Here is a 277,807-nt window from a genome sequence, read left to right as displayed (position 1 = left end):
TCTCTCTCTGTCCCAAAAATAAATAAACGTTGAAAAAAAAAAAATTAAAAAAAAAAACAAAACTTTTTATTTTGGGGGGCCTGGGTGGCTCAGTCGGTTAAGTGTCCGACTTAGGCTCAGGTCATGATCTTGTAGTTCGTGGGTTCGAGCCCCGCGTCAGGCTCTGTGCTGACAGCTCAGAGCCCTGGAGCCCATGTCGGATTCTGTCTCCCTTTCTCTCTGCCCCTCCCCCACTCAAGTTCTGTCTCTCACTCTCTCTCTGTCAAAAATAAAATAAACATTAAAAAATTAAAAACATTTTATTTTGAAATAATTACAGATCCACAGGAAGTTGCAAAGGTAGTACAGAGAGATTCCATGTCCCCTTCACCTAATTTCCCTAAATATATCAACACGTAGTTTTGGAAACTGTCAATTAAAGTAATAGTAGCAAAGCACATTTAGCACTCTTCTAGTGTTTCATATATATGAGTTTATTTAATCCTGGAAATTTATCATCCCCCTATACAGAGGGGGAAACTGAGATACAAAGAGGCTAAAGGACTTGGCAAAATCACAGAGATCATCACTGACAAAGGCAGGATTTGAATTCAGGCAGCTTGGCTTAAGAGTTTGTGTTCCTAACACCCTACATCACCCCTTTTGAGCAGTGGCTGTTCATAGGCAAAATCAAACAAGTCTTTCTGCAAACTTGCGTACACGTCCTATGTTCATGCACGTATGAGAGTTTAAAACGTAACACTGTTCTAAAACTTTTTTTTAGATTTTATTTTTAAGTAATCTCTTCACCCCAATGTGGGGCTCAAACGTACGAGATCAGGAGTCATACACTCTACCAACTGAGCCAGGCAGGCGCCCCGAAAACTTTCTTTTATAGTCTTAATATTGAAGAATATGACTCTCCCATATCCTTTAAATATCTGCATCCTACTTTATTTATGACTATTTCATAATTTATTACAATGAATATTTAAGTGGTTTCCTCTATTTCTCTTATTACAATAATTGCTGCTGTAAACAGCCTCGCACATGAATCTCAGCTCACTTATATGAGTAAAATCTAAAGGATAAAGCCCTAAAACCGGAACTGCTGGCTCAGAGGTATGTGTTTTATGTTTTAACGAGCACTGCCAAATTAACCTTCAAAAGGGTGACTTCAATTCATGCTTCTGATCTCACTTTCTTTTCCTAATTACTCCTCTAACGTCCATTAGATCCCTCCATTAGGGATTCCCTTATAATAGAGGCCTAAAGCGAACCCATAAATCCAAAAAACATGAAATTTTGTATTTATCAAGAATTCAGAAGTCCTTCCTACCGGTTTCACTGTAGAAGGTAAAATTTGGTGTTCAAAACAGCAATTTTATTAAAGTAGCCATCTTAACTAACAGTTGCGATAGTTGGTGGTACCAAAGGTTGATACAGGCACAGGATGGGCCGTTAAGTTAGCCATTTACAAGCAATGTTGAAAGAAGAAATATTAATAGTTTTTAAACACCACACATTCACTGTTTAAGCTAAACTCCGGAATGCTCTTGTGAAAAAACAAGCTGAAAGGGGTTAAGACGCTTGTCTGAGGAAATTCCGGGTTCCAGGGAGCTATGACCCTCCTGTCCACTAGAGGTCACTCTTTGGGAAGGACTGTTCCTAGGCATTTGGCAGCCTGCCAAAAAAAAATGGCATCGTTCATTGTTCTTGGGACTTTTGGTCAAGTGTTTGGAAGGCCATGCATTTCTTTTTTTTTTTTTTTTTAATTTTTTTTTTAATGTTTATTTTTGAGACAGAGAGAGACACAGCATGAGCAGGGAAGGGGCAGACAGAGAGGGAGACACAAAATGTGAAGCAGGCTCCAGGCTCTGAGCCGTCAGCACAGAGCCTGACGCGGGACTCGAACTCACAAACTGTGAGATCTTGACCTAAGTCAGACGCTTAACCGACTGAGCCACCCAGGTGCCCCAAGGCCATGCATTTCTTATGAACTAAGCCGAGTCTGTGCTAGGCAGTTGTCCAGTGTCTATGTTTCATTCCGACTTTTAACTCAAAACCGACCACAAATTTTTATGCACAGCGGTTTTGTCTACACCCTGGCCTTGTATCCGCTTACACCTCTGATTAGATTTTTTTGCTTCTGGATCTCTTTCCCTTCCAGGATGTTGGATACCCATTTATGTCTGTCTTTTAAAATTCCCGTCTTCTTCTCCCTCACGTTCTGATACCCACATTCTGACAAAAGCAAAAATATCTGCTTCCCGCTTTTTGTTTTCAGGAAAGACCCCAAGAACATTCTTGGGGAAATATTTCTAAAAAATGCATCTTCCATGCTTTAAAGAAGTTTCAGCAAGGAGGGTGGTATATAAAGAAAAAAAAAACCTCTTTGCATCCTTATCTTACCTCTGGTTTGCCTGTCTGTTATCTTTGGAGATGGCATAGTTTTCATTTAGAGGCCGTTTTTTTCAGGAAGCTAGTGAAATTGAAGCACCAAGAACCCGTACTTGTACAGGTTCTTTCTATGGCCCTGTGCCTTTGTTTTCTTAAATTTGTATTCTTTTTTTCTTTCTTTTTTTTTTAAGTTTATTTACTTACGTTGAGAGAGAGAGAGAGAGAGAGAGAGAAGGAAAAAGAGAGAATCCCAACCCGTCAGCACAGAGCCTGATATGGGGCTCAAACTCAAGAATCGAGAGATCATGACCTGAGCCAAAATCAAGAGACGTTTAGCCGAGTCACGAGGCGCCCCTGTATGCTTCTTCCTAAAAAGAGATCACCTCTTGCCCCCCAAGTTGTGAAAGCTTCTGGCCCCATAAAACGAGTCCACCTCCCATATCAAGACTTTGGAGTCAGGTGGGGATTCAATTTCTGGACCTGTGTGACTTTGGACAAGTTGCTTCACCTCCCTAGGCTTCAATTTTCTTATCTATGAATAATGTCAGGTCTCTGGAGAAGTCAGAACACATGTACTTTGCTTTTCACAGTTCCCTGAGCACATTAAAGAACTTTAAGAGGAAAAGAATCTGGGGAGAAAAAGACAAATCCATATTTGGTTTGAATTGCTTAGGGCCTTCTGTGGAGAGATGCCTGGGGGCAAGAGAACATTCTGGACTATGGATCAAAAGGGAACGAGGAGCAGAGGTGCTGTTTGGGCGAGGCACTCATGAAGTCAGAGCGGATTAAGGAGGTATCTGTGAGATATGGAAGGAAGGGGAGGCCCAAGGCCCAGAAATAGCTAAATAACATAAGACTGGACAGAGGTTCACACTTTATTTCTTTGAGGAATTTACAAATCTCACACCCCATTACTCAGGGTTTACTCATTCAGGGGCCCGTTGTCATTTTCTTTCTAGCTTTATTGAGGTGTAATTGACAAACAACGGTTGCGTGTATTTAGGTGTGAATGGGATGATTCTCTGTATGAATACATTGTGAACTGATTACCACAATCAAGCTAGTTAACTTATTCAGGATTTCATATAGCTGTTACCTTTTTATTGTAGTAATGGTGATGAAAGACCCTAAGATCCACTCTCTTAGCAAATTTCACCTATATAATAGAGTATTAGCAACTGTAGTCACCTGCCGCTGATCCCCAGAACTTAATCGTCTTGTCACTGAAAGTCTGTACACTTTTTAAAAACGCTTCTTTATTTTTGAGAGAGAGAGAAAGAGAGAGAGAGACAGGGTGTGAGCGGGGGAAGGGCAGAGAGAGAGAGAGAGGGAGACACAGAATCCAAAGCAGGCTCCAGGCTCCGAGCAGAGCCTGATGCGGGGCTCGAACTCACAAACACTGAGATCGTGACCTGAGCCGAAGTCAGACGTTGAACTGAGTCACTCAGGCGCCCCGGAAGGTCTGTACACTTTGACCAACATCTCCCCACTTGCCCCTCCCCTCAGGCCCTGACAACCACCATTCCACAGTCTGCTTCCATGACCTCGCCTTTTTCAGATTCCGCGTATAAGTGAGATCATACAGTATTTGCCTTTCTGTTGGCTGAATCCACTTGGCATAATGTCTTCCCGGTTCATCCATGTTGTTGCCAATGGCAAGACTTCCTTCTTTTTATGGCTGAGTAATACTCCATTGTATATATACCGCATCTTCTTCATCCGTCCATCCATTCACTGGCAGACAATTAGGTTGTTTCCACGTCTCAGTATTGTGGATAATGCTACAATGAACATGGGGGTTGGGATACCGCTTCAAGATACTGATTACATTTCCTTTCAGATATATACCAAGAAGTGGGATTGCAGGATCATACGGTAGTTCTATTTTTATCTTTTTTTTGGGGGGGGGGGAACCTCCATGCTGTTTTTCATAGCAACTGTACATTCCCACCAACAGTGCACGAGGATTACCTTTTCTTCACAACCTCACCGACACATTCTCTCTCTTTTGTAATAGCCATACTAGTCTGCGAGAGGTGCTATCTCATTGTGATTTTGATTTGCATTTTCTTGATGATTAGGGATGCGGAGCACCTTCTAATGGACACGTTGTGTCCCATTCTCTTTGGGTTCTGCGGTCAAAAAAACTGTGAAAGCCATTGGGAGTCTGTTTAAAAATCAGTTGTGGCAAATGCCCGGAGTAATCACTTGAGGGCAGTCCTGCACAAGGGTTATTCAACCATCACTGAATCAAGGGGACACTAACTGAGGGCATATAATGTGCTAAGGGAGCTTGTAAGGACGGCACTGGCTGAGTCTGGGAAGTCAGGGAAGGCTTCCCTAAGGAGGTGACCCTTAAACTTGTATCAGGATGCTGTACAATTAAATAGGGGAGGGAGAAGTGTTCTAAGTAAAGAAACAGCATGTGCTAAGGCCCTGGGATGGCAGAGAGCCTAGTGAGTAAGAGACAAAAGGATAGTGTGGTAGCAGCTGAGACAGTGAGCGGGATATAGAGGGACATCAGGGTTGGAGCTGAACTTCTAGATTCTGTTAACATTTATTCAGAGGCTACTGTGTTCCAACCACTTTCCCATAACTTATGTCATTTCAGGGGACGTGGCATTAGATCAGTTTAAAGGCAGAGAGGCACGGCTACCACCAACCTCCTCTTTTCCAGCCTCCTCTCCTTCCCAGAGTGTCCCTTACTCCACTGGCCACCGAGTCTTACCTTTTCTTCAGTGCATAGGTCAATTCTCTCCTTAGGTTGAATGTTACTGATCTTTTTGCGCATGCTTTCTGTCTTCCGGACTAGACTCTATCTCCCTGAGCCAGAAGGTGCTGTGGATACCTCGGCGTGCAGCCCAGAGCTGATGTCTAGGGGGCGCTCTGTTCCCGTTGGTTTCTGCCTCACAATAATGTTGACCATGTCACATAAACACGCGGTGATGTGTAGATTTCCATCATGGCTCCAGTTCTGCAGCCCTCCCTGCATCCACGCCGTCAGCCGTGAGGCTTTACACGTGGATTCTATTTCCCGCTCCCCGAATCAGTGCTTGGGCTTGTGACCCGCTTCACCGGTACAATGTGGCAGAATGGTGGTGTGTCGGACCCAAGCAATATACGTATTTGTAAACCCGACTTTCTCCTGTACCTTTGCTCTATTTAGTCTCATTTCTATGGGATAATATGAGTCATATTTTAAATATTTTTGTTACACAGAAGAGCTCAAATTCATTTATTTTCAACTGCAGTCTAATTCTCCATATACAAAAACATAAACCCCAATAGAGTTATCCATTTCCCTACTGATGGTATGTGGGTCACTTGGAGTTTTTTACTAATACAGAAAAAATGGGACAATGTTCCTATGCGTGCCTCCTGTATACATGGGTGAGACTTTCTCAAATGTATATGCTAGTAAGTCACGGGGTATACACGCTTCAAATTTGCTGAAGCATCACTAAATCGTTTTCCAAATATTTTGAACCAATCTATTCTCCAACCAGCTATAATACTGGAGAATTCTCACTTCTCCGCATTTAGCATCAGTGTTGTCATACTGATTTTTGTAATTTCTTTGCCAATCTGATGGGGCTGAAATGGTATCTTATCGATATATGTTTTTAAAGATTTTATTTTTAAGTAATCTCTACATCCAACCTGGGACTCAGACTCACAACCCTGAGATCAAGAGTCACACACTCCACTGACTTAGCCAGTCAGGTGCCCCTATCTGGTTGAAATGTGAATGTGAGTTTCCCTGATTTCCAAAGAGGCTGGGCCTCTCTCCATGTGTATATTGGCCTCTCCTGTTTCCTCTTTTGTGAGTTATCTATGCATATCCTCTGTTTTCCTGTGGGGTTGTTTGCCTTTTTTTTTTTAATAGACTTGCTCCTACAAGTCTATTTGTAGATGGAGTAGTAGGAGTCTATTTGTATATGATTTTGTATGTTATACATATAAATATACATAAATATATCTATATAATATAAAGATGGCATATAAAGAATATAATGTGTATTGTATATGTAATACGTAAAGGATATGACATATCCTTGTATGTTTGGTTGATTTTATGAACTGCAAAGATCTTATTTCAGTAACTTTTTTTTTAAGTTTATCTATTTATTTTGAGAGAGTGTGTGTGTGAGCAGGGGAGGGGCAAAGAGGAGGGGAGAGAGAAAATCCCAAGCAGGCTCTGCGCTGTCAGCACAGAGCCCAGTGCAGGGCCAAACTCACAAACCAAGAGATCATGACTTGAGCTGAAGTCAAGAGTCGGACGCTTAACCAACTGAGCCACCCAGGCGCCCCTTATTTCAGTAATTATTTAACAACTTGAATAAGATATAGTTCACATATCATACAATTCACACATTTAAAGTGTATCATCCAATGGTTTTCCAGTAGTCAATTTGGGGACATTTTTGTGACCTCAGGAAGGACCCCATGCCCTTTAGCTATTAAGCCCCTTATTTCCACGTCTCTCCAGCCGTAAGCCGGAGAGTTACTTTCTGTCTCTGTAAAAATGCCAAATCTGGACATTTCATGTAAACGGAATATAGAATATGTGGCCTTTTATAACTAATTTCTTTCAGTTAGCATAATATTTTCGAGATCCATGTTGTAGAATATATCAGAACTTCGTTCCTTTTTATGACCGAATAATATTCCAAAACGTACGATCTTTTGTTTACTGATCTTTCAGCTGAAGTACCACTTACTGAAAAATGTAACCGAATATGCAAATTGTTCTTCTGATTTCGGCTTATCTGATCTGATTGCTTACCTCTGTCCTCCTCACACACATGACAAAGGAAAGTTTTTTTGACCAAAACGATGAAAGGTTTATTACTGACTTTGAACTGTGCTCTATTGGTGAAAATCCTTGGTCCAATCCCCCTAGTTAGAGAAGCAGTTTCTAGGGACCCTTGTTGTCCTAAGTGTGGCCCCTGGACGGACAGCACCGCCTCCCCGGAAACTCTGTAGGAATGCGTCCTCTCCAGACCTTCCCAGACATGCCTGAATGAAACTCTGAAGTTTAAGGGGATCCCCAGGTGATTCATTTGTCCATTCAAGTCTGAAAAGTGTTGCTCTACACCACCATTTCTTCCCCTGGGTCCGTGTGGAAACCACCTGGAAGGCGGCTGAAGCAATGCCAATGACCTACCCGCTTTGCAGAGGTTCAGATTTCACTGGTCTAGAGTGGGTCCCGACTCCCGGGGTCATTCCACTGAGAAGTCAGGCCTGAGAAGCCCTGACCACACATACCCCTTAGGAGCAACCCCAGCTTGTTTCTGTAAACCACTTTAATTTAGGAATATTTATTCTATAAGCTTCAAGCCATCCAGATCGCAATTCTGCGGGCGCCTGTGTGGCTCAGTCAGTTAAGCGTTTGACTCTTGATTTTGGCTCAGGTCATGATCTCACGTTTGTGGGATTGAGCCCCGCTTCAAGCTCTGCCCTGAGCATGGAGCCTGCTTGGGACTCTCTCTCTCTCTCTCTCTCTCTCTCTCTGTCCCCCTCCCTGCCCTTCCCCTGCTCATGCTCTTTCTCTCTCTCTCTAAAAAACGAAAAAGACTGCAAATCTGTTTACCAAAACTGAGTGGACGGCTCTCTGAGAAGGGTTCACATGACCCTTTGCTAAGGAATTGGAGCGTGACGGCCAGTTCCACCTTCTGCTCTCTGACCTCCCTCCCCGAGTGGATGTTCAAAGCTCTGTTGACAAAGATGGTCTCTGTTTCTAAGAAAACACAGCTGAAGCCCCTGCGAAGGGCATGCGGCCAACGATGCGCTACCTTTCTCGTGGCTCATTTTCAGCATTCGGTTTACGAACTTGCTCTGCAAGGAATGACTACTACTTTTAGCAGCGTTTACCCATTAAGGGCATCTCCCTTGCTCCTGCCGACAGATCAAATACAATAAGAATAAACATCTTGGGGAGACACCAGAATGTATCTCTTTTTGAACAAACCCAATCCTGATGTTATTATCTTTGCAAAGGAAGCCGTGGCAGCCAACAGCAATAAGCAGACCTAGCTGCCTCCGCTCTCCTGACCTCCCCAGGGATTTTCCTCCCGCCACTGGCTTCCTAACGTGTGTCTCTGGCCCCTGCCGACCCATCGGGATCTCCTGGCAGTAGCTACAGTACAACAGCCGTCTCACAGGCCACGGCGGGCACTGCGGCCCCACCTCGCGCGTCCACGGAGGGTTTTACCACTCGGCTGGGGCTTTGTCCGCGACTCCCGGCCGCTCACAATCCTGCCCCACCTCCGTGTCGCGTCGTGTCACGGCCATGCCCCAGCCCTGTGGCCGAGGCCACTTCTCCCAGTTAAAGGAAACAGGAGGGAGGGGAGGGAAGGTATGTTTGTCCTGTACATCCTGCCACTGTCCAAGTCACAGACACCCGTGGGAGGTCCTCTGAATCTCCTGTCTCTGCTCTTTTTCCAGCCACCTCCACGTTCGTGCCACCTTGACTTACTGAGAGGAGCGACTGCGAGAATCAAAGGCCCCCCGAGGCTCCTGCAATCCACGCCAAGCACGGACAGGCATCAAATAGCCTCCCGGGTTCTCTGCACGGGTTGCTGAACTGCTGAGCTCTTTGCCTCGTCGTCCATTCTCTCACACTGGGCCGGGGAGCCCCGCTCTGTCCTCCGGCTACCAAGTGCCAGATCTCCCGAGTCTGTCAGCGTTTCCTGATTCCAGCTCCGGGACAGTCCCTGTTACTGAGAGCAGACTCCTTGGGGGTGGGGGTGGGGGGGAGGCGTTGCATCCAGTAGAGAGGTCTCCAGCCTGGGCAATTCAAGGTACGAGGCTCGGTTTGAGAGAGGACAGACCTTATGGGACCCTGCAGGTGAAAGCTCTTTCCATGGGGCCAGTTCTGCATCCGCGGAAGCCAGCAAAACCGGCCCAGAGGTGTGGCACCTGCCTGCCATCGGCAATTACTCCTGTTTTGAAATCTGCTAAGGACTTTTGCTGCATTTGCTGGTACGCTGCCTCTCTGATTACCTTACAGGCCGGCCCCGTGCGTGTCCGCACACACACGTCCTTTGTACATAATAGCCTGTGCTCTAGATTTCGGCTCAGGTCATGATGTCACGGTTCGTAAGGTCGAGCCCCTCATGGGGCTCTGCGCTGAGTGTGGAGCCCGCTTGAGGTTCTGTCTCTGTCTCTCTCTGCCCCTCCCATGCTTGCTCTCTCTCTCTCTTAAAATAAACTTAAAAAAAGAAAATTTACTTAAAAAAAAAGTCGATGCTTAACCAACTGAGCCACCCAGGGGCCCCAAAACTGGTTTCATTCTTTAAAATTAGAACTCCAGTAAATAATTCAGTAGCCTGAGCCCGATGTTCCTACTTCCTGGAGGTGGGAGCACGTATATGATGTTTACTGGTGATTTCCACAGAGGGGTGTTGAGCAATTCGAACAAGGTTTGTTTTCCTTCCAGAACAACCCACCACGACTTCTGAGAAGTCTCTGATGTCCTTTGCAATCTCCAGCCTGCACGCGCTCTACTGACAAGGATTTGATGTGAACACCATTTTTCTTCCACTGTGGTGCTTGTATCTGTGGGAGAGTCTGTGTTCTTGTCAGTTCAGAGGGCTGACTTCTTTGTTGGTTCCTGTTACAGAACCTTCTCAAACAACAGCCTGAACAGTGTGTGTGTGTGTGTGTGTGTGTGTGTGTGTGTGTGTTTGTGTGTGTGAAAGAGAGACAGACACAGAGACAGACAGACACAGAGAGAACACACAATAGTGCTTCATTTGTTCATTCTGCCTAAATTTCCAGGTTTTTCTGTCTCTCCCCCTGCCTCCCCTACATTATGTGATCTCTCTTGCTCTTTTCTTCATTTCTAACCACCACATCTAGTCCCACTCGCCTTAACTGACCCTAATACAGAACATTACATATAATTCCAAATTAACTGAACCTTGTAAGTTTTAGTGTTCTGTTACTAAATGGCAGCAAAAAAGAGTAACTTCTCTTTTTTTCCATTAAAGAAGAAGTAACTAAAATGCTTTCTTTTTTCTCAAACTTTTTAATGCCATGTATATGGTTTTATTGTCAAAATCTGAATCACCCTATAGGATCCCACTTCTCTCATTTATATTAAATCAAGAGCATTTTCCCGCGGCATTAAAAGCATATTTACCTATTTGTAAGTTGATGGCATATTTTACTCTTTGTTTTTTTTCATTTTAGGATATACAACTTAATTGCATCCATTGGTTGATTGCTGGTGCTGGAATTATAGGGTTTAAAGGGTATATTTTAAAAGCTCTCAATAAATATAACCAATTGCCACGCAGGTGGGACCACCTAGTTGGCATTGAAGAATATCTTTGAAAACACAAATCCATCCATTTAATAAGTGAGAATGGCATCTTGGTATTTTAATTTGCATTTCACTGATTACCAGTAAATTCAAGACTCAGAGATAATAGCATTTAGAAAAGGAAAGAAGTTTACTTGCAAGAAATCTGAGACACTCAGAAGGACCTGCTCATCAAATAGAAAACACAACAGGTCATTAAAGCCAAACACTGCAAAATTACCAATGTAATGGAATTTATAGTTGGTATGTTCATGACTGAAAACCAGCACTTTTTCTTACGGGGCTATCATTTCTGCAAAAATTGTGGCCAGTCTTCAGACAGCAGCATTGCAAAAGTCAGGGATAAAGTTGTCTGCATTAAGCAGTCAGCAACTTACAGGAAATGCTCAGGCATGTTCATTTATTTGGAAGGCTGAAATTAGAGAAGGTTGAAGTATTTATTGACCCTTAACCATGGGACTTCATGGAGGCTCTATGTGTATAATGGATGTGCAGAAAAGATTAGGTGTATCTTCTTTTGTAACTGCGTATTTGTGTCTTTTGCCCTATTTAATTTTTTAAAAATATGTGTTTATTTAGAGAGAAAGCGGGGGAGGGGCAGAGAGGGAGAGAGAAAATCCCAAGTAGGCTCCCCACTATCAGTGCAGAGCCTGACGCAGGGCTTGATTCCAGAACCAGGATCATGACCTGAGCTGAAATTGAGATTCAGATGCTTAACTGAGTCACCCAGGCACCTCTGGTTTTACTGAGGTGCATTGTTTGCTTATTGAGTTTTATTTGGTATATGTTAAAAATCCATTGCCGATATTGCCCCTCAAAATTTCTTGTATCATTTGACTTTTGACTTGGCTTACGGTATTCTTTTTTTTTTTTAATTTTTTTTTCTTAATGTTTATTTTTGAGAGAGAGAGAGAGAGAGAGAGAGACGGAGCGTGAGTGGGGGAGGGGCAGAGAGAGAGGGAGACAGAATCTGAAGCAAGGTCCAGACTCTGAGCTGTCAGCACAGAGACTGACATGACTGACTCAAACTCATGAACTATGAGATCATGACCTGAACTGAAGTTGGACGCTTAACCTACTGAGCCACCCAGGCGCCTCTATGGTATTTCTATTACAGCCAGCACTTATATTTCTAAGTAGTCACATCCATCAACTCTTTTCTTGATAATTCTGTTTTGGTACCATGCTTCGAAAGCCTTCCCCAGCTCTTTTAATATTGCTTATAGACATCCCACAGAACGGGAGAAAATATTTACAAATCATGTACCTGATAAGGGGCTAATACTCAGAATTTATAAAGAACTCCTCCAACTCAACAACAGAAAAAACAAACAACCTGATTAAAAAGTGGCCAAAGAACTTGAATAGACCCTTCTCCAAAGAAAAGATACAAACGGTCAATAAGCACATTTATTGAAAAGATCCTCAACATCACTGATCATTAGAGAAATGCAATCCAAACCACAATACCACCTTCTATCCATTAGGATGGCTATGGAAGAAAGGAAGAAAGGAAGAAAGGAAGAAAGAAAGAAAGAAAGAAAGAAAGAAAGAAGAAAGAAGAAAAAGGAAGGAAGGAAGGAAGGAAGGAAGGAAGGAAGAAAACAACAAATGTTAGTGATGATGTACAGAAATTGGAGGCCTTGTGCATTGCTACTGAGAATGTAAAACAGTGCAACTGCCTTTGAAAACTGTATAATACAGTGATTCCTTGGCAAAAATAGAGTTACCACAGGATCCAACAATTCCACCCCCCAAAAAAAATTGAAATCAAGGACCCAAACAGATATTTGCACACCCACGTTCATAGCGGCATTATTCACAACAGTGAAAAGGTGGAAGCAACCTAAGCGTCCATCAATGGGCGGCTGGATACACAAAATGTGGTTTATGCATACAATGGAATATTCTTCAGCCTTAGAAAGTCGGGCGATTATGACACATCCGTAACATGGATGAACCTTAAAGACATTATGCTAAGTGAAATGAGCCCCACATAAACGGGCAAATACTGTATGTTTTCACTTACTGGAGGTGCCTAGAGCAATAAAAATCAGAGACAGAAGGGAGAATGGTGGTTGCCTGGGGCTGAGGCGGGGAAGATGGGGAGTTGCCTAATGGATACAGGGTTTCAGGGTAGCGAAATGAAAAAGTTCTGGAGATGGAGGGTGGCGATGGGGCTGTATAACAGGAATGCACATAATGGCAGTGAAACGTATGCTTAAAATGGTTAAGTTTTATGTTGTGTATATTTTACCACAATTAAAAAAACACATCGCTTACATTTTCTCATAATACTTTTAATAGTGCTGTGGGTTTATAATTGTGCTGTGGGTTACTAGGAACGATTCTGACTGAAAATCATCAGCAATTCCTATCCACAATTCAAGGTCACCTGCTGCCAGTGGGAGGTGGGTGACTGAGGCCTGGTGAAAACTAAGTTAAGTTGAGTGAGGAACGGGGACAGACCCGGAGAGATAGAGTTGCGTGGGTTCGTCATGCTCTTTTGATGACAAGGAATATAGATTTTCTTAGACTACCTGTTCCAGGTACTGTTGCTGGGTAATAAATTACACCAACCTTATTGATTAAGCCACAACTATTTTATTATCTCGTGGATTAAGTGAGTCTGCAATGCAGGCAGGGCTCAGGCTGAGCCGTTCTCATAGGGTTGACGGAGTTCACTCAGTGGTTCTCGGCTGGTAGATGGGTTGGTCTGGGTCCTATCTGGTGCTTTGGTAGGGATGATTGGATGACTAAGTCTCAGCTGGGACTGTCAACTGGACCGCTTACACATGACCTATGCAAATGGCTATCTCGGAGTTGTCAGATTGCTTACATGGTGGCTCAGGCCTCCCTGAGTGAAGATTCCAAGAAAACAGGTTGGAAGCTATATGGCTTTTCTGACCTAGCCCTGAAAGTCACATAGTGTTACTTGCAGTCCATTGGCTACAGCATATAGTCAAGGAGAGAGGAATTAAAAGCCATCTCCCAATGAGGGAATGGCGAGGCCACCCTGAGGAGAGCATGTGGGATGGAGATATTGTTGTAGCTGTCTATAGACAATACAATACACTCTACTGCTAAGAAAATGAGGATTTAAAAAAAATGTTTATTTATTTATTTTTGGGAGAGAGAGGGAGAGGAGTACGAGACAGAGAATCCCAAGTTCCCTGCTCTCAGCCCAGACCCTAAAGCGGGGCTTGATCTCATGAACCGTGAGATCATGACCTGAGCTGAAATCAAGAGTAGGACGTTTAACCAACTGAGCCATCCAGGTGCCCCAGGAAATGAGAATTGGTTATAAAAACACAATGGACTAAAATGAGGAAAACCCTGGAATGGAAGCAGGGCAGGACTAGCACAGCTGGTCTGTGACCTTCTGCTCGGGTCCCCCTGTCTTTTCCTTGGTCTTCCTCAATTTCCTTTGGCCCCCATGCTTCCCCCAACCCTCCCCAATTCTCCGCCTGTGACCTACCATGGCCCCTCCAACCTTTCTCAAGTTTCCCCCAAAAGGTCTTAGTTCAAATTCCTGAGAGAGACTCTGATTGGCTCAGCTCATATTCCTCAGCATCTGGTGATCCAATCATGAGAGGGGCTGGTGCCAGCTGGAAATAAGGGGAAAGGGGGCTGGGCAACTGTCAGATCACATCACCATTGGTTCTCACACCTGGCTGCACATTTGAATCACCAGGGCAGCTTTGAAAAGAAAAAAAAAAAATCATGGCTTAAGTCCCATCCCTAGATGTTCTGATTTAATTAGTCTGGGGTTAGAAACTGAGCAGGGGTATTTTTTAGGTGCATGCTACCCACGCTTCTCCCACAATCAGGGAACACTGGTACTGGTGGCTGTGATACCCTGGGAAGGTCTAAGGTGTGAACACAAGCTTGCCCAGGGAGTATCACGTACCATACGGGGAAAGAAAAACAGGCTTTTCTTGTTTCTCTCTTTGAGCACGTGTTGTCGTGTTTTTTTTTCCCCCCAGAAATACAATCTCAAAGAATTTGTGAGCTAAAAAGCAACCCAGAGACAACCAAATATGACATATTCATTTGCAGATATGGAATAGGGTGACCAGTTCATCCTGGTTTGCTTGAGACTATCCCGGCTTTAATACTGGAAAATCCTACCACGCCCCCAAGGAAATCTCTCAGTCCCAGGCAAACTGAGAAGGTTGGTCACTCTATATGGAAACTCTATATCCATTAGCAGTCACTCCCCATTGTCCCCTGCCCTCAGCTGCTGGCATCCACTTATATCTACTTTCTGTCTGTATGGATTTGCCTGCTCTGGACATTTTATACAAATGGAATCCTATAATATGTGGTCTGTTGTATCTGGCTTATTTCACTTACCATGGTGTTTTTAAGGTTCATGTTGTAGCATGAATTAGTACCTCATTTCTTTTTAGAGCTGAATAATATTCCATGGCATGGCTATACCACATTCATCAGTTCATGGGGGGGGGGGTCGTTTCCACTTTTTAGTTATTATGAAAAATGCTGCTATGAATATTCATGTACAGGTTTTTGTGTGGACTTTTTTTTTTTTTTAATTCTCTTGGGTTTGCTCTTAGGACTGGAATTGCTGGGTCATATGGTAACTCTATATTTAACATTTTGAGGAACTGTCACATTGTTTTCCACAGCAGCTATGCTATTTTGCATTCCCACCAACAGTGTACAAATGTTCCAAGTTTTCCATATACTTACCAACACCTGTTATTATCTGTCTTTTTAATTACAGCCATCCTAGTGTATATGAGTAGTATCTGATTATGGTTTTGATTTGCACTTCCTGATGACTAATCATGTTAAACATTTCTTCATATACTTATCAGCCATTTGTATATCTTCTTAGAGACATATGTAATCAGATCCTACGTTCATTTTTAAGTTGAATTATTTGTCTTTTTCATACTGAGTTGTAAGAATTCCTTATATAGTCTAGTTGCAAGTTCCCTGTCAGACGTGATTTGCAAATATTTTCTGCCATTCAGTGGATTTTCTTTTCATTTTCTTGATTGTGTCCTTGCAGCACAAAATTCTAAATTCTGATTAAGTCCTCTTTACCTACTTTTTCTCTTCTTGCTTGTGCTTTTGGTGTCATATCGAAGAAACCATTGCCTAATCCAGAGTCATGAAGATTTAAGCCTATGTGTTCTTACAAAAGTTTTGTAGTTTTGCATTTAGGTCTTTGATTCATTTTGAGCTAGGTTTTGTATATGGTGATAGCATGAGGCAAGGGTCAACTCCATTCTTTTGCATGTGGCTATCCAGTTGTCCCAGAACCATTAATTAAAGAGACTTCTTGCTCCATTGAATGGTCTTGATACCTTTGTCAAAAACAAACTGGCCATAGATAAATGGGTTTCTTCCTACACTTTCAATTATTTAATTTATTTATTTGTTTGTTTTTTACTTAAAATTAAAAAAAAAAAATAGGCTCCACACCCAACACGGGGCTTGAACTCATGACCCTGGGATGCTTGGGGCACCTAGCTGGCTCAGTCGGTTGGGCATCCAACTCGATTTCTGCTCAGGTCATGGTCTCGAGGCTTGTGAGTATGAGCCCTATGTTGGGCTCTGAGCTGACAGGGAGGGGCCTGCTTGGGATTCTCTCTCTCCCTGTCTCTCTACCCCTCTGCCGTGCTCTCTTTCTGTGTCTCTCACTATCTCTCTCTCTCTCTCTCTCTGTCTCAAAAAATAAATAAACTTAAAAAAAAAAAGTCATATGCTGTACCAACTGAACGAGCCAGGCACCTCTAGACTCTCAATTCTATTTCATGGATCCTTATATCCATACCACACTGTCTCGATTACTGTAGCTTTAGAGAAAGTTTTCAAATAGAGAAATCCTCTTGCTTAGTTCTTCCTTTTTGATTGTTTTAGTTATTTTGGGTCCTTTGAACATCTGTGATTTTTTTTAAGTTTGTTTATTATTTAGAGATAGAGAGGGAGAATTGCAAGCAGACTCCGTGCTGTGAGTGCAGAGCCCAACGTGAAGCTCAAACCCATGAACCATGAGATCATGACCTGAATTCCACTTGGTCATGATGTACGATCAAGAGTACCAGGCTTAACCATGTTTAATAATTTTTAGTGGAACTTCTATAATTATATATATATATATAATGATATGATCATGTCATCTGCAAATAGGTGACATATAGTTTTACATCTTCCTTTTCAATTTGGATGCCTTTTATTTCAGTTTCTTGACTAAATAGCTTATTGATTAGTTGAATGTTGAGTAGAAGTGGTGAGAGCAGATATTCTTTTTTTTTATTTTTTTTTTAAGGTTTATTTATTTTGGAGAGAGACAGAGACAGAGTTCTAGTGGGGGAGGCACAGACAGAGAGGGAGCTACAGAAGCCAAAGCAGACTCCAATCGCTTCTCACCCCTTTGACTAAAATCAAGTGCGAAGCAGACTCCAGGCTCTGAGCTGTCAGCACAGAGCCCGATGCAGGGCTCGAACTCATGAACCATGAGATCATGACCTGAGTGGAAGTCAGACGCTTAACCAATTGAGCCGCCCAGGTGCCCCGAGAGCAGACATTCTTATCTTGTTCTTGATTTTAGGAAGAAATCATTTTGTCTTCCACCATTACATATGATGTTAGCTGTAGGTTTGTTTTATTTTGTTTTTATTAGGTTTAGGAGATTCCTTTCTATTCTCAGTTTATTGAGTGTTTTTATCATGAACAGTACAGGGTTTTTTCAAATTTCTTTTCTGTGTCTGTTGAGATGATCATGTGGCTTTTTCCCTTTTATTCTACATTACATAGATCAATTTTCATATGTTGCCAACTTCGCATTCCTGGGGTGGAATCCACTTGGTCATGATGTACAATTCTTCTTACTGCTGGATTGTATGTACTAGTAATTTGCTGAGGATTTACAAATCTATATTCATAAGAGATACTGACCTGTAGTTTTCTTATGATGTCTTTGTCTAGTTTTGGTAAAACTTGCATCACAGAATGAGTTGGGAAGCGTTCCCTCCTACTGTTTCCTTTTTAGGAAAAGTTTGTGAAGATTTGGCAATCATTCTTCAAATGTTTGGTGGAATTTACCAGTGAAGCCATTTGGGTGTGGGGCCTATTTTCTGGGTAGTTTTTTTTTTTTTTTTTAATTACTAATTCATTCTCTTTACTTGTTATAGGTCTCTTCATGAACATTCTTTCCAAATGGTTACACAATACTGTATCATATAGAGTGTCAGTTCTTAAATTTCTTTTGGGAGGATTGAACACGAAGAAGACAGAAAGGGGCTAAATTCACTCACTCAAGCAGGTGTTCTTTTCGAACACTTATTGAGCGCATCTGGTTGTGCTCTGTGCTGGGTCCTGAGACTACTGAGACAAAGAAGACAGCCACAGGAATGACCCTCAGGAATAGGAGTGGACAAACAGATTTCAGATCTAAATTTGGGTTGCTCCCTACCAGGTTTTGAGAGGAGACCCAGCTGTGCCCATCGGTGTCTGGGCCTTTCTGAGCTACTCACAGCAATGCCTTGGACTTCTCCAGCACTTTCCCGGTTACCAAGTGCTTTTACTTATAAAATCTCATTACAGGGGTGCCTGGGTGGCTCAGTCAGTTTAGCGTCCAACTTTGGCTCAGGTCATGATCTCATGGTTTGTGAATTTGAGCCAAACATCAGGCTTACTGCTGTCAGCACAGAGCCAGCTTCAGATCTTCTGTCCCCCTCTCTCTCTGCCCCTCCCCAGATCATTCTCTCTCTCTCTCTGTCTCAAAATAAATAAATTAAAAAAAAAATCTCATTACAGTAGATTCTTAAGGACAACTCAGTAAGGTTCATTATCTTTGCATAAGGTGAGAAAGGCAAGGTTCAGAGAAAGCCAGTATGAATTCAGCTAGATAGTGTCTCTCTTGTATCAGCTCCAAGTAAGGTCCTAGGAAATAAAGATGAAATGATGAGTTCCTTGCTTTCAAGGAGCCCTCAGTCTGAGGGGCAGAGTCAGAGGTATGTTTAAGTGTTACCAGTCTCTGATGGACATCTCTGCAAGGTGGAATGGGGGCAGAGTGGGGGAGGCTCAGAAAACGCCTCACCATGAATGTAACCCATGAGGTGTAGCTGGGAGCAACATGGCCATTGGCCAGGAAGTCATAAAAGTCCTTCAGAACAAGGGTGACCATATGTCCTACTTTCCCTAGAATAACCCCAGTTTACTTGGGTTATCTCAGCTTGAATGTCAATAGCACCCCCTTTGACTCTCAGAACACCCCTACTATTTGATATTTACATAGTTTCCTTAAAAGGTTACTGTAATTACAAAGTGGGGAAAATGATCACTTTACATGGAGAAATCTGACAGGCACTTTAACGCAGTGACTAAATCATCACTAACGGGACAAATACACACCAGATGCCTCCAGACAGATGTACTGAACAAGACACCACAGCATTGCTTCTGTGACATTCTTGCCAAAAATACACAAACCGAACCTAATCACTAACACACTGGACAAACCCAAATGAAGGGACAGTCTACAAAACAAATGGCCCATCCATACTCTTGAAAAATGTCAAGGTCATAAAAGACAATAAAGACTAAGAGATTATCTTAGGTTAAAGGAAACTAAAGAAAAAGGAGAGCTAAATGCAACGCATAGTATGGGATCAGATCCTGGGTGGAAAAAGGACATTAATGGGTCATGTCGTGAAATCGGAATAAAGTCTGGGGATTAGATGATCGTACTATTATCAACGTGGAATGTCCTTCGGTTTGGAATGGATGGTAAATAATGTGGTCTTGCTCTCAGGACCCACTGGGAACCCAGCCTTCTCCACTCCCAGCCCGCAGACCCTCTACCATCAACTCCCAGGTCCCCTCGCTGGGGTAGTGCCAGCCTGCTCACCGCTATACCTCTGAGGTGCCTCTGACCCTTTGACACCTTCATTGTCTAATGCTTGCAGACTCAGCCAATGGAAACCACCCCTCTGCTTTGCTCAACAGTCAAAAGTCAGATTCTCAAACCAAAGAGAAAAAACAAAACAAAACAGGAGACAAGTTGGCCATTCTGTGGTCATTTCAGCTTCTCTGTCATTGGGCCATGACGGGTCATGTGATCCACTGGCTAAATGATTAGTGGAGAATGTGCATGGGCCTCTCACCTGCTTTACAGGTATCTTAAAATAAGGTAACCCTCTCAGGGCCGGAATAAAATATATGGACATTTTGGGCAGGCTAATAATTTGGCAACCCCTCAAACTCTTCTTTCTTTAATGTTTATTTATTTTTGAGAGTGGGGGAGGGGCAGAGAGAGAGGGAGACAGAGAATCCTAAGCAGGATCCACATTGTCAGCACAGAGACTGATTTGAGGCTTGAACTCATGAACCGGAAGATCACGACCTGAGCCAAAACCAAGAGTTAGACGCTTAACTGATTGAGCCACCCAGGTGTCCCTCAAACTGACAGTCTTTAAATATTTGCTGAGTGGGAACAGGAGGAACTGACAGGCACAAACAGCCCAAATCACTGACTTCATCTCTGCTGGTCACCGAAGTCAGTGGACTCAAAACACAGGGCAAAGGAGATTCCCTGTGTCTGATGTCCCTCTATTGTCCAGTTCTCTGTTGGGATTTTCAGAACCAGACAAGTATATTTAACCTCAATTACAAAACTAAGTTACTCATATTATTTGGCTTATCACTGTCATCTTCTCTCTGAGCCATGCTTCACTGCCGTATTTATTTTATTTTATTGGATTCTCCCCATGAGCACACATTGCAATGTGTCGTATTTCTTTGGATATGACCCTGCCTCAGAGAGGCACAGAGAATTGTGTGATGTATGTATGCATTTGAAATGCACGTGGATGGTAATCTGAATTTAGCTGCATCAGAATTACCCGGGGAAAAACACAGATCTCTGGGCTCCACCCCAGACACCGATTCTGAAGGTCTGCATGGGGCTAGAGAGCCTACATTCGTAACAGATTCCCTGGGGAGGTTGAGACAGCTGGTTGGCTCTTTCTACTTTCCAAGTTTAATCATTCAACCTTTTATTTTCAAAATCTGTCCATATTATTGTATGTATCTTCAGTTCATTCATTCTAGCTGATCCAAGAATTCCATGCTCTGCCTCTCTTTAACAGCCTGCTCTCCTGGTGACGGACACGATCACCCTCTCTCACACATAGGATGCTGCAATGAATGTTCTCCACACGTCCTCATGGGTACAGGAGTGAGTTTCTCTGAGGCATATACCCAGGAGTGGGGAATGCTGGACTATCAGTACATATTCACACATCTGATTTCTCAAAGTACTTCCAGACACCTTGCTTTTCCAAGATGATCAAACCAGACTCACTTTCATATGTGAAGAGTCCATAAACTTCTCGGAAGGTATAAAGTGTTTTTAGTTTAGATAATAAAAGGGGGCTCCTGGGTGGCTCGGTTGGTTACGCGTCCAACTTCAGCTCAGGTCATGATCTTTGGTTGGAGCCCCGCGTCAGGCTCTGTGCCGACAGATTGGAGCCTGGAGCCTGCGTGGGTTTCTGTGTCTCCCTCTCTCTCTGCCCCTCCCCTGCTTGCTCTCTCTCTCTCTCTCTCTCAAAAATAAATAAAAACATTTAAAAATTTTAGATAATAAAAGAAATCTGTCAGTCCCTGTAAACAGCAAGATGAGAAGCAATATTTGGTTTAGGAATTTCACCTGATCAACACTGCATGCTCCAAAAATACCGGGCAGAGACAGGTCCTTGCCGGCAAGGAGTCCACACGCACGAGTGCACACATACGCACACACCCACATGCGTGCCCCCAGCCCTGAAACAGGCTGTGCCAACACAAGCAGAAACCATGTTTATTTCCCTGTCTTCACTGAACGTGAGCTCCCCCCAGAAATCAGAGAATAACGGATCATCCAGGCCCCCTGGTCTGCCTCTGAACGTTGCTCTGTGAAGCACACGGAGCCAGAAGTTGCTCCAGGGTTGGGAAGAGACTTCTGAACTCTCTGCAGGCTCAACCAGAAACCTTGGTAGCAGTGGCTGGACAACCCATTGTCTAGATTAGCTGATCTCACTCAGTAGGATTTGCTTTCCTGTTGATACTTGATGTTCTCAACAATAGGCATAAAAATAGAACCTTCATGACTAGTCCGTGGCTTTAAAATTACCAACAAAATTGTTTAGCAGATGCCATTGTTGACCTGAGATGTTCTTTTAAGGGTTATTCTATTTGATACCTACAAATGAAGTTAAATTGGGCATTACATTCAAATGACCCAATTTTCCTTTCTAAAGGGGTAAGGCAGGGGTTAGTGGAGGTATGGTAATTTGGACAATTCTGCAAACAACAGGTGTTTGTATTGATGTACAGATATTATATTTCTTTGTAATTTAATTCTGCCATTGATTATGTCTGAGATGCTACAACCAGTCTACATTGAATTGCTAGGACTCTCTGGGGGGAAAAATAAACAATCAAGTGATTTGGAAAATAGCAAAGGAAATTTTTTAAAATGTCAGAGAAAAGTACATATTCATTCATCTAAGTATATATGAGGATCTTTGAACTGGTGTGGTATTCCGTAGGGTACTGCTTACTGCTTTGTCCACATTTTGTTTTGTTTTGCTTTGTCCACATTTGCAAAATCAACGATTAAACACAAAAATCTTAAAAGTCACACTTAGCAACTTTGCCGAGGACCCCGAACTGGGAGAGAGGGCAAATGAAAAAAATGGCATGATCCATATTTAAATGATTTCAACACATCAGAATGCTGAGCTGAACCCCACAAGATACAATGGGAACTGCTATTGGATAGAAGTATAAAACAAAGCCATAGAGGTACAGGATGCCAGTTGCCTGGCATTGTCCCCATCCATGTGAAAAAGGGCTGTTACAGAAACCAAGTAAGATGATACAGTTTTAGGCTGTACAGGTGGGAAAAAGGAGTCATCGTCTTGGGAAAAATATCAGCCCCCCGGTACTCTGACTGTCCCTATCTTCTTTTTTTTTTTTTAATTTTTTTTTTCAACGTTTATTTATTTTTGGGACAGAGAGAGACAGAGCATGAACGGGGGAGGGGCAGAGAGAGAGGGAGACACAGAACCGGAAACAGGCTCCAGGCTCTGAGCCATCAGCCCAGAGCCCGACACGGGGCTCGAACTCACGGACTGCGAGATCGTGACCTGGCTGAAGTCGGACGCTTAACCGACTGCGCCACCCAGGCGCCCCTGTCCCTATCTTCTTTGAGACACTTTAAGCTTGGTGAGGTAGGGATTGGGTCCTCCTTGCCCTTCATTAGCTCCCAGAGCCCAGCTGGCAATTAGGTGCCCAGTGCAGAGTTGGTGAAGGAATGAAGACATACTGAACTGAACACAGGTGCTCCTCTGTCAGCGGGAATATTTAAAATTAAGGTCCGTCTGGAGGGAAACCAGGATGGTGAATCCTGGATAGGATTAACTGGTGACAAAAAGTGCGTGGATGGATTGCGTGGGGTGAACTTTATGGGGATCTTAAAATATCCAGAGAGCAGTCGGGGGGAAACAGTAGAATTGTGCACCTCGGTTCAGGGCCCAGAAGTGCATCCCTGGGTAAGAGAGAGGCAAGTTCAGGTTTAATGGACTGACCTTCTCAGGGTGATAACTGTCTGGCGACAGAAGACGGACAGCCTTGCTGGACAATATGTTCTCTCCCACCAAAGAGTTCCAGCAGCACTTGACAGGATCCCTCTGTTGAGGGAAGAATTTTATTTCCCCCCAAATAGTGCTTATTAGGTTTCCTAAAATACAGGAAGATACGAAGAACACAAAGATGGCCCATAAGTCACCTCCTTTGGAAACTACCACCGGTGAAAAATAAAATTATTGAAAGGTATTTAGAATGTTATTTTAAATTCCACTTGTTAAAGCTTAAATTAGTAGTGGAGATGGTGGTAATTTTCAGCCAGAGCCAGACTGTGGAAGGTCCCCAAATTATCTAGATTTTATTCAGATGGTCTCAAGTGGCTTCTGGTTTTTTAGCATCGGAGTTGGCATTCAAAAGCTGAAGTGTTCAACCAAAGAAGTTGTTTTGAGAAACATATGTGGGTAGCTTGTAGCCGTCAAGGATTATATAGCTTGAAACTTCATCCCTTTCTCAGGGCAGAAACTTCCAGAAAGAAATGAATCCCATTTATTGCTAAGCCTGCTGGGTTTGTTTCTTTAGACATAAATCTCTTACAACTTCCACCCAAAGCTGTAGTTATATTCTCAGAATTGGGTCTATAAAGTAATACAAGTCTTCTCTGAGGGTTGCAAACAGGAAGCCCATTTATCAGGGCCCTGGCCGCATGCCTGGTCCCCCACTGAAGGACGGGAAGGGCAGCCTTTATAGCAAGTCCTCCAAGAGAGCATATCTTAAAGTTGGGACTTCTTGCCTGTGGTGGTTGTCAGCTCATGATAGCACTCCTCCCCTCCTGTGGCTCTGTGCCTCGCCCCTGTCTTATCCCTAATCCCATGCTCGCCCCTTAGGCCACAGTGATTGGTAGAGCGGTAGGTCCCTGACTCAAAATAAGCCAAACCACATTATTCAATCTCTTACCACTGTAATTGGTGCAAAGGTCCACCTCAAATGGGGCCAAAGGCAAGAGGGGCTAAAGCTTGGAGCCTGAAGATCATGAATGGCCATGTTGTCCATACCTGGCAGAAACCTACCCAAGGGAATGAAGACAATACATGTTGTGGCAGATTGTGTTTACAAAAAAAATGGCCACAGAAGTATTTCTCATCCCACCCGCTTTTCTAGAGCCTGGCTACTCCCTATCAAGGGATGGAGTTGATGACTATCCCCATCCTTTGAAATGAGGGGGCCTCTGTGACTGCCACCACTGTTAGAAAAGGCAGAGTGATACGATCTGACTTTGAGGCCAGCTCGCAGAGGCAATACAGCTTCCTCTGGTTCTCTCCCTGAGGCTTGTCCTTGACATCTGGCTCTCACGCTATGAGGAGCTACGTGGATAGACCCACACAGAGAGACACCCAGAAAAAGACTTTCCAGGTGACAGCACCAACTTGTCAGCCTGACTGAACTCTCTTAGAAGCAGATCTCCCAACCCTTAGTTGAGGTCTCCCGCTGATACCACACGCAGCAGAGATGAGACCTCCCTTCTCGGCCGAGCCCTGTCCCAAATTGCAGATTCACGATCATCATAAATGACTGTCATTGTTTTCAGCTGCTAAATTGTGGAGTAGTTTGCTATATAGCAAAACATAAGTGTTGTGCCCGGAAAGCTGGAGAGTCACACGGTGGTTTTGGAGCACTTAGTTCCATTGTCCGTGAGGCCGACCAGGACCTTCTTGAAGTGATGAGAACCTTGCAAAATCACTTTTTGTCTAAGATCACTGGGTTTCTGTCACTGGCCACCAAAGCAATCCTGATTAACACTGGTGATCACAATTAAGGAAGAGTTCTGCTCAAATAAGAAGGCTGTCTGACACCTGCAGATCCTAGCCCTATCATCCATCCCCTCCCAGGACACGAAATTATAGATAACTGAATTTTAAGATGAATAAAATTGCCCTGCAACTCCCACCCCTGCCTTTAAAAAATCTGTAATGACGAGGTTAACAAATTTAATGTTGTCACATTAGGCCATTTTTTTATTTTAAAAAATTTTAATGTTTATTTATTTTTGAGAGAGAAAGAGAGAATGCAAACAGGGGAGGGGCAGGGGCAGAGAGGGACAGAGGAACCAAAGTGGGCTCGGCACTGAGCACAGAGAGCCTGATATGAGGCTCGAACTCATGAACCGTGAAACCATGACATGAGCCAAAGTCAGGCGCTCAACCAACTGAGCCACCCAGGCACCCCTAGACCATTAAAAAAAAAAAATCAACTGTGTGGCACCTCGGTGGCTCAGTCAGTTAATTGTCTGACTCTGAATCTCGGCTCGGGTCATGATCTCACGGTTTGTGAGCTCAAGCCCAGTGTTGGGTTCTGTGCTGACAGCACAGAACCTGTTTGGGATTCTCTCTCTCTGTCTCTCTCTCTGTCTCTCTCTCTCTCTCTCTCTCTCAAAATAAATAAACATTTTAAAAAATCAACTGCTATCTACTTTTACTATTACTATCTTATGTAAAAAAAGATATTTAAACATTAAAAGTGTACAAAGGACGTAATCTCAGAGTAAAGAAGAATCCTTTCAACTGAATACATTTGGTATCATGCAAAATTTACCGTATTGACATTTTTTTCCCCTTTCCATCATGGCGTACTGAAAAGTTTATCATAGCCAGGTATCAGTTCCTGATGCTTGGAGATTGCTGGGTCCCACAGGGAGGGGGAAGTGAAGCTCAGTACAGTATAGTCTTCCCTCAGAGAATTAACTTTAGAGCACCCTGGCATCGGGGATACACAGGTGGCTGAGTCGGTGTGGCTGGCCCTTCCTTTTCCCAGAGCTGTCCTCCTCTGGAGACACTTCTACGTTAATGGATGACCTTGTTTCATGAAGCGGTATTGAATATTACGGTCAGGCATGCAGATTTGAGAATCAGAAGAAAGCCAGGTTTCTGTCTCAGTGTTGGGGAACCGGGGCAGCTCAGTTGGTCAAGTGTCTGACTCTTTAATTCGGCTTAGGTCATGATCTCCCGGTTTGTGAAATCGAGCCCCGTGTCAGGCTCTGGGCAGGCAATGCAAAGCCTGCTTGAGATTCTCTCTCTCCTAATCTCTCTCTCCCCCTCTCTCTCCCCCCTTCCTGCCCCTGCACGCGCACCCGCACTCTCTCTCTCTCAAAATAAAGAAAATAAAACTTAAAATCTCAGTGTCACTTTATTTATATTTTATCTGCCTTCCAACTACCTACCTACCCACCTATCATCTATTTAGCTATTTATTTAGAGCTTGGGTAATTTACCTCTCAATTTCTCCTGACTGTTAAATAGGAACGTCTGAATTTCCCAGAAACAGACCCTGGGGACTAGGATGCTTGTGAAAGTGACATACCAGGAAGCGCTCCCAGGACAAACCCGGAGGGACCAGACGGTGGGACAGGCAGGGGACGAGGCCCATGCTGCAGCGTAAGAGCAAGCCAAATCCCACTGAGGGCCGTTCTGGCTCACTTCCACCGGAGTTAAGGACTCGTGTTGGGGAAGGACGCTTGTGAACTGCCAGGTGTTTGCAATGAGGCTTCTGGAAGCGCGAGGGCCATTCTAGGACGAAGACACCAAAGACGGGCTGGGAGCCTGTGTGCAGGGGGTGGTGAAGAAACCGAGGATGCTGTGGGGCACCGAGGGCACCAGCTAGGGGTCCTGGCCGTACTTACCACTTCATTTAGTTGCACTTGGCTCTTGGTCGCTACTTACTTTAAATCTTTTTATTTTTTTTTATTTTTTTTTTTAATTTTTTTTTCAACGTTTATTTATTTTTGGGACAGAGAGAGACAGAGCATGAACGGGGGAGGGGCAGAGAGAGAGGGAGACACAGAATCGGAAACAGGCTCCAGGCTCTGAGCCATCAGCCCAGAGCCTGACGCGGGGCTCGAACTCACGGACCGCGAGATCGTGACCTGGCTGAAGTCGGACGCTTAACCGACTGCGCCACCCAGGCGCCCCGGTCGCTACTTACTTTAAAAAGAAAGGGGAGAGGGGCTCCTGGGTGGCGCAGTCGGTTAAGCGTCCGACTTCGGCTCAGGTCACGATCTCACGGTCCGTGACTTCGAGCCCCACGTCGGGCTCTGTGCTGACAGCTCAGAGCCTGGAGCCTGTTTCCGATTCTGTGTCTCCCTCTCTCTCTGCCCCTCCCCTGTTCATGCTCTGTCTCTCTCTGTCTCAAAAATAAATAAATGTTAAAAAAAAAAATTTAAAAAAAAAAAAAAAAGAAAGGGGAGAGGGCCGCCTGGGTGGCTCAGCCGGTTAAGCGTCCGGCTCTTGATTTCGGCTCAGGTCATGATCTCACACTTTTGTGAGTTCGAGCCCCGCATCAGGCTCTGTGCTGACCAGGTGGAGCCTGCTTGGAATTCTTCCTCTCTCTCTCTCTCTCTGTCCCTACCCCTCTCACACACCCTCTCTCTCTCTCAAAATAAAGAAATAAACACTTAAAAAAGAAGATGAAGAAAGAGAAGAGGAAGAGAAGAAGGAAGGAGATTCTTGTGGGCCTTTTGAGAAAAACTGACCTGCTCTAGGCGTCCTTATAGGTTAGTCAGGCCTGAAGGGAAAAGGATTAAAATTCAAGTAGTCTGGGGGGAAATTCATTACACATGAGCACACTGAAGGCTGTGAAGCGTCTGACAGCAAATAAATTGTGCCCCTTTGCTTAGCACAGCACATCCCACTTTTTTTTTTTTTTTTTTTTTGATTCATTCTAGTGCACAGAACACATTCTAGTAGGGACCTCCCTAGGCTGAGCTCCACCCTTTCAGGAAACCCTTAGCCCCTCTCAGAGTCGGGGTGACTGAGATCCGTCTGCTTCTGACTTCTTCCCCGCACCACTCCTCCAAATAGTACCTGAAGGGTTGGACAGAGGTGTGCCCTTTGAAAAACACCGTGTTGGTCATCAATTTAGAATTCTTCGAAGCATCTCTCCCGGTGATAATCAAGCTTTCTCCGCAGAGGAAACTGGGAGGACACTGCAGGAGGACGAGTCGCTTCCTGCTTTTTCTGGAGTCCACCCCGCTAGGCCGTATGGGTTTGAGGACATCTGACAGGGCCCGCCCCAGCCACAGGCCGGGAACACAGTCTCTCCTTGACAGTGTAGCTTTGGCCTGGCAATAACCTTCCCATAACCCGTTTGACTTGGAAACCAAAGCTCCCGTGTAGCTGGTGTGTCCTGAAGGGCTCCTGCCCCTGGCCAGACTCCCACTGCCCGCCCATGCCACCTTTCACTAGGCTGCATTCCAGAGGGTGACCTATGGTTTCCCGGCAGCTGCAGACCAGCGTTGGCCTCGCCGAACCACAAACTCTCTGCTGTCCTCTGGGCTGAATGAACCATACCTTCTCCAATGAGATGTAAACACCTTCCAAGTCTGGCCTTCCTCGGGTATGCTCCCTTGGCCTTAGGGTACCGTATAATTTCCGTTTGCCTTACGGTTACTCTTGCATCATAGCGAATACTTCCTTATGTACAACTTCCCCTAGTCAACCTATTATAGTCTTCTGTCTCCTAGTTGGACCCATCTGCTACACCCATAAGTCGAAGCTCATTTTTACCAAAGGAAAATATCAAGAAAGAGCGGTCAGGGCACTCAGTTCTGATTAGGGGCCAAGAAAAGTATAGCTGTAATTTTCAAATAATGCGAGGCGCTCTCTCCCCAGCAATTTGTGTTAAGTGCTTTTTAGGAGCAAATAGTTGTTTTTTTTTTTTTAATTTTTTTTTTCAACGTTTATTTATTTTTGGGACAGAGAGAGACAGAGCATGAACGGGGGAGGGGCAGAGAGACAGGGAGACACAGAATCGGAAACAGGCTCCAGGCTCTGAGCCATCAGCCCAGAGCCTGACGCGGGGCTCGAACTCACGGACCGCGAGATCGTGACCTGGCTAAAGTCGGACGCTTAACCGACTGCGCCACCCAGGCGCCCCGCAAATAGTTGTTTTAAAAAAATGATTTACTGGAGCCTAGATTCATCCTTTCAGACAGTGGTCTGAAAATGGATAAATCCAAATCCCATTAAAAAGAGAACACATTAGGTAAGATCATGTGTTTCATATGACAAAAATCAAAGCCAAACAAAACCAATCTCCCCCTTAAAACCTCCAAAATCCCAAACTGCCTTAATAATAAATGGACTATGTTGGCTCATAGAATCAAAATACCCAAGGCAAGGCTGGCTTCAGGAGCAGCGTGAGTCAGGGCCCAAATGATGTCACCATGGAAAATTCTTTCCCTCTATGTTTTCAGATTTATTCTCATTATACCAACTACCTTTCCTCTGGCAGCTTTAGGCTTTCTTCTTCTGTGGTGGCAAAATGGCCCCAACAAATATCTCTCACTGGTGTCAGTTGGGTTATATACCTTTTCTTAAGCCAGGCAAGTGCCCACACAGTGATTTGAGTCAATCAGGGTCCAGCCCTAGAACTGAGGGTAGGATCAATCCCATGTAAACCATGTGGTTGAGAATAAAAAAAAAGAAATGGTTTTCTACAGAAAAACCTGGATAATGTTTTACTCTTTTTAATGTTTATTTATTTTGAGAGCGAGAGAGTGGGGGAAGAGCAGAGAAGGAGGGAGACAAGAGAATCCTAAGCAGGCTCTGAAGATGTCCGCGCAAAGCCCGACGTGGGGCTGGATCTCATGAACCATGAGATCACGACCTGAGCCAAAATCAAGAATTGGAGGCCCAACGAGCTGAGCCACCCAGGCGCCCCGAGGATAATGTTTTAAAGAGGAAATATGGGGATGCAAACTGGTGCAGCCGCTCTGGAAAACAGTGTGGAGGTTCCTCCAAAAATTAAAAATAGATCTACCCTATGACCCAGCAATAGCACTGCTAGGAATTTACCCAAAGGATACAGGAGTGCTGGTGCATAGGGGCACTTGTACCCCAGTGTTTATAGCAGCACTCTCAACAATAGCCAAATGATGGAAAGAGCCTAAATGTCCACCAACTGATGAATGGATAAAGAAACCGTAGTTTATATACACAATGGAATACTACGTGGCAATGAGAAAGAATGAAATATGGCCCTTTGTAGCAACGTGGATGGAACTGGAGAGTGTGATGCTAAGTGAAATAAGTCATACAGAGAAAGACAGATACCGTATGTTTTCACTCTTATGTGGATCCTGAGAAACTTAACAGAAACCCATGGGGGAGGGGAAGGAAAAAAAAAAAAAAAGAGGTTAGAGTGGGAGGAGGGAGGGAGCCAAACCATAAGAGACTCTTAAAAACTGAGAATAAACTGAGGGTTGATGGGGGTGGGGGGGAGGGGAAAGTGGGTGATGGGTATTGAGGAGGGCACCTGTTGGGATGAGCACTGGGTGTTGTATGGAAACCAATTTGACAATAGATTTCATATTAAAAAAATAAAATAAATAAAGAGGAAATAGATGCTGAGCAGTTATTTTTCTTTATTTATTTACAAGATCTTAATTTTTTATTTAAAAAAATTTTTAAGTTTATTTATTTTGAGAAAGAGACAGAGAGAGTGGGGGGAGGGAGGGACAGAGAGAGAGAGAGAGAGAGAGAGAGAGAGAGAATCCCAATGCAGGGCTTGATCTCACGAACCTCAAGATCATGACCTGAGCCAAAACCAAGAGTCAGACGCTTAACTGACTGAGCCACCTAAGTGCCCCAGATTTTATTTTATTTTTTAAAGTAATCTGTATACCCAACGTGGGGAGGGAACTCACAAACCCGAGATCAATAGTCGCTTTACTGACTGAGTCAGCCAGGTGCCCTGATGCATCTATAGACATGATGAAAATAAAACAATAAGGCAAAGAACCTGTGGCTTTAGCCCAACTTCCAGAACTTTGAAGAAATAGATACACCTTAAGGAAGAAAAAGTGGTACAGTAATGTGTAATATGAGAAAAACACTTCAGAATGCCAGCCCTGAAAATTCTAGGAATCCAATATATTAGCACGTTTTAAATACACTGCGAGGGGCGCCTGGGTGGCGCAGTCGGTTAAGCGTCCGACTTCAGCCAGGTCACGATCTCTCGGTCCGTGAGTTCGAGCCCCGCATCAGGCTCTGGGCTGATGGCTCAGAGCCTGGAGCCTGTTTCCGATTCTGTGTCTCCCTCTCTCTCTGCCCCTCCCCCTTTCATGCTCTGTCTCTCTCTGTCTCAAAAATAAATAAAACGTTGAAAAAAAAAATTAAAAAAAAAAATAAATAAATACACTGCGAAAAAAATAGGGGTACTTGGGTGGCTCTTGGTTTCAGCTCAGGTCATGGTCTTACGGTTCGTGAGTTCAAACCCCACGTTGGGCTCTGTGCTGACAGCTCAGAGCCTGAAGCCTGCTTCGGATTCTGTGTCTCCCTCTCTCTCTGCTCACGCTTTGTCTCTCTCTCACTCAAAAATAAACATTCTTTTTAATTAAAAAAGAAAAGAAAAGAAAAAAATCATTTCTAAGGCCACACTAGTCCCATTTGGTGCCTCTGTGCAAAAAGGGCACTCCTGATCCAAGGCACTTAATGCCAACTGCCAGAAAATTTATCCAGATCTAAAATGCCTGCTATGCGGGCACCTGGGTGCCTCTCCAGATAATGGCTCCTTTGTGCAGTGCACAACTGGTACAGCAGGATGCAAAACACCTGTACATTCAAATGGTTCAAAATGTCAAGGGCAGGAAGAGCGTGTTTCCCTCCAGGTCTAGTTTCTCCCACTAGAGGCAGTGTTCTCAGGCAATGTGAGCTTCCCAACATGTTTTCTTCTATCACTTCACCTCCTGGATTTGGAGAATATGGGGAGAGGAAAGAAGGGTCAGAGGCAGCTTCAAATCAGATAAGCTGGCTTTCTTTCCAGCTGCAGGCAAGCTACAACTCATTCTCACTGCGGATCCGAGGGCACGTGGCTAATGTGCTTCCAATAGGAACCCTAGGGCACGACTTCTTTTATCTACTTAAAATATTTATGATCACTCATTACCATAATGTTGTTAGCATATATTAATATACAGGATATCCTTCTAAACTATAGTGTGAATACCATTCCTCTTTGATTCTATACATGATAGAATTTCCATACAGAAATTACTGCCTGCCCCCAGGATATTCGGAAATTCTCATCATTACTTTCACCAAATGTCCACCGGCTTTCGAACTTAAGTTTCACATAAGCGACTTGTTCCTTGCCACACTGCTGCAAAAATGAACTTTCTAAAGCACTGGTATAATTACATCATTCTCCCGCATAAAATGCTTCAATGTTTTCCTACTGGTTTCAGGTTAAAATCGATACCTCTTAGCATAATTTTTAAAACTTAAAAATAAGACTTTCATCCAAATATAGAAAATGTTAAAAATTATTGACTTCATTAGCGAGGAAACCAGTGAGAACATAAATCTGGATCAGGAAACATTCAAGGAACTGAGGTTTTTATTATTATTATTATTATTATTGTTATTATTATTATTATGAGAGAGAGAGAAAGAGTGCACGTGCATGCACCAGAAGGGGAGGGGGACAGAAGGAGAGAGAGAGAATCTTAAGCAGGCTCCACACTCAGCGTGGAGCTGGGCCCAGGGCTCGATCCCACGACCCTGGGATCATGACCTTAGCCAAAATCAAGAATCCGATGCTCAACTGACTACGCCACCCAGGTGCCCCAAGGAACTGAGGTTTTAAAAAGACTTTTTTAAAAGAGAAAGAATGTTTGCTAAATTACATACAAAGCTGGTTAACCTTTGAGATTATCTTTTCTACCAGACAGAATTTATTTGCATCTCTGCTAGATACAAATCTACTAATTTCATGGACCTTCCCAAAAGTCTGAGTCCTTAATTAATAGTAAGTAGCCTGGACAACTGTGAGATCCTTGGGTGGCCTCTTACTCAGTGCTGCAGTATGACCTTGAAAGCACATGCAGTAACGTACTTGGCCTTATTTTTTTTGTTGTTTATTTATTTATTTTGAGAGAGAAAGCAGGAGAGAGCAGGAGAAGGGGAGGGGCAGAGAGAGAGGGAGAGAGAGAATCCCAAGCAGGCTCCATGCTGTCAGTGTGGAGCCCGATGTGGGGCTTGATCTCATGAACCGTGAGATCAAGACCTGAGCTGAAACCAAGAGTCAGACACTTAACCAACTGAGCCACCCGGGTGCCCCTACTTGGCCTTAACTCTAGGTTTCCTATCTCTTTTCCTAACATTCTGCATGATACGATTCTCGTGTACCTTGCCAGGCTCATTTCCTGCCATGTCTGAGGTTGTCCAGGCAAACATGCTGGAGTGCGGTGCCCAGGACATGCTCATGCCCTTTGTCTTTTGCACAGGCTATTTTTTCTTCCCAAACATCCTTCCTCTCTCCACCCTATTTCAGTCCTTTCTCCTCTTGGTTGACCTGGGTAACATCTGGTTAACTCTTGAAGGATGGCTTCAATACTGCAAGACGATCACCTACAGTGAGGGTTTCCTTCCCCATCCATCCTGGGTTATGGCCCCTCCTCAGTTCCCCTCCTATGTCTTCCACTCCTTTAAAATAACAATAATGTTGATATTTACTGAGCTGTCACTATGTGGTAGGCACCGTGCCAAGCTCTTCATTTACTTGATTTCATTTAATTCTCCCAACAGTCCCACGAGGCAGGTACTATTATGACCTCAGTTATAACACTATAACTACGATATATACTATATTTTTTAAATGCTTTGAGAGAGAGCATGCACACGCAGGTGAGGGCAGGGCAGAGAGGGAGACAGAGGATCCGAAGTGAGTCCCGTCCTGTCAGCACAGAGCCTGATGCGGGGCTTAAACCCGTGAACCTGGAAACCGTGACCTGAGCTGAAGTCGGACGCTTAACTGACTGAGCCACCCAGGTATCCCTACGACATACAATATTATAACCTCTCTCAGTCATGAGAAAACGGAGGCACAGAGAGGTTAAGGAGCTGAGCCAACGTCACACAACTGACTGGTGGTGACATGATTTCAAACCTGGGTAGTCTGACTCAAGAGTTGTGAATTCAGATCACCTTGAACTGTAAACAGTTAACCACTTGTTTCTATCCAGGCCAGACTGAGTATGAGATCTGGAGGGAAAGCTTCTCTTTCACCTTCCTGACAGGGCTGGGCATTGACTAGGGGGTTGTTAACCATTTGTTGGCCAAATATAAAAGCTATTGCTGTAAGTAAACCTGATTTCTCTGGGGTGTTCCAGAATCTTCTCTGACAGTGAACACCTCTGCTCCTGGAGCCAGTACTCACAGGCAGAATACCAGGATGGAATTCCTCTTGGACCCAAATGACTCTTCTCATGCACAATGTCTATTTGACCAAGTTCTTCCCAGGAGTATACAGAAAAACTCAATGCAATTAAATTGTGTCCCGCTGGAAATGCAATTATTCTATGATGAGGACAGAATGCTCTCTGAAGTGCCTGGTAGGAGAGTAAAATGTATTCTTGTATTGCAAACTGGAGTCAGACATTTCCTATTGAAAACATCTCCAAAATGATACCAAATAGGCAATTCCATTGTTATCAACTCTAAAAACAGAAAAAATGACTCTATGTTGACAGAGGTGAGGATAGCAGGGGCCCTGGGGCAGGGGAGAGTGGAGGGAGTCCAAGGGGGCGTTTGGGGCACTGGAAATGTTTTGGTTCCTGATTTGGGTGCTGTGACACAGATGTATTTCATTCGTGAACACACACTGAGCTGAACGTTGTGAGGTGTGCACTTTTCTGTATATATATTATCCTTCATAAAAATGTTTAATTACACTAGACACGGATGGGAAACTGAGACAACCGTGCCCACTTTTCACTTCATTTTCCAAAAAACACCTCCAAGGTATCGCACGGAGTTCACACCTGAGGCCGTTAACTAAAGTACTCTCAGGACCCAGTGACAGACGTAACGCCAGTGAGAGGTGGACCCAGGAGGTGGGGACACCTGTCTGCCAGGGGCAGCCAGTACTCAGCTTGCTCCACATTGAGACACTAGTTAGAGCACTGGCATGCTGGCCCAGCCTCCTTTCCAAATGTTCGATGGAAGCCAGGAATCCACATCTTTATAGGGACTCTCCACCATTTTAAGTGTCAGCTGCTAGGCTTTTAAAAAATGTTGAAACACTGTACGGGCCAAATGAAACACATCTGTGAGCCAAAATCCTGCCCGGTGACCACTGGTTTATGACCTCTGTCGTAAACAGATAAAGCAGTACACAGAGTCTCTCTTTAACTCTATTTTGCGGTCAACATTGTCTAACTCTCAGAACAGTCCTAGTGGCTAAATGCTACCGGCTCACAATCGGGACGCTCATTAGCCAGGGAATTCGGTATCTCAAAAGGCTTCACCTAACAAAGTATGTTAGGCCATGTCTCTGATAATACCAAGAACAGCAACGGTGTTGTGGATACTATTTGCTGCCCCACCCTCTACCTGGCTGGTATACCCATTCCCTAAGCTACCATTGAGTTTTGGCGGCTAATAGGTTACAGCTCCCCACCTTCCCCAGAGGACCACCTTCAGAGCCACTTTGCTCAGCGATGCCTACGCCCTACAGGAGAAGGTGGGGTACCTACAGCCGCTAACAGACTGATGTAGGAGTATACAAGCCCAGCCCCCTTACCTCAAGATGAGAAATTCCTTCTGCAGGGCTCCCTTGGGATCAGGTTGAGGCTGGACTTTGGCTGAACTCACATCTTTGCTTTGCTTCGATCCTTGGTTCTATCCTGCCTCCTTTCCTCCTTACAGGATTTTTCCGAGATAACAACCCAACAGATCACTTGCATAGGGGCATCATTGGCTCAGGCTCTGCTTCCAGGGATCCCAACCTCCCCCCAAAAAAATGGTTTAGAAGGAACAGTTGTTGGAAGAATCAAGTCTTAGACTGAGCCCTTACTAGTTGCATCATCGTAATAATAATATGGATTATCCATAAGATCATTAATCTTTTTGGGCCGCGGTTTCTTTATGGGCTCATTCATTCAACCGAGGTAGACTAGGCTAATCGTGCGGTAGACTAGGCTAATCGTGCGGCTACCCCACAAGATGGTTAAGAAGATACAATGTACTATACAAATGTGGAGGCTCAATGCAAGCTGTAAGCTCTAAAATGTAAGGGTTACTTTAGAGATGTTCTCCCACCACCCCGTTACAGCACTTAACACAATGTGCTCTAAGGTACATGTCCCCTCCTCTTCTGCTGTAAGCTCCCACACTGTGAGAGAGCACTGTATTTTCCTCCCCCTTGGACCCACTGTATTTCTTCAAATCTAAGATTCCATTGGCTTTAAAATACATCATGGGGTACTTGGGGTGTTCAGTCAGTTAAGCATCCGACATCAGCTCAGGTCATGATCTCACAGGGGTTCAAGGTCCGTGTCAGGCCCTGTGCTGACAGCTTGGAGCATGGAGCCTCCTTCAGATTCTGTGTCTCCCTTTCTCTGTCCCTTCCCTGCTTGTGCTCTGTCTCTCTGTCTCTCTCAAAAATAAATAAACATGAAAAAAATCTTAAAGATAAAAAATAAAAATAAATAAAAATCTTAAAAAGGAAAAAAAAAAACCAACTCTGTCGACTAAACTAGGAGACTATGACTCCTATCATTTAGACTTTTTATTTTATATTTATTGATAGACTCTTTTAGATTTATTTAATTTTTATTTTTAATCTTATTTTGAAAATGCTCAATCATACAAAAAAATTAAAACAATTTTATACCCATATATCCACATCTTTTTTTTTTTTTTTACATTTATTTATTTTTGAGAAACAGAGTGAGACAAAGTGTGAGCAGGGGAGGGGCAGAGAGAGAAGGAGACACCGAATCTGAAGCAGGCTCCAGGCTCTGAGCAAGCGATCGGCACAGATCTTAACCAACTGAGCCACCCAGGCACCCCCGTGCTTCCTAGATCTTACTAGAAGGGTCAACAGAAGATTTTCAGACAACACCTAGGACTTCTCTTCCTTCTTCAAATGCTTCCTAAATGAATTTTTGATCAAACCACTGGTGGTTGGCAGTTAACCAGGTTTACAACCAGGAATTACAGTTAAATTCACAAATGCATAGGCAGTGACAACTACATTACAACTGCCATATGGCCAACAGTGATTTTAAGCAACCTCTCTATTTGAGATGTCAAAAAATTTTTAAAAATGTCTAACCCATTAGCCACACTTAGCCATTAGCCACTTTTCTATTCTTGAGATGTCAAAATGTGGAAAAAAAAAAAGTGTAATCCAGCATTACCTACCCCGTGCTCAGGCCTGTGTCTGCCTACCAAGTGATCTTTAGTATTTCTTGAATAAATAAATAGATTTTTTTATTTTAAAGATTCCTTTGACTTGCTGTTTTCCTGTGTTCAGTAGTTCTTCCCTGTAAAAATAGGAAAGCCCCAACCCACCCGCTCGATAACCACAAAACTGCATCATGGCAATACCCACATTAGCGTATGATTTGTTTTCTCAGATTTTGATAAATGCAATCTTGAGTGAAGAAAACGACCCACTAAATGTAGGTGTTTACAAACTCAGTGAGAACCCAGAGCTTTTGAGAAGTGAATGTAAGTGCAGCCTTACAGGCACGGGTGTTGTTGTTATTTTTTAATGTTTGTTTGTTTATTTATTTATTTTGAATGAGTTGGGGGGGAGAGAGAGAGAGAGAGAGAGAATGGGCAGGGGAGGGACAAAGAGCAAGAGAGAATCCCAAGCAGGCTCCAAGCTGTCAGCACAGAGCCCATCTCAGGGCTTGAGCCCATGAACTTCTAGCTCATGATCTGAGCCGAAATCAAGAGCCAGATCCTTAATCGACTGAGTCACCCAGGCACCCCGAGGCTGGGTTTTATGTTACAGCTAAAATATTGGTATACTTTAAAGAAAAACTTATTTCCAAAATCCTCACCATTAAGTATAAATGTGTTTGACCCACTAATGTCATTTGTTACCTTATTATTTAAAAAAAAATGTTTAGGGGCGCCTGGGTAGCTCAATCGGTTGGGCATCTGACTTTGGCTCAGGTCATGATCTCACCGTCCGTGGGTTCAGGCCCCGCATCAGGCTCTGTGCCGACTGCTCGGAGCCTGGAGCCTGCTTCAGATTCTGTGTCTCCCTCTCTCTCTCTGCCCACCCCCCCAAGCTCTGTCTCTGTCTCTCTCAAAAATAAACATTTTTTAAAAATAAAAAAAATGTTTATTTATTTTGAGAGACAGAGAACATGAGCAAGGGAGGGGTGGGGGCGGGGTGGGGGCAGAGAAAGAGAGGGACAGATTCCCAAGCACGCTATATACAGTGGTCAGCCCAGTGCCCCACAGGAGATCAATAACCTGAGCTGTAATCGGGTCAGACACTTAACCGACTGAGTCACTCGAGTGCTCCTGTTTGTTACTTTATTTTTTTATTAAAAAAAAATTTTTTTTTCAACGTTTATTTATTTTTGGGACAGAGAGAGACAGAGCATGAACGGGGGAGGGGCAGAGAGAGAGGGAGACACAGAATCGGAAACAGGCTCCAGGCTCTGAGCCATCAGCCCAGAGCCTGACGCGGGGCTCGAACTCACGGACCGCGAGATCGTGACCTGGCTGAAGTCGGACGCTCAACCGACTGCGCCACCCAGGCGCCCCTCCTGTTTGTTACTTTAAATTCAGCTTCTTGAAACTAGGATGGCACAGAATTTAAACCAACACATAGTCCACCAAGGTCCATGAAATATTCTGTGTTGACATCTATCCAGCCTGTGACTTGATGTCAGATTACATATAATAATAGTATTTGTTAATAGGTCCTTCTATGATGTAGATATCTTGTAGAATAATTACATCTGGGTATAAAGAATCCTAGGAGCCTCCTGTCATATTTATAGCAGGACTTTCCCAAAATAATTAGATGTTTCAAAAAGAAATGATCTTGGCAGTTTCCTGGTTTAGACAGCATACTATAGTTATCAGATGTAACCACTAGGGGAAGCTGGGTGAAGGGTACCTAGAATCTCTCTACTAATTTTGCAACTTCTTTTGAGACTTTTCTTAGCCAGTTTGTGCTGCTATAACAATGTACCAAAGACTGGGTGGCTTATAACCAGGAGAAAGTTCTTTCTCACCGTTCCGGAGGCTAGAAGTCCAAGATCAGGGTGTTAGCATGGTCAGGTTCTGGTGAAAGCCCTCCTCTGGGTTGTATCCTTACATGCTGGAAAGACAGCAAGCTAGCTCGCTGACCTCTTCTTACCAGGGCACTGATCCTGGGGTGCCTAGCTGCCTCAGTTGGTGGAGCATGCGACCCTTAACCTCAGGGTCATGAGTTCGAGACCCACATTGGGTGTACTTAAAAAATAAAATATTAAAAACAGCAACAACAACAACAAAACCAGGGCACTAATCCTTGGGTCATCCAAGATGACACCACTCATCTCCAAACACTATCACCTTGGGGATTTGGGCTACAACTTACGAATTTTGGGGGGGATACAAATATTCAGCCCATAAGGAGACTGTAATCATTTTAAAATAAAAAGTTTTTTAAAAAAGGAAATGATCCTTTGGATCATTAGATCTTAGCATTATGACTGGAAAGTGATTTATACGCCAATAAAAAGTAAAGAGATATTGCCCTCTGGGAAAAAAGTACCCTCGCATTGATGTTAGCATATTTATTTATAATTTCAAAGATTTTTTTTTTTAAATGCTGCTTAAATTGAAAATGAAAATGATGGTTACTTCTGGAGAGTGGCCTGGGGAAGAAGTAATTTTCATTTCTTGCATTTCTTTACTGACGGAATGTTATGCAATAAAGTTTTATTGCTTTTGTGATTTGGGGGCACAAAGTGCTCACGGTAGGCATTTCCTTAAACAGCTAGCTACAAGATTCGAATCACCCAATGAAAACGTTCCTGAATATTCTTCATTATCAGAGGGAAATCTTACTCTAGTCGTGGTGGTTTCGAGATTTATGTTTTGGGAAAGATATCGGCAAGGGAATAAATTTAAACGTCAAAAACTACTATTTCTACTACTCTGCTAAATAAAAGTAAACTTCTAAATTAAAACCGAATCTTAGTATGCCTTTCTCCAAGTATTCTAGATCTCTTCGTGAAGGATTATATAGTCATTATAATTTCATAAAGTATCATTTTTATGTTTTCGAGATCAAAATACATCATTCTACGGCCACGGGCAAGCCATACACTATAAATAATTTTATCTTTCCAGCACATAATAGTACTGTCAATATTGAAAGATCTTAATAATTTTTGCCTGCGGGGGTAGACTGCATTTTCCAAACCGGTCCTGCAGTGGCTGATTCTGTTAAATCAAAAGATTCTGGGATCATTGCTGGTTTTTGGAACACTCCCTGACTTCTAATCATGTTTACTTCCTCCTTCGCTTCCCTCTGCCTAGTAGATTATTGTAACTCCGTCGTTTACTTTTCTTTCCCCACCCTACTAATGGCCAATTGCTGATTAGCTAATAGGCTCAAGTTCAATTCAGTAGATAGAAGGAAATCATTAAGACTGGGCTTAATCAGGGGCGCCTGGGTGGCGCAGTCGGTTAAGCGTCCGACTTCGGCTCAGGTCACGATCTCGCGGTCCGTGGGTTCGAGCCCCGCGTCGGGCTCTGGGCGGATGGCTCAGAGCCTGGAGCCTGTTTCCGATTCTGTGTCTCCCTCTCTCTCTGCCCCTCCCCCGTTCACGCTCTGTCTCTCTCTGTCCCAAAAATAAATAAACGTTGAAAAAAAAAAAAAGACTGGGCTTAATCAATGTATCTCTATAAGAAATATCAGTCCTTTAGTGACTGGCCCTCGATCCTCCAGTAAACATTTCCTGAGTACCTGCCACGTGTCAGATCCTGTTGAAGGCGCTGAGGACACAAGGATAAAAAGAAAAGGGACAGAGATCTCCATTGGGAGACCTCAGAACCCAGTGTGACTTGCATGATAATTGGGGCAACCAGGTAGCATATCCTCAAGGTAAGACAGGTTTGAGAGTCAGAGGGGATACAAATAATATGACACCTAGGCAAAACAGATCGTCCCTGGTTTCTTTCTTTCTTTCTTTCTTTCTTTCTTTCTTTCTTTCTTTCTTTCTTTCTTTCTTTCTTTCTTCCTTGTTTTTAAACGTTTATTCACTTTTTGAGAGACAGAGACAGAGTGCAAGCAGGGCAGGGGCAGAGAGAAAGGGAGACACTGAATCCGAAGCAGGCTCCAGGCTCTGAGCTGTCAGCCCAAAGCGGGGCTTAAACTCATGAATCGTGAGATCATGACCTGAGCCAAACTCAGACACTTAACAGACTGAGCCACCCAGGCGCCCCTCCTCCCTGGTTCTAATGGAAGTTTATACAACATGTTATAAAAAGGAAGGAATCGGCTGGAAAAACAGAACAATTGAAATAAAAATTACCACCCATTTCCGATTCCCCAGTACTTTAAAGCTACACTCTGAAAAATCATGTGCAACTGAGTTATTTAACTTGTAAAGAATCTTTATGCAAATGACTATTTTATGAAAGACATTTTTAAAGGCAAGGTTGCCCAGTATAATTTTTGAAAGTTGTGTGGGCATTTGGATATATCGAGAAGGTTAAAGATAATTTGTTCTTGGAACAAGTATGCCATAGATATATTCATTTCATATCAAAAGTTAATAAACCAGCTCTAATGGAGTAATTATTTGAAAGCTGTCATCCAAATCTTCTCTTTTTCACCTGCCGCTATTCCCAGCTCTCTTTAAAACTGCAACCCTAGCCACAGCAGACAATTATATATGCTTGTCTGGTTTAAGGAGTAAATTAAGTTTGCACATAATTTCCCCCAAAGAGCTATACGACAGGCAATTCTATTTTATGCTTTTTTTTTCCAGAATGGCAATAAATAGTACAAGACATGGATATGAAACCACACCTCGCTATGGTTAAAATGTCAAACTCTTTAAAACCTACTAGCTTAGATACTTCCAGTCCAACAAAGCAAAAGGAGAGGAACTTGGCTACAACCCTGTAAAATAACTTTTCTGTGTATGACTTTAATGGCTGTGCCTATCAACAAATATGTTTGTTTCCCCAAGTCAGCTGCACGGGGCGAGGTAGTTGGGCACGCTCTGTGTACAGAGGCACTCAGAGGGAACAAAGTCTTATTTGCCATCCAAACAGGCCACTTCATCAGGCGGGTTGGAAATTATAGTTACATGTGTGTTGCAGATACCTGAGCAGCAGATGCACTGTGGAAAAAAACACCTGCACACACATTCCATGATATTTTGACAAGTGTGCGTTGTTCCTGATCTGGAGGGGTGGGATCCAGGCTGCCGTAGGGAAGAGTATCGAGTTCACGTCCTGGCTCTGGGCACCCACCCACCCAGCTTGCTCTTGCCTCTGTGAATTGAGGGTTTGGGGCTCCATGGTCTCTAAGCCTCCTTCCCACCTTCCTAGCCCAGCCCACAGCCTTGAGACTTGTCATGAGAAGCAGCTGATACAAGCAATTTTCTTTTCAGATGGGCTTTCGGGCTTCACTAGATGGCACAGTGTGCCAAAGGCAATAGGGGGAGGTGACGAAGGAGGAGATGCCATAACCCCTATCTGGATACACAAGGCTCTATTCCCTGCCTGTGAGTCCACCAGGTGGGACACATCTTTGGGACACTTAAAAGCATAAAGATTCAGGGTAATGATATAAAACATCAGAAGTCACCTACAGCATTGCCTCATCTCCCAGCAAATAATCATGATTACTATCTTAACCAACTAGAATTTATTTATTTATTTTTAAAAATGTTTAAAAGCAGGGGGAGGGGTAGAGAGAGAGAATCCCAAGCAGGCTTTGTGCTGCCAGTACGGAGCTGGATGCGGGGCTGGATCCCAGGAACTGTGGGATCACGACCTGAGTCGAAATCAAGAGTCGGACGCTTAACCGACCGAGCCATCCAGGCACCCCTTCAATTGACTAGAATTCAAATAAAAACTTGAACTAAAGAAAAAATCATGATTATCGCCCAAATAATAATTATTACTACTGATAATAAACGTTAAGGCAAACTCCGGGCTTGTGGGGTCAGAAGCTTTTTCAATTTTGAGAGCCATCTTTAAGAAAAACAATGCACAGTTATAAATATAAAGTTAGGCAAGAAATGTAAAGACATTGGTAGGGGCCCTCATACAGCTTTTGGAAGGGTCTGTACAACTGAGGAGTTTATCTGAGGAGTTTATAGCGTAAGCCTCGTTATGGTAAGTCTACCTCTGCTCTGTGCTACTAATTAATATTAGACTGTAAGCTCCAGAAGGGCAGGGATATTAGTCTATTCTTCACCTCTGCACCTGCACCCCCACCCACCCCATGCCCAGACCAGGGCTTGCCCACGGCGGCTGCTCACTAAATACTTGTTGCACAAATGAATGAAGGCTGAAAATCATATCTAACATTCCTATGTTCAGGAACAACGCTGAGTACCTTACCATGTATGAACTCATTTGATACTTGCCATGACACTATGAGATCATAATTGCCAATGATTATTGCTATTTGGTGGCAGGTGGTAGCTGTCTCAGTGCTTTACAGTATTGATTGATGTAATTCTGACAACAGCACAAAAAAGGCAAATGTTCCTATTAAGATTCTTAGTTTCCAGAAGAGGAATCCAAGGCATAGAGAAGTTAAGTCAGTTGTCAATGGTCACACAGCGATATAAATTGCAGAGCTGAGATTCAAAGGCAGGCATCCTGGCTGCAGAAACTGTGCTTCTGGCTATCTTACTGCCTCCCAGATAAGGCTCAGAGAGCTCCAAGGACCAGCAATATTTGGCCACCTTTTGTTCATGCCTGAGGTCAGTCCAAGCCTCTTGCATTTGCCTATGGTATCCAGTCCTAGGATACCACAACTATTGACTGCTTACTAGCAGAGAGACTAATGTGTCTCAGCTTAGTCTTTGTTAGAAGCCAGTCTTAGTTGAACCATGAGAGAAAAGGAAGAACTGAGTTGAAGTCATACTGTAAACCTACTGGAAAAAGGGAAAAAATGTTGGGTGTCTTCCCATTGAAAGGACAGTGCTTTCCAGGGTTCTGGGGCGGGGGGATACTTCACCACTGTTGCCTCTTACCACCCCCACTCTTAGCCCAGCCCAGGCCCAGCCTGGTGAGAGAAACCCTTTCCCAATGAGGCTACTTGACATAAATAGATTTTAAAATAAGATTGGAATATATTTAGCTTATGTCCCACTCCCTCCACCATCACCACCAAATAAAAATCTTGCTCTGATAATATCAAGGAACTTGGATTCAAAGACATATTTACAAAGAGAATGACTGGGCCATCCCTCCAGGGAGTGTCATCCATTTACCTGTATTTCATCTTTTTTGAGCCTTTACTGTTTCCCCACTGTAAATCAAACCAGGATAACAACGCGGAGGGGGTTGACTCTGGATGTCCCCTCGACCCTTTCCCATCCTGTTCCTGGACCAGTCTGCCTCCAGTAGGCGGCACAAGGCTGCCCTCTTTAACCAATGGAGAGCCTCAGCAGGTGGCTGGAGGGAGGAGGGAGATGAGAGGAGGGAGGAGAGGCCCGGGTGTTTATTCTTCCAACTTCTTCCCGGCAAGGTTGGCACTGGCTGGCTGCTTTAGCTTTTGTAGGACAGCACTACCCCCACCATCCAGCCTCTCCCGTCCTCCCTCCCCCAGGCCCAGGAGCAGTAACAGCGCCACCTAGTCCTGACCCTGGGGAACTGCACTCTCCCTGGAGGTTGCCCATCCTTGTCCCAACTTCCTATGTTGTCCCTTTGCTAAACTCTTCAAAGTACCCAATCTAAGCGCGCCATTAGTTTCCAGTAAGGGCCCTGAAGTAGGGAGAAAGGAGATTTGGAAGACTGTTCCTCCTGCTGGCAGCTAAAGTGAGCCAGCTGGGCCCAGGGTGGGGAGGGGGGGTTGGTGAAGAGCTACCACAAACTTCCTGCAGCCTCAATAAGACCCACCTGTGGCAGGTGAGGAACTGGGTCTTTGGGAGAAGGATGATTCTTAGAAGCGAAATTGCTTAAGGGACCCCAGCTGAAAGACAACCGTATTGATTATTAAACAACTCTGCAAATAACAACTGCATACATTATTCATTATTAATGGAATAATTCATCTGTTTTATAAGTTTGCATCATATTACCTAAGATTCAAAATGTTAACATTTTGAAGTAGGAGTTAGAAACAAGGCAGTGTTTCGAAAGGAGTTAGGGTGGCTGGGTGGCTCAGTCTTGATTTCGACTCAGGTCATGATCCCAGGGTTGTGGGATCGAGCCTGGCATCGGGCTCTGCACTGAGTGTGGAGCCTGCTTAAGATTCTCTCTTCCTCTTCCCTTAGCCCCTGCTCTCTCTCTCTCTCAAATAAATTAAAAAAATTTTTTTTAAAGGGCTTTGTAGATCCTTCCCCAACTGACCTGTCTCAAAGAGCCTGTCCATAAATGTTTGCAAACCATCTATCTGATAAGGGTTTTAAAAAATTATTTTAGAGAGAGAGAGAGAGAGAGAGCAAGCAGAGCAGAGGGAGAGAGAATTTCCATGCTGAGCATGGAGCCTGATGGGGGGCTCAGTTACCAGGCGCCCCTGGTAAGGGGTTAATACTTAAAAAACATAAAAACTCCTATAACTCAATATCAAAACAAAGAAACAAATAATCCAGTTTAAAAATGGGCAAAGGACCTGAACAGACATCTTCCCAAAGACGACATACAGATGGCCAACAGGTACATGAAAAGGTACATCACTGTTCATCAGGGAAGTGCACGTGAAAACCACAATGAGATATCACCTCGCACCTGTTAGCACGGTTTTTGTCAAAAAGACAAGAGATAATAAGTAGTGGTGAAGATGTAGAGAAAGGAAACCCTTATATACTGTTGGTGGGAATACATACATTGGTACAGCCATTATGAAACACAGTATAGAGATTCCTCCCCCCAGAATAAATAAATAAAACAAAACTCTGCAAGGCCACAGCTCTGAATGTCTGACCATGCCAAGAAGAACTGCAGTGAAAATATTTCCTGGGTACTTACTACATGCCAGATGGGAAGACTTGCCAGTGGGGGCTGGAATAATCTGAGAGTTTTCACTCACATGTCTGGCATCTGGGCTGAGATATCTCCAAGACGGGCTTACCTAGGACAGTAGCCCAGAGTGCCTAAAAACGGCCTCTTCATGTGGCTTGGGATTCCTCACAGCTGGGGGCCTCAAGATAGTCCAACTTCCTACATGGTCACTCAGGGCTTCCAAAGTGAGTATTCCAAGGAATAAGGTGGAAGCTGCAAAGCCTTTTGTGACCTAGCTCTACAAGTCACATGGTATCACACAGATTCTTCTAGAACACAGACGGGGTGACGTAGACCCCTCTTGATAGAAGCATCCGTGAATTTGGAGCTGTGTTTTAAAACCATCACCGTAGTGGAGCGCATAGTCAACCCCAACCGAGACATGAGATGTGAGTGACACCATCTAGGATGCTCCAGACCAGTCCATCCACCAGCTGAGTGACCTCAACGGGCACCACAACGATCGAGTGAATCACTCTGCTGAGTCCTGCTCAAATTCCTGACCCACGGAATCTGTGAGGTGTAATAAAATGGTGGTTGCTTTAAGTCACTGCACGTTGGGGTAGTTTGTTACCCAGCAATAGTAACTGAGCACATGCCTTTATTTCATGCAACCCATATGGCAGCCACTTTTGCCTCCAGGTTGGGAAACCAGGGGAGGAGAAATTAAATAACTCATCTAGGGCTGCCCAGCTAATAACTGGGGCTATAATCCGGACCTTGCTGAGCAGGCAAACCCTACTCCTTCTACCGTCACACATTGCTTCTAGAGGGTGAGAACAAATTTGGAGTTAGAAAACTGCAGAGTGATGGGGCGCCTGGGTGGCTCAGTCTGTTAAGCGTATGACTGCAGCTCAGGTTGTGATCTCTCAGTTTGTGAGTTCAAGCCCCGCATCGGGCTCTGTGCTGACAGCTCAGAGCCTGGAGCCTGCTTTGGATTCTGTGTCTCCCTCTCTCTCTGCCCCTCCCCCCACTGTGTCTCTCTCTGTCTCTCAAAAATAAACCACTTAAAAAAAATTTTTTTTAACTGCAGAATGCTAACGGTGCTGTGGGATGCCTCCCTCGTGTTTTTGTCTGGACCAGACTTGTTCGAAGATTATTAATTATAAAAATAAATATCTCTCCCCACAGTTCTAGGGCTAGACTCCAGGAGTCGCTTCTACGGCTTCCGCTTCAGAAAGATCTTAGAGAAGAAGAGTGCTCTGTTATTTATACTTTCCTGGGTTTCATGCAGCACAGGAAACAGCCAGAGAAGGCAAGAGGTTTGCTGTCACCAGATGTGACGCCACCCTGGGGCAGGGATGGAACTCTCCTTCGCTGCCCTCCCACAGACTGACTTCCCATCTCGGTGAATGGCAGTCCTATCCTTCCTGATGCTCAGGCCGAAACCTTGGAGTCACTGTCAATTCTTTCTGTCACACCCCAGCCAACCCACAGCAAATCCGTTGGCTCTATTTTGAAAATCCATCCAGAATCCAACCACTCCCCACCTCCTCCACTATGACTGCCAGGATCAAGCCCCCATTATTACTCTGCTGGATCACTGGGGTCACTTCCCCACTCGTCTCCCTGCTTTCTGTTCCCTACAGTCTATTCACACGAAGGGCCCTTGTAAAACCCACATCTGAATATGCTCCTCCTCTGCTTGAAACCCTCCCGAGGCTTCCTCACCCCACTTAGAACAAATTCCAAGGTCCTCACTTTGATCTGGAAGACCGAGATTGATCCCCAACACCAATCTGACCTCATTCCTTCTGTGCCCCTCTTCCAGCCACATGGGCATCCTTTCTGCCCTGGGATGCCTCTCCTTGGGGCCTTTGCTCTTGCTGTCCCCTCTGCCTAGGGGGCTTTCTCCCATACCCTCCCGTGGGCGCAAGCCCCACGGTTCCTCTCAGATCTTTGGGATAGATGTCACCATTCCCGAGAGGCTTTCCCTGGCCACCCTAGCTCAACAGCATACACTTCCTTTCCTCGTTCCTCCTTTATTTTTCTGCATGGCACTGATCCTCATTCACGATTTGTTTTCTGACTGGTATGTGAGTTCTATGAGGGGAAAGATTTTGTTTTTTTCACTGCTTTATCCACAGCATCTAGCCCAGCTCTTGGGGTGTAACTGGCACTCAATTATTACCAATGTTGTTGAAGGCATAGAGTCAAAGACTCTCTCGAAAATCTGATGACAGCAAAGATCTTCTCCTCAGATAAAAGCCCAGACATGCATAGTTTTGCAGACAATTTCTGGGGGTTCCCACATCCCCAGAATCTACATAGGTTAAGAACCTCTGCTTTAGGGGCACCTGGGTGGCTCTGTCGGTTTAAGCGTCAGACTTTGGTGCAGGTCACGGTCTTGCAGTTTGGGAGTTCGAGCCCTGCATCGGGCTCTCTGCTGTCAGTGTGGAGCCCACTTTGGATCACTCTGCCCCTTTTCTGCTGGTGCACACAAGAGTGCTCTCTTTTTCTCAAAAATAAATAAACATTTAAAAAATTAAAATACAAAAAACCCCTCTGCTTTAGAATGACCATTTAAGTAACAAGGAACTCTAACCTCTAACTTCTAGAGCTGAATGCCTACCTCTAGTTAGATTCTAATTAGACATGAGTCACTAGTTAGATCACTCACATATTGATTCAACCAATATTTACTGAATGGCAGCTAAGTGCCAAGTTCTGTTCTAATCCCTAGGGGAATAGAGGTAACTGTCCTTAAGTCACTCAGGACAGAAAAAAGACTGCCTAGTGAACGCCTAATCCTAACAAGATCATTCCAACAATACAGTATTGTACATGGTCTAATGATGGCAGAAGGGAGGCCATGACTAACTTTAGGTGGGGCAGGCCCTGGGGCAGGGTCTTGAAGCATGAATAGGAGTTTGTCTAGAAGAGACTAGGAAGAAAGGGCAATCCAGGCAGAGGCCACTAAGCACCACAGCATCCGCAAAGAGCAACCTATGCATTTGGTGTAAAAATTCAACTTTAATACAACTGTCTTAGTTTAGATTTCCCCCAGAAGCAGACCGGAGATAAGGACTTGAGCATGAGTAGCCAACTTTGGCATCTGAAGGGAACATGAGAAGAGAATTGGGAAGTGATAAGGGAAGGCGGCCAATAAAGAGGACTTTGTTAAATTAGTTGCAGACTCTGAACACCTGAGGCTTAGTCCTTGGAAGAAACTCCAAGAAATGGTGTGGAACACGTGACTCAGAATTCTCTAGTCCCAGGGGCAAGGGAGCTGGGGTATGTATACTCTGATCCCTGAGCGCCATTCCTGAGGGTGGCATCTCTGTTTTTCGGCTCAGTCTTCCTCCCACGGTCCAACTGCCCTTCAGACCAACTGGGATGGCAAAGGGAGTTAGGGTTATTCCAATAACCCAATTCAGGGTCCAGCCATGGGGCTATGGGTGGGGTCAAACTCATTCTCCCACAGTGGCCATCCCATAATGATGGCGGATATGATAAATGTTGGAGAAGTAACCTCGATGTCTGCCAAACCCATCCTGTTATATATGCACTCATCCTTCAAGACCCGGTGCAAGAAGGTCTAAGGAACCTGGGGCATATTTTCATAATTTCAACTGGCTGCTCATTTGAACCAGATCTGGGGAGATGACCAAGCTCCAGGTTCATTCAATCTTCTATCTCTGGCTGTGCCACGTTTCATCAGCCACTGACTGCTGGAGTCACTGATTGCTGCCTACCTCCCACAGATTTAAGTTCTCTGGTTTTGAGTTTCAGTATCTGCCTCAACCCATTTTAGGAAACAGGATTCTTTCCCAAGGGGGAGAAAAAAGAAGAGAGTTGGGGAGATTGAAAGGTGACAATGAAAAGCCCAGGACTGAGGTGATGATGGGCGTTCAGGGGAGAGCACAGACCCTTTCCCGTGAGGCTAATTTTGGGGATACTAAAGCAAAGGGGTCCCCTCTCCCAGGAAAGGTCATCTTGTATAAAAGGACAATTGTTCCACAGTGGCTTTCAATGATTTTCCTCTGATGCTATCTGGCCAAAGGAAAACATGAGCCTGCTAGATGGGCTCTGGAGTGCTTTTCGGTTTAGCTGCTCAGAGCAGGGCAAAGCATAAACTGAGCATCCAAGAAGGCTGAGCTCTTAGGCAAAACGAAAAATCTCTCCACACTGAGACATCAAAACGAGGCAAAATGGCATCCGGGGCTGTGGGCACAGAAGCGAGCCTCGGTATGTATCTCCTTTCCCTGCTTCTGAAAGTGGCTTGGAGAGAACTCCAGGCTGACACCAGGGGTGCAGCTGTAGTGAGGAAAGGCGCAGGGGAATTAGGCATGCGGTTTCCAAATCAATTCTCCTCAAGATTTAAGTTGAACCTTTAGGGCTGTATTTTGCCTGGAGCTATTTACCATCCTTAAGCCTAAATCAAATAGCACAAATAGGATAACTACTTTCTGGCAATTAATTCACCAACCTAACAGAGATGGGATTTTCAGTGCTGGCTTCCCTAAATTATTTATTTTCTTGGTTGACGGGAGGGGCTGTGTGGGAAAGAAAGACTGTTAACAGCCATGGTTCTCAAATTCTGCTGCCTACTACAGTCATCTGGGGAGCTCTTAAAAACCCCAATATCCAATGTATACACCAATTAAATCAGAACCCCTGAGGGTGGGACCTAGCCTCGGTCGTTTTAAAAACTCCCCAGACGATTCCGACGGGCAACTAAGTTTGAAAAACAGGGTCTTAGGGCAGTGCTTCTCAAATTCCAATGTGTACACAAAGCACCCTTGGATCTTGTTAAAATGCAGGTTCTAGTTCAGCAGGTTTGGGAGGAGGGTGTGGGGCTGAGATTCTGCAGTTCTAAGACATTCCCAAGTGATGCTAATGCTGTCAGTATGGGAACCACTCTTCAAGTAATGAGATCTTCAGATGTTTCTTTAATAGAAGAAGTGACAAACCATAGAGCAAAGTGAACAGCTCTTCAGAACACACAAATTCCTGCTTAAAACCTTTCTGGGGGCAGCTGGGTGGCTCAGTCTGTAAAGCACCTGACTCTTGATTTTGACTCAGGTCACAGTCTCTCGGTTCATGGGATCAAACCCTGGGTTGGGCTTTGAACTGACAGCATAGAGCCTGCTTGTGATTCTCTCTCTCTCTCTCTCTCTCTCTCTCTCTCTCTGCCCCTCCGCCACTCGAGTGTGCATACCCATGCTTGCACACTCTCTCTCTCTCAAAATAAATAGACTTTTTTTGAAAAGTAGTCTTAAAAAAACCCACACCCTTCTGAAAGAGTTCTTCTTTGCCATTAAATACAGTGCAAACACCTTACTATGGCCTACAGAGAATCATCTGAGGGACTTCCCCAAAATATTGATGCCAGGATTCCATCCCATCTAGACCGATTAAATCATAGTTTCTAGGTGTAGGGTTTAGACCTTGGTGGCTTTAGTTCCCCAGGTGATGCTGATGTGCAGTTAGAGTTAGGACAACTGTACTAGTCATCTGGCCCCTACTGTTTCTATGGGAATGGTTCTCTCCCCAAATCCATGTGATGGCAGTGTACCTGTCATCGTTGGTTGGATGAGGGGGTAGGCAAGGGGCTTAAGCAACACTATTGGGGCCCCTTCCCTGGGAATTTGGGTGGCAGATGCAGATTCCAGCTTGGTCTGGCTGCCCTTGTTAACCTAGGAGACATGTAGTGGAGAAGTTGGGGCCAACGTTTTCTACCAAATAGACCAGGAACTGAGAAAGTTGGTCTCCTGCAGAAAACAAAGAGAAGCAGTTGAATAGTACTTAGGACTTGGAGTCTCCAGGTCTCCCGTCTTGAGGCTACACCTGGACAGAGTAAGTGAGAACCTCAGTAACCACTGCCTTCGTCTCTAGAAGAGGTCCCGTTTCCAGGTTGATTTATGCAACTATTCCCTGCAACCCAGAAGGTCTAATGTGACCAATAAACCTTGAATATAGTCAACGTTTCAGGAAAAAAACCTCTAAAACTCAGGTTAAACACAGCACATCTGTGTCATTGGTGATTGGCTTTCCTCCCTCCACCATTAAGATTCATGAAAATAAGAAGACGCTTTGCAAGTTTGACGAATAAGAACTCTGGGTTCTCAAACTGGCCGTATTTGGAGAGGAATTATCAGCCTTGAATTTCTACAACTGTGGCTCCTATGCCCTCTGTTGACTTTGGGTGCATAATTGCTTGTCTTGTCTGTTTTCTCATCTACAATATGGAACTAAGCGTACCAATCTGATCAGATTGCTTTGAGGAGTAACTAATCAAAGGGTTATGAATCATGGTACGGATGTTGTAGACATGCCTCTTATGAATGAGTCACCTTTCCCCAGTGCATTGCTGTAGAAGAGTGAAAAAGAGGCCTTTGGAGAAGGTTTGCTGAAATCTTAGCCTATCTACCTACCAGCTCTGTGATCTTGGGGAAGTTACTTAACCACTCTGAGCCTCAGATTCCTCATTGCAGATACTGGCTAGCAATGCCTATTTGCAGAACTTTTATGGGGAGTGAACGAGATAGTGTGTGGAGACACTGGATATACAGTAGGTGCTTAAAGACATGGTCCCCTTCCCTCCATGACCCCACTCTTTACATAAGGTAGATTAGTTAGGATATATTAACTACCTGTCCCTCCCCAAATAACAGAAATAAAATCTTTCTCTCTCTCTTGTAACAACCTTAGCATGAGCAATCTAGGCTGATAGGATCGTCCTATGATATTGGGCACACAGTGTCCCATCTTGTCCTGACGTCCTCAACATGTGGCTTCACCTTGTAGTTGAACATGGTGATTTCCAGGTAGCAGGAAGGAGAGAAGGGGCAACGAGAGAGCAAGCCTCTCCCCTTTGAGGCCATGACCTACAAGTTCTTCTCACATTTCATTGGGGTGAATGTGAGCTAGGATGCAGACTCTGGGGCCTACTTCTGGGGGTGCAATCCCAGACCTACCACTTGCTTTCTGTGTGTTATTGGCGAAGTCGCATAATGTCTTTGTGCCTCTGGTTCCCAACAGTACGTGTGATTATGAAAATCAAGTGGGTTATAGATCTAAAGCACTTAGAATAGTTCCCTGTCACATATAAGAGTGTGAGCTATTATTATTCTTATTTGTTTAGTCACATGGCCACGTCTAACCTTGAGGCTGGGAAATGTCCTTAAGCAGGTGGCTGTGTGTCCGGCTAATGCTTTGAAGCTCTGTTAGGAAAGAGGGGACAGTGGACCTTGGAAGACAATTTGAATCTCTGTTGTGCCAGAGTCGCTAAAATAACTGAAAAGACTGCAGACGAAAAGTGATTGGATTTCTAACTTGGGTCTAGAAAAAACTACGTAAACTTGTGTGACGGGGTAGAGGCGATCCATTACCAGAGATGGAGATGACATCAAAAATAACAACGTGTGAGTCTCTGTGCCACGCTCTCGGTTATCCACGGCGGCCTGTTGACGGGGCCCACGTCACTCAGAGTGTAAGAAAAGTACCACTTCTTTTTCCTCCATTCTCTCCTCAGATTCTCTTGAACGCTTCCTTCTTCCAGCCCTCGGCTGGGTGTCCATGAACTCCGTCCTTGCTGGTGCTGCCATAACTCTCTTGTGTTATGGCATGCTTTGAGGACCCTACAGGCGAGGCACCAGAATCCCCCAGTCTGGAAAGCATAGATGCACGGAAGGCAGTCTGCCGGCTCCTTCTCCAGCAGCCCCCACTGCTGAGTGTGACAGGAGATCTAACTGGCTTTTCTGGTCACAGGTTCATCAGGCCGAGGGAGGGGAGGAACCGAAGTGCAGTCTGTCATCCAGCAATAAACCTGACGCTAACACGACTTCAGCCTGTAACAAACGAGGCCGAGCTACCCAGAGCCTCTCCCCTAGCACCCGAAACAAGCACATGGCGCGACCAGAGAGCAGCTGCTAGCCTCCGAGCAAAGCAGATCTGATCATGGGCATTAAAAAACAAACAAGGGGATTCTTGGCATCATAAACAGAGAGGTGATACAGTTGCTAGAGCAAACCCACGATACATTTTACCTTTTATGTGCCCGCAACTCTTCAAGAACGCATGCTTAAATGTATCTCTTGGTACAAATCTGGTGTTTTCTTGGTGCTTCTTGGACCCTTTGGATAAAGACTCTAGCCACCTTTACATTTCTCAGCTCCATCATCTCTCCTCAAATAGTTAATTATCAATAAGCAAACCCTCCAATTAATTCTTTCTGAAGCAAAACCACTTAGTAGGCAAATATCCACTCCCGAAATTCCTTGCTTAATGTGTTCCTCTCGGAGTCTTTCTGGAGAGACACATTATGGGTATAATTACTCTGCTGTTCATCCCTGCTGCCTAATTTTTTGGGTGCAATTCTGATTTCTCTTTGGAAGATTCCTAGCACTTCTTTGGGTGTAGTCAACTTCGTTTTTTGTTTTTTTTTTTTAACATTTTATTTATTTTTGAGAGGGAGAGACCTAGCGTGAGTGGGGGACGGGCAGAGAGAGAGGAGACGCAGAATCTGAAAACGGGAGCCAGGCTCTGAGCTGGCAGCACAGAGCCTGACGTGGGGCTCGAACCCATGACCCGTGAGATCATGACCTGAGCTGAAAGTGGACGCTTAACCGACTTAGCCACCCAGGCACAGTCTACTTTGAAAGTGAAGGTCTTATAGGTTTTGGCCCATGGAACCTTGACAGGGTGCTATTAACCAGCACAAGGTAGTTTTAGCAGCTGCTGCCTTCCCATATGGAACTTCAAGGGTGGCTTCTCTGAACCCAAGGCATCTCCTCTCTGAAACCAATGTCCGTGTCACTTGGGCCTCATCCTCAGACACCGTCCACTGGTGGGTTTCCGTGTGCTGGTGATTTATACTGTCTGTTTCCTTGTTTGAATGTGATAAACAGGCCCCTGAAAAATGCCTTGCAGGAAAACAGGCCCTTCCTTCAACAAACCTTAGTTATTTTCCACTCCGCAATCTGGCATGGGGGTCAGCTAGCCTGCCCTACAGGAGAAACTTAACAGACACCCACCCCTCCACTCCCCGGTCGTCTTACTGACCTTTGGTTTGCGCAAATAGTATATGTACTATTAATTTAATTTTCTTCCTGGTTATAAAAGCAATTGCTGAAAAATTAAAAAATCTGCAGCCCAAAAGATTCTCAAGTGTCTGACCTTGACTTTGTTCACCTCTCTAAGATTGCATATACATGCATAAACACCACACACACGTATATACCCCTGAACCTCTCCGAGTCTCAGATAGAGGTGGGTATGATGTGACCTCAAGCTACATAAATGCTCATTGATAGAATTTCTCCATCCCCTTCTCCACACGCGGTTTAATAGATGTTTATTGACCAAATGGAGAAGGAGCAGAAGGGTCCACTGTTTTCTGCCCTGGAAGACCAGGAGGGCTCAAACCCCTTCTAGCCACCTCTCTCAGCAAACACACTCCAGTGCTTCCTGATGGGGCTTAGGGGGAGGGGGTGCATCCATGCTCCTGGAACTGCCTTCTCTGTCCCTTTATTCTTTGCTTCGGGAACTTGGAAGGGCCCTTAAAAAGAGTTAAAATGTCTGCTCCTTGAGGAAACTGTCCCCAGGCCCCAGACTGACCGTGCTGCCATCCCTCTGTGCTTGCTGCCCCTGGGCCCACCCCTGGGCCTGGCCAGGATCCCACCCTGCTCACTCCCCCACTCCTGTGACGTATTCACTGAGGGAAGGGACGGTGTCCTACTGAACTGCACAGTGCAGTTATGCATGGCATATCACGGGCAGTAGATAAATGTTTCCTGAGCCAAGAACACAGCTAAGAACTCTGTGCAGTCCATCCTTCTCGCTGGGATCAAGGCCCCTAAAAAGACTTCTTTTCAATCATTGACTTCACAGAATTACTTAAGGAGCTGAGCCAGTGACTGAAACAAAATAGGCCAATAATAGGTTAGTTACTATTTAGATATTATCATTATCTTCCAGGAACTGACTTTTCAATGAGCTGACTCTTAACATCCCTCTCTGTTTTCCCAATCTTAACCTTGCTTGCCTTCAGAAAACCCACTTCTGCCCTCTGCACCATTCCATTTATTTCACATTTCACTCACCGCTCTCCTTAGAGTTCCCTCCAGCCACTCTGCTCTTAGAGTCACCCTCTCTGCCTAAACTCTGCAGGCCCCAGCCCTTTACAGGACCTCCCAGAGGAAGCCGGGGGCCCGAGGGGGCCGCAGAAGGAGAAGGCCTTCTCCCCTTGCCTCAATCAGATCGCACCAACTGATGATTCTCAGGTATGTTTTGTTCAGCCCACAAAGGTGGCACGTGCGGTTTTGAAATAATGTACCTTAGCTGCCAATATTTAAAAATCAGGATTTCTGGGGTGCCTGGGTGGCTCAGTTGTTTAAGTGTCTGACTTCAGCTTAGGTCATGATCTCATAGTTGGTGGGTTTGAGCCCTGTACTGGGCTCTCTGCTGTCAGTGTGGAGGCGGCTTTGAATCCTCTGTCCTCCCCGCCCCCCTCTGTCCCTCCCCCATTTGCTCGCTCTCTCGCTCTCTCAAAAATAAATAAGCATTTAAAAAATGTATTGAAAAATCAAGACTTCTAACAATACGAGGCCCAAATTCTTACATGGCAACAATCAGGTGGAACCAAAACCCAGCTGGGCCCTTCAGAGCATTAGTGCTCATTTCTACCACAGACCCCACTACTCCCTATTGCATCCTCCACAACTGAGTTTGAATGCTGGGTGCTGGTTTTCTTGCATTTCCCAGATTCCCAAGTGTTGCGTTATGGGTGCAAGGAAAGTGAAATAGTTCCTGTGTGTTTTCAGTACTAAAAAAATGAAAGTATAACCCAAGAGGTCATACAGTTCCAGAGAAACGGGAGTGAATGTACTCCTTTGTATGATTGAAGAACTTTTTACAAAGTTAATATTTAAACCCTAATGTGTGTGGTTCAGAAGAATACAATTTAAGAAGCCATTCCGAGACAAATCGAGCCTGATTCACTTGTCTAACCTTACCTGCCTAATCCCAGAGGATTTAAGACCTCTGCTGGTATCGATAGAGCCCCTTGGAACCCAAACAAAGCCCAGACCCAGAGGTTCACTGGCAAATGGAGTTGGGCCCTATCTCCACCTGTTTTCAAACTGAAGACAGACCAGACTGACTGGTAGTTTTCGGGACCGGAATGGAACGTACATTTTGACTTCTCAGCCAAGTTCCTGGATTCCCTACAGGATGCATTAATAAGAGGAGGGGAGGGGCGCCTGGGTGGCTCAGCTGGTTGAATACATGACTCTTGATTTTGGCCCAGGTCATGATCCCAGGGTCGTGGGATGGAGCCCCATATCAGGTCCCTCTCTCTCTCTCGCTCCCTCTCTCTCTCCCTCTGCCCCTCTCCCCACCTTGCACACGTGCACTCTCTCTCTAATTTAAATAAATAAATAATAAATAAATAAATAAATAAAAAGAGGAGGGGAGGCAGGAAGTTGTAGGGTGGATAAACCACAAAATCAAACGTGTTTGGCAAATGTAGACTACAGCTGGAATTAGATAACTCTATTATTGTTTTCTTCAAATTTTAATTTAAATTAATATACAGTGAGATAACTGTATTCTTTGTTTTAAGTTTATTTATTTATTTTGAGAGAGTTAGAGAGTGGGGGAGGGGAAGAGAAAAAGAGAGGGAGAGAGAGGGAGAAAGAATCGCAAGCAAGCTCCCTGGTGACAGCACAGAGTCCGACTACTCAGGGCTCAAACCCACGATCCGTGAGCTCGTGACCTGAGCCAAAATCAAGAGCTGGACACTTGACTGACTGAGCCACGCAGGCGCCCCGAGGAAACTATTCTTAATCAGCCATAAATTAAAAACCATTTTTATCTTCTTAAGTTTTCTTTTTGAAATAATTTCAGACTAACAAAAAGTAAAGCAAATAAATGAAGATTTCCTGTAAACTTTCACTCAGAGTCCCCAAATATTAACATTTTACATAACAAGAGTACTAGAATTAAAACCAATGATACAATGATGTTATCTACTATACAAAGTTTATTCAGATTTTACCAAATGTCTCGCTGATGGTCTTCTTCTGACCCAGGATCTGACCTAGGACGGCACCTGGGTGGCTCAGCCGGTGAGTGTCAGACTCTTGATTTCGGCTCAGGTCATGATCTCGCGGTTTGTGGGTTCAAGCCCCACATCGGGCTCTGTGTTTGCAGGCAAAGCCTGTTTGGGATTCTCTCTCTTCCTCTCTCTCTGCCCCTCCTCTGCTCTTGTGTGCATTCTCTCTCCCAAAAATAAATAAACTTAGAAAAAGAAAGGAAAAGATCTGACCTAGGATTTCACATTGCATTTAGTTGTCAGGTCTCCTTAGTTTCTATCAGTATGGAAAAGCCCCTCAGTGTTTCTTTGTCTTTCATGACCTTGACACTTAATTGCAAAATGTCTTTTAATTTTGGTCTATTCTTTCCTTGTGGTTAAATTCGGGTCATTCATTTTGGTAAGAGTATCACGAAAGAAAACATAGGCAATAAACTCTTGGACATCAGCCTTAGCAATATATTTATGGATATGTCTCCTCAGACATGGTAAACAAAACCAAAAGTAAACTACTGAGACTATATCAGAATAAAAACCTTCTGCACAGCAAAGGAAACCATCAATAAAACAGAAAGGCAACCTACTGAATGAGAAAAGATATTTGCAAATAATATATCTGATAAGGGATTAATAGCCAAAATACATAAAGAACTTATACAATACACATGCAAACACACACACACACCCCAAGTAATTCGAATAAAAAATGGGCATAGACATGTCCGAATAGACATTTTTCCAAACAGCCAAAAGACACATGAAAAGATGCTCTACATCACTAATCGTCAGGGAAATGCAAATCAAAACCTCGTTGAAATATTACCTCACACCAGTCAGAATGGCTAGTATCGAAAAGGCAAGAAATAACAACTGTTGGCCAGGGTGTGGAGAAAAGAGAAGCTTCACGCACTGTTGGTGGGAATATAAGTTGGTGCAACCACTGTGGAAAACATTATGGAAGTTCCCCAAAAATTTAAAATTAGAATTACCATATGATCGCATAATTCCACTACTGGACATTTACGTAAAGAAAACAAAAACACCAACTGAGGATACATGCACCCCTGTGTTTATTGCAGCACTATCTGCAAGAGCCAAGACAAGGAAACAGCCCAACTATCCATCAACAGATGAATGGATATGGAATATTACTCAGCCATAACAAAGAACAAAAATTTTGCTATTTGCCACAACATGATGGACCTAAGGTATTGTGCTAAGTAAAATAAGTCAGACAGAGAAAGACAAATACCACATGATTTCACTCATTATGTGGAATTTAAAGAACAAAACAAAAGAACAAACAAAAAAGACCAGACTGTTAAATACAGAGAGCAACTTGGCAGGTGCCAGAGAGGAGAAGGGTGCGAGGATGGGTGAAATAAATGAAGGGAATGAAGAGGTACAGACTTCTAGTTACAAAATAAATAAGTCAGGAACATGAAAGGTACAGTAATAATACTGTAATAACATTGTATGATGACAGATGGTAACTACACTTACTGTGGTGAGCGTTGAGTCAACGTATAGGATTGTCATATCACTATGTGGTACACATCCAACTATTATAACACTGTATGTCAACTATCCTTTAACAATAATAAAAAAAATGTACTTTATAAATGAGAATGGCCTTTATTCCTCTCTCAGGGAGCAGGTAGAAACCACAAGCTAGCCACTTATTTCATTAAATTATTGATGGGCCCTGGGCCCGCATGGAATGGCCTGGGCTCCATGGGCCATTGAGAGTTGTATGTCTCGTAACTTGCTTGTTGGGTGATATGGCCTTATGGAAACCGTATCTTATATTCTATGTAAACCCTCTACCCTACTGCACCTCATGCAACTCCTCTATTCCATGCAGAGGTTGTCTTAAGATTCCTCTGTGTCTATCTGCACATGGTCTGCTCCTCCTGGCACTTGCGATATCACTTGGGCTATTCCTGTAGGCTGGGATGATGTACCACCTGTTTACCTCCTCCTCTAGTTTTAAAAATTATACACTCCCCACAAGTCCCCACTCGAAGCTTTGTTCCGCATGAAGTCTTTTATGGGAGGGTAGGGCCTACCTTTTCTTTCCTTGGTATTTTTCTGCACTTAAGAACAAACTTGGGTTTCAGTATTCACTCAATACCTCCTATGGTGGGGGGGGTGGAGGCCAAAAAGATTAATTCATACACCCTAAAGAAGTAGAAAAGAGAAGTGCATAAAATTAATGAATTCTAAAGCAAAGAAGACCAAGCTTTATGGATATCCAGAGGAAATCACAGAAAAGGTAGCATTTGACATGGGTCTTGGAAGATGCAGATTTTGAGCTATGGGTGAAGGTTTAAGAAGCTTTGTAGGCCAAGAGCAAAGCTGGTTATGGGCATAAAGTGGTCGCACCTACAGAGACATATGAAAAGGTATTTGGGGCTGGAATGGGAAGACTTCTGGGCTGGTTGGAAAGAGACAGGTTGAGCCACGGTACAGAGGCCCTTACGATGTGCACAGTGGGACACTAGCCCAGCTTTGAGCCTGGGATTTCAGGGTAATAATTTTTGCAGGAAGAAGAAGGGGAGATTGGATAAGGATGTTACTGGAGGCAGGAATACCAATCAGGAGAGTTCCAGGCAGAAGATGAGCACCTGAACTTAGGCAGCAGTTGGAAAGGCACAGCCCCTCTGTCAGCATCCAGTATACAATTGCTTCTTTGCAATTCCAGAATCTGAAAAGCTAAAAACCAATAGTTCGTTCTCAAGTTTGCAGAAAATGTATTTTATGGAAAACCTGACCTCCACCGATGTGATGCTATTTATGGTTGTTATTTATCCTACTTCATGGATTAAAAGATGGCCACAGTTCTTTCCCGCTTCTCCCATCCCCAGGAGGTATGTATATCCCCACTGTTTGAATCCAGGCTGCCCTTGTCACTGGCCTTGACCGAGAGAATGTTCTGGAAATGATTCTGTGTAGCTCTCAAGGCCGGGCCTTGAGACACCTACAGCTTCCGCTCTTGCCCCTTTTGGAGTATTCTCTTCTGGAAGACAGCTGCCATGCAGAAGTCCAACTACTCTGCACCTACCAGGCTGTGAGGACACTTAGGTTTCCTGAAGGGAGAGAGGCGACATAGAGGATCACTGAAACGCCAGAATGGGAGGCAACAGAATGTCAGTGAAGCCATCTTGGACTTTCGGAAGCTCATCTTGGACTATGAGCTGAAAGCAGCTGAGTGAATGAGTAAGCAACACCACACGAGGCAGAAGAAACTGCCAGCCAAACCCTGCCCAAATTCCTGACCCACAGATTCATGAGCAAATAAGACGGTTGTTATTTTAAACCACTAATGTTTGGGGAGTGTTTATTACATTGCAATAGATAACCCAAACACACACTTATGTCATTCATGTATTTTTATTGCAGAAAATTACTGCATTTGATTAAAGCGCCTCTCTAGACCTCACCGAGGGTGTTACGTAGTATATGGTTGTGTATATTTTACATTAAAAAAAAACAGTTTTTAAATGTTAATTTATTTTTAAAAAATTTTTTTAACGTTTATTTATTTTTGAGACAGAGAGAGACAGAGCATGAACGGGGGAGGGGCAGAGAGAGAGGGAGACACAGAATCGGAAGCAGGCTCCAGGCTCCAAGCCATCAGCCCAGAGCCCGACGTGGGGCTCGAACTCACAGACCGTGAGATCGTGACCTGAGCTGAAGTCGGACGCTTAACCGACTGAGCCACCCAGGTGCCCCAAATGTTAATTTATTTTTGAGAGAGAGACAGAGCATGAGCAGGGAAGAGGCAGAGAGAGGGGGAGGCACAGAATCCGAAGCAGGCTCCAGGCTCTGAGCTGTCAGCACAGAGCCCCACGCGGGGCTCGAACTCACAGACCGCGAGATCATGACCTGAGCCAAAGTCGGACGCCCAACCGACTGAGCCACCCAGGCGCCCCTATTTTACCTTTTTAAGTTTAAAAAAATCTGAAGTTTGAAATCCACCTGGCCCCAAGAGGTTTTTTTTTTCTTTGAGAAGGAATTGTCCTTTGTATTACAGAAATAGAGTTGTCTAGACTTCCTTCCTGTCTTCCTGCATTCACTAAATGTCATGCGTGATGTCGTAGATTGTTTCCCAGCCATTTCAGTCATGTACCTGATTTCCCTCAGCTGCATTGCCAGTTTCTCTGAACCAGTAGCTACCCAACTAAAGTACGCATCCGTCTCTTGGAGGACCCGTTCAAACCCAACTTCTTGGGTTTTGTCCTCAGAGTTTCTGACTCAATGGGTCTAGGGTGGGACTTGAGAACTTGCATTTCTCACAAGTTCTAGGGGAGAGTGCCTTATTCTTTGTTGCATTTGTTGCATTTACCCACCAGCGCAAGGTGCTTAGCAAATGCTCATGGCTGGAAGTTCTCCAAAGCTTCGTCTTTATAACTTAGCTTTTGAAGCCTTAGGTTTTGCTCCCTGAGGTCTTCCTGACTAGGCCCTAGACTTAAAAGAAAGAAATTCCTTGTTTTATTAGATTTAGTTTTTGCTTTCTTCTCACCTGATAGGACCTGGTGAATAAAATGTCCCTTCTGACCTCTTGTTTAACCTGTCTTGGAGCAGATCAGAAGGAATGCCTTTCCTGTGACCTGGAAGCAATCCTCTATTTGTGACCAAATTATTATTCCTTTCTTTTTGGTGGTTTCTGAATAAAATACGTTTCTTGCCAGCCTTTCACAAAACAGGAGGAGGGACCACTCAGAAGATGTGTTTGGCAAACATCTATCAAAGCCTGCATTTTACAGATGGCACCACTGAGGCCCAGAGAGGTGCAGCCACTGGCTCGTGGTCATAGAGCTGAGAAATGCTGGTGCCACGTCGCAGCTCAGGTCTAGCTTGACCCTGTAAACGGGGCGCTCGCATCCCCTCCCCCATCCCAGGAAAGCACGCCCGTTTATCCTACACTTGGCTTTGCACAACCCACACTTTCCAAGCTTTTTTTTTTTTTTTTTTTTTTTTTTTGGACATTTCCTTCCGAGGGTGACGGGACGGCCACGCTGATTGGTCTTCACCAGGGACCCCAAACAACTAGCCGTCACCTAAACTCCACGGATCCCCGTAGAGCCACTGCGAGCGCCTGGAAGCGTCTCGCCCTGCCCTCGAAGCCCAGCGATTAAGTCGGTTCCTCAAATTGTTCCCGACCGGAGGAGCAGGAAATAACACCGGCCTTTGGTGGCGGCCACAGCGGGAGGGGGAAAAGTTCAGGCCTCTCCCGGGCAGTCGCAGAGGCCTCCCATCAATCTCGGGTCTAAGGTCCGGCCGGGCCCGGGTTCCGGCCGCTCTTTCTGGCACTCGAGTCACCACCCGACCTCCGGCCTCGGTCGTCGCTAGGGGCCCGGCTTTCCCCGGGGCCGCTCAGCCCCCGCGCGGCCGCCAGGTGGAAGAAGACAGGTCAGCGGGGCTGCGCGCGCCAGTGGGCGGGGCGTGGCGGGGGCCGGGACCCCCGCGCCCTCTCCTCCGCGCCGCCCGCCCGGCTGCCCGCCTCGCGGCCCCGGCCGCGACCGGCGCCCATCCGGCCGCGCGGTCCCCAGCAACAGGTGAAGAGGCCGCCGACCCGCGGCGCCTCTGCGGGGCGGTCCTTCTCCCTCCCGCCTCGCGCCCGCCCCTCTCCACGCCCCCTCCCCTCCTCCCGGCCTCCGCCGCGGCGCTCGGCGGCCCGGCGGTCTCCCCTGGCGCCGTCTCCTTCTCCTCCCGGGCCCCAGCGCAGCCCGAGAGCCCCGCGCCGCGGAGCGAGGGGCGCCGAGCGCTCGCACGACACGCGCCGCGGCGCCACCGGCCCCGGGGGGCGCCCCCCGGCGCGCCTCCCTCCTCGCGCCCGCCGCGCTCCCCTCCCCCGCCGCCGGCGGCCCCCGGGCTCCCGGCCGCGCGTCCGGCCCCCGACGCGCTGGGGGTCTCCGGGGAAGGGCCGGCCCCGCCGAGAGGCGCGGCGATGGAGGAGCCGCAGCGCGCCCGCTCGCATACCGTCACCACCACTGCCAGCTCCTTCGCCGAGAACTTCTCCACGAGCAGCAGCAGCTTCGCCTACGACCGGGAGTTCCTCCGCACCCTGCCCGGGCTCCTCATCGTGGCGGAGATCGTGAGTGCCGCGCGCGCGGGGGGCGGGGGAGGCCCCGGGGGGCCCGCGCGCGGTGCCTCCGCCGACCGCCTGCCCGGGACGCCTTTCGCGCGGGCTCGCCTTCTCCCCGGCGTGCGAAACCCGGAGACCACCGCTCTGAGCGAGGTCGGACCACCTTGCGCGCCTGAGCCGCGGGATGTCTGCTTGCTGGGTCCCGTCGGGGGTCGTGCCGGGTCTTGGGAGCAGGGCGCTCGGTGGGCGTTCGTTCGGTTTGGGTTCACGAGTGTCACGGACACCTGATGCCTTCCTTACCTGATCTCCAGGTGGATGGCCTCCTCCCTGAAAGCAAAGCCTTCCAGAACTCAGGGAGAGGAGAGGACTTTTTTCTTCGCCTACTTCTCTCCCCGGTGTTAAAATTGAGGTGAATTAAGAAACTTGTACCGAGAAAAATATGAGGGCCTCGACCCCGTTGGGGACCGGAAGGTCTCCTGCAGGGTGCTGTGCACCTCCTGGGCTCAGCGCAGTCCTGGGGAGGAGGGCTGGCGTGCGCATTCTCCTCTTGACCGGACATGGAGGCTGAGAGGTCTAGTGATTTCTTCTAAGTCCCAGCCAGTCCTTCTTGGCTGGAGGGAGCCCTGTTACCAGCCGGTGGTGGCCACTGTTTCACCATGTGCCAGGGCCTCCTCAAGACCTTTAGTTGGCCTTGTGCCCTCATGCAGGCCACACAGCAGCCCTATCCTGTGTGCAATTATTATCCTATTTTGCATGAGAAGAAATCGAGGCACAGAGAGGGGAAGTCCAGGGCGGGTGTGTGTGTGTGGGGGGGGGGGTGTCTGGACTGTGATTCAACCCTGGGCCTGGCACTCTCCAGGGCCCTGCGCTTAACTGCCAAGGAGCATCCTTCCCAGCCGCCTACCCTTTCCACCCGATCTCACACACATTCATTGGAAATGTGTGGAGTTGAAATCTAGCTTGTGTGGGTTTGGAGAATGGGAGCCATGGTGGTATAGAAGTGGCTGAAGACCCAGATGGTTCTCTGAGAAGCCCCCGACAGAACCTGGGTACATCAGGTAGCTGACTTGCTCCTCCAGCGTCTCAGGCCCCGCCCCAGATGGACGGAATCGATGCCAATGCACGTAAAGTTTGCACAGTGTTGTCTGGGCTCATCCCCCAGCTAGTTCCCTTCGCTGGTATTGAGGACATCAGGAGACCCAATTAAAAAAACAACAACAAAAAAAAAACCCAACAACGAAGGTATTGGAATCACCTTGCAGGGCCTGGCTTATAGGAATTCGGCAAATATTTGCTGTGTGCGTTAAGTAGTTGGCAACTTCCTTGCTCCAGCAGAGCAAACAGAAACTGAAGTCGGAGATGGGGGCTTCTACCTGGGGGTGGATCTGGACCCGGCACGAAGTAAAATGCCTCTTGTTTTTGACTGGTGATCCATATGCTCTGTGTTCCACGCTTTTTCGGAAAATAGCAAAGCGAAGGACACAATGCAAATGGCCCATAGTCCTGCCAGTAGAAATAACCACTGTTGATATTTTGACATGTGTCTTTTAAAATTTCAATAAATTAAAAAAAATTTGACGTTTTATTTTCTTTTTAAATTAAAAAAATTGTTTTAATGTTTATTTTTGAGAGAGAGAGAGAGGGACAGAGCACGAGCGGGGGAGGGGCAGAGAGAGCCTGGGAGACACAGAATCCGAAGCAGGCTCCAGGTTCTGAGCTGTCAGCGCAGAGCCCGACAGGGGGCTCAAACCCACGAACGGTGGGATCGTAACTTGAGCCCAAGTTGGACGCTCAGCCGACTGAGCCACCCAGGCGCCCCTCAGTAAATGTTTTGAAAGATGGAAACACATGTAAGAAAAATTACCCTTACCACTCCAATAGTTCAATTTTGGTTTTTGACAACTGTGCACGTTTTAAGGAATAAAACAGTCTTAGAATTAGAAGTTTGCCCCACTGTCTTCATACCTAGAGGTGCTCACTTTCAAATCTTTTAGAGCCCTAAATAACATATTTATAATGCTGTTCCTTGATTCCCCCCCCCCCCCCCGTTGTAGGTGTTATCTTTCGACTTCCCCCTCTGAGACATGTGGCTCTAACACTCTCAGACCACCTCCTAGATATCCCATCCCACCCCCCTATTATACATATACTCTTTCTGTCTCCTACTATATTTTGGGTTAAATCAATACCCATTGTTGACCTTAGGACACCATAAACACTGTTCACAGCCCAGCCACCAAGTAGTCTGTGAGCACTTTTCTTTTCCTGCCCAATTTGTTTCCTTCTCTTTTTCCATTTCTTCTTTCTCTAACTGTTTAGTCACTAATTTTACCTTAATTGTCTAAATCTCTTATCAGGAAACTGAGAGACATCGGGATTCTCTCAAGGTCATCTCATGGCCAAATCCTCTCTGGGAACCTCTGACCTCCTCCCACCTGTCCTGCTCATTTGGGCACAGCTGACATCATGGGATTTCCTGCAGTATCACCATGGGGAGTCTTTGTCTCCACTTCTCTCCAACACTGGGTCCCCTGCTTCTCCTGACCGCTGTCCTTCTCCGTTTTGCCTCACTTCTAGTGGGGGGACCACACAGACTTTAGTAGTTTCCTTAGAAAGGATGCATGTATGAGTCGAGATTTACGTCTTTCAAAATGTCTTGATTTGAGGGGCACCTGGGTGGCTCAGTCTTTAAGCATCTGACTTCGGCTCAGGTCATGATCTCACGGTTTGTGAGTTCGAGCCCCACATCGGGCTTCCTGCTGTCAGCGCAGAGCCTGCTTTGGATCTATTCCCCTCTCTCTGTCCCTCCCCCGATTGTGCTCTCTCTCTTAAAAAAAAAAAAAAAAGTCTTGATTTGACTGTTACACATAATTAATAGTTTGACTGGTAAAGAATGTTAGATTGTAAATTGTTTTCCTTCAAAATTTTGAGTGTTCCTCCATTATCATTTAACTATTCTGATTCCTGTTTTCATAAATTTCTATTCCTCATCCTTTTTTCCTTTCCTTTCTGGAAGCCTATAGGACCTTTGTCCCAAGAGATCTATAAGATCCCAGCAATGTGCCTTCATCTGAGTCCATTTTCTTCCATTATACTGAGGACCTACCTGGTGTGTTTTCTCAATCAGGAAAACTCGTGTATGTGTAAGGGGATTTTTTAAAATTATTTTTTACCTTTCCGTTTTTTTTTTTTTTTCTGAAACTCCTTGTACACTTTTTTTTTTCTATGCATGCATTTTCTTATAATCTATCTCATGGGTTCATGATATGCTGTGTTCACTTGCCATACTGTAAACGTTTCTCAGGATCTTGGATCTCTCAGTTATCACAGCGTTCTGTTGCAAGAAAATGTCATCTTTGATTTCCTCTGTTTTCTATTTTAAAACTAACATGTTCCTGGGTTTCACCAGTATAGGTAGTGCCATAGCACTCTTCCTTCTTTGTCCCTCTTCCCACATTTATCCAGTGATTTTCTCAAGGGAAGTTTCCTTTAAGTAGAATTGTGTGTCAAAGAGGACTCACATTTAAGGGCTTTGTTACATATTCTGAAATTCTCTTTCTGCAAAGTTCTGCTGATTTAAGTTACTATCAGTAGTGTGAGCCTATTAAGCTAAAAATACTTTTTTAATACTCTCTGAAATAAAAAAGGTGAAGAATCACTTAAATGATATATGCTAATCTAAGGTACTTTTTTTTTGTTCATGTTGTAACGTCTAAATCGGGATGTGGCTTACTGTGGATGGTTTCTTGGAGGTAATGCCATATGGTACCACCGATTGTTTATGGAGGGAAGCAGCTCTCAAACTATTGGCCTTCCCAGCCCTGAGACTAAGATAGACGTGCCCCCAGAAAAATGTTACTTTCTGCCATGGAAAAAAACCAAATACTGAGACAAATAATTGCTAAGATTACTTAGTAATTACTTAAAATTACTAAGAATTACTTAGATTCTGACTTCCCGCTGGAACCTAGGAGAAATGAAATAATAGAGAACAAAGCACAGTGTTTCCTCAAATCTGTTGTCAAAATCACTAGCCCTCGTTTTCCCACAGGAGTGAGTGGTGGTAGCTAACCTACTCAAAACACTTTGGGCAGTGCCTATGTAACCTTCTGTTGAAACCAAATTGTGGCTGTTTCCTTCCGTTTAAAGTTTTACAACAAGCTAGAAGCAATCCAGTACTTGACCTGTGACTTGTCGGATGCTCTGATCTTATAACAATTACAAGTACTTGAAGAATTAACTCAGAAGCTGAGTTAATTGTACCCTTCCTGTTATTGGTGACTTCACAATGAATTACAGCATCCGTGGAATAATGTTAGGTCACCTGTCATATACTTACGGTCATGAGCAGACTTAGGTGGGGAAAGATGAATAGTTTACTGAGAGCTGGAATCAAATTATTCTATCCTGTTGAGTTCTTATTAAAAAAAAAGTGAGGGGCACCTGGGTGGCTCAGTCGGTTGAGCATCCGACTTCAGCTCAGGTCATGATCTCGCGTTCCGTGAGTTCAAGCCCCGCATCAGGCTCTGTGCTGACAGCTGGGAGCCTGGAGCCTGCTTCGGATTCTGTGTCTCCCTCTCTCTCTGGCCCTCCCCCCGTTCATGCTCTGTCTCTCTGTCTCAAAAATAAATAAATGTTTAAAAAAATGAAAAAAAAAGTGAACATAGTTTCCTTTTCAGAAAACAATGCCTAGTCTTTGTAGAAAAAATAGAAAAATGTAGGTAAGTAAAGAAAACCTGTAATTTTTGCCCCGATGGTGGTTCTTAACAGGCATGGTACTACCCCATGCCTAGGATTTTTTTTTTTTAATTTTGGTTATTGTAATATTTGAAGCTTCTACTATTGTTTAGTTTCCTGGGGGGTCAGGGTTGCTAAATGTCCTGACGTTCATGGGACAGTCCCCTACGATGAGAGTTGCTTTACCAATTGCCAACAGCACCACTGTTAAGGAACTTTGAGTGAACTACTATTTAATTTTTTTTTAATGTTTATTCATTTTCGAGAGACAGAGACGAGTGCGAGTGGGGGAGGAGCAGAGAGAGAGGGAGACACAGAATCTGAAGCAGGCTCCAGGCTCTGAGCTGTCAGCACAGAGCCTGATGCAAGGCTCGAACTCCTGAACCGTGAGATCATGACCTGAGCCGAAGTCAGACACTTAACTGACAGAGCCCCCCAGGCACCCCTGAGTGAACCACCATTTAGCACTGAATAAACCATTCCAGAATTTTTCGAGTCGTTCTGTATTATTATTTATCTGTAATTTCTTAAATGCAGTCACTTGTAAACTATTCTTTTTGTTTACTGCTGTGGCCACCTGTGCTGGCTATCTCCCATTTGTCCCTCAGAGCCACTCTCCACCCCTCTCTGTTCTCCACCCTAAAGGCTGATTTCCACGGACTGTCTCGAGGGGCTCCCCTGTGATGTTTCACTGCAGTCATCCAGGGGTGGTACCGGCAGGAGGCTGTGGGATGAGAGGAGAGCAGGTCCGGGTATTCAGTCCCTGGGATTCCTAAGTGCTGGCTCTTAGCAGGTTGACCGTGTCCCTCCATGGAAGGCGGGCTATCTGGCCACCCTTGCCACACAGCTATTTTCCCTGGCTCTGATTGCTGTTCACTCCCAGCTGCTTACCATTGCCAGGCACTGTGCTATCACTGTGGTTTTCCGGCACCCTGCTTTATAAATAATGCCTTTACTAAACTCCATTCAGATTACCCAATCTGAAAGTGCCCAGTGCCCTGCTGAGACCTGATAAATTACCTTTTCCTCATTAATAATTAATTTCTTATGACATTCTCTTTTTTTATGGGTCTATCTTATGGCATTCTTTTTTTTTTTAATTTTTTTTTTAACGTTTATTTATTTTTGAGACAGAGAGACAGAGCATGAACGGGGGAGGGTCATAGAGAGAGGGAGACACAGAATCCGAAACAGGCTGCAGGCTCTGAGCTGTCAGCACAAAGCCCGACGCGGGGCTCGAACTCACGGACCGTGATATCCTGACCTGAGCCAAAGTCAGACGCTTAACCGACTGAGCCACCCAGGCGCCCCTCTTATGACATTCTTAATGGCCACATAGTATTCCATAAATGTCCAACTCCTATTCAGTTTATGTTTCTTTCCTTTAAAACTGTGACAAACTTCCCTTATACTAACTCCTCCTGGTTGTTCTTTAATATTTTCTAAGGATGAGTACTTAGAACTGAATTAAAAGGTCTATGCATTTTCTTTAAAGTCGAGTTTATACGGTAAAATTCACCCTTTTTAGTGTAGAGTTCTATGAGTTTTAGCATACGCCTTTTTAAGAAGTGGCTTTATGGAGATATATCATAAAACTGACCCTTTTAAAGTATACAACGCAAGGATTTGTAGGATACTTACAGAGTTGTACAACTATTTTAGAATACTTTTATTACCTCAGAAGGAAACCTATTAGCAGTTACTTCCTATTCGTCCCTTCTCTCACCCCTCAGTAACCACTAGTCTGCTTTCTGTCTACACTTGTCAACATTCTGTCTACTAGGCTACATTTGTCGCTTCTGGACACTTCATAAAAATGGCCCTACAATATGTGGCCCTTTCTGTCTGGTTTCTTTTACTTAGCATAATGTTTCCAGTGGTCATCCATGCTTATAGTATGTATCAGGACTTCATTCCTTTTACTAACACATAATATTCCATTGGAGTATATATATATACTTTGTTTATGCATCAACTGATGAACATCTGGGCTGCTTCCACATTTTGACTATTGCACATAATGCCGTTATGAGCCTTCATGTACAGGTTTTTTTGGAGACATATGTTTTCACTTCTCTTGGGCACTTATGTAGGATTGGAATGGCTGGGTCATATGGTAACTCTTTGTTTAATATTTTGAGGCACTGCTAGACTATTTCCAAAGTGGCTGCACTACACTGCAATCCCACCGGCAATCTGAGTTCCAATTTCTCTACATCCTCATTAAGATTTTTTATTTTCTGTCTTTAACTCTGGCCATCCTACAGGGTGTGAAGTGGTATCTCATTGTGATTTTTGTTTGTATTTCTTTTTTTTTTTTTTTTAGTGTTTATTTATTGGGGGGGGGGGCAGTTGAGAGAGAGAGAAAGAGAATCACAAGAAGGCTCCATGCTTAGTGCCAAGCCCAGTGCGGGGCTCAGTCCCACAAACCATGAGATCATGACCTGAGCTGAAACTAAGAGTCAGAGGCTCAACTGACTGAGCCACCCAGGTGCCCCTGGTTTGTATTTCTGTAATGACTAATGATGTTGAGTAGCTCTTCATATGCTTATTGGTCATTTGTATGCCTTCTTTGGAGAGATGTTTATTCAAATCCTTTGCCATTTAAAAAAAATTATTTTATTATTGAGTTGTAAGAGCTCTTTACATATTCTGGATACAAGTCTCTTATCAGATATATTATTTGCAAATATTTTTCTTCCATTCTGTGGGTTGTCTTTTCACTTTATGTGATGGTGTCCTTTGAAGTACAAAGATTCTTAATTTGATAAAGTCACACACACACACACACACACACACACACACACACACACTATGGCTTATGCTTTGGATATTGTATCTAAGAATTTGCTTAATCCAAGGTCATGAAGATTTACTTTTGTTTTCTCCTAAAAGTTGAATAGTTTTTTCTTACCTTTGAGTCTGTGATGCATTTTGAGTTAATTTTTTTTTCTTTTAAGGTTTATTTTTATTTATTTTGAGAGAGAGAGAGAGAGAGAGAGAGCAAGCAAGCAAGCAAGCAAGGGAGGGGTAAAGAGAGAGGGAGACAGAGAATTCCCAATCAGATTCTGCATCGTCAGCATGGAGCCTCCTGTGGGGCTCAAACCCATGAACTATATGATCATGACCTGAGCTGAAATCAACAGTTGGATGCTCGGGGCACCTGGGTGCCTCAGTCAGTTGAGCATCTGACTTTGGCTCAGGTCATGATCTCGCAGTTTGTGAGTTCAAGCCCCGTGTTGGGCTCTGTGCTGACAGCTCAGAGCCTGGAGCCTGCTTCAGATTCTGTGTCTCCCTCTCTCTCTGCCCTTCCCATGCTCATGCTCTGTCTATCTCTCTCTCTCTCAAAAATAAATAAACATTGAAAAAAAAAGAGTTGGGTGCTCAACCAGTTGAGCCACCCAGGTGCCCGGAGTCAATTTTTGTATATAGTGTGAGGCAGGGGTCTAAGCTGATTCTTTTCCATATGGATATCTAATTGTCCCAACACCATTTGTTGAAAAGACTGTTTTTCTCCCATTGAATTGTCTTGGCACACTTGTCAAAAATCAAATGTAATATAAGGGTTTATTTCTGGATACTCAGTTCTATTTCATTGATCTCCATGTCCTTATGGCAGCACCACACTGTATTGATTACTCTATCTTTGTAGAACATTTTGAAATCAGAAGTTGTGAGGATACCAAGTTTTTTCTTTTCTCAAAATTGTTTTTTGGCTATGAGTTCCTTGCATTTCTGTATGGATTTTAGTATCAGTTTGTCAATGTTTGCAAAAAGGGGTAGCTGACATTTCAACATGCATTGTGTCAAATCTGTAGATCAATTTGGGGAGTATTGCCGTCTTAACAAAATTAAATTTTCCAATTCGTGAACATAGGATGTCTTTCCATTTAATTAGGTTTTCTCTCATTTCGTTCACAAATGTTTTGTAGTTTTCAGGACACGTGTCTTATATTTCTTTTAAATTTATTCATATATTCAAATATATATTCAAATATTTTCAATATATTTCCAATATATTCCAATATTATTCAAATATTTTATTCTTTTTGATGCTCTTGCAATGGAATTACTTTCTTAATTTCACTTTCAGACTGTTCATTGTTAGATCACAGAAATGCAATTGAGTTCTGTGTCCTTGACCTTGTATCCTACAATTTTGATGACCTCCTTTATTAGTTCTAATAGTTTTTTGTGGTTTGACATATGTGTATTTAAGACTTTTGATACAGCTGCCAAGTGGTACAGAAAAGTGTACACGAATTTACATTTCTTCTAGTGGTGTTTTAGTGTGCAACAGGGTCTGTTCCTGCAAATACCTTCTTTTAATGTTTGCCAATTTTGTTGGACTGGGAGATACTAAAAATGATAAAAACTAGTTTGGCAGGGACATCCCTAGTCAGAACATCAGCTGATATTTAGGGGAGCCTTGGACATGTGAAAAAGAACAAATTGTTTTTTTGTCTTTTGTTTTTTAAGTTTATTTATTTTGAGAGAGAGAGAGAGAGAGAGAGAGTGCCTGTGGGGGAGGGGCAGAGAGAGAGAGGAAGAGAGAGACTCCCAAGCTATCGCAGGTGCTGAGCTGGATGTGGGGCTCCATCTCATGAACTGTGAGATCATGACCTCAGCCAAAATCAAGAGTTGGATGCTGAAAGGACTGAGCCACCCGGGTACCCCAGAACGAATTGTTTTTATTTGCATTTCCGTGATTATCAAAGTTGAATATTTTCAATATGCTCATTAGCCATTTATTTCTTCCTTTGGCAACTGCTTGCTTTTTCTTCATTTAAAATATGGGGCTCTTTCTTTCTTTAAAAAATGTTGTGATTGGGCGCCTGGGTGGCTCAGTCGGTTAAGCGTCCGACTTCAGCCAGGTCACGATCTCACGGTCCGTGAGTTCGAGCCCCGCGTCGGGCTCTGGGCTGATGGCTCAGAGCCTGGAGCCTGTTTCCGATTCTGTGTCTCCCTCTCTCTGCCCCTCCCCCGTTCATGCTCTGTCTCTCTCTGTCCCAAAAATAAATAAACGTTGAAAAAAAATTTTTTTTTTAAAATGTTGTGACGATATAAAAGAGAGAGAAAACTGAAATGAAAATTACCTCCCAGGAGAGAAATAAGATTGGTTTGGGGAATGTGTTTGAATGGGATGTTTGCTTTGTAACTGTTTTGTCTTTTTATAAGTTTACATTTTTTTAGAATGAGAATATATTTATAAGTTAATGGAATTAAAGAAGCTTGCAGCAAAGGAATAAATGTTCATTGTAAAGATAAACTTCGGATCATTTATGTATAGAATGAAAACTTAAAGTCTCTGCTGCCCCACATCTTTGACTCCCTCCCTCATCTACCCACCTGCCTTGGTGTACTTACCATTCACATTTCTCCCGGACCTTTTTCTGTATATGTCAGATACATAGTATGACCCACATATGTGGATGAACATACTACATATATTCCGCAGCTATTTTTTATCTACTAATATCTTGGGGCACTTGGGTAGCTCGGTTGGTTGAGCGTCCAACCCTTGATTTCTACTCAGGCCATGATCCCAGGGTTGTGGGATTAAGCCCTACATCAGCTCAGATTCTCTCTCTCTCTTGCTCTGCCCCTCCCCCCATTTGTGCTCTCTCTCTAAAATAAAGAAAATAATATCTTGATATTTTTCTATGTTTCGTCTTTGTTGATTTATAATTTTCCTATATACTATGGGCATTAATTTTTTCTGTCACTTGTTACATATCAATCATGCCATTTGTATCAAAATAAGTTTCTAATTTGCATGAAATCTAAACTGTTATCTTTATTTCGCCTTCTGGGGTTCACCTTGCTTAAACATGGTTTCCCTACCCCCAGGATTATACAAATATTTGAAGAAATTATAGGATAATTTTTTTAAGTGTTAACTGTATTTACATCTTAAGCTCTAAGTTCTTTTTGTGTGTATAAGGTAAGAATGTGATTTCACTTTTTTTCCCCAAATGGATATGTAGTTGTCTTACCATTAATCATATCATATTCCCATGTATGTGTAACTGTTTCTTGACCCTGTTCTATTCAATTTCTCAGTCAATTCCAAACCTTTTTAATTACTGTAAGCTTCATCATGTATTTTAATATCCAGTAGAGTAAGTCCTACAAATTTTTATGTTTCTTTGCTATTTTTGTATACTTCAACTAACACAAGTGATTTTCAGAATCGGTGTTTCTTAAACCCCATTACAACTTTGATTGAGTTGCATTAAATTTATAAATTAATTTGATAATATAATTATGTATAAATTAATATAATTAATTATAATTAGTGCTATAAGTTAATATGATATTGAATCTTATCACCTAGGAATATTGTGTCTATTTATTTGGGTCAGTTTATGCTGTTGAAGTCCTAAGTTTTTTTCCAATGAATCTTATGTATTATTAGAATTAAGAATTCTCAATTTTTTAAATTTGTTTTTTATTTACATCCAAGTTAGTTAGCATATATGGAATTCTCAATTTTTTTACAGCTTATTTATATATTTTGAGAGAGAGAGAGAGTGCATGCGAGAACATGAGTGGGGGAGGGGCAGAGAGCGAGGGAGAGAATCCGAAGCAGGCTCCTCGCTGTTAGCACAGAGCCCAATGTGGGGCTCTATCTTATGAACTGCAAGATCATGACCTGAGCTGAAATCAAGAATCGGATGCTTAACTGACTGAGCCCCCCAGGCACCCTCGAATTCTCAATTTTTGATAAGGGAGATTTGTCAAAATGAATTGGATTTATCAATTTCTGATTATTTGTGGTTTAATAAGGAAGCTCTATTTTTCTTATTTTAATCTTGTGTGTAGCCATCTTATTTGAGGTACTAGTTCTAATAGTTTTATTTATTTTATAAGTAAATTGTAGTGGTATCTGTAAATAAGGCTTGTTTTTCTTTTCATATATATGTATGTGTGTGTGTATATATATATATATATATATATATATATATATATATTTCATTATTGCATAGGTTGGGACTACCAGTATATTGCTGAGTGATAGGGATGAAATGAGTATCCTTGGCTAGCTCAAAACTTTCAGTGGGATGTTTCCATTGTACTAATTGTAGTACAGATTTAACTGTAGGTCCTGATAGATATTCTTTGTTGAGTTAAGGAAGGGAAGTTTACTTGTACTTATTTTAATCAAGAATGATTGTTGAATTTAGAAGATAGGATTTGGGGTGAGGAGCATTTATTGATGTGATCATCCAGGGTTTTGTTTCCCTTAATTTGCTAATGGGGTGAAATATATTAGGAAAACTATTGTTGAATTGTTCCTGTGATCTTGGAATACATCTCTACTTAGTTATAATGTATTCCTTTAATAGTCTAGTGTATTTTAAGACTTTTTTTATTCTTGAATTTAATTTGTTAATATTATATCTGAGAAGCTGTTTCTATGCTCATATGTAAGACCAACCTTTTTGATTCTTTTGCTGTGATATTTTGTCTACTTTTTTGGCTGACATTTGTTATGTTCTTGTCTCTTTATTTTATTTTTTTAAATGTTTATTTATTTTTGAGAGAGAGAGAGAGCAGGGGAGGGGCAGGGAGGGAGGGAGACACAGAATCCAAAGCAGTCTTCAGGCTCCGAGCTGTCAGCACACACCCCAGTGCGGGGCTCGAACTCAAGAACCTTGAGATCGTGACCTGAGCCGAAGTCGGACACTCAACTGGCTGAGTCACCCAGGCACCCCAGCATCCAGTGCTTTTAATAAGAGACCTGATGGTCTGGTAGACCCTAGGCAGACCTGTTAGGTTCCTTGTCCATTTCCTGATGGTGCATTCCCACAGACTCAGCTGCAGTCCGGCCTTGCATGAAGTGACTTGCATGTCGTATTACCCAATGTAGAAAGATGTGGAATGTAGAAAGATGGCATTGGTGGTGTAGCAAGAAATTGTAGATGGAATGTTGTTTTATTGGGGTGAAATAGTTTGTGAAAGGTAGTTTTTCAACCATACGCAGTAATTAAAGTGGAGCTTCAGGTTGTTGTGGGTGGGAGTAAAAGAAGATGGTTAAACCCTTCCTTGGAGTTTCCTGACTACTGGTGAGGTCTCTCCCTGGGCAGACAGGATGCTGGTCCCCCACCTGGGATTGATTGAGAAGACCTGAAGTCCCTCTTTCAGGACAGCTCTAGCCTAATGTCCCCTGGTGTTCCCTGCTGAGAATATGTCCTTTGCAAATCTACTGCAGAATGTAACATTTATAATATTTAAGTCAGAGGGCTTGTTTGCTGCAGGCTATAAACCCACTGCTCTGTGGGAATAATGTTCTCATTTCCTCTGAGCAACCAAACGGTGTTTTAAATCTCCCTAGAAGCTTTTGGAATTTTCTATCTTTAGAGATCTGTAGAGGTCATGTACTTTAACACTATGTGTCTAGAAAGGCATTCTTTATTCGTCCTCAGCCTTCATTGGACCCTATGTAACTAATATCCAAATTGATCTTCAGCACAGAGAAATTTTTTTTTTTTTGTATTTCCTGCATCTGTTCTGTTTTCTCCTTCCAAAAAATCTTTATTCAGTCTAGAAGTTGCAGGAGAGATTAAACTGTCTTTGGTATCTTTTCAGTTTTTTTCCCCCCAAACTTTTCTTCTCTTTATTCTTTTGTAGAATTTTAGAGAAATAACATTTCCAGCCCAAATTCAGATTTTTTGTTGAGTATAGGGTTTTTTGGCATATATATACATGCATCTATCTATACACGCATATATCTATCTATCTATCTATCTATCTGTTAACGTTTATTCATTTTAGAGAGACAGAGCATGAGTGGGGGAGGGGCAGAGAGAAAGGAAAACACAAAATCTGAAGCAGGCTCCAGGCTCTGAGCCGTCAGCACAGAGCCCAGAGCCCCATGTGGGGCCCGAACTCACGAACCCCAAGACCATGACCTGAGCTGAAGTCGGATGCTTAACCAGCTGAGCCACCCAGGCGCCTCTTGGCTTTGATATGTTTAATTCCCAACAGTTCGTCATTCTTTTTACTTTGTAGCCTGATCGCTTCTTCTTTTTATTGAATCATTTTAAGAAACTTTAGTATATTTAAACTTTGCTTGCAGAGAGACCACTTCTGCTTGTTGAGTCTGTTGGCCCCTTACATAGCTGATTTCCTTCATCATTTGGTGATTCATGATTGTCTGTTTGTAATTGTAGATGAGATGGCTGAGAGTGTTTGCTCAGTGTGAGTGACAATGCCTGTACCCCTGGCAGTGAACACAGGTTTTCATCACATGACCTGTATCTAGTGGGTTTGGTTTTGTGTCGTTTCCAGAGGAAGAGAAACATTAATCGGGCAAAGAGAGGATATCAGGAAAGAGTGTAGCTGCGTGGACTTTTCTCTGAGGTGTGCACGTAGCCTGTTGAAGCATCTGGCAGTCTTGAAACTTTGTCTTGAGGGCTATTTCCAGAAGTAACTGCTGGAGGAAATAGGGGAGAGGATGATTAACTTGGCAGCTTCTTATTCTTTAAACTCATCCTTGGCAAATTACTCTAGACCTATTCCTTCTCCCACTTCTCTTGTTACCTCTAGTCTGGACTTTTCGGAGGGTCTGTTTGGAAGGTCACCTTTTCGATGGGTCCTCTGTTTTTTTTCCTTTTCAGAGCCAAAGGCTAGAAACTCCATTGTTTACCATCAGTTTTCCTACGTCCCTCCCAGGAATCCTGCACTGCTCTATCTAGACTGCCCCACCGCTGCTCTATTTACCTTTTCAGCACTACTCTGTATTTTTAAATTATTTGTGTTTTTGTGGGGTGGTTTTTTTGTTTTTTTTCTTTTGTCCATGAGATTTAGGGATAAAGAGGTAAACATACAGATCTGGTCAGCTACCTTGGAAGAGAAGTTCAGCTGTTTTGTTATTCACTTACAGGTATTTTTTTTAATTAAAAAAAAAAAGTTTATTTTGGAGAGATAGACAGAGCATGAGTGGGGGAGGGGCAGAGAGAGGGAGACACAGAATGTGAAGCAGGCTCCAGGCTCTACGATGTCAGCATAGAGCCTGATGTGGAGCTCGAACCCACGAACCGTGAGATCATGATCTGAGCCAAAGTCAAGAGTTGGGAGTTTAATTAACTGGGCCACCCAGGCATCCCCACTTATAGGGTTTTTTTTTTTTAATGTTTATTTATTTTTGAGAGAGAAAGATGGAGTGCAAGTGGCAGAGGAACAGAGAGAGAGGGAGACACAGAATCCAAAGCAGGCTCCAGGCTCTGAGCTGACAGCGTAGAGCCTGACACGGGGCTCCAACTCACAAACCGTGAGATCGTGACCTGAGCCAAAGTCAGGCGCTTAACCGACTGTGTTACCCAGGTGCCCCTATAGGTATTTTTAACATACAGACGGAATAGTGACCTTCTTTCTGTATTGCAAATATTTTTCCAGACTATCATGCTGTAGTTTTATTTATGATGATTTTACTTATAAAAACCAAAGTTTATCCTCAAATCTATTCATCTTATTTTTCCTCACATATAACATCGTGCTTAGAAGTTTGTACCTTACTAACAAACTAAATATAATTAAGACATTAGTATTTAACCTATCATTTTCTGTGCTCACTTTGATGGTACATACACTAGCCTGTTTTCTTCTTTTAGTAATTCTTAATATTTAACCTTCATACTGAAATTTATTGTAGCAGAAGGTATAAATTTGAGCTCTTTGTTTTCAAATATCAGTTGTCCCGACATGATATATTACCAACTATTTTTCATTCACTAATGTGGATTGCTTCATTTGTTTCATTTACTTAATTCTTGTATCTTTTTGGGTTCAACTCTGTACTTTCTAGTCTATTCCGGTCTTTGTTCTCATGTTTTAACATGTTTTAGTTCTAGGATATATCTTAACATCTGATCAAGTAAACCACCCCAGACATAACTTATAGAATTTTGTTAAGTCATACACTGCTGTGTCCCCTCTCTTCTGTCAAATGGTATTGGCTTTTGATTGGCTTTTGATTGCATGGATTAATTTTGAGGCAAGGGATTCACATTACTTGAGTTCCTAAGAAGAAAACTCCTCAACCATCAAATTTGTGTTGGATATTTATTGTGTGCCAGAATCTGTGTCTGCCATTTAGAATATCGTGGTAAATAGTACCTTCCTATTTTTATTCAAACAGCTGATCAATGACAGGATGTAAGATATACAAAGAAAAATATGCTTAGGGAGATGCCAAAAGGTAGTTTAAAATTTCAGATTTTCAAATTTGAGCTGGAATTCAAAAGGCATTTTATTCCTTGTAGGCCTTGGTCTGTTACTCATTTCACAAATCTAAAATTTAACAGATGCAAAGTATAGTTTCTTTTTTTGGCCAAGATTTATGACTAGAACTATTCCCAGAAAGGTAGCAGCACTTCTCCCTAGACAAATATTTTACCTGTAACTTTCATTTAAAACTAAGTGAATTTTCACTTTTATTATCTCAGTTGATATTAAGTCAGCCCAGGTTTGGGGGAATCCCTTCTTTTGTTGGCATTCCTAGTTGATTTGAGAAAACAGTTCCTAGGTTACACATGAGTGGGTCCACCACACTTGTTGAGTGCAAGATGAAACAAACCTCCCCTGATTGCTTCTCCCTCGTCTGTACCCACCCATCAGGTTCATGGTAACCTGTCCAGTAGAATCTCCCTTCTGTGGGAAAGCAGGATACCCATTGTCTTGGTCACAGTTCAGTTGCAGATGACAATATCCACGCTGGCTGGTTGAAGCAGCAAGATTTAACTGGCTTCCAAAAATTTTGGTAGGGCTGGAAGAGCAGGCTCTAAGCTAAGCTTCCAGCAAAACCTTTCCGAATCACACTGAGGAACTCCCCTATCGTGGGCAGAAAGGCCAAGAAGTAGGGTTTACTCTCAGAACCGCTGGATCCCGGGCCTCCACTGCTTCCAGTGCGACACATGGCCCAAATGTCTGCTCCAAATGTCCGTTGGTCTCTCAACACTGGGAAGCAAGGGATGGGACCCTGGGATTTCAGTATAGATGCCACAGACAGTCCACTCCTTGGTTGACTTTGCAGTGGGAATACAGAAGCAGCCAAGGCACGTGTAGCCCCATGATGTTGTCTTTTGCTTTCTAAGCCTCGGATGAGTGCGTCTGCCAAAGCTACATCATGTGTGGAACCTGGGCTATAGACTGGTTTCCAGCCTCTGGTGAGCGGGAAGGCGTGTGCTGCAAGGGGCACGAAGTGGAGCTGAGTGGATCCACGTGCCGTGCTTATCATAGCCACTTTCGTTGGACTCTACTAGGCTCATTGTGTTGGAAGTGAAAGACCTGTGATTTTTCATACTTCTAGGACACTCTAAGGGCTTACCCTTTTTCAATTTAGACATGCATTCCATTTCTAGCTGTGTGACCTTGCACAACTGGCCTGATATTTCCTGAACTTCCATCTCTAATAATGAGAAGGGTGATGATGACTTCATAATTAGCAGAAGAGAAAATGAGCTAAAATACATGTAAGCCCTGTCCCAGAGGTAAACACTAGTTTATTTCTTGGCTACATATCGATTTCTTTCTTTCCTCTTTTCTCAGTAGATGCAGAGTGTGTAGATTAATCCCACTTGGACAGGGCTGCATTGAGAATGAATGGCCTTGTCTTAGTTTCTAGGATTTTTTTGTGCACCCAGTGATGAGCATGAACGTAGAATTTAGCTTCTGTGGTACGTACTGAGGTTAGGGATACGATGATACTTCTAACTAAAGAAAGCTTAAGGCTACAGTAAGAACCACAAAGCCCTGCTTATTTTAACTTTTAACATGTTCAGTTCATTAGACTGTGAAAGATTAGGAGAATGGCCTAGGCACAATTATGAACGATGCCAGCTTCATAGGTGCAGTGGAAACATTTCATCAATTTATGTTCCTGTGTAAACGCTATTCAAAGAAGGTCTAAAAAGCTATGGGGTAGGTCAGCTTTCCGGAGGTCTGGGTTTAATGGCCTGTTTTGGAAAAACATGCAAAGTTCTAACCTTCTTATCTTGCCTTACGCTTTCCTTCATCTTTCCAAAACCTAATTATAAGTGGTGCCACTTTCTGGAGGGAAAATAATTCAGAGGAGAAAGACCTCTTTTTTGTTGATTTATAACCCACCTTGTTTCCAGAAGGGGCTTGATGTGGGACAGACATCTTTAAATTGAGGGTACAACAAGAATCTATACAATCTTTATCAGTCAAAGATTGGCAAACATCAAAGATCACTTTAGAAAGAGAAAAACTTTGTCTTAAGTACGTAACTGAGAGCAGACGTGAAGGGGCATTCTCGAACAAGATTCTTTAGACAGAGGAGTTGTGTTGCCTGACATCGTGTGACAGTCGAGAGGAGAAACTATCTAGGACTTGTCAGCAACTCTGCCTTCAAGTTTAGGGGAAAAAAAGGTCCGTGTGCTTTGAGGCTCTGGCCTCCTTCTGGGGTTTCACAGACCCAGAAATTTCCTTAGAGATGGAGATGTTTAAGGAGAACCATAATCGCTGTATTTAATATTCTACTAGCTCATACTTTGGAAATAATGTCTCAGGTTCCTTTAACTGTGACATGAATCCTGAGTGGTTTTCCTATTCATTCACATTTCAAATCACGAGCTTATGTTCGCACTGCCCTGGGAAGCTAATGTCGGATTTTTTTTTTTTTTTTTGTAACTTCCCTTTATGTGATTAAGTTGATTAGTGAAAGGTGGAAGACCAAAGCTCAGTTCACTAGGTCACTGGTTAGTACCAGCCTGGCTTAGCTGCTAGCCTGTGGCAAGGGAGCTCACATGGGAGGTAGTATTTGGGTTTCCTTTCTCTTGGGGTACTTGAAAAGGTTGAGCCACAGTCATTCTGTTGCTGACTTGCATGATTAAGACGTAGGGAAGTGTCTTCTGCAGACTCGTGCCATGCCCCTGGAACTAAGATTCCTTAAAACTTTTTGTACGTGGGGCGCCTGGGTGGCTCAGTTGGTTAAGCAATGGACTCTTGACTTTTGCTCAGGTCATGATCTCACACGGCTCATGGGTTTGAGCCCTGAGTCAGGCTCTGAGCTGACTGTGCTGAGCCTGCTTGGGATTCTCTCTCTTTTCCTCTCTCTCTGCCCCTGCCTCACTCACTTGCTCTCTCTCTCTCTCTCTCAAGGTAAATAAACATTTAAAAAACAAAACAAAACTGTTTTGTATGTGCATATTGTACTAAACTCATATACTATTTAAAGAAAAATAAAACAAGTAACCATATGCCCACCATTCAGTTTAAGAAATAGAACTCTGCCATATCTTAGAGGCATCTTGTGTGCCCTGTCCACTTTCCCAGAGGTAACCCCTGTCCTGGCTTTGTATTCTATAAAGTTCAAAGTGTTACAGCCATTGTTTAGCCTTGACTCATTTTGAACTTTGCAGAATATAGAATCACATGATGCTTTCTTCTGTGACTGCTTTCTTCTGTTGCTACTTTCATTCATCATTGAGTGTTTTCCATGTTGACACATGTAGCTGCTCATTAACTTAAAATTGTATTCCGGTATAGGAATGAACCATAATTTGCCCCATCGACATAGAAGGATGTTGATGGCCGCCAGGATTGCCACGTTTTGCAGTGATTCAGTTTTCCTTTTTGTATTTCTTACCCTTTTTTTTTTCCTTCTGCTTGTTTAGAAGTCATGGTCTGTCTGTTCTTTAGTGGATTCCTTAGCTATCTTAACATGAATATTTAGGGGCGCCTGGGTGGCTCAGTCGGTTGAGTGTCCAACTTTGGGTCAGGTCATGAACTCAGTTTGTGAGTTCGAGCCACACATCGGACTCGCTGCTGTCAGTGCAGAGCCCGCATTGGATCCTCTGTCCCCCTCTCTCTCTCTGCCCCTCCCCTGTTCACACACTCTCTCTCTCAAAAATAAAAACAAAACAAAAAACATGCGTACTTAGTCTGCTATCCAGGTTAAAATTAATGCCTATTTTTAACCTGCTTCTAAGCAAAAACAAAGACCTCAGAACTCTAATTCAGATGACATCTCTCACAATTTGTAATATTTTCTAGTCATTTAGCGCTGTACTCCTTTCTACCTACATGTTAGGCATTATAATTTTTGTATACAGTCAACAGTTTTGTTTTACCCACAACCCACATGGTTGCCTGGTATCCTTGCTCATTGTTTTTTCTTATATCTCAGGCCTACCATCTGTTTTTATTTTTATGAAAATCTTTTTTCTTCCTCATTCTTGAAAGATAATTACACAGATTATAGAATTCTAAGGTGTCCATTTTGTCTCCATTCATTAAAGGTGTTATTCTTTTGTTTTATTGGTTTCCATGGCTGCTACTGAAGTTGGCAAATTACGATTTGCCTTTCCTCTTTTATTTGGCTTCTTTTTCTTTTAAAATTGTCTTTGCCTTTGTATACAACAATCTCATTATATGTCTGAGGATTTCTTTTTATTTATCCTTGGGTTTAATAGAGCTTCTTGGACCCAATTATACATCTTTCAACAATATTGGAACATTTTCAGCCATTATCTCTTGAAATGTTGGAAATATTGTCTTTCTCATGTTACTTCATTTTCTTCTAAAACTCTAATTAAATATGTATTAGAGCCTTAGATTCTATCTTCTATGGCTTTCAAATTGATAACTTCCAACTCTGTGTTCCTGGCCTGCATTTTATTAATTATTATTATTATTATTTCCCCTACTTTAATAATTATCTTCTTAGCTGTTTAATCTATACATTCAAATTTTAATTTCAATTTTCTACATTTCTAGAAACTTTTTAACTTTTCCAGATCTACTGTGCTCTTTATATCCTAACTAGACTTAGACCCAACCCAAATGAGAGACTGAGTGTGTCTAAATTGAAAAGGATATTTTTTGCTCTCTACCCTTTGCCAAGTCTGAGATAGCTGTTATCTTGCTGTTCCCTCTGGACAGTGAGTTAATTCTTCTCTACCTTTAAGATTCCAGCTTTACGTAGGGTGGGGGTGGGAGGTTGTTTCCTGTTAAAATTTTCACCTTGTGTGGGCCCTTGGCTTTAATCATCTTCTGCCATCTTGCACCAAGATGGAAGCTCTGCAAAGGGTTTGAATGGCAGTTTCCTAAAGAAAATATACAGAGAAAATATACCAGTAGGCACGTGAAAAGATGCACTTTCTCCTCAGTCTTTGGGGAAATGCAGATCCAAAGCACAGTGAGATATCTCTTCACACTCCGTCAGATGGCTTTAATTAAAAAGACAATAATAAGGCCCGGTGAGGATGTGGAGGAATTAGAACCCACAGGTACTGCTGTTAGGATTGATAAACGGTCTCTGTGCTGACAGCTCAGAGCCTGGAGCCTGCTTCGGATTCTGTATCTCCCTCTCTCTTTACCACTTCCCCGCTCGAGCTCTGTCTCTTTCTGCCTCTCAAAAATAAAGAAACTTAATTTAAAAAATTAAAAAAAAAAAAAAGACTGATAAATGGTGTGGCTACTTTGGAAAAAAAAATTGGCAACTCTTCAAAAGGAAAAACAGAGTTATTATATGACCCAACAATTCCATTTCTAGGCATATACTCAAAATAATCTAATAAAACAAGCTTCCATAGAAAAAATTGAACATGAATGTTTACAACAACTTTAATCACAATAGCCGAAAGGTGGAAACAACCCTCATGTCCATCAACTGATGAACACTACCTGATAAATAAAACCTAATATATTCATAGAGTAGATTATAAGTTTAGCAATAAAAAGGAATGAAGTATTGATACATGCTACAGCATAGATGACCGTTGAAAACATTATGCTGAGTGACAGAAGCCTGACACGGAAGGCCACATGTTGTAGGATTCCATGTATGTGAAGTGTCTAGTGTAGATAACTCCATAGAAGTAGAAAGTAGGTGAATGCTAACAGGGCCTGGCTTTGGAGGGGCGGGGGAGGGAATGATTGAGAGAGTGACTGCTAATGGGTATGGAGTTTCTTTTGGGGATGGTGAAATGTGCTGATCTTAGATACTGGTGATGGTTGCCCGGCTTGGTGAGTATACTAAAACCCACTGAACTGTACATTTTGAACAGGTGAGTTTTATGGTATATAAATTAGATCTCAAAAAAGCTGTTAAAAAAAAAAAAGATGGAAGCTCAAGGTCCCCATGAGGTTCAACAAACTGTCAGCATGAAAACTCCCTTTGGCATTCAACTGTTCCCTGGGATTCCCATTTCATTTCATTTTTGACCTCTTACGGTTCTTTCTTTTCATGCCAGCTCAGCAACATGTTTAAAAATATTTAATGTTTTATCTATACTTGTTTCATTTGGGAGGATAACCAGCCTGTCATATCACTAGAAATTGAAGGCAGAATCCTTTAATTTAAAATTCTTTTTAGTAAAGACATTGAACACCATTTATTTTTTTATTTTTTTATATTTTGGCGGGGGGAGGGGCAGAGGGAGACGGAGGGAGAGAATCTTAAACAGGCTCCACACTGAGCACGGAACCCGTCTTGGGGCTCAATCCCAGAACCCTGAGATCATGACCTGAGCCAAAATCAAAAGTTGGCAGCTTAACTGACTGAGCCACCCAGGCATCCCATAATTTTTTAATTTTAAAAAAGTTAAAGTTGCTAAGGAAATTGTAAGAACAGTACAATGAATTTCCTCCTCCGTTCACTGTGATCTCTCAAATGTAAATATACTACTTCATCCTCCCTCACTGTCTATTTAATATTTTTGTGGAACCATTTCAGAGTAGGTTGCAGAATTCATGACCGCAGATACCCCAGATTTTTTGGCTTGTGTCTCCCAAGGACAAGAATATTTACCTATGGAACCATAGTATAACTGTCAAGTTCAACAAATGTACCCTTGATACTAAGACAGTTCACACTTCAGTTTTACCATTTGTCCCAATAATGCCCTTTATATTTATTCACTTTTTCCCTATCCAAGATATATTCCAGGATCATGCATTGCATTTAGTGTCATGTCTCTTTAGTGTCTTTTAACCTAGAACAGTTCCTCAGTCTTCCTATCTTTCATGACTTTGACACTTTTGAAGAATCCAGGGGAGTTGTTTTGTGGAATGCTCCTTGAAGTGGGCCTGTCTGATGTTCCCACATGAGTAGATTCAGGGTACATTGTCAGGAATACCACTGTAGTGATATGTGCCCTTCCTGGTGCAGTGTATCATGAGGCACGGGTCACTGCGGAGTCTCCTGATATTGTGGAGTCTCATCATTAGTAAATCTAATCTCTAACCTGAAGCCTTTTCTTAATGCTAAACATGGCGTATTTCTGAGCAGAAATGGCAGAATTTAGAGTCAAACAGATCAAGCTTTCAGTCTTGGCCTAGCAGCTATTAATTCTGTGATCATAAACAAAATACATGACATTTTGAAGCCATCTGTAAAACATGTCAAATAGTACCTACTTCTTGAGACTATTGAAAAATTAAATTCAAATTCATGTAAGTTGTTTAGCATAGTGACTGGCACAGGAAGAACTCATAACTGTTGTTTGGGGGGAACTGATGTTACCCAGGTGTGATAGGGGACTCCCTTTCCCTCAAGGGCATTGGTGAAACTACTCAGAATCTCAGTAAAGGAGCCTGAAGACCTCCCATAGGCTTCCCTAATTCACAAAGAGCCAGTGTGCTCTTCGTCTTCTCTGCCTTCTCACCCACATCCCCTGACCCTGGCTATTCCCATTTTCAGCGTCCATAGGAAGCCCATTTGCCTGAGTGTTGGGCTAGTTTCAGGCATTGACCAGCGATGGGCAAGAGGCTCTTGGCAAATGCAAGTGGACCTCCCACTCCGTTCTCCTCTCCCTCTTGTTTTGTCACCTTCCCTCCTGGATAACTCATCCTCCTTACCTCCAAATCCTTCTCCCTCTATTATGCAGGGAAACTCTCCAGTTTCTACCTCCAAATTTGTGTATCTCTCCCAGTGGGAACACCACAGAACAGAGGCTCTTCTCCCAACTGGACACCAGCCCCCTAGAGGGCAGATGGTGTCATGAGTAGGAACCTCTTTTCCTGGAACGTGATCTTTTTTTAGTCTGTTCATTGTGCTGCTTCTGCAACAGTAACTCCATGGTATTTGTCTTATCTTTAAATCAGCCTGCAAGGACAGTGCGCAGTTTGAACCTGTATGGTGAGTACCTTCAAGGAGACGCTGCCCTGCTGGAAATTAGAGCAATCAATTGCCTGTGGCTAGCCTTGGACGCCATGGACGTTTGCATAGGCATTTAAGCCTGAATTCTAGGGGAAGATGGGCTCAGCTGAAGTTGTATCACACAGGATTTTACTTTGTAGAAGTGAGTGTGAGCGAGGGCCCTGCAGAGTGATGATGCCACCTAGTTTATTTCCTTATAACCTGTCTCATCGATGGGTCCCACAAAATGAGCATTGGATGTTGCATCTTCCGTGTCTTATGCCACCACCCACTCCTTCTCCGGGGAGTGGTTTGTCTGGGTGAACTTGTTTGGTGAGGCTACCAGACCTTCCGTATGAAACTGAGGGATGTCTTTTTCACCTTTGATATTTTTTGCATCAGTGGGTGATATTTGCATGGTACTGTTGTCCATCCCTATCTCATGAGAAATGCCTCAATCTTGAAAAGGAGGGGGAAGCGAGAGAAAGAAAGGGGCAGTGTTCAGCCTGGTAAAGGCCACTGGTGTCCCGGGAGGCTGTGCAGTGGGCCACGGGCAGGTAAGACCTATGGTTGTTGCTGCTGCTGACTCACAGGCTTGGGGAGTCCGTGCTCTAAGGAATGGAGCCACCTTGGAGACTGTATTTGAGGGTAGTGAGGATTTGTGAGAACTCTCTTGTTTTGCCCAAGCTTGCAGGACTCTGAATATCTTGTCGTTGTTATCACCCTAAATTGTGTTGTTTTTTTTCTAATAAAAGTCTTCATTTCAGAGAAGCCTGTGAAACAGAAATGAGAATGGCCCCCAGACTGGTTTTGTTGGCCTGAATAGTGTTGAAAATCAGAATTAGTTGCCAATATGAAAAAGATATTTTAAGAAAACCTACATTTCCATGTTCTCTTGGAAAGTGGACAAATGTACAGCATTGGACTCACTGTCCCTCTTGGCAATAATTCTTTGGAGCCGAGAAATGGCTGCCACCTGCATGTAAGAGTGTTGGTCAAGATGCACGTTTGACTGTTGTGACAAAGACCAAAGTAAGTGGCTTAAACAAGATAGGAGCTTGTTTTTCTCTCCTTTGACAGTCAAAGTGCTAGTTGTCCAGGGCAGATAGAGTGGCTCCATAGCTCCAGAGTTCCAGCAGTTTCTGTCTTATTTTCTCTCTGTCTTCCACAGTGGGTTCTATCTCGTGGCCCCCGATGCCGCTTTGTTTCCCACCATCACGTCTGCTCAGTAGGAAGGGGAAGGGGAGGGTGCACCATTCAAGCCCCAACCTGGAAATTGTGTGTATCATTTCTTCTCCCATCCTGTTGACCAGAATGTACTGGTGTGACCGCATTTGGCTGCAGATAAGGCTGGAGAAGCGTGGTCTCATCTCTATGGCCACGCGAATGGCTAAAATCCAGTTCTCACTAAAGTAGTGAGTAGGCGAGAGTGGGTGTGTGGACAACCAGCATTGTGTGCCGCCACAGACCAAGAGTCATTGCCATTCACTGCTTTAATCCTGATGTGTTTCATTCAGGGATGTTACCTGTTTGGTCCCTGTAAACAGTTGAGGTTCCATTCTTAGCTCTGCCTTGATGTTCTCATGCAACACACTTCTGTGTTTTTATACTCTCTGGTGTTTAGAATTACCTTCCTTCTCTGGGGCGCCTGGGTGGCGCAGTCGGTTAAGCGTCCGACTTCAGCCAGGTCACGATCTTGCGGTGCGTGAGTTCGAGCCCCGCATCAGGCTCTGGGCTGATGGCTCAGAGCCTGGAGCCTGTTTCCGATTCTGTGTCTCCCTCTCTCTCTGCCCCTCCCCCATTCATGCTCTGTCTCTCTGTGTCCCAAAAATAAATAAACGTTGAAAAAAAAAAAAAATTTAGAATTACCTTCCTTCTCTTTCCGGCCTGGCTAACTCCTCCTCAGGGCAACTTGCCCCTTCCCAAATTGAGTTTTCTCTTTGTCTCATCCTAATACGTAAATGCTGATTTCTACATTATACCTTTTAGTTTACGTACCTGTATATATTCAGTATACCAAATGCCTGGCAAAACGCTCGGCACATCACAGACTAATGATCCCTACCATTTACTGGACTTTGGGGTTACTGTCCTAAATTTGGTCTCTTTTATCTGACCGGATGTGCTTTTTATCTCCCCAGCTGTATGCACAGGAATGCCAGGGCTCAGGCCTTCCAACATTTCTATGCTCTGTCTACCCTTATTCCCTCAGTGCTTTCCAGAATCATGGCTTTACACTCTCTATGTCCAGGACTCCCAGTTTCTACTTCCAGCCTGGACCTTTCCCCTGAATCCCAGATTTATAATTGCCGACACACCATCTCTCCTTGCGTGTCTCACAGGCAACTCAACCCCAAGTACCAATTTTGGGGAGATGCAGGGGACAGAGAAGACTGTAAAAGAACCTCTGAGAATGCAGTCAGTAAAATCCAGACTGTGTCATTAGGACAGTTTCTCCAAAAAACAAATTTTAAACTAAAAAAACAGAAAAGAGTAATGGAGGAGAAATGTATAGATTAAGAGAGACTTAAGAGACAAATGTCAATCAGTTGCAATATAGAGACCTTACCTATTTGGATGCTAATCCAAAGAAACAAATGATAAAAAAAATTAGGAGACAATCCAGGGCTATATGAATATTAATAAGTTTCGATATTCAATAATTATTAATTTTTTTTAGCCGTGACAGTGGTGATTTGGTTGTGTTAGAAAAAAAAGTTCTGAAAAAATCTACCCAGAGTGTTATCAGTAATCATCACTTCCAGAATTTCCACCCTCAGCCAAAGTAACATCCTCTCTTGTCTTATTTTGACAGTTGCTCTCTTTTTTTTTTTAAGCTTATTTATTTATTTTGAGAGAGGGGTGGGGAGGAGGGGCAGAGAGAGAAAATCCCAAGCAGCCTTTGCGCAGTCAGCACAGAGCCCAATGTGGGGTTGAACCCATGAACCGTGAGATCATGACCTGAGCCGGATGCTCAGGAGTCGGATACTTAACCAGCTGAGCCACCCAGGTGCCCTGACAGTTGCCTCTTCACTGGCCTTTGATCCCCCAGTGTTGTTCTCAGCAGAGCAGCCAGAGACCCTACTAAGATGTGTCACGTTATGCCACCTCCTGCCTCGTTTGGAGTCAGAACCCAAGGTTATTCAATCTGCAAACTCCCCTCCTGGGTCAGCCCCTCCAGCCACTGTGGCCTCCTGCAGTCTGCTTTACTTTTCGTGACATTTATATCACCATTGGATGATCCTATCTTTGTTTTCTGATACTCCCTTTAGAACGTGAGCCATGTGAGGGTAGGATCTGTATTGTCATGACTGTATCTCGAGGGCTTAAAAGAGCTCCTTGCTCATAATGGGCACTAAGTAGATGTTCGTTTAAGGAAAAAAAATTTTTTTTTGATGGGAAGAGGAGTGGAGGGCATTAGGAAAGAAGTATTTTTACAAAGGCTCCTTGGAGCGAAGAGGCAATAATGAAAAAACAAAGCTGTACGTAGCCCAAACTATGAGGAAGCACGTGGTCATCTAGAGCCTACTCTTGTCACTGTATTTTTCTTTGCTCTTTTCCCGCCGTGGGACAATCTGTGTTGTTTTATCTATGACATCTAGTTGTCAAACGGGAAAATTTTGCTAATCGGCTCTCACTGGCATTTGAATTTCTTTTTGGGCTGAACCACTGTCCCTTGAGCTCTTCGTGTGTGGCTAATACTCCACTAGTTGCAATGGGGGCCCACAGGAGGCGGCGTGCTCTGCCCTCTGGAGAAGTCGCAGACTTGCAGAGACAAGGCTCCCGCCCATACTGGGTGTATGCAAAATGAGCAGCGCACGGTAGGGCAGTTAGCTTCCTTTCCCATATGTGAGCCAGGGCATGAAGTAACTGGGCGGGGTGCCATCTTCCGTGGGACATTCAGCATTTCAGGCTGGGCAGTTGACTTTTGTGCGGGACTGTCCCTTCCAGGGCAGGATATTCACCATTTATGGCTCCAAGGATTTTATCTCGACAGCAAAAACATTTTCAATATGTTTCGCACATGGGCACACATCTCCCCAACTTTGAAAGCTGAGGTAGCAGAGGAGGAATAAGGAAGATACGAAGGCAATCCGTTTCAGAGACTCAAATACACCATTAGTTTGTGGCCAGAAAATGATGCTCTAGATATGTTGAGGTGCCTCTGGGATCTTTTCTGAAATTGTAATAATTTGTAATTACAGCCCACTTCTTTCTAAAAAGGGTGTGAAGGGGTGCCTGGGTGGCTCAGTCAGTTAAGCATCCGACTCTTGATTTCAGCTCAGGTCATGATCTCATGGTTGATGAGATCAAGCCCCACGTAGGGCTCTGTGCTGACAGCTCAGAGCCTGCTTGGGATTCTCTCTCTCCCACTTTCTCTCTCCGCACCTCCTCTACTCATGCTCGTTCTCTCTCTTAAAATAAGTAAATAAACCTAAAAAAAAATTAAAAAGGGTTTGAAGTGCTTTATGAGTACATGTAAACCCCCATTTAAATATACACTGAAATTTAACAAAACAGAAGTGGAAAAATAATCTAATTTGAGAGAACAGGAGGAAGGAGGTAAGTGAGCCCAAGGGCTAGGACAGGGCCTCTGGTGGGGGACCACATGCTGCCTGTCACACACTCTCTGGTGCACAAGCTGGGGGGGATCTGTCCTTCTGTGGCCGCCATACTTTTTCTTATCATGCCTATTATCTTTTCCCCTTTAGTCCTCACGTTGTATTATTTTTTTTTTTTCAACGTTTATTTATTTTTGGGACAGAGAGAGACAGAGCATGAACGGGGGAGGGGCAGAAAGAGAGGGAGACACAGAATCGGAAACAGGCTCCAGGCTCTGAGCCATCAGCCCAGAGCCCGACGCGGGGCTCGAACTCACGGACCGCGAGATCGTGACCTGGCTGAAGTCGGACGCTTAACCGACTGCGCCACCCAGGCGCCCCCTGTATTATTTTTTTTTAATTAAGTAAGTTCTACACCCAACTTGGGGCTTGAACTCACGACCCCAAGATCAAGAGTTGTATGCTCCACCAACTGAGCCAGCCAGGCACCCCCACATTGTATTTTTTATTGAAAAATCTAAGTAACTGATTCTACGACATTATTTTAAAAGTGGAAATAAACAGTAGACATTCTAGATGATTCGTGTCTGTCTTCAACACCAGCCTGTGATCTCAGCTCACAGAGGCCACGAACTGTGTCTATTCATCTTCGTACTCCAGTACCTGGAAGATAGGAGGAACTCGATAAATATTTTATTGAATAAATGAATGGTGTTACAGTTCTTTTTACTGGAAAGGAAGGAGCCAGTCAATTGAGGGAGAGTTTTTGTTTTGTTTTGTTTTGTTTTGTTTTGTTTTCTCTTGTTTTGTTTAACCCTGGGTCTGTTTTGAGAGTTCTCTCATGTGGGCAGTTTTTTTTTTGTTTTAAGATTTTAGTTTTAAAGTAATCTCTATACCCAACGTGGGGCTCGAACTTACAACCCTGAGACGAAGTGTTGCATGCTCTACTGACTGATGCAGCCAGGCGCCCCTCATGTGAGCAGTTATGTCAGGAATGTCGAATGGTGTCCTGGGTCTTGTTCTCAAGAAAACGTGGGGGAAACTTTTTAGGATTCATGTGGCCTTTACTCGTAGAGGGGAAGTTGAAGGCCTGACACTGAAGGGCAGTTTGGTTTAACAGAGGAGAGTCTCCAAGGCCCCAGCTAACGCAGTCTAGGTGCATACCTCCTGGTCATCTGACCTGATCCAGGAAGGGAGCTTAGAACCCTTAGGGAGGGTGGAGAACAGTCCCTAAGTAAACTGCTTCCAGGGCAACAGCGTGTATGCACTCTAGGTGGTTCTGTTTGAGGTTATGTAACATAGAGGAGAAGAGCAGGCACCTTGCATAGAATTCTATACAAACGTACACCCCCGTCCTCCTAAAAAAGACTGTAGATGCAAAAGTGGGTGAAACCCGTAGATTCCATAGACTCGTTAAGTATACTGTGCATATATCAGTGTCTTCGTTTTGGCAAAGTGCTGTTGTTACGTAAGCCCCCACTGTTGGGAGAAGCTGGGCCATGGGTCCAGAAGGCTTCTGTCCTATTTTTGCACCTTCTTATGAATCTGTGATTAATTCAAGATGAAACCTTTTTTTAAAAAAGCAGGGTCATTGGCAACAGAGCTGGATTCGGTGCCACAGTACCCCGTGCTGAGTGGTGACTCTTCTCTTAGCACGTACCGGGACTGGAAACTGCACATTTGCTCTTTGCCTCGGGAATACAAACTCCATGAAAGGGGAAAGGGATCCATTTTGTTCACTGCCAAATTCTCCAGTACCTAGCCTGGGGCCTGGTGCCCATTTTTTTTGTACTTGAATGTTTGAGTGATTTAAACTCTCAGAGTGTTCTGTCCTTGTTACAGTGAGAACAATGCCACTTCCTCAGGACCTTGGGAGAATTAGAGGTATGTAATGTTAGTAAAGCTCAGGGCCTGCTGGAGAGCAAATGCTTGACTCCAGAGGTCAGCAGACTTTCTGTAGTGGACCAGTCAGTGTATTAAGCTCTGCAGGCAATATAGCCTTGACTGTCCCTACTCACCTCTGCCACTGTAGCACAAAAGCAGTCATAGATAATGGGTCAGTAGTGAATGTGGCCATGGTCCAATGAAATCTTATTTATGAACACTGAGACTTGAATTTCATATACTTTTCGGGGCACCTGGGTAGCTCAGTTGGTTTAGCATCTGACTTCGACTCAGGTCATGATCTCCCTAGTTTGTGAGTTCTAGCCCCGTGTTGGGATCTCCACTGTCAGCACAGACCCTGCTTTGGATCCTCTGTTCCCCCCCCCCCCCCCCCGACCTCCCGCCCCCCGCTTACACTGTCTCTCTCTCTGTCTCTCTCAAAATAAATAATAAACTTTAAAAAAATAACTAAATGAATATCATACAGTTTTCAAATCATGAAGTATTCTTTTTTTTTTCCCCCAGCCATTTAAAAATATAAAAACCACCCTTAGCTTGTGAGCCATAAAAAACTAGGCAGTGGGCTAAATCTGGCCTCCAGGTCCCAGTTTTCTTGGTATGGTAGGCATTGCCATTTGGGGCAAGTTTGTTCTCCATATTGCTGGCCACAGGTGCACACAAGCTGTGGAAACTAGGTCCTTTGGTGGCAAAGTTAATTTTCCCTCGCAAAAGGGGATCTGTATAATGGATCATCTCTGGGCCGGGAGCAAGGCTGCCCCTGTGGCCTAAGTCAGCCCAGCCTGCATTGAACTCTGGAAGCTCCATTCTCCATGCGAATTCTTAAAAATCCTCTTGCTCTAGGCACCATGTTGTAGAGTATTCTCCACGTGAACTTGTCTTGTGGAAAGGTCAAAGAGATTCGGGTTCAAACCCTGCCGGAACAACCCGTTCAGCTCCATGAGCTTGGGAAGGTCCCTCAGACCCTCTGAAACTCATCGGTCTCCATTTAAAAATCCGAATGGGGACGTAGAGTAGAGCCATGTTTGTGGCTGCTTCGTGTCTTTTATTTTGGGCCAGCTAACATCCATTAGGTTCTTTTTGGGCCAGCTAGCATCCATTAGGTTCTTTTTGGGCCAGCTAGCATCCATTAGGTTCTTTTTGGGCCAGCTAGCATCCATTAGGTTCTTTTTGGGCTAGCTAATATCGATGAAGTTCTTTTTCTGCCTAAAGAACTTTTGCTCACCTAGTACATTAATAGGTTGCTCTGAGAACTGACACAAAACAATATATTAAGGACCTAACACTTAATCACCATTTTAATTGGGCACCTTCCGTAATGTTTAAACCTAGATGACATAAAGGAGTATCTGTCTAGAACAGAATGAGGTAAGATTGTCACACACACACACACACAGCTACTCAATTCACTCAATTTGAAGTTTTTCTTCAATTTTTTGTCTTTCTCAGAATTAGCCTGACACATACTCATATTTTTTTTCAGAGTTTTACTTAAACTTCTCAGATATTTTGTCCCTGAACAGGTTGGAGACCAATGAGATACTGCTTTTACTCTTAAAATCATGAAACACTTCAGCTGTTAACACTGTTAAATTATTACTAGCTGAATTATTTTCTTTGTGTTCAGATAAATTGTAGATAGATTGATTGGGTGATGCCCCCTAGTAAAATTTTTCTTTTAATTTTTTTTTTTTTTTTACATTTATTCATTTTTGAGAGACAGACACACAGCACAAGCAGGGGAGGGGCAGAGAGAGAGGGAGACACGGAATCGGAAGCAGGCTCCAGGCTCTGAGCTGTCAGGACAGAGCCCAACGCGGGGCTCAAACTCACAAACTGCGAGATCATGACCTGAGCCGAAGTCGGACGCATAACCGACTGAGCCACCCAGGCGCCGCGCCCCCCCACCCCCCCAGTAAAATTTTATATTTTGTCTTTGTGTATGCTAGGAATTACGATTTTCTGCCAATTCATAATAAAGTTAATTTAGAACATTAGGGAAATAAATTAGTGGCATATATAAATGCCTCTTGGAAGGCTTTTCAAAGTTGATTAGATCAATAGAGTCAATACATTTTTTAAAATAATTTTTTTTTTTTAAATTTTTTTTTTCAACGTTTATTTATTTTTGGGACAGAGAGAGACAGAGCATGAACGGGGGAGGGGCAGAGAGAGAGGGAGACACAGAATCGGAAACAGGCTCCAGGCTCTGAGCCATCAGCCCAGAGCCTGACGCGGGGCTCGAGCTCACGGACCGCGAGATCGTGACCTGGCTGAAGTCGGACGCTTAACCGACTGCGCCACCCAGGCGCCCCTAAAATAATTTTTTAAATGTTTATTTTTCAGAGAGAGAGAGAGGGAGGGAGAGAAGGAACTTGAGTCGGGGAGGGGCAGAGAGAGAGGTGAACAGAGGTTCCAAAGCAGGCTCCATGCTGACAGCAGCTAGCCCGATGCAGGGCTCAAACTACGAACCATGAGATCATGACATGAGCCGAAGTCAGATGTTCAACTGACTGAGCCACTCAGGTGCCCATAAAGTTTTTTTAAGCCCCAGTGCAGGGCTTGAACTCATGACCCTGAGGTAAAGACCTGAGTTGAGATCAAGAGTTGGACACTTAACCAAATGAGCCACCCAGGTGCCCCAAACCAGAGTAAATATTTTATTTTATTTTATTTTATTTTATTTTATTTTATTTATTTAACATTTATTTATTTTTGAGACAGAGAGAGACAGAGCATGAATGGGGGGAGGGTCAGAGAGAGAGGGAGACACAGAATCTGAAGTGGGCTCCAGGCTCCGAGCTGTCAGCACAGAGCCCGACGTGGGGCTCGAACTCACGGACCGTGAGATCATGACCTGAGCCGAAGTCGGCCGCTTAACCGACTGAGCCACCCAGGCGCCCCCAGAGTAAATATTTTAGAAAATTATTCGTTAAAAAAAAAATCCACATTATTTCACATGTTCCCTCAACCTTACAGAGATGGCCAAAATGAAGCCTGTTGAGTCATACTTTGGCTGTGAGTGAAAATGTGAAAATTATCTGGAGGCTCTTGGTAGGAAAACCGGAGAATCTGAAAGTACACTCATATGCCTACTGATTCTCACAAAGCAGTAGTGTTCTGTGCTTGAGGTTTGTCAATGAAAGGGACAATCTATCCAGGGCTTTTAAAAATTTTTTTAAGTTTATTTATTTTTGAGAGAGAGGCAGAGAGAGAATCCCAGGCAGGCTCCATATACCGTCAGCACAAAGCCTGATGGGGTGCTCGAACTCATGAGCCACGAGATCATGACCTGAGTCGAAATCAAGAGTGGGACATTCAACCAACTGAACTGCCCAGGTGCCCCCATGTAGGGCTTTTTAAAAGAAAGCATTTATGAAGGGGCACCCGGGTGGCTCAGTCAGTTAAGTGTTCGATTCTTGGTTTCAGCCCAGGTCATGATCTCACAGTTCATGAGATTGAGCCCCACGTCTGGCTCTGCACTCACAGCACAGAGCCTGCTTGGGATTTTCTCCCTTCCTCTCTCTCTGCTTCTCCCCTGCTCCCTCTCTCTCTCTCTCTCTCTCGCTCGCTCTCTCTCAAAATAAATAAACATTAAAAAAAGCATTTATGAAATCTTAAGTCACATGATATATACTATTCACTTGACATGATGCGTTTTATTGTGGGTCATAAAACTAAGGTTCCAGAAGATTGGGTCACTTGCCAGACACCGCATGGCTAGCCCTGGGATCTGAACCCATGCAACCAGACTGCAGAACCCATGATCTTTTTGCAACATCTATGTGTCCAGGAGTCTGCAAACATAGGATTATACGTAATAGATCCTTACCCTCAAGGGACTTAGAATTAGCTGACTAATTCTAAGTGAGCCCTTAGAAAGTCAGGAACTGACTTTCATGCTTGAGGGTAACTAGATGAAAATACAGCCGTCGTTTCTAAAGCCTTTTTTTCCAAACAGGCTATCTCATTTGAATTTCCTGCAACTATAAATCAACCGAGGGGTGCCTGGGTGGCTCAGTCGGTGGAGCGTCCGACTTCGGCTCAGGTCACGATCTCGCGGTCCGTGAGTTCGAGCCCCGCGTCGGGCTCTGTGCTGACCGCTCAGAGCCTGGAGCCTGTTTCGGATTCTGTGTCTCCCTCTCTCTCTGACCCTCCCCCGTTCATGCTCTGTCTTTCTCTTTCTGTCAAAAATAAATAAACATTAAAAAAAAATTTTTTTTAATAAAAATAAATAAATCAACCGAGGCACATGCCATTAGCTTGTTTTCCTGGTGAGGAAACCAAAACTCAAAGAATTAGTGGCTGACCTAAGGTTATACCAGCAAGTGGCAAAACCAGAGTCCTGATCCTTTGTCTCTAGCGATCTCCTTCATACCAGAAGTCGCAAAATCATCTGCAAACAGGGAGCAGGCAGACAGCGTAAATGAGCAAAGCGGGCCAGTCATTGGGCTGCACGGAGCAGTGGGTTTGTGGAGAAGCAGAGATTGTGCCTTCCGTCTTTGAGGCCCTGCCTCGTGGCTGCAGCTGATCGTTGCCAGGGGGGAGTGAAGGGCTCAACGGTAGCAGATCTTTTGATTTTCAGAGAAGCTGTAAGTCTGCATTTTTTTTAAGTTTACTTATCTTGAGAGAGAGCGTGCGGGAGCCGGGGAGAAGCAGAGAGAGGGAGAGAGAGATGTTTCAGCTGTTGTGATTAATGCTACTACGGGCATGAATGTACGACTATCTCTTTGAGATCATGCTTTCAATTCTTTTGGGATTAAACCCAGAAGTGACATTGCTGGATCCTATGGTAGTTCCAGTTTTAATTTTTTGAGGAACCGCCTGCCATACTGTTTTCTACAGGGGCAGTGCCATTTTACATTCTCACCCACAAATACAGTGGTTTGAGAATTTTTAAGAGAAGGTTCGTAAGAAATAGTGTATTAAAATTCAGACTTATGGGGGCTCCTGGTAGCTCAGTTGGTTAAGTGGCTGACTTTGGCTCAGGTCAAGGTCTCAGGTTTGTCAGATCGAGCCCCACATTGGGCTCTGCACTGGGATTCTCCCTCTCTCTCTCTGCCCCCTCCCCTGCTCACGCATGCTCTCTCTCAAAACAAATAAATCAACATTAAAAAAAAAAAGGGGTTCTGGAGATGGATGGCCATGATGGCTTCACAACAATGTGAATGTATTTAATACTACTGGACTATACACTTAAAAATGGTTAAGGTGGGGGCGCCTGGGTGGCGCAGTCGGTTAAGCGTCTGACCTCAGCTCAGGTCACGATCTCGCGGTCCGTGAGTTCGAACCCCGCGTCGGGCTCTGGGCTGATGGCTCAGAGCCTGGAGCCTGCTTCCGATTCTGTGTCTCCCTCTCTGTCTGCCCCTCCCCCGTTCATGCTCTGTCTCTCTCTATCTCAAAAAAATAAATAAACATTAAAAAAAAATTAAAAAAAAACAAAAATAAAAAAATGGTTAAGGTGGTAAATTTCATGTGGTGTGTCTTTTACCAGAATTTTTCAAAATTGGGAAAAAAACAACACTATTGAAAAACACTATGTGTGCTAAACAGAATTGGCCATTGGTCCTCAAGTTTGAGAATGTGAAATTTGGTGGATACTCTGTGGCCTCTAAGACAAATTCTGATTGCATTTCCCCAAATGAGTAGGAAGTGAGGTTCAGACAGCCACGGTGTCAAGGAAGGCTTCCGGAAAGAGGTGAGATCTGAAAGGAGGCTTTAAAGACAGTAAAAAAGAGGAGAGTGGTCTTTCCAGGCTAGGAGGGGTAGTGTGAAAGGAGAGAGAATGTACAGTAAGTGCTGAGCACAATAGCGTGCAAAATATTAGCTGAAGTAACAGTATCCCCAGTGATACCAATTATGCTCTCAATGGCATGTTAATAAGAAAACCAGTCTGATTGAAATGGGTGCGTAAAAAATGTGGGACCAACCACCAAAAACCGCCGGCAAATTGCATACCTAATGATGAAACTTAGAAGCATTCTGTTCTGAAATCAGGAACATAAGTATGTATGTCCATTATCACCATTTATATTCATCATAGTATTAGAGGCTCTCACCAGTGTGGCAGAACAAGAAAAAGAAATAACAAATATAAGGATTGAAAGGAAAGAAATTGAGCTGTCATGATTCACAGCCGATATCCATTGTCTACAGACAAAACCTACCAATGATTAGAATGACGGTGTTCAGCAAGGTTGCTCGATATAAGATCATAGTACAGAATTCAATCCCGTTTCTGTATACAAGCAATAAACGGTTTGCAAATATGATTTTTAAAACTTACATATGACCTTTTTGGAGCAAAACTATGAAACTTCATTGAAAGCTAAAGATGGAAAACTATACCATGTACATGAATGAAAAACATTAATCCTATAAAGATGGCAATTCTTTCCCAAATAAATACATTCAAAGTAATTATTATCCACGTCACAAAAATTTTGTGTGGGTAAGTATAAGGGTGTGTAACTTAAGCTGTTTCTAAAATGTGTTGTATGTGAAGCAGTCTGAAGCCAAATTTAGAGGACTTTGGTACAAGAATACGGAATTGAGATCTGATCTAAACACTAAATGGCAGTGTTTCTTACGTCAGTTTGTATTTTCAGGGATTAAAAAAAAATTGTGTTATGTTAACATGATAAGCAAATTCTGAACATTCTGAATTTTTCCAAGGGCCTCCAGGTGACTTCAGGGTAGACTCTTGTGTTTGTAGTCACCCTGGTGCTAAGTTATAGTAGAATGTCATAGGCTCAGGAGAAGAGAACAAGCAGACTTGTGTAGGCCATGTGGGGTGACAGTCCAGTAAGAGGCTTGCAGCCACTAGAGAAAAGTGATCAAAAAGTTCTTATCACATAGGATATGTCAGATGATACTGGCATAGTGAACACAAAAGAACGAGTGTGACTGCTGTTACCACCATATTTGAGTTGCAAATAGTGGTCCAGTTTCATGAAATCTTACTGCCTAATAATAACTAATGTTGATTCCAATTTCATTGGGTTTATGGTTTTGTGTTCTGTTTAACTTGCAAATTTGGCTTGGTTTCATCATTGTGGAGGACCCGGAAGTAAGATGTGTACATTTGGTTCTTGCTCATACTGGCACTACATGGCTTAGCCATGACTGGAGGTTGTTTTGAGAATTATTTTCGCTTTTGGGGTGCCTAGGTGGCTCGTTTGGTTAAATGTCTGATGCTTGGTTTCGGCTCGGGTCATGATCTGACGGTTCGTGGGTTCGGGCCCTTCATTGGGCTCTATGCTGACAGTGCAGAGCCTGCTTGGGATTTTCTCTCTCTCCCTCTCTCTCTTTCTGCCCCTCCTGCTCTCTCTCGCTCTCTCTCAAAATAAACTTAAAAAAATTATTTTCACTTTAAAGAGGCCCATACCACTATTCGAGATTGAGAAATACTAAAATAGGCTGAGCAGGACTGGGATAGGATGTAGATTTTGTTTTTGTTTCTCTGCTGGCAATCTGCAGGATAGGTGGGAGGTGAGAGGCAGAGGTGAGTTTTGGGTAGAGAATAACATTCGTTGAAGGTCAACTGTTGACGGGGCTTTAAGCAAAACAATCCTGTGAGTTGATTTCCTAATTTTACCAAGAAAAAAAAAAAGAAGAAGACAAATGAGGAAACCGAGGCTTGGAAAAATTAAGTGACCAGAGCTACAGAGCTAGAAGTGAAGCAAGTGGGATGTCCATTCAGACTGCATCCCTTTGCTACCAAATTATAATCCAGGGATGAATGATGGCCTTCCTGGGACAGTCACAGCTGCATCCAGAAAAAGGAATGAATCTGGAAACCTTGTATCTTGAATTTTCCTTTCCACCTAAAGGTCTGAGGTACCCAGCACCTGCCTAGAGTATGACGAGGTAAGCTAGTGACCCTGGCATTGGAAGGCCTGGTCCTCAAACTCTTCCCCTTAAGCCACATTCCTCTCATGCGAGTTTACTTTTTAGAGGAGCAGGTGACCTCTGTCCCCACTCTGGGTATGGCTAGTAGAAGTTAGATTCATGGCCTGTGTTACTGTGGGTTTTTATTTATTTTTTAATTTTTTTAAACATTTATTTATTTTTGAGAGACAGAGAGCAAGCAGGGAAGGGGCAGAGAGAGAAGGAGACACAGAATCCGAAGCAGGCTCCAGGCTCTGAGCTGTCAGCACAGAGCCTAATGCGGGGCTCGAACCCACGAACCGTGAGATCATGACCTGAGCTGAAGTTGGACGTTAAACCGACTGAGCCACCCAGGCACCCCTGTGTTACTGTCTTTTTTTTTTTTTTTAATACTTGGTGATTGAACACAGGATGTAAACTTTTTCATGGAGGTTGGAAAAATAAGTTAAGGGAGATGATACGTCCTTAAACCCTTCCGGTGATCTTTTGCTCTCGTTATCTTCTATCCAGATTTATCTTGTGGTTTGATTTTTAACAGTCTGGTCTGGAAACAGAGACTGTTTCATGGCTTTCAAGGCGATTATTGGGCAAAATATTCAGAAAAATCTAAGCATTCCTGTGCTTGAGTTTGTGTGTGGTAGAAATGCCTGCTTCCCTCATTCAACCCACGTCACCTTGGGTTGTACCTCCTCCCTCCCCCATGGTGCAGGCCAGCTTGAAAGTGGGGCACATTTTGAAGAGCCCATCAGCTCCTTGTATAGAGATGCCATATTGCACAGTTGAGAAGGCTGGGGGCTGCCTGTTTATGAAGGACTTGGATCCCCAGCCCAGGCTCCTGACTCCCAGTCCGAAACCCTCATGTTGCTTATACATCACAACGTTGTGTTTCTTTTTTCTTAAACTTAATTTCTAAATAGCATATACTAGGTACTATGTCTGCATGGCTCAAAAGGCAAAATTAGGAAAAGCTGCATAGATATCTTGTTGTTCCCCGCCACCCTCCCCCCCACTCCTGCCATTAACCCCAACTCTTACATAGGACAACTTGGAGTTTCCTGTTTATCCTTCTGTTGTTCCTTTAGGCCAGAGTTTCTCTACCTCAGCACTACTGACATTCAGGGATGGGTAATTCTTTGTTGTGGGGGGCTATCCTGTGCATGGGGGGGGGGTGCGGGTGCTTATCAGCGTCCCTGGCCTCTACACACCAGATGCTGGTAGGCCCCTGCCACCCCCACCCCAAGCGGTGACAGTCACAAATGTCTCTAGACGTTGCCAAATGCTCCCTGGGGAGCAAAATTGTTCTTGGTTCAAAACCACTGCTTTAGGCAAATAGATATGCTTGAATATATATGTTTATTTTCCATCTCTTGTCCATTTAAAGGTAGCAGTCTATATTCAATTGACCCTTGAACAACACGGGTTTAAACTGCGTGAGTCCACTTACACTCAGATTTTTTTCAATAAACACGGTACAGTACTGTCAATGTATTTTTTCTTCCTTATGATTTTCTTACCATTTTCTTTTTCTAGCTTACTTCACTGTAGGAATATAGTATGCAATACATATAACATAGAAAATACATGGTAACTGGCTATATCAGTAAGGCTTCCGGTCAACAGTAGGCTATCAGCAGTTAAGTTTCGGGGGAGTCACAAGTTAGACACAGATTTTTGACCGTGTCGGGGGTCAGTGCCCTTAACCCCCACATTGTTCAAGGGTCAACTGTACACAGTTCCTCTCCCTGAGATACCTATCTATATTTATTACCTTTCCATGTAGAGATATCCTAGAGATCCTTGGATCAGTAGCTGGAGGTCATCCTGACTTTGGCAGCTGCATAGCATCCCATGGTGTGGAGGCGCCATAATTGAATCAACCAGTCCCCTCTTGTTGGGCGCTTCCTTCCGGTCTGCCGTTACTCAACCGTGCTCGGTTCTTCCTTGTGCAGGTGTACCTGTGGGATAGATACCCAGAAGCGGGGCTTCTGGATCAAGGGTAAATGCATCTCACCTTGGTAGCTGTTGGCAGATTTCCCCTTCACAAGGGCCATGACCTTAGATATTCCCATCAGTGATGATTGGGAGGCCTGCTTCCCCTTGGCCTCACCAGGCGTCCTACGAAGCCTTTGGATTCTTGCCAGTTGTAGGTGAGAGATGCCTCATGTTTCCTGATAGAGCAGCGTTGCATTTATTTTAATAGTCTTATTCATTCTGGGCAGGAGCTCAGTGAAACTCCGCCTTGTCTGCTTCCCCCTGAGGGGCAAGTACCCTACGCTGCTCTGTTTGGGGGGCCTCTGTCCTTGCCATGCCCTCCACTAGGAATGTTCTCCTCCTTACTTTCAAATTTTTCACCGTTCTTTGACTTCCAAATGCCACCTCCTCTGAGAAACTTCCCGATTTTGCTTTATACCCCACTTAGCGGTCCTTTCCTCCTCCTCCATTTTCCCTCTGGCTTTACTACAGCTGCCTTGTGCTGTCGCCCATCACAGGGCTGTCACGTTGCCCAGAGTCAGGTGGGAGTCCAAAGTTGGACGGGTCTGGTTTCGAATTCCAGCTTTGCCACTTACCATCATAGGCCTTTGGTCCAAGTTCTTAACCTCTCTGAGCCTCACTTTCCTCACCTGTAAAACGGGAACGATGCTTCCTTATAAGGCTGTGGAAAAGAGTGACCAGAGAACCCACGTGAAGTATGCAGTAGCATATGGGCATGTAATAAATGTCAGCTCCCTGAGAGCAGAGCCATCATTTGTTTGCTACAATGTCTTCCGTGTATTCCTGCACACAGTAAATAAAGGTATCGCATCTGTTCCTTAAAAAAAACAAAACTATAAAGGGGATAGTAATTTATTCAACAAGTATTTGAGCACCTATTGCGTTTCAGGCACTGATCTCAGAACTGAGGATTTAGCAGTGAAAAGAGACAAAATCTCTACCTTTGTGGCTTACATTCAGTTGTGGTGACAAGCGATTAACAGAAGTGACTGATAACCTCATCAGTATAGACACATCCATTTGATGACATTTCTATAGCACCATCCTTTTTGTTAACCGCGTCAAGAAGTATTCATTTTTTCGCTATGGCATGGTATGTTCCTTGGGGACAGGAATGATGACTGCTTTTTGAGGAACCCCCTTGGTGCCTTGTATGATGGAGGGAGCCCCTCCAAGGCGATGCCGTCCAGACTCCTTCTGGGGCCTGCCTGCTTTTACAGTCTGTTACCTCCCGGTTTGCCTGCTCCTGAGCCCTACACCTGCTTTCACTCCACTGGACGGACCTCTAAGTTCTAGAATGCCCCTTGCTGTCTCGTGTCTGCGTCTTTGTACATGCTGTGCCATTTGCCCTGAGTAGTTTCCTTGTCTGCTTCTTCTGGCCTGTATTCTTCTGGTCCCTGTTAGGTGTCCCTTCCTTCAGGAAGCTGTCCTTGATCAAGGACCACCTCCCATCCCTGTCTGGGTCACATGCCAGGTTTCTGCTTTAGTAATGATCAGGACTTCCTTTTCATCAGACTTTGGCAGCCTTATTTTCAAATTGCCAGTTTGCTTGTCTCGATCTAATTGCTAAGCCCCCTGGGAGTAGGGACCCGCGTCTCTCTCATCTAGTCGTGTGTCCACAATGAGTACCTGATGGCAGAGGATGTACAGATGGATAGCTGAAACGTGCATGCATGTTCTAACTTGTCTTTATGCGAGTCAGCCCGGTTGGAACCTGTGTTCCTTTGCGGGAATCTCGTTTTCCTTTGCCACTGCCTGGAGATAGGCCACGCATATTCTGCTTCTGGCTCTATTACTGGTCTGATGACCCTTGAGAGATCACTTATTCTTCTGGAGTGTTTATTAAATGACCTACTGGGGCTGCAGAGTTGCTTAGGTCTGAGGGCTCTGTTGATATCGTATCCTATGGGAGTAGGGTTGCATGAGGCACCGTGTTGCTTCAGATGTTCCTGCTGGATTTGAGGTTCCACAGGTCAGGCCCCTGACTTTTCCACCCAGGTTTTTCTCTGGAAGAGCAGTGCCGAATTCAAACACAGGGGGACATGGGGCGCCTGGGTGGCTCAGTTGATTGAGCATCCGACTCTTGATTTTAGCTCAGGTCATGATCCCAGAGTTGTGGGGTCAAGCCCATGGCTGGCTCTGGTGCTAAGGGTAGAGCCTGCTTGAGATTCTCTCTCCTTCTCCATCTGCCCCTCTCCCCGGCTCCTGTGCTCGCTCGCCTGCTCTCTCTCTCTCCTTCTCTGGGATAAAACAAAACAAAACAATAACCCAACACGGGAGGACAGAAGGAGCACGTGTGTGCACGGGTGCGTTGATCCTGGGCCTGGCCAGTAGAGGGCAGGAGAGCAACCCACCATGATGTCCACATTTTAATTATTTTGATAAGCCATCGTGAGCTTACCTTTTCCACTCACCTCCTGTGTGTTTGCTCCCAAAGGATGGTTGTTTTCCTGGAAGATTTGTGGTCTAGCCACTGACCAGAGATAATAAACCCTCCTGTTATGTGTTCACGTAAGGAGATGATGCTGGGAGAATTGCTCCCTACTTTTGAAGAGGGATCACACCATTTCCTTGCTTTGAATTGACGCGGTCTACCTAAACCTGAACTAAGCCTTTCTCTTCTGTGAGCCAACATTTGTGACTGAAACTCACCTTGTGGAATAAATGGGGGCCTCCCGCAGAGAACGCCCCTGCTGGTGTCAGCCCCGTTCACTACTGGGGTGGATGTCCCAACCTGCTCTGTTGCAAACCCAGCGGTATCATGACAGCATCTTGTGGGAAACGGTGATGCTGAAGGAGATCAACTTTTTCTGTGGTTCACCAGCCTTATCTGGAAGAACATTTAATTACCAGCTTGGCGTAGTCAAGGAAAAATAAAATTCTTAAACTCAGGGGGATTTGGCAATTTAAAATAAAGGCCTGTGTGGAGGAAAATAAGATCTGTGTGTGGGAGGGATTTGAGGAAATCGTTTGGGTGCTAATTTAAGGACTCGGAGTGTTTGTTTATGAAGGAGCCCTGGATAAGAATAACATTTTAAAAGTCAAAGATGGTGAGAAACTCAAGGGCAAAGAGGTCTGATTTGTGTCCTCCATCAGGGCTCATGGTCATTAGCCATGTGCATTGTTCATAGAATTCCAACAAAATCGTTATAATCTCCAAACTAACTACAGACTTTCTGTGGATATTGGAATATGTTAAATATGAGAAATGCTATAGACATGTGACTTTACTTTTTGAAATCTTTCATTCTCCTAGAAATTTTCGGAATAAGAGCTCTTGGTGTGTTTCCAGGGAGACCCTAGGAAGGGATGTTCCTTACATTCAGCTTCTGCTTATTAAATTAAAACAAGTCCGATTTCGTATTTCATTTGTTCTCCTGTCATTCAGCCCCTCATCAGATGAGGTTCACATCGCAAAGAGTACTGTTTCCATAGAGAATATTCTGTGGGAAGTGAGAGAATGTCAAGGCACCATTTCTAAATGTAAACACTTCTTCTTTCTACCCCTCCTTTTTGAAGAAGAATTCAAAAGAGAGCATTGGTTTAAATCAATGAAAATATTGGCGTAGGTTCCCCTGTATTGTGTAAACATGTTGGAATGCCGACTTTTATCTGCTCGCCTCTCCCTACTCTGGAGATATGTTTCCCTTCTATAGGAGTCATCAACTCAAGGGGGAAAAAACATACATAAATCAGTAGAAAGGCATTTAAAAAAATTATCTGAATGTTGGAAATAAGGCAAAAAAAATTACTTGAGTACCCTTTCAGTATCCTACTTGGACATTGTTTAACAAGTTCACAAAAGATCATCTGAGGCTCTAGGGCAGAAGTTAGCAATTTTTCTGTAAAGTGCCAAATAGTAAATATTTTAGGCTTTGCGGGCCATGTGGTTTTTCTGGCAACTACTCAACTCCTCCATTGTATTGTGAAAGCAGCCATAGGTAATATAAGCAAATGCATGTGACTGTGTTCCAGTAAAACTTTATTCATGGACATTGACATTGGATTTCATATGATTTGCATGTGTCACGAAATATTTTTTTTTAATTTTCAACTATTTACAAGTACAAAAATCTGGGGTGCTTGGGTGGCTCCATCAGTCAAGTGTCTGACTTCAGCTCAGGTCATGATCTCATGATTGGTGAGTTTGAACCCCACATTGGGCTCTGTGCTGACAGCTCAGAGCCTGGAGCCTGCTTCAGATTCTGTGTCTTCCGCTCTCTCCTCTCCCCTCCCGCTCATGCTCTATCTCTGTCTCTCAAAAATGAGTGTTAAAAAAATGAATAAAAATTTAAAAAAATAAAAATATAAAAATCATTCTTCACTCACAGGGGCTGCTATGAAAACAGATGGCTGATATTAATACATTGCAAATGATTTTTGTCCAGTTGAGATGCAGATGATTTCTCCCAGGTAGAAGAGGACCGTCAAGGGTATTGCTTTATGTCCTGCAGCACATTAACTTAGTTTTGTATCAGTTTCCAATCTATTCCAACATTCATTTTTCCACAGGTTTTTTCCTTTGAGCCAGTTTTGACATCCTGTTGATGCCCTCATCAGTGAGTTAAATAAATCTGTTATGTGCTTCTGTATATTCATATAAGAGTCAAATGTTTACCTTTTTGGAAATTATAGTTTGACAGCCACATATACAAAAAAAATGGGTAACATTTTGAACAAGATATAAACTTCAGTTCATTGATTTTTAGAACTAAGAACAGGCCAGTTCAATCAGTCATTCAATATAAGGGTAAAAGGTTTATACCTCATCTTCCGTCCTGCCAATTAAATGCAGGAAGTAGCCAAGGGAGTTTGAAGGTAGATGAACGGGGGCAGACACATAGGGCGGGGTCCTCTTTTGTGCCCACTTGGACTTGGTGGGGTTGTAGTGTTGCTACTCTAGGCAGAGTGGGGGCAATGCACTGGGGATGCTTGACATCTCATACAATTTTCCAAGAATGATTTTGGTTTCCAGTCAGGGCTTCTTATTCATAATGTTTTTAAAAAGAAGAAGAAAAGAAATTTTTTCTTTCAGAAAGCATTAATGTGAAGAAGCCAGGTGAGATCCCAGAGCACATTGGATTGGGTGTCGAGGTTTGTAGTTTTGAGTCTGTGACCAACTATATGACATTGGGGATCACATGACTTTTGCATATGTAAAATGAACAGCTTGGATGCTGTAGTCATTACTATTTTTTCTGGTGCTGAAATTTTATCATGAAAAGTGGACTCAGATTCCATTCGGTGGAAATGAGTGGTCACTGATTCCTAATTTTTTTTTTCTTCTAAGTAAGAATAGTCCGTGTTCAGAATCTAGATTTACAGATTTGACTTCTTTTTTATAAAACTATAGAAGACTTCTGGTATAAAAAATAAAGTGGCCATATATAATAAAATAATACGTGAAAGGTAACCGCTTTCAAGGTAATTCTCTACTTGGAACAAATAGTGGTGGAAAAGTACAGAATGGAATCGGCTGCCTTTGTTTGCTATTCGGATTATGGTGCCAAGTGCCTCTAACAAGATCATTCTGTTCCTCAGACTTTAGGATCACTTCCCTGTTCAAACTTGGTTTTTAAGTCTGAGAGCAAAGATTTCCTTGGCGAAAGGGGGAAATGATGAAACAAAGCTCCAAAAGGCAAGTTGGCATCCTGACAAGTCAGCACGTTGGTGAAAGAGATGGAAATAGACGATAAGGAATCAGAGGCCCCTTTGAATTTAAAAGTACGCTGTGGGTGCTTGAAATTCCACGGGTATTTCAAGCCCAGGTAAGAGATTATAGCAAATCTCAAAAGGCATTGGCTCTAGCCTTTTGGGGAGGTCAAAGATGTGTTGAGAACTGAGGAAAGCAGAGGTCCTATTCCTCATGAACATGTGCGCATGTGCACACCCCCTACAGACTCCTCCCCCTCCAAGTCCCACCATCCCAAACCCACCCACCAAGTTTTTCCTTATCTTCAGGATCTTTTGAGACCCCGGAGACAAAGAGATTACCTGTTAAATTTGAACAAAGGGGCCAAAGCATTTGGTGTAGAAACTTATCTCTGAAGAAGGACCTGGTCTCAAAGTTTTCACACTCAAGTGGCCCTATTGAAATATTGAGCTATTTTTTTTCTAACTCCGAGCCCTTGCAAACAACGGCATGCCTGATTGTGCAGCTTTCTCCTTTGTGCAGCAAACTGTTCTAGATGACTATTGTGTGAACTCTAGACTGAATGTCCAAATTGCACAAGTCCAGAATCCAAAATAAATAAGTTTAGGTTGTAAATAGGGTTTACTAAAGAAAATCTTTGTTATCTTCTTCTAAGTTGCAGATAGTTACTGCTTGCTGGAAATGCAGCCTTTCCTGGCAAGGTTTCTCTATATCCTCTTGAGAGCATTTGCGTTAACAAATTACAAAGATTACTTTAATCTTTGTTTGGGATTCATTTAGTGTGTGCATAAATCTTCAAGCCCATTATCATACCGATGAGAAATTTCTAGGATTTTTAAGAGCTCTGATTCATCAAAACTTACGATTTCAGCTCCTTCTTAATGTGACAACAGAGTCAAAACATATTAGATTGGATTCGGGGATTTTTTTTTTTTTTAATCTTAGGCTTTCAAACACTTAAAGTAACTCAGGTTACTTATCTTCAGATTTAAGGCAGAACATAATATTTGGTTCTTAATACCCTTTTCCCCTGTGTGATGCATCTCTGAAGCATTCTGGCTTGATTACATACTCATAGCAACAGATCTGTACCTAAAGATCTTCTCCGCCCCTCCCCCCGCCCTCCGCCCACTTTAATTTTGTAAAATTTCAGATCTGTAGGAAAACTGAAGGAATGGTTCATTCTCACATAAATTTTGTGGACTCCTTCGTTTACATTTGCAGTTAGCATTTTGCCACGTTTGCTCTATTTCCCTGTATGCATGTGTCTGTTTATTTTTGTTGTTGTTCAACCACTATGAAGCAAGTTGCAGACAGGAGACTTATTCCCTAAATCCTTCAGTTTCCATCTCCCAAGAACAAAGATGCTGTTTTATATCATTGCAATACTTTCATCACACTGAAGAACTTTAGCATTGATGTAATGCTAGATAATGCAGCCCATATTCAGATTTCCCACAATGTCCCTTAACCACCGCCCCCCCCCACCCTACTTTTTGTTCAAGGATCCAATCAGGATCAGTAAATTGCATTTGGTTGCCACATCTTTTAGTCCCCTTTAATCAGGGAAAGTCCCCAGCTTTTTCTTGTGTTACAACGTTGACATTTAGAAGAGTCCAGGCGATTTTCTTCTAGAATGCTCCACAGCCTGGTTTGTCTGTTTCCTCATGAGGAGGTTCACATTGGACAGTTTGGGCAAAAAACAACCTAAGTGGTGCTGGACATTTCTGATCATGTCACATTAGGAGGCACATGACAACAGGTTGTTCCCATACTGCTGTCACTAAATTTGGTCACGTGGTTACAGGCGTATCTGCCAGATCTTGTAAAAGGGACCCATTCACTTGTAATAAGTCTGTGGGACCTCTTTTGAGGCCACATGAATGTAGTTGTTGCTAACAATCTTTCAGGGGATTTTGGCACCCAGTGACGATCTTAGCATTATTTTGATTTGTCGTGCCATAGGAGGAAAGTCAAAATATAAAGGAAGAGTGCCCAGTCAGGTCTTTGTAGAACCATGCTTATTACTTCTTTATTTGTATAATTGCAAGATGTGAATGATGTGAGTGCTCTGCATTTTCCAGATTGTTACACTCAATCTATATGAACAAAAGAAGCGTAGTTTAGCTCTGTCTGCCCATAGAGAGACCTCCAAGGCAAATACTTGTCTGGAGTCAGTAGCCTACAGTGATTACTGACAGTCTGAATGAGGTTATTAAAATGCCTGATGTTTGCCCTGGTGGCACACACAAGACAAATGAGGCAGAATTCTTTTAGCTTGGTTACACGTTGGTTTTCATGTTTTAGTTAATAGCATAGAGCAGAAATGTCTGCTTCAGTAGCCTCAGCCAGTTAACAGCCTATGCAGTGTTAGTAGAAAAAAATGAGTGGCATATCTCGGGGACTTAAAGAGACAGATTTAAACTTTGTAAGTAAAAGGTTTAACTAAAACTTGCAAGAAATATTTGTGTGGATGAGAAAATTCACGTGAATTTTGTATTTCATCACTCCCCACAGGGGTAGTGGACTCAAACAACTTTGGGCTAGTGAGTGAGAACCATCTAAGAAGGAAACATGTTGGCAATCTGAGTCCTCCTTGGGAAGTACTATATATAAAATTATGTCATTTTATTTATTATTTTTTTTTAATTTTTTTTTAATGTTTATTTATTTTTGAGACAGAGAGAGACAGAGCATGAACGGGGGAGGGTCACAGAGAGAGGGAGACACAGAATCTGAAACAGGCTCCAGGCTCTGAGCTGTCAGCACAGAGCCCGACGCTAAAATGATGTCATTTTAAAAAATGTTTTAATTTATTTTTGAGAGAGAGCAAGCGAGTGGGGGAGGGCCAGAGAAAGAGGGGGGCAGAGGATCCAAAGCGGGCTCTGTGCTGACAGCCTGACATGGGGCTCGAACTCACAAACTGTGGGATCATGACCTGAGCCGAAGTTGGACGTTTAACCAACTGAGCCACCCAGGCACCCCTACAATGTTGTAATTGTAATAATCTTCAACATTATTTGTCTCAGACATGTTAAATGTTTCTACAGCACTGTCTCAGAATTGTAGCGTCGTGTAGCCCAATCCTTAATGTCAGTGGTCCCCAACCAGGGAAGTGATTTTGACGGTCAGGGAACAGAGGGTGATGCCTGGAGACATTTTTGACTGTCACAACTGGGAGGGCACTGTTGCATCTAGTGAGTAGAGGCCAGGGATGCTGCTAAACATCCTGTAGGACCCAGAACAATGCCCCTTCCACACACACACACCACTATCAACAACAAAGAAATGTCAGGTGCAAAAGGTCAGTAGTGCGAGGCTTGAAAATGCTTTTCTTACAGGATGATAGAATTCTATTATTTACAAGTGTTTGCAGTGCCTGTGTAGGCACTGGATGTTCCAAGAAAATTAAGACTCTATACTCACAGCGAACATCTAGTTAGGAAGACAGACCTGTAGGCCATCACAGAATTGTGATAAATACACTTTCTTGTTCTTTTATAAGCTTTCTTAACTCTTTAAGAGAAAATGGTGCAGCAGGCTGTAAACAGAAGCCTCATTTGGACTGGGGCTTACCAGATGAGCAGGCATTACTACGTGTGAAGGGTTGAGAAGTTGTATTCCTCGGTTCGCACCATTATCATTGGCACACGTGAGGCCTCATGTCGTTTCCCCATTTATCCCCCCTTTCCCACCATACCTTTGGCATCTGTACTTATGGGTTAAATGCAAATCTTTAATTTTGCATGGTTTTTTAAATAAAATATGCACTGTTGACTTGTATGGCTATCTTAACACAAGTGCATTTCTATAAATGATCTCATTCCGTTTCTTTTCCAATTATCTCTATGCTGTTAAAATTAACTCGTGTTGCTGTGGACCCATCTATTCTGTTACTTCTAATCGCTGCATAGTAGTACTCCTTGGGGTATGTTTCAGGTAGTTGCACTTTAATAAGCCACCCCCAACTTAGTGACTTAAAACAATAGTCATTCATTTTTCATGAGTCTCTGTCGGTTGAGTGGTTTGGCTGATCTGTGTCTGGTTCTGCTCATCTCAGCTGGTGTCACTCATTAACCTGTGGCCTGCTGGGGGCTGGATAATTTAAGAGGGCCTTGTACATTGTACATCAGGCTAGCCCAAGCTTGGGCACATGGTGGAAGGGAAGGGGTCCAAGAGAGGGAAGATTCACAAGGTCTGGACTTGGAACTTGTACACAGTCATTTCTATCACATTCTGTTGGCTAAAACAAGTCACAAGCCTGACCTCGATTTGGAGTGTTGGGGGAAAGATTCTACCTCTTGATGGTACAGACTGAAATGTCACATTGCAAAGGGTGTGGTTATGGGGAGGGTCATTAGGCCCACTGATACACAGTCACCCAAAGCATGCATCTGCCACTTTTCACCTGTCCAGCCTTCTAGTGACACCTGTCCAAGTTGCCTCTAACCTGCATATTGGGATAAACATTCTTGTATATGTCACAGATGGACCTTATGGACTTCAATGAGAAGCTTGGGGATATATTCCCAAGAATAGGATTGCTGAGGCATTGTACACAACAAAGTTTGACCACACACTTTCTCCAAGATGCGTACTGTGGTCCTTCCTCCCACCAGCAGTGCTCAGGGCTCCTATATTCCCACACTGCAGCTGACTCCTAACACTGCCCAACTTTTAAATGTTGGCTGGCTTAATATGTGTAAAGTGGTATCTTGTTGCCATGATTTGTTATGCATTTCTCTGGTTCCTGAGTTGGGACATCTCTTCGTGTGCCTGTTAGCCTGCTGGGTTTTCCTGGGCAGAGACACTGAAGAGAGAAGCAGCGTGGGGTAAATGGTTACATCTGTCTGGTCTGGGCTGCAGGAACAGCAGGAGGGAAGGCTGGAGACTGAACGAGACTCCCTTGTCAACAGGTGGGGACTCTGCCCTGAGAGCGGCGGATGGCCTTCGGTTTTAGGTGAGGCCCTTGCATTTAGGTTCTTGTCATAGAGGAGTTCTCTTGACAACAGTATGAAGAATCAGAAGGGACAGATGCTGGATTATTAGGTGTTGGATGCACATGGGAAGCTGGTTTAGCCAACTGAGAAATGACAAGGTGCTGAGGTAAGGCCATGGAAAAGAAGAGAATGGGTACAATCCACCCGAGCTGGTAGCTGATCAGAAGAGGGAGGTAAGGGAAAAGCTAGGAGTCTAGGATGTCTCGGTGGTTTCTGACTTGGGTGGGAGGGGATGTGGTGTTGGCATGTGTTGTTGGGGAACGTGGGAGGACCCAGCATAGACCCTGGGGGAGAAGAGATGTCCTTTTGGGGTAGCATTAAGTTTAAAAGCCTATGGAGTGAGAAGCAAAGATGTCTAGAGAGCACATCCACACATGTGGATGTCCAGCTTGAGAGGAAGTTGAGGTTAAAGGTGAGGGAATGGAAATTACCAGACAGTGGGAGCAGGCACCTGCTTAGGCACGGGTTCATCAGAGGCAATGGTTCTCAATCTTCTGCATGCATCATAATCGCCTGCAAGATGGTTAAATGACAGGCCACTGGATCCCACCTCCAGAGGCTCTAACTCAGTAGGTCTGGAGTGGAGCCAGGGTAAAAAGCTTCCAAGTGATGCTGGTGCTGCTGGTCTGGGGACCACAGTTTGGGAACAACCAGTGCAGAGCAAGAGTACAAATGGAGAAAGGCCCTGGAGGCTCATGTTCAAACAACAGGCAACAGAAAACAAAGCAGTGAAGGAACCTGAGACAGTGTAAGCCCTTAGAAGGCAAGAGAATAGTGTTTTAACAAGGAATTGAGATGCAGTTTAAGGCCACTCGTTTTAGAAGCTCAATTCAAAAGGAGAAAAGAGAAGGCACGAAGCATATTTTCCTTGCCTTATTACTTTTAGTGTTAGTAACATGATTTTAGGATGGAAGAGACCTAAGCATCTTTTTAGGATAGATTAAAAACCAGGTGAAGGGTCACTCCTGCCTCAGCAGGGTCACTCCACCCACTGCTGTCTCTAAGTTGGCACGGGTGGGAAGGGGCCATCGGGCTAAATAAATGGTCCTGCCCCCTGCAGCATCAGAAAACGCAGAAGCAGCTTCCTGTCTGTAGATTGCCAGTCCCATTAGTGATATATTCTAAAGAAAAAAAACAAACCAAGCTGTGGAATAATATGTTGAGTTTTCTCCACAGGGAAGAACAAATGTATAAAACTCTCCCTTCCCATCTCTTTGTGTATTTGCTTAAAGGAAAACAGATATATTTTCAAGAGAACTCTTTTATTTTTTTTAAGTTTATTCATTCATTTTTGAGAGAGAGAGAGAGAGAGAGAGAGAGAGAGAGAGAGGGCATGATAGCTTTTTAATCAACAATGGCTAGAGGTGAGTGGCACTCATCCAGGGACAGCCAAGGCCTGGGGACTGATGGCATTAGAAGGCTGGGAGGATTTAGGACGTCTGACTTTTTCCTTGATAGGACCAGAGAGCCGTGTGTCCTGGGGAGAACCGTGTCTTGATCATATTTACTGAGCTGCTGATTTCTAGACAAACATCTTTAACCCACCGCCGGCTCACTGATATATCGAGTGGCTGCAAAGTGTTACCTGCGCCTGCCTTGGCTTCCCCTGGTGCTTCAGCAAGACCAGCTGATTTGAGTTTAATCTTGGAAAGGCTCACGCATGCCTGAGCTGAACCAGTTTCTTCTCTTGCCCCCGTGCTGGACTCATGTGCCTGCAAAGTGTCCCAAACTTAGGGCATCCGGGATCTCATTTTTCCTCAAAGGCCAGCCCAGTGAGAGCCCTGTCATGCTTTTAGTAGTTCAGCTGTTTCACCTGAGACTTTGGTCCGTCAGGAAGTCCAGAGTGGATGTTCGAATGCTGTGCTAGCCTTGTCTGTGTGCCCTGAGCTTTGGGACTTCCCAGCTCACAACAGGGACCTGGAGCTTTGCAGGTGACACCACGCCCACTGGGGGCTCTTTGTGTTCGAGGTGGGAGAATTTGTTTGCTCCCTTAGGCATTCAGTCTCCCTGGGCTGTGTTCGGTTGGCTCTGCTGTCGCCAGGATCACCGGAGATTCTCACAGCCGGTCGTTACATTCCTAACTCAGTCTTTAAAAAGGAAAAGAGGAAGCAAACAAATGACATTCAAAACAGGACTAAACCAAAACAGAGCAGGAAATTCATCCACTCTCATTTTTACCACATAAGCTACATGTGTAGAAAGGAGTGCTGGAGTTACGGATGATTTTTAAAATTGTGTGGGGTTTTTTCCTGGATAACTCAAATATCTCAAGGCGAATATGTAGCTTTGAAAAAACCACAGCCGTACTCTTCTGTGGGGACGGGTTCGGGAGAGGGTGTCATTGGGAGGAAGGGCCCGTCGGAATTCTGTCACAGCAGCGGTAAAGCAGAGGAATTTTGCGAGCGCTGTTAGGCCGCAACTAGAATTTACAGTCTAGCTGTGTTTTTGCTCCAAGAAAAATTATACCTGAGCTGTGGATACACTGTCCGGAGTTGCTTGAGAAATCTCCCATCCAGAGGCTCAGTCAGTTAAGCGTCTGACTCCTGATTTCTGCTCAGGTCATGATCTCACCGTTCATGAGATGGAGCCCCACATCGGACTCTGTGCTGGACAGAGTCCGCTTGGGATTCTCTGGCTCTTTCTCTCTCTCTCTGCCCCTCTCCTGCTCTCACATTCTCGCTCTCAAAATAAATAAACTTAAAAAGAAAAGAAAATAAATGACCCATCTGGTAAATAACTTATTAAAAACAATAGATTTGAGAGGCACCTGGGTGGCTCAGTCAGTTGAGCATCCGACTTCGGCTCAGGTCATGGTCTCGCAGTTCGTGGGTTCGAGCCCCGTGTCTGGCTCTGTGTTAACAATCAGCTTGGAGCCTGCTTCAGGTTCTGTATCTCTCTCTCTCTCTCTCCCCCTCTGCTGCTCATGCTCTGCCTCTCTCTGTCTCCCCAAAATAAGTAAATGTTAAAAAAAATTAAAAACAAAAGATTTTATTTTTAAGTAATCTCTACACCCAACATGGGGCTCGAACTCACAACCCCGAGACCAAGAGTCACACGCTCCACCAACTGAGCCAGCCAGATGCCCCCGGTAAATATCTTAGTAGGAGGCCTCGTCCTTGCCTACGAAGGGCACCAAAGGAAGAAATGAGTTTAACGAAAGTAGTTCAAACTTAGAAGTAGCCCTTTACCCCTTTTTTTCCAGGGTTATTTTCCTGCAACGTGAGGAAGAAATCATATTGCTGGGTGCAACACTGCAGTTGGGGGTTTCTCCTAGGAACCTGAGAATCTCACTGTCAGGATTATGTGTTAGTAATCCTTTATCATCAGCTCTGGGCACAGGCCTCGAGGGGTGCCAGGGACCGGCTCTGCTTCTGAATCTGCAAACAAACTATTGAGGAAATACTCTGACTTGTTTTATAGGATTGGTTTGCATTCTTATAAGTATAAAGAATTTTAGAAACTTGGAAAAAGTTACAGAAATTAAAAAAAATTTTTTAAATACCTATGCTAGTGTGCTTTTTATCCTGGACATTTTGTAGAGTATAGTCTTAATGTTTTAACAATTAATAAAGATTATGGTAAAGAAAATCTAAATACTCGGGCCTTTTTATCCACTGGTAAACAAATCAACAGTTGTCAGGGTGCCTGGGCGGCTCAATCGGTTAAGTATCTGACTTCAGCTCAGGTCATGATCTCACAGTTTGTGGGTTCAAGCCCCGTGTCAGGCTCTGTGCTGACAGCTCAGAGCCTGGAGCCTGCTTCGGATTCTGTATGTCCCTCTCTCTCTGCCCCTCCCCTGCTCATGCTCTGTCTCTCTCCGTCTCTCAACAGTAAATCAATGTTCAAAAATTTAAAAAAAAAAACAAAACAAAAAAACCAAATCCACGGTTGTAGCACAGCCATACAGCTGGATACGGCACAGTAATATGAATTACTGGCATATGCAACAATACAGATGAACTTCCGACTAATGTTGGATAAAAGAATCTAGACAGGGGTGCCTGGGTGGCGCAGTCGGTTAAGCATCCGACTTCAGCCAGGTCACGATCTCGCGGTCCGTGAGTTCGAGCCCCGCGTCGGGCTCTGGGCTGATGGCTCGGAGCCTGGAGCCTGTTTCCGATTCTGTGTCTCCCTCTCTCTCTGCCCCTCCCCCGTTCATGCTCTGTCTCTCTCTGTCCCCAAAAAAATAAATAAACGTTGAAAAAAAAAAATTAAAAAAAAAAAAAAAGAATCTAGACAAAGTAGAGTCCATACTGTATCTGGGGTTGGCAAACCACAGCCTACAGGCCAGATTGGGTCCGCCGCTGGTCTTGACAAAAACACCGAGAGGGACGGTGACATTTTTTTAGTGGTTGCGGAAAAAAATTAAAATAAAAATGCTATTTTGCGATACGTAAAAATTACATGAAATTCAAGCTTGCGTCTGTGAATTGAGTTTTACTGGAACACAGCCACGTCTCATTTGTGTGCTGTGTGTGGCTGCCTTTGTGCTCCTCGGGGACTGTGTGGCCTGCGGAGCCTAAAATAGTTACTGTCTGGCCCTTCGCAGAAAAAGTTGTGCTGGCCCCCGTACTGTACGATTTTATCCATATGGAATTCAAATACAAATAAATCGATAGGACAGAAAACAGATCATCATAGGCTGCCAGGTGGTGGCAGGAGAGTTTAATTGTAAATGAGCACAAGGGAGTTTTGGGGGCGACAGAAATGTTCTGAATTTTGATTGTGGTGGTGGCTACACGGATGTATATACCTTTGGCAAAACTTATAAAGCCATGTATTTAATTATTATTTTTTAAAATGTGTATTTATTTCTGGGAGGGTGCAAGCTGGAGAAGGGCAGAGAGAGGGGGACAGAGGGGATCGGAAGCGGGCTCAGTGCCGACAGCAGCGAGCCCGATGTGGGGCCTGAACTCACGGACCAGGAGATCATGACCTGAACCCAAGTCAGAGGCTCAGCCTACTGAGCCACCCAGTACTCTAAATGGGTGTCATTTATTGTATGTAAATTATACCTCAGTGAAGCCGTGAAAAAAATTTTTTTTTGACTCTGAATCCTCCCACCTGCAAGGTAATTCAGCTTTTCTAAATGTTTAGTTCCTTCCTCTTTATACAGATGTATAAACATTTTCTGCAGTTGGGATGATAAGCTGTGTCATTTTTTTAACGTTTACTTATTTTTGAGTGAGAGAGAGAGAGCAGGAGAGGGGCAGAGAGAGAGGGAGACACAGAATCTGAAGCAGGCTCCAGGCTCCGAGCTGCCAGCACAGAGCCCGACATGGGGCTTGAACTCACGAACTGCGAGATCATGACCCGAGCTGAAGTCGGACGTTTAACCAACTGAGCCACCCGGGAGCCCCAAGAATATCATTTAAAAAAAATTTTTTTTAACGTTTATTTATTTTTGAGACAGAGAGAGATAGAGCATGAACGGGGTGGGTCAGAGAGAGAGGGAGTCACAGAATCTGAAACAGAAAAATTAAAACTTTTTTTTAATCTGATTCAGACACAGAATCTGAATCTTGAACCCACGAACTGCGAGATCGTGACCTGAGCTGAAGTTGGACGTTTAACCGACTGAGCCACCCGGGAGCCCCAAGAGTATCATTTTTAAAGACATTTGTAGTATATTCATTCTTTTGTGTCCATTCCTGGTGGAATGGTGGAAGGAAGTTCTGGTGGAAGGAAGTTTGTCACCTTACTTGGGATGATGCTTTCCAAATGTGCTTCCTCAATTCAGATCCGCAGTTGTCCCCCATGGCACTTGGGCACCACACTCCAGTTTTGCTTTCTGATGGGAGAAGATTCAGGCAGAGAACAGGCACGTGGCCTTTGGGCCCTCGAAGCTGTTCCAGAACTTTCTGCTCAGCAGCCAGTCACCCGGGCTCCCAGCCTACCTGTGGCCCCCATGTCTGGTCTAACTCTTTCCCTCCACCCTCTAGGCCGTTTGGTTGAACTCACCCCTTGCTGTGTGCAGCTTAGCTACTCCAGACCTCCTCCTTCCCCACAGCACCTCCATTGCAGGCAGCTAGCTTTCCCTCCCTCAGTTCTGGCTGCCCCTCCCCACACTTTCCTAACCCAGTCCACCCACGGTGACAGTGACAATCTGTTGCAGCTTCCACCTCCCTCTTCCTCTCAGTGATGTGCTGTCCTGCCCTGCAGAGTGGTAACTGCCTGATGGAGTTGTGAAGACGAAACGGTCTTGCCCGTAGAAGAGCTTAGGACAGGGCGCCTGGCACACAGGGAGAACCCGGGGCACCGCCACCATCAGCGGCACCGCTGTCGTGCCCCGCAAGCTGTTCCCGCCTCTGTCTTCTTCCGTCTGTTCGCCCAGAAGCATTTCTATTCTTTTAGCTGGCTGGCATTTTTCACTTAAAATATCTGCCTCTTAGAAGGGAGATATGTTTGACATCTGGGCTACAAGCTTAGCACAGTCCTGGCTTTTCCAGGTTTCTCATTGTGTGTGTGTGTGTGTGTGTGTGTGTGTGTGTGTGTGTGTGTGTGTGTTCGTTCGTTTCCTATTGATTCTATAACAAATTATGACAGACTTAGTGGCGTAAAGCAACACGGATTTATTCTCTTACAGTTCTGGAGGTCAGAAGTCCAAAATCAGTCTCACTGGGCTAACACCGAAGTGTTGGTGGGGCTGGTTCCTTCTGGTTCCTCAAAGGGAGAATCCCTGTGCTTGGCCCATGGCTTCTTCCTCCATCTTTACAGCCATTTCCAGATCTCTCTCTGACTCGGACTCCCCTGCCTCTGTTTTTCACTTGTAGGGACCCTTATGGACCGTTGAGCCCATCTAATAATCCAGGATAACCTCCCTGTCCCAGAATTATTAACTTAATTATGCCCACTGCATAAGGTGACAGCCACAGGTCCTGGGGACTAGGATGTGGACATCTCTAGGAAGCCATTATTCTTTCTATCACAATGTCATTCCTTCTCCCGCTTTGCCCTCTTCACTCGGTCTTTTAAAGCAGCGGTTGTCAAAGTACCATGCATCCATGAGTCACACGTAAGTTGTTAAACGTAGCTTCTTGAGCACCCCCCACCATGCACCCAGAGATCCTGACCCAGAAGTTCTGGGATGGAGCCCAGGCACTTGCATTTTTTTTTTAATGTTTATTTTTGAGACAGAGAGAGACAGAGCATGAACAGGGGAGGGTCAGAGAGAGGGAGACACAGAATCCGAAACAGGCTCCAGGCTCTGAGCTGTCAGCACAGAGCCCGACGTGGGGCTCGAACTCACGGACCGCGAGATCATGACCTGAGCCGAAGTCGGCCGCTTAACCGACTGAGCCACCCAGGCGCCCCTAGGCACTTGCATTTTTAACAAACTCACCGAGAGATTTGGGTGCTGGTAGTCTAAGCATCACTTTTTAAAAGGAAGACCACTCAGCCTCAGAGATGCTCCCAAAGCTAGTTCCTGTAGAAGGTTCTACATGATTTATTTCTCATCTTGGAGGCTGGTGCAGCTACAGTAGCAGCCAACCCAGAAAAGTAAAGCATTAATGCTTTGTTCTGCATCAGCAGAACCAGGGATGCGGAAAAAGGGGAGCAGTGGACTCAAGAAAATGGCACCTTTGTTATTCTATGGTTGTGCCGGGGTGAGAGGAAACACTGTGTATGGGGATGCCTGGGGAAGAAGGGGATGAGGGGGAGCATGTTGGGAGCACCTGATCCACAGTCACTCTGTTAGGAGTTGAGGGATGGTTAGGACGTGTCTGAGAGGAGCCAACCCTTCACGGGCTGAGGGTGTGAAGTCAGATCTGGCTCAGGGGGAACATGGGTAAGAGGAGTAAGGCAGGATTTTTTTTTTTTTTTTTTTTTTTTTTAGTTTTTATCTACTTAGAGAACATGAGTGGGGAGGGACAGAGAGAGAGGGAGAGAGAGAATCCCAAGCAGGCTCTGTGCTGACAGCACGGAGCCTGACGTGGGCCTCGATCTCTGTGAACTGTAGAGATCATGACCTGAGCCGAAATCAAGAGTCGGGCGCCTAACTGACTGAGCCACCCAGGCGCCCAAGGACTTTTTTTCCTAATATGTCCATTTTCTTTCTTTCCGTTATCAGTAAGGAGGGAGAATTTTCTGGGGTGGGTCCAACTGAGGCATCGCCGATAGAGACATTGACAGCCTTTTACAGAGACCTTGAATTGTGTGTTCTCGTGAATGTAGCCTGACACTTTAGTAAGTGCTGGAAATCCCCATCGCAGCTCTCCTCTCCGGTTTCTCTGTTCGTGCTTCCTGACTTTTGAGTGCCGCTGTGAGTCTTTGGGGTCAGTCGTTCAGTGGTAAACTGAGTGCTGAGGGAAACACAGAGGTAGCTAAAGCACATTCCTTGTTTTCAAAACTTCACATTGCAGGGAAGAAGAGAAGTGGACAGTGACCACGAAACACACGGCAGGGTGAGGATAGTGATGGAACAGAGGTGTACCTGTCCAGGTGCTCCCAAGAGGACTCTCCACAGCGGGATCCCTGGCATGTTAGGTTTTAAATGAAAGGCATTCCATGGCCAACTAAGTTTGGAAAAGGCCAGGTTAGACAAGGTCAGTTTTATTACCGTGAGCCCCTTTGGAGCCTTCAGTGTGCTACATCTCCAAGGGTTGGCTAGAATCCACCTTTCCCAAACGAATCTAACCATAAACCCTGTTTTCATGGAGTACCTTTAAGAACATACTTCAAAACATGACTTCAGGAGCAGGTGGCATATTTTTTGGTGGCTTGTGGTATTATTCCTAAATTATCTGGAATTGATAACCTATACTCGATTCCTTTTAGGAAAGCCAAATGGCGCTCTCTCTCTCTCTCTCTTTTTAATCCTGACATTCCTTGAAATAACTAGACATCCTCTGGAAAGTTAACAAAAGGAAATCGCTGAAATCTAAAGCTTCTATGATTCTACCTCTTTATTTGCTCAGGTCCATCGACTAGTTAAGCAGTTTTGATAACGTTTTGGTCACTGTCTTTGAAAAAAAAATTCCTCCGAGATTAACTCAGACTTTTCCAGATGCCCAGTGTTTACATGTTGGGTCTCAAGACTTGACAGATGGGCAGCTTTTTCAGAGCAACTTAGAAGACGGTTAACAGAAGGCATGACAAGAATGTGACCTTTATTGTGAGAAGGTTTGTGGCTAAATGTGTAAGACCTTATGGAGATGTTGAATCATTTGTCGATCGCTACACTACCCGAATATGAAATGAGAGCTGAATATAAAAGTGCTTCCTTGCTGGCTCTAGGGTTCTTTTTTCCAAGACAGCAGTGTATCAAGACTCAAATGTAGAAAAGGGAATGATGTTTGGGGATGAGGTGGGAAGGCAAGTGGAATGATTTGAGTTGAAAGCTAAATTTTTCGGTAAAGTTTTTTAGAAACCAATGGGTTATATGGCAAGAGAACTCCTCAGAGCTAACTTTCTTTTCTTTCTTTCTTTTTTTTTCCCCCTAAGTCATAGAATATATGGACTGATGTGATTTTTTTTTAATGTGAATCATTTTCCATTTATAAATATTTCAGGGCACGGCACTCAGATCAAATCCCTGACTGACTGTGAGCCCAGATTTGGAGGTCTCTTTGCCAATATGGTAGATGTTTTCCTGTGATAAGAAAACGCTTTTGTGTTTAATTTATCCCTAACAGTGTAGGACAAGCCAGTGTTTGAAGATTGAATCCCAAACTTATATATTACTGTAAGAGACCTGAATATTGGGAAGTGGCTTGGGACCTAAATTTGCAAATTTTCTGAGTCTCTAGGGGGTTGTGCACAGAAAAGCCACAGAGGGAGGGGGGTGAAGTGCATCTGACATCAGCTTGTCACTCCCAAGCTGTGTGATCTGGGACAGTTACTCATGTGCAGACTTCTTTCCTCGTCTCAGTTGAGGTTGGTAATAGAATTGACCTCAAGGCCATGTAATGATTAAGCTTAGAGCATTGCCTGGCCTTCAGGGGCTGCTTAGTAAATGTTAATTTATTTTTTATGCAAGTACTTAAAACACGGATTAAGCAGTAAGTGTGGACAATTGTGATGACTTTTCCAAAGTAAATTCTTCATGTCCGACTTGGTCCGTCTTCCTTGAATACTGCCGTCGAGGAGGAGGCAAGCGATGGTCATAACTCTGTCCAGGGTTTATTTTTACATTCACCTATTATTGGTGGTAAAGCAAACAGAAGTAAATGAAAGTCTAACCTTTATGAACAGCCATTTAACAATAGCCATCACCAGGATTAAATGCAAATATTCTTTGACTCAGTAGTCCCACTTCTGTATACATTTGCCCACAGCACACCCGAACACCTACAAAATGGTATCTGTACGAGGTGATTCTTGGCAGCTGCAAAAGGTGCACCAACAGGGAAGTTATCAGAGACACTGTGTACTCTGGAAGAGTATGTAGCAGTTGATTGAGAAATAAGGATGCATTCTAAGATCTTGGAACACATCTCCAAAATGCATTAAGTCAGGACAGCAAGGGGTGGGGAGTAGGGGAGCTAAGTATAATTTTGGAAAGGTACCCAGGAAACTGATAACAGTGCTTGCCTCAAGGGGTTAGGGAGGGAAAGGTGTAGCAAGAGAGGGACCCCAAAGGGGATTGGTGATAGACTTCCCACTGTCTGATTTCTTACGCTTTTCAGTGTCTGAGCCATGTCAGTATAATTACCAGTTCGAAGAATTTAATCAGGAAGAATTTCAACCCCAGTCTTCCTCCTTTGATATCAAGGGGTCTGCAGCCAACAGTTGCCCTGTTGGTGGTGCCAAGACCCTGGGAACTTCTCTCTGCATCTAGGAATATGTGGTTTTATTTTTACTTCTTTACAGGAAGTTTCAAACTGAGCATAATAAACTCCCACGTGGCCACTGCCCAGTTTCAGTAATTGCTAATTTATAGTGAATGTTGTTTCATCTCTATTCCTACCTGCTCTTCCTCCAGGAGGATTTTGAAGGGAATCCTAGATGACATCTCATTTCATCTGTAAATATTTTAGTCTGGAGCTCTAAAAGATAGGAATTTTCTTTCACTATTTTTTAAATATTACGTTTTAAAGTAGAATTTTTTTTAATTAAAAAAATTTTTTTTAATTTTTATTTATTTTCTGAGAGAGAGAGAGAGAGAGAGAGAGAACGTGAGTGGGGGAGGGGTAGAGAGGGGGAGACACAGAATCGGAAGTAGGCTCCAGGCTCTGAGCTGTCAGCACAGAGCCCGACACGGGGCTTGAACCCACAAACTGTGAGGTCACGACCTGAGCCGAAGTCAGATGCTTAACCGACTGAGCCACCCAGGTGCCTCTTTATTTTTTTTATTTTAGAGAGAGAGTGCACATGTGTGAGTGGGGGAGAGGGACGGAGGGGGGGTGGGGGAGGAGAGGGGGGGAGGGAGAGAATCTTAAGCAGATTCCACAGCCCGAGTGAAGCCCGATGCAGGGCTGGATCCCACACCATGGGATCATGACATGAGCCAAGATCGAGAGTCAGACACCCAAATGACCGAGTCACCCAGGCGCCCCATGCTGGATTATTTTTTGAAATATTAGTCCTCAGCCCATGCTTTTAAAGGTTTTATCACTTCATCACCTTGCTTTGCAGATGCTCTTTGGAGAGTGACTTTCAGCATTTACTACATGTTAAGCTTGTCCTTCTCAGTTGACCAGTCCAATGGCTTTCATCCTGTGAACGTGTGGTTAACAATATTACCACTGGCACCAGCAATTCCAGTTTTCCACTTCCCACCCACTTTAAAAGCCTAATAAGGCTAAGAGGCCACAAAATATTCAGATATTTGTGCAAACTTGCTCTGCTGTGAAAGTAGGCATGACAGACAGAGCTGTCAAAACCACCCTAGAAAAAAAACAACCCTTGGTGGAAATATTGGTTTGTCAGCTGACGTCAGGATGCTTAACATTAAAGGCCTTTGGGGTTGCAATCAGTAATGTGCCAAAATTGAACTTGAAAGTTGAGGCCCATGTGTATTTCCTCATACAGTCCTGTTCTGCTCTGAGCAGCTGTGTAGGAGAGGGAGTATCTGGAAAAACTTCCGCTCCTTCTGACTAGAGATCCTGTATGTCTGTTATCTAAACATCTAAACTGCCCCCTGCCGGGCCACACCCTCAGATCCTCAGCAGGCTTCCCTTGTACATCCGAAATAGGACTAGATTTAAGAGAAACGAAGAGGGGCGCCTGGGTGGTTCGGTCGGTTAAGCGTCTGACTTCGTCTCAGGTCATGATCTTGCAGTCCGTGGGTTCGAGCCCCATGTCGGGCCCTGTGCTGACAGCTCAGAGCTTGGAGCCTGCTTCAGATTCTGTGTCTCCCTCTCTCTCTCTGCCCCTCTCCTGCTCAGGCTCTGTTTCTCTCTCTCTCTCTCTCTCTCTCTCTCTCTCTCTCTGTCTCTCTCAAAAATAAATAAAAGTTAAAAAAAAAGAGAGAGAGAGAGATGAAGATATATGGTAACATACAAATTTGTACGTGAGGGTTTATAGCAGCATTATTCACAAGAGCCAAAAAAGGGAAGCCACCCAAGTGTTCATCAGCTGACGAATAGACAAAATGTAGTGTATCATACAGTGGAATGTTATCCAGACGTTGAAATACATGCCACTGATTCCTGCCACAACATTGCTGAATGTTGGCAGCATTATGCTAAGTGAAGGAAGCCAGACACAAAGGGCTGTGTGACGTATGATGCCACTTCCATGATCAAGTGCCCAGCAGAGGCAGATCTGTAGCGATAGATGAGTGGTTGCTTAGGGCAGCGGATGGCAGTGGCCGCGGAATGAAGAGTGGCTGCGGATGGGGAAGGGGTTTCTTCAGTGTGCTGAAAATGTTCCCCAGTTGTGGTGATGGCTGTACAATTCTAAGGCACTAAAACCCATTCAGTCGTACCCTTTAAATGGGTGAATTTTATGATGTGTAAATTACATCTCAACAAAGCTGTTATTAAAAAAAAAAATAGGGGCGCCTGGGTGGCTCAGTCGGCTGAGCGTCCGACTTCGGCTCAGGTCACGATCTCACTGTCTGTGAGTTCGAGCCCCGCGTCGGGCTCTGTGCTGACAGCTCAGAGCCTGGAGCCTGTTTCAGATTCTGTGTCTCCCTCTCTCTCTGACCCTCCCCCATTCATGTTCTGTCTCTCTCTGTCTCAAAAATAAATAAACGTTAAAAAAAATTAAAACAAATAAAATAAAATAAAAAAATTAAAAAAAATAGAATTGGATTAACTTACATTTCTTCAAGACGTACCTGATTCCCTTCCTTGGCATTTGTCTTTGTTTTTTCCTGGAGTCAGGGTGTGGTGCAGGCCCGGGGTGGAGGTGAGGGGGTGTGTGTGGTAGTTAAGATGAGGGAGGAAGGAGATGTTGTTTCCTTTCACCTTTGAAACTCTGTGTAAACTTAGTTTCTGTCCCCCCAAAAAATCACCTGGAAAACAGTAGTGACTTTCTTTGACTCCATCATCTTATTTTACTTCCAGTTCTTCATTTGGGGTAACTTCCTTCCTTCTCTACCCACCCCCACCCCTGCCAAACTTACTATTTTTTTTTTAAGTTTATTTATTTTGAGAGAGAGAGAGCGCGCGCATGAGCAGGGTAGGAACAGGCGGGGGGAGAGAGAGGCTCTGTGCTGTTAGTGCAGAGACTGATGCGGGGCTCGAACTCATGAACCATGAGATCGTGATCTGAGCCGAAATCAAGACTTTGATACTTAACTGTCTGAGCCACCCAGGCGCCTCTCCCAACCCCCGCCAAAATTATTTTAAAGCATCTTTGTGCTTCTTGGGCAACAATGGCTTTCCTTTTCTGGAGGTTTCATGCATTGGAAATTGCTTTGGGCTTCAAAAACCAGCACTGGTATCTGCTAAGGACAGGCCCTTTTACTTATATGGCCCAGCCGGAAGACAGAGTATAAAAATGCACATGTCAGAGGTGTAGTTTCCTGTTAGAGAAAGAGCCACCCAACATTGTTTCCCAGGAAAACGTGGCACTATTTAAACAATATCGCAGACCTCAGTGAGACTCGGGTCAGACATCGGCCCGTCCACTTGAAAATCTGCTGAGAACAAAAGACCAGAGTGGGAAGAGGGAGAAAAACAGACAGCTAGCAAAAGCGTGCGTGTGCAATGTGAGTGTGCATGAGCGTGGACTGATGAAGGGGTGAAGGCCCCTCTCAGGAGCGTCGGGAGGAAGGAGAGGCAAGTCCTGACTTCTTCCCTGAAATGCTCCGGTGAGGAGGAATGTGCCTTCCTGGGTAGGGAGCCCCACCGCATTATCCCAAACCTGGTTTGCTATGAAGGGAAACTGTAATCTGCTAGATCAGGAGTCGGCAAACTACAGCCTGGGGGCCAAATCTGGCCTGCTGCCTGTTTTCAGAAGTTCTTGTTCAAACACAACCATGCCCATTTGTTTACACGTTGGCTGCTTTCAGGCCTCAACCACGGACATGAGTTATTGTAACCGTCTGTCCTGCAAAGCCTAAAATATTCACTATCTGGCCCCTTGCAGAATAAGTTTGCTGACCTCAGTGCTAAATGATGCACTTCTCTTCCTGTGGGGAGAAAGCTTTTATTCAAGGTACCTGGAACTTGAGCCTAATATGTATTTGAGAGAAAAAAACCTACAGGTGCCAGAGCTATTCAGCTAGCGGTTCAAGAACCCAAGTTAGCATGCAATCCGATTTAGACTATTCCAACATTACGTACTAACTCTGTATTAATCAGATGGCTTCTTGTGTTTTTCTGCTTGGAGTGGTCAGGAAGGCAATTATTTGGTCATCTTTCAAATATTCTTTAGTAGTGTGTGCATCACTTATTGGGAGCATTTGGAGTCAGTGAGGAGCTGGCATGAAAATAATTTAAATTTTGCTTGGCACCAAGTTTAGTATTTTCCCTGTAAGAGTTTTAACCTCCTCATAGATACGTAAGTCGCTTCTTGGCTGCCCCCTCCCTCTTTTTGAGAGAGAGAGAGAGACAGACAGGCAGAATTTCAACAGGCTCCACACTGTCAGCACAGAGCCTGATGCAGGGCTCACAAACCCTGAGGTCATGACCTGAGCCAAAGTCAGACATTTAACCAACTGAGCCACTCAACTGGCTGGGCCACTTTTAATGCTGTCCTGGTCATGAACACCTGTTGAGTTCTTTGCTCACAGAGTTTCTAAGAATTATCAGCCCTTCTCTTTACATATCATGGCAGCAGCAATAGCCACGTTCACTCATGGTGATATTTCACCCTCCACACCTGGCCCAGCCAGGCCACTGTTGTGTGCTTGAGGGGCAGGCACCTGACCCAAACTGGGTCACTCAGAGTGTTCTCTAAGAACTGAAACTGGAGACTGAGTTGCTGTAGTCTCTCCCTAAGAGGCTAGAGCCCTGACATTGACCACATGGGCGACATTTTCCTTCCACGTGGCTGGGATGCAAAGAAATCCAGAGACAGAAGCGGCAGAGGGGACGTCTTGTGTTCCCCACAGCATCTTGGTAGATCTTGGTTCCTGCTTCTCCAAAGTAGATGTTTGGGGGGCTGGGCAGGGTTAGACCTCACGGCGAGCTTCATGGGGCTCTTACCAAAGACATTGACCCAGGTGCCAGCCCTTTCCTACAGAAGCAAGGAGGCAGTGAGGCCCGGCATAATAGTTATCAAGTGGCCCAGGGATGTTCAAGCCAAGAGAAATTCAGATGGTCTGGCTGGAAGACTGTGGGGGGAACCCCCTGGGGTGCACATCTGGCAGCTGCAGAGCTCCTGAGGCCAGCATGGCGCTTGGGGAGGGGGGTGGGTAGCAAAAGGGACAGCCGGCGGCTGTCATGGGCCTCCTCTGGTAGCTTTCCACTGGTCACTTGTCTGTCAGGCCGCCTGTCCCCAGTTTGCTTCCTGGAGATGCGTTCATGGATTTCCTGGACTCAGCTGCAGTGATGAAACAACCATTTCCACGTTTTCCCCGGATTCTCCATCTCTGTCTCAGGTAGTTTGTTTTCTCGCTGCATAAAACGTATTTATAAGTTAATGTCAACGTGGCCAGACTTTGACTCTCAAACTTGGTAACGTTTGCCCACAATGTAGGTCTGTGACTTTTATTCCTAATAGTGCTTGCACATAAATAGTTCCCTGTTGTTCCTGAACCAGAGACCGAGTCATCCTGCCCTTGTCGCCTAGAGACTGAGAGCTTTGCGACAAGAGCCCCTTTTGCACTCGAGCTTGTCCGGAATGGTGTCTGTTACTCAAGGAGTCTGGACAGCTAGAGCCCTTTCTGGTTTTTTGAGCGTAACTCAGAAGTGGCCAAAGATCTTATAAGTGAGTATGGCCTTTTGATATCAGAAGATCAGGTGCAAATCCTCCGCCTGTTGTTGGCTTTGGGCAAATTGCCAACTTTGCCTCTATTTCTCCATTTTTAAAACGTGGACAAAATTGCCAACATTGTCAAGCTGTTGTAGCGATTGGCGGTGATCCTTAGGAATCCTTTTGTTCGTGACATGGACTCAGGGAGTGCTAGCTGTTTCTTTTTTTCTCCTCTACAACATGATGCAGGCCAAGGCCAAAGCTGACCAGCTCTGCTAGTTACTGACATCCCTGCAAAAACTTTGGTGGATGCAGCCACGAGTGGCCTTGAATCTGGAATGTGAATTTTGGGGATTTTTGGCAAACTTTGACTTGGATATGTCAGCCCCATGTTGCTCCCCTTCATTTCTATGTTGTTTACAATGATCAGGCTTTTAATTTTTCACCAGTGGTTTGCAGTATAACCTATTGCACCATTAAGAATGATCAAAATGTGTCGTGGAGCCTGGGTGGCACAGCCAGCATCCGACTCTTGATCTCAGCTCAGATCTTGATCTCAGGGCTGTGAGTTCAAGCCCCATGTTGGGCTCTGTGCTGGGCATGAGACCTACTGAAAACAGTAATAACAATAAAAAAAACCAATAAAGTAAGGTGTCGGGAGTCTGGTTGTGAAGCTGTTTGCTTATAACATAAAACTGTTTTATATATATATATATTTATATTTATATATATATAAACAATATATTATTATATATATAATATCCTATTTGTTAACATTTTCTGCCTCCAGTGGACAAGCCACAGTTTACGTAGCCCTCTCAGGCTTACTGGCTTGTTTTGGTGTGGCCTTCTCTACATGGAACTGTGCCTCCCGCTTCTCTAAGACAGGTGAAGAAGGTAGCAGTCTCATTTTCCTCAGTTAGGGAATTATTACTGTTAAACTCATCTAAGGCAAAGGGGACTGGGGTCTCCCGCATCATCTCGCCCAGGAGGGAGTTTAGTGAACTGTTTAAAACGTCAGCTCCGCTGGCACTGGCACCTTATTCTGGTTTTAATGGGAGCACTGACCTATGACCACCCCCGGGGATACTTACACACCTATTTAAATTGTGGAATAGACCAAGGGGTGTTTAGGTATAACTAGTTGCAGGAGGAAAAAGAGGTTCCAATAATAATGCAGTGTTACTGGCAACCTTTAAAAAGCCCCCATGATCAGCTGTCCTTCAGAGAAAAGTCCGTGCTAAGCCATGGATAATATGCTTGCTCCTACGGTAGTGGAAGGAGCTTGTCTATTTTTGAACACTCAGCAGAAGAGAAATGTCACAGTAGGTATCTAAATTCGCGAGTCTTGTTTGTATAAGCCTGTGTTTATTACATTTTTTCAACCAAAATATCCCAAACCTCTGAGAGTAAAGCTCATTCTCTCAGGGATCTGAGGATGAAGCTACCCGGGTAAAATTTGGGGGAGGGAGTTTTGTATTTGATATTTTTAATTCCTGTGAGCTTTTTCCTCCGCGATATTTCTGGCTTTGATTTTCAATTTCTGTCTTCGTCCATTTAGGCTGCTATAACAGAATACCATAGACCGATTGTTTATAAACAACAGAAATTTCCCTCTCACAGTTCTGAAGGCTGCGAAGTCCAATACGAAGGCTGATTGGATGTCTAATGGGGACCTACTTCCTGGTTCATATTTGGCCATCTTTGTCGGCTTCCTAGGCTCTCTTTTATAAGGACGCTAATCCTGTTCATGAGGGTGGAGCCTAATCACCTTCCACAGGCCCCACCTCCAAACACCATCACACTGGGGATTGGGTGTGAACATAGGAATTTCAGAGGCGCACAGACATCAGGTCTGTAGCAGGTGCTGAGTAGGGGTTTATCTGTGATAGTACCTCTTCCCCACCTCAGCCCCAAAGCTTCGCATAAAACCGATGCTAAGGTAACATGGCTTCCTGTACTCCCAATGCACTGCCAGGTCCTTCCCAAAGATTAGTTGTGTGCTGTATGCTATTCCTCCTCATCCCTCAGTAGTCTCAGGAAAAGTCCCAAAGGACCAGCGGCCAACTGTAAAATACTGCATTGAGCGTTTGAACCCACCAAGCGGAGGAGTATCACTCTCCCAGGAGGATGGCATCACCAGGGTGGAGGCTCTTAGGGGGACCCATGAAATAAGCCAGCTTGGGACATCAGGCTTAGAACCCTCTCCCAAGAACGCACGTCTGCTGCCAAGATGCAAAGGCAGCCGGGAGAAGTGTAGAGGCCAGCCTGGCTGAGCTCCCGATGTGCTGCTATCTGCCCATCCGCCGGCCTTCTAGGCAACATGGCATTGAAACAAATCCTTCTGTTGACTAGCCCACCCTCAGTCACGTGACCTTCTCCCATTGCCAAAGGAAATTTTGAAGATATGCCAACTCCGAAACGCTGATGCCAGAAATACCTGTTTCCAAAAAACGCCGTTGGTTCCATCATGCCTGCCTGGTGAGTAAATTCTGAACTCCTTAGCCCGCCATTCCAAGGGTGGCCCAGCCGCCCTCTCCCTCCACAACTCCTACTGCCATCCCAAGCATTGCCAACCCTCTGGCCTTTTGCCCACATCCTTAAAGCATGTAGATGCCAAGTCCCAGCCTCACCCCTGCCTGGAGAGCAGCTACACCCGTTGAGGTCCTGGCCTTCCTGATGCCCTTAATCCTCTCTGAGCACCCGAGTTATTTATTGCTGCCCCTGAAGGAATCATTCAGCATCTCATGACATGATTGCACTTCTCTGGTCCTTACCATTGGCCTTGCTGCAGCAGGGTTTTCTGTTTGCTTTATCTCCCTGGCCACACTGAATGATCTCTCTTGTACGCACTGGCCGTGTGCAGTGCCTGTCTCTTTGGTTGTCCTGGTGTCCAGTAACCTTTGTGACCTCCATTCAGTTGCTGGAAGAATGAGAAATGGAGTTTTACACACAGGTGCTATAAATAGATGCAATCCAGGAAAGTTTGAGTTTACGTGGAAACTAAATTAGAAAGTGATTATTCTCCCAAACAGGATGTTGTGCATCCTCTTGTGAATAAGCTTTTTAAATAAATTTTGATTTACAGTAACCTGATAACATCTTCCAGAAAAAAAAGCTCTTAAAATATTGGGGCTCACCTGTATTTAAAACATAGCTGTTGGTGGGGCACCGGGGTGGCTCCGTTGGTTGAGCCTGTGACATCGGCTCAGGTCATGATCTCATGGTTCGTGGATTTGAGCCCCACGACAGGCTCTGTGCTGACAGCTCAGAGCCTGCAGCCTGCTTCAGATTCTAGGTCTCCCTCTCTCTGCCCTGCCCCACCCGTGCTCTGTCTCTGTCTCTTAAAAATGAATAAATGTTAAAAAAAAAAAATTAAAACATAGCCATTGGTGCATAGGAGGGGATGCCAGGGTGGCTCAGTCAGTTAAGCATCCAACTCTTGACTGCAGCCCAGATCTCGATCTCAGGGTTGTGAATTCAAGCCCCTCATTGGACTATGCTCTGGGCATGGAGCCTACTTAAAAATAAATACAAACAAACAAACAAACAAACAAATAGATAAGTATTAGGAGGAAAACGTTGACGACCCTGCTATTTAAAAAGAAACTCTTGGGGTGCCTGGGTGGTGCAGTCGGTTAAGCATCCGACTTCGGCTCAGGTCATGATCTCACGGCTTATGGGTTCAAGCCCTGCATCATGCTCTGTGCTGACAGCTCAGAACCTGGAGCCTGCTTCAGATTCTGTGTCTCCCTCTCTCTGCCCCTCACCTGCTTGTGTGCACTCTCTCCCTCTCTCTCTCAAATATAACTAAACACTAAAAAAACAAAATGCAAAGAAACTCTTACAACTCAATAATAAAAAGACAACCCAGCTACAGAATGAGAAAAGGGCCTGAATAGATGTCTGTCCAAAGATAAACAAATGGCCAATAAGCACATGAAAGGATGTTCGGAGTCGTTAGCCATCAGGAAATATAGATCAAAACCATGGTGAGATACCATTTCCTTCCCACTAAGATGCCTAGAATCAAAAACACAATGAGTGTTGGCAAGGATGTCCCTGCAGAGAAATTAGAAGCTTCACCTTACTGCCGGTAGGAACGTAAAGTGGTGCAGGCACTTTGGGAAACAGTCTTTCGTTACCTCAAAAGGTTAACTATGGAGTCATATGACCCAGCAGTTCCACCCCTAGGAAAGTGCCTAAGGGAATCGAAAACCTATATCCACATAAAACATGTACACACAAATATTTACAGCAGCATTATTCGTAATAGCCAAATGGGGAAACAACCGAAATGTCCATCAGCTGTCTGACAGCTAGATAAACGAAATGCGGCATGTCCATACGGTGGGACGTTTTTCATGAATAAAAAGGAGTGAAGTACTGATACTTGCTGCAACATGGAAGAAGGTCCAGAACAGGCAAATTGATGGAGGCGGACAGCAGATGGTTGCCTAGGACTGGGGGGCTGGGATGGAGTGTGGTTGAGGGGAAATGGGGAGCGACCGCCAGTGGGTACAGGATTTCTTTTTAGGAGGATGAAAATGATCTAAAATTGATTGTGGTGATATTTACACAACTCTGTGAATATACTATAGTCCATTGAATTGTACATTTTTGTGTTTTATGTTATATGAATTATAGCTCAAAGCTGTTATTTTAAAAAAACTGAAAAAAAGAGAGTATATTCTCTACCAGACCAGATTGTCAGTTCAGTACAAACACAAAATAGGCATTTTTAGATAAGGGACTTTATTAGGAAGCTGCCAAGAGTAGCTTCCAGTAGCAGCCTGAATGCTGAACGTTTCGACTTACCTGATTATAAGGATGAGGTGAGGAAATGCTTAAAATGCAGATGCCCAGGCCTTCTTCAGAAATGCCCCTTTAGGGGCACCTGGGTGGCTCAGTCATTTAAGCGTCTGACTTCAGTTCAGGTCATGATCTTACAGCTCGTGAGTTTGAGCTGACAGCTCAGAGCCTGGAGCCTGCTTCATATTCTCTCTCTCTCTCTCTCTCTCTCTCTCTCTCTCTCTGCCCCTCCCCCACTATGCTTTGTCTCTCTCTCTCAAAAATAAACAAACATTAAAAAAAAAAGAAAGAAAGAAATGCCTCTTAAGCAATCTGGGGTATACCCAGGGATCTGCATTTCTAACAAGTGCCCATAGTATCTCCCAACAAGTTACTGTACCAGGCATAGTTCCCGAGAGCTTTACAAATGCCAGCCCTTACTTTTCATGACCCTAAATATTATGCTTATAATGTTCTGTATTGGAAACATTCTTAAGCATTTGAAGCACCTTTACCAGAGTGTTAGGGTTCGTTTTCTCTGACTCATAAAAGAGCATGAATGATTTTTGCTTTCTTAATGTTTTTCTAGATTGTCCAAGTTTTCTACCATAATTATGCTGCTCATCTAATTAAAAACAAAGTTCTCGGGGTACCGGGGTGGCTCAGTCGGGTGAGCATCTGACTCTTGATTTCAGCTCAGGTCATGATCCCAGGGTCATGGGATCAAGCCCCATGTCAGGCTCCACACTGAGCCTGCTTGAGATTCTCTCTCCCTCTGCCCCTCTCCCTGTTCATTCTCTCTCTCCTCTTGCACTTTCTCTAAGATAGATAGATAGATAGATAGATAGATAGATAGATAGATAGATACAAACAAAGTTATCAAACTTGTATAGATAGTTGGAATGCACATGCTGAATGTGACAAATGACTACCTTGAGAAACCCTGATTAAATAATTGGGACTCACTGCGAGTCTGAGTCCCAGCAGAGAGGAGCCAGGCCAGTATGTCATCAGGACAGTGTTGAAGCCAAAAGACCCAGTTGTCTGAGATGCTGTATGAGCCATCGTTCCCTTTCCGGTTGGTGGCTCTTTTGGCTTCTGGAAGCAGAGCTGAGGCTTGTCTGAACTTCCAAATGCTGGCTAGAGAATGAAGCGCAGGGCAAGTGTGCTTTCTCACCTGGGGCTAGTGTCTGCGTGCTGGGGGACAGTGCCTCAGTCAAGTATCACACTGCCCTTCACCTTGAGAATTGGGTAATTCCGACCGTCTTGGTGAGTCCCTCCTCAGCCCTTGACTAGCTTCTTGTTGGCAGTCCCTACTGAGACTGTGTGAGCCACGGGAGATAGAATTTGGTTGTCTCTAGTTGCCTCTGGAAGGTAATGTGCAGGTGAACCATTTGTCTGAGTGTGAAAAACTGCTGACTTGTTTTAGAAATTCATTAGCTGCCAAGGGGAATTTTATTTTTAAGGAGGTTGTCTTACTTTGATTTTTTTGATTGCCTGAAGGTTTTGGTTTTTCACTCTGGGAGTGAAGTTTGAATTGGAGACTCCCAGGCAAAATTGCCAAAATGATCCCATTGCGTTTTTCTTAGTTATGAAATAGCAGAGTTGGCACATGAGGTGTTTTTGAAGGGCATCTGGAGGGTTCCATTCTGAACTACTAAATTGTATATACAGTGCCGAAGCCTCTCCTAGCCCTTTGTAGGTAGAAATTGCATTTTTTATATGGCAGGTCAAAAAGATTGAAGTGTGGAATGTATTGAAACTGCCTGGGCAATCTTCAGCAATATGACAAATCGGCCTCCTTCTCCATGAAGATTCTTTTCTATTATGGTAATAGGTGAACCTTTAGTCAATGAATATTGGAACCCATGAATACATACAGGTATTTCTGTGCTGTAAGGGTATGAGATTCTTGCCATCGAGAAAGCGACACCTAATTGGCGCTTTCAAAGGATCAACAAAAGTGACAAACCCTTAGCTAGGCTAAGAAAAAAAGAGAAAAGACTCAAAGAAAACAATCAGAAATGAAAGGGGAGACATTAACACTGACGTCACAAAAATGAAAAGGATCCTCAAGAGACTACCAGGACAATGATATGTCTATGCGTTCTGGGATAATCTAGAAAGGGATGTATTTCGAGAAACATGCAGCCTTCCAAGACTGAATCGTGAGGATTTTAAAAATCCAGACAGACCTATGATTAGCGAGATTAAATCAATGATCAAAAACCTCCCCAGAAAGATAAAGCCCAGGGCCAAATGGCTTAGCTGGAGAATTCTACCTCACATTCGAAGAGGAATTACTCCAATCCCCCGGGAGCCCCTGGCAATTGTGGAAGGGAGGGCTGCGTCTGTCCTTAAGTGTCCGCCCGCTCGAAGTAGGGCTCTGGTAAGTTGTGCGTCTCCCATAGGAAGCAGACTGGCTTGCCTGGGGGAGAGGCTCTATGAAGATGTGGAGGTCAGACTCCCTCTGAGCCACAACTTGACATTCCTAAACTTGTTTCTAGGGGCCAGATGGTTACCTTTCTCCGTATCTGCTGCTTGACTTAACTGCCCATGGCCATTGGACCCCACTGGGCCTCGTGCATCTGCTGCTATTGGGGCGAAGGCTAACTGGGTAGCAAAGGTGTGTTGACGATTACCCAATTCCGGTGTTTCCTGGACAGACCATCATGCTTTAGGGCCTCCTAAATTGTCTTCTGTTTGAAACAAAAAGGCCTGATAGTCCGGACACCACAGAATTAAGAAGAGTGGACACAACAAAGGATTATAGATTCCAAAGAGGCAAGCGTGTCTGCTAGGGCCCCTTCGGCTCCGTGGAAGCAGGGAGGCCTGCAGTCCAGGAGACCAGAACTCTCACTCGAAGGTGAAGCATCTTCTGTCCTGCCCTCAGAGCCGGTTAATATGCGGGGGTGAGTAGACCCCAGAGAAGAGCAGCCCAGACAGACAGCTAGAGAGCCTCCTGCCCAGAGTACAGTGGTCCTCCACATGAGGGCTCGGCTCTTCACACCCTGCATCTTTGGTGGAGGGAAGCATTTCAGAGCCCTCCCTGTTTGATTTTTATTTCAGTTCTTTTGAGATCGACATTAAAGAGTGGCCGTGTGACTTCTGGTATTATACTGTTTACCACTGTGTCAGAACCTTTTGGTCTGATCTCCTCCTTCCCTGGTGCCTAAAGGTAGGACAGAGGTGGAGATGTCCCAGGGAGAAACAGGTTCACCCTGTGAGCCGTGCCTGCAGGGCGCCTGTGATGAAGTGCGGTCAACACAAATCAAGGCTTGCACGCGTAAGATTTCTCCTTGACCGCCAGCGGAGCCGTGGACCTGTGGGCAGTGCTGGGAGGTTCTGTAGCAGAAAGCAGTCCTCGGACCTGGCTTTGAGCCATGGCTCTACCAGCTTTGTAGAATGTGGTTTTGGACATGGCCGTTCACTGCTCTGAGCCCAGAGCCTGGACGGGGATTATGATTATCTACGTCGTGCGGCTGTTGTGTGGCTTGAGTGGGAGGAGAGTGTGTAACTGGTAATACTTTAGGTCAGTGTGGTGCTCAGAGGCAAGACGTTAGTGTTGTTATAAGATCGAGTGTCTCCCACTGACAAGTGGCAGACGCTGTTTTACAGCATCCCATCCCCTCCCATCCTATTGCTTTTTTCCTATCAACCTTTCATCTCTCTTCTGTTCCTTAAGAGATATCCTTTGGCCTCTGCCTCCTTACCTTTTATACCCCCACACGTCACTAAAACAGAAGGGATCCAGCCTTCACATAAATTTGCTGAAAGAAACAAGTTGGGCCGGGAGCCATGTTGGCATCTGACGGCAAAGGGTTCCATCCATCCAGGCCGCAGGGAAGGAGAGGCCTTGAATTATTGCCACTTCCCCATCCGTCTGCTCCTGGGTGCCATCACCACACAGCTTGCTCTGGTTCCTTGAGCTATTTGGGTAGGACTGGCTGCTGCATTGCTTATTGGTGACCCAGGACCACCGACCAAATGCTTTTCACTGACTCAAGAGAATCCTGAGGTTCCGGGTGTTCTTTATAGACCCGAAGATTGTTGATCGGGTCAGTGCCATCCGAGATTCCTCTTGGGTCCCTGGGGCATGGGGCTTCAGGTGGAAGGGAGGGATGGAAGGTGAGGCTTCTCAAACATGAGCGGCAGGGGGACTTGTGAAAACCCGTTGCTGGGCCCCTTCCCCACGAAGGCTGATTCAGCAGAGCGGGGTGGGCCTGAGTGTTGGCGTTTCTGGCAAGCTCCTGGGGATGTTGATCCTGCTGCTCTGGGACCACACACTTGGTGAAGAAGCAAGGCTGGAGGGCAGAGGTTGGCAAATGATAGCCTGGCAGCCAAATCCAGCCTGCTGCCTGTTTTATAAATACAGTTTTAGTGGTACGCAGTTACTCCCATCCATTTGCATAATGTCTGTGGCCGCTTTCGTGCTACAGTGGCAGAATTGAGTAGTTGTGACAGAGACCATATGGCCCGAAAAGCCAAAAGTGTTTGCTATGTGGTCCTTTACAGAAAAAGCCCACCAACTCCTGCTCCAGTCGTTCCTCTGCACCCTGATCCTGGTTCTAATTATGGGCACAGACCCCTACCCCCCACCTTCTTTCACTAGCTAGGTGTGCTAGGACCCTTACTGTCAAATTGCCAGCTATGCTGAGCATTAGGTCATGTTTCCTGGGAGAAAAAACATGAGACCAGTAGTCACTGCTGTTCGCCTAGATCTTTGCAGATCACAAAACACCTTGAAACCCTGAGCAGCCTAGCTAGTGCTGTACCCGTCTTATGGGGTTACAAACCGAGCCCGGAGGTGAAATGGCCTACCTCTCCTCTCACAGCAAGTTCGTGACAAACTTAGGTCTTCTGTCCATTCTACCTACTACACTGCCTCTTGTGTATGAGCCCAAATTGGCCGAAACTTGGCGTATTAGTCATCTATTACCATGTAGCAAATCACCCCCAAACTTAGCTTCAAAGAACAGTAAACATTTATTATCGCTCACAGTTTCTGTAGGTCAGGAGTCCGAGATCACCTTGGCCAGGTGGTTGTGGCTCAGGTGTTTTCCTGAGGCTCAGTCAGATGTCATCTGGGGCTGCGGTCATTGAAGGCTTGACTGAGCCTGGAGAATCCACTTCCAAGATGGCTCACTCACCTGGCTGGCAAGGACCTGCTGGCTGCTGATGGGTGGCCTCTGTTCCTCTCCATGTAGACCTCTCTGTAAGACTGCTTAAATGTCCTCACAACGTGACTGCTAACCAACTGACTTCCCCGGAGCACGATATCGAGACAGCAGCAGGTAGGCTTTATGACTTAGCCTCCCAAGTCACATAGCATCATGTCTGCCATACTTTGTTCACCAGAAACAATTCACTACATTCAAGAGGATCCTACATTTGAGAGGCGTGTCAAGGAATCTGTGGACATATTTTAAAGCCAGCCCTGTGTGCAAATTTGCATTCTATTTCCTTCTGGGAATATTGGGGCCCCGAGGTATTGTCTCAGGGCAGATCTAGTTGATCATAGACTGAAGTCCTAAGCAAAAGCAAGGTTAAGTCACAAATTCTTAGCAACACCTAGGCCTGAAGCTTTGTTTTGCTCTGGAGCACCCAGGAGTTTCCTACAATCGTATTTGAGGAGGGGTCAAGGAGGGCCAGAGAGAGACACCCACTCTCATGGCGTATATGGAAAGTAGGACGAAAACCACATGGGTGAAACCCCAGGTGATTTGATATGCTCCTCCCATGTGCTGGCCTCCCCACTCCCACTGGAGAACTGGGTTTCTTATCCCATTCTTCCCGTTTCCACATTGGGAAAGAAGAGGCCCAAAGAGGCCAAGCTTCTTATTGGGGGAATCAGCAGCATCTGAGGCCCCTTGGTTTCGCTGGTCGATACTCCCCATAGTCCCTCCTATAGAATATTAAATACACTGCAGTAAAAATCTCATAGGGGTACACAAAGAAGGCCATGAGCTTGTGGGATTAAATTTGTCCTTCCAAGTCTTTCTCTTAATTAATCCTTATCTCATTTGGCTGGCTACATTTCTTGTCAGATCTGTTTCTAGGCAATGTCTGGTTCAAGGGAGTGAATACCAGACCAAGTTTATTCTTCCACATCCTGCCACCTCTGTGGAATGCGCTTTAAGTGTAGGAACTCATCCAGACAGATGGTAAACTCTGCTGTCTCTCCATGGAACAGGTATCAGAGGGCCTTAATCTTTCATAAGCAGTGTTTGGCCACCCTCTAGTGGATAAGTGGAGAAGGTCACATGCTTACTGAACAGAAGAGCTACATTATAATCCTGAAGGGGCGTGGAGATGACTGACGTAAAGATCCCCTTTTTTTTTTTTTAATGTCTTTATTTTTGAGACAGAGAGACAGAGCATGAGCAGGGGAGGGGCAGAGAGAGAGGGAGACACAGAATCCAAAGCAGGCTCCAGGCTCCGAGCTGTCAGCCCAGAGCCTGACGCGGGGCTCGAACTCACAGACTGTGAGATCATGACCTGAGCTGAAGTCGGACGCTTAACCGACTGAGCCACCCAGGCGCCCCGTAAAGATCCCTTTGACTGTATAAAGAAAATACTCGGCAGGTGCAGGCAGCAATCAGCCTGAGGATGATGCAATTCTTTGAGGTGCAGGGAAAGGGTACATGCTTTTATCCTATCACCTCCTCTGGCTCAAGGGATTAATAACCTGGTTTGTTTGAATCAATGCAGGAACCAAAAATATTAAGTACATGTATATAGGTGCATGTGTGTGTGTTTCCTGGGCAGACAGTATGTGTGCTGGTCAACAGGAGTGGCTAAATTTTTTCTGTAAAAGGCCAGATAGCGAAGACTTTAGGTTTTGCAGCCGAAGGCCACATATAGTACTCTGCCACTGTAGCATGAAAACAACCATAGATAATATGTAGATTAATGAGCATGGCTGTGTTCAAGGGCTTTATATACAGGCAGCGGGCTGCATGTGGCCATAGGCCATGGTCGAAACACCCTGGTGAAGGAGAGTTGAACTGAATTGTGTTTGTCTCACACTGGACAGTACGTTCCTTGGGACAACAACAGCGTGCCTTGCCCACCTTTGGACCCTGAGCACCCGGCACTGTGTCTGACCCAAGATGGCTCTCATGTCAACCTCTGTAATGTATCAACTTTCTTCCTGGATTTCTTGGAATTCATTGAGTGAAAAGCATACTCTCTGCATTGGGTGTTTACACCATCAGAGAAAATAGGATAGGGGCGCCTGGGTGGTGCAGTCGGTTAAGCGTCCTACTTCAGCCAGGTCACGATCTCGCGGTCCGTGAGTTCGAGCCCCGCGTCAGACTCTGGGCTGATGGCTCAGAGCCTGCAGCCTGTTTCTGATTCTGTGTCTCCCTCTCTCTCTGCCCCTCCCCCGTTCATGCTCTGTCTCTCTCTGTCCCAAAAATAAATAAACGTTGAAAAAAAAAAAAAAGAAAATAGGATTAGCTGCTATCCCTATTTTCTTTCTACTTGTCCCTGTTTTGTTTTTTTTTTTAAGGCTTTTTAAATTTATTTTTGAGAGAGAGCACACAACGGGGGAGGGGCAGAGAGAGAAGGGGACAGAGGATCCAAAGCAGGCTCCACCCTGACAGCAGGGAGTCCAATGCTCAACTGACTGGGCCACCCAGGTGCCCCTCTGCTTCTCCCTATTTAAAATGAACCAATGTGTCGAAAAAAAAAAAAAAATTAAAAAAAAAAAAAAACGATCTCGCGGTCCGTGAGTTCGAGCCCCGCGTCGGGCTCTGGGCCGATGGCTCAGAGCCTGGAGCCTGTTTCCGATTCTGTGTCTCCCTCTCTCTCTGCCCCTCCCCCGTTCATGCTCTGTCTCTCTCTGTCCCAAAAATAAATAAACGTTGAAAAAAAAAATAAAAAAAAAATGAACCAATGTGTCATCTGAGAGACTAATAGATAAAAAGTTTCCATGCCACCCTCAAGATGGCACCCCCTAGTGGCCCAGCCTTAGTGGACAGCTGCTGGGAATCTTGTTTGCAGAACCAGGGATGGGTTTGTATCAAGGCATCTGCTCATTTTACCAGAACCTATTTCTGCCCAGAGACTTGAACCTGGGGGTGGGGGGGTGGCAGTGGAGCTGGCTGGTGACATTCTAGGTAATGCTGCATCCCTAACACAGAAAGAGCACAGCCTAAGAGCCAGCTTCTCTGTCTCCAACACCAGCCTTTTTAGCCCTGCATGTGGCTATTTCTCCTGGGCAGGTTTGTGGTTGGCCAAACCACTCTGTTTCTGTTATCACTCATGGTAGTAGTTGTCCTTTATAGAGTATATTGTCTCATCATGAATATACATGTTATCCCTATACTGCAGATGAAGAAACTGAGACACAGATAAGTTCAGTGATTTGGGCATGATACTGTTATTGTATAGCAAAATATTTAAAAGTTTGGACTGTTAGTTAACACACTGTGCCTCAGTTTCCCCATAAAATGATAAAATGGTTGTGAGAAGCTATTTTAGTTATCATGTGGGTTAAATGAGGGAAGGCACGAGAAGCACTTCCTTACTCCATAATAGATACTACGCTATTGCTGTTACCTGGAGCTTGGGCATATAGTAGGTGCTCAATAAATCCTGGGTAACTAAATTAATTTGTCTCGTCACACAGCTGGTAAGACTTCAAAGCCTGACTCTTTCTGCCAAATCATATGGCCATGGCATCGTATCATTTAACCAAACAGGAGCAGAGGACACGATAATGGTGACATTGAAGGTGTCCACACTGGGCAGAGAGGACAGAGCTTGAGGGTCAAATACCCCCAGTCCACTCAGCCTGCCATCGTGTTGGTATTATTGCTTACAGGAGAGCCCTCAAGCTCAAGCCACACATCCAGGGAGCTGGAAATAGATACGACTCCTTGGCTCCATGCAAGTGTAAAGATTTTGAACTACAGAGAAAGGCTGCTCTTTACCTAAGAAAGGAAGAGGGGAGGTACTCCTGAGTCTTTGTAAACCTGCCGATGATACTGGCATAATAGTAACAACAGACACGGCACCTAGCATTGTTGTGCGTGTGTTACTTAACTGTGTGGTCTTCCTACATCCTGCAAGGAAAGTCTCTATATCCCTGTGTCGATTTTACAGATAAGGAAACTGAGGCTCTGGTCAGTAATTTGCCCAGCAGCAGGGAGTGGAAGGCAGGCAGGCTGACTCCAGAGTGTGTGATTTCCTCACCAGGCATACTCTGCCTCTCAGTCTGAATTTCCATGAGTGGTAGCGTCACTCCAGACAGCGAGTGGGGAAGGAGAAGGAAGAAATCAAGACCTTACAGTACAAAGTAAAGCATCACCAGACTGGAAGTCACAGCTGCGTGCTGATTCTGCTTTGACCACTAACTAGCCTCGTGATTTCTAAGCTTGTTGCTTCTGAGCATCTCCGGAACTTCTCGTCCAGCACTAACATTCTTTGACCCTCAGACCACCTCAGAGTGAGCCTTGACTTTGAGAGAGGATGCTGTCTGGAGACTGATATCCATCCAGTGCTGGGCCATGAATCAGCTTCTTCTGGAACTGGACTTGCTGTTGATCTTCCTGTGTTAGGACAGAACCTCGGGAGATTCACAGCGCCAGGTGGGGTGTCATCGCAGTGTCAGCATTCCCGCTACCGTGCAGATCTTGCCTGGTCGACTCCCATGCACTGATTAAATCTCAGACTTCCTCTGACCATCTATGCTTGGGTCCTTATGCCTTACATTTTCACATCAGCCTCATTCCTTTCATAGGACTCACACAGTTTATAGTTAAATACCCATCCGTGTACCTACTCTGAGGACAGCTAGGACATCTCCAGTAGCTGATATCCGGTGCCCCTTCATTGCAAGGAATAAGTATGTAAATGATTTAAAGCCCAGTGAGGTACATTAGAGGTGTGCTGAGCTCACGCCGGGAGCAATGCCATTCCCCTGGGCAAAGCCAGCTGGGAACAGCTGGTATCTTGCTCCTAGAGTAGCCTAGTGGATCGTCACAAGTCACCTGTCTGTCTTCCAGGCTGATGTACAGATGCAGTAAGCGATGCTCATGCCAGTCAATGCTAAAAGCAGAAATAAGTCCGCCAACCTGTTTGCCATAGCAATGTAGCATTTCCTGCCCCACCAACAGTGCCAGAGAAACTCCTGGCGCATAATAGGTGAGACCCTAAATGAGACCCTTTAGCACCGCCGTCAGGTAATTCTTCTGTAGCTGTCACAAAGTTCACAGGCTTCATAGACTTGACTTCACAGGAGAGGCCTCACAAGCAAACTTATTTTGTCTTTCAGTGTGATTTTTAGAAGTCTAAGGCATCCGATTTCTTTGTGTGGGGGCCATGTACATACAGGAGACAGAGAAACGCTGTTGCAGTCAGCTCATTGAGAGCCTCAACAGGTGACCATTGACAATTTCAATTAAAAAAAAAAAGTTCTTCAGGGGCGCCTGGGTGGCTCAGTCGGTTAAGTGTCTGACTTCAGCTCAGGTCATGATCTCGCTGTTCGTGAGTTCAAGCCCAGCATCAGGCTCTGTGCTGACAGCTCAGAGCCTGGAGCCTGCTTCGGATTCTGTGTCTCCCTCTGACTCTCTGCCCCTCCCCCACTCACACTCTGTTTCTGTCTCTGTTTCTCTCTCTCAAAAATAAGTAAACATTAAAAAAAAATTCTTCATAGAAAAGCACGTGTATCTGGTACCATTAAGAGTAGAGGCACACAGCCTCCTGCCAAAGCACAAGGCAGTAACTGAAACGTTCAATGTTCGTAATGACTCTGGGTCATCAAAAGGTTCAGCTATATTAGGAATACTGTACTTCATTTTAAAAGGGAGATACAAAACATTCATTCAACTGAGCTCATTACCCTGTTGTTCGTGAGGGAGGTTGGAGAAGAAACCTTAGTTCCCTAAAAAATAAAAGTCTTTAGCTTGATAAAGGGCACCCATCAACTGTCAACAACAGACCTCATACAAATGTAAACATGAAAATAAATAAAGTAGAATAGAATAAGGATGGTCACTGTCATGTGGTGGATGGTTCTGGAGATTCTAGTTAATGTGGCATAAGAAACACAAACAAGTCATATAAATATTGGAAAGCATCAAAACTGTTATTGTGGGTATCGTAGCCAGAAAATTCTAGGGAATCAGCTGAAATCAGTAGGGTGGTCAAATACCTGGAGAACTGAAAGGCTGATGACAAAAGGCGGTTCTCAGCCCAATGCCTCCTTACTCCGGGGTCTCCCTCCCAAGAGACAGAGGTCTCTACTTGGGACACCTCTGACTTTACTCACATCCACAGCTAAAAATAATATGAGCGGTGCCACAATCTTATGTGTTAACTAGTAACCTTCTGTTACCATCTGCCTTAGCTTGGGCTGCCATAACAATATACCATAAGCTGGGTAGCTTAAACTCATACTTTTGGATGCCTACTGGAAGTCCAAGGTCAAGGTGCCAGCAGAGTTGGTGCTTGGTGGGACTTTTCTCCTTGAGTTGGAGACAGCTGCCTTCTTTTTCCTTTCCTTTTCTTTTTTCTTTCTTTCTTTCTTTCTTTCTTTCTTTCTTTCTTTCTTTCTTTCTTTCTTTCTTTTCTTCCTTTCTTTTTACCACCAAATAGCTTGTTGGTTTTTTTTTAATAATAATTTCAGGAATAGAATTTAGTGATTCACCACTTACATGTAACTCCCAATGCTCATCCCAATAAGTGTCCTCCTTAATGTCCCTCATCCATTTAGCCCATCCCCCACCCAACACCTTGCCAGCACCCCTCAGTTTGTTCTCTGTATTTAAGAGTCCCTTATGGTTTGTCTCTCTCTCTGTTTTTATCTTATTTTTGCTTCCCTTCCCTTATGTTCATCTGTTTTGTATCTTAAACTCCACATATGGGTGAAATTGTATGATATTTGTCTTTCTCTGATTTATTTCGTTTAGCATAATACACTCTAGTTCCATCCACATTGTTGCAAACGGCAAGATTTCATTCTTTTTTATCACTGAATAGTATTCCATTATATGTGTGTGTGTGTGTGTGTGTGTGTGTGTGTGTGTATGTATGTATATATGCCATATCTTCTTTATCCATTCATCCATCAATGGACATTTGGGCTCTTTCCATACTTGGCTGTTGCCTATAGTGTTGCTGTAAACATTGGGGTTCATGTGCCCCTTCGAATCAGCATACCTGTATCCTTTAGGTAAATACCTAGTAGTGCAATTACTGGGTCATAGGGTAGTTCTATTTTTAACTTTTTGAGGAACCTCCATACTGTTTTCCAGAGTGGCCGCACCAGCTTGCGTTGCCACTAACAATGCAAAAGAGATCCTCTTTCTCCACATCCTCGCCAACATCTGTTGTTGCCTGAGTTGTTCATGTTAGCCATTCTGACGGGTGTGATGTGGTATCTCATTGTGGTTTTGATTTGTATTTCCCTGATGATGAGTGATGTTGAGCATCTTTTCATGTATCTGTTAGCCATCTGGATGTCTTCCTTGGAGAAGTGTCTATTCATGTCTTTTGCCCATTTCTTCACTGGATTATTTGTTTTTGGGGTGTTGAGTCTGTTAAGTTCTTTATAGATTTTGGATACTCACCCTTTGATATGTCATTTGCCAATATCTTCTCCCATTCCCTCGGTTGCCTTTTAGTTTTGCCAGACAGCTGCCTTCTTGCCGTGTCTTCACATGACTTTTCTTCGGTGCCTGTGCAGGGGTGGGGTGGGATGTGCTTTCTGGTATCTTGTAAGAGCACTAATCCCATCATGAGGGACCTGCCCTCATGACCTCACCTAAACCTAAGTACCTCCTAATGGCCCCATCTCCAAATACCATCCCATAGGGGGTTAGGGCTTCAACATATAAATTGGCAGGTGGTGGGGGGCTTGGACACAATTCAGTCCGTAGCACCATCCCTGTTGCTTCTGTCCTCCATGTTATAATGCATTTAGGTTGATATTTAGTGTTCATTGTTACCTCTGTGCAAATATTATTTAGGGTGGAGGGTTGTAGTGAACACCTAACTACAGACAACTGTTGCAGTTTCTTTCTTTTGGTTTTTACTTAAGTTATTAACATAATACAACTATTTTTATTTGCTTAGGGTTTTTTTTTTTTTTTTTTTTGTAGCTAATTTGTCTCACATTTTTCCTGTATTAGCCTCTTAGTAAAGTTGCCCACAAGGGCTGTCACATCACATAGTCACAGGGTCATCTTTACCTTAGATGATAAAAATCATCGTGGAGACCTCCCTTCACTTTGGAATTCCCTTTGCCTTTGTATTGGGCTGAATTTCTTGGATCCCTTATCTTCCTGTTTCTTGGTTTCCTCCCTCACTTTGGCAGAGCAAGTTTCCTAAAAGCCTCACCAGGTTGAAAAGAAAGTAAAGTGACATAAAGCAGGTGGTGATAGCCTTTGTCATGCCTGTCTTCTGAGTCACTGTCCCAGTCTGGCATGGAGCACCTGTCCTGCCTGATTTCCCCTCATCCTGGGGATTGCTCTCACCTCTCTCCTGTATAGCTTTCCTCTTAGTCTAGTCCATGTTTCCTTTTTAAGAGTTTCTAGGGGCGCCTGGGTGGCTCAGTCGGTTAAGCGTCCGACTTCAGCCAGGTCACAATCTCGCGGTCCGTGAGTTCGAGCCCCGCGTCAGGCTCTGGGCTGATGGCTCAGAGCCTGGAGCCTGCTTCCGATTCTGTGTCTCCCTCTCTCTCTGCCCCTCCCCCATTCATGCTCTGTCTCTCTCTGTCCCCAAAATAAATAAACATTAAAAAAAATTAAAAAAAAAAAAAGAGTTTCTACCCTCATTTTGGTGAATCACATCCAACATTGCATGTTTGGGGGGAGTGGAGGGAGGAATGTGTTCTTCTCATGCTCTTCATTGATAATTTTCCTGGGTAATTTTGGGGCTAGAAATCACTTTCCCAGGGTGCCTGGGTGGCTCAGTCGGTTAAGTGTTCGACTCTTGGTTTCAGCTCAGGTCATGATCTCATGGTTCATGAGTTTGAGCCCCGAGCCAGACTCTGCCCTGACAGTGCAGAGCTTGCTTGGGATTCTTTCTCCCTCCCTCTCTCGCTGCCCCTCCACCCCCCAAAATAAATAAACTTAAAAAAAAGAAATCATTTTCTGATTTGAAGGCATTTGCCTGTGTCTTCTAACATCCTATTTCTTTTAGAAAAGCTTAAAAGCTATTCTTGTTTCTGATCTTGGGTAGGTGACCTGTTTGTTCTTTGGTCCTTTAAAAAAATCTTCTCGGGGCGCCTGGGTGGCGCAGTTGGTTGAGCGTCCAACTTCAGCCAGGTCGCGATCTCGCGGTCCGTGAGTTCGAGCCCCGCGTCAGGCTCTGGGCTGATGGCTCGGAGCCTGGAGCCTGTTTCCGATTCTGTGTCTCCCCTTCTCTCTGCCCCTCCCCGTTCATGCTCTGTCTCTCTCTGTCCCAAAATAAATAAAAAAACGTTGAAAAAAAAAATTAAAAAAAAAAAATCTTCTCGGGGCGCCTGGGTGGCTCAGTCGGTTAAGCGTCTGACTTCAGCTCAGGTCACGATCTCGTGGTCCGAGAGTTCGAGCCCCGCGTCGGGCTCTGTGCTGACCGCTCAGAGCCTGGAGCCTGTTTCAGATTCTGTGTCTCCCTCTCTCTCTGCCCCTCCCCCATTCATGCTCTGTCTCTCTCTGTCTCAAAAATAAATGTTAAAAAAAATTTTTTTTAATAAAAAAAATAAAAAAATCTTCTCTTTGTACCTGATGTGCTGAAATTTCATGATTTACCTTCTTCATTGGTATCTGTTTTCATCCATTGTGCTGGGTTCTCAGGGGAGCCCTTTTATGTGGAAATTCATGTCCTTAAATTCTCAGATTTCTTCAGTGATTCTGTGGTTGATATCTTTCCCTCCATTTTCTCTAGTTTGTATTCCTAAAACATATCATTCAGGTGGTTGACCTCCTGAACCTGTCCTCTAATTGCCCTCTATCCTGGTTTCTTTTTTTTTTTTTTTTCATCTTTTTGTTTCTTCACTATCTTTTCTAGAAGGTTTCTTCAATTTTATCATGTAACACTTTCACTGCATTTTTAAATTTCTGCTATCCTATTTGTAATTTCAAAGCTAATTTTGTTTCTGAAGGACTATTTATGTCCTTTCTGTAACATGTTTTTGGTTCACTACTATAATGTCTTTTCTCCCTGAGAATACTGATTCTTTTTCTCCCTCTTCAAAGTTCCTTTCTTCCAGTTTGTTTTTTGGTCTCAGCTCTCTGCCCCATTATACAAGCTTTTTTTTTTTTCTTCCCCCATCACAGATCTGGTAACCTTGGTTGTCTGCCTATGTTTTAAGAGTACAAAGCTGTTGGGATGCTCGAAGCATGTAGGTGGGGCTTATCAACTTGGAACTTCATTGTGGGTTGACCTGGCCAAGCTGTGTGTTGGTGAATCCCCAAGGCATTTTCTCTTGTGGGAGTGAAGGCTTGGCTGCCAGTACCCCCAAGAACCCATGGAAGGGAAAGGTTAGGGACTGGGAGGGTAGGGAAGTCTTCACATAGAAGAGTCATAGAAGTCTCTTGTTTTCAGGTCGTTACTCAAACCTTCAACTGTGCCCCTCAGTCCAGAGACCTCCGCCCCCCCCCCCCCCCTTTTTTAAACCTTCTTTACAGTGGTTTTCAAACAGAGTGATTTTGCCTCCCAGGAACCAGTTGGCAATTTCTGGACACGTTTTCGATTATCAGTAAGAGGAAGAGGGAAAGCTTGGTGCTGGCATCTAGTAGATAGAGGCCAGGGATGCTGCTAAATATCCTGCTCAGGACAGCCCTCTGCAACAATGAATTGTTGGCCTCCTGTGTCAGTAGGACTGAGGTTGAGAATCCCTACCTAGAATAAACTTGCAGACCAATGACAAAGGTGGGGCATTCACCCAGTAGCTTAAAGTAGGACAGAAGGTTAGGACACAGCTACTTTCTTTCTCCCCCCACCGCTCCCCCTCTTTTGTTACACAGTCTGTGCCCAATGTGGGGCTCGAACTCATGACCACAGTATCAATAGTTACATGCTGTATTGAGTGAACCAGCCAGGCACCTCCACCCCCCACTTTTTTAAAGTCATCTAGGACACAGCTACTTTCAAACAACTTTCCACAAATCCTCCTTACTTTAGCAACCACCCCCCCCTTCTCTCCCAGTCCCCCTCCCAGAGGTGCCTGAGTCTTTTCAGACTTTGCAGTGAGCCTCATTGGTTCTTTACTTTCCCTGTCAACCAGCTTAGCATTCAGCTTTCTCATAGTGGCCAAGTCCATTATCCTTTATCCGTTCCAAGCTTCTAAAAATGTGTCGCTTTTGTCTCCTTTCCTATTCATCCCATTCTCGTGATAATTTTAGAATGGTTTTGGGAAGGAGCAAAATTAGATTCATGTGTTCGACTTGACATCTTTATCCAGAAGCCTAAAGTACGTGGCTGAAGCTATGGTAGCTGGCACTCGAACGGCAGTCACAGAGACGGGTGGACTAAAATTAAGATTCCAGAAACTCACCCAGTATGTGAAAAATCACCAATAAGTGATTACAGATCAATTGACTATGTGTTAGAAAAAAATTAAAATTAGCCTTTACTCACCCCATATATGGAACTTAATTCTAGTTGGATTAAAGATCTGAACCTATATACAAACTGTAAAAAAATAGATGAGGGTTTTTTAATTTTAGAGAGAGAGTGTGTACATGTGCATGAGCAGGGGAGGGAGGGAGGGAGGGAGAGAGAGAGAGAGAGAGAGAAAGAGAAAGAGAGAATCTCAGTCAGGCTCCACATTCAACACAGAGCCAGAGGAGGGCCTTGATCCCACAACCCTGGGATCATGATGTGGGCTGAAATCAGGAGAGGACACTCAACTGACAGAGCCATTCAGGCGCCCCTATAGGACAATATTTTTATAATCTTGTGTTGAAGACCTTCCTAAGCAGGTAAGAATAGAGGAAGGCTTAAATGGGGACCAATTAACTATGTAAAAGTTTGGGGTACCTGGATGTCTCAGTCAGTTAAGCGACCAACTCTTGATTTTGGCTCACATCATGATTGGGCCTGCTTTGGATTCTCTCTCCCTTTCTGTCTGCCCCTCCATGGCTCGTGCGTGTGCTCTCTCTCTCTCTCTCTCTCAAAAATAAAAAGCATTGGGGTGCCTGGGTGGCTCAGTCGGTTTAACGTCCAACTTCAGCTCAGGTCATGATCTCACGGTACATGGGTTCAAACCCCACATTGGGCTCTGTGCTGACAGCTTAGAGCCTGGAGCCTGCTTCGGATTCTGTGTCTCCCTCTCTCTCTGCTCCTCCCCTTCTCATGCTCTGTCTCTCTCTCTCTCACCTTCAAAAATAAATAAAAACATGAAAAAAAAAGTTTAATTAAAATAAATTAAAAAATAAAAATAAAAAGCATTAAAAAATTAACTATGTAAAAGTTTAAAACTTCCATCTGACAAAAGACTCTGTTAAAAAAGATAGTTAAAAAGCAAACCTGGATGGGGAAAATATTGCCACAGATATGATCGGTTACCATCCCTCTTATGTAGAGAACTTTACAAATCAAGAAGGAAGTGATGTTTTAAAAAACGTAGCAACAAATAAGGAAAGAACTCAAAGTGGCTAACAAGCGTTTGAAAAGGTGTTGTGCCATCCTCACCACTGATCAAGAAAATGCAAACTAGGGGCGCCTGGGTGGCGCAGTCGGTTAAGCGTCCGACTTCAGCCAGGTCACGATCTCGCGGTCCGTGAGTTCGAGCCCCGCGTCGGGCTCTGGGCTGATGGCTCAGAGCCTGGAGCCTGTTTCCGATTCTGTGTCTCCCTCTCTCTGTGCCTCTACCCCATTCATGCTCTGTCTCTCTCTGTCCCAAAAAAAAAAAAAAAAAAAAAAAAAAAAAACGTGGAAAAAAAAGAAAATGCAAACTACAACAGACAAGGGGAATACTATACATCAGTGGTTCTGAGCATGTGGTCCCTGGACCCAGAGCATCAGCACCACCTGGAAATTTGTAGAAATGCACGTCTTCAGATCCCATTCTAGATCTACAGAAACAAACTCTGTGGGTGGGGTCCGTCCATCTGTGGTTTAACACGCCGGGCAGGTGATTCTGATGCTCACGGCCCAACTGTCAAAACTGGCCTAGATCGGTATGTTTTTTTTTTTTTTCAACGTTTTTTATTTATTTTTGGGACAGAGAGAGACAGAGCATGAACGGGGGAGGGGCAGAGAGAGAGGGAGACACAGAATCGGAAACAGGCTCCAGGCTCCGAGCCATCAGCCCAGAGCCCGACGCAGGGCTCGAACTCACGGACCGCGAGATCGTGACCTGGCTGAAGTCGGACACTTAACCGACTGCGCCACCCAGGCGCCCCAAGATCAGTATGTTTGAGAACCACAGCCGTGTAGCCAGGAGAATGAAGAAATGGCATTCGGTTTCGTGCTTGCATCACACCGTGCTACGTGAAAGAAACCAGATGCAAGAGTGCATACTGTGGGATTCCATGCATGTGGAGTCCAAAAACAAGCAACACTAATCCAGAGTAATAGGAATCAGGAAGACGGTCAGTTACCCTCAGAGAAGGGAAGGAGTAAGTAGAAGTGAGGTTACAGCGTCCGGGACACTGGTCACATTCTGTTTCTTGGTGCAGGTGCTGGTTACACAGGTTTGTTCCCGTTCGTGAAAATTCATCGTTCGCTTCGGATTTGTACACTTTTCTCTATGCTGCATTTCAGTAAAGCAGGGAAAGGCAAAATGTGAGATCTCTTTCTTTTTTAATCGGGTTTGAAATATTTAAAATGAGGGGCGCCTGGGTGGCTCAGTCGGTTAAGCGGCCGACTTCGACTCAGGTCATGATCTCTTGGTCCGTGAGTTCGAGCCCCGCGTCGGGCTCTGTGCTGACCGCTCAGAGCCTGGAGCCTGTTTCAGATTCTGTGTCTCCCTCTCTCTGACCCTCCCCTGTTCATGCTCTGTCTCTCACTGTCTCAAAAATAAATAAAAGGTTAAAAAAAATTTTTTTTTAAAATGAAATATTTAAAACAAGGGAACTTGGGGTTGAAAGGAAGACCATGGGGGCACCTGGGTGGCTCAGTCGGTTAAGCAGCCGACTTCGGCTCAGGTCATGATCTCGCGGTCCGTGAGTTCAAGCCCCGCATCGGGCTCTGTGCTGACAGCTCAGAGCCTGGAGCCTGTTTCAGATTCTATGTCTCCCTCTCTCTGAACCTCCCCTGTTCATGCTCTGTCTCTCTCTGTCTCAAAAATAAATAAACGTTAAAAAAATTTTTTTTTTTTTTAAAAAGAAAGGAAGACCATGCTTTAGTACAGTCAGTCCAAGGCTTGGATGAGTAATTTGGCAGTATCTCTAACCCTTTGTATAGCCTAGAAATTTCACTTCTCAGAATCCATCCTGGAATTCAGGTATAAATTAAAAGAATGTTCCCTGGGCATTTTTATACAAGCATGAAGGAGAAAACTTAAATTTCTCTCAGTCGGGAACTGGTTACATGAATTATAGAAAACCGGGCAACTGTCAAAATTGGCCTAGATCGGTACGTAGTAACGTGAAAGGAGGTCCCGCATCGTTTGTATACTCAGGGAAGCAAGTTATAAGCACCGTGCACAGCGTGATTCATATTTTCAAGGGAGAAAGAAAAGGATATACTGGTGGTAGTTACAGATGCAAAGGAAAGAAGAAGGGTAGATTTAAAATTTTTATATTGGTTTCTCTTGAGAAGTTACAGTTGGTGGATGGGGGTTGTTGCTTCTTTGTATATTTTATATATGCTCTCTCTATATTTCTGTGTTTATTTTTACCTGCATTTATCACTCCCGAATTTTAAGTCTTAGCTTTACCATTCAAAAAAGTCTTAGCCTAAAAAAATGCTCATCAGTGACAAAAACAAACACTGTTTTTGTAGTCTAAGCAAATAAAGAGCTAGAGTTTGTTTTGAACGCACACATACACCCACACAGCAGGAGATGAATAACATTTTTGTGGAGTGATTTTCATCAGTATCAGTTATAGTAAGAGACAAAAGGCTTGCTTTTTATTTCTGTTACCTAGGAAATTCACTTGGGTGGAATTCTTTTCTTGACAGGGGCATTCTTTTAACTGTGTTTGCTGGTGAGGTCATGGGTCAGGTACTCTTGCTCTTTGAGAGATGGTTCAGTTAACCATATTGTCCCTGTGTGTAAAAGATGACCACTGCTGGCACATTAGACAAAGCGTCTCTAGGCAGTGGACTCTGCTTTAATAATGAAAAACGTTTCACATTCAGAGCCAAGAGCTGTTAGCTGAGCCTGGTGAGCTGGACACGGGCTTCTGCTGGAGACTCTTAAACCCTTGCACTCCCCTGGAAAGACACCCTAACCCTGTTTGCCATGCTTCGTTCACACACTGTAATGTTTCCTGGGTGCATCATCAACAAAGGGCTGTTCTGACCCTTTCAGTTGGAATCAAGAACGCCGTGATGTTATTTCAGGCACCACCACGCTGGATTACGTCTACTGCCTGTCTCACTGATCCAATGAGTGTCACATATATGTGTGTAGATTACCTGTCAGTTATGCTGAATTCAGGCCCGAAATCCCATTAGTGTGAGGCTTAGCACTTTCCGGAATTCTGTCCCATTTTGTACATCACTTTCGATAAATTCTGCTGCCACAAATGTAAGCATAAAAACACATCTCCATTAAGCATTGCTTTGGAATTCGTGTACAATATCAACTAGATCAAAAGAACAGCGACTTTCAACTCTAAAGAAGGGAAACAGCAACACTTAGAGTCTGTCTAGTGCTCTCCAGCACAGCATCCAAACTGTACCAGAGAGGTGGGCTTCTCTCCATGAGCAGTGTCAAATGTCCCTTGGAAACCTGTCTGAGGGCTTCAGTGTCTTTTTTTTTTTTTTAATGTTTATTTTTGAGAGAGAGAGCTCTAGCAGGGGAGGGTAGAGAGAGAGGATCTGAAACGGGCTTCTTGCTGGCAGCAGGGAGCCAGATGCGGGGCTTGAACTCATGAACCGTGAGATCGTGACCTGAGCCGGAGTCGGACGCATAACTGACTTGGCCACCCAGGTGGCCCGTATGTGTCTTCCTTCTTAAAAAGGGGCCTGCACTCTTGTCCCTGCAGCGTCCCCTTCTAATCGCTATCTGGAGTCCCTGACCACCTCAGATTGCGTGGGTTGAACAGCTGAGGAACTGTTGTTCAGATCAGCCTGTTAACCTGTTCCTGTTTCATTGTTCCAGGTGAGGAAATGACACCCTAATGCACATCGTGTATCTTTCCAGAGACTCTGCATGTCTTTCCACTTTATCCTGGTCTAACCTGTGAAGTCTATTAACGTCCTAGCTGCTTCTGAAGTCTGTCTCGAATTCCCTCACTTGCATGTTCACTGCCACCATCTCGGTCTTGAATATGTCATCTTCTCTCACTGAGACTATTGTGACAGTCTCTGAGCTTGTCTGCTTATGAGTGCACGCGCACGTGAACACACACACACACACACACACACACACACACCCCTTTCCCCTCCATGTGTCCATTCTCCTCAATCGGCCAGAGCGGTATCACAACCAAACTAACATGAGTTCCCTCCTTGGTGAGGCATAGAAGGAACCACACCTGGTGGAGTTGTGGCACAAAGGAAACTTTATCTGCAACAAATGAGGTCAAGGGGAATAACTTCAAAGCCTTGACTCCCAAGCAAGGTGAAAGGGTTCCTTTTATTTAGGGTTAGGATGAATATTTAGATAGGGGAGCCTTGTTACCGTATGTAGAGGCGGGCATAAGGCCACGCATGCGCCTTAAGGGAACATGCCTGTACATAAATGAGGTGAGGCTTGCCCCCTGACTTGGAGACTGGGTGGAGGTTTAGTATTACAGTGAGGTAAAGGTAACTGTTAGTCATTCCCTGGGTCACTCCATGGTCTATCTGCACAGGTCTGGCCACTTCCTGTTGCTTGAGGAGTAGTTTCAATTTCTGTCATGGGATGTTATGCCCGTCCGGTCTTTTGCCTGAGTTAAAAGATAAGCTAGAAAGAAGAGCTTAAGGAAAAATGAGGGACAGAGGTCAATAAGTACAAGCAGGTGAGGCAGTAAAGGTCAGGTTCTGGGTCTAGCTGGTGACAGTACAAAGAACTTACACCTGGGCCCATATAATCTGACCCTTCCCAACCTAACATTTTGCACCAGTGTCCTAACTTTCTATACTTTCTTTACAGGTTCTAGAAGGCAGCAAAGCCCTTCCCCGCTCCGGATGAAAGTTCTGTGCCTAGAACTCTGTCTTCCCACCTGTCTCTCTCGCTAGCTCTTACTGGGTCAGGGGGGTATTCTTCAGCATGGCCTTCCCTGACACTTCCCATGCCTGCAACAAGGTCATATCTGTTACACACCCTTACCACAGCCTTCATTTTCCTTCACAGCATTTGTCACAATTAGAATTATGCAGCTATTTCCCCCCACGAGGCTTTAAGTTATGTACAGCAGGGTGTGTTCAGTAACGTGTGCCTGACCCCGTCCTTGGGGCCTGATAGCAGGAAGCCTGGCAGAGTTTAGGTGCTCTCAAGGGTTAAACAAGTGAGTGAAAACCATCTTGCCAGCTTTGTGATTAAAGTCTCTTTAGTATTTTGTTCCCTACACCTTGAACACAGCTAAAGCAGAAATGAAATAATTTGTCCTGAGTCACACAGCAATCCAGAACTTGCAGCCAGAGCCTGCCCCGGGCTCCTGATGCTGTCTCCTGGGGATATGGTTTGGATCTAACTTCTTCATGGCTTAGGAATAAAGTCCTGGTCCCTGGAAGGTACTGGAATGCGAGATGCATACTTTGTCGCGGCTTCCCTTTGTTCAGGGCTAAAGACGCCTGCAGTTTGGATCGGTTTCTTTTCCCTTGATGAAACCTGCCTCTAGTCCATGGGTGACATTCATTTGGCTTTGGCTTTGGTCTTGTTCGTCAGCGGTGGTGAAGAGTTGGATGGCTGTTACCGGAATAAATGCACAACTTACGTTAAAACGCTGAATGCCGGCATCTGCCCTGGGCCCTTGCTTGTTCTCCTTTTCAGAAGCTCTCCCGGGCCACGTGTTACTTGCCCTCTGCAAGGAAGAGGGGGAGGGGCGTGAGGGAAAGCGGGGGTGGGGGGTGGGGGGCAGACAGTAGTGGCCGTGGGGTATCCTCAGAGATTCATCCCTTGAGAGCGGATCAGTCCCAGTAGACCTCAAGTACACCTGCAGTCTTGTTTTCTTGACAAGTATCAGCCTGTGAGCAAATTCCAGCCACAGATGTGTGTGGTTTGTCCCCTCATGGCGTTTTAAAAATCATCATTAGTGCTAACATTTAAAAATCAAGATTATCGGGGTACTTGGGTGGCTCAGTTGGTTGAGTGTCTGACTTTGTCTCGGGGCACGATCTCTCAGTTTGTGAGTTCGAGCCCCACGTCGGGCTTGCTGCCATCAACCTGTCAGCACAGAGCCCGCTTTGGATCCTCTGTCCCCCTCTCTCTGCCCCTCCCCTGCTAGCACTCTCCCAGGAATAAATAAATATTTAAAAATCAAGATCGTCATGTACAAACTTGAGTTGCTGTGTTTTCTTGGAGGAAAAAAGAAAGATCTAAGAAAACTGGTGCACCACAGGGGGACCTGGCTGGCCCCATCAGTGGAGCGTGTGACTCTTGATCTTGGGGTCGTGAGTTCAAGCCCCACATTGGGGGGGGGGGGGGGGGGTAGAGTTTACTTTTTAAAAAATTGGCCCTCAAACCAATTTGACAATAAATTGTACCTCTGGCATTTATGGGCACCTGAGGTTGCAACCCGTTTTATATTTGTTAGTTGTGTGTATGTGGAAATATGAATAAAGGCTGTAATGGACACTTGATATAATTTTTTTTCCCTCTGTCTCTCCTTCTTTCTTTATTTTCTCCTTGTGTCTCCCTTTTCTTTTCCACTGCCTCTACCGTTTTGCAGGTTCTGGGACTGCTGGTATGGACACTTATCGCCGGAACCGAGTACTTCCGGGTCCCTGCTTTTGGCTGGGTCATGTTTGTAGCCGTGTTTTACTGGGTCCTCACCGTCTTCTTCCTCATCATCTACATAACAATGACCTACACCAGGATCCCGCAGGTGCCCTGGACAACAGTGGTAAGGAAGCCGGGGGTGTTGTTATTGTCCATTGCCCGCTATGCAGGTTGGAACTTAGTCCTTCTTTCCTCAATTCAGTTGTCTCCCTGCCGGCAAAGCAGGGGGCAAAGCCAGGGAGAACCCAACACAGCAGATAATCTTTGTGTTATCCTATTGTCTCTAGGGTGATTATACCTGAGTGTGAAACTGGGCATATGGGAAAGTCCAGGAATTTCTTCTTCTTTTTTTTTTTTAATTTTTGTTGTTGCTGTTGTTGTTAGTGTTTATTTTTGAGAGAAAGAGAGACAGCGTGAGTGGGGGAGGGGCAGAGAGAGAGGGAGACACAGAATCCGAAGCAGGCTCCAGGCTCCGAGCTGTCAGCACAGAGCCCGACGCGGGGCTCGAACCCACGAGCCATGAGATCGTGACCTGAAATCCTAGAAATTCGACAGAACTCCTTTATTTTGTCCCATCTCCACCCGCTTTCATTCAAACTGGCAGTGTTTCACAGGTATAATCCCTTACCTGTTCCTGGCTTCTGCCTGTACAAAATTAGATCTGTGGTTTGCACCCGTGATCTCTTTATCAAATGGTTGTTCGGCCACACCTCTGGTGTTCTCTTAAGAGCAAGCTTTCTTATTTTTTACAATATGGATTAAGCTAAGGACTTTCCAGACCATCAAGTTCTGCTTCTTTTTTGCTTAACGGTTTCTTTTTTTTTTTTGTAAGTTTATTTATTTTGAGAGAGAGAGAGAGCAGGGGAGGGGCGCAGAGAGAGGGAGAGAGAGGATCCCAAGGAGGCTCTGTGCTGCCAGTGCAGAGCCCGATGTGGAGCTCGATTCCACAAACTGTGAGATCATGTACCTGAGCCTAAATCAAGAGTCGGACACTTAACCAAATGAGCTACCCAGGCACCCCAACAATTTCTTCATCAATCCATCTGTTTCCGTTTGCATTTTACTACAAACAGAAGGAACCAAGCCTTGCCTTTCACACTTTGCTTTAAAAATCTCCTCATTTAAATATCCAGTTAACCCAGTTTTGTTGCTTGTAAGCTCTATCTTCCATGAAACAATAGAACCCAGTTCAGCAAAATTCTTTCCCACTTTATGACAAGGATCACCTTTCCTCCAGTTTCCGAAAACATGTTCCCCACGTGTGCATTGAGATCTCTCCACAGTGGCCTTCAACATGCACACTTGTACTAAGATTCTGTTTGTGATTATTTATGTATTCCCTAAGAAGATGGAACCTTTCTCTCTAGCTCTTCTCTTTTCTTTCTGAGCCCTCACCAGAATCCCCTTCAACATCCGTATTTCTAGTATGCTCCTCAAAAAACTCCCCAGCCGTTACTCATTATTGAGTTCCAAAGCCACTTTTACATTTTTAGGTATTTGTTATAGCATCAGTTCCACTCCAGGCTGCAAATCTGTCTACCCCACTCTTGATACAAAGTCTGTTTTAGAGTGCTCTAGAGAAGCATAGGCAGTAGGGTGTGTGTGTGTGTGTGTGTGTGCACGCGTGCACACCCACATGAAGAGATTTATTAGAAGGAATTGGTTCACATGATTATGGAAACTGGGAAGTCCCAAGATCTGCTGTCAGCCAGCTGGACCCCTGGCACACTGATGGTGTGGTTCCGGTCCGAGCCCGAAGGCCTGAGGACCAGGGAACCTGATGTTTCTGTTCAAGCCCAAAGGCAGGAAAAAAGACTGATGTCCCAGCTCAAGGCGGTCAGGCAGGAGCAGTTCTCTCTTACTCAGCCTTCTTGTTCGATTCAGGTCTTCAACTGATTGGATGAGGCCCACCCACATTAGAGAGGACAGTCTGCTTTACTCAGGCTGTAGATTTGAATGTTAATATCATCCAGAAGCCCTCATAGATAGACCCCGGATAATGTTTGACCAAATATCTGTGCACCTGTGGCCCAGTCAGGTTAACACAGAAAATCAACCCATCATGGTACCCTATGACCTATAGCGAAGTGAAGGTATGTACAAAGTGTGATGGAAACTACCACCTCAGCTTGGGACAGCTGGGAACTCTTGAGAGAGGAGGCAGCATTTAGTGTCATCTTGAAGACTGATCACACACATCCTGAGGGGAGCTCAGAGATAGAAGGTGAGGTCCCCTTTGCCTTTGAAGAATTTATAATCTTTTTTTGGGGAGTTGGACTGGCTGCACAATTTAAAAAAACCAAAAAAAAAACCCAAGTGGTGCCACACGTGTGTGTGTACAAAACAGGGCTCGGAGCGATACTGTCTTTTTGTTTGCTTATTTTCAACCAGTGGATCAAAAAACTATCCAATTCCAAATAAGCGACTGATAAGCCAGATTTGAAGCATAGTGTGTAAGTGTGGTGTAGACCGAAATAAAGCTGGCAGGCTTTAGCGGCCTCACTGCTCAAGTGTATCTGGCCTGGTTCTTTCTGGGAGCTGCTTTCAGAGCTAGCTAAGTTAACCACCGCCCCCCCCCCACACACACACACACATACACACACAAATAACAGGTCTCATTTGATTGCATGGAACTCATTGACGGACTCTTAACAGTCTCCCCAAATACGAACGTGAGGATTTTCCGTTACGATTCTCGGGAACGTGGGGCAGGCTCTGAAAGTAACTCCAGCCGAGGTGCCCGCAGCTGCCTGGGGCAGCCCACGAAGCCTGGTTGGAACTGGCGTCCTGCCTCGCTGGGTGGGCACCGGGAAGAAAGACTCATCTGGATGTGGGGAATCACAAAAGGTAGAAAGCACCTTGAAGTAACAGCCACGTGGGAATACGGGGAGAGGGCATCATTCAAGTGACCTGGAGGAATGGGAGGAATGCCGTTTGGGAGGACGATGGGTCTTAAAGGATGTCTTGAGGAAAGTACTTGTGAACTTGGAGGAAGAGAACTTGGAAACTGTAACGGGAGAACCAATGGTTAAGATGCAAGAATGAGCAGTACCTTTAATTCCACTTCTGCTGAGTCTCAATTCCTAGGCATGTTTTCTGTAGTTTTTTTTTGTTCTTTAAATTTATTTTCTATAATTTATTTATTTTGAAAGAGAGAGAAAGAGAGAGAGAGCACATAAGCAGAGGGGAGAATCCCAGGCAGGCTCAACATGGTCAGTGCAGAGACTGATGTGGGGCTCGAACTCACAAACCTTGAGATCATGACCTGAGCCGAAGTTGGATGCTTAATTGACTGAGCCACCCAGGCGCCCCTAGGCCAGATATGTTTAGAATCAGGATTTCCACCCCCTCAAATTTTAGAAAGACAATAATCTGGTGCATTTACTGCGTAAGATCCTGAGTCTGGGGGCAGCACTGTAATCAGACATGTTAGCATTTCTGCACGAACACGTGCATTTTCCTGCAAAGAGGGGTAATAAAGACTGCATTGCCCCCATGTCAGTACAAGTCAGCTTTTGCTGCCAGATGACTTTTGGATTTACTTTTGGTTCTCAGAGCATTTGGGGAATCTGAGATTGCCGAGAAGGGATGAGCAGACCAGGCTTTCATCCACTGGGAACTTGGCTGGGAGACCAGCCCATGGGACATGACAAAAACCAGTCTCATAGTTTTGCCTGTAGCTCTTTGCTTGATAAGGCAAGAGCTTTGCACTGGAATTGACTCAATTGTAGGCATGTTTTCTGGGCCATATGCGTCACCCAGAGAGGCTGGGATGTGCTTTGTGACAAATCTGATTTGAGCTAAAATTTCAAAGCAATACCGTTTGTCCTCCTTGGGGCACTAAGCACCAGGACCTGCACAAATGCATTTTCTGAGGATTCATCCTCCACAGCTCATCCCTGTCGGCCTCGTTGCAAGCACTCTGAGCAGTACAGGGCAGAGGGCACAGCCTCCTTTTATAGGCAGTAGCAGCCACCATTCATGAAGCACCTACTGTGTGCCAGAGGTCAGGCTGGGTCCTTCATAGATTACATCATTTCACCTCACCCTAACTGCAAACACGGAGTGGATTATTTCCATTTTGCAGGTGAAGAAATAGACACCGAAAGGGTTTTGATAGCCAGGGAATGGGAAGCAGGTCCCCTGCTGCCAACCACAGCTGTCAACCCTGGAGTCTCCTTGGCGGCCAGGGTTCACAAATGCCCTGGTCCTAGCCTTCGGGAAATCGCTGGAGCTGAGAGGACCTTCCTCCTCTCCACTGTGAAGGGATGAGGAGTTCTCTCTCCGCAGTTAGGTTTGGTCAGTCGTGGACACCAGTGCTACACGGTGGAGGGCCAACAAGGAGGCCAGCTATTTGAGAGTTTTTATCTGTGTGCCTTTATTTGGGGGGGGGGGGGGTAGGACATTCTGTACCAAAGAGGGATCAAATTTCAGAAAAGAAGAGCCTCCCTCCACCTTCTCCCAAAACGGAGTAGTTGGGAAACTTTGGTAAGACACTGTATTTGTTCTGGGTTCCCTGCGGCCCGGGGATGCTTTGAGAACTGGCATTTGAGTTGGGGGGGGGGAGGGGGGGTGCTCTAGGGTTTTTTCAGCCTGAGCAGTCTCAGACTCGGGTCCTGCTTCTCTAGAGCAGTGCGACCTTGTGTTTCGACGAAGCTCAGTGATATTCCAGAGGCTGCCGAAGCCACTTCTGTAGCCACACAGATCTCTGTTCTTTAACCTCTATAGCAGTCTCAGATCCTGGGGCACCTGGGTGGCTCAGTCGTTTGAGTGTCTGACTTTGGCTCAGGTCATGATCTCGTGGTCCATAAGTTTGAGCCCCACGTCGGGCTCTGTGCGGACAGCTCGGAGCCTGCAGCCTGCTTTGGATTCTGTGTCTTCCTCTCTTTCTGCTTCTCCCCTGCTCACGCTCTGTCTCTCTCTCAAAGTAATAGAAAGAAAGAAAGAAAGAAAGAAAGAAAGAAAGAAAGAAAGAAAGAAAGAAAGAAAGAAAGAAAGAGAAAGAAAGAATCTCAGATCCTGATTTCTTTGCCCTTCTTTTTTCTTTCCTCTCTCCACCTGTTTTCACTAGTTTCCCACTCCAGGCATCCCCCATACATACTTAATTTGGGAGTCCTAGGAAGATGGTGTGGGGAGAAGCGGGCAGGAGGAGTTTCCACACCGAGGTAGCAGGAATGGAGGCTGTGATTACCCAGCAGGGCCCCGCAGGGTGGTGCAGAGGGGAAGAAAGCCCTTCCCTGCTTCTCTCCAAGGGAAAGAGAGCCTTGGAAAAATGGATTGGGCCACACTTACTAAGGGATGGGGACACATATCCTCAGGGAGTCTTGTCACCACTCCCTCTCCGGCCCTTCACCCACCCAGCAGTGGGGACAAGGCCCAGGGCCAGTGTCAGGGCAGTCCTGACCAGGCTGACCTCTGCGAATGCTGTCTCCGTCATCTCTCCCCTTGTGTGGGGACCGGACATGCATGGGCACCCCCAAATACTTGTTTAAAGACATTCGTCACAGTAGCATTTGTGACCCTGGGAAAACTAGGAACGTGAAATGCCCATCGATAGGGGAAAGTTAGATTCTAAGGTATTTGTGTTATGACAACAAATGAGGTCATCTTTTTGGACAGGCATGCAAAATTGCCCTTGGTATCTTTTTCAGTGAAGAAAAAAAAAACCTCTAAGTTTACATAACTCTATGACTCCTTTTGTATAAAATTGGGTGTTTGTTTATATCCCAAAGGAAAAAGCTGAGGTGAAAAAAATAGACTGACTTTTTACTCCAGATTCTCCTATCCACACTGGATTTTGTTTGGTTACCAGGAACATGCATTACTTTAAAATTTTTTTCTTAAGCATTTTAATGTTTCGAATGTAAGACGTGACTAGTTTATTAAATAAAAATAAACTTAACCACTACCTGTGGAAAGGCCACAAAGTGAAAACTAAGGTCCCCCACTCCTCAGAGATAATTACCTTTAGCTGTTTCAGCATTAAAAATATGTATGAAGAGTCCTTTATTTGGCAGATAGCAAATGTATAAAACTCTGGAGGGAATGTGCAATTGAAAAAAAAACTTGGGGGACGTGCCTAGGCGGCTCAGTCAGTTGAGCGTCCGACTTGGGTTTGAGCCCTGCATCGGGCTCTGTGCTGACCGTGCAGAGCCTGCTTGGGATTCTCTCTTTCCCTCTCTCTGCCCCTCCTCCATTTGTGTTCTCTCTCTCTCTCAAAATAAATTAATAAATTATAAAAACTTTTTGTAATGCACAAATGTGTTTCTGGACCCAGAAAAACCCCACAACCAGCAAACATAATGAGTCATCCAGGGAAACCACGTCTTCTTGGGGACACATTTCTATGCAGATGAGCATCAGGGGATACCCTGAATCCTGGACTACCCTTATCATAAAGATTAATCTCGTTAACCCGGCTTAATATAAGTGTGGAGGAGGCAACAGGGATACACAACCCACCTCAGAATGCTAGGACCTGCATCTGGAAAATTCTATGTGCCTTTCTTTCCCTAAGAAGAAAAACATATTGCTTCCTCCCCTTGCCCCTATTTGTTCCTGTCTCTCTGAATTCCTGAGGGAGAGCTGTTAGAACACAGAGGATCTATTCCTTGAGAGCCACCTTCTTCCTACCTGTATAAATCTTTGGTTTCTGCATCAGTCTTGCCCCACCCCACCCCCTCCTCTCACCCTTGTTCAGATAGGATCAGGTTTCGCACATTTCACAGTATGATTTCCTAGAGTTTAAATATAGCTGAAAACCAAATACCTCCTTGGATTTACATATCTGTCTTCTCTAAGAATAGGAAAAAATAAGGTGAAGCCAAGGGAAAGATTAGTTCCCAAAGGGCTCTATTAATATGTATAATCTTCTTTTTAGTTTGAAGAACTTGTTGCTAGGGTTGAGGAGTTCACCTAAACGTCCCGCCCTGCTTAGAGCAGGGAAATGGATCAGCTCGCCTGCTTTGGGAAAGGCTGTCTCCCAGCGCTGGGTCAGGGACAGGTGCTGAAGGGCTGTACCTGCTGGGGCCATGAACCAGGCAGATCTTGCTGGGGCCCCCAGCTACCTGCCTTCCTCAGCCAGTAGGTCGCCATGGCTGAAATCTGGGTGAAGCAAGGATTAAGAGCAAACTGAGAGAGAGAGAAGTGGCTGAAGGGATGAGCAGGCAGCCTGAGTACCTTGGGGGACAGGTAAGGGGTGTCTGGTTGTCTTGTATATAAGCTGGTGTTAAGCCCTCTCCTCCTAGAGGCCCTGAAGAGCTGCTTCGGGGGTGGGGGGCACCTGGGTAGCTCAGTCGGTTGAGCATCTGACTCTTGATTTTGACTCAGGTCATGGTCTCATGGTTCATGAGATTGAGCCCTGTATCGGGATCTGACAGCAAGGAGCCTGCTTGGGATTCTCTCTCTCCCTCTCCCTCTCCCTCTCCCTCTCCCTCTGCCTCTGCCTCTCCCTCTCCCTCTGCCTCTGCCTCTGCCTCTCCCCTGATTGCACACGCTTGTGTATTCTCTCTCTCTCTCTCTGTCCCCTTCAATAAAAAATAAACTTAGGGGCGCCTGGGTGGCGCAGTCGGTTAAGCGTCCGACTTCAGCCAGGTCACGATCTCGCGGTCCGTGAGTTCGAGCCCCGCGTCAGGCTCTGGGCTGATGGCTCGGAGCCTGGAGCCTGTTTCCGACTCTGTGTCTCCCTCTCTCTCTGCTCCTCCCCCGTTCATGCTCTGTCTCTCTCTGTCCCCAAAATAAATAAACGTTGAAAAAAAAAATTTTTTTTTAAAAAAAATAAAAAATAAACTTAAAAAAAAAAAAAAGCCCTTCCCAAGCGTCCAGATGCACCCTTTCCACACCTGGCATGCGGTCCTGGCCACTTCTCAGGTCCAGAGGTGCCCAGACCTTCCACACTCCCTGACCACCCCACCCCTCTGTCTCTCCCAGGGTCTGTGCTTTAATGGCAGTGCCTTCGTCTTATACCTCTCGGCCGCTGTGGTGGATGCCTCTTCTGTCTCCCCGGAGAGGGACAGCCACAACTTCAACAGCTGGGCAGCCTCATCGGTGAGTGAGCCCTTTCAACCCCCCCCCCCCCCCCCCCCCCAAACCTCCATGGTCAGGATCACGTTCTCCTCCTCCCACTGGGGCTGGGGATCCAGGAGGAGGCCCAGATTATCTGCAGGAGGGGGAAAGCACCACCCACAGTTGTGACACACTGGCCATTAGCTTGTGGTTTGAAAGCATCGAAAATTAGTGGGGCCTCCCGACGGCCTGAGGTGCACAGAGGCTAAAAGACCCAGCTTGAGTGAAAGGCAGATAGTTTGGAACAGAGTAAGTATTTGAGGGAGGAAAGCTATTTGTGGCCGTCTAAGAATAATTCTACTGACTACAGTTCAAGTGGGGAGACAGTTGCAAAACAATGAGCACACTATGATTCTTTTTTTTTTTTTTTTTTTTGAGAAGTAGAGATGTTTGTTTATGCGCTGGGAATGCGGAGGAAAGTACACAGTAACAGAGGTTCCTTCCAGACACTGTGGCTGGGTGACGAGGGGAGCAGCCTGAGGGGCTTCTGCTTTGTGATATATATATATACACACACACACGCTTCTGTATGGTTTGCATTTCTAAGCCATCGTGTGTATTGTTGCTCTGGTTGTAAAAACTAAATCTAGAAGTGTCTCTGAGATTGGCCTTAAAATATTCCATCCCCCAAAGAAGCCATTGGCAGGGGAGTGGGGGGCAGTTAGACAGGAATGCCAAAATGATAGTGTGAAGGCTGACTGATGATAATATAGCCATTCATTATATCCTTGTATTTATATTTGAAAATCTCTACTCACACGTAGAGAGCATGGTGTGCATGACATTAAAAATCACAAGCTTTGGGGCACCTGGGTGGCTCGGTCAGTTCAGTGTCCAATTCTTGGTGTCGGCTCAGGTCAGGATCTCACGGTTTCGTGAGTTCAAGCCCCGCATCCAGCTCTGCACCAGAAGCGCAGATCCTGCTTGGCATTCTGTGTCTCCTCCTTCTGCCCCTCCCCCACGAGCACCGTCTCTGTCTCTCTCAAACTAGATAAATAAACTTAAAAAAAATCACACGCCGTAGCAGCACATGGCTCAAGCTATCCTACAGCAAGAATCCACCAGAACTGGGCAGTAGCTGCCCCTGAAGAGGGGCCTACATTTTCCCTGCTCCCCATTCGTACCGCGTGGTTCATCGCTTCCTCCTACAAACTCGACTCCTTTATTTAACTGATCATATGACAGTCTGAGGTTAAGCCCTGGTCTAAAATTGCCTGTACCAAGTTAGGAATTCATGTGCTTTTCTCGGATGCCACCCCACCATAGTCACCCCAAAGTGAACAGCCTGTGGTTATTTGAGCAGAACTACAAGCTTTCCAGATATGTTTCAAAACAAAAAAACAACCAAAAAAAAAAAAAAACAAAAAAAAACAAAACCCAAACAACCAGCATAGCCAGAGATCATTTCAGAAGGAAGGTAATTGAACCAATAAAGCAGTTTTAGATGAGGAAGCCTGGAGTTAAGGGATGCTGCGAGTGCCTGATTCAGTGGAGGCGAAATGATAACTTTTGCTAATTAGAATGTGCCCTAAGCCCTCTTTCTATTATGCTTTGTTTCCTGTAGTTCTTCGCCTTTCTGGTCACCATCTGCTATGCTGGGAACACATATTTCAGTTTTATAGCTTGGAGATCCAGGACCATACAGTGATTGGCCATTTTGAGAATTAAAAGGGAGGGAGAAAACACGAAGAATCTCCTCGTAAAAACGAAAACAAAAAACCCGACAAACTGTAGGTATGATGTATATTTCCAGAGAATTGTATTTGACTAATGTTTTTATATACCTAGTTAAATTTGCTCGCGGCAGTTTGTTACAATTAAACTGGATACTTATCTGCAGTTTGCTGTAGCTTGTAACGAACTCTTCAATATCTTGCGGATGTCTTCACAGACCTTATTTTCTTAGACGATGTATAAATAGATAAATTGCTAATATCAAGACTGTGTCAAGTTTATCAACCTAACTTTTCAAATGCTAGACTCTTTTCTGATTAAATGTTTCAAAATCCCCGGGTAAGGTGTCTGATTTGAGAAAGGAGACCTGTTACCACAGCCTGAGCTGGGGTGCTGTGGATACATCTTCGCCCTCACGGGACTGTCCAGTTGCAACGTTGCCCAGAGACCCTTGTCCACAGCCACTGGACCAGGGTGGCAGGAGAGACCCATCTCCCCAAGCCCGGGGATCGTCAGTGGCCATGATTCTCATCTGCTAACCAGAGGGCCCAGAAAAAGCACCTAGTGAAACTCTGGCCTTGCAGTTCGTTAAGATGCTCACCCTACGTGGTGCTGCTGAGTGCACGGACTGATGTGCTTGCTGGTGGCATTTTTTCCTGATACGTATTAGAATTAGTGCATAACCATGAAAATAAGTACTTGCGTGTCCCTTAAGATACTCACTGACCACAGGGACTCATGTACCCAAGTTGTGGAAAATACCTGACCAAAAGTTCTCCAGAACGACTACTTTGTGGCATCGTTGTTAGCTATCATCAGAGGGTGGAAAGAACCCCAGGCAGCAAGGCAGATGCGTGTTTAGAGGAAGTGTGTTCAGTTAGGATGGTTCTTGCTGGTAAGGCAGTGTGCCGTGGGTGATTTTTCAACATGAGCTTCTTTTGAAAAACAAAAAACCACAGAAGTGTTAATAGGGTTGATGACAGTGAGCCGCATTAGCTTGCGCACTCTGCGGACGTGACCCCCGGGGCCTCACTCTTCTGCTGTTGTTTAGCAGTACTGTTTGTTTCTGTTGTGAGTCGTCTGGTTATTTGGTCCGTCCTCCTGTTTACCTGTAAGTTCTGATCCAAGTTCTGTTTGCCTCTGTAGAGGAGAGGTGAGATTTCTTCAGTGTCCAACACCCACCACCGACCTTTGAAAGGAACAATGAAGAATGTTCCTGGGTTCTGGATCCAAAGAGCTAGTGGGGAGACGGGGACCGAGAATAAGGGGAGTGTAGGGGACAGGTGTGTGGGAGTGGGTGAGGGTTGGGGGTACCAGAGGCCACTCTGAGTCCAGCATCCAGCGAGCTGTGACAGTCGGATTTTAGCAACACAGACCCACAGGTGATTAGCGCTCAATCCTTGGGGAGCTGCATTCCTGGTCACCAGCAGGACAGCCTCCAACTCGCTGATTTTGCAAGAAAAGCTGAAATCACTAGTCAGAATTTGTTCCTCTCTGTCTCACACTCACAGAGGCATAGTCATCCTCCGTGTACCGGGTGTTTTAAGTACTTGGTATTGCAACCAAAGCTCGACAAAAGGCAGAAAAACTAGAACTTCCAGATGCGTGTTTCAGGCAACTTCTGGAAACAACCATCAAGAAAGAAGCCTGGGAGCGCCTGGGTGGTTCAGTCTGGTTAAGTGTCCGACTCTTGATCTCGGCTCAGGCCATGATCTCGCAGTTCGTGAGTTCGAGTCCCACGTCGGGCTCTGTGCTGATGGGATGGTTGCAGGGAGCCTGCTTGGGATTCTTGCCCTCACTTTCTGTCTGCCCCTTCCCCCCCCAAAAAAAATAAATAAATAAACTTTTTAAAAAAGAAAGAAAGAAGTCTGTTTTATGTCCTTGCCACCCACTGTGGTGTGTGTGTATGTGTGTGATTTCTATAATCATGGCCCCATTTATAGGAAGCAGCTTCTGGGGTGAAGAGTTCCATAACCCACTTTGGAAATATTCTCCATAAAGGCTATAGGTCTTTCTTGAGCCAGTAGCCCCAATGAGATCTATTTCTAGAGAACAGTACTCATTTGTTTCCAGGCAGGAGTACTTGTTGTCTTTATTTGTGGCTTTTCAGGAGCTTGACCATTTGTGTCATCCTGAGAGTTTGCCCAAAAACAAACACAAAGCAAAACCAAATATCTATTTTTTTAACTGAAAGGAAATTCTTATTTCCTCTTTTGAATGCTGACTTTGTTCGTGCACTTTTAAGTGCGGGTTTTGGGACAATACAATGATTCTCTGCTGTTCAGATGAAGCTATAAGTTTTTGAACGGCTTCCATTTTTCTCTTAAGAAAGAAAAGCCACATGCGATATAGCAAACATCATAAAAAGAATAGGTTTCTGAGGTTTGAAAAATATTATTACAAGGACAGGATACAGAGTGCTTAAACTATTCTCTGGCATAGGTGGCCACCAACTGCCCTTCCAAAAGCATCGCGTCCTCTTTGATGGAGCTGGGTGGGTTTTGAGTTTGATGTATTTACCCACTTAGGGCCAATCAGTGACATGCTTTAGGCAATCAATCTCTCTCCATTGCAGTGTCCCAACTCATAGCCCCCAAGATATGTAGCCAACATTTGAGAACTACAAGAAAACCCAGAGACAAGAAGGTTCAATATCGTTTATTTTGATACATTTAAAAGTTGCTGCTTTCTTAGAAAAATCCCCCCAGCGTATCAGCACACAAAAGAGTTTAAATACATAAATACATAAAGTTATCTCTGCACAGAGCACAGATATTCGAAAGTACTAACTGAAGGGGCTCCTGGGTGGCTCAGTAGGTTGAGCGTCTGACTTCAGCTCAGGTCATGACCTCGCAGCCCGGGAGTTTGAGCCCCACATCGTGCTCTGTGCTGACAGATTCTGTGTCTCCCTCTCTCTCTGCCCCTCCCCTCCTCTCCCTCAAAAATAAATATGCATTAGATTTTCTTTAAATACTCACTGAAGCTACAGCCTTGGGTAGAAAATCAATTAAAAGTTTGTATTTCTGTCCCCTAGACAATTATTATTTTAATTGAAAAGATGGATTTTTCACAGAAAAAAAAAAAGTTGGGCATGTAAGGCCAGGGGCACAGGAGCAAACACATACCGTGCAAGATGACAAGTTAAGAAGCATTTGTTAACTTGGCCTTGCGTAGAAGTTCTGACCACGGGCTTCTGCCAAATGTGACTTGTAAGCAGATGGCAGTGAAGGAAGGTGACAGCTCTGTCCATGGTGTTGAGAGCAACGAGGAAGATTGGAGTGAGTATGGTTACAAGTTAGGGGGTAGGTGAACTTAGGTGTTCCACCTAGAAGGTGTTTGAGGGAGACTAAGGAAGGTGAGTGGCAAGAAAGTTGTTGGCCAGGGAGACACTGCATTTGGAACGTATGTGTTGGGAAAACTTGTGTGTCCATGGCAGAGGGTTTTTTTTCCTAGAATATTCAGAATAATTCTAAGTCCAGGCTATAGTGGACCTTGTCGCTGCCTGGCCCACACCTCTGGTTATCTGTCCTAGTTCTCCTCCTCTTGTTATCTGTCCCTCCTCTTGTTATCTGTGTTAGTTTTTATTCAGTAACCACCCACCCACTCATGCCCCAGCTTCCTGGGGGGAAGGGGGCTTTGCCTAAGCTGCTTCCACCCCCTGGCCACACCGATTGATTGGTTCAGGGATAGGCATGTGCCCCAGGGCTTGGCTGTGTCAGAGTTCTGAGGAAGTAAGTAGGCGGGGAAATTGTTGGTAAATATCTTGTGACCACAAGGGGGAGCCAGTCATAGGACGAAGGTGATAGAAGGAAGAGCCAAGAGATGGAAAGAAACTTCCTGGTTACATCATTGAGTCACTGAATCCTCTCAGCCCTGAATGCTGTCCAACTCTGGGCTTTGCAATGACATGAGCAATGACACTCGCTTTGCTTAAACTAATTCCTGTTACTTGGAACAGCACATATCCTAACCAACGCACAGGACATCCTGGAACGTGGCTTTCCAGCAAAGGCATAACACCTTGGTTCTGATTTACTTTCTAATAGTCACCACAAGGCCCTAAGTAGATGGTAATAGTGCTGGTGTAAGTCAATGTTAGTTCCAGTGCTTTTGAGCAACAGAAGGGTAGAAAAAGAAAGATTTGAGAGTCCACATGAGAGAGTGACTCAAGCCTTCCTGAAGCTATCATTAAGGATGGTGATAACATGAGGGTGCCTGAGTGGCTCAGTCGGTTGAGTGTCCAACCTCAGCTCAGGTCATGATCTCACAGTTTGTGAGTTCAAGCCCCGCGTCGGGCTCTGTGCTGACAGCTCCAGCCTGGAGCCTGCTTCCGGTTCTGCGTCTACCTCTCTCTCTCCCCTTACCTTGATTGTGCTGTCTCTCAAAAATAAATGTAAGACATTTTAAAAATTGTTAAAAAAAAAAAAAGATGGTGATAACATGGAAAAATCTTAGAAAGAGAAACAGCAGGGGGATGGGGACTCACAGGAATTTTCATGACCTGGCTTGGTCATGACCTTGCAATAGGAAGGCTGCGTGTGAATGCAGCGTGAACAGCCTGGCCTCTGATCATTTTAACTTATAATGAGAACTCTACCTTTTGTCTGAAAGACAATAGTCATCCATGAAAAATGGCTTCCTTCTCTGGAAGTAAGTTGGCCATTAGTACCGAAGAACACTGAGCTTCTAAGAGTGAGGATTAGGCCTCAACTCTTGACAGGAACAGGGTACATACTTTTCCAGTTAAAACCACAATGAGATGCTACATCACACCCTCCAGAAAGGCCCAATTTAAAAAGACTGATGGTACCAGGTGTTGACAAGGTCTCGGGGAATCTGGACTTCTCATTCATCGCTGGTGGGACTGTAAAACGGTACAATTATTTATAAAGTTAAACATATACATGTGATATGACCCAGCAATTCCATTCTTCGATATCTACCCAAGAGAAACATGTCCACAAAAAGACTTTTATGCAAGAATATGCACAGCTGGCTGCATTCATAATTGGCCCAAACTGGAAACAACCCACATGACTATCAAACAGTGAATAAACAAATTATGGTATATTCTCATGATGGAATACTACTCAGCAATGAAAAGGAGCAAACTCTGGACACATGCAGCAATGTAGATGAGTCACTGAAATATTACACTGAATGAAAGAAGCCAGACCAAAAAACATATGTATAATGTTTGATTCTATCTATATATGAAATTCAAAAAAAAAAAAAAAGCAAAACAAATCTATCGCGATAGGAGGCCAATCAGCAGTTGCCTGGGGTTAGAGGTGGAAGAGATTAGCTAGAAAGGGACACAGGGAAATGTTCTGAGGTGATAGAAACAGTGTGCATCTTGATTATGGTGGGGGCTGCATGCGCATATGCATTTGCTAAAATCCACAAACTATTTACTGAAGATGGTGCGTTTTATTTTATGTGACGTATACCTGGAGAATGCTGGTTTTAAAAGAAAAACACTGTGGGGCATTTTGAAATGTCCTTGTGGCTCCTGTCCCCTCTGCCCTGCTCTCACATGATTCACTACCACCCGTCTCCCACCTGGTCTGTGGTCTGTTGCAGAGGCGGGCATTTTCATGTCCATCTTCCCTCTGGAGCTCGGCACAGTGTGCGGAACATAGTATGTGTTCAACAAATGTCTGCGGCGGTGCAGATGCTGGGAAGTTAATGCCGAGTCCCAGGAGACCTTGAAGGAGTAGCTGGTTTAGAAGACAAGCTGAAGGAAACCAACAGAAGGCGATTCTGAACGTGGGCTGTGAAAGTAGTGCCGTCAGAATTCGAGACTGTTGAAGAAATGTCAGAAAGCGCTTAATAAATGAGAGCTGCCAAGCGATTACTGAGCTAGGTACCTGGGAAAACACGCAACTAGCTGATTAGTTTCTGGAAAGCACAAATGAGTAATTGCCTAACAACTTCTAACCACTTAATGGTAACAGTGTTGGGTTGAACCGTATAAAATTGCCAATATTTGAGTCTTTGGCCTACAAAAATGTCATATGAGTCAACCTACGATTTTATACTTGACAAAGCGCTTTCACACATGGCGTCAGTTGGTCCTCAAAAGAGCTTTGCCTTAGCAGGCATCAAGAGCTCCATTTATCTGATAAGGACAGTTGAGGCTTCATTAAGTATCAGCAGTTTGCCCAAGTTTACACCGTGAGTAATTGGAATAACTTGGGCAGATATGCAGGTTTTCTTGCCCCTGGTCTGCAGCCCCTCTAGCCTAGCCGACTGGAAACATCTGTAATGTGAGGAAAAGAAGCAGGTGGAAATGTTACAGGCTGTGGGGATAAAGCGGTACAACATTTTCGGAAGTCCGTTTGGCAATATATGTGAAGAGTTTAAAAATATTCCCTTGGATTTGGGGTTGCTTCGGTTAGGAGCCTGAGGTCACGCACGAAGATATTAATCCCAGTCTTATGTATAATAGGGAAAAAAAAAAAAAGTTCAGGGTGCCTGGGCTGGCTTATTCAGTACAGCATGCAACTCTTGATTGAAGGGCTATGAGTTTGAGCCCCTCATTATGGCATAGAGTTTAATTAAAAAAAAAATTTTTTTTAAATACATACACACACACACACACACGCGCGCGCGCGCGCACACACACACTGCATCAACCTAAAACCCTAACAGAAGGAGAATGGTTAAATAAATAAGTCCATCTAATGAGCCTTTAGAAATGAATTCACTCCAACCCACCCCCTCCCAAGTTTATTCCAAATCAGAGTGGGTTAGCACTGCCATTAATGATTTAACTTTGTATTTTTAACACATTTCTCAAGCTGTGCTGAACTGTGGTTGCTAAATTGGTTATTAAATTGAAGATCAGTTGTTAAAGTGCTGTCTTTCTAAGAATACATAATAGAGAAAAATAAATTGTGTATGAACACACAAATCAATGCTCCCACTGAAAACTGTGTGAGGAATTCTTATTAGAACACATTTAGAGTCTAACTTGGAGTTGACAAAAGGCAGAGCAAACTAAATTGTAAAGAGTGGTGGGATCATGGGGTGATTTTTATTGTCTTTGTTGGTTTGAATTTCCCCTAATTTTCTATAATGAGCAGGAAATACATTCATCATCAGGAAATAACAAATATTTTTAAATCAGACAAGAGAAGGCAGTGGTTTCAGCAGGCTGGAAAAACCAGGATCCTCGTAACTAGTGGGAAAATGAACCTCTTCAAGGCCCCCTTATGAAGGCAGACAAATGACCAGGGCAATTGCATGAAAACTATGCAGGGAACTATACCCATTATGTTTGTCTCCTTTTGAAGGGAAGCGTAGTCATCTTTGGCCATCATTTCTCTCATTTATGAAAGATTCCATGGATAAAGTAGGAGAAAGAGACTCTCCCCTTTCTTGCTCCCCCTCCTCCCTACCCCTCCTCTCCCCTCTATTCTCTTGGTAACTTCATAGAAAGAATACTGATTCTGGTAGAAAACATTGGCATAAAAACAAATCGTTCCTTATATTTGTACATTGCTTTATTACCTAAGCCAGGTGGTACCTGACCTCTTCACAAAGAGAAACACTGAGGTTCAGACAACCTCGCCTGAGGGCAGACCAGCAGCCAGAGTCCCCTCTCATTCCAAAGGTCAAGCAAACAAAACCAGGACCTTTATGCAGACCCTCTACTGCGTAAGGGGATGGGGTGTCTTCTCCTGGTCCCACCCCTCCTAAATGCACAGCCCTAAGGCATGGGTGAGCCACTCTTGAGCAAGTTATAGCCCCTGGGGAGCATTCATATAGCAGATTGTCTACAGGAAGCCTGCAGGCTACTTGAGACATGGCAAACCCACCGGGATGAGAGAAAACTGTCTAAGGCCAGGATTCACTGCCTAATTCACTAGATGTCACCATGCTCACATTGGCCAACAGCAAACCTTCTCTCCTTGCCGTTCGTATTGGGGCAGACATGAGTGGCTATCAGTCTGCTCAGTGACAATCCACCATATGGTGGTTTTTCCAGAAACACACTGGGCAGGAGGAGGAACTAATAAGGAGCCACCTGTGCAATTCAGTGTCAAATTCTCAACTGCAGGCTGGAACCAAGGACAAAATGGCTTGAGTGGGCCAGCAAGTGCTAGCAATGTTTCTTGTCCCTCAGTTATGCACAGACCTCTCTTTGAGTATCTGAAGGACGTGGGACAAGGCATATAAACTGGATGAGGGGGGCGCCTGGGTGGCTCAGTCGCTTAAGCGTCCGACTTCAGCTCAGGTCACGATCTCGTGGTCCGTGAGTTCGAGCCCCGCGTCGGGCTCTGGGCTGATGGCTCAGAGCCTGGAGCCTGCTTCCGATTCTGTGTCTCCCTCTCTCTCTGCCCCTCCCCCGTTCATGCTCTGTCTTTCTCTCTGTCTCAAAAGTAAATAAACATTAAAAAAAATTAAAAAAATTTAAACTGGATGAGGGTTACGAGCCAAGAGGGCAAATGCGAACCAAGGGCAGCCCCAAGGTTTTTTGGTTTTTTGTTTGTTTGGGTTGTTTTGTTGTGTTTCTCTAGGTCCTGGCTTAAAATGCTGTTTGCACCTGTTTGCCAGTGCCCTAACCTGCCAGGCCCAACCACCTTTCATGCCAGCCTATTTCACATCCCACTACCGCATCCCAAATGCCCAAACAGGCATGATATCATTTAGTCTAGCCCCACAGAAGCCCTGGGAGGAAAGCAGCATCACCCTCCACTTTGCAGATCTGGAGATTCTTGCTCAGAGTGGTTCCGAGGCACCTGGTCTCCAAGACGCGTCTTCTAACTCTGAATCCAGTGCTCTTTCCACACTACTCTTTTCTTGAACCCCTCAATATGTCTTCCCTCACTTTTCCCCCGTTTTCGAGTAGACGGTTTTTTGTGTGCACCACAATAACGCAAACGGAGCACGCGTGTTCACTCAGTTTTCATTTAACGGTGAAATTGATCTGACCTGTTTCATGAGAATCACAATGATTCTTGGGCTGCATGGCAATTAAACAAATAAATGGTACACAGTTTTTCCACTGTCAAATCTAAAAATGATGAAGATGCACCATTGTGCACCGGGCACTACGATTGGTGCTGAGGATGTCGGGATAAAGGCAAGAAGAGTCTGCATGCTTCGGAGGACTTGCTATGTGCTAGGCATGGCGCGGAGAGTTGCCCGTGCCTTAATTTATCTAGTCCTCATGGGAGGCATGGCAGGTTGTGTTTTTGAAAGACGGCTTGACAACGTCACCCTGCCACGTCCTCATCAAATGGTGGAAATTACCTTACCACCCTCTAAAATCCGGGCGGGTCCTGTGAACTCATTGACCTCCAAGATTATGGAGGAATATTCTTTAACTGGCCTGGCATCTTCCTTGTCCTGCCTCCTGGGATGCTCACTGCCAGTGCTCCCTCTCAGAGCCCCGCTGCCATGCTCTGAGAAGCCCAAGCCACATAGAGTGGCCACGTGCAGGCACTCCCCTTGACAGCCATAGCTGAGCTCCCGGTCAACAGAAAGCATCAACTGCCAGACATGTGAGAGAACCTTCTAGTACGTTCAGCACCATCAAGCCTTCACGTGACTGTAGTCCATCTGACTGGCTCCCATCCGATTACAGCTGCATGAGACCCCAAGTGACAACTGCTCGGCTGAGCCATGTCAAGTCACGAGAACCATAAGAGATGGTAATAAATGATTGCAAGCCCATAACCTTTGGGGTGGTTTGATATGATGCAGATGATAATTGGATTAGAAAGTAGAGATAGAAGCTTTTGTCCTCATTTTACATGTAGGGAAACTGAGGCCCAGAGGGGCTTAGAAACTTCCCAAGTTCACAGAGTTAGTAGGCGGCAGGGTTAGGATTCAAACCCAAGGCAGCATGACCCTGACTGCAGATTTTCCACACATAATTTCTTCCATCTAGAATTGCCCAGTCTGGGAAGAGAGACCGCTAAGCCTGAAGTGTGGCGCGTCAGACATTTGCAATGTAGATGCAGCGCTGGGTGCACGCACAGCTGGGTGCACTGAGGGGACCCACCTGTCTTTGCCATGTTGTCCTGCTACCTCTTCAGCCTCATCTAGCTCCTTCCCCTCCTTTGGACCCCTGTGCTCAAGCCTCAGTGAATTTCATGTCCTCTGAGACATGCCTCTGAGTGTTTATCTCAACTCTCCAACCACCAGTAACTGGTTAACAGCTCGTTATCATTCTGTGTGTGGTTAAGATGGCCCCTCGTCCAGGAAGCCTTCCCTGTGTCTCCCATTGGCTCCCATGGCACATCTACTTTTACCCTGTCAATTAGCCTTCACCATAGTCTACTAAAATTGCTAGCTTTATCCGTCTACTTCCTTCTTATTAGGAAGTTCCAAAAGGGCAATGAACATGTACTTCCGTGTCCAACACGGAGCCTGGCACTTTGTAGATACTCAGTAAATTCTGGTTGAATGAATGCCATGGGAGATTGCTCATTGCTCAAGGAAGGCTGCCCACAGGCAGTGACATTTCAGCGAGACTTAGTTGGACCGTTGGCAATTTGCCAGGTCAACAGTTCTCAGCCAGGGGCATCAGTATCACTTGTGGTGGGACTTCTTCCAAACACAGAGGTCCAGGCTCCACCTGAGCACCCTGAATTGGGATCCTCAGGGCTGAGCCTCGGCAGGTGTATTTTCACAGGTGATTCTAATTTGCAAATCACAACACAAAATAGGGAAAGATAAGCAAGACATTCCCTGCGGAGAATCACGGGAACCAAGATGGGAATGTGTCAGAGCAGTAGCTGCGATCAGGGTGACACCATCACGACAGTAGACACCTCATTGTCATCATTATCAGTGTCAGTAGCAATTCCTGGAATCCTCAGGTGCAGTTTCATGCCTCCTGCCTAGGCATATTCCATTCCCTTTTTTGCCCACCCAACACATTTTTAATCATCCTTCAAGACACAGTTCCAAGCACCAGCTCCTCCGTGAACCTTCCTCCTCCCCTTTCAGGACAAGCTGGTTCCTCCCTCCTGTGGGCCATCCCTGCAGTTCTGTATTAATCTCACAAATGTGTATTGCATACTACTTTGGGCCAGGCACTCTGTTTCACACTGGACATGAGCGGGGAACCTTCCAGTGCAGACCTGGACTCTGCCCCATGGAGGTGACAATCACAGCTCCCTCTACCACCTGGCTCTATTCCCCCATATCGTTAGGGGCTACAAACTCCCTGGGCAAGGGCGTTCCTCACCTATGAATTGTTCTGCCCGGCATGTGGAAGGGTCCAGTAATGTTTGCTGAATGATGCATGAGTCACAAATAACTAGGTGAGTCCTCTTTCTCCCCCTCTGTCCCTCCCAGTGAAATTTCCCCCCAGAAGCTCTTTTAGTTACTCAGATTGCCTGACATTGCATTACAGATCCAAAAAGTCTTTTATTTCCCCCTTAGAAAAGGTTTCCGATGCTTATGGTTATGGAACAGTGACCCACTGGGGGGTCCCTCAGCCTCCAGGTGGTAGAACCTTCTTGTTTAAATACATAAGGACAGAAGGAATAATAACTTTTGAATGTTTGGTGGAACTCTCCAATGAAACCATTGAGACTTGCAATTTTCTTTATCTTGCTTTTCTTTTTTCACAACCTGGAGATCAAGAGTCTCATGCTCTACCAACTGAGCCAGCCAGGTACCCCTTGGAACAAAAACTTAAAAACAAAAAGTAACAAATATTACTATGAGCCAAACACTATTGGAGGCACCATCTGTCCATGTATATTATTCCCATATTTGCCCTAGAAAGGCAATTCTGTTGTTGCTCCTCTTTACAGAGGAGGAAACGGAAGATCAGAGAAGTTAGTAACTTGTCCAAGGACATAGACGTAGCAAGGGATGGAACTGGGAGCCAAATGCAGGTGGTTCGGTTCCAGAGTCCTGCCCGTCAACCACACAGCCAGGTAGCACAGGCAGAGGTTTCCTGCCCAGCTCCAAGGACCAGGTTTCTTGTTGGCCCTCAGTGGTGAGCTCTTGATCCGCTGGGTTTCAGCCACTCTGTTCCACTCAAGTCTCCGTACTTCCAGCCTACAGCTTCCACCTTCTCGGTGTCCTCTGGCTTCTGCTGCCTCCACGTGCCAACTGCTGACCCCTCCCAGCGCCTCCAAGTCAGACTCCTCAACAGAAGGGATCTGATGGGCTTCTGTTGGGCTAAGCTCTCATGTCAGGCTGTTCCAAATGCTGCTGGCTGAGTCCTTGACGGGCTACTTCTGGCTCTAGGGCCATCCTGGTCCATTCACAGGAGGCTGATGTTCCTCAGAAGGACCGGAGAGTCTGGCTGGTTCTCAGAGCCTGAGAAACTTCTAAAACTTCACTGGAAAAGGATTTAAAAGGCAGGTACTAGGAAAGGGTCATGGACATTGATGCTTTTGCCCTTCTGTCTTAGGTTGGGCTGCCATAACAAAACACCTTACACTTGGTGCCTTAAACAACATACGTCTATTTTCCCACAGCCTTGAAAGTCCCTGATCAAGGTGCCAGCCAATTCCATTTCTGGTGAGAGCTCTTTTCCTGGCTTGCAGGTAGCAGCCTTCTTGCTGTGTCTTCACACGGAAGAGAGGGAGGGAAAGAGCTCTGTGTTGCTTCTTATAAGGCCATTAATGCCATGGGCACTAATCCCTCATGATCTCATCTAACCCTAATTACCTCCCTAAGGTCCCATCTCCAAATACCAAAACATTGGAGGGTAGAGCCTCAACATTTGAATTTGTGGGGGACACAAACATTCAGTCCATAAGACTGCCTAATACTCCCCTTTCAGGGACCTGCACGCTGATTTTCCTTTTGGGAATCACCCCTCCCCAACTCAGTTCCTGTGGTTCTGGAGAACTACCCACACAAAGCTATATGGGTAGGTAGAAATTGGCCTGTCCAATAAAAATACCTACCCCCCGGGACATAATGATTGTTTAAAGGAAACATGGCCCATATTTGGACCAATCAGAGGGCCGGTTATGGACTGAATTATGTGCCCCCAAAATTCATATGTTGAAACCCTAGCCCCCAATGTGACTGTATTTGGAGATGGGGCCGGAAGATAATTAAGATAATTAGGTGGGACCCTAATCCCATTAAGGCTGGTATTCTTACAAGAAGAGGAAGAGACACCATACCCCCTCCCCCCCGCCCTGTGCCAACTCTCTCTCTCACCCCCTGTTTCCATGCACAGAGGAAAGACCATGTGAGGACACAGTGTGAAGGTGGCTGTCTCCAAGCCAGGAAGAGAGGCCTCACCAGAAATCAACCCTGATGGCACCTCTTGGACTTCCAGCCTCCAGAACCAAGAGAAAATAAGTTCTGACTGTGCCTGATTTGAGCACCTGTATCGGCCTGTGCCTGCGATAGGTTTTATGTCTGCATACCGCAGTCACACAAGCCAATGAATTCTTTTTTGCTTGAGTTTAGTTTCTATCACTTGCAAGCCAAAATACTGACTAATACAGAATCGACTCTCATTATATTCTTTCATTATATCTGAACTGAGATATCATCATAATTACATTGGTGTAAATGAGATATAGTCAGACGGTGACACTCTAATTGAAGCCTTGGAACCTATACTCCTTCAGGGTAGGTGAACAGAGAAGAACTTGGAAATTCTTAAATTTTCACCAGCTGCTTGGAGACCATGCATCTGGCTGACTTTCTCTTAGAGTGTGAAGTCTTTCAAGGGGGTTATGGAGTCCTTTGCCCCTCAAAGGGCCAGTCCATCACACCAAGAAGGCCTCACGCCAGTGTAGAAATCTCAGCATCCTTGACGGCAGGTCTGGTCCGTGGGGCCTTTTCTTGCCCACCAGGCCAGCACATGGCCCTTGTGCTGCCAGGCATCTTGCTCAAGCTCTTAAGTGTTCATGATGAAGTGATTAACAGAGTGGCCACCAGCAGCGAATATTTCCCTGTCTGGACTGGATGGCACATTAGCCGATAGAGAAACGCAGCAGCCTCAACTCTTAGACTCAGGAAATGACAGAGGTTCTCAAACTTCAGCATGCGTCTGAATCATGTGGGAGGTGGTGAGGGGCGGTGGCGGGGGTGGGGGAACAACTTGTCAAAACACAGATTGCTGAGCCTCACCCCCAGAGTTTCTTCTGATTCAGCAGTCCTGGTTGGGGCCCAAGAATTTGCATTTCTCACAAGTTCCCCGGTGTTGCTGGTGCCACTGGTCTAGAGACAATACTGATTTAGAGAAAATCACTGATTTAGAAGATTGCTAGAGAATTGGATGAAGGCCCCTCAGAGGAGGAGAAATTATCCAGTGCTAGGTTTTTGTGCTTCCCTGAAACCTTCGCTCCAACAAAGACCCCCTATCACCTCTATTGTAAGTTCTGAAGCCTTGGTAAAGGACAGGAATGAAAAATGTAAATCTGCATAAAAAATGATACACAATACCAACTTTATGCCTGTGGGCATAGAGCTGGGAATGTTACAGAATGCCCGTGTGCCTGTCGCATTGTCACAGCAGCTCCTAGGTACACTTATCTTTGTTTTATGGAGAAAGAAGTTGAGGTAGCAGGTACTGTGACTATTGTCTAAAAAGCAGACAGACATTGGACTTAAATTTTTTTTTGGTCATGAAAATTATCAGATGTACACAAAAGTAGAAGCAATAGTGTAATGAATCACCAAATGCCTCAACTTTGGCAATGACTGGTTCTCAGCCTTGAGTGTTTGTTAGATTAACCTGGGAGGCTGGTCAAACTAGAGACTGTGTGATTATCTCCACATTCTAGAATTATCAGGACTTTGCCACACTGATGACAGTCTTCTAACAGGACGGCACCGGCATCCTAGAAATCTCTGAGAGGCAGATTTGTTTTGGTGTTATTTACAAACGAAGTTAGAAGTTAGGCCACAGGGACACTGTGTTCAAAGGGAACATTGGTAACCTATCTCTCTGCCGTAGCCCCGTTTGGGCCTGTCTTCATTCAAAAAAATAACACAGAAGGGGGGCAACATAGCATGTCACTTGAATATGTGTTTCACACCTTTTTTTTTTTAATGTTTATTTATTTTTGAGAGAGACAGAGACAGAAAGTGAGTGGGTTAGCAGCAGAGTGAGAGGGAGACACAGAATCCGAAGCAGGCTCCAGGCTCTGAGCTGTCAGCACAGAGCCCGATGCGGGGCTCCAACTCAGTGAGGGTGAGATTACGACCTGAGTCGGACGCTCAACAGACTGAGCCACCCAGACGCTCCTGTTTCACGGCGTTTAATGGAAGTAAATGTAGGCTCATCTGTGACCCAGTAAATCCTCTCATAGGTATTTACCCTAGAGAAAGGACTGCTTATGTGAACGCGCGCGCGCGCACACACACACACACACACACACACACACACACACTTTTACCTGAATATTCACCATAGTTTTATTAGGTATAACAGGAAGATCTCAAATGCACTGTGTTTAGTGAAAAAAAGCCGGACATAAATGAGAATATTCAGTCCTATTTCAAGTAGAGCAAATCCAAAAACAGGCAAAACAAATCCATAGTGGCAGGAGAATATTGTGGCTGCCTGAGGCCTGGGGGTAAAGGGGTGCGACGGAGGAAGGCAGATTGGGAAGAAGCACGAGAGATCTTTGGGGGGTACTAGTGATCGGGTGGTGGTTACGCAGGTGCACACATACGGGAAAATTAATGGAGCGGAGCCCGCAGGGTTCGGGCATTTTAGTGTGTGTGTGAGCCATACCTCAGTCAAGTACTCTTAGCACACGCGGCCGCACCCACACGAAACCCCAGGAGGCTCAGACCCAGCTGTGGCCCCGCTCCGTAAGGGCCTCTGCGCCGTCGGCCCGCGCCCTCCAGTCCAACTTCCGCGCGGCGCCGAGGGCAGGAAGGCCGCTCCCTCCCCGGAAAGCGCCGGACAGCCCCTCCCCCGCCCGAGTCCGGCCGGACCGGGGTCCCCGCACGGGCCCCGGACGCCTGCGCCCCGCCCCCACCGGTGCCCCGCGACCGCACGCCCGGGCCCCGCCCCGGCCCCGCCCCCGGCCCGCCCCGCTATTCTGGCCGGTGGGCCATGCAGGGGAGGCTGCCGGCGGGTAGGGGCGGCGCGGGGTCGCAGGGAGCCGGGCTCGTCCGCACCACGTGCAGCAGCGGTGGCGGGGCCGGGGCCGGCGCCGGGCAGCCCGGCGCGAGGCCCTCGGAGGGGCCGCTGGACCCCGTCTACCCCCGCACTTATGGGGCCCTGCTGAAAGTGGCGCAGATGGTAAGAGAGGCGCGGGGCCGGGGGCTCCTGGAGAGGCCGGGCGGGAAGGGGACCCGGGAGGTGGCGCGCCGGGCGGCGGGAGCCGGGCGGGGCCCGCCGGAGCATCGCGCCGCGGGCGGGGCGGGGGACTGCGCCGCCACCGGCAAGTTCGGGGAGGGCTTCGGAAAGTTGCTTGCGCTGCACGGGCCCTGGAACTCAGCCCCGGCGCCACCGTTGCTCCCGCGGACCCGTGTCTCCAAAGGTCCCAAGTTTTTCCACCCACCCCTCTGCGGGCCCCGACCCGCTTTCCGACAGAAACCCCAGGCAAAAGTTGCTTTTCGTCTTCCTTCCTCTTCTCTGGGCCGCGCCGCTTCGCACCCGAGCCGGGGGTGGAAGAGTGGCCCAGGCGGCGCGCTGAGGCGGCGCAACCCGACCTTCTCCCCCTGGAGGCCTCCTCTTCCTCCCACCCCAGGGCACAGGGCTCCACTGCTCAGGGCGCAGTTTCACAGAGAGGAGGAGGTCCGAAGTTCTCAGTTCCATGGTAGGCCAGAGGAATTGGGACCCTCCGGGCAACTGTTCTGGACCCCTGACCTCTCAAGTTCAAGGGAGCCTCCATGTCTAGGGGGTCTGCCGGAAGGCGGAGGATCAATGGGGAACGTCCTTTCTGTGGAGCCTGCGCACTAGTCTCCCTACTAACTGTAGGAAGTATCCAACCCTGTCTTTCCTGTTTTTTCCCCCTATATATACATACTAATGATAAAGTTTAATTTATCAATTAGGCATAGTAGGAGGTTAATAACAATGACTAGTAGTGAAATAGAACAATTATAGCAATATACTGTAATAAAAAAGTATGTGAATGTGGTCTCTCTCGAAATGCCTTACTGTCCTGTAATCACCCTTTTTGTGATGATGTGACATGATTGAAATGCCTGCCCGATGAGATCAAGCTAGATGAATGATGTAGGCATTGTGACATCGCATTAGGCTGCTGTTGATCTTCTGATTAATCAGCAGAGCAGAGGGCCATCTGCTTCAGGACTATGGTTGGCTGTGGGTAACCTAACTCACAGAAAGCAAAACTGTGGGGGTGGGGCGGGGGTATTACTGTAACTCACTGGGGGAGCCAGAGTCACCTGTGGAGATAGGTAGGCAGGCTGGAGGTTCTGAGGTCTGAGTATGACCAGTGCAGTGACAGGAACCTTCCACCAAAGTTGATATTGTCTGGTCTGTTCTCTTGTTCCCCACTCTTTTCTTTTTTCCCATTTCTTCTTTAAACAAAATTTCATCTTAAACACCTTTCCCATTTGTTTAATATGTTTTGAAACTAGGTTGGGCTGTTTGTGACTCCACTCGTAATGTTTGCAGCAAGAGTTTGGGGGGGGGAGGGTAGTTTTGAACAGGGATGTGGACAAAGGGATGTGGGAATAGGAACAAGGTTACGCATCCAGAAGCTGGCGTCTGCAAAGGTGGGGCTGGACACAGAGTGAGAGCTACCCTTGAATCCATACCACTGGTATTCTGGTGTGTGTACAGAGGGCTGTCATTTCCTGCTCGGGCCAGATCTGAAGGGAGGGGGACTGAGTTCCCTTTTCTCTAAGAAAGGTGTCTAGATGGACCCCAAATTAGGAAGTATTAGCTACTACTAATAACAACAACAAATTGTTCTGAGCAGTGTTGATTTTGAGCAAGACATGTTTTGGGTCACGGTAAGACCTCTAATCAGCTAAATAGAGGGGACCAGCCTACCTCTTCATTCTTAAAAGATGGGTGGGGTGAGACAGACCCTAATGCGGCACTGGAAGAGATACCATGAATCAATAATGAGTTCAGTGGACAAAAATTGGGATCAAACCCTTCATCTGGTCCACGAGTTTGATGGACAAAGGTAATGGGGTTAAGAAGGCTCCATGTTGGTCCATGAGTTTGGGGCATAATGTCTGTGGAGAAGAGAAAGTTCCATTTCATTGTAAGCTCCTCAACTAGGCTCTTGCCTGTGGCCCTTATGCCAGGTTGTAGGTGACAGTCATCGGGCCTGTTGTTCCATAGAAGAGAACAAAGACTTGGAGAGATGCTTCTCTCCCTCTTTTAAAACCTTCTTCGCCGGATTCTTATGCTTTCTTCCTCCCCTGGAGATCCCCGGTGATTGCAGGCTGGTTTGAACAGACCCCTTGAAAGTAAACTTGCCCTTGCAGAGTGGTCCTGTTACAATAGAGAGACTATTTAGGGTTGTCTAGCTGGGCCTCTTGTCTGACTCTTCCCCATTCTCCTCCTCTTTCTCTCTTCTGGGGTGCCTGTGTAGACATCTGATGTTCTCTTGTCTTCTTTGCTGGAACACGCGTGCAGGGTCAAGAGTTAACAACACCGGGGGAAGGGCAGATGGCAGCTGAGGTGGTGCCACAATTGGACACTGTATCCGTGGGTCTCTGATTTTGACTCTTGGTGTCTCACTTGCATCCTGAGTAGGCTGACCTTTATGTCCTACACTTCCCGTAAAGTGTTTTCCTCATGGTCTGCTCAACAGACCTGTCAACATACTACTTTAAGAAACCATTGAAAAGGCTGTTGTCTTTGAGAACAACTTGCTTTCCTTGCTTTGAATCTTGCTTTGAATCTCCACCGCTACCAGAACCTGAGGAGAGAAAATAGGAGGAAAGCGAGTTCTCAGTGAATGTTGGCACCTGACACGTCACTTGCGTGAATCTTTATAATCCCGTGGCCACGATAGTTGACTTTCTTTGGTCTTCCTCTTTAGACTAGAGACCGTCACAGTTTTTGGCCCTAGAGAACTGTGTTTCTTTGTTGTTGTTAATAGCTATATTTTTTGGGTCCTACTACTTAATAATACACTAGGGATTCTACACTATATACCATGTATGTGTCATTAACTGTAAGAATCCAGCGAAGTACCATGTTTTGACAAAGAGGAAACTGACTGAAAGGGTAAACTAGTAAAGGTCACACAGCTGTCAGCGGCAGAGGTGGGGCCAACCCAGGCCTGACTAACCTCATGTCCCCAAAGACCCCGCACAGTTATGCTTGTTAATAGATCTGGGGAAATCGATGCCACAGTGAAATACCACTTCACACCCAGTCTGATGGCAACAAGAAAAAAGACATGCTAATAAGCCACCATACTAATAAGTATGACGTGGAGGATGTGAAGAAATCAGAACCCTCCTACGTTGCCAGTTGGCTGGTGGGAATGTAAAATGGTGCAGACACTTTGGCAAACAGTCTGGCAGCTCCTCAGACTATTAAACACGGAGGTGCCACGTGATCCAACATTTCTGCTCCAGGGTGTATACTCAAGGGAAGTAAAGACACACGTCCACCCACAAACTTGTACGGAGAGGTTCATAGCAGCATTCTTGATAATAGCCAGAAAGTGAAAACAACCCAAATGTCCGTAAGCTGATGAAGGGATGAATAAAACCGTGGTCTATTCATAGGATGGAATACTAGCAGGAAAAGGAACGAACAACATGGATGATCCTTGAAAACATGCTAAGTGGACGAAGCCAGACACAAAAGACCGCATATTATATGATTCCGCTTAACATGGGATGTCCAGAACAGGCAAATTGATAGAGACGGAAAATAGATTAGTGGTTTAGAGCTGGGGAGTTTGGGAGCTTTGGGAAGCGGCTGCCGAGAGGTAGGTGGTTTCTTTTTGGGTTGGCGAGAACGTTCTAAAACGGATTATGGTGATGGTTGCACAGCCCTGTGAGTATACTGAAAACCATTGAATCATACACCTCAAATGTGTGGATTGAGTCTCAGGAAAGCTGTTAAAAAGAAATAGATCCAGGGAGAGTCTGGAGCGGGGTACTCTGCATGAAGCCACTGGGTGTGGGAGGGCCACGGCTATAGGAAATCCCCCTGGTGTCTCCCCGTATCCGCTACTACAGGAAGGAGCGTCCACCTGCCGACCTCACAGAATCTGAGCTGAAGAGCCTTGTGGGGGGCGGGCAGGGGCCCTACGCTGAAGGGGTCCAGGTGCTCCTGTATGTGACCTCGCCAACGTTCCTCATCAGTTCATTTGTTCCGCAGATATTTAAGAGTTCATATTCATTTCTGCAGAAGCAGGAGGCTGTGACAAAGCCCTTGCCCTCAAGAAAGTCTGTGGTTTCATTGAGGTGACAGACAAGTCCCAGAACTGACTGGTTGGGAGATAAAAGCTCTGATGGTTGCCTACACTTAGGAAGGAAGGGGGGGGGGGGCTTGAAGATGAAGGTTACATTTGAGTTGAATCTGGAGAGAGGAGTATGGGTTTGTGAGGTCAGGAGCACCCTATTCCCTCTCTACTGCCTTTATTCAGCATGTTTAAGTTGGAGACCAGGGATATGTTGGGGGTGGTGGAATGGAAGAAAATACAGCAGGATGTGAGTCAGTCCTTGGGCAGTTATTAACCTCTGTACCCCTGACGTCTAGAAAGAGGTGTCATCTCTTTTATTAGAAATCTGCTGTGTTCTCATGTGAGGCGTGCGGAACACAGCAGTTAACTAGACAACTTTCTGCCTGTGCAGGGAATCAAGGACTGTGACATTTGCAGAACCATATGGAAGGAGGATCAGAATGTGGTTTCACAAGCAGCAAAGATGGAAACTTAAATGTCTTCCAGAAGTTCCAGTTATTTACTCAGCAAATATTTGAGCACCTATCGTATGCTATAATACTGTGGAAAGAAGAGCAAATAAATAAGGCAGATCAGCCCCTGTCCGCCTCCTAATACTCAAATAGGAAAATAAACATTAATAAAATGATTATAAATCTATAACCATAAACTGGGACAAAAGCTCTGAAAAAGAGGCACTCAGTATCAAAGAGAATTAACTAGGAGTCTGACCTGTCTGGGAGATAAGGAGGGGCTTCTTGAAGGAAAGGGTATTTGAAGGATGAGGGAACGGCATTACTAGAAGAAGGAAAAGCACAGACCTTGACTCTGAGTCTAAAGAAAGGAGTATTGCTGTGGTTGGAGGGGAGGGAACAAAGGTGGAAGTGGTTTGCGTGAGACGAGAAATATGCAAGGCCTGCCAGATCATCCTACGATCCTTAATCTAAGAATATCAGGGAGGCATCACGTCGCGATCGCTGTTGAAGTGGGTTTCAAACCAGGGCTGTACTGCCCCCTAGAGGTTATTTTGGAACTTGATGGAAACTCCTTTTTGGTTGTCAAGGATTAGGATCATTTTATGTGTACATTTTACTCATTTCAGGATAGTCATGAGGGCATTGCGAATATTTAGTATCCTAAAGAGATGTTTTATCTGAAATAAGATTAAAGGAGCCTACTACGCAGGCTGGGTGGAAGCTGAGTGGGTGTGTGAATCTGGGGAGAGCACACTAAGTTTTCTGGCATGAGAGCATTCTAAATACCCTCTAGCAGGCTGGGGCAACTGTGGACTTCACTCTGGAAATTCACAGCCCAGTTACCAAATAGAATTGGACTGCGGGGGAGCTCAGCCTCTGGTATAGCCGTGAATAGATTTATGTGTGGAGAATGACCCAGCATAACCCAGAACGATCCACCCCTCTTTGTTCTGCTTTAGGTCTGTGTAGCAGGGGAGAGCACCAGATTTGGGTCCCAAATGCAATCTGCACACTCATGTCCTACTTCCTGGAAGCCAGAGGGTTAAAGGCAGCAAGGGACCTCACTGCCAAGATTCTTTCACTCCCAACCCAAACCTGATCCAAGAACAGGAAACTACGATAAAACATAACAAGTTATGGGGTTTATTCCCGATGACACAAGTAATGCTTGCTCATTAAATTGGGGGAAACACAAAAAAGAAAGTAGTAGACTCTGTTTTCCAAGATTAGCGTTTTAAGAAAAATTTTATGCGGTTTCATAGTAGACGTGTACAATTTGAGGTTGTTCTATTTTTTTTCTGTTTAGAAAATTAGGATGATCTGTACCTATTTTGTAAAAATTTGTTTTGCATAAATGTGATGAATGCTTTATCGTGTCACTTAATGATTGCCTGCAATTTGTTGTTGTTGTTTTATGTTTATTTTTGAGAGAGCGAGTGGGGGAGGGGCAGAGAGATGCACACACACACACACGCGCGCGCGCACACACACACACACACACACACACACACAGAATCTGAAGCAGGCTCCAGGCTCTGAGCTGTCAGCACAGAGCCCCACACGGGGCTCGAACTCCCGAACCGTGAGGTCATGACCTCAGCTGAAGTTAATGGACTGAGCCATCCAGGTGCCCTGTGCGATTTGGTTTTTAACAGCATTGTTGTAGTCAGTCATAGGTGTGCTATTGTCTGTGTGACCAGCCCCCTCCCCCTTTTTGTGGCTTAAAAAGCTCCCGATTCTGTCGATGTAGGAAAAGTCTGTGGTGAACTTCCTTGTAGAGACATCCTGGTGTACAAATCTGTAAATTCTCCCTCAGGATAAATGGCAGTGACCTTTTACAGAGAGGAAATGAAGTGCTTCTTGCCCTTCAGAGCATGGTGACATTAAACAATTATCTGAACATTTTAATATCTAGAAATTATTGGATGTTCCTTTATCATCCAGAAATTTCCAGGAGCCGAATGTGATGGTAATATTTTAAGTTGTGATGGTATTTTTGGTGTCTGATGGTTTGGAAAAGGAACAATGACATCGATGGGCTAGAAGATTCTGTAGTGCTTTAAATTTTTTTTAAATTTATTTTTGAGACAGAGAGAGACAGAGCATGAACGGAGGAGGGTCAGAGAGAGAGGGAGACACAGAATCCGAAGCAGGCTCCAGGCTCCGAGCGGTCAGCACAGAGCCCCACGCGGGGCTCGAACTCACGGACCGCGAGATCGCGACCTGAGCTGAAGTCGGACACTCAGCCGACTGAGCCACCCAGGCGCCCCGATTCTGTAGTGCTTTTAAATGCACTTGTATTTAAGTAATGGGACCAGCATGTGCGTAAATTTGAAGAATGATCTTACCACACCTATTTATTCAGGCTGCAGAGTATGTAGATTTCTTAACTACTGGCAAGAATTCCCCTCCAGAGCCCCCTAAAAACCACCTGCCCCCCGATTGGGAACCGGCGGCCAAAGGAGACGGTGCTGATGAAGGCCACTGGGGAGCATGAGTGGGTGCGTGCGTGCGGTCCCGCGGGAGTCACCCAGGTTTCCGGGCGTCACAGTGGGCATTCCAGACCCTCCACAGCAATCCTGGGCCTCACGTGGGGGACTCCCTGTGTGGGTCGGCGTATTTAGTTACATCGATGTGTCAGGGAAGGGCTTCTCTGCTCCCTTCCTCACAGCCCCCGCCCCCCGTCCCCCATTCTCAGGCTTCCTGCCCAGCGCCACTGGACACCCATCTGTTTCCTCCCCCTGCCATCTGCCTTCCCCGCGCTGGCCCAGGCGTGCTGCCCACGGGAGCCTCCCTCTGACCCGCCGCCTGCCACATGCTCGCCGTCTTTGTCACCAGTTTGGCTCAGCGTCGCCCTCGCCGGCTGCTCACTCTCTGGCGTTCCTCGCTGGGGCCTCGGCAACTCCTGGCATCAGTGGCCTGGCCCAGAGCCAGGTCCTGGCTGCCGGTGCTTCAGCAGCCCCAGGGGCTTCCTGGAGGAAAGGAGGACGGGAAGGAATCTCTCCCCACCCCGCGGCCCACCCCAGCTCCGTGGTGGAAATCAGGAACAGAGGAGCTACTCAGCCTCTGCAGAAAACGGAGTTCAGCTGGCTTGTGTTTTAATCAGCAGTGATGATGACATGACCCTTCCTTTTTCTGGAGCGGCCACACTCTTTTTTTGTTTGTTTGTTTTATTTCCTTCTTTATCTAAAGATAGATAGAAGGATAGGTGGATTGATAGAGGAGGAGAAATTTTCTGTAAAGTGGTTTCCACATATTACCCACAGAAAGGATTGCTGTGAAAGAGCGGTATTATCCAAATTTTTCAACGTTTATTTATTTTTGGGACAGAGAGAGACAGAGCATGAACGGGGGAGGGTCAGAGAGAGAGGGAGACACAGCATCGGAAACAGGCTCCAGGCTCTGAGCCATCAGCCCAGAGCCCGACGCGGGGCTCGAACTCACGGACCGCGAGATCGTGACCTGGCTGAAGTCGGACGCTTAACCGACTGCGCCACCCAGGCGCCCCGGTATTATCCAAATTTTTAAAGATCGAGAAAACGCAGTTCCTTCAGAAGGGGATGGGAAGGCAGGAAAAAGAGTAATTAATTAAATGCTTTCAGGTGCAGAGTAAATTGGACTCTGCTGGAAAGTACTGAGAACTACTATCGTGTGACCTCAATGTGTATTTACTCACTTTTCCTCATAGGTTTTCTTTATTCAGCAGCAATGCTAGTAATTGTTTATGAAGAAGCCTTTTTTTTTAAAGTTTATTTATTGGGGGGGGGAAGAACACGAGCGGGGGAGGGGCAGAGAGAGAGAGTCTCAAACAGACTCCACACTGTCAGTGCAGAGCCTGATGCAGGGCTCAAACTCATGAACCATCAGATCATGACCTGAACTGAAGCTGGATGCTTAACGGACTGAGCCACCCAGGCTCCCCTGAGGAAGTCTTTTTTTAACTTTTCCTCCCCAATGATAAAAGTGGTACTTTAATAATAATAATAATAGCATTTATCACTCATTGACTTCCTTAGGTAGCAGCCACGAGGCTACATGTTCTACATGTGTTACCTCATTTCATCCCCATGATAAGTAGGTCCTGTCATTATCTGCATTCTATAGATGAGGAAACTGAGGCACGGGGAAGTTAGGTACCTTGCCCAAAGTCATAGCCATAAAGAGTGAAGCTGGATTTTGGAACCAGGCAGTTTGAGTCCAGATCTTGAGCTCATCAAAGGACAATTTGGGGTCCTTTCTTTTTCAATGTCAATACACCATGAGTATTTTCCTTTGTCACTAAACCTGTTTGAAAGCGATGTGATACCTGCATCCGAGTCCTTTGTTTGGTTGTATCATAATTTATCCATTTGGCTTCTCGCTGGTGGGCAGGCTGTGGCCGATCTGAAAGGAGGTGCTGTGAGAAGCAACAGCGGGTACTTAGAGACGGTTTCACCCTTTGCCAGAGATGAAATCGGCCAGACAAGGGAAAACCCCTCACTGGGGTATTGGACAGTGTGTGTATAGTATTTTAGAAAGCATATTCACATGTTACCCACAGGGCTGCTGGAAGGCTTAAGAGGAAACCATCGTTTACTGCTCTCGTTTGTTAAGTCACAAGTTCCTCCTGGAAGGGTTGGGAACAGAGGGGAACTAAGGTGCGAGTATCTGCTCTGCTGTGTCAGGCAATTTTACATGCAGTTTCCCTTTGCTTTTAACCCTGTTAGTGGCTCTATTACTTATCTTCCATTTTTTTTGGTTGAACGGAGGCTGAGAGGTTTTGTAACTTGCCCAACGTTGAAAATACCCATTATATTCTGGAGCCAGCATTCGAACCCGGGTAAGGTCAAGGCCTAGCCTTTCTATGGTGGTGTGCCATCTCTCCATGTGGGGTGAGCAGACCCCCCCAGGCTAGCCCACTGTGGCAGACGTGCCATAGGGTGACCCCTAGTGAGTCACAACCTTGTGTAATTCCTTCCTCTTGAGCGTGGGACGGCCCTGTGACTTGCTGCTAACCAAGAGAGTATAGCAAAGGTGATGGATGTTATTCCCATGGTTATGTCATGTCAGATGCCTAGGTGAATGGATGTTGCAGATGTTATTAATGCCCTAAATCAGTTGATTCCAAGTTAATCAAAAGGAGATCATCTCCAGGTAGGCCTGACTTAATCATGTGAAAGTCCTTAAAGGAGGTACTGGGTCCTTCCCAAAAAGGGAGATTCTCCTGCTGGCCCTGGGAAGTAAACGCTGCTGAGGGAGTTGGGCGAGAGCCTGGCAGAGGCCACCTGCCCAGCACCTATGGGCTGTGTCTGAAATCTAAGAGCAGCCCTCAGCAGACGGCCAGAAAAACAAAAAGCCAAAGACCTCTGTTTCAGCAGGGAACTAAAATCCGCCAACAATCATGTGACCTCAGAAGAGGACCCCAGGCCTCAGATAAAACTCCAGCCTGGCCAACATCATGGCTGCAGCCTTTTGAGACCTAGAGCAGAGGACTCTCGCCTGGGAGCCTAAGTGTTCTTTTAAGCTACTTAGTTTGTGGTCATTTGTTACACAGCGGTACATACTCTTGCACCCACAGAAGCCCATGTATCCTGCATCAGATCTGGCACTCTTGTGGCCGTTTCTTGGCAAGGAAAGATGGGGCAGCAGAAGGCAGAAGGTGCATTGCCATTCTTATAATAAACCGGGTAATTCGTACATGGGCTGTGGCCCTACATCATTGAATTCCTGTGGAGTAAACCTGTTGAGCTCTTGCTCTGGGCATTGTGCCGCATGCTTGGTATGCAAGAACTCACCCAGCATTACAGCCTTTCTAGGTGTCGGTATTCCCATTTTACAGGTGAGGAAACATGCGGGGCCTTCTCTGCAGCCTCTAGGCTTGTAACAACTGCCTCTATCTCCCAGCCATCCTGTTCCCCTCCAGGGTCCCCTCCCAGAACAATTTTTTAAGATTAATTTATTTATTTTGAGAGAGAGAGAGAGCACAAGCAGGTGAGGGGCAGAGAGAAGGAGAGACAGAATCCCGACTAGGCTCCGCGCCATCAGTGCAGGGCCCGATGTGGGGCTCGAACCCATGAAACGTGAGATCATGACCTGAGCCAAGATCAAGAGCCGGACACTTAATTGACTAAGCCACCCAGGCACCGCGCCCCTGCCCGCCGGAGCCATTCTAAAAAATAAAAACCCTGATCCAAACAAAGTATGGCTGTGTAATTGCTAAAAATATGTTTATGGTTTTTTTTTTAATTTTTTTAATGTTTATTTTTGAGAGAGAGAGAGACAGAGCACGAGTTGGGGGTGGGGGAGCAGAGAGCAAGGGAGACACAGAATCTGAAGCAGGTTCCAGGCTCTGTGCTGACAGCTCAGCACAGATGTGGTGCTTGAACTCACAAACCATGAGATCCTGACCCGAGCCGAAGTCAGACTCTTAACCAACTGAGCCACCCAGGCGCCCCAAATTATGTTTACTTTTTAAAAAATAGACAACGTGATCAAGATTTTAAAAGTACACTGTATACTCTGTATGTTAGCCAACTTGACAATAAATTGTATTTAAAAAAAAAGATTTTAAAAGTACAAAAAGTCCTCCAATTTCCACTTTCCCTCCCTGGAGGCTACCAGTGATCCCAGTTTCTCGTGCATCTTTCGGGAATTATTTTGTGCTTCTGTGTGTGTATGCCCCCTCTCACCCCAGATAGTCTGGGGTGAGACTTATACACACTGGTCTGTACTTTCACTACTTAACTTTCCATCTTGGATATAATTCCACATCCATTCAGAAGGTGTTCTCATTCTCCTTAACAGCTGCATTGCCTTACGGAGAATGGATTTACCATAATTTATTAAACGAGTCCCCCACTGACAGCATTTAGGTTATTTATCATGATTTGTTCTCTCAGGGCTATGGTGGATGCCCTTGTACATAACGTAGTTTTGAATGTGTACAAGAATGTCAGAAGGAAAAATCCCTAAAAATAGAATTTCCGGACCAAGTGTTGCCTCATCTGGGGAATTTTTCATCTGTCCTGCAACTCAGATTTGCAGACCACACCTTGTGATCTTCTTCCGCAGGGTTTCAGGGATCTTCCACATCCATTGACTGGGGAAGACTCTACTTCGTGTTCGGTGTTCAGAGTTCCACTTAACTTTAAGATACTAAGAACCAGGGAAGTCTAGGGAACAAAACTTGTGTGACCAGCATTTTTCTTAGAATTTCCCAGTATCCATCACGGGGGGTGGGTGTTGAAATCAGCTTCCCTAGAAGTAGAGCTAGAGATGGGGTTCTTGTGCACATGGTTTTCTGAGTCAGGGAGGCAGGCGCGGGCAGGAGAAGGAGCTAGACAAAGGTGGATTTTAGAAGTCTAAGCCTCAGCCTGATCTTGCAGGGACCTCTGGAAAGTGAGGGGCATCACAGATTCCCCTGTTTGGAGGCACTGGAGCTGGGCTTTTGTACCCTTCATTGGCCACAGACCAGGGAAGGGAGTAGATAAACTCCCAGGGACCTCTGAGCCAGACAGCTGTAGCTGTAGAGGGCAAGATCATTGGCACAGGGTTTGCAGGTGGGAGGAGTTAGCAGCAGCGCCCCCTGCAGTACCTGGGCAGTGGTGCATTGACCTGGTTAAAGGTAGCGCAGTTGAGCAGCGCACCAATGGAGTGCCCGCTTGTGTTCCTTAGGAACATTGGAATTGCTTCCGTCTTTCCGATCTCTGGTGAGGCTCGAAGCGGATGCAGTCTGGGGACTTAACAAACCTGACTCCTTCCACCCGCAAAACTGGTTTATCAATATTCTTGGCCAGTCCCGTTGGATCTCTGCCAGGCTGCTCGGCCTTTCAGACCACCCAGGACTTTTGATGTTGCGTTTTGCTGTCCACTTAAAGAGTCATGTCATTATTTTTTAACTCCCACTTGAAACAAGGGGAGAAGAAAGCAAATCAGCGTGTACTGCATGGAAAATAAAATCAATAACGGAGCAAAATTATTTCTGTAACCTTTTACAAGGGACTCAGAAGCAATGTCATGGTAGTATGAATAACCTGACCGTATCTGTTTTAACTCCTGGGAAGGACTTAAGAATGTAACCACAGAGAAAGTTTCCTGGAGAAAAGAAATTTGATTTCTGAGGTGAGGCCTTATTGACACAGACGGTTGTGAGTTTCACTTGGAAAAGGTAAAAGAGACACCACTAACCCTTGTATTGACAATGTGACATTGGTTTTACAAGGGTTTTTCAAGTGTCACTGTCACTGAGCAGTGTGTCCTGCTTACCGACGTCCACTTCAGGCAGAGAATGAAACTCTGCAGCACAGTATGCACCCCTTGTGTCTAATAGGGGTCCCCTTGCTGGCTGTAAGCTTACTCTCACCACTTACGGTGACATCAATCCCATATTTAGGGATGTGATCGCTGCTTCAACGTACACTTGTCTTAGTGTGGTTTAGGGATGAAAAATGGCTTTCCAGTTGTAGTGGGTTGAATGATGACCCCCAAAATCTATGTCCACATCCTAATCCCAGGAACCTGTGAACATGGCCTTATTTGAAAAAAGGGTTTTATCGGATGTAGTTAAGGGTCTTGAAATGATGATGTGAATTACCTGGGAGGTCTCTAAATCCAATGACAGGTGTTTTTGAAAGAGACATACCAAGGAGAAGGTGATGGGGAGTGTTGGTTTGAAACCTTCTTGGTGCTTCCCAGGTGTAATCTGAAACCAGTCCCTCGTAGTGGGAAGGCAGGGAGAGACCAACCAGGCGGCACATTTAATAAGCAAAGGGAACTTACATACAAGGCTTGCCTTGGGCGGCAGTAAGATGAATGGATTCCTGCGCATGCCCACCAAATCTTAAAAGTTTCCATAGAGGCGTTAACTGCATTCAGTCACATACACTGTGCAGGTGTTCTCAACGTTGCATCACTATCTCAAGACGGTCCTCGGAGTAGCCTCTGGGAGTGCGAAAGGCAAGCAGAACCCCAAGTTCCAAGGATGGTACGGGGGAGGCAGTGAGGACCTCTGAGGACCCAGGTCCAGCTCCCAGGTCAGCTGGTGGTCACATCTGTTTGATGACCTTCTCCAGCAGTGATGTGAAGATGTGGCAGAGATTGCAGTGACGTGGCCATGAGCCCAGGAACACCAGGGCAGCCGCCAGAGGCTGGAAGGAGCAAGGAATGGATTCTCCCTCAGGTCACCAGAGAGAGCGCAGTCCTGCCAGCACCTTAATTTAAGCCCAGTGGTACTGATTTTGACCTCTGACTTACAGACTTGTAAGAGAAGGAATTTCTGTTATTCTAAGCCACCACCTTTATTGTAGTGTTTTACAACAACTGCAGGAACCTGATACAACCAGTTCAAGACTTTCCATTTCGGTCAGATTCTAGAAATCTTCCACATGGTGGGTCGTAGACACTGAGTATTTTCTCCTTTGAGTAACAACGGCTCATTTGCAGGAACAGTGTTTCAGAGAAGAGATGGCCATCGTCTGCTGTTCTGGATGACAGTTATATCTCAATCTTCTTTATTTTGGTACATCTTTTTCCTTAATAGCTTATTCAAAAAGAGAAGCAGCCCTTGAATTTCTGCTGAGAAAAGCAGAACCCTAAAGACAGAGCATACATGAAGAGAACATCAGAGAGTCATTCTCAGATGGCGGAGTAGAGACAAAAGATGAAAAGTACATTCCAAAGAAGAGCTGTTTCTGGCTTTCTGTGGGCATTGAATGACGTGTCCCCAGTTCCCCCGAACCATTAGATTGCCAAATAAATTTTACAGCATTCTAGTAGAATCTTTAAAGATATTGCAGACCCCCAAATATGTATTAAGGCAGTTGAATCAGCCCTGCCTAATCTGCTTGTGAAATAGTTGATATTGTTAAAAATGTTTGTAGAAGTGCCCAATGATTTAAGTCTCTAAATTATAGGGGCGCCTGGGTGGCGCAGTCGGTTAAGCGTCCGACTTCAGCCAGGTCACGATCTCGCGGTCCGTGAGTTCGAGCCCCGCGTCGGGCTCTGGGCTGATGGCTCAGAGCCTGGAGCCTGCTTCCGATTCTGTGTCTCCCTCTCTCTCTGCCCCTCCCCCGTTCATACTCTGTCTCTCTCTGTCCCAAAAATAAATAAACGTTGAAAAAAAAAATTAAAAAAAAAGTCTCTCTCTCTCTCTATATATATATGTGTGTGTGTGTATGTATATATATATATATATATATATATACTTTTGTAATTTTTTATTTATAAATCCAGATTTATAGAAACTTTGCAGGAGCAGTACAGAGACCCCCCCCCCATATACCCTTCCCCCAGGTTCTCAACTGTTAATCTTTTAAAAAATATATTTTTTAAATGTTTATTTCTGAGACAGAGAGAGACAGAGCATGAGTGGGGGAGAGGCAGAGAGAGAGGGAGACAGAATCTGAAGCAGGCTCCAGGCTCTGAGCTATCAGCACAGAGCCCGACGTGGGGCTCGAACTCACAAACCATGAGATCATGACCTGAGCCGAAGTCGGTCACTCAACAGACTGAGCCACCCAGGCACCCCAAAGTTTTTTTTTTAATGTTTATTTATTTTTGAGAGACAGACAGTGAGCAGGGGAGGGGCAGAGAGAGAGGGAGACACAGAGCCCCAAGCAGACTCCAGGCTCCAAACTCTGTCAGCACAGAGCCCGATGCGGGGCTCGAACCCACGAACCGCAAGATCATGACCTGAGCCGAAGTCGGATGCTTAACGCCTCTTAACTGTTAACTTTTTAATATGTTTGTTTAATCATTTTCCATTTATGTACATATTATTTTTTCTTTGAATCAGTTGAGAGTAAGTTGCAGGCATAATGCTTTTTTGTCCAGCATTCTTCAGTGTACATTTCCTAAGAAGGACCTTCTCTTACCTCACTTCAGTACAGTTACCTAAATCAGGAAATGAACAACACCAGACTATTATCTAACCTACCAGCCTTATTTAGATTTCGCCAGTTGTCCCACTAACGTCCCTTTTCTGGTCTAGGGTCCCATCCTGGATCATGAGTTATAGTCATTTGTCCTGTCTCTTTAATCTCCTTCAGTCTGGAACATACGTTCTTGTCTTTCACGACCTTGATATTTCTAAAGAGTCCAGGACAGAGCAACCCCATCCTTGGACATTAAAGTTGGTATGGAGGGCGGTATTTTGTGGTTGTAGTTGACACAGAAGAGGGAGAAGGAGACACATTTGGACCATGGCACACCTTATCTTGATTTTAGTGCTTTTGCTTTCACAAAAGACTCTTCTGCAAACTTCCTATCTGAAGTTAATAGTAGTTCACGTTGAGCTGGACTGCATGTCCTGGTGAAGGAAGGAAGCAAGGGAGGAAGGAAGGAAGAAAAAAGAAGAAAAGAAAGAAAACGGAGGGAGAGGGAAGGGAGGGAGGGAGGGAGGAAGGAAGGAAGGAAGGAAGGAAGGAAGGAAGGAAGGAAGGAAGGAAGGAAGGAAGGAAGGAAAACATACAGACTTACCTCAAATATCACATCCTTGGGGCAATGGCTAAAATGTATTGAAGACCCATCACCTACCAAGTCCAGTTCTATGAACTTGACATGAATTGCCTCATTCAGTCTTCCTGACAACGCTATCATCCAAGTACTGTTTTTCCTATTTCGCGCCAAGCGTCTGAATTCACAGTAGTTATGCGGTTGGATACTGCATACAGGGTTCCACTCGATGACGGATATTTAGTTCACCAAAAACTCATGCTCCCTCTTTCACAGTGTGGGGTTGTTCCCGGTTGACAGCTGTGCAGCCAGACGTTTCCCGCCGTCTCTGTTTCAGCCAGGCTGTGCCACGGGTTCTCACCGAAGGAGTAAGAGTAGAAGAGGTACTTGTCACTTCTGTCTGAAGCTTTTAAGAGGCAGGATTCTCTACTCTTGCCTTTTCTGTTAGCTCTGTGTGGAGGCTCCAAGGCCATATTTTTCATATTTTATAGATAAGGAAACATCCATGTGTGGAGACTGCCTGCCTCCCTGCTGGACCACTTCCTGTCCTGCCTCTGAGGGGTCTTCTCCAAAGGCCCCATCTGAAGTCATCCCCCTAACGCCACCCTAACCCCATCACCCTGTCCTGTTGCCCAGTTCTGACTTCTTTCACATCACTTCTCGAGCCGAAATCCCCTTGTTCACTTCGTTACTCATTCATGGTGGGTCTTCTCACCGGGATCTGAACTGCAGGACAGTGACCTTTCTGTCTGGGTCACCTCAGGGTGCCTTGCTCCTACGTCAGTGCCTGGAGCATAGAAAGCACTCACAAGTTTTTGTTTTGTTTTGTTCTCAATGATCGAAAGCGTATTTTCTGGACAAAGCCCCTGGTAATAAAACTCCTTTTAAAAAAGTCAACTGGGGCGCCTGGGTGGCGCAGTTGGTTGAGTATGTGGCTTTGGCTCAGGTCATGATCTCGCAGTTGGTGAGTTCGAGCCCCATTTCGGGCTCTGTGCCGACAGCTCAGAGCCTGGAACCTGCTTTGGATTCTGTCTCCCTTTCTTTCTGCCACTCCCCCATTCACACTCTGCCTGTCTCTCTCTCAAAAATAAATAAATATTAAAAAAGTGTTTTTAAGTAAAAAAGTCAGCCTGCCAGGGGCACCTGGGTGGCTCTGTCAGAAGCTTCCAGCTTCAGCTCAGGTAATGATCTCACGGCTCTTGAGTTCCAGCCCCACATCAGGCTCTGTGCTGTCAGCACTTCAGATCTTCTGTCCCCCCTGCCCCCCGCCCTGTCCCTCTCCCACTTGCTCTCTCTCTCTCTCTCTCTCTCTTTCTCTTTCTCTCTCAAAAATAAACATTTAAAGCCTGGATGAAATGCTTGAGACTTGGATCCTCCTCAGAAGATGTGATGCTGGGGCGCCTGGGTGGCGCAGTCGGTTAAGCGTCCGACTTCAGCCAGGTCACGATCTCGCGGTCCGTGAGTTCGAGCCCCGCGTCGGGCTCTGGGCTGATGGCTCAGAGCCTGGAGCCTGTTTCCGATTCTGTGTCTCCCTCTCTCTCTGCCCCTCCCCCGTTCATGCTCTGTCTCTCTCTGTCCCAAAAATAAATAAACGTTGAAAAAAAAAAATTTAAAAAAAAAAAAATTAAAAAAAAAAAGAAGATGTGATGCTACGTGGGGAAGTGCCTGCTGAGGGGTGGGGTGCGGGCCCGGTGTGGGAGGGCCCCTTTGCCAAGCCTGGAGGCACCGGGGTGCCTGGGGCATTAACTTCAGGCCTGCAGGCCAGAAAGGCGGGGAGGTGTGTGTGTGTGTGGGGGGGGTCTCCCTCCCGAGGGAGGAGAGGCCGAGGAAGATGCGGGTGGGACCCTCGCAAGGAGAGGCTGGGATGCCCACCTGGAGTTGCTGGTAAAGTTACAGCCGCTGTCCTGGCCACCAGTGTGAAAGCACCTTTCGTTTTGACGTAGTTGAGTTGACAGGTTTCCACGGACCCACACAGTCAAAACAGTGGGTTCCTATGCCAAAGCAAATCGGAGACAAGCCACGGGATGAGAGAAGTGTCTCAGTTTGTCAGGCTGTCAGGACAGGGCTCCTAATTTAACACCAGGAAGCCCAGAACAGGGGCACTACTGTTTCGGATTCAAGGTGAAAAGAATCCAAGGCCAGACAGGGCAGGCCCACTTTGAGATGTCTGTTTATGGCTCAGGTGCTAACCCTTGGTGTGGTTCTGGTCACGGCCCCTTTGCCTGGCAGAGGCCCTGCTTCAGGTCACCTCAGCAGATGTTTAGCGCCTGTCCCGTCCCAGCCCTTTGCCAGTGGCCGAGGCTACGGCGATGAACGAGGCAGGCCAGCCCCTCCCCCATCGGCAGAAAACGTGGACCTTGAACAAGCGTCCTGCTTCGTCACTTCTAAGGCACCGTTGTTTTAGGCACTGCTAAGAAAGAAAAATGTTAATTACGTGATGACACAGATCTCTTACGTAGAATTTTTATTGTATGCTCGTTAGAAGAGCTCTTTTAAACTTCGTTGAGATTTTACATGCTCTTGGGACTGTATAAAAACAACACTTGAGGAAGGAAAATAAATTGCCTAAGATATTCCTACGACTTCTTTACAGTCAGAGTCCTCCTCTTCTGAATTTTTTTTTTTAAAGTACTTTTAAAATTTTTTTTTTCAACGTTTATTTATTTTTTGGGACAGAGAGAGACAGAGCATGAACGGGGGAGGGGCTGAGAGAGAGGGAGACACAGAATCGGAAACAGGCTCCAGGCTCTGAGCCATCAGCCCAGAGCCCGACGCGGGGCTCGAACTCACGGACCGCGAGATCGTGACCTGGCTGAAGTCGGACGCTTAACCGACTGCGCCACCCAGGCGCCCCTAAAGTACTTTTATACACCCTGTCATCTTTTGTATCATCAAGGGTGTGAGCAATGCAGCATTCCTTGGAAGAGTCCGTAAAAGAAGTAAAAGCCATCGGCGCTGGGCTCATACGCTGGCTTTTTTTTTTTTTTTTTTCTTTTCAACGTTTTTATTTTATTTTTGGGACAGAGAGAGACAGAGCATGAACGGGGGAGGGGCAGAGAGAGAGGGAGACACAGAATCGGAAACAGGCTCCAGGCTCCGAGCCATCAGCCCAGAGCCCGACGCGGGGCTCGAACTCACGGACCGCGAGATCGTGACCTGGCTGAAGTCGGACGCTTAACCGACTGCGCCACCCAGGCGCCCCTATACGCTGGCTTTTGACTCCCACTTTGGCAATGATGCTCCGCGTGCCTGACACGCTTTCCGCGAGGTTTGACTTTGGCACATTGTCACGCGGTAACTGCTCCCTGGTCTGGCCGACAGCACTGGTAAGTTACTCCCCTGACCAGAGGGAAGCAAAAATGTGCAAGAAAGAGCACCTTTGAATCCGAAGTCTGGTTAGTGTCCGCACAGATCACAGGCAGGGATCCTCCCTTGTCTGCAGTCAGGCATTCCCAGGGGAGGAACCTCTAGGCTGAGACCTGAGCGTGGGAATGGGCAAGGCAGGAGGAAGAGGCGGGAGAGTTGCTGGAGGAAGGAACAGCCTTTGCAGAGGCCCAGAGTTGAGAGAGAGGGCAGAGGATTTGAAAGCTTCCTGGTCAGTTCACAAAATGGGCTTTTCGGTAGTGCTGGGATGTGGAAATGCTGCCAGCCATAGAAGTAAGTTAGTTGTGGTTCCGTTAGGCTTTGGCAACTAATCCCTCGTTGTCCTCTGTCTCCTAGAAACTGCCGGAGGAGTTAATGGTGCAATGAGCCTGTTAATTTAAAAAAATTTTTTTTCAATGTTTTTATTTATTTTTGGGACAGAGAGAGACAGAGCATGAACGGGGGAGGGGCAGAGAGAGAGGGAGACACAGAATCGGAAGCAGGCTCCAGGCTCCGAGCCATCAGCCCAGAGCCCGACGCGGGGCTCGAACTCACGGACCGCGAGATCGTGACCTGGCTGAAGTCAGTCGCTTAACCGACTGCGCCACCCAGGCGCCCCATTGAGCCTGTTAATTTATGTTTTACCTGCATCTTGCATTGAAGATATTTTATAGATCTAGCATTTTATTTTTGAAGTTTTATGTTATTACCTATATATGCTCAGAGCAACATTAATATAGTTAGATCTAAAAAAAGGTATGAAAAAACAGAATTGACCCACGGCCCTACCATTACACAAGTTCCACACATGATCTGTTCGGTCCTTGCCTGAGTGTATACACTAAGTTTGCGGCTGAAATCAAAGTGGTTATAATCACAGGTTCTGCTTTCTCTCTATTCTCTCTCTCTCTCTCCTTGAAATTACAAGGGGTGTGTGTGTGTGTGTGAACAGTTGGTTTGTTCAAATCAGGATACAAACAAAAACTACACATTTTATTTCATTTATGTGTCTCTCAAGTTTCTTTTTTTTTTTTTTTTAATGTTTTTTAATGCTTAACTGACTGAGCCACCCAGAGCCACCCAGGAATCTGTGCATTCCTCCCCCTCCTTCTTTTTCCTTACAACTTATTACTTGAATAAAAATCTAGTCATTCATTCCTGTGGTTCATTCCTACTGAGTAGATGCGTCTGAATGCATCCCTATGGTGTCGTTAACAAGTTCTCCAGTCCTCCGTATTTTCTACAAACTGTCTATTAGATACAGAGGTTCATCAGATTTAGATTTGTTTGTTTGTTGCAGGGCCACATCATGGGTGGTGATGTGTATTTCCATCAGGAGGTGCATGATGTCTGGTTAGTTCTGTTTTCATGGTACTAAGATTGATGAGTGGGCTTAGCTGATGTCATCCTGATCCCTCCGTTTGGGCAGGGGACACATTTCAGAGTTTATTTCCAGGGAGCTCTCTCCACCCCCTCAATCCTAATGACCAACCTAAGCTTTCTTGGTTCAATTTTTATTCTTAACTTTGCATCGCCTTTGAAAGTGTGTACTTACTTGTTGCTCTTGGTAATGGTACTTCAACCCTGCGTTCACAGTTCCTATCTGGTGCAGATCTCTGCTCCTCCCTGTGTATTTGGCATTTCTTACTAAGGCCGCCTTCTTACTTTAGGAAGATGTAAAGTACAAATTACTGAGACAATAAATATTCAAATCACACAGGCCATCTGCCCCTGAACAGATGTCCACTGTAAGTCAATGTCAATCTCTGTTCCTTGGGGCCAGGGAAAGAGGTGAAGAAAAATACAGGCCAAGCAGGGCTGAAAGAGCCCTCTCCACTGGGAAGAAAAGGGAGGCTGATGAAGCAGTGGTTTCTACTTAGTTTCTAATTCACGCGGAGAAAAAGACTCTTTCCGGGAAAGTCAGTGAAGGAAGAAGCAATGATAACCCAAGAATGTAGTGATACAAGGCCCGCAGATGGTTTACCATAATAGAATTGTTCCATGGACCACATGAGGGTTTTCTTTTCCCCTCAGTATATGTAGAGCATGTAATTTGCGCCTGGTGCTGTGCTCAGTGTTGTTTTTTTTGTTGTTTTTTTTTTTTTTGGTATTACCTCAGATGAGATAACCCTCTAAGTGGGGTACTATTTGTCATCTCCACTTTCCAGATGGGAAATCTGAGGTTCTGGAAGGTTATGTAGCTGTCCCAGGTCACACAGCTAGTAAAATTCCCACTGTGGGAGTGAGATCTTGGGTAAGTCACCTAACCTCTTTGTGCCTCAGTTTCCTCATCTACAAAATGGGGATGATGGTATTACCTGGTCCCCAGGTTACTGTGCAGATCCTGTATGAAGTATTTGAGCTCTGAGGAAATGTTAGTTATTCTGCTACCTCTTTTTGGTGTCCTAGTGAGATCTTTAATCCTTTCCCCAGAAATCAATGGGATCTGTTCTTCATACTTATAATAGTCCTATTTTCTACAAGGCCTTCATCCTCTTTTTCCCCTTTGCCTGTCCCCATCTTATTTCTAGGAGTCTGTGCTGGTCCTTTTGATAGGAAAGTTAGATTGGCACAGGTCAGTGTCAGCATGTGGAGAGAACTTACTCACCCCCATTCAGAGTATGCAAAAGTTTTATTTTGCACTTAGCTATCCAGTGTAGAGCATGTGATATGTGCCAGGCTCGTATTTTTGACCTGACAGAGAGGTGTCAAAGTGATGAAGAAAGGGCATAGGCTTGGCCCTTGCCTTTGCCACTACCAACTGAGTAGCCCTAGGTAAATCACGTTTCTTTTCTTGGTCTCAAATTTCTCTCCTGTGCAGTAGGAGGACAATGTTCAAGATCCCTGTTGTTCTAGTTGTTATGTATATGGACATGTGTGCTGGGTCAGAATGCGAATCACTGGGCAAGTCCAAAATCGCCTGGGCACTGGCGTGGGTGAGCTGTGAGTGTTGGGGGCTGTGTCATTCCTATAGTAGGGGCGTTTCTGGACGGTTTTTCTGTTATCAATAAGATTCCAGGGCAGAGAAAAGTCAGAGTTCTGAGAAACCACTGTGGAAATGCCGCAGTGAGGTCTTTGCAAAGCATAGTGAGGGCTGGGGCCTCTGACTTTTTTCTCAGCCCCAGCAGCCTCCCACTGTGTGGTCTGGCCGCACCATCTCCATCCATATAAAAGGTGCAGTGGTTTTTAGTATATTCACAGAATATGTGCCGCCATCACCACAACCAATTTCAGAAAGTTTCGAAGAGCTCTGTGTTGACAAGTGCACAGTCATGTCCCTATCACCACAGCGAGATCGAGGACAGTCCCATCATCCCCCCAGATGCCCCTGTGCCATTCCTTTGTAGTCGATCCTTCTCCCCACCTTGTAACCCCTTTGCCTTACCATGTAAGCTCATCAGTACGTACCTGTGAAGCCTGCTGGGATTTGGTTGGCATTTCGTTGAGTCTGTAGATCAACGTGGGGAGAATTGGCATGTCAGTAATGTTGCACCTTCCAATCCATGAACATGTTATACCTCTCCGTTTATGTAAGTCTTCTCTGATTTCTTTGATCAGTATTTTTTAAAAAAATTTTAATGTTTCTTTTCGAGAGAGAGACAGAGACAGAGTAGAGTGGGGAAGGGGTAGAGAGAGAGGGAGACTCAGAATCCGAAGCAGGCTCCAGGCTCTGAGCTGTCAGCACAGAGCCCGACAACAGGGCTTGAACTCATTGTGAGATCATGACCTGAGCCAAAGTTGGATGCTCAACCGACTGAGCCAGCCAGGCGCCCCTCTTTTATCAGTGTTTTGTAGTTTTTAGCATATTCTAAAGTTATATCTTTACCTAATAAATATTTTCTTTTTTCTTTTTTGATGCTACTGTAAATAGTCCTGTGTGTTTTTAATGTTTGATTTCAATGGTTTGTTGTTAATATATTGATTTTTGTATATTGAGCTTGCAACCTCTGATAATGCTAAACTCATTGATTAGCTCTTAGATCTTTTTATGGAGATTTTTTCTACACCGGTAGCCCTGTTGTTTACAAATAAAGTTTCAGGGTGTCTGGGTGGCTCAGTTGGTTCAGCTCCCAACTCTTGATTTAGGCTCAGGTCATGGTCTCCTGGTTTGGGGGTTCGAGCCCTGCTTGGGGGCTCTTAGCACAGAGCCTGCTTGGGATTCTCTTTCCCTCTATCTCTGCCCCTTCCCTGCTCACGCTCATGGTCACGCGCGCGCTCTCTCTCTCAAATAAATACTTAAAAAAAAAGTTTTATTTCTTCCTTTTCAGTCTTTCATTTCTTTTTCTTACCTTATTGCAGCTTCCAGAAATATGCTGAATAGGATTGGTGAGAGATGATAACCTTCCCTTGTTCCTTAGGGGGAAAGCATACGGTCTCTCACCACTGAGTCTTAGATTAGCTGTAGATTTTTACGTACATGCCCTTTATCAGGTTAAGGAATTACCCTGCTATCCTAGTTTGCTGGAAGTTTTTATCATGAATGGGTATTGAATTTTGTCAAGTGCTTTTTCAGCATCAGCTGATACACATACCTGGTTTTTCTTCTTTTGGTCTGTTAATACGGTATCTACATTGATTTTCCAATGTTGAACCCGCCATGCCTCCTGGAATAAACTTTAGTTACTTGTTGTGCACCTGCATATTTTTATATATTGTTGGATTTGCTATGCTGATATTTTGTTGAGGGTTTTTGATAGCCTAGAAAGAATTTATCCTTAAGCTTACTCATGACCCAACCCACTTTCAGTCCATCCCTCTGAGACATTCACATACTAATAGTCTGTTGTGGGTTTCTCTGAATCCTTGTCTCTCTTTCTCCTTTCTGTGATTGCTGTTCTCTTTGGCTTTGCATGTTTCTCACTTCTGCCCACAAACTCCCTTCAGAAACAGGATTTAGAAAGAAGCATTCGAGCCCATAGCTAGATTCAAGTTGGTTTGCCTCACCTTCCTGAGATCCTAAATGCCCTGCCACCAGTAGTGCCCTTGGAAGGCAGTGTGTTTGTGTTGGATGTATCCGAGTGGTCTAGTTCCCCATTGGCAGGTGCAGGAGGGGAGGCTTCGTGTAGGACACACCCTCTCTGCTTCCTCCAAAGGCACCCAGACAGGGACAGGAGCAGGGCCTCTTGGTGGAGACTGAAAGGCCCTCTTTGTCTTACCACCAGGTGGCTTTTGCGGCAGCACAGAGGACTCAGGGTCGGGTAAGGAAGGGGAAACGCAGGGAGCGGCTGGGTTTCAGCCTTCCGAGGTTATTTTTAATAAGTGAAGGCCAAGGGGGCGGAGGACTTTCTGAAGGGAGGTCTGTGTTTTCGCCTGGCTCTGAGATGACTCAGAAGTGAGAGATCAAAGGAGAATGCAGACCCCTGGGGAGGGCCTGCCTGACACCTGCCTTCTGAACCTGGGGTTGCAGGTCGTAGGGCGCCCTAACCGTGCCTTTGAACTGGGGACAGGGTAGCCAGAGGAGGGAGGAAGAAAGGGTGAGGTGTTTCCCACCCCCTCCCCCCCCCACACTCTTGCCTGTTTGAAGCGGGAGGTTCACCATGGGCAGGCTTTCTGCTCTCCAGAAGCACAGACAGCCAGAGGGCAGGCAGGAGAGGTCCTCTCTGGGAGGCCGTTCTCCAGAACTGGGTCAGAGAGCAGGAGAGGGGATAGCTAATGGCCTGCAGAAGCGGGGAGGCCTGGCATACTTCCCTTTAATCTGTGGTTTCGTGTGGGGAAGTGTTTGGACAGATGGAATTGCCAGCTCCTTTCCAGCATTTTGTCAGCAGGCTGAGGAATCTGAGGCAGCCACCTCCCTACCGAGCCAGCAAGAGCCAGCAAGGGGAGTTTCCTGTTGGAACTCACCAGCTGCGGGGACCTGGTGGTTGGAGGGGGGCCGGCTCCCCATATCATCATGCAGTCTGGTGCATCGGAGGCCACCTCCTCGCCCACCTGTCTCCTCTGGCTGGTGCCGAGTCTAGTCCTGAGTCTCTTCTCCCCCATCTCCGGCATGCTGTGATTGGATTAGTTTTCCAGAAATCCACTTCTGCCTGTGGCTCTTCTCTGCTCAGTAACCTTCACTGGCTCCCCATTGTCCGTCCATAATAACTACTCTCTCGGCCTGGAATCTGATGCCCACTCCACGCCCCTTTACACACATGTGGGGTTTGCCCAAAATGGACAAGTCGCCTAGTCCCAAATATGCCCTGGGCCTTTGCACCCCGAGGCCTTCCTTTGTCATGCTCCCTCTGCTTGGAAGCCCCCATTTTCTCTTCTCTGTATATTCAAATCCGGTCTCCCACAGAGTCCTCACTAAGGCCATGACTGCCCCTGCAGAGGCCATGCCTCACCTGCCTTTCCAAGGACCTTCCTTATAAATCACACCTCCCTGGTGGCATTTATCTCATTCTTTACAGTACTTGTGTCTGGGTCTGAGGCTCCTTCTCCTTTAGGACAGGGCCTGTGTCTAAGCTGTCCTTAACATTGTTCTCATCACCTGGTGACAGCACACTGCACTTAGGACAGTCACTATTTATTTAGGTTTTTTTTTAATTTTTTTTAACGTTTATTTATTTTTGAGACAGAGAGAGACAGAGCATGAATGGGGGAGGGTCAGAGAGAGAAGGAGACACAGAATCTGAAACAGGCTCCAGGCTGTGAGCTGTCAGCACAGAGCTCGATGTGGGGCTCGAACTCACGGACCGGACCGTGAGATCATGACCTGAGCCGAAGTCAGACGCTCAACCGACTGAGCCACCCAGGCGCCCCGACAGTCACTGTTTAAGAGCCACTGTGTGCTAAGAACTTCTCAAACATCCCATTTATTTTTCCCAACAAACCCCTGAAAGAACTTTTTAATACCTAGCATTCGTGAATGTTTACTAGAAACGTTCCAGTCTGTTCTAAATGTTTTGGCGCAAATCGGCTCAGTTAATCCTCATATCAACACTGTGTGGTAGGTTTAATTATCCCCCTTGCAAAGATGAGGAAACTGAGGCGCAGAGCGGTTAACTGGCCCGCTGGTAATTGTGTTTGCTGAGTGAGAGGTTGCTGACCATGCTTTATTGCTCCCACTCAGCTCTACGTATTCTAATTGGGCACCAGCCTTTGGCCAACACTCAAGACTTCCTTCTCCACTCCTCACTGGGTACCATATGATGATCATACATCCTTAACAACTGTGGTTTTCCATTAGCGACACATGCTTACAATCCCTTAATGGTTCTTGTATACTGGCTTTGTCATATTTTATCCCAGACTAATTTCTTCTTCCCCAGGCTGGCACTTTTTTGGCATTACGCTGCCTCTGTTTTTAATCAAGGCCTCCCACACCCACATTCTCAAATTCAGCAGGCACTCACTTCTGGCAAGAGCCCAGGGCTGGATGCCAGGCTTCCTGCTGGGACTGGCCCCACAGCTTCTCCAAATATTTACTTCCCCAGGATAGCCTCCAAATTACGGAGTAGTTCCCCTGCATCACGGTTTCCTTGGGATCGTCTTTGGCAAAGTGGAAACCAATGTAGCCTTGTATCCCTTGTGCTGAGCACAAGGCTGCTACAAGGTTGATCCTTAATAAATAATCACTGAATAAATAACTTGATTCTTCTTTCCACTTTAAAAACTAGGCTTGGGGCGCCTCAGTGGCTTAGTTGGTTAAGCATCCGACTTCGGCTCACATCGTGATCTTGTGGTCTGTGAGTTCTAGCCCCGCGTCAGGCTCTGTGCTGATGGCTCAGAACCTGGAGCCTCCTTCGGAATCTGTGTCTCCCTCTATCTCTGCCCCTGCCCCGATCATTCTCTCCCTCTCTCCCTCTCTCTCTCTCTCTCAGAAATAAACATTAAAAAAAAAAAAAAAAAAAAAAAAGGCTTGTCTAACTGGGAAACCAGGGAAACTCTAAAACCAGATGTAGGAGTTAGCTTTTGCTCTATGACAAATAGTCATAAAATCTTTCCACATGTCTCCAGATGCCTCAGTTTCCTCATCTGTGGAATGGGGGTAATAACAGAACTTACCCCCATGCCTAAGGAAACTAGCCATTTGCAGAAATAGTGATCATACCAGTATTATTTCAGTAACTTCTAAAAAAAACCCACTCATGTCCCAGCAGGGGCTGTTAAGCCCATCCTGCTCCCACCAGTCCTTGAGAAGATTCTTTGGCAGTCATACTCTTTTATTTTGTTAATCACGTCATCAGGGAACCTCTGGGAAACACTAGCTCCTTCTGCCTGTAAGACCGTGGCTACACACGGAGGTTTTACCCATCTGATTTTATCCAGTTTTCTAGGATTTACCATCTTAAAAAAAAGAAAAAAAAAGAGCATTTAATATATTTTCTATGTTTTCCCATTTCTGAATTAATATGGTGGGTTGCCTTGATTCTAAGACTTTATTGACTGTAAGACTCACCACTGATTTTGGAATGGAGGGGCTGGGGGGGAGGTTAGATTACATACTAATCTTTTTTTTTTTTTTAATTTTTTTTTATTTATTTTTGAGACAGAGAGAGACAGATTATGAACAGGGGAGGGGCAGAGAGAGAGAGGGAGACACAGAATCTGAAGCAGGCTCCAGGCTCTGAGCTGTCAGCACAGAGCCCGACGTGGGGCTCGAACTCACGGGGACCGTGAGATCATGACTTGAGCCGAAGTCAGATGCTTAACCGACTGAGCCACCCAGGCGCCCCGATTACATACTAATCTTATGTAAATTACATTCCAATCTCAGCAGCATCAAGGCCTCTGTGCTTGAGGGAGGGCGCTTGGGGGGGGGGGCTTACAAATTAGAATTACAGAAACACATTATGTTCACTGTTTGTTACATCCTTCTTTTGGGTCAAGCACAGAGCTGCACATGTGTTAACACATTTTGCCCTCACAACACCCTTATAAGGTACACTTGTAAGAATGAAGAAAGATGAAGAAATTGAGGCATAGAAAAGTGAGGCCACGCAGCTGGAACGTGGCACCAGCCACTGAGCTGAGGCGGTTGGACCAAAGGCAAGCTGCCTTTCAGAAATATAACTGGATTTCTATAGAACAGATCTGATGGCTGGAGTATCCACTCTCTTCCTATCTGTGGAAAGTCACCAACCTCTTTGGACTATACGAACAGCCATTCCTAGAAGCCTGATACTTAATCCAAGGAGGGGCAAAGGCCTGGTCCAGCTGACTAGGACAAGCACTGGTGAGTGAGTTCTTTCACTGACTGGCTGCTTTGTGGGATCCAGGGAGGCCCAGACCCTGCCTGGATCTACAAGGAAGTTTCTTCTTCTCGGGGGCACGAGACCTGGAAGGGGATAATGGCAGAGGCCAGAAAAGGGATGGGAGTGAAGTGTTGGAGGAGGGAGAGGCCCCTTCAGTCCAGGGAACCGAAGGGCAGAGAATGCTTCGTGGGCCGTCTAGAACTGTATGACACGGTAGCCACTAGCCACACGCGGCTATTTAAATTTAAATCAATGACGTTAAACGTTCAATTCCTCAGTCACGTCAGCTCCATTCCAAGTGTTCCGCTCTTGCTGTTGCCTGTCATATTGCGCAGCACGGGTAGACACAACATTTCCATCATCATGGAAAATTCTGTTGGGCACCTGACCCTGGATCCAGCTGCAGCAAAGACCACATTGTCCGCGGGACATAGGGAGATGCTGGGCCTGTGCAGGGGCCTGGTTCTGGGAGGTGACTGGTGAATAGGGGTGTTCCCTGTGGAGAGTGTGATAAGAGAGGTGGAGAGAAGGGTGCCCACTTGTAGGCTGTACCTTGAGCAAGGAGAAAGGCCCACCAGCGCGTCCCCAGGCTTGTCTGAGAGGGGCTGAGGCGGCTCCCCGTGCCCTCACAACAAACACTGTCATCTGAGGTGACCTGAGTGGCTTACTCACTGTAGCCTCAAGTCCGGCTCCCCTGGAGCACCTGCCTTTGCCTTGAGTTCCGCCCCCCTCCTTTTTTAAAAAAAATGTTTGTTTTTGAGAGAGAGAGAGACAGAGCACCAGTGGGGTAGGGACAGAGACAGAGAGGGAGACACAGAATCTGAAACAGGCCCTAGGCTCTGAGCTGTCAGCACAGAGCCCATTTGCTCCCATATTATTGTAGAGCAGATCTTCTACTGTGTTTCGTCTCATCCCTAAATATTTCAGTCTGTGTCTAAATTGCTGGGCATCCCATTCGCTCGCCATGTTGGCATCTGCTCGGGCAGCCTCTCTTCTGCTTATGCCTAAGAGCAAAGCCCTGCATTCAGTGCTGCCTTTCTATAAACCCTGGAGAGCCTGAGGGGGAAATGATTACAGAAAAGAAGCTGCCCCCAGCCTGCCAGCCATTTTTACCCGAAGGTTGCTGTTGAGAATCCACCCTAACCCCAAGCTCAGGTCTGCGTTTACCATTGAAGGCCAGTGCACTGGGGCTGGGCACTGGGGATGCCGCAGGGGCTGAGTCTGGGTCCCTGCCTGTGTACTCACAAGTAGGCATACAGCGGGCAGAGGCAGTCTTGGCTGGGATATGAGCTCAATAGTCAGCTTGTCTCAAACTAAAGCTTTGCTGTGGCACGGTCTACATCTGGACATGTGCATGCAGGTTGTAATTCACACAGTTTCCCGATGGGCCCTTGCTTCTGGGTTTAAAGCGCCTACTTGTTTTAGGACGCACAGGATAAAAGTGAATCCTACATGTCTCACCCCACATATAAAAGTAGGGCCTCTCCAGAGGCCCTTCCTCCCCCATCCATCTCACTCCCCTCCCGGGCATGAGTGAACGAGAATGCGGCCCAGCACAGTGCCTGGAACGTAGGTCTCAGGAAACGGACATCAAATTGCATTCAGTCATGTATTCATTCATGTATTTACCAAATATCCACGGACAACACGTGTACCATTCAGGGTTCCTGGCACTGGGGAAATAACAGTGAACAAAACAGATTAAAATCCCCATCATCGTGGGGCTTACATTCAGAGATGACAGACAATAATAATAAACAGGTAAAATAAACAGCTTTGCTGGGCAGTGATAAGGTCTCTGAAGCAAAATAACTGAATAAGTAGCATCTACAAATGATAAAATAATTACCTTTTTAGAAGCAGAATATAAAACTATATGTGCAGTATGAGCCAATCTTTGAAAAGGAAAAATAATACACATATGCTTTAAACATACATAGGTGGAAAGAAATCCTCCAAAATGCCAGGGGTGGTGGTTATCCCTGAGAAACGGGATGATAGGTGATTGTTCTTTTCTTTTTAAAAAAATTTTTTTAATGTTTATTCACTTTTGAGAGAGAGGGAGACAGAGCATGAGCGGGGGAGGGGGCAGAGAGAGAGGGAGGAGACACAGAATCCAAAGCAGGTTCCAGGCCCCACACTGTCAGCACAGGGCCCGATGCGGGGCTCGAACTCATGAACCATGAAATCACGACCTGAGCCGAAGTCGGACACTCGACCGACTGAGCCACCCAGGAGCCCCTGGTTTTTATTTTCTTAAATAGATACTTGCATGAATTGATTTTCTGTAATGAACAGTGTTGATTGTACCTTTGAGTATCTCTGGTTTGAGCAGGAGACTTGACATGAATCCCATTCCTTACAGGCCATTTCTGAGTTGGAGCCCCAGAGCGCTGCTTCCAGCGTGAGGAAAGCTGAGGCAGAGCAGGACTTCCCTTCCATCATGCAGAGTCCCAGGCAACGTTCAGTGCTTGCTCCCAGGGGGTCAGGACAAAGGATTCAAGTCCTTGCTGAAAACAGAGACCAAAACCTGGGAGAGGGGCTGTGAAGAGGAACAGGCCCTGTAGGCAGAGCAGTGCAGTGGTTGGACCTCAGGGCCATGCCAGGGGCCCAGCTGGTTCCTCTGCCTGACTGTGCGACTTTGAACAAGTTGCTTAACCTCTCTGTGCTTCAGGTTTCCGCGTGAAAGGACAGTGATAACAGTACTGGGACTGTTGTGAGGGTAAACTTGTTTAAAAATCGGAGAGTCCTTAGCTCAGTGCCCGGAGAGAGGAAGAGTAAGCACTCAGAAAGGGTAGTACCTGTCATTTGTAGAGCAAGTCAAGGAGGGCAGCGTGCTGTCAGCGACGGTGACAGAGAAGACATGGCAGGAAGAAAACCACATGTGAAACAGAGAAGAGGTGGCTATGGGGACTGGATTCAACCTGCTGGCCAAGCCCCGTGTCCTTTCATTGGGTACCGTCCCCTGTATCCCTCCCCTCTCCCCCCAAAGCTCCGGGGATTTGTCCCTCCTCCGTCGGTGCCACCGCTTGAACTGGTCTCACTGAGGGCCAGCTGCTGAGCAGGAATGCAGTTCAGATTTCTCCAGAGCAAACGTTGAGAAAGTTCCTTAAAGAAACCTGAGAGGAAGAAAGGTGGGCGATGCCTCCCCTCCATGGAGGGGGCTCGTTCTTTGTAGCCCCTCCGGTCACCACCTTCTCACACGTCTCTGCAGGACTCCTGCTTGCTGACTTGGGAACAGACGTGATGACCCTGGGTGGGTTGGGTCCAAGCTCAAGCCTCTGAGACATGGCAGCCCGTCCCTCTGGAACACACTCACTCGTCACAGGGTCTTGGGAGTCTGGGTTTGTGCTCTGGCCCCACCATCGACCATCCGTGGCAAGTGACCCACCCCTGGTCCTCCCCGTCCTCAGATGTGTGAATGGGGCACAGTGCTGCCTGGCCGTGTTTGTTGGGGGCGCTGCTGCCGGGGTGACAGGAGTTAGTGTGGCCTGCCTCTGCCAGTGCTCCCTTCGCCCCTCGGCGGTTTCCGTGGGAGTGAACTCCAGACCCTTCAAGCTACATCAAGTTCTTCTCAATTTCTTGCGATCTTTGGAAAACCCTGCGCATTCATTCCTTCTCAGCTTATCTCAGTTTATGGTGAAGAATTTGTGAGCATGTGGACGTGGGTGTTGATCTCTTCCTTTAGACCGTGAGCTCCAGGAGGGCAAGGACTGTGTCTGTTCCGCTGATGATTGTCGCTAGTCCCTAGCACAAAGCAGGCAGAAAATGGGTTTTGAATTGTCATCACCAGAAAGGAGAGTAAATTGGAACAAAAAGACCCACCCCGCCCATTCCTCTCTCTCTCCCCGTTCGCTTTGCCGACAGACATGCAGTAGCCAGTGTTCAGGCCGGGATGTCCTTGGGAGACGTGGCTTTGGGGCTCCAGGGCTCCAGCCATCACTGCCATGGCAACAGGACGCCGGGGAGCGTGCTGCAGCGGGCCAGCCTGTGTCCGTGCCCGGCTCAGACGTGTGAGCGGGGGCGATTGGTGCCGAGTGCTTCCCGTCTCTGCACCTCGGCCTCCTTGGCTCACGAGGAGCCGTGCCAATAGGCCTTTCCCTTTGTGGTTGAATCCCCCATTCCCTGTGGCATCTCCACGTTGTCTCAGTTGCCCTTGGTCCCCTCTGCTGACCCACTTCTCGGGGGAGGTGGCCACCTACCGCCCGCACATACACAAAGCCGCGTGTCCTCCCCTCCCCTGGTCATGGTGGGAGCAAGCGGCAGAGGACGTTGCTTTCGTTCGTGAAATTGAATCAGCCGCAACAGAGACTAGGAAATCGAGTCGGATACTGAAAGAGAAACAAACTAGAGAAACTACTACTTGCAAACAAACAAAAAAAAAAAATTGCCGTTTCAGTTTGGTTCAATATAAGGACCAAACCACCAAGTTTGCTACATAATAAGCGTCAGTGGTCTTCTGATCCTTTCTGATATAATGATGTTTTTGACAAGTTGAGCGTTCCGTCTCCGTAGTCTGAGCGTGACCTGATGACCTTTGCTGGCCAAGAGCGGTGGTGACGTGGGTGACGTGATGTTGCCCAGGTTGCCGTCCAGGCTCTGTGGTGGAAAATTGATTAGGGACAGGGGAGCATGGCCTGGCCTCAATAACACGCTGAGAATGTTCTGGCTCCTTCACAAACCATACTCACCGATACCCTGGAGATCCTGGATACCAGACCTCCTGGGGAAGTTAGTGAGTCCATCAGCCAACTTTGAAAGGTGTTAGCAGCCTCCAAAAGTCCTTTGTGCTAGGTCCCGAAGTGAAGTTTAACGAAAAAGCACGATTCTCTTCTCAAAGCGCTTGAGCCCAGTAAGGGAGGGAGACGTGGTTTTTTGTTTTTGTTTAATGCGATAGAGTGTCACAGAGCTCGCACAGAGGATGGCAGGATGACCCCAGAAACCATCCATTCACTCGGTGTTGAATTCCCTACCTATTATGTGCAGGGCACTCTGCTAGGAGGAGAGAGTAAGAGTGAAACCAGCAGAGTCCCTAGAGTAGTTGGGAGAAGGGTAGTAAACAAGGTGACCAACAAGCAAATACACATCTAACCAAACACCAAATAGGTTTAGTACCAATCACAAAGGTTCCATCAGAGAGAATACTGGGGACCCACCTGAGGGGGGGTAGCCCTTGAGGCACTCTAGGAGCCCAGTGTGCCCAGAGAAGCAGCAGAAACTGGGACCAGAACCTGCAGGTGGAGCTTAAGACACAACCCCAGGGCGCCTGGTTGGCTCAGTTTGTTGAGCATCCGACTCTTGATTTCGGCTCAGGTCATGATCTCGCGGTTCGTGAGTTCGAGCCCCACTTAGGGCTCTGTGCTGACAGTGCGGAGCCTGCTTGGGATCCTGTCTCCCTCCCTCTCTCTGCTCCTCTTCCACTCACTCTCTCTCAAAATAAATAAAGAAGCATTTTAAAAAAACCCCACAAAACCCAGAAGCTATAAAAAATGTGTAGATTCGACTGCATAAAAAATTTTAATTTGAGTAATAGAAAAGATAAAAACTAAAGGCAGCTGAGAGAATATATTTGCAATATCCACAACAGGCAATAGGTTAATATTCAGAATATAAATATCAAATCTATAATAAACTTATGAAAAGATATTCAGCCCACTAGTTACCAGGGAAATTAAGATTAAATAAAAGATATCATTTCCTTTCTTTTTGAATAATGATAATAATCTGTGTGAGCAAGACTCCCTATGCGGGGGAACTCATCTTTCTTTTTTTTTTTTTTTTTTTTGGATAGCATTTTGGCAGCAAATATCAAAATCTTGCCTGTGAATATGCTTTCACTTCATAATTTCACTTCTGAGAACCTTTCAGAAATGTACATACATGCAGAAAGCAGCTTGTCCAAGAATATTCTTTTGCAGGATGATGTGTACTTGCAAAAAACTGGGGATGTGACAAATGCCCATCAGTAAAAGATTGTGTAAGGTGGTACTTCCTGACCAGAGGGGGTGCCCCCCCCCGCCCCCCAGGATCTTTGCCAACATCTGGAGACATTTTTGGTTATTGTGCCTGGGGAGGTGCTTAGTAGCACCTGGCATTTTGTGGGTGGGGGACAGGATGCTGCTAACCGTGCTACAGGACAGTCCCCACCAAAAAATTACCCAGCCCCAAATGTCAGTAGTGCTGAGGTTGACAAACGCTGGGTCAAATAAATCCGCAGCCAGTTGGAAGAAAAGGGTAAGTCTATACGTGTGCCATTAAAGATCTCTAAGACATGTCATTAGCTTTTTTACAGCTTAATGTGTGATTTTTATAATACAAGAAAAGAAAACAGCAAATTTAAAAAACCACTAAATGATCAGTTCTCCCCAGAGGCAACCACTGTTACCGGTTTCTTATGTGTCCTTCCAGAAATAGTCCCAGCACAGACAAGCATATTTGGTTTTTAATAAGCTGTAGGTATTTTGCTGCATGGTTAGATTCAGAAACTCGTGCATTAATTAGCCGGATGCTAGCGGCCTGCACCTGACGACCCCTGACATAACGTTTTTTAGGTTATTCCCCCCCGCCTCTTGTGTTTTCAAGGGCATTTTTATTTTTGGATACAGAACAAAACTGTGTGCTGGGGTTTGGGAGGGTGGGAAGGAGCCTATAACCAAAAGGCTGATATATTGGTGAGTGAAAGGAGGACGCAGAGGAAATAAGCCGGGCGAGGGTTCTCTTGCACGTGGGTGTCAGTGAGGTTCCACAAGGGCTGTTTGGTGGTGCTGACCCGGGGGGGCTTTAACAGGGAGGTGGGGTAAATTTCCTCCCACCCCAGGGCAGAATTCAGCCAAAGTTAGAAACATATCAAATCCCTCTTCTGCCGGCCCACAGCCAAGCAGAGTCATTAATGGGCCTCCTTGCAGATCCAAGCGCACTTTGCAATCACTGACTCGCCCCATCTCTGACTTTTTGAACAAGCCTGGCTTTCATCTCCTGGGCTTTTCCAGAAAAGCCTCTTAGAATTGGGTCTGAGACTTTTTGATGTTGGTTTTCATCAGCGACTTCTCTTTCCTCTGCTTGTCTTCCTGGCTGATACATTATTCCAAGGTCAGGATAAAAACCCTTGCGAGAAGGTGGGGTTGGGTGACCTGCCCACATCCAGCCCGAGGTTCTCGAAACATAAGGTGTCTGGTGCCATCTTCAGCCAGATGCAGGTGTGTTCAGCAGACCAGACTCCGGCAGGAGCACAGGAAGACCAAGCCTCCTGAGGGAATGTTCCAGAGCACAGACTGCAGGCAGCAGGTGGCAGGGCCCCCGAGACCACCGGAGGCTTCTGCTGCCCAGCTCAGAAGAACGCTTCTCCTGAAGCCTGCCTCTTGAGTCTTCTCCAGAAATGTTCCATCTTAGACTTCAAAATGCTTTTTCTTCCTTGAGGGACACCCACCCAGACTGAGAACCTGAGGAGGCTGCCTGGCGCCTGCTGTAGAGTTAAGACCAGGATGTTTTAGTTCCAGAGTTGGGGGTGGGGGTGGAGAGGCGGGGGTGGGTGGGGGAGAGGGACATTCATTTCTCCCAAGTGATGTCAGCCTGTTTCGGGTGTGAAATTTAAACCCTCTGTTGCTTGCTTTCACAAAAATCATCTCTTCTTTCTAGTAAGCATTTTGATAGAGTCAGAAATGACACAGTTTGGGGGAGAAAGGGGTGGTTTCTAATCTGAGATGATTCTGGGGATTCTGAACAGTGCCACAGCCGGTCTGTGAGACCCTGGCTTTGAGTTGGGGGTGCTTGCAACATTACCTTTAAACCTCTGGATGTTTGTGTTAGATATTTTATTTTCAACTGTCGATGGCAGTTTGATATAAAGGGACAAGCCTTTATCAGAGGAGCTGGAGAGCACAAATTACTCCTTTGGACGGTATCACATTGAAGTTACTCTACACAGAATCACGTCTGCCTTCCAGAAGCCTCCCAGCCTTCCTTAGCCCTGAAATCAGAACTCCTACTTCAGTTTGTCTCAATTCTGCTGTGGTGTTTGATTTGCTTCTCTGGCTGGAAACAAGAAGAGGTCTGAGGGGGCCGTGGTTGGGGTGGGGGAGAATGAACACCCCAGGGCGTTTTCTCCACCATGCTCTTGCTTGCTCATTCTCCTGCTTCACCTTTCTGGCTGCCCCCAGAGTATCGATCTAGAGGATTCAGGGGTCTGCATCATTTGCAGAGGTTACCTGCTGGCCTTAGAAAAGTTCTGAAAAGTTTGGTGTCAGATCTTTCTTTCTTTCTTTCTTTCTTTCTTTCTTTCTTTCTTTCTTTCCTTTCTTTTTTTTAGAGCGCATTAGCTGCGATGCTGGCCATTTAAAGTAGGGATGAATGAATTATTGGGCAAAAAGGAAGCTTTTAGTTGCATGCATTAGTACATACCATGTGCAGTCTAAATGTGATTTTCCAAAGTTGGGATTCCCAGAAGAAGAGCACACGGTAGGTAGGTGGCATTAGGCCAGCTGAACCGGGTTCGGGAAGTCTTACTTTACAAGCATGTTTCCCAGAGAGGTTTGCGATGGTTTGCGGTAGAACGATAATGTCCTTCCTGCTGAAGGTCCTCGGCCCTGGGAGTTCGTAGAGGAAGACCTGCCCGGACCCCTTTTGTTCACTGGGAAACTCCCACATCTCTGTGTCATCATGGGAAAGAGGTGACTCTGTCACAGATGAAGAGTTGTACAAATTATTCTAATCTTTGCATTCAGTTAAGCACAAAATTGCCTCTTCACCCAGGAATCACGCCTCATAATCCTGAATTCGCTGCATTTTAAGGCAGGCCTTGAACGCCCCAGTGCGGGAGGGGTCAGCGCGAGGTGGGGACACCCATAGAACGGGAGGCCTGCAAATGGGGACTGATAATCAGCAGAGCCCTGGCGAGATCACGCATAGTCCCGAGTGAAGCAGAGATCCCCTCAGAGCTTTAAAACAGCCTCGAGGCATGAATCATTCTATTACCAAGGCTGGCCGGCTTGAGAGGAACCGAAAAAATGAAAATTACTCCTGTTGCTCATTAGCAAAGGGGAATATGCAAATGTCGAGGGTCCCTCTGCACACCGCTGTTTGGATTTGACAAGCAGAGCACTCTCTTCATGCCAGAGTCTTTCCCAGCCTTCGTATCTGTTCGGAGCAGTTTGACAGGCGCTAGAAATGAGGGGCTTGAGACAATAGAGCATTTTTCACACCACTTGAACCAGTGTCAGATACATTTTGTGATTTGATGCTCATCAGAGACTCACATTTTCTTTCTTTTTTTTTTTTTTCCCTTTTTTTTAAAGCTTGTTTATTTTGAGAGAGAGAGAGTGGGCGCGCAATCAGGACGGGGACAGAGAGAGAGAATCCTAAGCAGGCTCTGCACTGTCAGCACAGAGCCCGATACGGGGCGTGAACTCACGAACTGTGAGATCCTGACCTGAGCCGAAGTCGTTCACTCAACCGACTGAGCCACCCAGGTGCCTCGCGACCGGCATGTTTTAAAGGCTCGCACTATGGGAAAGTGCACTTTCCCAACCTTGCAGCCAGTCTGTGAGGAAATAACCTGAATCTCAGCGGTTCCTCAATGTCCTGTCGTTGTTTCTTCCCTGGGTGGCCGTCCTGGCTGGGCGTTTCTCTGATGTCCCTGTATTTCTGTCCCAGGTCACTCTGCTGATTGCCTTCATCTGCGTGAGGAGTTCTGTGTGGACCAGGTACAGTGCCTACAGCTACTTTGAAGTGGTCACCATCTGCAACTTGATAATGATCCTCGTCTTTTACCTGGTGCATCTCTTCCGTCTCTACCGCGTGCTCACCTGCATCAGCTGGCCCCTGTCGGTAAGGGAGTGGCCTGGCCCGATTCTGGGCACCCAGAGGTCAGGGTATTAGCTGAGGCACTGAGACCCAACAGAATCCGTCCCATCTGCGCCCCCCGGTGTCCACCTGCTCTTCCTCCGTCTCTTCCTGCTGTGGCCCTGCACGTCCCAATGTCTGCCGGACATCTCTGCCTGTGTCCTGCTGTGCCTCCTGCCTCAGTGTTTATTTTCTTGAGTGGCAGGAAACGGGCCACGTGTGTGAGTTTGGAGGAAGAAGCTCCTAAAGGCGATGGGGATTTATGCTGTTGGGAGTACTGAATGGTAAGATTCATCAGCTAAAAGGACCGGCAGAGTCCGAGGAAAGATTTCAGAAGTTTCCAGGATTTTTTTCTTTCCAGTCTGTTATTTAAAAAAAAAATTTTTAAATGTTTATTTTTTGAGAGACAGAGCGTGAGCAGGGGAGGGGCAGAGAGAGAGAGGGAGACACAGAATCCGAAGCAGGCTCCAGGCTCCGAGCTGTCAGCACAGAGCCCAACATGGTGCTTGAACTCATGAACCGAGAGATCATGACCTGAGCCGAAGTCGGACACTTAACTGAGCTACCCAGGCGCCCCTCTATTATTTTTTTATAAGCTTGGTTGACATATACTTCACGTGCTGGACAATTGCCTATTTAAAGTGTACAGTTCTCCAGATTTTGCTATCTTCCCAGAGTTGTGCAACCATCGCCATAGTCAATTTTAGAACACTTTCCTCGCTTCAAAAAGAAACCCCATATGCTTTAGCTGTCACCTCCTACCTTTCATCCCCTCCAACCTTAAGCAACCACTAATCTACTTTCTGTCTCCATGAATTTTCCTCTTCTTGACATTTCCTGTAAATGGAAGCATATGTGTGGTCTTCTGTCACTGGTTTCTTTCACCTAGAGTGTTTTCATGGTTTTTCTATGTCGTAGCATGCGTCAGTACTTCCATTTTTTTTAATAGCCAAGGAATATTCCATTAAAAGGATATACCACATTCTGTTTATTCTGATGGACATTTGGGTTGTTTCCACCTTTTGGCTATCATGAATAATTCTGCTGTGAACATTCACGTACAAGCTTTTTGCGTGGACGTGTTTTCATTTCGCTAGGGAATATACCAGAGAGTGGAATTGCTGGTTCCCGTGGTAACTGTGTTTAATTGTTTGAGGAGCTGCCAGACTTTTTTCCAAAGTGACTTCACCATTTTATATTCCCATCATCAGTGTAGGAGGGGTCCGATTTCCCCACATCCTTATCAATACTCGTCATTTTCTCACTTTCTGATTTTAGTCACTCTAACGAGTATGAAGTGGTATCTCATGATTTGCATTTCTCTGATGACTGTTGATGTCAATCATCGTCTCGTGAGCTTTTTGGCCATTCATGTATCTTCTTCAACGTTTATTTATTTTTGGGACAGAGAGAGACAGAGCATGAACGGGCGAGGGGCAGAGAGAGAGGGAGACACAGAATCGGAAACAGGCTCCAGGCTCTGAGCCATCAGCCCAGAGCCCGACGCGGGGCTCGAACTCACGGACCGCGAGATCGTGACCTGGCTGAAGTCGGACGCTTAACCGACTGCGCCACCCAGGCGCCCCCATGTATCTTCTTTAGAGAAATGTCTGTTCAGATCTTTGCCCATTTTTGACTAGGTTGTCATTTTATTACCGAATTCTCAGTCTTTTGTATATTTTAGTTAGAAGTTCCTTATCAGATAAATGATTGGCAGATATTTTCTCCCATTCTATTGGTTATTTTTCACTTTCTTAATTTTTTTTTAATGTTTATCCATTTATTTCTTGAGAGAGAGAGAGAGAGAGAGAGAGAGAGCACACGAGCCTGGAGGGACAGAGAGAGAGGGAGAAAGAGAGAAATGCCAAGCAGGCTCCGCACAGAGGGGCTTGAACCCACGAACTGTGAGATCATGACCTGAGCTGAAACCAAGAGTTAGATGATCAACTGCCTGAGCCACCCAGGCACCCCTAGTGTTCACTTTCTTGATAGTGTTCACTAAAGCACAGGTTTTTAGTTTGATGAAACCTAATGTAACTACTTTTCTTCTGTTAATGATATTTTTGGTATAAAATCTTAAAAGCCAAACCCAAGATCATGAAGATTTTACTCTGTGTTTTCCTCTAAGGAGTTTCATAGTTTCAGCTCTTACATTTAGGTATTTTGTCTATTTTGAATTAATTTTTTGTGTCTGGTGTGAGGTAAGGATTCAACTTCATTCTTTTGAAGGAAAGAATACGTTGAAATGTAAATATCCAGTTGTCCCAACACCATCTGTTGGGAAGACTGTTCTTTCCTCATTGCATTGTCTTGGCATCCTGGCTGAAAATGAGTTGACCATAAACACATGGATTTATATCTGGTCTCCCAGTTGCATTGATCTTACCACACGGTCTTGATTGCTGTCGATTTGTAGCCAGTTTTGAAATTAGGAATTCTGAATCTTCTGTTTGTTCTTTTTCAGGATTGTTTTGGAGTTTTGCAATTCCATATGAATTTTAGAATCAACTTTTTAGTTCCTACGAAATGTCAGCTGGGATTCTAATACAAACTGCACTGAATCTAGAGATCAATTTGGAGAGTATTGTCATCTTAACATTAAGTTTTGTGACCTAGGAACATGGGAGGTTTTCCCATTTATTTAGATCTTCTTTAATTTCTTTCATCAATGTTTTATAGTTTTCAGAGTGTAAGTTTTGGTGCATTTGGCACGGGGGAACTTAAATCTGTTTCTAAGTACCTTATTTTTTTGATGATATTTCAAATGTAATTTTCTTAATTTCATTTTTGGATTGTTCATTCCAAGTGGATAGAAATACAAGTGATTTCTGTATATTGATCTTGTATCCTTAACCTTGGTGAACTCATTTTAGATCTAATAGACTGTTAGTGGATTCTTCAGGATTTTGTAGATACAAGATTGTGCCATCTATGAGTAGAGATAGTTTTATATTCCTTTCCAATCATTTTCTTATCTTATTGTTCTTATTCAACTGAGAAATTAGTTGAATATTGAAGTGGCAAGACCACACATCGCTATCTTGTTCCTGAGCTTAGGAGGAAAGCATTCCATCTTTCATCATTAAATATAATGTTAGCCGTGGATTTTTACAGATGCGATTTATCAGATTGAAAAAGTTAATTTCCAGTCCTCCTTTGTTGAATGTTTTTTTTATCATGAAAGGGTGTTAGATTTTGTCAAATGCTTTTTCTTAGTCTGTTGAGGCAATCGTGGGTTTTCCCCCTTAATATTCTTCTAATATAGTGTATTACATTGACTTTCATATGTGGAACTAAAGTTTGCATCCCTGGGATAAATTTTATTTGGTCATGATATGTAATTCAGTTTATATGTAGCTGGGTTTGGTTTGCTAGCATTTTATTGAGAATTTTTATATTTGTATTTGTAAGAGATACCAGTGTGTAGTTTTCTTGTGATACCTTTGTCTGGTTTTGCTATCACTGTAATACTGGTCTCATAGAATAATTTGGGAAGTGTTACCACCTCTTCTATATTTTAAAAGAGTTTGTGAAGAATTGGTATTCTTATTTAACTGTTTGGTAGAATTCTGCAGTGAAAGCATCTGAGCCTGGGTTTTTCTTATGGGTGATTTATTATTCTTATTAATACAAACTCTACTTGTTTTAGATTTTTCAGATTGTTTATTTCTGCTTGAGTCATTTTCAGTGGTATATTCTTATAGGAACATGTCTGTTTCATCTAAGTTTTCTAAGTTACTGACATACAATTGTTCAAGTATTCCTTTAAAATCATTTTTACTTCTGTAAGGTCTGTAGTGATGTCCCCTCTTTCATTTCTGATTCTGGTCATTTGAATCTGGTCATCTTTTCTCTCCCTTTTTTTTTTTCTTGATCAGTTTTGCTAAAGGTTTGGCTGTTTTTTTCATCTTTGCAAAGAACCAGTTTTGGTTTCACTAATTTTCCCTATTGTTCTTCTGTTCTCTAGATCATTAACTTCTACTCCCATCTTTTTTTCCTTCTGTCTCCTTGCTTTAGATTTATTTTGATCTTCTTTTTCCAATGTCTTAAGGTAAAGATTAGGTTATTAATTTGAAACCTTTCTTCTTTTTTAGTATAGGTCTGTACAGCTATAAATTTCTTTCTGAGCACTGCTTTAGCTGCATCCCATAATTTGAGTCTATTATGTCTTCATTTTCATTCATCTGCAAGTATCTTCTAATTTTCCTTGTGGTTTTGTCTCTAATTGGCCCATTAGTTAGGAATGTGTTATTTTGTACATATCTGTGGGTTTCCCAAATTTCTTCCTGCTATTGCTTTCTAATTTCATTCTGTTGTAGCTGAAGAACATACTTCATGTAATTTCAATATTTCACATTTATTGAGTTTTATTTTATGGTTTAACATATAGTGTATCCTAGAGAATATTTTATTTGCATTTGAGAGGAATGTATATTCTGTTGTTGGGTAGAGTGTTTTATAGATGTTAGGTTAGGTTTAGTTGCCTTATAGTATTGAGTCTTCTATTTCCTTGTTGATCTTCTCCCTAATTGTTCTATACATTATTGAAAGTAGGGTATTGAAGCTTCCAACTATTATTTATTTTTTTTTTTTTTTAATTTTTTTTTCAACGTTTATTTATTTTTGGGACAGAGAGAGACAGAGCATGAACGGGGGAGGGGCAGAGAGAGAGGGAGACACAGAATGGGAAACAGGCTCCAGGCTCTGAGCCGTCAGCCCAGAGCCTGACGCGGGGCTCGAACTCACGGACCGCGAGATCGTGACCTGGCCGAAGTCGGACGCTTAACCGACTGCGCCACCCAGGCGCCCCTCCAACTATTATTTTTGAATTATCTATTTCTCCCTTCATCTCTTTGAGTTTTTGCTTCATGTGTTGCTTTGTTGTTAGGTGAATTCGTGTTTATAATTGTCTGTCTTCCTGACGGATTGATGTTTTCATCATTATAAAATGTCCCTCTTTATCTTTGGTAACATTTTTTGTTTTAACATCTATTTTGTCTGACACCAGTATAACGCCTCCAGTTTTCTTTTGGTTGCTGTTTGAATGGAAGCTTCTACTTTCAATCTGTTTGTATCTTTGAATATAAGGTTTTCTCCAGTAGACTAGTTGAATCTTTTTTTTTTTTTTTTTTTAAATCCAGCCTGACAACCTCTGCTTCTTGTTTGGATTGTTTTAATTATTCACATTTAATGTTATTACCCGCTATGTTATTTTGAGAGACCTTTCCTTTGTGTTCCTAAGTTATAAGGCTCCTTTCAAAGTTATGACACCTTTCTGCTTCTTTTGAGAACAAGCTCCTCTGATAACGATACTGATAATGAACAAGCAGAGGAGGGAATAAAAGCTGGGGACAAGAATAGGGGTGGGCTGAGAAGGGAATGAGAATGTTGGAGGGGTTAGCTCAGCCCCACATTTTCGATGGGGCACTATTGGGGCATCTTCCATTTAGGACTCTCTCAAGTCAGTTTTCCGTACCCCATGTCATAGTCCTCTCACGTCATAGTCCTCTTTCTTTGAGGGTGAGAATCTTGGAGGGAGGGAACTTCACTTACTAATCTGCTCTTCAGTCAAATCTCTGTGATCTACTTTCTGATAATTCCTTTCTAGTCCGTAAAGGGGAAATTTGGGTGTTTGATTTTGCCCAGCTTTCAGAGGAGCTGCTGCTTAAAAGTGGAACGCTTTTCCAGAATTTCATAGGTGACTACCCTGATGGGCAGAACTTCACGAAGGACTAATTTCCAAGTTCTCACCGATGACAATTAAAAATGAATACACTCTGGATCCAGCGGGATTACTCTCCCAGCCCTCAGCCCCAGTTCCCCTCTGATCTGGTGTTTAATGGGGAGAAAGAAGGAGGAGGTGGAAGTCATGCTGCTGAATGCAGGAGGTTCAGCCTCATTCAGGGTCTGTGGAGATGCCATTTTAAGCATGGGGTTGAATGGGGTGGAGGCGGACGGAAGCAACCGTGGAGTCTGCCCTGCCAACCAACTCCTCAGCAGAGTGTGATGAAATGAGGACCAAACCAGGAGGCTCGGGTGCCAGAAAGCTGGCTCCCCCACCCCCACAAGCACATCACAGAAGGGCCCTGACCTCACTCTAAGCTCCGACTCCAAGTCTGAGGGGCCGAGCATCTCAAGTCCACACCTACAACTGTTCACAGGGCGGGTGGGCACCCCAGGCCGCCACCAAAGCCAGCACGTTGTTAGACGAGAACTTTCTCGGAAGCAGAAGCGTCAGACACACCTCTCTTTGAGGGGCTTTGCCTCTCAGAGCTGGAGCTGCCTTTAAACTCTCCAGCCTGGGAGCCATGAGGACCTGTTTGCTCTAGCTCTCGCCAGACGTCAGGGTACTGTCTACAGATTGCTCTCAGGAGTGGAGCCGTCCTTAGTGGATATCTTTCCTCACGCGACAAGTGTCCTTTCTCTCTGTTGCCTCTCTGGCTGCCTGCTGGCTCCTTTTCTGTCTCGCAGGGCCTCATCCTGGCCAGCCTTCCGTATCTGCTGCCTGTGAGCTAACTGCTGTGGTCAGAGTTCCTCTCTTCTGTGCCCAGTTGCCTCTGAGAACCAGGAGCGGACCTCCCGACCCACTGCTTTGCTTTGTTTTTGTCCCCAGGAACTTCTGCACTATTTAATCGGTACCCTGCTCCTCCTAATCGCCTCCATTGTGGCAGCCTCCAAGAGTTACAGCCAGAGCGGACTGGTAGCTGGAGCGGTGAGGACGGTCTCGGGGGACACTTCACGCACGAGTTCACCTCTAGTACATTTTCTTCCTGATGGGCAGCGAAGGGATTGCTTCCCGGGGCCTTTCTTCCCTAGAAAAGTACCCGTCAGTACCCGCCTCGATCCAGCCAGCAGCAGTCTCCAAAGAGCCTTAAACTTGGGCCCACAGCAGAGGGTCTCAGCAGGTGGACCGTCAGGGCTTCTGGCACACACAGATGGCCCGTGGCCCAGCCCTCTCTCTCACGAAGCCACTGCTTAAACCAGGGGGCCATTCGGCGTTAATGCACAAGCCCATTGGAGCCATGTGTTTGTGGCTACCTCAGTGTTGTGCGGGCAAAGATTCCAAGGCCACGTTAGGGCCCACGGGAAGAGGATGTGATCAGTTAGTGATACCTGTCACGAGTCCTGGCTTTGCTGGTCCTGATTGATAACCATATTCAGGCCAGGAAGTAACACTTTTAGACCTTTCAAAGGTGAGAATCGATCGATCTGATAGCCTGAATAGAACCATGGAAATGTATAAAAATAAGAGTGCTGTGGGGCTGTGTTTACCACCCCCACACACACATATTTTCATATGTGTGTATACTATACATATATATGTATTATTTAAAAAAATTTTTTTAATGTTTGTTTATTTTTGAGAGAGAGAGAGAGACAGAGCACGAGCAGGGGAGGGTCAGAGAGAGAGGGAGACACAGAATCCGAAGCAGGCTCCAGGCTCTGAGCCGTCAGCACAGAGCCCGACACGGGGCTCGAACTCACAGACCGCGAGATCATGATCTGAGCTGAAGGTAGACACTTAACTGAGCCACCCAGGCGCCCCTGCATTTATTATTACTTAACGATGCATAGATTCCTGCAATCTGGTTTCTGATTTAGCTCACTGGTTACAGTTTGGTGGCCTGTGGGCCAGTACGGATTTGCCTCATTTTGAGTTTTAAGAAAAGCTGCACGGGACAGTCACTCTTTCATGTACGTGTCAACAAAATTCTCCAGACTTCGGGTTGGGAGTGGTTTAGTGCCTGGAGTTCCACTGAGGGGTGGGGTCTATCCTCCAAAGGTGGGGAGGGGGGCAGCCAAGCCTCTCAACACTCATGGGCCTTCGGTGCCTCGAGCAGCCACCCCTCCCCACCCCTGCAATCCCCAAGGACGGGAGTGAATGCTACCTACAGGTTACCACCTGCTTGATTATAGGCCGGCTGGTGCCCACTGTGTCAGAGCCACACGGGAGGCTCCCACTGGGTTTTAGGATTCAGGTTGCACATAACCGTGTCTGTTAGCCTTAGAATTCCAATAAGCCCCATTTATCATACACCGTCTTTGTGCCTAGGACAAAGCCTGGGCCATGAGGGAACCAGAAGAAATAAAAAGACACGGACCTTGCTTATGAGAAAATGGTAATCTAGTTCAGGAGTCAAGGCCAAGGCGCACGAAACAATTAGCAAACAAGGCATTGTTGTCCAGAATAGCATTATGTAGCGATATAATAAACTGTTCAATTATGCAGTGCAGACAGTTGGGGACCGGGATAGTATATAATGTGCTAATTGTGCAGGACAGACAATGAGGGGCTAGGACAGGCTCCAATAGGCTAATTATGTGGTGCAGACAATCGGTACAAAGGGAGCCAAGGAAAGGGACCTGGGGGAGGGGAGCGGGTGTGGGCCTGTGGGGGCAGCCGCTTATGTAAACCAGAGGCCGGGCCTGAAAAGAAAACCAAACCCTGGAAATCCTGCCCGTGGCCTGGCTGCTCCTGGGCTCCTCCTATTGTGTGTCAGCCGTGGCTCTGGCCGCGCCGCAAACCTGAGGCCATGTGCAAGTCTGGGAACATTTGGGCAAAAATACAGAGCAGGGTTCTGTTGATTCCTAGGGCTCAGATCCCATGTCTGGCCCTCGCTATCTCTGTGGCCCTGAGCAAACTAGTTGACTTGCTGTCCTTCCTTGTCTTTAGCGGCCAAATGAGGGGGAGGGGAGGGTACCCGCATCACCCAGCCGGAAACGTGGTAGGAGTTTAAAGGATCAGCACACCTAATGGGCTTAGCACACGGGCGGGCACATAGCAAGTGGTCAATAAATTATACTTGCTGCAGCTGCTGGTGTTGTTGACAAGTAAGGAAATGGCTACAGGCTTCAGAGTTTCATACGAAGACAGCAGAGTCTCTTCCACCATCAGGAGCCTCACACGAGACCCTTTTCCTCCCTGGGCGCCCTGTTCTTTCTTCATCGTTAAATGAGGTTGGACTGGGCTAGGTCAGCTTTCCTAGATAAGCTAGGTCAGCCGCTTGAGCACAGAGTGGAGCCTCAGAATAGAAAGGTGCGCTGCCCTATTTATTTTAGGCTAATACTATTTAAATGTTTGCAGACATGAAACTGCCTGTCAGGGCTTCAGCTTCGGGCTCTTAGCTGGCTACAAAGTGAGACAGAACAGAAAGCCATTAATGAATGAAAGGCAATGCTGCCACATCAGTAAGGTCCATTTGAACATTAGAAATTTAAAAGCCTAAATTAAACTACACAACTTCACCTTTTTCTCTTTCATTAGCCCCGGGTAATTACAGTCCAGTGTCTGGGCCCCAGCTTAGTGGTAAACACAAACCCAAACGTGGGCCCTGAAGTTGCCTAGAGCGAGGAGAGCCAGGAGGTGAAGAAAGCCAGAGCCTGGCTGCCAGGCCTGCGCCAGGGCCCCTGCTGGGGGAGCCGTGGACACAAGGCCTCGTTCCTGCACCTGAGCAGGGACCGGGTGGTCAGCTCCCGTGATTCCCCGGGGCTCCCTCCTGGCCACAGCTGGTCCAGAAACAGGCGCAGGGATGAGAAACAAAGGGCGGCTAGCCTGAGTGATTGGCCCTCGGCCTGGGAACTTCCTTTGCTCTCTCTCCTGTGTAGATCTTCGGTTTCGTGGCCACCTTCCTCTGCCTGGCGAGCATATGGCTGTCCTACAAGATCTCGTGTGTGACCCAGTCAACAGGTGAGTTCTGGTTGCCCGAACACAGATGATCTCTGAAAGTAGAGTTCCCTCTGCTGGGGAACGGGAGGACGGCCTGGTCTGGAGTTCAGCAACAGGGAAGGGCCGCCCACCGTGAGGCGTTGGGGGGGCCAAGGTGGAAAGGTGTCACCCAAGGTTCTCTGCTCCGCACTGTCAGCGCAGCGCCCAACACGGGGCTCGATCTCACAAACTACAGGATCGTGACCTGAGCCGAGATCAAGAGTCGGACGCTTAACCAACTGGGCCACCCAGGTGCCCCGGTGAAGCATTTTCTTTAAATAAGTTCCCTCATGACAAAAATAAAGTGTAGAGGATTTTGAAAATGCAAATAAGAAAAACAAAATATTTTTAATGAAAACCGTCTATCATCACACTACCCAGAAATAGCACCTACTGGGTGTCTGTCCTTCCAGTATTTCTTCTCTCTGGTTGGATGGATGGATGGATGGATGGACAGATACAAAGATGTATAGATACATATGTTGCTTTTGTTAAACGATCCAACTTCAGGTATTATTTGTAACCTGTTCTCATTCTCGTACTTAACCATCTATCAGACATTTTCCCCACTTGTTTGGGGATTCTTTTCCATCACATTTTTTAAAAAGATTTTATGTATGTACGTATTTAGATTTTATTTTTAAGTAATCTCTGTGCCCAACTTGGGGCTCGAACTTACAACCCCAAGATCGGGAGTGACATGCTCTAAGGGCTGAGCCAGCCAGGTGCCCCTCTTCTCCCATCGCTTTTTGTTAAGTGTTTATTTATTTATTTATTTTTTTAAGTGTTTATTTTTGAGAGAGAGCACGAGCCTGAGAGGGGCAGAGAGAGAGAGACAGAGGATCTGAAGCGGGCTCTGTGCTGACAGCAGAGAGCCGAATGCGGGGCTCGAACTCAACAACTGTGAGATCATGACCTGCTCGGAAGTCGAACATTTAACCGGCTGAGCCACCCACGTGTCCCTCCCATCACTTTTATTTATTTATTTATTTATTTATTTATTTATTTTTAACGTTTATTTTTGAGACAGAGAGAGAGACAGAGTATGAACGGGGGAGGGTCAAAGAGAGGGAGATACAGAATCTGAAACAGGCTCCAGGCTCTGAGCGGTCAGCACAGAGCCCGACGCGGGGCTCGAACTCACGGACCGCGAGATCATGACCTGAGCCGAAGTCGGCCGCTTAACCGACTGAGCCACCCAGGCGCCCCTCTCTCCCATCAGATTTAATGGCTCTGTGCTGTTGCATTGACTCCAGGGCATGTCTGTGTCATAGTTTACTTGTCTCCTGTCTGGGGTCATTGTGGTTTTTTGTTTTGTTTTGTTTTGTTTTAATTCTTTGCTACTAAACAGTGTTGTAAAGAACACACTTGTAAATATAGCCCCATACTCATCCCTAATATCTTCTACCTCTAGAATGCATTCCTAGAGGTAACACTGCTGAGAGCTTGACCCAGGTATTTTGATTAATCCGCCTTTTTCTTTAGCCCAGCCCTTCCTGCCTTTGTTCTTTTTCTTTCTCTTAAAAAAATAACTAAAGGAATATCAGAGTGTGTACAGTACGTGGTCTGAGTTGTCCCGAAGAAACGTTTCCACCAGCTTCCGATTCCCTCTAGAAGGTCACTGACAAAAAGAGAACAGGAAGCTGAGGGAGAGGAGGCAGTCACAAGAGACCACAGGCTGTAGGATTCTGTTTACATGAAACGGGCGGAAGAGACACATCCAAAGAGGCAGGAAGTAGATCAGAGGTTGCCAGGAGCCGGGGAGGTGACTGCAGAGGGGTGTGGGCCTTCTCTCGGAAGGGATGAAATATTCCAGAAGTATGGCAGTCAGTGTTCGCACAGTCCTGTGAGTACACGGAAACTGTGGACATGAAGCCTACGCTTGAGGTGGGTGAGTTGTACGGTAGGTAGATTTTGTCTCGCTGAAGCTGTTTAAGGGAGAAATCAATGAGGGGGCGCCCGGGTGGCTCAGTTGGTTAAGTGCCTGACTCTTGGCTTCGGCTCAGGTCATGATCTTGTGGTCGTGGGATCGAGCCCCGTGTTGGGCTCTGCGCTGAGTGTGGAGTCTGCTTCGTCTCTCTCCTCTCTCTTTGCCCCTCTCGCTCTCTAAATAAATAGATACATAAATAAGTAAAATAAATTTTTAAAAAAACCAACGAAGAAAAGTAGAGAATGTAACAGTTATGGGTAACATCTGAAGGGGAAAATTATGACTTAAAATTATGAAGGAGGAGCCCAAAGAAACTGCAAACACAATGAGAGTCCCTGTGACGATAGGCCTGGGTGGGGAAGAGGAAGGATAGAAACCCCCTGTCCCCCCGCCCGTACTTTTTTTCTTTTCTGTTAGAAATGTATCTAGAGGGGCACCTGGGTGGCTCAGTCGGTTAAGCGGCCGACTTCGGCTCAGGTCATGATCTCACGGTCCGTGAGTTCGAGCCCCGTGTCGGGCTCTGTGCTGACCGCTCAGAGCCTGGAGCCTGCTTCGGATTCTGGGTCTCCCTCTCTCTCTGACCCTCCCCTGTTCATGCTCGGTCTCAAAAATAAATAAACATAAAAAAAAAAAAGAAATGTATTTAGAAGGAAAAAACGAATTCCAATGGTAGTTGTTGCTGGGCGGAGGAAGGAAGTGCTCTGAGCAGAGCTGGGGGGCAGCCTCCTGATGTGTGGCTTCTGGGTGGGCCTGCCCTGCCCGCCGTCCTAACTTTGCCGCTTCCTTCCCAAGATGCCGCTGTCTGAGGACACCCTGCGCCCCGGCCCGAGGCAGGCCCTGAGACGGGAGCGTCGGGGGGCCGGCGCCCAGGACGGGCTTCTGAACCTCTGCTCCTGTGCCAAAGCCCTGCCCACACTGCTGGGCACAAGAGGGGCCCTTGGCGTCCTCCTGGGCTCCTGAGCCGCTCTCAGCCTTTCTGGTCTTCCTTGGAGAATAGTCCTCGCCGCCTGGGAACAAAAGCAGCCTCCAGGGAAATCTGGTCTCTTCCTCCTGCTCTTAGAACCAACTGTCTCAGGGACTGATGACCCCACTTACCTACCACAGCGGAGGGTTTCTGAATCCTCCTGCCTAAATCTGCTTCTACTCCACATTCCTCAGGGGGATGAAGCTGCCTTAAGTCCTCTTATAGAAACAAAGCTCTCTCTGGGGCACCAGGGTGGCTCAGTCGGTTAAGTTTCCCACTTCGGCCCAGGTCATGATCTCACGGTTCAAAAGTTCGAGCCCCGCGTCGGGCTCTGGGCTGACGGCTCGGAGCCTGGAACCTGCTTCGGATTCTGAGTCTCCCTCTCTCTCTCTCTGCCCTCCCCGCTCACGCTCTGTTTCTTTCTCAAAAATAAATAAATATTTTAAAAAATTAACGAAAAAAGAAAGCCATCTCCTAATTTATCCAGCTTGGGAAGAAGCCCCTCTTGAGACCAGACCCTCTTTCTTAAGTGAGGCGGGACTGCAGAAGCACTGTGTGGTCAGCCCGTGTTGCAGGCCTCAGTCTTAATTACCACTGTGAGTATGTGTGTGGGCATGTGTGGAGGGGGGCGTGTGTGCATGTGTTTTGTAATAAAAAATATTGACTGGGCCAATTTCTTATTGGACGAGAAAGCTGTAAACCAGGAGTCGCGTGACAGGGCCCACAAAGCTCATGGGAAAGCACTTGATGCACCCCGGGCCCCCCTCCCCCCCCCCCCCCCACCTCCCCAGAGATGAGAACACTAAAGGATGAAGACCCTGGCCCCTCAAGATTTGCATATTTTCAGAGTAAATGGATGTTAAGGGTGGAAGCCAGTACTGTTATTAGGTGGAAGACCTAATAAAGCACTACTCGCGAGCAGCACAAGTGGCCTTAGAAAAAGAGGGAACTTCTGGTACCTACTACAGCATAGATGAACCCCGAAGACATTGTGCCGAGTGAAATAAGCCAGAAGGACAAATGCTGTGTGATTCCATTTCCAGGAGATTCCTAGAGTAGTTAAAATTCAGAGACTGAAAGAAGGATGGTTGCAGGAGCGGGGGGCTGGCGTGGGGGAATGGGGAGTTCGTGTCTAATGGGTACAGCTTTCAAGCAGGAAGACGGAAACGTTCTGGAGTCAGATGTGGTGGCTGCACAGCATAAATGTAATGCCAATGAGCTGCACCTAAAAGCTGTGAAAGTGGTTAAGTTCTGTGTTATGCATAGTTAAAAAAACTTTTTTTTAATGTTTACTTATTTTTGAGAGAGAGAGCGCGAGCAGGGGAGGGGCAGAGAGAAAGGGAGACACAGAATCTGAAGCAGGCTCCAGGCTCCGAGCTGTCGGTACAGAGCCCGACGCGGGGCTCGGACCCACGAACCGTGAGATCACGACCTGAGCGGAAGATCATGACGCTTACCCAACTGAGCCACCCAGGTACCCCATTATGGACTGACTTTATAATAAGTAAATGTTATAAATGTAAATTGATCATTCGTGTTAACATCATATTTCCTGTTTTATATAATAGAGTTTCATATGATCTAGATTGACAAAGTGGGTTTCTCTGCTTAAAAATAACACGTTCAGAAGTCCCTGACAGGAAGGAAGCTGCCGGGCCAGAGCAATGCACCCAGGTTGGAGGCGGCCAGACACTGAGTGGCTTTCTCATGAAGACCACCGGGCGAGTAACTGGAGTCTGTGGACCTTGTAAGGCGAATGAGGCAACCGGTGGCTTGCTGGGGTTTTATTGTCATTTTCTGTGTATATGAAAATTATGCAAATGAGAAAGACCACGATAAGCTCCATGCAGAGTTGTGCAAAAAAGGTAACATCGCGGTGTGAAGGGTGCCCTTTGGCTCAGTTCTGTAGAGCAGTAACAGCCAGAAAAATGGTGACGCTGAATATCGACCTGACCCAAACTATTAAAAACTCATTGCGAGGGCAGGGGTGCATGTGGAGGGCAGCCCAGGGCTGCCAGATGCCCCAAGTGTCGCAGAGAATTTTTAGGCTAAACATTTGAGTTTTAAAAGTTGCCAAATAGGGGCGCCTGGGTGGCTCAGTCAGTTGAGCGCTCGACTTCAGCTCAGGTCATGATCTCACAGTCTGTGAGTTCAAGCCGAGCATCGGGCTCTGTGCTGACAGCTCGGAGCCAGGACCCTGCTTCAGATTCTGTGTCTCCCTCTCTCTATGCCCCTCCCCTGCCCATGCTCTGTCTCAAAAATAAATAAAAACATTAAAAACTAGTAATAATAAAAAAATAAAGGTTGCCAAATAAACTTTTAAAAGATACACTTCAGGCCGAGCCAAATGCGTGCCGAGGCTTTGTGCAGCCCGCGAGCCCTCGGTTTGCCACCCTACCTGACCCGGTGGTTCTGGGGACGGGAAGGAGGGTGGTCTGGCAGCAGGAAGTCAGGGCTGAGGCCGGAGCGCGCGGAGGCTTCTCGGGCCAGCACCTGCTTCCTCCCGAAACCCCAAGCTAATGCGCGGGGCGGGGGCCCTCCCCGGGGTCCCCTGCCGGCAGAGTCGCCTGCTGGCGCGCTGCCACCGGTCGCAGCTGGCCTCAACTTTTCTTCTGCGAAAACAAAACCCTGATGAGCAGGTGGCCGCCCTGCGCGCCCTCGCCTAGCAGCGCGCGCCCTCTCGTGGCAGCGGGGCGCAGCGCGGCATTTAACCAACCTTTGTGACTGTGTGCTTCCCCTTGCCTCACCCCGCCCGTCTCTCCTCTCCCAGCACAACCTCCAGATCCTTCCATCCACCGCATCTTTGCTTTTCTTAATATGTAGCTCTACGGCAGTTACATGGGTTGCCTAGAAAGTGCATAGAAGTCTGGTAGTTATCTGTAATTGAAACAGTCACCGTGCTGTATGTAATGTGGGCCTCACATCTCTCTTCATCCAGCCACCACTGCAGTGCCGGTCCTGCAAGGGCTGTGACAACTTCATGCCACTGTAACCACACAGCTGTGCTCCAGGCCTCCACAGGCGCCTCTTGACTGTCCTGTGGATGCTGCCCAGGGACCCACCCAGCACCCACACGTGTGCGGCCGGCAAGTGCAGGAGACTTCCTGCCCTGGGGTGGAACACTGGCCAATGGGACACAGGAGTCGGTGGATACACATCTGTTCTCTCCTGGGACAAACTGTCCTAAGGCAAGTTTTACACCACTTCTCCAGGGACAGTTCTGTGGGACCAAGGGAACAGCCACACAGTGGTGACCAACTCAGTAACACATCCTCGTATCAGCCATCTCCTTCTCAGCTTCACTCCAGATGGTTCGGATGGATATGCGGGTACAGGCAGGAAATATGTGGTGGCTGCATGAATAGCCTTACTCAGGGGTGGCTTTGGAAGACAGGAGTGAGGGGGAATAGGGAGATAACTCCAATGGCCAAAGCCCTGTGCAAGGCATCTGATCATCTACTTTGGTGGAAGTGGCCCAATGAGAAAATATACAGCCTTGGGGACAGGTGAATGGCCAGGGGCCTAGAAAGGGAAAGACCAGTAAGGCCCCGAGGGGTGGATGGGGCAGGAAGGCACTAAAATTCTCAACCACGCAATTCATTTGAACCATCCGTGGATTTCCTACAAAATAAAAATCCTGGATAATGAGGCCACTAAATGCCACGGAAAAAAGTAGCCCAGAAAAAAACCCCTGCACATACGCGTATATTGTATGATTAAAAGCTCAGGGACCCACAGAATTAAAGGTCCAGGCGGGGCTAGACCGGCCAGGGGCTGTGAGGGTGCACAAACAGCAGAAGCGAAACCTAGAGTGGATTTCACAGCTCCTGTGGAGCCAAGACCTTCATCTGAGCTGATAGCACCCGCACTGCACTAATTAGCGGCAGGACAAGGAGGGGCAAGAATCGGGTATGAGACCGGGTCTCCAGATTCAGCCCCACCCCGAGGAAGCCCCACATATTTCTAAATTTATTAGATACTGGCTGTAGTCGTGTGGCTTTGTGGGCGTTACGTTTGTTTTTCGGTCTGGACTCTGCTCCCTGCTCTTTTGCAACAAACTGCTCGCAGGATGCACACACTGCGACCCCTTGGGGTGGCTCATATAAGGCAGAGGCCAAGCCAAAAAGGGCGTTTACCCATAAAGCTTGCCAAGCATTAACAACGGAAACAATGCCCTTTCCTGGGAGCAGAAAAGGTGCATTGTCTTCTCCCTCAAGGTTTCACAGAGCCAGGGGTGCCCGTGCAAAGCTTCAAAGCTTCAAGTTGAACACCCCTGCCGGCCACCGGCAGCTGGCGTTACTGTAGAGCAGGGAAGCTTAAAGAACGTGGTCACGTCCATTTCCAGTGCCCGACATCATCAAAGCGCATGAATGTGTTGCTGCCTTCGTGCCTGGCTCTTGGTTTGCGGCCTCGGGTGTTGCTACCACTGTTTTTAGATCGCCTTTCTAGGGGTGGGGGCAGGGGTGTGGAGCGTACATTTTTACCGCTCTGGATTCGCCGGCGATCGAGCATCAGCGTATCGGACACGGCCAGTATCACGTGAACTCCGGGTGGTGACGCAAGCTCTTCCGTAATGGCTCCACGGAGAAAACTGCTCTTGCCTCATCACGTGCCACCCAAGCACAGCTGACGCGAGACAGACGGGACCGTAAATGAGGACCGTAAATGAGAATGCAAGTGTCCGGCCTTCCGCGCGACCATCTTGGAAGCTGTGTCACGACTCGGGGGGCTATTTCCCGGTCACGTTAGGACAGACGTAGCCGCCACTACGAAAGCGGCCCCGCACCAGGACCGGCCGCTGCGCGTACTGGCTGTCGGGGGCCGTCCCTCCAAACCTGGGGATGTTCCCGCAGCCCCCACCCCGAGTCATCAGACATGTGTCCACCGGAGCGGGGGCCCGAACAGTGACATCTTGGAAGCCATTCAGGCGGGAGAAGATGCCCCGCCCTAGAGCCCCCGGCCCCTCAGACCGCCGGGAACTACAGGTGTCATGGCGCCGTTGACTGGCACCTTTCGCAGTGAAACCTCCTCCACTTCCGGGCCTCCGACCTCTTGGATTTGAGAACCTCCTCCTGCTGCTGACGGTCGACTGCCAGCATTACTGAGCCCTAAATGAAACAGTGTCCACTTTCACATTCTCATCTTCCAGTTCGTACGTGGGGCAAGCTCCAGAAAGTCCTATCGAGATAAGAAAACAGATCTTCCGATTCAGGGCCCAGCCCAGCCCCTGAGCCTGTAACCACCTTCACCAGCAAGTGGTCGCCCACCCATCGGGCAGAAATAGTGTTTTCCCTAATGCACTGCTGGCTTAATAAAGGACTTGCCTGTCACGGGAATCAGTGATGAAAGAGCCCCCCCCCCCCCCCGCCACTGGCACAAGCAGGTCCCCTGCGACGCTGCAGCCATCCAGGGATGGTAAATGGGTCAGGGCCCACCGCAGTGGACACCCCGTGCAATGGGCTGAGCACGGGGGACTTCCGGCCAGAGTGCACCACCCCAAGATTTAGTAAACAGTATCTGTAACATTGGCCCATGGCCTGTGTGGTCAGGTGTTTGGGCCACCCAGGACTGGGCTGGCGAAGATATACCATACATTGGGTGCAGCGTCCCCCACCCCCAGAAACACACAGCTATTTAATCACAGACAACAATATTTAAGTTGTATGCGTGGTCATGTGAAGCAACCACATCTAGAGAAAAGCACCTAGAGGCACATGTGGAAGGTGCGGGAGGTGTTAAAACAAGATAAAGTAAAAACTACCAGGCAATAACAATGCAGTAGGTGGGAAGAACTGATGGGCATCAGTCCTCACGTCTGTGTGTCATTCGGGAGCCGAGCAGGAGTACTGATTACCCTTGTTTTCCTGACGTCAAATATGCACGCTAAAAATGTGAGTATCACTGCAGAATTTTAGCTGATGAAAGTGGCAGGAACTACAGTCGCCATTTTGTAAACGCAGATAACAGATTCAGAGAAAGGCCAAGGGATGGGAACTTTTAACTAAAAGGTTGACGGGAACCTGCATGGTGGGAGGGATCAGGTGCCAGCATCTGGACCACTTGGGTGCAGTTCGTGCGGGATGGCGGGAGGCACGCGCCATCACCCACAGGAAAACCTTAAAAAAAAGGAAAAGACTGACCTCAATTTAAGCAAGCCTTCAGAGCTATCTTTCAGTTTTCTAATCAGAATACGTCATCTTTAAAATAAAGATCCCACCATTTGCAACTACGTGGATGGAACTGGAGGGTATTATGCTAAGCGCAATTAGCCAGAGAAAGACAAATATCATATGACTTCACTCATATGAGGAATTTAAGATACAAAACTGATGAACATAAAGGAAGGGAAAGAAAAATAATATAAAAACAGGGAGGGGGACAAAACATAAGAGACTTTTAAATACAGACAACAGAGGGTTGCTGGAGGGGTTGTGGGAGGGGAGATGGGCTAAATGGGTAAGGGGCACTAAGGAATCTAGTCCTGAAATCACTGTTGCACTATATGCTAAACTGGATGTAAATTATAAAAAATTAATTAATTTAAAAAATAAAATAAAATAGTGTTAAAAATAATAAAATAAAATAAAGATCCCATTCTGGACACCTGCAAAAATAAAGTACCTAGGACAAATCTGACAAAAGATGTACAAGACCTTTTTGAAGAAAACCACAAACTTTATTGGAAAACAATAAAAGACCCAAATCAGTGGAGATTCTAGGTTCACGAATGTTAAGTTAAATCGTAAATCATTTTCCCCCAAATTAATCTATAAATTCAATGCAATTCCAAGAAAAAATTAACAAGGGCTTTTTGTGGAACTTGCCAAATCAATCTTAAAATTTTATAGTAAAAAGTATCTTTATAGTAAAAAGTAAAGTAACCTTTCTCTCAATTTTACTGCAAACCTAAAACTATTCTTAAAAAGTCTTTAAAATAGGGGCACCTGGTTGGCTCAGTTGGTTAAGCGTCCAACTTCAGCTCAGGTCATAATCTCGTGGTTTGTGAGTTTGAGCCCCATGTTGGGCTCTGTGCTGACAGCTCAGAGCCTGGAACCTGCTTCGGATTCTTTGTCTCCCTCGCTCTCTGCCCCTCCCCCACTCTCACTCGGTCTTTAGGTCTCTCCAAAGTAAATAAAACATTAAAAAAAAAAAATTCTCTCTCCCTCTGACCTTCTCCCCAGCTCAAAGAAAGAAAGAAAGAAAGAAAGAAAGAAAGAGTGTTTCAAATAACAAAGTGTTAAGAATACAACAATTTTGAACTTGCCCTCAGGTTATTACTACTTTATCAAGACTATGGTATTAGCATAGGTATAGAAAAAAAGCCTAAGGAAGCCAGCCCCAGACCCACGCATATGCATAAACTTGGTAGATGACAGAAGCAGCCGTTTGTCTATCAGAGGAGCAAAGAGTCACGGAGTGCTCCTACCACATACAGAAATCAGGGTACATTCAAGTACTAAATGTAAAATGCAAACCTTTAAACATTTTAGAAAGCGGCAGGGAACATCTGTGACCTTGAGCTAACAAGAATCGATAAGCAAAGAGACAAAGTATCAAGAAGCAAAGTTAAAATATAAATTATAGACTTTGAGGAGATATTTCCAAGGCACATTACTAACAAAGGATAACACCCATAATATGTCAAGAACTCTCAAATGAGTTTAAAAAAAAAACAAAAACGCACATCAGGGTGAAAAAAAGGCAAAGAATATAAACGAACGACTCACTGATGTGGGGAGGCGTACAAAGTCAACAGCCGAATGAGAAGACGCCCAGGCTCACCAGTCATAAGGGGAGTGTAAAAGAAAATGAGAGACCATTTCAGCCCCAGATCAGCAAAACTCTTAAGCCAAACTAATACTAAGTGCAAGACAAGAATAAGGAAACAAAGCACCCCCGTACACGGCTGACGCGAAGTCTCCACTTTGGAGACCGTTTGGAAATATTTAGCCATGTTGGAATCCCACACATCCTGCGATGCAACAATTTCTAAGTCCACAACCTACACAGAACTCTTGCACCCGTGCGTGAGATGTTCAAAGATGTCTGTTCCCTGGAACACTGGTTCAAACAGCCAAAAACAAACCACATCAAAATTTTTCTGTCAACAGAGGAAAGGTAAGTAAACTGGCAAATTCGTACCACGGGATGCCAAATAGTAGTTTAAATGAATGAGCTAGAGCTGCGTGTATCAGATATATTTCAAAATACTACCGATTGGAAAAAGCAACCTACGAATGGCTAAATCTAGCATAAATACCATGTCGGACACTGTTTATGGATACATCTCTCTAAATAGTACAGACAATAAAGACAGGAAAGACAGATACCACATTCAAGATCATGTGTGCCTTTGGGAAAGTAAAAAGTAAGATTGGAGGTGGTGGTATTTCAGAAGTGAAACTTCATTTTCTTTCTTAAACAAGGGCCTTTGAAAAAACTATGGCAAAAAGTCATGATCTATTAAAGCTGGGTGGTGTCTGAAATGGGTGTTATCTTCTGTGCTCCCAGTACTCAACAGTTCTCAAAAATTAGAAGTAGCCAATTATGAAGGTCACAGGAAAAAAAAAAAAAACAGTACTTCCCACCTTTTATTAGACCAATTTTCTAGGGTACACATCACTTGTACAATTATAGTTTAGTCTAAACGTCAGAACTGTTAGTTTTTCTATTTTACATTGCTTTGGGGGTATTCAGGCCTACAAAAATTTCTTAAACTGGGAATTTTATTTTCCCTAGCTGGGGCCCAATCCTTAACATGCTTATGCTAGACACTGCTGAACCCCAAGCCCATGGCGCTTGCTACCAGAACCAATGTGTTCAGGTAACAGACGACTCTATCTGCTTCAAAGGGTATTCACCACTTGAGGAGAGGAATCTGGATTGCTTTAGGCCAATTTCAGTAATGCCGTTCTCCAGGTCAGTAAATGATTTAGAAATGGGCATTTAAAGTCTGTTAGTAAGACAAGTAGGTGAAGTTCACCAAGGGGCTTCTGTGGAAAAAGAACACCTTAGAGACACAGCAATGCACAATCTCTTCTTTGGGCTTTGGACATTGTTGTGCAAGTAGACGATGCCTGGAGATGTCGCCTGTCTTGCTACACCATAAGGGGTCAATCCTGAGGATAAAGACTCACAGCAGAAGATGCATGGGCAGAAAAACATGGAAAGAGTCTGGGTCCCTGATAATACTGCTGAGACGCTGAACTTCGACCAGTCACAGAACGGCCCTACCTGGGCTTATGAAATAAATTTTCCTTACTCTTTAAGACCTATTTATTTAGGTTTTCTGCTCCTTGCAGTTGACGGCACACTGAGACAACTCTTTTTTTTTTTTTTTTTTCATTTGTTGAAGCAACCTCTCCACCAACATGGGGCTTGAACTCACAACACTGAGGTCAAGAGTCGCATGTTCTACCAACTGAGCCAGCCAGGCGCCCCAAGACAATGCTCTTTGTCAAAACAAAACACAAAACTCTGAAGAATGTACGAATTCCAGTGAGCTCCTGATGATTATAAAGATCTTGTTATTCTCACACAGACTGGAGGCGGGAGTTCTGCAAACCACACAAATAGTTGCAGCTTTACCAGAACCACCCCAGTTTTGTTTCACACTTTCTCTGTCACTGAACAGTCTGAAAGAGAATGTGCCTATTTTGTTTTTAGCATTGTTTAGCCACAACGAGAATTGTGATGGAGAGTCCAAATTTGCTTCTTTGTAAGTATTTAAAGGTGTTTAGTCCGTAACATTCCTTTGCAACTCTTCAGACATGGCTCCCAACAAAGGCGGTTTCAACGTGTGTTCCAACTTCCTACCTGTGCCTCACACCTGGGCAGACGCACAGTCCAGTATCCCACCAAAGTACTTACACCAAGATTGTACAGCCCACTCCTAGAACTCTGGAGAAAGTTTTCATCTTCAACATCAGGCTTCTGTGATAATGAAACAACTACAAAGGTGTAGACAATAAAATGGATTTATTTAAAAAGAAAACTACAAAATTTGACATTGAGAGAGATAAAAAAAAAAAAAAAGAAAAAAGACCCACAGGATTTAAATTGATAAATACAAAAGCGATTGGCTATAAACAATGTAAAAATACATTTCCCAGTCCCCAAGCAGAACATAATTTAAGTATGGCAGTTATAAAATTCTTACATTGTATGCATTTTCTCTTAAAATCTTTAAGAACCATTTTAAACAGTTTATTTGTATAAAATAGAACAAATCTAACATGGCTGTTAATAAAAAATTATGTGACATTTCAGTTTATTGAGTTTGACCTTTTTCGGACATCAAAGGGGTTTTGGTCCCAAGTTTTCCTTGAACTTTTTTTATTCACCACGTGGTCTTTTTACTCGAATTCCTTCTACAATAGAAGAGGGGGGCCAGTCATGGGTCCCATAGAGAACAGGATGAAGAAAAGTTCCAGAGGGACCCAAAATACCAGCAAATACATTATCTTTCTGCAAAGGGAAGGTTAAGTGGCAGCTAAGAGGCCCACTTCTGCACCAATAAAAGAGACGCAAGCCAAGCCTCAGAGCGAGCAGCGCTGCGGCTCGATGCCGACGTGCTGTACGGAGGCGGCCAGCTGGGACACGTCCCATCAAACTTAACGAAGCCCGTGCGTGCGCGGGGACCCTGAGGTAGCCCGGATGGTTTGCTGTGAAAGCCCAGCTGGGTCTGGATGATATTTAAAATGACAGTGTACAGTCAGGGGTGAAATTCCAGAACTTGCTGACCGTATGCTACTTATCTTCGAACCACTCTTCATTCTTGGGACCAGGACCCAAGCTATTTCTCCTCTCGTGGATGGTACGCCCAGTAAAGACGGCATCCGTGATCGGGTTCATTATCCCCTAGGCGGGTAGTGGTGACAGCACCACGGGCACTAGCATCCAAACTTGGGAACAAATGGATACAGTCCCGAGTCATCGAGAGAGGGCAGCAGCCGTGGGAGGCCGTGCTGCTGAACTCTGACCACCGCACCTGCCACATCCACACACACAAATGAGAAATTTCAAACGGATAGGGTCATTAAACGGTCTCACTGGGAACACGATTCCACTCCTTCGGAAGGAACACCCGGTCCACCTAGCCCCGGAGACTTCCACCAAAGTCCTGAAGTACCTGACACATGGGCTTACTGCCTTCACACCAGAGTCCTGAGTCAAAATTCTAAGAGGAGGACAAGAAAGACCTACTCTGTGAACCCCTTGCTCAGAAAGGACCAAGTGCCCTGGCCGGCTGGCTCTAAGACAGCCTGCCAGCAAGAGGCCATTCTTGCAAACGATCAGAACGAGTCTGAAGCGGAATGGCTGGGCTGCCCCTTACACCATCCTCAGGGTTAACCTGGGCAGGAGAAGTCAGAGTAATCCCGGACGTGGGAACAAGAAACCTAAAGATCCCGCTGCATACTCTGTGCAGTTAAAAGGGCCCCAAAGTTTGGACTACCTAAAGACAACCGCCATCGGCCAGAGACTCCTCTCTGTCAGATGATGAAACAGTGTATGGACCATGTGGATAAAGAGAAAAGGGAGAATCTCAAATAGATGAAAAATCAAAAGCTGGGGTTTTGAAAAGAGGGTAGGCTTCAAAGAAAACGCTGAACAGACTGATACAGCTGTATTAACTTCGGTAGGAAGAGCCATATATCAACAGGGGAATGGACCAATTCCTAGCTCCCAGTATGAACTTATCTCTTCAGACAGTGGTAAGCAGTTGAAGACTATTTTTAATAATCACTGTATTGTTCAAGAAGTGTATCTTTTTTTATCTTTGGTCCTTAGCCATGAGAGTTTCTTCCATTTTTCTGTGTGTTATATTATATAAAAAATCTTTTTTTTTTTCGCTTATCAACAACAAAGTGCAGTATAAACATAGGGTTTCTGATATTGTTTCTTTTCTACGTATAAAATAACAACACCTCCCATACAGTTTCTATTATGCTAGAAAAGGTCTCAGAAAGAGTTAATAATAATTATCCTAAAACATTACAATATAATTTTAAGGCTGAGTGAGATACAGTAAAGCCTGGGTATTTCAATGACAGAATAAAAGATCATCAGTTGAGCTATGTGATTTAAAGAAACAACTGTCCTCCGAAACAGAAACAAAACCATTTCATTTGACAGAAGTTTTAACTGTTATTTAAATATATATTTTTTTGAAACAAAAAGTTCTCTGGCCTAATTTGTGGTGACTGACACAGAGTCCAATATTGATAAAAGTGCCTTCCTGCCTTCCCCTTGTTCCCCCAAAGAAGTGGTTTAACCATTACATAAATTCTACAAGAGTTTGTGCCAGGGCTCAGGCATTACGCAGCTGATACCTTATGCAACACCTATTCCCTAGGTCCTTAAGCATTAAGTGGTTCAGTGGCCTCTGTCCTCCTGGTAGCCTCAGGTTTTCTCATCTGGGACTCCTGTTGTTTCTCCCAGACCATACTGGCAAAGTCAAACAGGAACATAAAACTTGCTAGGAATCCAAACACCTGGGGAGAAGAAAGGGCGAAGGTTGTATGATGAGTTTTGGAATGTGATCTCACATTTCCTACTGGGCTCTCAAAGCGTTTTATACAAGCAACACGATTCATCAATTTTATCTTATACACGTTATTCTCAGCCCCTGGTAATAAAAGACTTTTTAAGGTCATCAGAAAACTAGAAGTTACAAAAAAAAAAAAAAATCTAGAATAATGGCTACTAGTTGAAGTTCCACAAAAGAGAGATGTCCTGCCTTATGTGTGCATGTGGGATGTGGGGTGCCAAACCTGTGACACTAAGGTTAATAGATGAAAAACAAAACCGTAGAAAATGATACAAAACACAGGATTATTGGCAATGGTTAGACTGACTCACAGGTGAGATAAGAGAAATACGTGAGTAGGGAGTGAGTGAAAATGGCACAAAGTGATCACTATCAAAACAGAAATTCTATTTTGAAGATACTTTTAGTTAAATTACCTAAAAAATATTTTCCAGTTACTTGTCACACTGTCATGACACAGCAACATGACACCACGACCTACTTCCTCTTCCTTAAATCACTTCCTCATTGCACTCCTCTAACATACGATCAAGCATTCTGAGAATTCTGTTAAGAAGAAATCTTCTTCACTAGCAAAACCCTTAAAGAAATGGGGGCCAAAGAACGGCTCTGTAAAAAGAGAAACTGATGTATGTGATGGCTAAAGTCCCTTCCACCTCTAGCACCCCATCTCCATGATTTTTTATTATCGCTTTTTTTTTTTTTTTAGTTTTAAGTTTTCCAGTTAGTTAACATACAGTGTAATGTCAGTTTCAGGTCTATAGTTATTCAACAGTTCCATACATCACCCGGTGCTCATCTCGACAAGTGCTCTCCTTAATCCTCATCACCTATTTACCCCTCTGGTAACCATCAGTTTGTTCTTTTTTTAAAATTATTTTAATGTTTGTTTATTTCTTTTGGGAGAGACAGAGAGAGAGAGAGAGAGCGTGCGCGCCAGGGAGGGGCAGAGAGAGAGGAAGAGAGAATTCCAAACAGGCTCCGCCCTGTCAGCACACAGCCCTACGCTCAATCTCATGAACTGTGAGATCATGACCTGAACTGAAATTAAGTCAGACATTTAACTGAGCCTCGCAGGCGCCCCCAGCAGTTTGTTCTTGATTTTTAATATTTTGTTGTAGTTCCAATCTCTTGACTTTTCACACCCAACCCCTCAAGAATATGCATCCTGCCTCATTTCACTATAAAGCAAACTGAACTCCAAATTCATCAATTTACCCAAATAGCCCCAATATATCCAACCTAAATTTAATTATCAATCCCACATCTCTAAAGCCAAGTCGCTTCTCCTCTCTAGAGTCTTCATTTTGGCTTGATGGCATCTATCCCCTTACTGGGCAAACATATTACACGCTTTAAGGACAGATCAGATGTCACTGTGTCTGTGAAGCCATCCCTGACCCCCTCGAGAGCCCCAGTTCATGCAGGGCCCTCTATGCCGTAGCATCCAGACAAATGATATTCCCGATCTTTTGCTCACATACTTTTCAATTTTTTCTTCTTTTTTTAATGGACTCCCTTACTAATTTAAGTCTGTAAATTTTTTTCATAAGTTGCAAAAGGTAATGTCCAGCATATTATAGTGAGTTTTTTTTAATTTTTATTTTTATTATAAATACTGAGTTTTTAAATTACCAGTCACTCTTAAATATAGCCAATGAAATCTAAATACTGTAATAGTCTAACACATCACCTAATTATACAAATAAGCTTTATTTTAACAACCTGGAATTTTATGCCATGCTTTTTTCCCCCTCTTCAACTCAACTTTCCTCAATTCTATTTCACTTCCTCTAAGGATTTTATAGCAATGAACTTCTATACCTTAAAACATTTCACTGATCACCCTATCATACTCCTCTGCAATACAAATATATATATAAACTGAAATTAACCATAAGGGTCATTAAAACTTAGATCTTTCTCTTCATGTACCGACTGGTTCATGTATTTATGATTATGGTTCAGGTGTAAGTATTACTTGTTGCTAGAATGAGTCAAGGTTCAGCACTGATTTAATTTCGGTTTTGTTTTGACATGTGTGCTAACAAATTGCTCACATGAACAGGTAGATATAACCATGCAAGTCCCTGAACTCCTTTTAAGTTTTCTATAATTGAGAGTAGTTTTAATGATCTATTAGCTGACAACTCAATTAATTATAACTTCAAATTTGTTATGAACAAAGTATTAATTGGAATCCAGCTGACTTGCAAGAGGATTTGTTATTGTCATTTGTCTGTGTTCACAAATCCACGACATGGCCCTTGATTTGTAATTCTGAAATCCAAAAAGCTACAAAAACTCAAACGTTTTCATGATTTACTTGGCTCAAAAGTGACACCAGGCAAAACTACTTACAGTCTTTATCCCCTTTACTGTGAGTATTCATGGTTCAGAAATATTAACATGTTGGATTACAGGGTCTGCCCCAGGCCCTCTGCAGCACTGCCTTTGTAAAATCCAGAATATTCTGAATTAAAAAAAAAAAAAAAATCTGGTCCTCCAAGGATTTCAGATAAAAACATTTCCTTATCGATCTCATCTATCAGGCTGAACCTTTCGATCATTTCTCCTGTGTATTCTCTACACCTAGTGTGGCTATTTTACACCTGCTACGTATGCGTGTTTTTGCTGCACTGCAAAGTAGAAAAGAAGATAAGGAAGTCAGATAACAAAGTCAGTTCTACCCCTTCCATTAGCAGGAACACATTCACATGTGGAGTGATTAGGTTTTTATTAACAAAACTTGGTCAAATTCTAAGCACAGGTTCTAGGTTGCTATATCATATTTATTTGCTCTTAGGTCCTCCGTTCAAAATTACACTGAAAAATAAGTTAAAAGATGAACAATGCTCCCCTATTGTATAACCTTTTAGTACTTTCCAAGCTCCATATTTCTAAGGAAACAAAAATAAGCAAGGGTTCAAAATACAAGGTACTCACAGTGGCAGCTGTCTCAGCTGGGGTCCTGTCATGTGTGGAAACGAAAATGATGGATGCCAACAAAAACACACATCCTGTGCCCAAAGTAATATAGAAATCCTACACACGTGCACAAAGAATACAGTAGGGTTAGGTTCACAGAAGCAAATGTTTTTGGCTTTTACTTTTAAAAAACTTTGGTGACACAGCTTTTTCATGCAACCCAAATTTACATGCTTCAGCTTCTAACTTTTCCATAAGCTTGGCATTCATTAATTACCCTGTAAAGGAATGCTATCCATACTTTGGATGGGGCATATTCAGAGCACATCACAAGATAATCTTTCAATAAAAGCAGTTCCCCAAAAGGCCATGCGTGTGTATGTGTGTGTCGTTTTCTCTAGGACATATTAAAATTTCCAAAGCCATTTATTACATGCCATCTTCCTTCCAGCAAAAACAAAAACAAAAACAAACAAACAAAGAAAAACCAGAAACAAAAAAATTTTTCTTCCCTTTCAAAGTATAGATGGTCCCTGACTTACAACGGTTCCGCTTATGATTTTTAACTCTGGTGCCAAAACACTATGCATTCAGTAGGAACTGTACTTCCAGCTGTGGGTGTGGGTCCTCTCTCAGGCTGGCGCTGCGCGGGGTGACCCTCCATCGTGCTGCTGGGCTGTGGCAGCGGCTCTCGGCCAGCCCCCGATCACGAGGGTAAACTACCGTACTCTGACAGCCCTTCTGTATCCACACAGCCCTTCCGTTTGTCACTTTCGGGACAGTATTCAATGACATGAGTCAACACGTTATTATCAAACAGGCTTTGTGGGAGATGACTGTGCCCAACTGCAGGCTAAAGTAAGTGTTGTGAGCACACTAAGTTATGATGTTCAGGGGGCTAAGTGTATTAAATGCACTTTTGACTTAACAGTATTTTCAGCTTACGATGAGTTTTATCGGGATGTAACCCCGTCATAAGTTAAGGAAGATCAGGATTCTCTGCTAGGATGGCCTCTCTGAGAGTACTTCGGTGCTTTGAAAGCACTCTAGAAAAGAGAGAATCAGATGAACCACCTGTCATTAACCAAATAAAATTATGCCAATAGTATGTTTTTAGACACATAAGCTTTCTGGAATAACGTATTGCTTTCAATCGTTCCAAGTAAGTAACCCAAAATGAGCTTGTATGATGAACTTATCTGCTCTATAGAAGCTTCCATATCTCATCATAATGTAGCTCACGACACGAAGTTCTCCATGGGTTCCCAAGGGCTCTCTGGCATTATCTGGTAAGGCTCCCTCTCAGATGCCAACTGCAAACAGCACTTGACATGCACACTCGATTCAGAGGAGAAACCGGTAAAATGACAGCCATTGCTCAGGGTTTTAAGTCTGATACTTTCAGAGTTTCCTGAGATGCATCTCCAGTAAACCTAATATGGATAAAACTACCCAACACAGAATTCCCAGGCTGTCCGCTGTTCACGTAACATTTACAAAAAAATTTAAGAGATTTTCTTTTTGCTTCTAAAAGAGGTGTTTTTCTATAATACTTTTGTTTTTCCTATTCCTTTGAATGTTATTTCAAATCGGCGACACACAAATATAAAACTCCATTTACTAATATTTGGATTTCATTCAAGGAGGTATTAAACAGGACAACCATTTTGAGACAGAATAATTTACTGTTCGATAAATATGGGCTCTGGAACCAGACCGCCTGAGTTCAAATCCCACTTACACTACTTCCTGCTGTATAACTTTGAATTTGTTACTTAATTACCTGTGTGCCTTAGTTTCTCCATCTGCAAAATGGGAATAAGAACAGTATCCTCTTCATAAGTGATTCTAAAGATTTGAGTTAATCTGTGGAAGATGCTTAGACCGCCAGTATCAGGCACACAGTAAGTGTCCCACAACTTTTGGCTACTATTACTCTTGACAGAATGTGAGCCACAATAGCATGGAATAGAAACGATTCTCCCTTCAAAAAGCTTATTGGTCCTCCCTAGACACTACCACCATCACCACCCCATCACACACTCAAAACAGAAAACCTCTGACATTAAAAAAGTATTTGAGTCCGGTAACAGGTCAGGAGTAAAAGTGATTTTTAAACCTTTCAAACAAACATGGAATCCTTACAGTGTTAGGTGAAAAGTACAACATATATGACTGTAACTCTTAATCATCAGCTATGAATAGACACAAAACACCCAAAAGAAATAAAATATTTACAGTTTTTTTGTAAAATATCTAAAAAGGCTGTTTTAGGATGAAATGACTGATTTATTCCTTGCCCTACCCCCAGCATTTTAAGATCAGCACTTACTCTAAAATAACTTAAATGCTCAAGATGTCATAAATGTTTTACATCTTGTAAATTAAACTTTACATTAAACTGGAAAATACTGTAATATTGTTTCTTGTCAAAAAGATCAAGGTTCTTAAACACTACAGATGCAGCACTAAAGTTTAAACATTTCTAAAAATATTCGTACGGACAGTGATACTGTTTTGCTGTGGAGAGAGTAAAAACTGAAAAAAAATCACTTCAATCTTAAATGTTTACAATATAAATTCATACACTGGAAGTAAAAATCAATCAGCTCAGAAACAAGTTAACTTTTCACTTGCCCCAAATCTTACCACATACCTGTCTGCAGAAAGGAAGGACTTAGAGATTATAAATACGATTACCAAAAGCTCGAAGATATTCTCTGTATCCTCATCTTAATATGCATATTCCATACAATAAATAGGCTCTGTTACTGTCATCATTATACAGAGATCTAGATAACGGGGGGCTGATATCGGCCATGACAGCATCTAAAGTTGGCTAGGGCACTGGTTCCAACAGGATTCAGCGGTGGCCACAGAACGGAATCCAAAGTGTGGAGGGTTTTTCTGGGTTCCAATCTCGGTTTATTTTTACCCTAGCTGTGTAACTTTGGACAAGTTACATAACCACCCTGAATCTAAGTTTCCTCAATGGAAAAATGGAGCATTACAATATGAGGATTCTAAGTCACAGTATATAAAGTATCTGACACGAGTCTGTGCTGACAGCAGCTGTTACCAAGGAAGGTAATGGAACAGTCATATACTGGCCACACCAAGATCCGCATGTATGTGCTCATCAAAGACTTGATGGATGGGATTCAGACTCTACCTGTTTTGTTTTGTTTTTTTCAAAGTTACTTTTTTAACTATTGTGGTATCAATTTTTGTTTAATTTTTAACCTTAAAATAATTCTTTTAAAAGAAGGTAACAGATCTTACAGCACAAAATGATAAAGGGTAGTACAAAAGGGTGTACAGATAAAAATAAGTATCTTAGGTGTATACTAATATATGACCCAATGTTTACTTCTCATTAATTCAAAACAATAACAGAATTTTACTGATTTGTATTTATCTTGTTACACCGTTTTGTTTTGTTTTGTTTTTTTTAAAGTAATCTCTACCCTCAGTGTAGGGCCTGAACCCACAAACTCGAGATCAAGAGTCACATACTCTACTGACTGAGCCAGCCAGGTGCCCCTATCCCTTATTCTTAATAGTTAAAAATTTACCCTAAGTTTTATCTTTTCCCTCAGAGATGTGAATTCTTACATATGTCGACCCTGACATGTACAATTCTTCACAAACCACTACTGTTTTACTCCAATACTACTGAAGAAGTAAAATGCTCAATTCTTCCTTCCTTCCTTAAGTGCAGTCAGTGTGTGAATCATCTCATGTGTCATCTCACAAATCCACACTATACTCAAATAAAAACATGCGCTAGCAGACCGGGTTTAGAAAGTTATGTATCACTGATTTTGTGAAAATAAAATTTCCAATGTGCACTTTCATTAAAAGGGAAATTTCTGAACAATGAATTCAACAAATGCCTCCTTAATCCACTTATGGATAAATTTCTTTGTAATAAAAATCAAAACCACAGGTAGGATTATGTGGTGTCACATTTTAAAACATTTTTTTACTACTATTTTTTTTTGAGAGCGTGCACATACACATGGCGGGAGAGGGCCCGGGAGACAGAGCCAGAGAATCCCAAGCAGGCTCCATGCTCAGTATGGAGCCTGACGTGGGGCTCGACCTCGTGACCTTGAGATCACGACCTGAGCTGAAATCAAGGGTCGGATGCTTAACCGACTGAGCCACCCAGGCACCCCTGTGTGGTGTTTCATTTTAAAAGTTCCAGAAATACGTCACATTAGTTCATCACTCTCTCTAGCATCCAGCGTAATGCCTGGCACAGGACAGGTACACAATGAGAAACTGTAGAGCCCAAGAGCGACACACTGAAATGTTAGAAATCAAAAGTGACAAAAATCCTAGTTTTTAAAAAAAACCTAACGGGAGTTAGGGGAAACCACCCATAACTGTAAACTCCTGGCCGTGTCCGTCCTCCTTCTCATCCCATTTTCCCCCGTCTCCCCCACCATCTGGCAGGGAAAATGGAGTTGCCGAAGGGCAGAACTGGAACAATGGATAGTGTCTTCTCCTGCTCCTGAGTTTTGCGAGCATCCCTAGTTTGAACAATGAAACAGCACAGGACTCCCAACAGCTATGTTCTTCACAGAGGGATGACAGGCCTTCATGCTTACCGATGACTTGACTTTGACAGCATCGACTCTGTCATAAACTGGAGTGCAGTACACAATCAGAATGAGGAGACTCAGGAGAAAGGCACTGCAGCTCACAAATTCAAAAAAGTAAAGTCCTCCACACAAAGTGCATTGTGACACGACTTCCTCGCAGACGAAGGCCAGCAGAGACAGCAACTACAAAAGAAACAGAACATTTCACTTAAGTGTTTTCCGGAGAAGCCTACACTTTTCAGAAAACATACGGGTCCACGCAACTATCTGTGAAGCGGAGACCAGGGCAAACACGATTACTAAATGCAGCTGATCCACACAGAACTTACAGTCCGGTTGCCTTGAAGGGAATCCAAGTACGCAAATAATTAACTACCAAGTGCTAAAGGCCAGAATGGGCAAAACACAGCGTGTTGCTATAAAAGCACACAGGAGAGGCCCTCCACTTGGGGGGGTCAGGAGAGGGTTCCCGAAGGACAGGAGGGTCAGCTTCGGGGGTAAAAGACGGGGAAAGAAGCTCGAGGCAGAGAAGCAGTCCACAGAAAGACCTGGAGGTGCAAGAGCTTGGTACCCCTCCCACCCCAATGCATACATATATCCCCCCGCCCCACTGAACCATGCAGTGAGTTGAGTCCGCATGGTTCAACTATCCAGTGTGAACGAAGGGGACCGCAGCACAAAAATGATTAAACCAGACTAGGGAGGTAAGCAGAGGCTAGATCTAAATGTCCTCTCTTATTATTAAAAATCGGATTTAAAGGATTTTCACGCAAATGGGCAGCACAATCAGGTCTATGCTTTTAGTAGTTCTTGCTGGCTACAACATGGAGAAGGGACTGGGGAAAGGGCAGATCCTGGGATGGACATCCAGTTGGGAAGGTGATGTAGGAAATCAGGGCAAGACAGTGACCAGGTAGTAGTAATGGAGAACAGTCTGAAATCATTGCAAGACGCAGTAGAAGCCCTTATCAGGACACATTTAAACAGAGTAGGAAAGGGGCACCTGGGTGGCTCAGTTGGTTAAGCATCCATCTTGGGCTCAGGTCATGATCTCACGGTTTGTGGGTTCGAGCCCCGCTGTCAGGCTCTGTGCTGACAGCTCAGAGCCCGGAGCCTGCTTCAGATTCTGTGTCTCCCTCTCTCACTACCCCTCCCCCACTCATACTCTGTCTTTCTCTCTGTCCCAAAAATAAATAAACATTAAAAATAAATAGATAAATAAATGGGGTGCCCGGGTGGCTCAGTCGGCTGAGTGCCCGACTTCAGCTCAGGTCATGATCTCACAGCTTGTGGGTTCGAGCCCTGCATCAGGCTCTGTGCTGACAGCTCGGAGCCTGGAGCCTGCTTCGGATTCTGTGTCTCCCTCTCTCTCTGCCCCTCCCCAACTTGCACTCTGTCTCTGTCTCTGTCTCTCAAAGATGGATAAACATTTAAAAAAATTTAAAAAATAATAAGTAAATCAATAAACAGACAAATAAATAGAGTAGGAAATAAGATAACATACTTGAACGCTTTAACTTAAAACGAAAAAGCACATTTATTCACCAATCTTTTGAAATTGGGCTTTTCTTGGAGTTTGAGCCTACTGACTGCAACTCCACATCATGTTTTCTGCACTCATCACTTTCTTCATCTGTAACTACCACTTCCAGACCAATGTTAGTTGAAGTGGAGCAAGGCCTTGGACACCTGAGAAGCAGAGTGCAGAATCCTTCTAGATTTGGACAAGTTTTACTAGCCTTCTACAACAGGCATCTCGCTCTAACTTAATTCCACAGCAAATACTTTAGTAATTTATTTTTCGGACTTGCCAAAGCATACAATTTCGTTTTCACGGGAAACAATTCCTTTCCACACTCAATTTTAGTCTGTGTGATATTTAGTTAAACGTCTGACGATAGAAAGCGTAATTAGCAGTATTGCGAATAACACAAGTCGACTGATGGCAGAGGCGAGAGTGTTCAAGAGGGCCTGAAGTCATATGCTCACTCGAATGTAAATTTAAAAAATTAATTAATTAGTTTAAAAAAAAAAGCGCGCAAGAGGGGCCTCAAGTGTGCTCAAGAGTGCCAGACAGGGGCGTGGGTCAGAATGCTGTGCCTTAAACGGACAATGGTTCGCTCTGGTGAACTCGGCAACTCAACATTACATGAAAGCACCCCCACTGTCGTATGCACACACGATACTGATGCACTGGGGCCTCACTGCAGAAAGAAGAGTCGGGTCTTTTTGGTTTTTCTTCTTTTTTTTAAGAGGCAAGGGTGCTGGGGAGAGAATCCATTCAGTTTTAAATATCCTGGGTATGAGGGGTTTGTGAGAGAGCGAAGGAAGGTATCTAGGAGGCAAAAGGGTACGCAGGTCTACAGCCCAGGGGAGAGGTCGCAGGTGGAGACGAAGACGTCGGCATCAGCCAGTGAGATCCCCCAGAAGGAGGAAAGCTAGCTTAGTGCAGAACTCTGAGCAACCCCACGATTTAAGGGATGGGCAGAGGCGGAGACACCAGCAAAGGACAATCAGGAACAGCATTCCAAGCGGGTGGTAGAACAAGAAAAAAGGATTTCTACCAAGAGAAAGTAATCAAGAATAATGAATGCTACTTAGAGGTCGGGTAAGAACGACACTGAAACACTTACATCATACTGGGCCACAGGCGGCTGCTGGTGACATCAGCAAGCCCATGGCAGTGTGGTCAGGCAGGGAGGCTAAGATTACAGCACTGCACAGTGAGAAGTGAGAGGAGGACAAAGCGGTGAGATAGAGCCAGCACAGTCACAAGCTGTACTTTGGAAAGACTGGCCAGACAGGGGAGTAGTGGACAAGGTCAAAGGGATGGGAATTTCAAGATGGGAGAGAACTGAGCATGCTTAAAAAGGCAGAAACCAGTAAGATGGGTGGGTCTCAAGACGAGGAAGAAAAGAAGCTCTCTATAGGTAGGATTTGGGGCTCAGGTTTGGGGCTAACTCTCCTCTAGAAACAGAAAGAAGAGAAAGAAGAGAGGTTCACTTGGACAGGTTTGTGTTGGGCAGGGTTGTGTGGGTTGTGTGGGTTTTGTGAAAGCTAGGGGAGTTTCCTTTGAGCGTTAAGACCATCAAGATGGTGACCTAAACCAAAGCCTATCGGGAAATGTCATTTTGCCCCTCAGGCCAGAAGCAACCAGATATATTAATGGCACCAAGAGCGCTACCAAAAGAAGCAGATACATGTCACTGCATAGTATAAAAATGCTAACCTACAACATACTGTCATCAAGAAGAAGTCAATGGCACAGCCACTCTGGAAAACAGCTGACCAGTCTCTTAAAAACTAAACAGGCGACTGCCATATGACCCAGCAACTGCATTCCTACCTTCTCCAGGAGAAATGAAAACTCACGCTTAGGCAAAAAACAATACATGGATGTTCATTACAGTTTTATTCATAATAGTTCTGGAAACCGGAAACCATCCAGATGTCCTTCCACCATGAAGCAAACTGTGGTACACCCATAACACGGAATACTGCTGAGCAATAAAAAGGAACAAACTTCACATACACAACAAGTTAGATCATCTGCCAATTATGCAAAGTGGAAAAAATTCCAAAACTCAAGGGTTACCTACTACATGGTTCCACTTACATAGCCTTCTTCAAATAACCAATTACAAAGCTGGAGAGCTCATTAGTGGTGGCCAGGGGAGAGGGGAAAGGTGTGGCTGTAAAGGGGTGGCAGGAGGGAACCCTATGGTGATAGGACGGTTTCTGGAACAGTTGTGGTAGCGACTCTAGGAAGCTACACATGTGATAAAACTGCAGAGAAATGTACACACACACACACACACACAGAGTACAGAGGTCCTCCCTGTACATTTTGCTTCACAAGTTCCTGTGAATCTAATTATTTCAAAAGAAAAAGTTAAAAAGGAAAAGGTCAAACCTACATTGGTATGAAGGCCTCTAAGGGATTTCTCCCCTCCAACGAAATTCTGAAAAGAATCTATGTAAGGATAAACACAGATCTTACTGCTAGGATTTCCTACAAGTTAGTGAGTCATAAAATAGTCCAGCATATCCCAAACAACTTCATTCAGAGAGAGGTCAGGTAAGGCACTCCCAATCATTGCACCCGGGATACAAAGTGACACAGCAAGACGAATCCCAGAAAGCCATTGTGTAAAGGTACTTCCCCAATCTCCTGAAATTATAATTACAGGATGAGTTTGTACATGACTCCAGTATAATAAAATACTAAATGTCTAATATTCCATTTGCTTTATTCTTGCCTCTATGTTAAATCTTACCCAACTTTTCGCAGTTTCTCTATGAGAAATTTGCAAAATATACCTCAGGTGTACACAAGTCAATTAACTGTGAGAAGATCTCAGCCTAAAACTCTAACTGGGGTCTGAGAAGAGTTGATCGTGAGCCATTCTTATTACAATAAATTAGATTATCAGGAACACTCCCATCTGTGTAGCCTATAGGACAGTAAAATCTTTTCTAGAGACATACAGACTGCTTGTCTATTCTTTGCAAGACACTGGCAGGATCTAGCTCAGGTAGCAGCAATCAGTGTCTTCATTACAAGTCCTGCTCCAAACTTATTTTTTTTTAATTTTTTTTTAATGTTTATTTATTTTTGAGACAGAGCGCGAGTCGGGGAGGGGCAGAGAGAGAGTGAGATACAGAATCTGAAACAGGCTCTAGGCTCTGAGCTGTCAGCACAGAGCCCGATGCGGGGCTCGAACCCATGAACCGTGAGACCATGACCTGAGCTGAAGTCGGAAGCCCAACCGACTGAGCCACCCAGGTGCCCCAATCCTGTTCCAAGCTTATTAACAGGAGTCATTCTCACTGACCTTAAGCCTCAGATGGGTATTAAAAGGCAGATTCTGGGGGCGCCTGGGTGGCGCAGTCGGTTAAGCGTCCGACTTCAGCCAGGTCACGATCTCGCGGTCCGTGAGTTCGAGCCCCGCGTCAGGCTCTGGGCTGATGGCTCAGAGCCTGGAGCCTGCTTCCGATTCTGTGTCTCCCTCTCTCTCTGCCCCTCCCCCGTTCATGCTCTCTCTCTGTCCCAAAAATAAATAAACGTTGAAAAAAAAAAAAATTAAAAAAAAAAAAAAAAAGGCAGATTCTGCACGGACATCCTGAGAGACTAAAGGGGTACAATACCAAGTTTGGGCATTTACTAGTTCATACTCCCAAGTTAAAGGCCAAGAGATCGGCACTACAAACTATATTCAGTATGAAGTTTACTCCTGACTCCCCATCTCTGTCCGATGCCCCTAACCTTCCTATGTATAATCCCCGACAGCACTATACGGTACCTTTATGTTATACACCGGAAACTGATACATGTCAACTATATCTCAATTTTAAAAAACTTTTTCAAAAAGTGTATTTGAGTATTATTGATCCAACACTGTAGTATGTACAGGAACACAAGGACGGAGCAGCAAGATCAGTGCATAAGAAAACAATACACCTCATAACTGAACATCCATTATCTGTAAATTCGGGAAATCTCAGGAGAATGCTTGGATCCACCTAATAGTGGCTAGAGAAGGGTAAGTGGAAAAGTGAGACTCAAAGCAGGGCCAAGAGACACATACGATCTAGACAGACAGAGGACATTCCAGGTGGGGGACAGAAAAGAACAGATTCATGAAGGCAAGAATTTGCATGGTAAGCCCTGCAGAAATAATAGGACAACTGACCTAACTGGGTGGGGAGTGATGATAAAAATGTTTAAGGACCCAGGTGTTAGGTTATGTGATGATCTGGCCAGGGAGTATGGATTCTGGATGAAAGCAACAGGGACTGCCTGCCTGGTTTAGCTGGTTACAAGGCAGGAGGCGCAGAGGACTGGGTGGGGCGTGAAAGAGTATCACAGTTCAGGAGTAGGAAGGAAAAGAGAAACTAGCACCTGACAAACAAGTCACAGGAAGTATAACACTTCTTAGGAAAACTCCTTAATAAGCAAGTAAACAGGGGCAGCTGGGTGGCTCAGTGGGTTAAGCATTTAACTCTTGATTTCAGCTCACATCATGATCTCATGAACCTCATGTCCGGCTCTGTGCTGACAGTGCAGAGCCTGCTTGGGATTCTCCCTCTCTCTCCTTCTCTCTGCCCTTCCTGCCTCTGCTTGCAAACGCACACACTCTCTCTCTCTCTCTCTCAAAATAAGTGAACAAACTTAAAAAAAAAAAAAAAAAAAAAAAACTATAGGGGCACCTGGGTGGCTTAGTTGGGTTAAGTCGATTTTGGCTCAGGTCATGATCCCGCGGTTCCTGAGGTCAAGCTCCACATCCAGTTCTGCGCTGACAGCCTGTTTGGGATTCTTTTTCTCCCCCTCTCTCTGCCCCTCTTCCAACCTCACACACACGTACTCTCTCTCTCAAAATAAATAAATAAATAAACATAAAAAAAAATATATATATATATATATAACTTACAAAAAAAGCAAGTAAACATACTCCAAATCATTAATCAAAGTGAAGGGGGTGGTAGTAAAGTGGTGCTTATTTTATTTTAATCGTATTTTCTAATTTATGTATATTTTTCGGTAAACAAACACTTTGTAAAAAAAAATTTTTTTTAATGTGAAAGTTAAGAGAAGTAATAATTTCAAGAAATGTGTAGTCCCCAGCATTAAATACCAAAGTGGTTAGGGATAAGAAAAGAGGTAAGGTCACTGAACTGGGTAAGGAAAGAATGATGAATGTTAAAAGTAAGTTGAAAGGGGCGCCTGGATGGCTCAGTCAGTTGAGTGTCCAACTTAGGCTCAAGTCATGATCTCGCGGTTTGTGAGTTCGGGCCCCGCGCCGGGCTCTGTGCTGACAGCTCAGAGCCTGGAGCCTGCTTCGGATTCTGTGTCTCCCTCTCTCTCTGCCTCTCCCCTGCTCATGCTCTGTCTCTCTCTGTCTGAAAAATAAATATAAAAAATTTAAAAAAAAAGTAAGTTGAAAGGCTCAATTATTATTTTCTGGTAAAGTTTTACTCTCAGTAACATGAAGACCTCACATTAAATATTGCTTAATGAATACTAAGTACCTAACAACAGTATGCCCAGTGCCGCTTCTTCTAATAACATAAAATTTTCCCAAATAGAACTACAGGCATTGTCAAGCTTTTGGAGCTGGGAGCCTCTTGGAGGGCAGTCTCCTACCCTTGTGTCTACAGGTGATGGAATGAATCTCGGACAGGCCTGGTCCCACGCTGGCCAGGCACAGCCAAAAACCCAGGTCTCCTGACTCCCACTCTGTGCTTTCTCCACCCCCCCCCCCACCCGCATAAAAACTGCTTATTAGGTTCATTTGACAACTATGTATATCTGTGTAGGCTTCCCCTATAAGACTGGATTTTCGAAGTTACAATCAGAGTTCTGTGCATTTCCCCTTTTGCTGTTAAATGTTACATTAAAACCAACGTGCTAGGGTCAACACATTTGGGAAATCTTAGTGACTAAGACATGGCTTACTCACAGTTCTGGTGATTTAAACATTCAAATAATGACTATCCTGTGTCTCTCTCCGTTTCAGTTTCACTACCCTTTCTGAAACTTCAGTCTTCCTTAAAATTAACAGTCGTTATTAAACACTAAGTCTCTACCATTTGTCTTTAACAGTCTACAACTAAAGCATTTCTCATAAAAAGAACTTTAAAAAAATTTTTTTTGGAGAGAGAGAGAGAGAAAGAGCATGAGCAGGGGAGGGGAGCAGAGGGAGAGAGAAACAATCTCAAGCAGGTTCCATGCTCATCATGGAACCCGATGGGGGAGGGGGGGGCTTGATCTCACAACCCTGGGATCACGACCTGAGCCAAAACCAAGAATCAGACGCCCAACGGGCTGAGTCAACCACGCGCCTTAAAGAGAATGTTTTAATGTTCGCCATTCATTATAAGGCTCCAACTACAAAATTATATTAATTCGTGAATTAATGACCTTGCTACTAAAAACCTGTAGTCAGGGGCGCCTGGGTGGCTCAGTCGGTTGAGCGGCCGACTTCGGCTCAGGTCATGATCTTGCAGTCCATGAGTTCGAGCCCCGCGTCGGGCTCTGTGCTGACAGCTCAGAGCCTGGAGCCTGTTTCGGATTCTGTGTCTCCCTCTCTCTGGCCCTCCCCTGTTCATGCTCTGTCTCTCTCTGTCTCAAAAATAAAATAAACGTTAAAAAAAAAAACAACAAAAAAAACCAACCTGTAGTCATATGTAAGATCCAAGTAAACAAATCTGTCAGCCTGAAGTTCGGCTAAGCCTCCCTTGCCTTAGGCAAATATTGACTCTCACAAAGGTTCAAAGATATAATTTGCTGACATTATGGATCTTCCTCAAGGTAAAAATATAGCATTTCAATTTAGTACAGATCAATTTTCACATTTAATGGTGAAAAGGACACCATTATAAGATAAACTGCTTCTAGGTGATTTGTTTCTTGGGACCTACAGAGTCTAACTTCATTTTATAATTTGATAAATTTAAATCACTGGTGAATTCTAAAGCAAACCGCTTGCTTGAAGAGTCATTATAATCACAGTACTGTGCAGCCACCAGGACATTCAACTGGTACCATGCACACAGTGCCAGCTTGTTGCAGAGAGAATATTGCACAGATTTAGATCACTGCACCAGCTTACTAGCAAGGAATCAGGTGGCCAGTGGCAATGTTCCCCTTAAGACAAAAACAAACTCCCTCAAAAATAACAACTCCCCCCCCCAACACACACACTAGCAGAAGGACCAATCTAAGGATAAAATACACTGATAAATAAACTGCATAAATTTAGGACTGCAATGACTCCTTACACTGCATTCCCAGCTGAGTCTTTATTTCTTCTTTGGCTCTGGAAGGGCAGTTGGTAGGTAAGGGATGTTTATATTCTGGACAAGCCTTTGACAAAATAAAAGTTTTAAAGGAATGGTAGTAGACACAGCTATGCAATTCCAAAAGTATCTAACTCAAGAGCTAGTCATGCTCTTTTATCTTTGACCTCTCCTTCCGTTTGTAGGCTCCCCTTGTACCTCTTTGGTGTTCAGCTCTGTACCAGCACCCCCCAGAGCCAGAGATTTGTAAAAATCTAACACAGTGAAAAGAACCTCGGAGGAAAGCTAATCCAGTCTCCTTTAACTCTAGGAATGTCCTAAGTAGGCAGAGTCTGATTTTTAAGTTTTAGAGTAAGATTCCTTTCTCTTTTGGGGTTTTCAGAATCTGGTAAGATTTGGGGGTCTGGAATAACACACACAAACACAGAAATGCACCACATTTTGGATAAAATGTCACATGACTTCCAGTTCCCTTGTTAAAGTACCTCCTCTCCCAATTATGGGGTTCTCCATTACAGTAGTTTCCTTATTGGAGCTCTGCAAAGCTACTTAATTAAAAAAAAAAAAAGTTATCTAGGGGCGCCTGGGTGGCTCAGTCAGTTAAGTGGCTGACTCTTGATTTCAGCTCAGGTCATGATCTTGTGGTTCATGAGATTGAGCCCTGAGTCGGGCTCTGCATTGACAGTGCAGAGCCTACTTGGGATTGTCTCGCTCTCTTTCCTGGCTTCCGTGCTCTCTCTCAAAATAAATAAACTTAAAAAAAATAATAAAATAAATAAAAAGTTATCTAAAGTAAAACAACCTAAAGGCAGAATGTGGCTTTTAAGAATGTACTTCTACTTTAGCAAAGAAAACTTTGCCTGTTGCCCAAGCTGGATGACAGTTTTATTTCATATATAACTTCCTTGGCACTTTCTGCATAACTCCTACAATATACTGTTGTGAAAAGATAAAGGACATTATTGAAACAAAGCAGGAACTAAAAGACAACAATCAAAATGGAAAGCAATAATGAAATATTTTTTAAAATCTGTTTTAAAGAAAGCATTCTTGGGGCACCTGGGTGGCTCAGTCGGTTGAGCGTCTGACTTAAGCTCAGGTCATGATCTCGTGGTTCGTGAGTTCGAGCCCTGCATCAGGGTCGCTGCTGTCAGCACAGAGCCCACTTCAGATCCTCTGTCCCCCTCTCTCTCTGCCCCTCCCAGCTCACACACTCACTCTCAAAAACAAATAAACATTTTTTAAAAAAGAGAAAGTATTCTTATAACATTACAAGTTCCCCATAAAGAAATAAATGCATACCTCATTTTACTGCACTTTGCTTTACTGCACTTTTCAAATTGAAGGTTTGTGACAACAAGGAGTCAAGCAAGTCTATTGGTACCATTTCTCCAACAGCATTTGCTCACTTCAGGTCTCTGTGTCACACTGTGGTAATTCTTGCAATATTTCAAACATTTTCATTATTATTATACTTGCTATGGTGATCAGTGAACTCACTGAAAGCTCAGTTAATGGTTAGAATTTTTTGGCGATAAAATATTTTACATTAACGTATGCATATTTTGTAGACAACGCTATTGAACACTTCATTGACTACAGTATAGTGTAAGCATAACTTTTATATGCACTGGAAAACCAAAAAATTCATTAGACTCGATATTCCCTTTATTGCGGCAGTGTGGAACCCAACCCACCGTACCTGAGATATGCCTGTAAATGGATTTCAAAAAGAGACATTAGTTTTTATTCTTTCCCTCTTCTCCTTATGGTATGATGGAGAACAAGCAGGAATAGTCTACCAACTTTTGCGAGGCAAATTCGTCTGCTCCTCTTCTCCACAACCCAGTCAAAAGTCTATCACCAAAATTTCTGGTTGTATTCTTTTCCGGGGGTATGGAATACAGTTTATTAAAGTATAAATAAGGTAATGAGAAATTTTACTGTAGCTTTGCCATTTCTGATTAAACAGGAAAAAAACAGAACTGAAAATAGGAGATTTAAGAGGCAGGACACCAATACTGATGATGTCCTTAGAGCAGCAAGAATATTTCAGATGAATACGAATTCTTTTCTGTTCAACAGAGTTCTACTATTTATGTAGAAACATTTTCAGCTCTACTGCAGAGGAACACAGCTGATATCTAAAAGTCCTGTTCGAACTGACAAAAGAACAGAAAGAAGCACTTCTGGGCAGAAGGAACAGCTGATAACAAAGGAACAATGGCTGGAGGGAACCCCTGATGCCTGGAAAGAACTGAAAGGTTTCCAGTGTGAACCACCCAAAGTGAAGCTGGAAAGAGAGAGAGCCAGACCCTCTTGGGTTCCACAGGCCACACTGTCACCTGCCTCCAGTGATTTCCAAACTATTCCCAGATGTGATCGTTTTGATAAGTGGTGCCGGTTTTCTGACAGCTATTTTTCTCTTTAATAAAAATAGGCCATCTGAGTTCCAAGAAAGTTAAGTTCTGGTTATCGGAATTCTAAGAACTTAAGTTCTTCCTAAGGAAACCAACTGGCTATTTTTACTTGAGATGATTAAACAAAACCAACTTACAAACGTTCTAGGCAGTCTGATTTTTCCTCTTCCAGAAAATGGTCACCTTGGTTAAAACAGAACTTGGATGTCAGCATGTGTGTAATGTGAATTAAAATTCAAAGGTGTTTTGACATTTTCACTACTAGGTGAAGGCGCGTTTACTGCCTAAAGTAAACGGAAACTCAATAAAATTGAGGGAGAGGTATGCCATGCCCTACTTTTGCCACCTGCACACAAATACAAGCTGTCCCTTTCACTTTGTACTTCGTACACACATATCGCTCCTTCGGAGGTAATTCTTTTCCAGCCAATATAAGACATCTGGGAGACAATTTACTGAATACACACATCTCAATACCGTGAGGAGTAACGGAAGACTTTGTTCAACAAATTAAACTGCCCCATGGGCTCGTACCAGGAAAACCGCAAGAACCAGAGAAAGATAAACACAAAGCACGTCGTAGTCTAAATACAGGCATTTTGGACGATACTGCAGGGTAACAGCTGGGAGAGGAGACGAAGGTCGTAACAGATGATGGAGTGTCAGAAGTCTGAGCGGCTGACTTGGGTTTTCCGACGCATTTCCTGGACCCGCGTAACACGCTCCGGGGCCCTAGGTCGTCCTCGGGGACCCAGCCGGGGAGACCCTGGGGCTGAGAGGCAGCCCGGCGGCAGGAGGTAACGCCCCCCTTTCCAGCAGACAGAGAAGGAACTGGGGGTGTGGAAACCGCCGCTTCCTGAACAACCAGGTCGAGGAGAAGCAGCTCGGCAGCCTCCCAAGCCCGCAGGCCGGCGGCCCCGGGGCCAGACCCCCTCTGCCGCGGCCAGGCTCGCCCACCCCGGCCGCGGACTTACCAGCTGCAAGACTTTGAACAGGCGCCGATGCAACCGAAGCCGGCCAAGAGAGAAGTAGGCGGCCAGGCCGCTCCGGCCGCCCCTGGCAGGGCCCGGGTTCTCCTCAGTGGTGGGGCCGTACACCGCTCCATTCTCCATCGCCCAGGAACGCGGAGGCCGCACAGGTGGCGCCGCGAACTACACCGACTCCAGAAGGACCACCAGCCGGGCCGTCACTTCCTGGGCCTCCGCCCCCGCTTCCGCCCCACCCCGCCCCGCCCCGCCCCGCCCCGCCCCCGCTCTAGCCCCGCCCCCGCCGCCCTAGGCCTTATCCATTTATCAAACTTCGTAAAGATCTGGAGACTTTTCTTGCAAAGAGAACAGTTTGTCCTAAGGACCGAGTAAAGGAGGAGAGGAGATAAAGCTGGAGATGTAGGCAGAGGCCGCATAATGTAGAGGCCTTGCGGAGCAAGGAAAGCAATTAGGTTTCATTTTAAGCGGAAAGGATTGTCTGAAAGGACTTTCAGGATTGCTCCCTCCTGCATCTCTCTGAATTCCTTTTAGGCTTACTTGTCAAAATCACTGAGATTACTTGTCTCTTCCTTGTTCACCAGCTCCAACAGTCATATATTTTAATTTTGTGTAAATTTAAGGAAACTCATCAAGGAATGTAATTATATTTTAGCAACTGAAGTTGATTGAGTTACACGTCAGGCACACATATTTTCTCCTCAACAATATAATGTAGGTACTACCATTACTTTCACTTTACAGACCAGCAAACTGAGGCCAAGAACCGGAATATATCCAAGCTCAAACAGCCTGGGGTAGCTGGAATGCAGGTCTCCACAGTCTGACTCACAACCTTTGTTGCTAACCACGAACCCAGCAAACCTCTGCCTCTAACTCCATTAGGGCCTTAAAAGCCATAGAAGAGGAGAGAGGCCACTGCCGCCATCTACTTCCATATTTAATCTCTCCTCTTCTCTGTGGCCCCAAACCTCTCCTTCTTCTTCCAGTTATAGAACAAAAGCTTCTATTCAAATGAATAGAGACAAATAGATACTACTCTGTGGGGGCTGTGTACAGCCAGCCCAAAACTACCCTTCTGTCTTTGAGTAAATGTATTCTAAATGTCCTGCAGAGACCAGGCAGCTACCAATCCTGTTCAAGCAAACGAGGCCACTGTGTTTTCACCAGGACTACAAGGACTCACTGCCCTGTTATTCTTCAACTCACCATCATCCCAAATTACACACTATCCATGTCTGAAACTTACTTTGAAATTCACCCAAAAAACCAAGACAGGTTGATGAGCAGAGAGATGGATAAAAGGATAGACTTGTGATAAAGCCACTGCCGTAACATGTTAGTAGTATAGTATATGGGTGTCCACTGTCCTTTTTTTTAATGCAACTTTTCTGTGTGTTTGAACATTTTCAGAATAAAATATTTAGGGCAAGTTATATTTAAAAAACAACAACTTAGGGGCACCTGGGTGGCTCAGCCAGTTAAGTGGCCGACTCTCGATTTTGGCTCAGGTCATGATCTCCCAGTTGGTGGGATTGAGCTCCTCATCAGGTTCTGCACTGACAGTGCAGAGCCTGTTTGGGATTTTCTCTCTCTTTGCCCCTCCCCCCTCTTGTTCTCTCTCCCTCTCTCTCTCTTTCTCAAAATAACTAAATAAACCTTAAAAAAAAAAAACAAACTTTGAGCAAGGAAAGAAGATGGACAGATTCTCTCAACCCTCTTGGTTTATTTAAGGTGCACTTGGGCAATGCTATAATGGGTCTCTGCTTCTCTCTGAATTTAGAAGAGGATAATCATTTAGCCTGTGATTCACAAACTTTGGATCCATAAGAGTCATCTGGGAGGCTAACTAAAAATAAAGATTCTTGGAGATCTACCCCCAAATTTCTGAATTTGGGTGGGTCTTGGAAATATACTTTTGTAACACGTTCTCCAGAAGATACTGGTGAGAAATCCATGCATATGGAGACACACTGTTTTAAAGTATGATAAGAATGAAAGACATTAGGTAGGAGACGGCAGAGGTACCATAACTTACTTTGTCTTGATTGATTGGGGGGGGGGGGGTGCCCGAATCAATTAGATTAAGGCACTAATATCCCTCCCGGTTAAAAAACAAACAAACAAAAGGAAACGTGTGCATCACTTATGTTTTCTTTTTTTTTTTTTTTTAACGTTTTATTTATTTTTGAGACGGAGAGAGACAGAGCATGAACGGGGGAGGGGCAGAGAGAGAGGGAGACACAGAATGGGAAACAGGCTCCAGGCCCTGAGCCATCAGCCCAGAGCCCGACGCGGGGCTCAAACTCACGGACCACGAGATCGTGACCTGAGCTGAAGTCGGACGCTTAACTGACTGAGCCACCCAGGCGCCCCATCACTTATGTTTTCTTAGTAAAAGACCAACTGAAGAGTTTAGGGTTTTGTGAACAAACGTTTGTGTTAGGGAGCCCATTTGATGGGCACATCCACATGGAAAAGTGTCATGTTTGTACATGGATAAACAACACTGAATAGTTAAATGCTGAGACTTGCCACATTGAACTGAAAAATTTTATTTATGGAGAAAAGATATACCAAAGAGAAAAAAGTCTCATTTCAATTTTGAAGACTATTCATTTTTCTCCTTTAAGTAGTTAATTTTTTAAATGAAGAATTAGGAAATATTCACAAAAGAGTTGGTTGGGAAAGTATAGTTTGATGAGATTTTAGACATTCAAAAAATAATGTGGTGCTACTTTTTTCAGCTGAGATTTTGATTGTTCAGCAGCCCCTACTCAAAAACGTTCACTGTCCCTATTATCTATATTAGTACAGTTAGGCAATAATGTGGATACAAAGTTGCATCATAGATGAAGTCCCACAATGAGGCCACAGAAACGTCCATAAAGGACCATGTCATAAAACAGTGATATATGCCATAAAAAAAGAAACAAATTAAATGTTCTGGGAATTCAGAGCAGAGAGAAATCATTTGCCACTGAAAGGATCAGCGTGGTGGAGCTTCAAGCTGGGGGTAAACGAATACTTACATTTGGGGGGCACCTGGGTGGCTCAGTCGGTGAAGCAACCGACTCTGGGTGTCAGCTCAGGTCATGATCTCACAGTTCAGTTCGTGAGTTTGAGCTCCACATCAGGATCTGCGCTGATGGCATGAAGCCTGCTTGGGATTCTATCTCTCTCTCTCTCAAAACAAAACAAAACAACAAAACCTTAAAAAAAAGAATACTTATATTTGGACATGCAGAAACAGGACAGAGGGTATTGTAGGCAGAAAGGCAATGGGAAAGAAGGCAAAGGGAGTGCACACAGGCACAGAGAATGGAAGGGAGGAAGGACAAAGACTAGTCAAGGAAGACAACCTTGGAGTCAAATTTTGGAGGGCCTGAAAAATCAGGCTAGAGAACTGGGGCTTTCCTTTTATTAGCTGAACACTGAGGAACCACCAAAGGGGTTTGGGTTAGTGAAGTGAAATGACCAGAGCTCTTCCTTGGGGATGGTTTTCTGGCAGCCTCATATACACTGGATAGGTTACAAAGAGCCACGTAGGGGCTGTTGTAAAAGTTCAGGAAAGAGGGCACCGGGGCTTAAACTCAGGCGGTAGTCATGGACACAAAGGAGAGGGGCTGGCTTGAAGAGAAGCTGTGGGAGGTAAAACCCGTGAGATATGGAGACTGATTTGTTTGAAGAGGAGGGAGGAATTGAAACAGGTGCTAGGGTTTCAAGCCCATGTAACTAAGAGACTGAAGGAAGGGTACTGACAGAGACAGAGAACCTAAGGAGTAATTAACTCTTGTAAGTGTCAAAGTATACATTTCAGAGTTAAAAAGTTAAAAAGAGTTAAGAGTTAAAAAGAGTTAAAAAGATGACTCTCACATAAGCATGCTTCAAAGATTTAACTGTTTAAGAGGAGGATATGCGAGGCCTTGGTATGCGCATATATGTGTATATATATATATATATATATATATATATATATATGTACATATGTATACAGTGTTAAAAAATATACAGTTAGGGGCGCCTGGGTGGTGCAGTCGGTTAAGCGTCCGACTTCAGCCAGGTCACGATCTCGCGGTCCGTGAGTTCGAGCCCCGCGTCGGGCTCTGGGCTGATGGCTCGGAGCCTGGAGCCTGTTTCCGATTCTGTGTCTCCCTCTCTCTCTGCCCCTCCCCCGTTCATGCTCTGTCTCTCTGTGTCCCAAAAATAAATAAAACGTTGGAAAAAAAATTAAAAAAAAAATATACAGTTAGGGGCACCTGGCTGGCTCAGTGGGTCGAGCGTCAAAGCTCTTAGTTTCAGCTCAGGTCATGATCCCTGGGGATCTCCCTACACCCCTCTCCTCTACTTGTACAGACACTCTCTCTCAAATTAAAAAAATATATATGTGTGTATATATGTAAACAGTGAAAGGGAAAAAATGCTAGAATATGTTTCTAGGTTAGACCCAAAACTGGCTAAAATCACTAAATGTACAATAAAATTGTTGCCTTTGTGATTAACTCTAGAAGAGAGAAATCATTTTCACCTCTACCAGACAAAATTCACTTGTAGCTTATCAACCTTTTAAAAAAAATTTACTTATTTATTTATTTACTTTTGAGAGAGAGAGTATGCAAGTAAGTGAGGGATAGAGAGAGAATCCCATGAGGTGCAGAGACAGAGGCAGAGAGAGTGCGGAGCCCAGAGCGGGACTTGAGCTCACCCGAAGTGGGGTTTGAACTCACAAACCAAACGGTGAGATCACGACCTGAGCCAAAGTCGGATGCTTAACCGACTGAGCGACCCAGGAGCCCCTAGTTTATCAATCTTCTATAATGAATACCTAACTTCACAGACTCTGGGCCTAACTCAATAATAAATAGTAAGTCACATAAAATTTTCTTTCCTTAGACCAGTGATGATCCTTTTTCTGTAAAGGGACAGAGAGTAGGTCTTTCAGGTTATGAGGGACATGTAAGTCTGTCACAACCTCTCAATTGCGCTGTTGTGGGTTGAAAGCAGCCATAAATGATATATAACTACATGCCATAACGCAGCTATATTGCAATAAAACTTTATGAAAACAGGCACTAGGCTGGATTTGGCTCGTGGCTTGCCGGCCCTGTCCCAGTTCCGTATTTCTCTAAATTGAATGATGATCATCGTCACCTGGACGACTTGCCAAACCACAGACTACACCACAGGCTTCACCTCCACGGTTTTTGACTTGGTAGATCTTGAGCAGAACCCAAGAATTTGTATTTCTATTAAGTTCCCAGTGATGCTGATGCTGCTGGTCCAAGATCGCACTTTGAGAACCACTACTCTAATATGATATATGGCATTTAAAGGGCACTCAATAATCCTTTGGCCTTATTTCCAGGTTTTGGATCATTTGTCTTAACCAAAGGAAGATGAAGAACTCAGATTAGGACCGAGGTTTTAATGCCAGAGTGCATCAAGTGGAGTTCCTGGTACCGATCGTTTCCAATATGGATCTGGAGCATTGGAAGAGGTAAGTCATTTGGGAGACACTCATAGAACTGACAGAAGCATACAAATGTTAAAGGGAAGCACCTACAGAGGCTAGAACTTTGGAAGGAGTGGGAGAGAAGGTAAGGAGGAGGCAGAGAAATAAAGGAGTGTTTAGACAGGGGGAGAACACAGGAAGTGGTGTCATTGGAAGGCAAAGAAAAAGTCTTAACGTTTTCCTTGCCAACATTTCCAAACACCCCAGAGTGGATGAGGTTGCCAGATATGCAAAGAAAAGTTTGGATCAGAGATCTAGGGATAACACCTTTTCAAGCTCCTCTCCCAACAAAACTAGAATAGAGAGGATAAGCAATGAATGGTCAATCTCCGCATTTCATTTATACCAGCAGAGGGCTGCAAGGGCAAAGGAATGTTTATAATGCTTTTTGGTCCAGGGTTTCTCCCCTCTACAGTTAATTCCTCGGTAATGTTTGGGGGGCAAAAAACTGTGGATCACTTAGCTTCCTTGCTCTCATCAGTTGGGTATTTTAGTACAGGACGGTTCGATTAGTTGGGTGAGAGAGGCGATGAAGAAATGAGAAGCTTCTGATTGCCTGGGGAAGAGAGAACGAACGTGGGGTCCAGTTTGGGATTTGGATAACAGGAAGTCCCTGTCATCACAAGGCAACCCTTAACACAAAAACATGCCTCACAGTGTCATTAAAGATGATAGAAAACCGTCTGAGAATTTTTTCCTCGTTTTGATTAAATATTATTTTTTGCAAATGTGAAACATTAACAAAAATCTCAAAGGAAAAACATACAAAAAGGTACACTTAGAGAAGCGTTGCTCAGTCTTTATCCCTTCCATCTCATTCCCACCCCACCTCCCTCTGCAGGTAACAAACTGTGATTATTTCTGGTTATCTTTCCTGTGGTTCTTTAGTGAAAAGAGACACATACCATCCTGGAAGTTGTTGCATATCAGTTCATGGAAATCAGCTTCATTGTTTTTCCAAAATAATTGCACAGTACTCCATTGTGTGGTTGTACCACAGTTTATTCATCCAATTTCCTATGTACAGGCATTTGTTTCCAATACTTTGCAATTATAAATAATGCCACAGTGACTAACTGTGTGAACACTATTTTTGTATTGTCGGCTATGAATGTTCAGGGTAAGTTCCTAGGAATGTGATTGCTGAGTTTGAGTGTACAGTTTTATTAAATACTACGAATGTCCCTCACTAAGAGGTTGTATTGTTTTGCACTCCCAGGAGCAGCACATGAATACACCTATTTCTCCATCACCTCTGCAGCCAAGTGCTGTCAAGCTTTTGAATTTTTTTTTCATTCAAATAAGGAGTAATATTTCAGTGTAGTTTTGATTTGCGTTTCTTTCTAAGCAAAGTTAAACATATTTACATATGTTTGAGGGCTATTTTTATATTCTCTTTTACTTGTCTGTTCATGCCTTTTGCCTATTTATTTATAGTCTAGGGGGATTTTGCTTCTCTCACACCTATTTTAAGAGTTCTTCACATAGGGCCGCCTGGGTGGCACAGTTGGTTGAGGGTCTGGCTTCGGCTCAGGTCACAATCTCACAGTTTGTGAGTTCAAGCCCCGCGTCGGGCTCTGTGCTGACAGCTCAGAACCTGGAGCCTGCTTTGGATTCTGGGTCTCCCTCTCCCTCTGCCCACCTCCCCCTGCCCCACCCCCGCTTTCACTTTATGTTTCTCTCTCAAAAATAAATAAACATTTAAAAAAATTAAAAAAGAAGAGTTCTTCATGTCTCAGGCATATTAGCCCTTTATCCGTGATAAATTGCAAACATTTTCTCTCCACATTTTATTTGCCCTTTGGATTTGCTTATGGTGCTTTTTGACATCATGTTTTCTTCGATCATTTTTATGTCCCTGAATTTAAAATTTTTATCTTATTACATGGGGACTGAGTTAAAGTTAGAAAGCCTTTTCCCACTCAGATGCAAAAGAATTTTATATATATTTTTTAGTACTTGTATGATTTCATATTTTATACTTAGGTCTGATACATAATTTGGAGTTTATAATTTGGAGTTTATTCTTGTAACTGATGTCAGGTATGGGTCTAATTTCATCCTTACAAATAGCTAGCAGTTGATTTAATACCATATATATATATATATATATATACACACACACACACACACACACACACCATATATATAAATATATATATCCTGTATGTATGTGTGTATATATATATATATATATATCCTGTATGTGTGTGTATATATATATATATATATATATATACACACACACACATACACCCTGTATATATAATACCATATATATGGCTTTTTTGGGTAGAAACAAGCATACAAGGTAGTTGGCTTTTCAGAAATGGTCTAATTACACTAATACATTTAGGGTAATATCTAAAAATGCCTGCTTGAATAATTTATGCATGGGACTAGTATTTTAAGAAGTTTATGTAAATTAAAATTCCTTCCCTTGTGGCAATAAAAACTTAAATTCATGTAACACTTCAGAGTCTATAAAGCACCTCCACAGCCTCTATCTTGTTTATCCTCACTCGTAACTCTACACCTGAGCAGGCTGTCCTCGCCACGATCCAGATGATGAAACTAAGGCTACAGGACAACAAATGACTCTTCCACAGTCATGTGATTAGCAAATGGGGTAGCCCGGCTCTTCTGGCTCTTTCTACTGTGTTCCAGCATCTTGGCACTGCGAGCCTGGCACGTTTAGATTCCCATGGAGGTGGTGGCCAAGATACTCAGACATCTTGCAAAGCAGGGCTGAAGTAAGTCTCTTCCCTACAGGTTGACAGTGTGCTCCAAAT

At 45.0% G+C, this 277,807-nt stretch overlaps 3 protein-coding genes across 6 annotated transcripts; 2 read left to right on the top strand and 1 right to left on the bottom strand.

Moving 5' to 3' along the window:
- Window positions 1-64,271: 64,271 nt before the first annotated feature.
- On the top strand, window positions 64,272-170,368 carry CMTM8 (CKLF like MARVEL transmembrane domain containing 8). 2 transcript variants are annotated; one of them, XM_030330110.1, is made up of 5 exons: window positions 131,111-131,211; window positions 133,881-134,006; window positions 160,241-160,414; window positions 168,220-168,336; window positions 169,919-170,368. In XM_030330110.1, exons 2-5 carry the CDS (start codon window positions 133,953-133,955, stop codon window positions 170,000-170,002), a joined length of 429 nt encoding a protein of 142 aa, XP_030185970.1. In that variant the 5' UTR covers window positions 131,111-131,211; window positions 133,881-133,952; the 3' UTR covers window positions 170,003-170,368. The 2 variants fall into 2 exon arrangements, with proteins under 2 accessions (XP_030185969.1, XP_030185970.1); XM_030330109.1 differs by lacking the exons at window positions 131,111-131,211; window positions 133,881-134,006 and adding an exon at window positions 64,272-64,439.
- A 15,432-nt stretch (window positions 170,369-185,800) lies between these two features.
- Window positions 185,801-237,508, top strand: CMTM7 (CKLF like MARVEL transmembrane domain containing 7). 3 transcript variants are annotated; one of them, XM_030329928.1, is made up of 5 exons: window positions 185,801-186,232; window positions 224,425-224,598; window positions 231,227-231,370; window positions 234,220-234,301; window positions 237,042-237,508. In XM_030329928.1, the coding sequence occupies exons 1-5, from the start codon at window positions 186,044-186,046 to the stop codon at window positions 237,053-237,055; spliced, it is 603 nt and encodes a 200-aa protein (XP_030185788.1). In that variant the 5' UTR covers window positions 185,801-186,043; the 3' UTR covers window positions 237,056-237,508. The 3 variants fall into 3 exon arrangements, with proteins under 3 accessions (XP_030185788.1, XP_030185787.1, XP_032450550.1); XM_030329927.1 differs by having other exon boundaries at window positions 186,009-186,232; window positions 231,227-231,325; XM_032594659.1 differs by lacking the exon at window positions 185,801-186,232 and adding an exon at window positions 205,444-205,560.
- A 9,968-nt stretch (window positions 237,509-247,476) lies between these two features.
- Window positions 247,477-269,716, bottom strand: CMTM6 (CKLF like MARVEL transmembrane domain containing 6). The gene is made up of 4 exons (XM_030329930.1): window positions 269,495-269,716; window positions 257,308-257,484; window positions 252,710-252,808; window positions 247,477-249,707 (listed from the first exon to the last, which is right to left on the bottom strand). The coding sequence occupies exons 1-4, from the start codon at window positions 269,630-269,632 to the stop codon at window positions 249,573-249,575; spliced, it is 549 nt and encodes a 182-aa protein (XP_030185790.1). The 5' UTR covers window positions 269,633-269,716; the 3' UTR covers window positions 247,477-249,572.
- Between the last annotated feature and the right edge of the window lie 8,091 nt (window positions 269,717-277,807).

This window comes from Lynx canadensis, chromosome C2 (assembly GCF_007474595.2).
Source record: "Lynx canadensis isolate LIC74 chromosome C2, mLynCan4.pri.v2, whole genome shotgun sequence".
NCBI classification, from domain to species: Eukaryota; Metazoa; Chordata; class Mammalia; order Carnivora; family Felidae; genus Lynx; species Lynx canadensis.
This window is presented reverse-complemented; position numbering and strand designations above follow the sequence as displayed.

What these genes read in the sequence shown, in the direction of transcription:
- CMTM8 (XM_030330109.1), top strand. Translation starts at nt 64,293, where the DNA reads ATGGAGGAGCCGCAGCGCGCCCGCTCGCATACCGTCACCACCACTGCC. An exon ending in AGGTGCCCTGGACAACAGTG is followed by an intron (nt 160,415 to 168,219) that starts GTAAGGAAGCCG and finishes TGTCTCTCCCAG; the next exon opens with GGTCTGTGCTTTAATGGCAG. An exon ending in ACAGCTGGGCAGCCTCATCG is followed by an intron (nt 168,337 to 169,918) that starts GTGAGTGAGCCC and finishes TGTTTCCTGTAG; the next exon opens with TTCTTCGCCTTTCTGGTCAC.
- CMTM7 (XM_030329928.1), top strand. Translation starts at nt 186,044, where the DNA reads ATGCAGGGGAGGCTGCCGGCGGGTAGGGGCGGCGCGGGGTCGCAGGGA. An exon ending in TGCTGAAAGTGGCGCAGATG is followed by an intron (nt 186,233 to 224,424) that starts GTAAGAGAGGCG and finishes TTTCTGTCCCAG; the next exon opens with GTCACTCTGCTGATTGCCTT. An exon ending in CACGCACGAGTTCACCTCTA is followed by an intron (nt 231,371 to 234,219) that starts GTACATTTTCTT and finishes TCTCCTGTGTAG; the next exon opens with ATCTTCGGTTTCGTGGCCAC.
- CMTM6 (XM_030329930.1), bottom strand. Translation starts at nt 269,632, where the DNA reads ATGGAGAATGGAGCGGTGTACGGCCCCACCACTGAGGAGAACCCGGGC. An exon ending in CTGTCAAAGTCAAGTCATCG is followed by an intron (nt 252,809 to 257,307) that starts GTAAGCATGAAG and finishes GCACGTGTGTAG; the next exon opens with GATTTCTATATTACTTTGGG. An exon ending in CAGCTGAGACAGCTGCCACT is followed by an intron (nt 249,708 to 252,709) that starts GTGAGTACCTTG and finishes TCTTCTCCCCAG; the next exon opens with GTGTTTGGATTCCTAGCAAG.